Raw genomic sequence first — 288,358 nt, forward strand, 5'->3', positions numbered from 1 at the left:
GGCACAGGCCTATTGTCTCTGGCTGAATTTGCTAGAACTGCCTTCTCTAGATTGCTTCTCAACTAGAACTGTGTTGATGCACCTAATTCTTCTAAGCCCCTTTCTTCCTTCCCACTTTTTAACTTGTGAAGTGCCATGTTGCTCGGTTTTCATTTAAGTATTCTCTATGCTAAACTACTGCCTTGCCTAAACTTGTTCACAAACTTCTGGGAAGTGTTGCTAGGGTGTGTAAGAAGATATTCCTGTATAACTTGTGCTTTCCCTCCCTTGTGAGAAACTGCTAGAGTGCCATTTGTGTTTGGTTTTCACTGTGCCATTTTGCTCAGTTTTCACTCTTGCTCAAACTTGTCTACAATTTAACTAGGGAGTTGTGTATACTTTTCTTGACTGATTTTAACTTGCTTTATTAATTGTGATTAAGGTGTTGAACTAGAAGTGTGAAAAATAAATATATATTCTTTTTAATACAAAGCTTTGGCCAGTGTTTCCTTGTACCATAGTCCTATTGTGTAAACTCTGAATACTGATCATCTCCCTCCTGAGATAAGTCTGACTGCTTAGCCACAGCTACCAACTAAATCTTTGTGGCACAGACTAATACCAAAGGGGATTTATTGCTCATACATGTAGTCTTAATCTTCTGTAGTGCTCCCTAAGGGAACTGCAAAGGATTCTGCCTAACAAGGTGCATTACCACTGACAAATGTCTTCTTCTGTTCACCTATGCGTATAGGGAGACAAAGTTGTAAAGCAGGTACTAGAGGTGTGTGATGTAAACACTCTCAGTAAAACATTAGGAGGGACCAAAAAGGTTAAAAAACCAATATCAAATTTTAATAATCAACAGTCCGTCAAGATTAAAACATCAATTAAATAAATAGATCAAAAATACAGACAAAACCCTGGACCCAAAAGAACCTAACTAATTGCAACACTGACTTTGTTGTATACATGATTACCTGTAGATGTGGATTGCATTATGTCGGCAAGACTATCAGAAAAGTGAAAACCCGCATAATGGAACATCGGAGCTGTCTGAAGAACAGAACTGAGAATGCTCCACTTGTTAGACACTTCAACCTTTTGAAACACAAATATGAAGATTTCACCTGGACGGTTCTACTGGTTTCGAAAGGATCAAATAACACAGCACGCGAAAAGAAACTGTTGAAAATGGAACAAAAGATGATTTTCACCCTACACAGTGATGTTACTGGACTCAACGAGTCGATTGATTGGCATAATATATAGCGACCTTGTAAATATCGGTATACTCATTGCTACAGTGTAATTACCAATTTTTTGATGTTAATGTTGACAAATTCTATCGTGAAACTCTAAGGTTTAGATTAGGTGTGCCTTCAGATTTCCCAACATAACTCTTGCCCTTATAGAGGTTCCTAGATCCTCTCGAGTCTTTGTTGTTCCCCCTACTGATTAAGGCACGTTTTACAGACTTGGGGGTGGCTGTATCTCTATTTTCTTCACTCTATTTTCTTCACTTTCTTCCCCGTCCACTCCCTGTTAAGATGGCCGCCGGGTTTCACATACTCAAGACACTCTTCTTAAGAGACACAAACATAATAGTAGGACTAAACTTTTGGTTTCCTTGACTACTAACCTGCGTCGTCCGCATCGCGCTACTTGTGGTTACTCTGTTTAGACCATCATAGGCGACACACCTTCCTGCCACTTTCTCTCCCATACCGGGTAAGTCACTTTACCGATTGAGGATCAGCACTTTGCTGTCCTCACATCGATTCTTCTTCACTGACCGTTGTCGCAATTTGATCGTATTTCCCCTAACCTGACTGCACTACTTTGTTATATTTACTGTATCTACAGTGCGGATACCTGGGATTTGCCCCTGACGCCCGCCCTGTGGTCTTACCAAGGTAGGATGCCTCCGGGCGTTAATTGGTTTATGGACGCACCCGACCTTTATCACTATCTCGGCTTTCACAGCAAGGTTTCCCTGCCCCATGTTGTTCGCCCAACTTGTTAGTAATACAACGACTCCTGATCCACTGTGACACTGTGGATTGTTATCTCACTTATGTGAGCAGCTAGGCCAGTTTGTCATGGGATATAGCTGCATTTTATTAGAATTATGAGGTGTCCGTGAGGAAGTGTTCGTATGTGAGCAGCTAGGCCGAATTGATCGAGGGGTGTAGTTGCACTCAAATTGTGTGATGGTGTAGAGCAGAGAGTAAGAATAGTGAAATGCATAGGTGAGTGTTTGTGTGGAGTTATTTTTTTTTTTTAAATTTATTTGCATTTTTAGAGCGCACAGCTGCCCACGGGCATCGTGGCGCTGTTACAAGAAGGTTTACTTAACACAGGCGAATAACATGAAAGGCAGTGGACATGGTTACAGACATGGTTGAAGGTATGAGGTTACATGGGACAGTGCAGTTTGGTATAGCAGTATACAGAAAATATTTGCATTGCAGTAGAGTTCACTTAAACAAGGTGGTTTTCAGAGCTTTTCTAAAGGCACTGAGGGATGTTTCCGCTCTCAGTTTGGGTGGTAGGGAGTTCCATGCTTTTGGTGCTAGGACTTCAAAGCTCGAGCCGCCAGCTTTAACTCTGTTGAAATTAGGGACTAAGAGTTGGTTCGCGTACAGGTCCCTTTTGGGCCTGGTTGTTTGGACTGATTGTATCCGATCAGTGAGGTAGCTAGGGGCAGAATGGGATATGCATCTGTGGGTAATGGTTAGGGTGTTGAACTGGATGCGCTCTTTGACTGGGAGCCAGTGGGCATTTTGTCTTGCTAGGGAGATATGTTCCCTCTTCGGAATATTGAGGGCAGCTCTCAAGGCGTTGTTCTGTGTGATTTGGAGTCTATTAATGTTTTTTAGCAGAGGTGCCTATTAGGAGGATGTTGCAATAGTCCAATTTGGCACCTATGGTGGCCCTGGCTATGTTGAGGCAGTTTGAAGTGGATAGGTGAGGTCTTACTGCATTAATTATTTTGGTTGTTAAGGCTGCTGAGGATGAGATGTAGCTGACATATCTATCCATGGAGAGGGTGGAATCTAGATAGACTCCCAGAGTTTTTACTGCAGAAGGGATGACCTAGTTCTCAATTAGGAAGGTGCTATATTTGCCGTCAAGTTTGCTAAGGGATTTTTTGGGGCCCACCAGTAGGATCTGTGTCTTGTCTCCAATGAGACAGAGGCCATTGGCTGCCATCCAGGCCTGGATGATGGCATATGTGTGTTGTAGGGCTTTTAGATCTTGGTTGTAATTGCCAATTAGAGGGAGACGAATTTGAGTGTCGTCGGCATAATTGGTGAACGTTATGCCGAATTCTTCTACGTCGTTGAATAGAGGGAGTTTAAATAGGTTATATAGTGTGGGGGAGGTGCAGGAGCCTTCTGGTACTCCGCAGTTGATGGGGGAGGGGGTGGCTGATGCTTGGTCTGAGTAGACTCGCATAGCTCTGCCTTCCAGGAAGGATGAGATCCATGTTGTGGCTTCGGTAGAGAAGTGAGCTGTATTGGTGTGGTGTGTCTTTAGAGTTTTGTGGTCGATTAGGTCAAACGCAGCCGACAGGTCAAGGAGTAAGAGGATGGCACATTTGCCTTTATCCATATTTTTTAGAAGTTGGTTTTTCAGGTCGAGTAGCGCAGACTCTGTGCCGTGGCGTGGGCGAAAACCGGACTGTCTCTTGCCTAGGATGTTATGGGATTCGAGGTAGGCTTGTTTCTGTAGATAGGCAGCCTTATCCAGGATTTTCAGCAGAAATGGCACTGTTGTGATGGGCCTGTAGTTGTTAGGGGAGTCTGGATCTAGTGTGGGCTTTGTCAACAGTGGGCAAACCCAGGCTTCTTTAAGTGAGGAGGGAACTGAGCCAGTGGCAAATGATGCATTGATGAAGGTTGCGATGAACGGCGCTAGGGACTCAGCGCAGTCTTTGATTATGTTTGCTGGACAGATGTCTCCTTTGCAGAGGGATGGTTTTATTTGTTTCATAATGTTTAAGACCTCAGGTGCGGTTACCTTTCTAAAGGTGAATGGCGGTGGAAGGTTGCTATTGTGTTGTGTAGGAGGTTTAGAGTTCGGGGTGGCTAGCGTTTTGTGAGGGGGCTTGGGTAGATTGTCAAGGTTGGTTTTGATTTTCTTTTGGAGTAAATCTAGTTTGTCAAGCATGGCTTTCTGGATGTCATTACACCATTTCTCGTCTTTGACTGTTTGATGTTTGGATGTGGGAGGTACGGCCAGCTCGTTGAAGATGGCGAATAGCTCTTTTGAGTGTGATTGGGCATTGTCGATTCTAGTATTGTATGTGGCTGCTTTTGCTTTGGCTATGGCATTTTTGTATTGTTTGACAATCGTTAGGTAGGAATCGCGTGAAGGGGCAGAGGGGCTTGATTGCCATTTTTTGAGCGCTTGTCTTTTAAGTGATTTTAGGTCTTGTAGGTCTTGATCAAACCAAGAGTTGGCGTGAAAGAGTTTTTTCGCTTTTTTAGTCTCTAGTGGGGCAACTGTGTCTATGGGCCTCATTACGACCCAGGCGGTAAGTTACCGCCTGGGCCGTGACTTTACCACCATGGCGTAAACTACGTTTACGCCATGGTGGTTGGCGGACTTACCGCCCCATTCCGACCTAGGCGGGGCGGTAAGTCCCCAATCCCCATTTACCCTTCCCCATTCCCATTTTTGCCCCATAGGGCATAATGGGAGTGGGGAAGGCGTTAATTACGCCACCGTAAATTACGGTGGCGTAATTAACTCCATGGTCCCTTAGCGCCATGGATTTTAACACCTGCTAAAAGCAGGTGTTAAAAGCACCATGGCGCTAGGGGACCTCGTAATTGGCGGTAAGGGGTCGGCGCAGCTAACGCTGGCAAAACCCCTTACCGCCAGGGTCGTAATGAGGCCCTATGACTTCTTTGATGGTGGTGTTATAGAGATTGACTAGTTCTTCGGGGTTACTAGAGATGGGTGATGTTAGTGCTGAGACTTCTAGGAGGGGGCAGGTACTCTCTTTGGTGAGTAGTTTTTTAGATCTAGCTAGGGTGGCTGGCATGGGAGGGTCTTGATTGGTGGCTGCATTTGTAGAGATGAAGAAGTGGATGAGGTGGTGACCAGTCCAAGGGTGAGGCGTGTTTGAGCTGATATCTACCTTGCCATTGTGGTCGACTAACCAATCTAGTATGCAGCCTTTAGTGTGAGTAGCAGAATCAATTCTCTGGTCGAATTGAAGGTCTAGGAGAGCTTTGGCAAAGGTTTTGCTGTGTTTGTCTTTTATGTTTTTTATTCCTCCCCCCACATTGCTTCCCTCACACCTCGGGGCTGCCCTTCATTCAACCATGTTGTACCTTTTTCCTCCCTGTGCTGTTATTCTTCACTCTGCCCCTCCATGCTAAATATAAAATGCAATGAACAACTACAAATGTCAAAACTATTGGCTTGTCAATGCTTGTGTTATTCCAGGTAATGTCTACTATGCACAATGCAAGAAGAGTCAGATGAAGATGTCAAACCATAGGTTAAGCCCCGTCCTGTCCTCACGCTCCACCACCTCTCCCCCATCACTCCAGCCATCCAACTCCCTGCTTCTTGGCTGTATAGTACAACTAGATCTCTTTTTGCACTTCCATCACCGGCCTCAAGGGGGAGTATTACAGGTAGATGTCAAGAAGCACTGATGTATGAATGAAGATGACAAATGATAGGTTAAGCCCCGTCTTGCCCTCACGCTCCCCTGCCTCCTCCATCACTCCAGCCATCCCACTCCCTGCTTCTTGGCCGCAGAGTACCCGTAGTTCCCTTTCTGCACTTCCAGCACTGGCCTCAAGGGGGGGCATTACAGGTAGATGCTAGGTAGCACTGATGTATGAATGAGGATGGCAAGCCATAGGTTAATCCCCTGCCCACCTCACTCCCACTGCTCCTGCCATCCTGCTCCCTGCTTCATTGATGCAGAGTACCACTAGTTCCTTGTCTGCACTTCCACCACTGGCCTCAAGGAGGCACATTACAGGTATATGGCAAGTAGCACTGATGTAAGAATGAGGATGGCAAGCCATAGTTTAAGCCCCGCCCTGCCCATCCCCCACATCACCCCATGCTCCCGCCATCCCGCTCCCTGCTTCATTGATGCAGAGTACCACTAGCTCCTTTTCTGCACTTCCACCACCGGCCTCAAGGGCAGCATTACAGATATATGCCAAGTAGCACTGATATATGAATGAGGATGGCAAGCCATAGGTTAAGCCCCTCACCACTTCACCCCACTGCCCAGTCATCCCACTCCAGAGTACCACTAGTTCCTTTTCTGCACTTCCACCACTGGCCTCAAGGGGGAGCATTACAGGTATATGCCAAGTAGCACTGATGTATGAATGAATGATGCTATGGATGCTCGTGATTTTGGGATATTGTTGTGCTAGAGTCGCTCTTGTTTGCGCTTCCCTCCTTGCCATACACCCTCCTGCCTCAGGGGGCGCTGTGCCACCCAAGGCATTAAGCTAATAATTGCATCTTTCAGAAGCTGGCCCTCAGTGCCCAGAGGCATGGATGGGAGCCAGGGAGGGAAGCTGTGGCTGCTCAGGCAATGGGGGTGGCTTCAGCCTCTCAGCGCCCCCATTACTCGCCGTACCCTTCCAGTGACATGTAAATAGTGCCATGTGTGCACATGTGTGTGTGCGGCTGCAGTCCTGGGGCTATTCATGATAACATTCTCTGTTCAGCCCTGAAGTCTTCCTCTGCTGCTGCTCAAGCACAGGCACATGTCAGGGATAGGGATTGTAATCACGTGACGTCTGATGTGTTTCTCCTTCTCTTTCCCTCTCTGTGTCTCCTGAAGGTCCCTCCTCTGCAGAAGAGGAGTGTAATGGAACCACAGCTGTATATGTGGCCCCCGGGGGCCGGGCCCTGCTGCGGGTCACAGCCTCGGACCGGGCCTTCTGCACTCGGGGGTGTGGCTTTCAGTGGTGGAGGAGGAGTGACTCCTGGCCTGTGGCTAGAGTGTGGGACCCGAGCGGCATCACTCCGTGCAGGCTCACGCCCGACTGCCGACTCTTCCCCGGCGGGATCCTGGCGCTGTCCCGCATCATCCCGGAGGAGGCGGGAAATTACACTCTGCTCATGTGGAATGGAGCCCAGGGGCTCAGGCCTGGAGAGGGGGAAACGAGACGCAAGTGCTTCCTGCTGCAGCTGCAAGGTAAAGGGGGTTCAGCAGAGGCAACATGAGGGGCGAATCAGTGCTGGAAATGGAATTAGGAAACAGTCACCTCTTTGCGGGGGTGGGGCAGTGAGAAGGAGGGGGCGGGGCCAAGGGGCGTGGCCCCGGCCAGGATGCCGACAGACAGAACCCAATCCCAGCGATTTGCATAAAAGCAAAGAGCATTGTGGGTACATCATAATAGCCACAATTTTGATTCTTAAACATGTCTTATAGTGATTCAGTAAGAAGCCCTTTTAATGAATAATGGACTCTTCTGTTTTCATTGGTCACCATATTCACCCTAACAAAGAGATGTCTGTAAATTGCAGGACCTATATATGTGTGTGAGTCTTAATTTTGCCTGCAGTGTGGTGCAATGTAAGGAGCAGACTTCTTTCAGAACACTAGAGCCTCTGTGCCTCCTGAGAGCAGTCTGCAGGTGGAGGCAGCAGGGCCTGGGCCACTCTATCTTATTCCGGCACATTCCCTGCACTGGGGAAAATGATGGATTTGATAAAAACTTTCAGCCAGAAACATTTGTGAGACTTGTTAGTATTTACAAATTCTTTTACTGGCCATTAGGGGGGCACTTCTAATTATGCCAATTTAATGCAGCAGGGCAAGACCTCATTCTTCCCAACTAATGCAGCAGGGCAAGATCCTGTTATTCCATTTAAAGCTGGAGGGCAATATCACGCCATTCCCAGTTAAGGCAGGAGGGCATGATCTCATTATTCCCAGTCCATGCAGCACGGCACAATGCCATTATTCCCAGTTAATTCAGGGGGGCAAGAGCATGTTATTCGCAGTAAATGCAAGAGGGTAAGATTCCATTATTTATAGTTAATGCATCAGGGTCAGAGTTCAGTGGCAGTTTTCCCAATGGGGTGTTGATTTATAGGTAAAGAAAGACTTGAACCAAAACCTGTGTGATTAAAATACTCCAACAGGCTAATGAACCACCGCACGGCTTTGCAAGGGAAAACAAGGTTTTATTACATGCAAAAAGGTCTCAAATGGTCCCGTAGAACCGAACTACGCCCCCCGAACATGCTAATGCCCCCCTTTATTCCCTAGACCGATTGCCAACACCTCATCTAAACCCATTCCCCTTTCCACGCAGCCCACTACATCATCACTATTGACTCCTGGCATATGATTGGTCGACAGATACACTAATACATTTTGACCCTCACGTGATGTGCACCGCTCCGACCCACACACATTCAAAACAAACTGGTGAGGCCAACTCTGCTTTGATAAGACAATGGGCCTTCTCATTATACCAGACACTGCGGCGCACACAAGCTGTCCTTCCGACCTTGTACTGAAGTTACTTGCATCACCTCTTCTCTTTCTTGTCCGACTCACAGAACGTTCCAGGCACGGCTCCCCCCTTTTTTCCTTAGAGCCCCAGATGTCCAGTAATAACGTGGCCAGGGCAGCGCTCTTGAGTCTGAATTTCAGGGATTTATTTGCTTTGGCTCTGCGTCCAATTGTAGTTCAAATGGGGTGACCGCTTCTTAGGTTAAGGCAGTAGTGCTCTAAATCCGAGCCTGGCTTATTGGCATCACAAAACCTTGTGCCCTATTCTCATGAATTTGTCCTTCGAAGGGCGCATTCCTTTTGGCCCTTCCCATAGCTAACATTCTGTTTCCACCTCTTTTAGGCTCTGCAGCTGGATACAATTAGTGTGTATCTGTGCACCGGAATTGCGTCTGACCTCGGCTTCTTTCATGAGGGATTGAAAAAGGATTTATCTTCAGACTAAGCTAAACAGATCTGCTGCTGCACAGCAAGGCCTTTATTCCACACATTGGCCCTCATTACGAGGTTGACGGTAACCTCGTAACACTGTTACCAGTGCCTGACACCCCGGTGTGGCAGCAAGGTTATTTCCCATTCCAAATGAGTTCCATAGGAACGGGAAACCTGAAGTTCCGTCACCATTTGTAACGGTGCCAGTGCTTCAGTAAAAAGCCTGCAGGGAGGGGCCATAACTACTGGCAGGCCTGACCTAGTTCAAGCCCCTACAACCATACTTATAGTTTGCGGTCGGGAAAGGGTGCCGGTACGTTGCTACCAGATCCTTTATTTTCAGACCGCCAAACTCGTCATGAGGCCCTTTGTGTACTAGACCTTCAAATCCAATATGGCAGCACTCCTGCCATGTCGACACGCTGACCTCACTCTTACCACGATACCTTTCTAACTCCATCTCCCACTTACTCCAGCTCTCTTTCATACCTCACTAAAGAACATAACTTCATATGCTACAGCTAAACACAGGGTCTATAACGGTGCCCTAACTATGACTTGTGCAAATGTAACATCAATAAATGTGTTGCTCCTCCTGTGTCGCTCTGTGTGGGTATCTACTGGGTGTCAAAACCTAACTACAACCTTCTGCCGCGCAAAACTCAACCTTTACACATTGTTCTTTGTGCTAATGTGTTTTTCTCAGCCTGAACCTTTTTACCTGTCTGGGGCGCTGTAAGTGCATCCCAACACATATCCTTCCTTCCTGCTATTTTTCTTAAAATATGATTTGAGCACTTCCCATCAATGTTTGATGCGCTCCCCCTTCAGTGCCCATACTTTAAACATAACGACGTATCTGTCTCAGGTAAACATTAAAATATTACACTGTATTTTTCAGCTCAAATGTTGTGTGTTTTAAATTTCCATTGCTATATCTGCCAATTCTTTCAACATTACTTCTATATACATCTCACACATCATGTAACAATGTTTCTGCGTTTCTTTTGCCCTACAATAGCCAATGAACTGCACCTAGTGATGGAGGTCAGCTGCCCACCCAGACAAAATTCTGCAAACATATTGGACCAACTGGTGATTTTTCAGCACAGTTTTCCAAATCAATGGGTATTTCATTGTATCATTGTGTTTCAAGTGACACACCAGATATTCCACTATGCCAGGGTCTAGCATAGCACCCAGGGTAATTTGGGCTGTACCCACGAGATCCTCTTAAAGTTTGCACATTTCGGTTGTGTTTTTTGATGTCCTGGTGTCATGTAGAAACTGTACGTGCCCCATACAGGTCAGTTTAGATCAATAAAAAAAATCTGCATTGACATCGAAACTTACACAACGTACCCGCCATGATTTTCCCGCAAACAAAATGGAGTCACTTCAGTTACAGTAGCTGTAGTTCAAGCACACAAGCTGGTGTCCCTCTCCCTGGTTAATTCTAACCACCCTAAAGAATGGTAGCCAGGTGGTTTACAAATTGATTGGTCCCACCAACTCAAAGGAAGAAGTCTTCCTTGAAGGGGTAGTCCAATTTGCATATTACTCACCTTTGCAATCGAAGGAATATCAAGGGAGTGGCAAGCGTTTTTCAGAGGTTTTAGCCTTAAGTGCTAAGAGAAGAGAGATGCTTCAAAAGGAACAGTGTCTTCTTTCAGAGCTGCTATGGAACAATAAAAATCTCAATAGTGATATGAACAACGTTGTCAGAGCCACTGTCTCTCCCTCACAGTGTTTTTCTCCTGTACTGCCCCATTTCTCTGAACTGTCCCACCCACCTGTGTCTCCTAGTGGACAGCAAATTAATATAATGCCAGAAAGCTCCGGTTGTGGTACAGATTTTCCTAAGGATCTGTCTATAAGGATCAGTTGTTGCAGGGCCTTGGGACATGTCACAGCTTTGAGGAACTCCATTCCTGTTTAATGATAGTTGAGCGGAAAGTATCTGAATCTTGGCTGTTTATCCCTCAAAATCCTTTAAATGACGACGGCAATGGGATTGGAAAGCCCCTTGGCCATCCTGGATATCATCAAGGAATTCAAACAGTGCCCCTAGTTGCCACTCATCAAGTGACAAACTCACAGATGAAAGTAGTATCCTCTGCTATTAGTCCTGGGCCGGAAGCTCCATCAGAGGGTGCCCTTCCAACCATCAAGCCTATGGTACCACTGATCTCCACATGCCACAGGGATCCACAAATTTAAAAAAACAATAATGGCAAAAATCATCGGTCCCATTTTAAGGAGCTTTATACTGGATTCTATAAATATTATAATAACCAACGTAGAGAAACCTGGCTTAATATAAAAGTGGCTCCTGACTGTATCAGACACTCAGACGTTAGAGTCATTTGGAGAATCCATATTGAGAACTGGTGTAATGTGGATAACATGGATTGTATAGTGGTGGGATGTGGACTGAGTAGTTTACCTACATTTTTAAATAGAATTACTAGATTCAACCATTTATAACAGTCTTCAAAGTTGAATATTGTTTTGAATTGAACTGTATGATTTGGTCACTATAACTGTTTCTTTTCTAGCACTTTATTCTGCGTTATTATTGACATTATCAGCTCTTTTTTGTGTTTATCTTCGTTATTGTTTGACTTTTTTTGTTGTATGTCTTGTTGCGCCATCATGCCTGCGAGTCAATTGTGGGCGGTATAAATAAATAAATGTAAAGGTAAATGTAAATTGAGCTTCTCTATCGAAGGGAGCTGTGGTGATTTGGACCTGCGGCAGGGCTTCACCGGGCAAACCAACGGTCCAGGAGTTGCAGTAGTCATCTTCTTCCAACTCTTCTTCGGTTCTTTTGTTCCAGTGTTCGACTCTGCCTTCCAATCCTAAAGACTTGCCTTTTAAACAGTTTTCTCACATTGATTCCAGCCTAGGTGTCACTCACCCAGCAGGGTGGCTATCCTTGCCGGACAGTCAGCAAGCAAATCACACTAGAGTACATTTGGGTCTCCTAGCAGTCCAAGCACAGGGAGTTTCGGATACCTCCCTCACTTCCTGCCCACCCCAGACACTCAGATGCCAGAGGCGGCCTTAAGCCATGAAGCCCACCAAAGGCATAGGAACAAAGGGACCAAACCTAATTTGGTGCACAGAGACTAACACCAGAAGGACCTTGCCAAAAAGAAACAGCGAGAAAAGAAGACTGGGATCTGTTTTTACAGAGGCGTCTCAGGCGCCGTATTGAAAAACATGGCTCCCGCTGTGTTTGTGGTCGGGGAAAATCATGGTAGTTCATTATAAAACCGCTGCCACCAGCCATTTCAATAGGAAAGGGTGGCATTTGACTGCCACATGAGTATTTAGACACAGGGGACACTATGTAATCCCTAAAGCACTCTGTAGTAAGATAATGTTTCACAAAAAAAGAAAGAAGTGTTCACCAAATGATAGTCAGGATGTTTTGGCTGGTGTCTCCCTTCCCCATGTTTTTAGCACAGGACAAGGTGAGAATCTTGAGCACAGCACATTCCTGGATTTCTCTGGCATGAGTTTACCATTCCTTTTCTCTATATCAGGGCCTTCTGCGTTCAAGTATCTTCTCATGCAAGTCTCTTTCTTTAGAGGGCCTGATATGCCAAAACAACAAACAGTTTCTTCTGATAACCTTCATGTGGGGTGATTATTATTAATCATAGGATCCCCCACAGCAGGGCTCTGATCCTTTTAGTCTTTCAAAGTACTTGCCAATTCAAACAGAGGCTTCCAAAGGGATATAACGTCTCGCTGGGTCACTCTGTAATTCTATGGCAAGTGCATGCTTCCCAATATCACAGTTTGTACGGCGTTCCCCTTAGCCCAATGCAAATGCCAGTTTCACAATTTCCTCAGTCGTGTTCACAATTTCCACAGTTTACAATTTCTACAACGTGTCAAGGACTTTCTATTTGTACAAGGGGTTTGTCTTGACCCTTGTATGACCACCTTGACACCTGACGCCGGCCTTCTCTATGGCCTCTTGGTACTTGTAGTTTCAGTTTAATACTGTCCTCATTCAGGAGAGGGGTACCATACAGAGACCTTTGAATAGGCACCCACGTGGCGCTGGACCACTCTACAGCTGGTAACAAGTTTGTTCACAAAAGACCTCTGGCTCTTAATCATCTTAATGTTGCCACTGCAACTTTGAGTCTAACACAGTCCGGCCCACTATCAGGTTCTGGCTGCAAAGATGTGTTTTTGTTTTGGGGGGGGGCGTTAAGAACTGCTCTTTGAGCATTATTTTGAATCACCTGAAGTTTTTTGATGTTGGGATTGTATGAACCTGCGTAGAGGGCATTGCAATAGTCTATCCTGATAGGATAAGAGCTCTGGCAAGTGTAATGCAACTGTCTGTTGTCAGGAAAGGTCTGCAAGTGTTGATGAGTTTGGAGATTTATGCTGCTACAGATGCGGTGGCATTAATCTGCTGGTTAAGGTTAGTGCTGAGTCCAGGCAGACACCCAGGGTTTTTACTTCTTTGGAGACATTCATAGTGTTCCCATCAATCATGAAGGATTTGAAGGATTACTAGACAAGTTAAAAGTATTCAAATTCATATTGGGCCTCATTACAACTCTGGCGGTAGCAGTGCCGGTAAAACCAGCAGGCTGCTGCCGGAGTTGTGATTTTTTCTGGCGCCTGGCTTCACAGAAACACTGGGGGATTACAACCCTGGTGTTCCTAGAAGTTAGGCACGGGAAAATCTTTAATCCCCAGTCCCATTTGAGTCCCATAGGACTCAATGGGAATGGGGATGACGGTAGCACCAACACTGTCAATAACAGTGCCGGTGCTACCATGAAAATCTGGGAGTGGGTGCTGTTCTTCCCGCAAACATGTACTTTGCCAGTCCGGTAACAACAGTGGCTTACCGGCACTGTTATTACCATTGTTACTGGACCGGCAAGGTTGTAATGAGGCCCATTGTCTGTCACGCCTAAACAAATAACAAAAAAAGCAATGAAAACATAAAATCCAAAATCCAAGTATACATTTTAAATCCAAGGTTTCTTCTTTTTATTTACAATAACAGTCACTATTTCACGTTCGCTCTCCCTCTTTTCTACTGGAACAAAGTGTGAATCCTTGGGGCATACTTAACTGTGTGCCTGCTCTTGCTCCTGTGCCAGTGGAAGGCGCCAGAATCTCTTTGTAAGTCACTGATGTGAATCCAGCTCTTGTTGCCCTCCACCTTCACAGCAGTCGGAGTCATGAAAATCACTCAGTGTGGCCCATGGAAATGCTGCTCATTTCAGCATCTGATGAAGAAACAGATGTAAATCAGGTCCTCAAGGAGCAACTGTGGCTGGTGTAGATCTTCAGTTCCTTGAGGTTTTCTCCCATTGACTGTTGATGAAAGAACACAACCTGTGAAGATACAAGTCTGACACTCTTGGTTAAAGCCCTAAGGTATTCTCTAAACTCCTCACCAAGAATCCCTGCTGACTTGTGTGGATCTGATGTTGTGCATGCATGTGAGAGTGATGTGTGTAACCTATGCCAAGTCACAATCTCATGTGTACTGAGATGGTGCTCCTTTCCTGGCCGATTTCTCAAATAAAACAAGGCCAACGGCAAGCAGTACAACCAGTTCTTCCTTAAATCACTACACAATTTTGACAAACCAATTTTAAGAACTACATTCACATGTTCCACAATGCCTTTGGCCTGATGGTGGTACACAGACCACAATGTGTGATTGATCCCCAATAGCGAAGTGATTTCTGAAAACAAGACATTAAAGAAGTGGATCTCATTATCAGAATTTAGGACCTCACAAATTCCCCACCTTCGAAATACCTCCCTCACCAAGAATTTTGCTGCTGAGGTAGCATCAGGGTGTACACAGAACAAACTACAAACCATTGGGAAAATGGGCAGACTACTACAATAAGGTATCGAAAATGATTACACCTTTGTACCATATCTACAAAATCAATATGGAGCTCCCGAAATGGCCTGAAGGCCGGGGCAACACTTCTCTTACCGTCTTCATGGTGTTTCCAGGATTTAATTCACTGCAAACTATACAAGTCCCTACAACAGTGCTCATATGTTCCCAGAGATTTGGTATAATCCATTCCTCCTAGAGCTCTTCTGCGATTTGTCACAGAAAAGTGTGCGACGGGTAATGTAGTTAATACAGAGCAGCATGAAGCAGCTCAACAGGCATCACTGGCCTCCCCAAAAACTCCTGTCTCCACAGCAAATCTATGGGCAATAGGCACATCACCTCTTTGCCCATAGCTCCTTTTCATCTTTAAGTGCTCTCCGCTGCATATCCACAATCTGAAGCAAAGGGACCGCAGTCCCCAGGGATCTGTCATCCAAGTGGCCAGGATGCGGCCATCGCTTTTTGATCCAGTTCCTGGGGGTGGACCAGTCCGGGAGGATCACCTGGGTGAGGGGTCTTCGAGGAAATGGAGTGGGACACTGGATGGTGAGACGTGGCATCCCCTTCCCTGTAACACCTTTTCTCTATCCTACCAGGTAGGATACTTTTAACTCACCCCCACCCCATTTATGACACAAACACTTTCTCATGGGCAGCTCACTGTGAGAGAAAATGGACTAACACCCGAGCCGTATACCTGACATGTCCCAACACAATGGTCAGGCAGAGTCAGGCAATTACTGATAATTACACAAACATGACTTCCTTCATCACACTTCCCCACACATGGATAAAAGGCAGAGCACAAAAGCACGTTCTGAGAAATGCAAAACACATGAGGAAGCAGCAGTTCCAAGATGCCAGATTAATGCGAGGAGAAAGATGGCAATACCAGGGAGGGTTGCAAGGAAAGAAGTGTCTTTGACCTTTTTGGAGAAAAAATGCTACTTTCATGAGCTTTTGAGAATACAAAACTTAAGAACTGGAATTAAATCTGAAGAAATGTGCATTGTGTGTCGGAGGTACCAAGGCAGGGAGGACTGTTTCCCACTGTGGTACTGTCCTTGGCTCCTACAACAGAGCAGCGCCAGTAAAGTCAGCAGATCCAGTGAGCCTGGGAGAAGGATAGCAGGCCAGTCTGTGTTAGAAACAAGGTTGCAAGCATCAACATTGTATGAAGAAATCTGAAGAGAGCAATGTGTGAAGCGTATGTAATGAGCGACGCAAATGTAATTTAACATCGAAGGAGTGACTAAACTTTTGAAGCCAAGATAGATTCCATAGACAGAGTGGTCTGGCACCACATTGTCGCTTATTGGAAGGTCTATGTTAGGTATCCAACTGTGAGGTGGCAAATGTAAATTGTGAATTTGAAATAAAAGTGGTCCGGCAATGGGTCAAGCTAAACCCTGTGCACATTCAACAGTATTCAATAGCTAATACGAACTGCAATTGGTCTGAGTCCAGCAGAGGGAGGCTAATTGTTTAAGAGGGAGACTAATTGTGTAAGAGGAAGAAGGATCTGAGGTGAACCAGGGGATCCAGGTGAACCGTGAGTCACCCGAGAAATACATTTCTCTGAATTTTGGATAAGGGGATCTGAGCCCATAAGAGGAGGATTTAAAGTAACAATTGTGGTATAAAAATGGATCTGAGCTCGGCTGAGGGGGATCCAGGTGGAATCACCTGAATTGAGTACTTATAAGAGGAACATAACTTTGTGATTTGTTTTTGATAAATCAGGCCCTCTGAATCAATAGACTTTGATGTATTGCAAAAGTCACTGGCACTAGAGATTTATTTTATTGATTTAGCTGATTTCTCAACTTTACAATATTTTTTATATCAAATTCATAAAATATATTTAATGATTAATTCATTATTTACAAAGATGAGTTAGATCCAAATTTAGAACAAGGTTTCAAACAACCAAAACATGATTTCAGACAAATAACATGTGCAAGCATATTTGTGAACATACTTGAAAAATAATGGTTAGAAAACGTAATTAAAGACATGAAGATGAAGAAGCAACAACATATCAGCAAAGGAACATAAAAATATACAACATGGCAAATCAAGCAAAGACTTTTAGAAGCTTAGTTGTATGGCTAGATTTTCAAGTCTAATACGATTTTTCAAATTCTAAATTAATAACAGATCAGCAACATTTATGTCCATCTGGAAGTTGCAAAGCATTAAGAAAGTAAGTTGTTGCTATCCGTATGCTCATGTTGGGTGTTGCGACTATTGTAGCCCACCTGAGTTCTGGTGGGATGCTTGCAATTGTGACCATGTTTTTGGCAAAGAATTTGTTTCTCTCCACAGATAGTTCTATGCAATCTGTGATCAGATGTTCTAATGTTTCTTTGTGTGGTACATTAACACAGAATCCGCAAAAAAACTCATTGTGACTGATCAGTTTCCTTTGGGCCATTAGGTCACGGGTTGGCCATAAACTCAATCATAACCTCAATATAGCAGACAGTATTTGGGGATTTGGGGCCTTACACAAGTATGGTTCAATGGACCTCATTTTCTGTTCACCAAAAAGACGCTGGTCAAAATGTTCATAGGTTAAGCAAGTCGATCGTGTGTTAATCCAATCTTGTGGAATATCTTTTATTTTTAGCTTTGTTTGGCTCATTGATCAAAGTTTCCAGGTTAATGTCAGCAGTTGCCATTATTTCCACAACATAGTTATACCACCCTTGCACAAAGTGATGTTTAGAAGTGAACATATAGTTGGCAAGTATTGTTAGTAGGGAGTCAAACTTGGAATAGGTCAGACATTTGCAAAATAGGGCACAAAGTTACCATTGATATTTGGCTTGCAGAGAGGTGAGTCCTAACTCGTATCTCAACCAAGATCCCGAATGCACTGTGGGACATTTAGAATTGCACGCCAATATTTGGCCTCAAGTTTGTTCAAAAAGTTGCTTTTCATAATGGTAGTTGCTTCTAACCCATATTACAGTGTAGGAGTAATTATTTGGTACCAGAAGATGTTTGCTGGCCAGATAGAAAATGTAACACATTTATACAAGATTAGTTTAGTCTGAGATATAGCAGAAGCTTGTTTTACTGATTGTCCGACTTGGACTGGTCGACATTCTACAACCATCATCGACTACATATATTTATCACCAGCCATAACCAGCATATTATTGGAATTCCAAATAATATCTACTAATCAGGGTGATCACTCGATCCTCTCGATAGCAGTTGCAGGAGAGGAAGAGCCCGCGCCCTGGCCTCCAGCTCCCCGGATAGTTATTGTGGGCGGGAACACCAGGTTAAGAATCAGCAAAGATCTGTTAGCCACCATTCCGCAGGTTTTCCAACAAACGCCACTCCCAGATGATCAGAAATTAAATTATGATTGGGTCCTTCTCCCTTTCCAAAAAAACAAACCTCCCAAAGGGAAATCAATCTACCAACATTACTACAACCAAGAAATAGTAAAAAAAGAAAATTGTTGCGGCAAAACCTGCTTAAATGGAGAAAAGATCCAAACCCGAGAAACCTGGAAAATATCCGGAAAGCAAAACAAGCATACAGAAATTGGAACAAATCGAACGCGATGGCCATGCAGAAAACGGATGGCGAAGCTATGTTGCAAACACTCAGAAATAAGAACTTGAGATCTCTATGGGATCTGCTAAATAACAATCCCCAGCAGGAACAAGCGATGGTATCTAATGTCACTCAAAAGAATTGGATCGCACATTTTTCTAATCTCTATAAATCGCGGAATAGTGACGAACATATTAAGATAGCGACAATCTCAAATCAATGGACCATTTCCTGGGAAAAGCATATATTTGCAGAAATGATTGGCAAACTAAATTCTTCCAGAGCACCCAGACCTGATGGGTTATCTAATGCTGTCTTGAAGCGTGATCCGGAGACCTGGGCGAACCTAATGGATCTCATATTAACACTAATAAATATAGTCAAGTTACTACCAACTACTTGGACCAAAGCGGTACTGATTCCAATTTATAAACAGGGCGACAGAGACAATCCGGCCAACTTCAGACCTATTGACATGCTAGATCCATTGGGAAAATTGTTTGCATCATATCTGCCATGAAAATTGACCATATGGGCGAAAGCTTCTAACCGTTTGGACAGTCGACAAACCGGCTTTACCCCGAACATAGGAACTAATGTAAACCTTCTAATTTTAAACTTGTTAAAACACGAAGCCATAAGAAACAACATGCCCTTTTAGGCAGCGTTTATAGACTTACATATGGCCTTCGATGCCATAAACAGGTCCATCCTGTGGAACAACTTGCTAAATGGAATTGCCCACTGGAAGTTAGCGAATCTATCAAACTATTATATTCCAACACGACAGTTTCGATTAGATTAACAAAATAAGGTACAACTACGGAGGCGATAAGAACCTGGAACTGCCTAAAACAGGGATGCCCTTTAGCAGCGACCCTGTATAATCTGTATACTGTTGATTACTCCCTGAACATCGACACTGCAAATCTCAATCCACCAAAGATAAATTCAATTCCGATTCCATACTTGATGTATGCTGACGACATCGTACTCCTTGATAAAACTCCATCTGGACTACAGGAGAATTTACGTATGACAGAATCATACATGACCAATAACGAACTTCAGATAAATATTAAAAAAAACAAAATCATGGGATTAACCAATTATCATAAGTCGTCTTGCCAAAACAGACCAAATTTCACACTGGACACCAAAGTGCTGAACACGGTTACCTCGTTCAAATATCTTGGTGTATTATTAAACCAACAAAAGGAAGAAACAGCCTGGGTGACCAGTCTTGAGGGAAAAATCCAACTGCTGGCACGGCAAGGCGTGATGCTGCATAGACGCTATGGGATGTTCTCTGCAAAACCGATCATAGTGTTTTACCGCCAAAAGGTAATTCCGATCATCACTTATGGCAGCGATGCCATGATTATTGCCAATAAAATAAAATGGCAAAAGCTAGAGGCATTGTTCTGGCACAAAATCTTCCAGCTTCCAAGGAACTACCCGATGCCCAAAATACGTTTTGAGGTAGCCCTACATTCACTTGCCTCAATAGTACACTGGAAGCAGTTTGATCTCCTTCGTAAGATCATAAATGAAGACACAGTTCCAGCGCTGCAGATACTTAAAATAACCCCACAAGCAATGCATAATACCAGCTTGAAAGCACGGAAGAATGAGCTGCTTAACCAACTGACAAAAGAAGAAATTACGAAGGAAATGTTGATAAACCGACCACAGGTTGCAAAGATCAAACTTCAGCGCAATGATTGGTCTAGAACAATAGCAGAAAAGGCAGTATACTCAATGAACTTACAATGCCCAATTGACATACGAGCACTGAATGAACTCCCACATTATTTGGAACTTTTTCCAGATCCAGTCATTCGAACCATCTTCATGAAACTACGACTAAACATCCTCCCTACTAGACAAAGACTATCTCAAATTCGAAATATAACAAAGGAGGAAAACCTTTGCCGCTTTTGTAAGAATAAAGAAATAACAGAGTCTCTCATGCATTTAATCATGATATGCCCTGCACTAGCGGACAAGAAAACCCTCTTTGGAGAACTATTCAAGATCTCAGAACAACAAGAACAAGGCGATTCAAGATGGCTAAAACTCCTCCAAGGCAAAAACAATAAGCTGTTATACACAGTTGTACAATTCCTGGACAATATCTTGGAGCTTACACAAATTGCCTAAAGTAATTTTTTGTGTCTCTTGGCCCCTGTTGCTTTTCAGAGGATATGTCATAGTGTTCTAATATGTAAATAATGCAAAAGGTCTTATGCAATTGAAATTAAAAGTTTACGTATAAACTATATCATTTTAAATAAAAATAACAAATTTTAAAAAAATGATTGTCATTTGTGATTGTTTCAAAAAAGGTAGCAGGCGCTCCTCTCCAGAAAGAACATAGCATGATAACCTGTTCTGAGATGAGAGTTTGCAGCACATGCATTTTGCTCACTGTACCTTTCACAGATGGGAAATATCCATTTGTATATCAGTCTTTGTCCCGCCCACGTGGGCAGTCCAGCACCAAAATGCTATGGCAATTCCTCTCTGAACAAGAGTACCAACACCAATGCCATACATGTGGTTCAGCCTATTTGGGCCTCATCAGTGAGGTGAAGATGTGCCTCTCTGAGCACAGTGAGCAGGGAGTCCACGTCTGGTTGCCCCCAGGTAACTCAGGGCAACAGACTGTGATTATGCAAGGATGGCCATCGAAAGCCAGACCCAAGTAGATATAGTTCGACACAATTGCAAGATTAACATTTTTAACTTCCGCTCCATTTTGTTCCTTGCTGTATATTTAGGTGCATACATAACTACCTGAGATTTCTCTATGTTAATAACAAGTTCATTTTCATCAAAGTACTGGGACAGTGCAGAGATTAATTGCTGAAGCCCGGATGGAGTTTTAGAAATTAAGACTAGATCGTCAGCGTACCAGAGAGCATGTACCATGACATTGTTCATTTTAGGTGAATCGGAGACAATGTTCATAAAAGAGAATCTTACATTATGGATGACGAAGTTAAAGAGGGCTGCAGCAAGTGTGCAGCCTTGCTTCAGCCCTCTTGCAGTGTATATTGCTGATGATAGAAGGCCAGCCATAGAAAGTCTCATTTGAACTGATGTACAAGAATGTAGCTGATAAATAATATCTACCAAGCTTGATGGACAATGTGCTTCAATAAGTTTGTCTATTAATTTAACCCTCGACACTCAGTCAAAGGCAGCCTTCAAGTCGATAAAGGCAAAATAGATTGGAACTTTTGTATTGTGTGCTTGTTTTTTCAGTGCATTCAGAGTGAGAAGGTTTACTGCCATTCCGATACCTGCAACAAAACCCGTTTGATTCGGGTCCCGTTGTTTGAACTCATCCATCCATTGATTAAAGTCAAGCAACACCCAGCGTGCAAAGATTTTACCTGGCGTGTCGAGGAGAGCGATGGGGCAGTAATTAGAAGGCAATCCTCGGTCACCCTTTTTGAAGATGGGAATTATCAAGGATGTTTGCAATGAGTCTGGGATCTTTTGAATTTGTAGAATATGTTGGAAAATAGCATTCAATATGATGGCCCATTGCTTAGGATGTTCTTTTAACAAAAAGTTTGTCAGGCCATCAGGGCCTACTGCCCTGGAACTTGAGGATTTGGTACTGAATTCTTCAATGATCTCTTGTGAGCAGAGTAACTTCCATGCTTAATCTGGTTGTATAATATAGTTGTAAGTTTTGAATTTTTCATCCATGTAGTGTGGAAAAATGTGTTATCCAGTTAAGTTCAGAAACACCATTCGGTCGCGAGTCTTCTTGCTTTTGACCAGATCTTTCATTCAAAAGCAACCAGATTTGTGAGCTGTTCTTCCCCGCAATGGAAGACATGAATGTTCCACTGTCCTTTTGGAACATGTTTGCCTTATACGAACAAGTCCAATTCTTATATTTACATTTGATGGATTGTCTAGTTTTTTTTTTTCTTTCCACAATCAGCAATCTTGTATTTGTATTTGTTTTATTTGTATAGCGCGGACCAGGCCCAGGGGCAACCAGGCACATATCTTAGTGGAATATTACATTACAGGTAGTAGTACATTACATTACGGGTGGGGCCTGTCGTAGACAGTGGTCCCAGCAGATTGCAAACAGAGTATACAGTTGACGTTACACATCATAGATGTACAATTGATGTTACACAACATAGATGTACAACTGACATTACAAATCATGGCAGCGAACAAAGCTAGGTCCCAGATGGCCCGTTCAGACAGAAGAGTGGTTGTTAATGGGATGTAGCTAACCAAAGCTTGGCTTGTGTTGGAATTGGTTAAAAGTGGGTAGCGTTCTGATCGTGAGTGGTACAGTGTTCCATAGCTTGGCTGACAGGACTGGGAATCTAGTGCCACCAGCAGAATGAAGCTTGAATCTAGGGACCGCAAGACCTAGGGTTTGTGCAGATCTGAGTGTTCGTGCTGGAGTATATTGCGTGAATCGCAAGGCTAAGTATTAGGGGGCCTGGTGGTTAACACATTTGTATGTGAGGGCCAGTGCTTTCAAGGAGATTCTTTGGGCGACTGAGAGCCAGTTGAGGTGCTTCCTGGTTTCTGAAATGTGGGCAGATCGGGGGATGTTGAGGGCTGCTCTAATGGCATTGTTTTGGATCGTCTGAAGTTTGTTAAGATTTCCCTGGTTAGTGCCCTGGTACAGTGCATTGCAGTAGTCCAATTTGGACATGACCAGGGTCCTGGCCAGGGTAATGCAATTCTGGGCAGTAAGGAAAGGGCGACAGGCTGAGATCAATTTGCAGGTGTATGCCGATGCAGCGGCCACTGCATTGGTTTGTCTGGTGAGCGTCAAGGAGGCGTCCAGGTGTATACCCAAAGTTTTGGTGTCTTTAGATACTTTAATCAGATTGCCATCAATGTTAAAGGAGCCAAACAGGTGACTCCATTTGTTGAGTCTCTGTTGCGTGCCTAAGATGAGAAGCTCAGTCTTGTCATTGTTGAGGCACACTTCATGCTGGGCCATCCAGGCTTGTATGACAAGGTAGATGTCATTAAGGGCTTTAGAATCAGCAATGTAGTCACCAGTGATGGGTATGAGTATCTGGGTGTTATCAGCGTAATTCGTGTAGGTGACACCCAGATAGTCAAGCACATCATATAGAGGTTTGGTGAAAACATTGTAAAGAGTTGGGGAAACACGGGACCCTTGCGGGAACCCACAAGGGACTGGTGTGGGATCGGCCGATGCAGGAGGGGAGAAAACTCTCATGTGTCTGTTGTCAAGGAATGACCTGATCCAGTTGGATGCATTGTCAGAGAAATGGGCTGCTGACTTCAGGTGGCGACATAGTATTTGGTGATTGACCAAATCAAAGGCAGCTGATAAGTCCAGTAATAGTAGAAGGGCCAGTTTACCGTTATCTTCAAGGTCCTCAATTTGAGTTTTGAGATCAAGTAAAGCTGTTTTGGTCCCGTGCATAGGTCTGAAGCCAGATTTTCTTGATCCGAGGAGGTTATTGGTTTCTAAGTAGTTCTGAATCTGCAGGTAAGCTGCTCTGTCCAGTATTTTGAGAAGGAACGGTACGGTGGTGATTGGTCTGTAGTTAGTTGGTGTTTCAGGGTCTAGAGTCGTTTTTTTTAGGAGAGGGATAACCCACACGTCCTTTAAGTTGTTGGGTATCGTACCCGTTCGGAATGAGGAGTTAATGAAGGTGGTTATGAAAGGAGCGAGGTCATGTGCTGCTTCCTTGATGATAGGTGGTGGGCAGGAGTCACCTTGGCAGTTAGAGAGTTTTAAATTGCGAATGATGTTTTCGACCTCAAGGATGGTGAGTGGGGTGAAGCTAAAAGGGGAGTGAGTAAATGAGGCCATCGGAGTGTGGGACAGTTTAGTTGGGGGGTTGGTGAGTAGGGTGGTTTGTTTGGCATTAATTTTAGATTGCAAGGTGGTGATTTTGTTAAGGAGAGCGTTTTGGATGTTGTTGCACCAGTTACTGTCTTTAGTGCAGGTGTCAGGTGCAGGGGATGGGGATTCCAATTCTTTAAGGATTTTAAATAGCTCCTTAGTATTGGATTCCGCTTGTACGATGCGTTGGTTATAGGTGTCCTTTTTGGCTTGTAGGATTGCTTCCTTGTAGTTGTGGGTGGTGATCATGAGGCGATCTTTGTTAGAGTCACATGGGTGGCTCTTCCAAAGTGATTCAGCCTTGCGCTTTTCTTTGCGTAAAGTTCTTAGCTGCGGGGTGAACCAGGAGTTCAAGTCGGCTTGTTGTTTGGCTTTCCGTAATTTGAGCGGTGCTATATTGTCAATGGCTTTCAGCAGTGTTTGATTGAAGGTGTCTACTAGGACTGTGGGGTCGTTATGTTGGGACACGCATTTATTCAGGATGGGAAGGATGAGGGGGAGGAGTTTATCCTTGTTGATGTCTTTTTTATTCCTTGTGGGAATGGCTGGAGCTATCATAGGAGTGGTGTGAGGGATGGTCGCTGGTAAGTGGAAGATGATGATGTGGTGGTCAGACCAGGCACAAGCGTGGTTGAAGCTTATGGATGTGTTGCAGTTAAGGTCAGTAATCCAATCAAAGGTCCTTCCCTTAATATGGGTAGGTTCGTCAATGCGTTGATGGAAGCCTAAATTAGCTAGTGTAGTGGCTACTTCGGAGGCTAAGTGATCCTTGGTGTCGAGAAGGCCCAGGTTAAGGTCACCTAGAAGCAATACCTGAGAGTTTGGTTTGGTATTGACGGTAAGGATGGCTGTGATCTCATCTATGAAGGCGCCAAGTGGTCCTGGAGGTCTATAGATAAGGTGGAGGGTGGCAGTGTTAGTTGGAGATGGAGTGAGTTTCACTGAAAGGGATTCTGCGGAACTAAGCTCAGTGTTGGGGATAATTCTGAGTCTAATGTTATTTCTATGTATAAATGCGACACCGCCCCCTTTGGATGTTGTTTGACGGTCAGCTCTAATGATAGAGTACCCATTGGGGATAGCAAGTGCAAGGAGTGGGCCGGAGGCTGCGTGTAGCCAGGTTTCGGTAATGGCTATAAAATCGAGGTTTTGAGTGGTGATAAGGTCAGAGATGTCCAACGCGTGGGCGGTAATAGATCTAGCGTTGATGAGGGCAATCTTGAGTTCTTTGGCTGTGGGATGATGGTGGCTTCTGTGTGGTAGTGGTGTTATGTGTGTGCTGAGTGCCGGAGGCACGAGGGGCGCGAGGCAATCTGGATCCCAGTCTGAGATTCCTGACTTGGAGCGTGCACGGTTGATTGGGTGTAGGTTTGGTGGCAAAGTGTTGGAGCCATAGGGCAGGGTCATTGAGGTATGGATTACTAATGGGCATTGTGGGAGATAAGGGGGTGGAGTGACGCGGGCTGGTCTTAGCAGTGCTAGGAGTGGGGGGACAAAGCAATGTGGCAATGATGAACCCTATGAAGGTGGCGAGAGTAGGGTGGCTAGCGGATGGCAGTGGCTGCATGTCGTGATCCGTGTCCTGACCGTCAATGACTCAGTGACTCAAAGGCAGAGGTTCAGCTAGTCTGGCAAGGAAGTACATGTGCAAAATGCAATCAATGACTCAATGACTCAAAGGCAGAGGTTCAGCTAGTCTGGCAAGGAAGTACATGTGCAAAATGCAATCAATGACTCAATGACTCAAAGGCAGAGGTTCAGCTAGTCTGGCAAGGAAGTACATGTGCAAAATGCAATCAATGACTCAGTGACTCAAAGGCAGAGGTTCAGCTAGTCTGGCAAGGAAGTACATGTGCAAAATGCAATCAATGACTCAATGACTCAAGGGCAGAGGTTCAGCTAGTCTAACTGGGTGAGTACAGCAAGTGGTGAGTGATTGGGATAGCGACATACGCTATGCGAATACTGCACAGGGAGACTGTTGAGCGTAAATAAGAGCCTTTAGAAGAGGCATTGAATCGTAATGTTAATAGACAATAAACAAGTGATACTAAATTGGTGAGTACGCTCCAAGCGAAGAGAGGTGAGGGACCTTAGTAAACAGTCTGGGCAAGAGGAGCGACAACAAGGTGACTTCTACCATATTAGGTACAAGTAGGTTAGTGTAGCAAAGTGTCTTACCGCCTTTCTTGTTATGCGATCAAGTTCCATACGTGTTCTGTTCAACAATGGTACGAAAGGCGTGACGATAGGGTGCTGCTGCAGAGCAGTGTCCAGCGCCGTAGCGGACAGGGGCAGACAGGAGGGGCCTTTGGCTCACGGGCCTTAGGCTGCTAGTGCCGGCTTCCGCCTCTGGTTTTTTGGGGCGATAGATATGTTGATGTGGTTGCTAGGCAACCGAGATGAGCGTCGTGATGACGATCCTCGTGGCGGCCATCTTGTTGCCGATATCCTCGGGCTGCTACGGCAGATATTTCGTGCAAAAAGGTGCAGAGGTGCACAATGCAAGCAGGTGCAGGCACTCAGTAGTGCCAGTTGCAATTCAGGCAAGTCGGGGAGATGGGAGTTTGTGTCCCAGCTGCTCCGGCAGCGTGGGAGCGACGTCGGGCCTCGGCGCGAGATGGCGAGATGAAGGTGCAGGGCTCCTGCAGGGCTCCTGCCCGGATAAAGAGTGGGCTGAGGGGCAGACAGGAGGGGCCTTTGGCTCACGGGCCTTAGGCTGCTAGGGCCGGCTTCCGCCTCCGTTTTTTCGGGGCGATAGATATGTTGATGTGGTTGATCTTTTGACCGCTCTCAGTGCCTTCCTCTTGTTTATTTTCATTTGTTGAAGTTGGGGATCATAGGTGTGGCAATTGGTCTTTGTTTGGGCATTTTGCAGATTAATTTGTTTCTTGGTTCTAAATGGATCTAGTGTGCCTACATAGGACTCGCAGCCTATGTTAGCTTGATGATTTTGTATGGCCGCTATCAGCAATTGTAGTTTGTCAGGTGGCCACCAGAAAAAAGTTTTTGCATTATTGATGACTAAGTTTCTTGGCATCCGTTTGTGTCGATTGATAAGAGGATCACCCCAAGGCCAAGTTAAAGTTAGCACATGGTGATCACTAGTAACCTCTTTTAGAATTTCAAATTGTGCCGCTCGCATAAAAAGATTTTCTGAGAGGAATATGTAGTCGATGATGCTTTTCGATTTTCCTCTCTCCCATGTTGGTTGGGGCGGAATATCTTCGGGCAATGAACCATTAGTCATTCAGTAACATCTATCTTCCATAAAGTTTTTCAAATATTTGATACCTTAAAAGTCAGTCTTTTTAGCAGTATTCATGCTTTTAAGGTTGAAATCACACACTATTATCGTTGACATGATGTTATCTGTTTTGGTTATTGTTTCCATTAAGGTGGACAGTTCTTTGTAGAAAACATTATCAGCAATTGCTGCTGGGTTTTTATACAGATTGATCAATGCCAGATCTTGCTTTCCATTTGAGATTTTAGCCAGCTGTAAGAACTTGTTTGGTGACATCCAAGGTTGTAGCACACATCCTGCACTTATTTTAACTGCTACTAGTAGTCCCGCCATAGGTCTATCATTAGTTGCAGGTATTGCTGGTATCAAGGAGATTTCATGGTCATCCCATATTGGTGGATTTGTCATCCATGTTTCCTGGAGTGCTATAATGTCAAATTAATTGAGATCTTTGTTTGGGATTGATTGCAGGTGACTATTCCCTCTAGTGTTCCAGCTTAGTAGAGTGGCAGTGGATTTGTGTACATCTAGTAATGGTTATAATTGTTGGGAGTGATCACAGAACGCGCAATTGTAGTTTTGTTGAATCTTTTGTTTTGGTTGGATCTGATTTTCCTCAAATCTGTGTTCATTGGGCTGCTGTCCTAAACGTTCCAGATCCTGGGCTAATAGGAAGCCCATTTCAAACAGGATCATCTTAGCCTTCCAAATTTTGTTCATCACTAAGCCTGATTTGATCCATAAACGTACCACTGATAGATTGTTATCGCAGAGAAATTCGACCTGATCAAAATCAGCAGATGAAACATCTTCTAATTGATGTACTTCATTGAAAATATTTAAAATACTGCTTCTGCACAGGTCATCCTTTGCGTGTGGAAATTCTTGACATTTAAGTATCAGAGTGTGATGGTTTTCAAAGTTTCTTATTTTTTGTTCATTCTTGAGAATTTTCAAAGTGTCATCTCGTCTTGAATTCTCCTGTGTTTCTTTTCCCCATCATATTCAATTTGTTAGGATCTCCAGCTGTATTTGTGTAATTAGTGGTCCTCTTCAAGTTGGGTTGTTGCTGTAATTGCTGATGACTTGTGCAGTAGTTCATATGTCGTTTGTGTCGGAAAATGTCTCTGATCCCCTTCACTACTTGCTTGCAATTTTCCCACAGATGTGCATTGAGAGTAAATTGATAGTGGAACCTCCATTAATCGTTGTCGCAAGTAGGCATCAACAGCTATTTTAATTTGTTGAACTGGATCATCTACTGTTAGTTGTGCTTGTGAACCTGCCAGTGTATTAATCGCAGGAGTTATTACTTGCAGACTCAGTGCCTGAGGAGGTATTACCTGTATGCTTGGACTTTGAGATGATGTCAAAATATTAGTGGTAGATATTACTCGTTGTGTGCTCCTTGTTTGAGGTGGTGGTACATTTGTTTTTGGATCATTCGGTAATTCGTTGGCTACATTGTCAACCATTTCTACTAGCTGGTCCAATGGCGGATGTGCTGGGGACAAAATGTTTGCCGTTGATGGCTCTTTAGGCTCAGGTCTGTTCTTGGAATTTAGCAAGATATCATTCTCTGATGTGGTCAGTTTTCAAATTGCATCGGATTGATTAAGTACTAGTGCTGGTTGTGTAGATTCTACTACCAATATACTAGCTTTACCTTTCACATTTGTCTTTGCCTTTGGGATGTTCTGGTATGGCTTTGACATTAAGTGTCTTGGACGACTCTTAGCAGGCAGATGTTGCTGGAACACATAATTTTCTTTATTCTATGGTAGTGATATGACAATTGGTTCTTTATCTAGACTGATCCATGAAGAGTCTAGTACGGTTACTGCATCCTCACTGCCCTCTACCAGACAGATTATGTGCGTAAAGATTGGTAAAGCATATTGGGTTGAAGCAGATTGGGTTGACTCCTGTACTCTGTCTTGTGAAAACTGAACATTCAACGAAGATTTGGCGCTTGATTGAATAGCTGGGTTTGTAGAAGTAAAGGTTCCAGAGTTGTTGTCCATCCATTCAACTAATCTTTGAATTTGGATTGATTGTGCATTTAACTTTGTCTCTAGCGATTCAAAGAGCTTTTAATTGTTGTGCTTAACATATTTAAGGTTACCTCCATTAATCCAGTAGTGGATTGTGTTGGTGTATTCTCTATGGGAGCTCGTCCTCGTCTTGGAGTAGGTTGTAAGTATGAGGCAGCACTGGAAATGCTGGAGTCCATAGAACATCGTGCCTTGTAGTCCGGAGAGATGGTAATAGAGGAGGTCGTAATGTTTCTTGCGCTAGCGTGAATTGATACATTTGTAAATACTTTGTCGCTTTCTGTAATTTCTTCCAAACTCGATGGTTGTACCTCTGGGTTTTTATCGGCAATTTTGCAGCTTGTTTTAAAGCGATATCCGATATGGCTTGGTTTGGATTTTGCAGAGTTGATTCTGCTTTTGATTGTGGCACCAGTTGTGGATCACCAACACACTTTTCTATGTCTGTTATGCTTCCCACAGGATTCAGCATTGGGTCTGTATTTTGGGAGCTTGTTTTAACATTGCCATTGATTGAATTGGCAGCAGGTGCTACCGTGTTTAGAACTTCTTTGTTTGGAGTCTCATTTTCGTTCGGCTTAGCACAAAACGACCTGATGTCTTTAGTGGTGGTCAGCAGTCGAGGAATAGGTGTTAATGTTATTGATTTGCGGGATGGCGCCCGTTTTGTTTTTGTTAGTTGTTTAGACTGGTTGGCTACAGGGGTCAGTGCTAATGCTGTTTGCCCTGGCATTTTTGTTTTGAGAGTGTATACTTGCATTTGTGGTTTGGCTAAAAGCCACTCTGTATTTTTGTATTTTTGTCATGCACCATGCTGAGTCAAAGCAAGAATAGGTGTTTGTTAGGTAACTGAACCCCTACTTGCTGCTTCATCAGTTCGAGACCATACACTTTAGAGAAATTGAAATAATAGTCCTTGTATCAGCACTGCAGTATTCACCTGCTGGGTGTTGAAGTCCACGTAGTACAAAACAGTGAAATGCAAGTCCTGGTAAGCGCAGAAGAGAAAAAGCAGTCCTTTTGGATCTTGCAATGCAGAGAGTGAGCGGACAAGCGGTACTTGAGGGTACTTGCTGCGGTGCACGCGCGTGGTGTGCGCAGCCTCCCTGATTTATACACGCCTTCTAGGGGGTGTGTCACAAAGCCTGCTGGGTGTTGAAGTCCACGCAGTACAAAACAGTGAAATGCAAGTCCTGGTAAGCGCAGAAGAGAAAAAGCAGTCCTTTTGGATCTTGCAACGCAGAGAGTGAGCAGCCAAGCAGTACTTGAGGGTACTTGCTGCGGTGGCGCTAGAGCTTGTTCACACAGGAACTGACCTTGCATAACTGGTCTGGGTCTAGTAGTCCGCTGTAATAAGCCAAGGGTTTATGGCCTAGTGATGGTTTCTGTGCCAGGACCGCTGTATATCACCTGCCCTTCTGAATGCCAGAATAGATGATGGGTTGCCAAGACTGGAGCATTGCTGATCTCTGCCTTGAGTTCCTGAAAGCAGGTCACCATCTCTGTGGACCATTCCATCAGACCCTTAACATTCTGTGCTGCCTTAAATCCTTGCAGTAAGGGCCTTGTGTAACTATAGTAGTCAAAAATCCATGATGTACAGAGTCCCAAGAGCTGCTGCATTTGTTTCACTTTGACTGGCTGGGGTGTATTCTGAACTGCAGTGTCTCTCTCGGGTATTACTTTTATTCCTGCAGGTGATATCACTTGTCCCAAATATACTACCTCTGTCTGGCAGTATTGAAATTTTTGTTTGTCCACTTTGTACCCCTTCTCCATAAGCAGGGTGAAGAGGGTCATTGAATCCTCTCGACACTGCTCTTCTGAAGTGCTACGGACTAGTACATCATCCACGTACTGGATTATTGTACTGGACACATGTAAATTCCCCAAATCCATCTGAACCACCCTATTAAAAAAACTCAGTGATTCTCAGTACCCCTGGGTCAACCTTGTGTGCTGAAATCTCTAACCACGATATTTAAATACGGTGAGGTGCTGAGAATCCGGTGGAAGAAGATAGAGAAAAATGCATTTTTAAATCGATCACAGTAAAATAGGTTGACCCAGTAGGGACATTACAGAGAATGGTGGCAGGATTTGGTACCACCGAGAACTCTGACTCAACAGTGTTATTTATAGGATGCAAATCCTGAACTATCCTCCAACTGGACCCCTTTGCTTTCTTCACAGGATAGATGGCTGTGTTGCATGGGGACGCAGAAGGTTGTATTGTGCCTTGCTTCAAAAACACCATAATGGTCTCATAAATCCCTTTGTCAGCCTCTCCAGACATGCTGTATTGCCTGACACATGTCAATATCGCACCAGGTTTCAATTTTATCCATACTGCTCCAAAACTCTTTAACAGCCCCATATCAAGAAGATTGTTGGTCCACAAGTGGTCCGGCACATTCTCTAAATACTCCTTCCAATATGGTGATGCATTTCTAACAAAGATCAATGTCTGTGGTACCTCCCTTTGTTCTTTCACTATCTGGCAAATCAACCCAATCTCGAAACCATCTCATCTGTGTCTTCGGCATCCTCTAACAATTGTTAGTCAGACACGTCCCTTAGTGATAACGTCAGTTTGATGCACAAAACTGTGCACCACTCTCTGCTTTCCTCATAAGTGCCTGAGAGAACCACACTGTCCTTCTTGATGGCCTCTGCTTCCAGGAGAATCGTGACAATGGAGCCTGGTGTTACCTCCTGCGACTCAGTGGGCCAAAACAAAAATGTAATCGGTATCCACCACGTATGATCTCTGATTCCCGGGACCCAAATCAAAACAAACTTTACTCCATAAAGAAACAAAGCTGAAGGTACCAGGGCTACCCCTGTCACGCTGTCATCATACCATGCCTGTGAAAGCGCTGCCTCTCTCACCGGATGCAAACCTGAGTTCAAACATAGTATACATTCCTCCATGAAGTCGATCGACATGTTGAGGAGTACTGAAGAGATATCTGCCCAAGAGATTTGCCGTGGTATCTGTACAATACAACAAGGCAGCAGATATATGTTGTGTACCTACTTTAATACGTAGCTCCTCTGTGTAAGGAACTGACAGGGTAGCCCCAAAGAAATCATGTGTGTCCATCATTTTGCCTGACAAGTGGAACTCATGTTTCTTGATGCAAGATTTAGTAGCCCCTATATCGACCATAAATGAAAACGTTCGGTCACCTACCTTTACCCCTTCTGGGGTTCTGTCTCGACCCTCAACCAAAACCCCCTCTGGCAAACCCATTGGCTAGGTGGAGTCAGGACTCGGGCCTCTAGACCCTGGCATCCTCTTCAAAAGCCCTCATGTAAAAACATAATTCAGTATATTCAGTCCTGCGTTGTCTGCGCACAAAATAAATCACAGAAACAAAAACCATCTGGTCTCCTACAACCATTGGACATTCCTCCAGTTCCATGGCACACTCCTTCCCTTGACTTCATCACTGATCTACCTCCAAACCAAGGGTTCAACACCATCCTCGTAGCTGTGGACTTATTCTCGAAGATGACCCATTTTATTCCTCTCAAAGGCCTACCAGACGCAGCCACTTTAGCAAATGTGTTCCTGAAGGGCGTGGTTAAGCTACATGGTTGTTTGTTTGGGAGACCCAAATCTAACTCTGGGGGGCAGAAGTTGAATTTAGAAGTGCGACCAATAGCTTCCAGGTGAAAGTTGGACAAAAATGGGGCAGACAGGAGTGCATGCGTGGGGCAGACAGGAGTGCATGCGTGGGGCAGGCAGGAGTGCATGCGTGGGGCAGACAGGAGTGCATGCGTGGGGCAGACAGGAGTGCGTGCGTGGGGCAGACAGGAGTGCGTGCGTGGGGCAGACAGGAGTGCACGCGTGGGGCAGACAGGAGTGCATGCGTGGGGCTGGAATGCATGAGTGCGTGGGGCAGACAGCAGTGCATGCGTGGGGCTGGAATGCATGAGTGCGTGGGGCAGACAGGAGTGCGCAGGGCGGGCTGGAATGCATGAGTGCGTGGAGCAGACAGGAGTGCGCAGGGCGGGCTGGAATGCATGAGTGTGTGGAGCTGACAGGAGTGCGCAGAGCGGGCTGGAATGCATGAGTGCGTGGAGCAGTCCGGAGTGTATGGAGTGGATAGGGGTGCATGCAACAGACTGGAGCGCATAGAATTGAGTGACGTATATAGTATGGTTTGGAATGCACAGATCGTTTGAAAGAGCATATAACCCATCATATCACACCACCACCCTTACTCTCTCCTTACATCACCACTCAACTAGAACACAGAGATACTATGACACCATTCGGTATAACTGTTCTCATATCAACATCCGCCGCTCACTCCACATCATTCTAAGTAAACACTGCTGGTTACACACCTCCCAGCCAGGCGTTCTCCTCAGGCCTAACGCAGCCACATCCGGTCTGGATAAATCCTGCCAGAATGAACACATACTCCTGCTCTCTCAACCACCACACCTACTGCTAAGAAGCAGCTATTACACAAATACCGCACAAGCTGCACACATACCTGGTGCCCACACACATTTTTTGACTCCCTCTACTCTCTCTACTGATCTGAACTTCGGTTCCCAAGGGCGTTCAACCTACCAGCGCCTAAAGACCATACCAATGGTATATAAGGCGCTATATAAATGCAAAATAACATAACATAACATAACATTCAGTTCTGGTCTCTGATCGAGGCAGCCAGTTTGTTTCAAACTTCTGGAAAAAAAGTTGTGCAATGGCGCAGACCGACGTTCGGCTGTCTACCAGTCACCATCCCCAAACGGACGGCCAAACCGAGAGAACCAATCAGATACTCGAGCAATATTTACGGTGCACGCTGCACCACGAACAAAGGAATTGGAGAGACCTACTATGGATAGCTGAATATGCATATAACAATTCTTTGCATTCAAGCATGGGACAAACGCCCTTCTATACCCTTTATGGCAGACATCCACATACCTCTGAACTAGACCTTGCAGCCAGCTTGGAAATGCCAGCGGTAAAGACTCTACACACAACCATTACTCAGGCTTTCAAAAGGGCAAAGGAACACCTTATTAATGCCAAAGAAAAACAAAAGAGATTTGCCGACCAACACCGGAAAAAGGCCCCTGATTATCAAGTAGGAGACAAAGTTTGGTTAGCCGCTAAATTCGTACCCATCAAGGAAACCCTGACCTTTCATCCCAGATTCTTAGGACCCTATACCATTAAGGCAATTATCAACCCAGGAGCCGTGAAACTGGATTTACCACCTAATCTACACATCCACCCGGTATTCCATGTGTCCCTCCTGAAAACAATGCAACCCAGCACACGGATTGGGACACCACCTAAGCCCATACTTGTTGACGGAGAACCAGAATTCGAAGTCAAAGATATCTTGGACTCTAAATACTCTAGTACCAAGCTGTATTATCTCGTCAATAGGAAAGGATTTGGACCACAAGATAGATCCTGGGAGCCCAGTGAGAATGTCCATGCACCACGTCTAATCAGGAAATTCCATCGGAACTTCCCAACCAAACTTGGGCCAGACAGAAGGAACAACATGGGAGGGGCCTTAGGGGGAGTGCTGTCATGACCCTTGGCCAAAACCCCCTCTGGCAAACCCATTGGCCAGGTGGAGTCAGGACTCGGGCCTCTAGAGCCTGGCATCCTCTTAAAAAGCCCTCATGGCTTGGGAACTACTTTATTGTATTGTCAGCCAACATGGAGGCATCCACATAGCTTGGTTCCTAAGAACCAAGCTATGCGGTCTAGTGTTTTGGGTGTGGTAGCCTAGGGACTACTTTACCTGGACTATTTAGTTGGAGCTATTTAAACCACACCCGAGCAAGACAACATGCTTTGCGTTACTTTGCAGCTTGCAACGTGACGCTCACAGTGTCCAACTATTCCCTCGAACCTCAGAGAAGCAGAACCTGCAAGGAGACAAAAGGAACATCATTAGCAGCAGCATCTTACCTGCAGTCTTCATCTTTAAACACTCGCAGCTACTGAGAACAGCTTCCTCGAATCTGCCCGCCTCCCGGACAGAACGACCTGAAAGAGGAAGATAGAGGCAACATTAAAGAAATCAGTAGAGACATTTACAAATTACGAACTGCTCAAAAGGCTTACCTGGCTGGTCGCTTCTCGGCTGGCACCACTTCGGACATTCCACTCGCGCTGAAGAACACTGCGACCTACAAGGAAGGAAAACACAGGTTAGCAAAGGCAAGACTTCGCAGCGCTGCGCATATCGCTTACTTACCGCATCATAGTGCTCTTAATGCGCCATCATTTACCAGCGGGGCTCAACCAAGCCAGTTCGCCGCGCTGATGCTCCCCATACCTAAAGGAGAAAAAAGAGACATTTTAAACAAAGAAAGGCATGCAGGATAGCAACAAAACTAAAGAACTGCAATAAGACCTACCTGAACAATATCAAACGGGCCAGCGTCAGTGAAGTAAGTGGACCGCGCTCGCCCATGAAAGACAACGCGCCCCTGCAAATAAGGCAGGACGGAGAGCACGCCTAATTCTACCACAAGGTGGGGAGAGGGCCTTAGGGGGACTTAAATCATATGGGGGTGGAGGGAGGATACTTACCCCAGTCAGCCAGTCTTGAACACAGTCCTCTTGTATTTTCAGGCAGAACCTTCCCCGCAGACCACATCAGGGCAAAGCTGAGAAGCATACCAGCGAGTAATCCGGCTGGGTGGCGTCCCTGTGGATACGAGGTGTGCGTAACAGAACGCTAAACCTACCATAACAAATCCACCTGGGCGCCATGGAGACATCAGAAATGGAACAATTGGCCCAATTACTAGGAGAGCTTTGTGCTGAGGTTCATTCTGCTCGACAAGAGACTAATGCCCTCCGTAGAGACCTAATAGTGACCAAAAAACGCACTGAAGAGATTAGCAGGCAATACTTGCAATCACAGGCAGGACAGACGCCTCTACCTGGAAGAAATCCAACGATGCAAAACCCCGCCATACCACCCACTCCGGTACAGATCACGTTACCTGGAACAGTGCCCCTAGCAGCACCAGAAAGGTTCTCAGGCAACCCACGGAAGTATGCAGCATTCATCAATCAGTGCCGCCTTCATTTTCTTCGTAGGCCTGAAGCATTTCCAAACAACCAAGCTCGGGTAGCTTTTGTCTTATCATACCTGAGTGGTAGTGCAGCAGACTGGTTGATGCCGTTGGTAACCCATGACGATCCTCTATTACATGACTTTGGGGGGTTCCAGAGAGAAATGGAAAAACGTTTTCCTCGCCATACCCAGGAACAAGCAGTAGACAATGAACTCTTGTCTCCCCGACAGGGGAATCAGGACTTGTTAACGTACATTGCTACCTTCAACAGACTGGTTGCCGAAGGTAGGTGGCCAGAAAACAAAAGAACCACGTTATTCCATCGAGGCTTGCGAGGCGAATTAAAGGACGTCGCAGCCCAGGTGGTTGATCCACCCAGAGACTGTGCAGAATTCATAAATCTGGTCGTGCAGCTAGACCACCAGTTGCAGGACCGAAAGGCAGACCGGTCTAAAACGGACCCTCGGACCGTGTGTGTTCGACCAAGGGAAAACACACCCCGTGTACCTGAACATGCTGTAGAACCCATGCAGATTGGAGGGATACAGCCTCCATTAACAAAACAAGAGCAGGACAAAAGAAGACAACAACAGCTTTGTTTGTATTGTGGGAAATAAGGACATTTCCTGAAGGACTGTCCAGTAAAACCCCCAAGAAGAACAGTTGGGGCCACAGAGAAGGATGAAGCTAAGGAATCGGAAAACTACCAAGCTCGACAAATGTAGAGTTCAGTTTGTCGAGTGAGACGAAAGAGTTTCTGACCTCACACTTTGCAATACCAGTGATCTTAATTAACCACCAACAGTCATCAAGAATGCATGCCGTTGAAGCATAGATCGATAGCGGAGCAGTTGGAAATTATATTGATCAAGATCTGGAAGCAGAGATGGGGTTCCTTTGTGTTCTAAGCCAACTATGGACAAGGTAACCACCGTGGATGGGACAGAAATTGCTTCCGGACCAGTAACCCAGTGCACAGCCGGGGTAACCTTGCTGTGCCAGGACGGACATCGGGAGTCTATTTCATTCGATCTCATCAAGGCACCTCAGTTCAGGCTAATACTATGGATGCCATGGTTGCTTGCTCCTAACCCTTTGATAGACTGGCGGGCACGAACATTAACCTTCCCCGGTGACTGCTCCCCTGCCTGCTATTACCAAGAGGAGAAACCCGACGTCTGTATCCCCATGACTCCCGGAGCGACAGTATGAACCCTGGGAGCAACTAATACCATGCCAAGTGAATACCATGATTTCCGTGATGTTTTCCGAAAGGACCAAGTCAATACATTGCCACCGCACAGGCCCTATGACTGTCAGATCGACCTAGTTCCTGGTGCACAAATCCCTTGCGGCAGGATCTACGCTCTCACAGAACCAGAAAACCTTCATTTGAAATCCTATTTAGACCAGTACCTTGTAACTGATTTATCTGTCCTTCGAAGTCCCCCGCAGCCAGTCCTTTGTTCTTCATACTGAAAAAGGAAGGAGACTTGAGAACCTGTATTGACTACCGCACATTGAACCAGATCACCGTGAAGAACCACTACCCCTTGCCACTTATCCCTGAGATGCTAGACCAAGTTAAAGATACCCAGATTTATACCAAATTGGACCTTCGAGGACCGTACCACCTGGTTCGAGTCAGAAAAGGAGATCAATGGAAAACCGCCTTCTGTACTAAGTACGGCTTGTTTGAATATCAAGTCATGCCCTTCGGGTTATGCAACGCTCCTGCGGCATTCCAATGTTTCATGAATGACGTCTAAAGGGAGTTCATTGATGTGTGTGCTTTAGTGTACATGGACGACATCTTAGTATACTCAGCCTCGGAACAAGATCATGTGAGGCACATTCGTTCAGTCCTCACCAAGCTCCGTCAACAATGTTTTTTTTTGCAAAGCTTGAAAAATGCTTTTCTCATGTCACCGAAGTGAATTTCTTAGTTTTATCCTTACTCCAGGAGGCATCAGAAAAGATGTGCACAAGGTAGATGCCATTCTGAAATGGCTTTCACCGATGTCTCTGAAAGGGGTACAAAGCATGCTGGGCTTTGCGAACTTCTACCGCCGGTTCATCCCAGATTTCTCTCAGGTTGTGCACCCAATCACAGTACTATTACGAAAAAACAATAAAAAGTTTGCTTGGACCAAAGAAGCAGAAGAAGACTTTCAGGAACTTAAAAAAATGTTTACCTCCGCTCCAATCCTGCAACATCCTCGTCCAGACCTCCCTTGTGTCGTTGAAACTGATGCGTCCAGTCTCGCAATGGGGGCTGTCCTTTCACAGAGAGACCCTGAAACCGGCCAGCTACATCCTGTGGCCTTCTGGTCGAAAAAGTTCTCACCTCCAGAGATTGATTATGCCATCACGGACAAGGAACTCCTGGCTTTCAAATCCACCTTTAAAGCCTGGAGGCACTACCTTCTGGGGGCCAGACACACCATTACAGTCATCACAGACCACCGAAACCTGCAATATCTCAAAACAGCCAAGGCCCAGTCCTCGCGCCAATTACGGTGGGTCCTTTCCTTTGCCGAATATGATTATGTAATCACATTTCAACCAGGAGTCAGAAACGGAAAGGGGGATGCCTTATCTCGCATGGGCATAGATGAAATAATATATACAACTCCAGACCCAGTACCTATTATACCTGAAGACAAACTCTTGGGTATCATGACAGCCTTAACATAAGCAGAACTACGAAAAGAAATCCAACAGACAATGCATCCTGATGCGTACCCCGCATGGCAAACTCAAGGAGAACAATATACCATCAAGGACCATCTACTCTTTTTTAGGGATCGCCTATATGTACACAAAAAGGAATTACAACGGCATATTTTTTCGATTATCACCATTCACTGATCGAAGGGCATCCTGTGATCGCCAAAACCCTAGCTAAGGTGAAAGAGAACTTTTGGTGGCCTACTTGGCGTAAGGACATCATTCAGTATATTCAGTTCTGCGGTGTCTGCGCACAAAATAAATCAGAGAAACAAAAAACATCTGGTCTCCTACAACCATTGGACATTCCTCCAGTTCCATGGCACACTCTTTCCCTTGACTTCATCACTGATCTACCTCCAAGACGAGGGTTCAACAGCATCCTTGTAGTTGTTGACTTATTCTCGAAGATGGCCCATTTTATTCCTCTCAAAGGCCTCCCAGACGCAGCCACTTTAGGAAATGTGTTCCTGGAGGGCGTGGTTAAGCTACATGGCTTCACTTCAGTTCTGGTCTCTGATCGAGGCAGCCAGTTTGTTTCAAACTTCTGGAAAAAATGGTGTGCAATGTTGCAGATCGACGTTCGGCTGTCTACCAGTAACCATCCCCAAACGGACGGTCAAACCGATATAACCAATCAGACACTCGAGCAATATTTACGGTGCATGCTGCACCACAAACAAAGGAATTGGAAAGACCTACTATGGATAGCCGAATATGCATATAACAATTCTTTGCATTCAAGCACGGGACAAACGCCCTTCTATACCCTTAATGACAGACATCCACGTACCTCTGAACTAGACTTTCCAGCCAGCTTGGAAAAGCCAGCGGTAAAGACTCTACACACAACCATTACCCAGGCTTTCAAAAGGGCAAAGGAACACCTTATTCTTGCCAAAGAAAAACAAAAGAGATTCGCCGACCAACACCGGAAAAAGGCCCCTGATTATCAAGTAGGAGACAAAGTTTGGCTAGCCGCTAAATTCGTACCCATCAAGGGAACCCGGACCTTTCATCCCAGATTCTTAGGACCCTATACCATTAAGGCAATTATCAACCCAGCCATGAAACTGGATTTACCACCTAATCTAGACATCCATCCGGTATTCCATGTGTCTCTCGTGAAACCAATGCAACCCGGCACACGGATTCCGACACCACCTAAGCCCATACTTGTTGACGGAGAACCAGAATTCGAAGTCAAAGATATCTTGGACTCTAAATACTCTAGGACCAAGCTATATTATCTCGTCGATTGGAAAGGATTTGGACCACAGTGAAAATATCCATTCATCACGTCTAATCAGGAAATTCCATCGGAACTTCCCAACCAAACCTGGGCCAGACAGAAGGAACACCATGGGAGGGGCCTTAGGGGGGAGTGCTGTCACGACCCTTGCACAAAACCCCCTCTAGCAAACCCATTGGCCAGGTGGAGTCAGGACTCGGGCCTCTAGAGCCTGGAATCCTCTTCAAAAGCCCTCATGGGGCCAGTCCTGGCGCCTATGGTGCCAGGCCCATACACCATGAAAAACAATGTGCTTGGGAACTACTTTATTGTATTGTCAGCCAACATGGAGGCATCCACATAGCTTGGTTCCTAAGAACCAAGCTATGCGGTCTAGTGTTTTGGGTGTGGCAGGCCTGAAACTACTTTCCCTGGTACTACTTTACCTGGGCTATATAAACCCCACCCTGACAGCAGAACATGCTTTGTGTTACTTTGCAGCTTGCAACGTGACGCTCACCGTGTCCAGCTATTTCCTCGAACCTCAGAGAAGCAGAACCTGCAAAGAGACAAAAGGAACATCATTAGCAGCAGCATCTTACCTGCAGTCTTCATCTTTAAACACTCGCAGCTACTGAGAACAGCTTCCTCGAATCTGCACGCCTCCCGGACAGAACGACCTGAAAGAGGAAGATAGAGGCAACATTAAAGAAAGCAGTAGAGACATTTACAAATTACGAACTGCTCAAAAGGCTTACCTGGCTGGGCGCCTCTCGGCAGGCACCACTCCGTACATTCCACTTGCGCTGAAGAACACCGCGACCTACAAGGAAGGAAAACACAGGTTAGCAAAGGCAAGACTTTGCAGTGCTGTGCATAGTGCCTACTTACCGCATCATAGCGCTCTTAATGCACCATAATTTACCAGCGGGACTCAGCCAAGCCAGTTCACTGCGCTGAAGCTCCGCATACCTAAGGGAGAAAAAAGAGACATTTTAAACAAAGAAAGGCATGCAGGATAGCAACAAAACTAAAGAACAGCAATAAGACCTACCTGAACAATATCAAACGGGCCAGTGTCATTGAAGTAACTGGACCGCGCTCGCCCATGAAAGACAATGTGCCCCTGCAAAAAGGCAGGACGGAGAGCACGCCTAATTCTACCACAAGGTGAGGAGAGGGCACCAGAGGGACTGAAATCATACAGGGGTGGAGGGAGGATACTTACCCCAGTCGGCCAGTCTTGAACCCAGTCCTCCTGTATTTTCAGGCAGAACCTTCCCCGCAGACCACATCAGGGCAAAGCTGAGAAGCATACCAGCGAGTAACCCGGCTGGGTGGCGTCCCTGTGGATACCAGGTGAGATTGTTTACCATTGCGTATGAACCTAATTGGTTTAGCATATTTTGCAGGCCAATGGGTGTACGAGACAGTAATACCAAATCGTCTGCATATAATAAATAGGCCACCTTTTGGGATCCTATACGGGGCGCATCTACTACACAGTTCATTAGGACAGGACCTAAATCGAGAATAAAGAGGTTAAACAGGAACGATGCGAGAGCACATCCCTGTTTAACCCCTCTATGTGTAGAGATGGCTGGTGATAATTTCCCTTCCATGTTTAGCTTGACTCGCATAGATGTGGTCGTATGTAGTAACATCACTAGATTTACTAGCGATGTTGGACACTGATGTTGTCTGAGTTTAGCTAGGAGCATAGCTCTATCTATATAGTCAAAGGCAGATTTGAAATCAATGAACCCCAAATATAGTGGGAGTCGGCTATCAGCTTGCTCAGATTGTATCATTTTTAGGGCCAGGATGTTTGGTATCGTGCCCATGCCTTTTACAAAACCAGACTGGAAAGGGTCCCTTAGGCAGTTTGTATCCACCCACTCATTAAGCTCTTTTAATATAATTCTACTAAATATCTTGGCAGGAGCATCCAATAAAGAAATTGGGCGATAGCTCATCGGTAGTTGACGGTCACCTTTTTTGTAAATCGGAACTGTGATTGCTTCCGTCCATGTTTTGAGTAATTTCTGATGTTTATTTATAGCAGAGAATATTTTGTAGAGAATGGAACTCCAAACTTCGGGATGTTTTTTTCATCACGAAATTTGAGATCCCATCAGGGCCCACGGCGCGTGAATTGCTTGCGGTCATAATTAGTTTTGATCAAAACGGAGCCAGAACCTCAGCTCATGTCGAGAAATTAGTTTAGGGACCGTGCTTAAAGTTAATGCATATAATAGTTGGAAATGTTCTATCCACTGATGTACCTCAACTGCTGTTGTTTGTAGATCTAATTGGCGGACATTGTTTGCTTGGTTTAATATGCCCACATTTTTGATATATTTTTACCAGCTAAAGTTGACAGCATAATAGCTCCATCTTTCTGGTTAAGTGAGGCTCGATGTCCTTTTAGCCAGTTGTTATAATTCAAGCGCACATTTATTATAAGAACCATTCTGACAGGGAGAGGATGCCTTGTTAGACTTCTCAATTCGGCACAATATGCTCTCTTCCTGATGAATATTGATCTATCAAAAATATGAATGTGCCTTTCTCCTTGTGTGTTCGAAGTTTTTTGTTGACTATACATTTGAATGACATTAATATATGTTAAACCTATGTCAGATGTTTGCCAATTGTTTAAGTTGTTTGAATCATATAGAATTTGGTTAAAGTGCAACAGGGCATTCTCCGTCCATCATAGGCGGTTCTTCCCACCATTTACCACAAAACATCCACCTTTCACTGTCTTTGGTTTGTTATCAATAGCTTCTGCCATTATTTGCCACCTAGCGCACAACATATTATGGTCACTTGCCACAGTTGGTGACACACAAAAAGAGCACATCACTGTCCATAGTGCAGGGTTTACATAAATAAAATCAATTGTAGAGACGGAATTTCCTCTCTTCCAGGTCGATGTGGGTGGAATATCTGTCTTAAACGCTCCATTCAAAACTTGCAAGTTTCTAAGGCCAACCATGGAATTCCACCGCAGTAGCCTTTCACTCTTTTGCACACCATGTGTTGCCAAGCAGTTCATATTCAAGTCTCCCGCTAAAATGAAATACACAATGCTTTCATCAGCAGAGACTAGATCAAATAATTTGTTAAGATCCCTAAAGAAACACTCAGATGAGATAGCTACTGGGTTCCAATATATATTCAAAATCACGTATACATCACCATTGATGACGGCCCTTACAAGTAACATATGCGCATTTGGCATTGCCCACAGATTTGACGAAGATCCTGGTTCATCTTTCAAGGCCACCAAGAGACCCGCTGAGGGTCTACCTACTACAGGCTTCTGAGCTGGGTTCAGATGTATCTGGTATCCTGACCAGACTATAGGACTTAATTACCAGGTCTCTTGGAGTAGAATCACATCATATTTACCCAATCCACTCTCATCATTATTCAACAGGTGTTTAAATCCCCGTGAGTTCCATCTGACCAAAACAAGAGGAATATAGTTTGGCGAGCTAGATAGCTAGTTCGAGTTTGTATTACAGTTACAAACACAAGAATTCCTCTCTTGTGATCGTTGCCTTGTGTCTTGATCATTCAACGTTGTCATTTTCACATTTGCCATAGATTCCATGGTACTTGGCACATCTGGTTCTTTTGCACTATCCATTTCTATACTGAGCAGGAAGCCCAGATCGAACAGAGAGTTTTTGGCCTGCCATACCAGATTGCAAATTGCTTTAGATTGCATCCACACCCGCACTGCGTTTACATTTTGATTGGATGTGAATTCGACCAGAGTCAAATCTGCAGATGTAATATCTTCTAATGATGGAATATCAGAAAAAATTGCTAAGATTGCTCTACGGTTCAAATCATATTGAGTACATGGAGCTGGCCTACATTTTAAAATCATGGAACATAAGGCCGATCGAGGGATAGCTTTTTCAATTCCCGTAGTGTCCTGTGTTTTTACTCGCTTTCCAGATGCCACATTGCTCCTGTTTTTCATATTCTGAGCCAATTCCCCTAGAGCATCTTTGATGAGTGATATTACTTCTTTAGAGAAATCATTGGGTAAACTCGATTTTGAACAAGAAGTCAATTTAGAAGTAGCTACAGGTGTAATCACCATTGGAGGTTCAATTTCCACACTTACCGGGGCAGTAACAGATGTTATAACTCCTGGATTCATAGAGACAGACCCCCCAGTCTCAATTTCCTTCGGGACTTCTTTCACAATCCCCACAGATTTTTCATCACTAACAATAGATCTACAATGCAAAGTGGTTGAAACTGATCCTACGAGTGGAGAGATAAAATGTCCTTGCATATAGGCATCTACTGCCTTCCGTATTTCAGATCTGTGGGCCCTTACATCCTCCCTTCTGTCCGGGGTTGTCTCCACACTTTCTCTGAGGTTACTTGTTCTAATTACAGGTACTGTGTCTTGCTGTTGTAACCTCCGCGGCTCAGTCTGCGAAATTTCTTTTACCAAGGCATCTAATGGTGCGTATGGTTGAGTTCTAACTTTCTTAGATGTATTAGGGATCTCATTTGGCTCAGAATCGTTCGTTGCTATAAGTTTTTTTTGTGCAGAGCGTTTTAAAAAAAAAAATTGGGGCAATCTTCATGTTCGATTTTGCTATGACCGCAGACCCACCTTCATTCAATGTCGATTTAGTGATCGTCTTTGATCTAGCTTTCAGAAAAATGGGAGCCAAAGGAATTCCCTTCTTTAGATTTGGCAGTACTTGGACCCCATCTAGTTTGTCTAGACACTTTTCTGTTTGTGATCCCTTTGAAAACATACTTTGATTCACCTCATTTCTAATAGCGCAAGATTTCTTTTTGGCTTCGTGAATGACTTGTGGATGTCTTTCTTGATTATATTTCTTCTTAGCACCCCCTTCCTTTACCTGTGGTCTATCCGGAGATGGCAGTTCAATAATTTCCTGATCATCCTCTGCCACTGATGGACTGATGGTTGTGAGGTTCCAATTTTCTTCAAGAGTAAGTTGGTTGCAGACTTATTTTGTTTTCCTCGCTGTTGGTTCTTTGGCTTTTTCTCCAGATTTTTTTTCAATTGAGATCTTTTTTCTTTGATTCTTTTTGCCCGTCTTGCTTCCCTCTTTTGGATTTTTTTCTCCCACCTTGGTGTGTACTTATGGGACTGGTTTCTTCCATTACTCCCTCTTGGGAATCCAACTGAATCTCCATGTTTGCCACCAGAGGTTTCTCCACTGAGACCACGTCAAAAAGATCGTCTTTCACATTCGCCAGTCTCATAAATTCTTCTAGGGTTTGACGCTGAAAGAGATGTATCATTCTCATATAGAGGGACTGCCTCTTTATGCTCTAGTGTCGCCTGTACTTGCAAATTCCTATTATGTATTTGCAATTGAGCTAGTAGGGCTTTGTTTACAGCTCTGTCATCCTCTTCTGATTTATGGATGTCTGCAATGGACCTCTGGATTGCTGAAATGTCCAGCCCTTGTTTGATAGACTCCAACTGCATCGACTGTAATTTTGGCAACACACTTGAATTTACAGCATTACAACAGCCCACTATGGAGCCGTCCAATACAGCCACCTCTTTTGTCAATTCCATCATGAATCCAGATTGGATTTGTACTTCGAATTTCAGAAGCTCGAAAACAGAGACCAGCGAATTCAACACATAACTAAGCGCAGTTAATGTATTAACATTCGCCTCAGTCCCCTCAGCCAAGATTGCTTCCCGAGCTTCACTTGGATCGATGACAATTGATGTTTCCATCGGTGGATCGTCCTGCCCCAAACTGGTAGATTCTGGATTGTTTTCTATGCCTGACAGATTCAGATGGCTCAAAATGGGGATACATGTGTCCAGAGTAAGTGGAGGACTCATAGTTTCATCAGGCTGTCTATCGACTTTGAAGGGACTTGAGGATGTGTTAGTATCTCTATGGATTACTTTTTCATGTATCACTTTATTTACCCCAAAATGTTCCTCTATTTTTTTCTGAATTTTAGTTGTTGTTGTAGTATATTCAAGTCCCTTTTTCCAGTTGTCAACCAGGGTGGATTCAGAGCCCAAGGCCCCCATACATCTCACCGGCGTAGAAACACTTGGAGGACAAGAGTCAGCATGCAATAGTGCTTGAGTTTGCAACCCTGGCACCCCCACCTCCATGGTTTGACCCCCATTATGATCTTCTATGGAGTCTCTAGCACCATTATTTGGCAGGCATTTTGTCACTTTCGACTCCTCCCATTCCGGGGCTCTAGGATCATCATGTAGTGAGCTACTCCTTAATTTCATTGGACCGTTAATTCTTATATATATACCAGAAAAGAAATGGGGGGAGGTAGAAGACTGTGGGTAAGGAATGGTCTGGGAGGGGAAAATGTCTGTCTTTTCCAACACGTGTTACTGTAGACAAAGGTAATGGGTCCAGCTCTTCTTGTTTCCCACGTGAGATTAGAACACGTGGAAGTCAAGCGGCTCAAAGGCTAATAGCCCGCAGTCGCCGCCCAGCGCTCTTCCTGCTTCCCACGTGAGGGTGCAGTGCACGTTGGAGCTAATCTGAGCGGCTCGAAGGCTAATAGCCCGCAGTCGCCGCCCAGCGCTCCTCCTGCTTCCCACGCGTAGGTGCAGTGCACATTGGAGCCGAGCAGTTCAAAGGGTAGGAACCCACAGTCACTGCACGGAGCTCCTGTTACTCCCCACACACGCTGCTTCTAATGACCGTAGTGATCGTACGGATCGCAGGAGTTGTATTAAATTATTGTTAAACTTGCTCTTAGCGTTCTAAAGTTTTCGCCGCGATTACAGCAGCGTTGTCAAGGAGTTCAGTTTCTCTCAGTTCAAATAGTCCCTAGCAAATGTCAACGTAGTGGCTACAATTCAGTTCAATGCCGATTTACCTGGTAGCATGAAAGGTGGATCACGGTTCCCGGCTTAGCCTTAGCCGACTGCACAGACTGCAATGACTGCTTCCACTTGCACAACACTTCGCTCCGCTTCGCGGTCCTGGGAGTTTTTAACTCCTTCAACTCCAGTAGTGGTAGACAGCGAGGTAGGACTCCCCAACAGATTTTTGCACAGGATTCAGCCCGAAAAGATTGGAGACTGCAATGACTGCTTCCACTCGCACACCACTTCGCTCCGCTTCGCGGTCCTGGGAGTTTTTAACTCCTTCACCTCCAGTAGTGGTAGACAGCGAGGTAGGACTCCCCAACATATTTTTGCACAGGATTCAGCCCGAAAAGATTGGAGACTGCAATGACTGCTTCCACTTGCACACCACTTCGCTCCGCTTCGCAGTCCTGGGAGTTTTTAACTCCTTCACCTCCAGTAGTGGTAGACAGCGAGGTAGGACTCCCCAACAGATTTTTGCACAGGATTCAGCCCAAAAAGATTGGAGACTGCAATGACTGCTTCCACTTGCACACCACTTCTGTTCTCCAACCCAGGCCTCCCTATCGCTGACACCTATACCAGTGCCTCCTCCAAGGAAACTCTTACTGACATCCTCTTTTTTGTGCCTTCCCCTGACCAATGGACCCTTCATATGGTCTCTGTGCTCTCTCCCTTCTCCTCTTCTCCCATTAATGGTGGCACCCGTTGGGATGCCCTCTTGGCCCCCTTCCGCTCCTCCAAGGCCATCATTAATGTCTACGCTAATGGGACCGTCTTGGTCCAAGGCCCTCAGGCCAACCTCCACCTCTTTGATAGACGCTTCCCGTGCCTAATCAACTTCCTTTCCTCCCCTGCTGTCCCCTCTTCTCTGTCCTCGGCTACCTTGCCTCCACCCTCTCACCCTGCCCTCTCTCTTGCTTCCTCCTCTTCACCTCCTCAGGGCGTACCTCTGATCTGTACCCCTCCCCGGAAGTCCTTTAAGGATGGCAACCTTCTCCTCATTGCCACTCTCAACTCTTGCTCTGCCGTCAAACATTCCTCTGATATCTGTCGCCTTCTTGAGGAACTGGACCTTGACATCCTCGGTCTCACTGAGACATGGTTCACGGCCAGCTCTGTCACCAGCTTTGACACACTCCTACCTGACGGTTACAAGATCCACTCCTTGCCCAGGCCCAACCGTGCTGGGGGGGTGTGGCCCTTATCTTCCCTGAGTGGATTCCTGCCACTGTCACTCCTACACAGATCTACTCCTCCTTTGAATGTCTCGTCTGCCGACTCCCTCTCTCTCCTAGCCATTCCCTGACCGTGGCTACTATCTATCGGCCACCTGGTCAAATTTCCTCCTTCCTCTCTGAGTGGGCTGACCTCTCCTCCTCACTCCTGTCCTCAACCACTCAACTCCTCTTTCTTGGAGACTTCAATATCCACCTTGATGCCTCCTGTCCTCCCTCTGGACTCTTTCGCGACCTCTGCGACTCTCTCTCACCCTCTATTCTCCCGTCTGGGCCGACCCATTCTGCAGGGCACACTCTTGATGCTCTGATCTCTTTTGACCTTCCCCTCTCTGTCCCTCTCTCCAATCCTCTCTCCTGGAGTGATCACTTTCTCCTATCCTCCCACCTCACCTTCCCTACCCCACTGGCAAAGCCACCCTCATCACTGCCACCCAACTTCGCGGTCATCCGACCCATGAATCGTGTGTCAGTTGAGGCTTTCGCTTTCACCTTCTCGCCCCCCCTCTCCCTTCGGCTGACTCCCACCCTGACACAGCCCTCTCCACTCTCCACTCTGCTATATCTGATACCTTTGATATCCTTGCCCCTGTCATGAGAATCCACCTGAAGCCCAAAGCCAAATGTAACTCCTGGTACGACTCGGATCTCATCACCCTTAAACGCAAGTGCAGGGTGGCATAGAGGAAATGGCATGCTTCATGTTCATCCTCTGACAAACTGGCCTGCCACCTGCTCCAAAGGCAATACCGGCTCTCCGTTCTCACTAAGAAGAGAGCCCTTATCCAAGCCCGCATCTCTGCGGCATCTAACAATTCAGCCGAACTCTTTAAAATCTGCAAGGAGCTGGCCAACCCTGCTGCAGTCTCCACCTCTGCTGTCCCCTCTCAGGCCCTCTGCACGGCACTGGCCTCTCACTTCATTTCAAAAACTCAGGACATCCTGTCCTCACTCTCCTCCTATCACCTCCCCTCCTCTATTCCCTGCTCTCCCTTTGGCCCTTCTGCAGCCACCCCTCCTCCCTCCTTCTCTGCCTTTCCCCTTTTTTCTGCTGACGAGGTTTTGAGACAAGTCCGATCTATGAAAGTTTCGTCAAAACAGGTCCACCCCTGTTCCTCCAAAACTATCAAGGACCACATCGACTCCCTGGCACCTGCCCTGGCTGACTTCTGCAATCACTCCTTCACCTCTGGAGTCTTCCCATCCCCCCTCAAGCACTCCCTTGTGCACCCCCTTCTTAAGAAACCCTCTTCCGACCCCTCCTGCCCAGCTATCGCCCAATCTCTATCACTCCTTTCCTGGGCAAACCCCTGGAGAAACTGGCCATCTCCCAGCTTAATCTCCATGCTGAATCTGTTGGTAGTCTTCATAACCATCGGTCTGGCTTCAGAGCTGCCAGAAGCACAGAAACCGCTCTCCTGAACATCCGTGAGGACCTGCTCTCAAACCTTGACTCTAACACCCATTGTGTTCTCATTTTGCTCGACCTCTCTTCTGCCTTTGACACTGTCAACCACACCATCCTGCTCAACCGTCTCCGTGATAACCTGGGTATCACTGGTCAGGCTCTGGCATGGCTGACCTCCTTCCTCTCCAATCGACCCTCCCAGGTCCAACTGGGTTCCTTCCTCTCTTAAATCTTTTTTTTCTACCTTTGGTGTCGCCCAGGGATCTAACTTCTCCCCCTGGCTGTTTAACCAGTACGTGGCACTTCTTGCTCACCGCATCACCGCTCTCTGTCCCAACTTTCAGTGCTATGCGGATGATACCCAGATCATTTTCAGGCTACCCTCGGCCTCCTCTTCCCCTTCCCTCATCTCCGACTGTCTTTCTGCTATCCAGGAATGGTGTGCCGCCAACAACCTCTACCTTAATGCAAGTAAGAATGAGATTCTACTTATCGGCACACCCACTCCCTCCTTACCTGCAGCTCTCTGGCCGGCCTCCCTTGGCCCTCTTCCTGTTCCTACCTGCAAGGCAATGAACCTCGGGGTCATCTTCGACTCCACACTCTCTTTCTCTCCTCACATATCTGACGTCTCTAAGAAGTCACACTACCAGCTACACCTCCTCAGAGGTATCCTTCCTTTCTTCTCCTTCCCCCAGAAGCTCACTGTCTCCAGAGCCCTGGTTCTCTCGAAGCTGGACTACTGTAACAGCCTCTATCTAAATCTTCCTGCCTCTACTCACCGCCCTTTGCAACTCATCCAGAACAGGACTGTGAGACTTGTCCTTGGCCTCAAGCCCAGGGACCATATCTCTCCAGGACTGAAATCGCTACACTGGCTCCCAGTGGCCACGAGAATTAAGTTCAAAACCTTCTGCATTGTCCACAAGGCCTTCTGGGGCCTTGGGCCAAAACACCTTCAACTCTCTCTTCCTAAATATCTTCCTTCTCGAGCTCTTCGCTCATCCACCTCCAACTACCTCAGGGTCAGCCGCTTCTCCAAGCAACGAGCTGGGGGTAGATCTCTCTCCGCAGCAGGGGCCTCCCTCTGGAACAGCCTTCCTGCCTCCCTGAAACTTGAGGAGGACCATCTCCGGTTCCGGAAGCACCTCAAAACCTTCGTCTTTGCCTTCGCTTTCTCTCCCTCTCTCCCCTGCTAAAATCACTGAACCTGCACTGAATCTGCAACTGGCCACTCACTGATCTCGTCCTTGGCCCTGCCACTCTTCCCTGCACTGCCTACCTGCACTACGGCACTGTCTCTGTATCCTACAGCCCCTTCTCCCGGCACTTACCTTGCACTTGCCACCAGCTGGCCCTATTATTTATCTTGTATTCTACTAACCATGTACTGCACTCTCCTTGCACCTGCCACCAGCTGGCCCTATTACTTATCCTGTATTCTACTAACCATGTACTGCACTTCCCCTCTCCCCTTCCCCTCGCACTTTTCCCAGTCCCCCTACCCTTGCACTTGCGCGATCTGAATGACACCTGGCCTAGTAGGATCGTTGTCTGTTCTCCCCTTGTCCCCCCCCTGCCTCGTCGCACCTTGAAACACGTGTGTATAGGCGCGTTACAAATGCCATATCATATCATATCACTTCGATCTTGGTATTGTCTAAGTAGTACCATGCTGATTGATCTTTGGTTTTTCCTTCTTTGGTAGATTTGGTGAACAGCAGGACTTTTGTCTTTGATTTGTTAATTTCAAGGTTGTTGCTTTTCATGTAGCACGCCAAGTTCGCTAGTTGGTGTTGCAGCCCGATTTTGGTCTGGTCCAGTAGGATCAGGTCGTCTGTGTACAACAATCTTGACACTTTGACCTGACCTACCTTAGGAGGGAAGGATCTGATTTTGTTCTCGGACACTTGGAAGTCTCCAAGGAAGGCGATGAAAAGCGCCGGGGCAATCGTGCAGCCTTGTTTGACCTCTCGTTCCGAGTAAATAATGTCCGAGAGCTGTCCTTGTTGGCTTAAACGGATGCGCATAGATGTTTTTGTATGCAAAGCCCTTATCGGTTCGAGTATTGGCGGAGGGCATTTCCAGGTTTTTAGTTTGGACCACAGTTTGCTGCGGTCGACCTTGTCAAAGGCCTGCGAGAGGTCTACTAGTGCGAGATGTACCTTAGGCACGCCCGTCTTTACTTTTGATTTTATTATGTTCAGCAGCAATAGGTTGACCGCCGTACTGGCACCCTTTAGAAATCCTGTCTGGAACAAGTCTGAGCTTGGGGATCTTCTTGCCCATTTCTGAAAATGTGAGAGCAGCAAAGATCTTGCCAATGATATCTAAGAGAGTGATGTGCCTATAGTTGGCTGGGCTTTCTCTGCAGCCTTTTTTGGAAATTGGGACGAGAACAGCTTCTGTCCATGATTCCGGGATTAGCTTTGTTTTTTCACATTGTTTGAAAATTTACTGACTGCCGTTCACTCTTCTGGATATCTTTTCAGATCAATATTTGTGAGGCCATCGGGGCCTGGGGCTCTCGAGGACTTGAGTGTGGTTATTACTCTTATGATGTTTTCTTCGTCTGTCAAACTATCCAGGCTTCCTGGCTCAGTTGTGTTTCATTTTTTTCCAGGGATGATGGAGGCCGAAACAAGTCTGTGAAGTAGCTGAAGCATTTCAGTTCTGGAACAGCGTTCGAAAAAGGAGCTACTTTCTGGCCCTTGACACTTTTGAGCAGGTTCCAGAAGTCACTTGTTTTTTTGGTGGGCAAGATTTTCAACATAGATTCGGCACCGTTCTTGTATAACGTCAATCTGTGATGTTTAATCCAAGATTTGTAGATCGTGGACCCCTTGTAGTATGCGGCCCATGCCTCTTTTGTTTGTTGGAGCAGAGCAGTTTTTTTCAGGTTTCTCATTTCACAGCGTTGAAGAATGACCTTGAGGTCGAAGGTGTGGTTGTTTGACTGTTGTTTCAGTTTGCTTCCCGCAAAACTGACCCTATGGGCCATCAATATAGGTAGATACTCGGGTCTCTGAATGTGCGCCGGGAGTGCTATGGTGACTGGTGCTGCAGTTATTTTTTCTTTTATTGTTCCTAAGTTCCCTGATGTTAGAAGCAGGCGGGTTTGCTGTTTATTTGGTTCAACTGCCGACGTGTAGATATTTTTTTCTAGATCAGGGTCACCCCAAGACATCATTAGAAGGTTATGGTCACTTTCGATGGTTCTCTGGACCTTGAACGAGGTTATATGGGTGATCGGAGCCTGTGTGATAAATATGTAATCCACGGTTGCTGAAGCTTCCCGCCGTTCCCACGTTGGGATCTGCGGCTCGTTTGCTTGGAGGGCTGCCTTGTTGTAGTAATTTCTGGAATTCATTAATTTGGTCCACGCCTGACCTCTTTCGTCAGCTGATGAACGGAGTGAGGAAGTACTCGTGACTGTGTTTAAGATCTCACATTTGGCATTCAAGTCCCCATGGATGATGATGTTGACGGCATTGTGGTCTACGTAGATGGTGTCGATGGCGTTGGCGTCGGACTTACAAAATGCTTTGGTAATAGTTCTTTCGGGATTCCAGTATAGATTCATTATTACCAACTTTGAAGTGGTCCATGCATCATGCCCTGGGTCTAGATGGTGCCATGATGTTAAAGTGGCAAGCATGCCATAGGATTCCATTATTTAATTTCTCAGAGTTTTGCCTGAACCTGAACAGATTGCTGTCAAGAGGCCCGAGGGTGGTCTGCCCATTGCTGGAGACAGTTCAACACATAACCCATCCAGCAAGGGTTTGTCGGTTAGCCAGGTTTCCTGTAGGAATATAATGTCTAAAGACCCCAGGGTTACATCACTCGGGCGGATTAGGTGTCTATGCCCTCTAGTGTTCCAAGATCCCATAGTCATTGGTTTCTTGACGGTCTTTGTTGTGGATGGTTTAAGATGAAGAGTGTGACTATGGGATCTTAATGTTTGCTGCTATCTCTTCTGGTTTTGGCCAAAAGTGTCGGTTAGCCACTTCCATGGTCCTTTTACTGAGTTTTCAGAGTGGCATGCTTTCAGTTTTTCGCTCAGCAGAGAGTTGTTTGGTCGGATCGTGCTCTTCTCTTTTGGTCTGTAAGTCTGTGAGTGGACTGGTCAATTTACCCTAGATGTTCGCATACTTAGGTGCATTGGGCTTTGGTCATGTTCCTTGCGATCGTCCCTTCTGCGGTCGGACTTTGAATCCGTGTGGGTGCTGTTACACCTTTCATGATCTTCCAACTGTGTAGTCATTTTGTAATGATAATTTTCGGGGTGACTTGAGCTGTGCTGCCATAGGTTTCGTTTGTAGCGTACTTCAGTTCTCAATGTATAGTGTCGCTTTGTTGGCGTTTTCTTCTTGGATTTTTCTGTTTCAATTTGATTAGGATAGGACTTCTGTATTGCCAGGAGATTGAAATCCAGGCGATGCAGGTCTTTGGTGACTTCTTTTGGAATTTCACGAATGACTTCTTTTCATATGTGTAAGTATGCCTTGGCTCTATGTTCCCGATGCTATGGTTCGATCAGCTGGAAGTCTTCTGTGGTCAGGTGTCGAAGAGTACTGACTTTGCTCAGAGTTTTTAAGACCGTTTTCCTGTTCAGTACTATGTAGCCTTCTTTGCTTGAGATTTGTTCAAGCTTGAAGGTGGAAGTCCCTTTCAGTTTTTCGTCAATCTTATTGTCACGTGACTTTCCATTGTTGCCAGTAGTTGTGATCATGGGTCGATGTGTTGAGATTGGATAATCCTTACCATAGTGGATTGTTGCAGCCCAAACCCCCCTTTGGATTGGAGAGGCCGGCTTGTTGTTCCTTTTTTTCCCAAGGTTGTAATCTCTAGTCGTGCTCGACACAGGCCTTTTCAGTACACGTTTTTCGGGTTCCTCGGTTTGGTTTGGGTTTGAGTCTTGCCTAGCAGGGGATTGCATGGGGGAAGGAGAGTCAAATACATTGTCATTGTGCACTTGTTTTTTTTGGTGAATCTAGGTTGGCCTCCGATGTATCCAAATGTTGTGAGAGGTTCATCAGTTTGCTGCTGGACTGGAATTCTTCTATGTTTTTGGCGATTTCCCATGTTTTGAAGGAACTCTCATTGGGGCGCTTGTCCCATTAGGGGCTGCGTCCATCGGTACTGCTTTATCTGAGGAAACACAGTTGCTAAGCACCAGCAATACTTGGGCCACATTTTCTCTAATTTGTTTCACTTCTTTAGTTACTTCTAATTCCTTCCTCTGGTATTCTTTTCTGTTCAATGATTGTTTATGTTGTGGCTCAGTAGCTGGCGGCCTCTTTGTTGGGGCGTCGGGCATTGGCGCTGTTAGTCGTGTAGTTGTTTCGATGAAAATAGGTGCCAGGTCGCACTGCCTGAGGTCTTCAGAGGTTTTTGTAGCCTTTGGGGACAAAGTTGTCAGGCTTCGTGATATTTGATTTTTTTCATTGAGCTTTTCTTCCAGTTTAGTAATTTTGGCTTCGAGGACAGTTAAGTTCTTGATGGAGTTGGTTTCGAGGGCTGTTAGATATCCTTCAACAAATGTCAATTTGGTGGTCATCGTGGCTATCATTGAGGTGTTGTCTTTTAGAGAGTCGTTGATTGCCTCATAAAGTTTTCCGAAAGGGGCTAGTGCAATGGTTACGGCTGACATTAATGACAGTAGGTCTGGTTTTTTAGTGGGGGAGTCCTTTTGAACAGATGATGGGATTTCACTGAGTCGTCTATTTTTAGCCAGAGTATGTGTGTCCGTTTGAGCCGGGTGTTGAATGTGCCTGTCTGGGAGTGACTTTTCCGGTCAGGTCATTTTTTCTTGTAATGATCTCGCCGGGGACTCAGCTATCCATGGGTTCCGTGGCGCCGGGGGTTGTGTCACTGGGTTTCCTCAGTTGCCCCCCTGTAGATGTGGTCTGTTCCACGCAAGTCGCTTTTCAGTTGGATCGCGGCCTGTGGATGTCCCAGACTGGGGGATTGATTGTACCGTGGTACCTCTTTGAGTGTGTGCTCCAGGGCCCAATCGGGGCGGTGCTCTTTTTTCTGCCATTTTAGTATTGGGATCTAGGTTATGCTTTGGGGATGATTGCTCGAGTGTAGGTTTCCCAGAGGCTGTTGGAGGTTGATCGTTTAAGGGTACTTTTTCAAATGTCTTTGTTTGGTCTTGTACAGTCGGTGGTGGTACTACTTGGTTTGGGAAGGATGTGATTCCAGTTCGGTCTGTTTTACGTGCTTTATTCACAGGCAGAGTTTCCTGAATTGCCTCCAAGATCTCTGCATCCGATAATTCTGTATCTCGATCGAATTTCCTTTTGTGTTGTTTAAAGAAGTATACTTTTAAGGATGATGAGATCAGCGGTGTTGAGAGGCATTTAGTCCCTCCCAGTGATTTGAGGCCGCCCTTGCAATGTTTGTTTGTGTATATTTTGTTAGCTGCAGTCTTTATTACTTTCAAATTTACTTTAGTATTGGTTCCCTTTAGGGTTGGGGTGCCCTTGTCTTTGCTGCTGCCTGTTTTTCTTTTTTCATTGGGTTTGGAAGTGGACAGTTTGCCGTGGTCTTTGAGGGAGTCTTTGTGGGATCTCCCTCGCTATCCGGGCATACTGTGGTATCACGGTGGTCGTCCTGATTTCCATCATGCGTCTTAAAGACGGCGTCATCTGGATTTGGTGAGTCTTGTGATGCAGGTTCGTCTTCTGGACCTGAGTCCGAAGAGTCATTGGAGCTAATTCTTATTGGAGGCTATGAGATGGTTTTTGGTAGCGTAAAACAGGTGCATGGCTTCATGCCACTAGGGATCTGAGCTGTGATCAGATGTATTGCAGGGGTGATGGCATTTTGCGGGTGCCTGACTGGGTCACCCGCGCTGGAAGTAGACTGTAGGTTTTTCTTGCAGGCCACTATTTTGACCGTCTCCTCCGATGGCTCAAAAGCCCCCGGCCAGTCAGGCTCCCGCAGAGACCGTCCTCCGACAGACTCAGGCGGGCCAGGGGTCAGAGTTTGAGCCAGGGAGGACGAATCTGGTCCAATTGAAGAGTTTGTTGATTCTGGAACCGATGCTGGAAGGGCCCCGTCTGGGCTCAGTGCTCCCTTGACAGAAGGGTACGGAGCACGTGTGGCCAGGGACCGTGTTGAGTTAGATACTGGAGGAGCTGGTGAGTGATGTGTGGATGACGTGGCCGGAGGTGTTTCAGTGGCCGTGTCAGCCTGAGACGGTGGCGGCAGGGGGGTGGCAGTAAGATGCGCGGGCATCGTGCCCCTCCCCATCCCGGCTTCAGCAGCAGATTTCCAGCTCCTCAGGCGGCGTTTCCCAGATTCTGCTTCAGTGGGAGAAAGTGGGGCCATCGTTATCTAAATCTGTGCCGCAGGGGCAGCAAGGGGGGTTAATAGAATGGTTACATGGGCCTAACTCCGTACTCCTTCCTTGTTCAGATCGGCAAGATTGGCTTTTGGCTGGTGGGAGAATCTTGATGGAAGAAAAATAGGAGTTGCCGCTTTCCGCTCCTCGCGGACTCTGGACACCAGACACACTGCGAGCATACCGCGCAGCGCTCCGCCCATGCGCGGTGTAGATGAAGGCTGAGGAGAAAGTTCACTGAAGTAGAACGCGGACCGGAGCAGGGAGGTAGGCAGGCTTCAGCGCGTTCACGAAGGGAGATCAGTAGAGCGTTTCAGGAACAATCTCCCCTTATAAATCAGGCTAGAACAGAAATATACAAGCTTTCAAAAAAACTCAAAACCCACCTCTTTAAATAATACTCCTGAAATCAGTTGAATGATCCTATGACACTTTATATATGAGTAATATTGTCCCGTGACCCACAGATTGTCCTTTGTCTAAATTGTCTTCTTGTTGTCGCCCTGATGCTTGCGAGCTCACGGCACGGTATAAACAATAAAAAATAAAAAAATAAGCTGATGAGAACTAATAAGTGACCCGACACTCTCTCCACATGGCTTGCATGTACTTAGACATAGAGTTGCTGCCTCTGTTTGACACAACTTCTTTAGGGAAGCCAACCCGAGTAAAGATGCCTAGCAATGGTTTTGCAACTGACTTGGCAGTCACAGTCTTCAATGGGATGGTTTCAGGATATCTGGTGGCATGGCTGACCGGCACCAAGATAAACCTATTGCCAGAGAATGTCTGAGGGTCAAGGGGATGAACAATGACAATCCCTACCCTTTCTAATGGCATCCCCACCACAGGGAGTGGCACCAATTGAGCCTGGATTGTTGAGCCACTCTTAACAGAAATCTGACAAGTGGCACAACTCCTACAATGGCCTTCTACCTGGACCCCCATCTTGAGCCAATAGATATGCACGGATAGCCTCTGCTTGATCCCAAGGTGACCAGCTAGACGAACCTCATGCGCCAGTTGTAGGAGGAAGGGTCTTACTTGAAGGGGACCACCAACCTGCTATGGTCACCTTCAGTAGACTCTGTGGGCTCACTGTACATGAGCCCACCTTCCCAATAAATCCTAGGTTTCCCAGGAGGTTCACCCTCAAGCTGGGAACAGGCCTGTCTCCGTAGGCCTTCCAAGGATGGCCACTGATGTTGGCCCTTACTAAACTATTCCCTATCAGGACCACCTTCAACCAATACACTTTGGAGTGAATGATGGTCATTTGGGTAGGAATTTCAGGCAGGTGTAGGTGCTTGGCCAACTACCTCCACCTCAGTGGTAGGTGAGTTAGGGGGAATATTCTCTTTCCCTCTTCTGAGTTCCTTGACTTCCTTAGCCTTGGGTTTCCACATTGGCTTTGGCTCAGTCTTAGACTTGGCCAGGGCAGCCTTTGTTGGTGATTCTGTGCATGGTCCTTCTGATGTGTCCCCCACGAGACCTAAATCTCTGAGGTAATTTCCCAGCAGAACCTTTCAAGAGACTTGCCTCTGAACACTCACAGGCATCCTTACTACTGTAGCATTAATGGTTAGATTTACAGGCATTACTAGGAACTTGAGAGGGGGGCCATCAGCTAACCTGGGGGGCATCAAGGACGCTCTGGCAAGCTCTCCTTGGTTTACCAATGTGGAATCCACCACAGTTCTGCTGGCCCCACTATGCCTAAGGGCAGGAGTGTCAACTCCATTGATTAGCACACTGTCCTTAAAGTAGTGCTTGGTGTAGTCTGGAATGCTAGCATGAGCCTCTGAGACTCTAGGCTCCCAGGAACCCAAGGATACTAAAACTACTTCAGATTCTATCCCACTGGGGAAAGATTCTGAAGAGAAGGATGCCCCTGTGATAGTTTCTTCCTCACATCTGGGGTCCCCTTTCATGTCATCACTTACTCCACAAGCCACAGAAGACCCATTAGGTATTGGGACATAGGGTGGCCTGCCGGGCAGAACGACACCCGCCCACAGAGTTTCACGGAAGCCCCGGCACCGTTATTACTGGTGCCTGTGTTTCCGTGGTCCCCATTCCCATAGAGTCCTAAGGAACTCTATAGGAATGGGGAACAACATTTTCACTATTTCGCCTTTCCAGCCACCGGGGTTGTAATACCCTGGTGTTACCGGCAAGTCAGGCACTGGTAACTGTTTACGGGTCCGGAGGCTTTTTACCAGCACAGTTGCCACCGGACCCATAATGAGGCCACTGTGTTTTCTGTGTAAGTACAACCTGGGTATTTCACCAGTGCGCAACACTGGGTACCTCGATCTTATCCCACCGCTGTACACCAATTTGTTAAGATGGATTTCTAAACTCTGACCTGGTGGGCAGAGGTTTAGGAGGCCACCCTAGTTTATTGGAAATGGGGAACCTTTTGGACAAACCAGACAAATTTATGGTAGCTTGGCAGGTGGTGAAGACTAAGAGCCTCATTACAATGAGGGCAGCCGCGGTATGAACGGTTCCAGTAAGGGACCGGCACCATTCATACCGGGCCACCCCATTACGAGTCTGCAGCAGGTCCCGCTCTGGACGCCAGACCAGACGTGCAGAGCGGGACCCACTAGTAGTCCAGGATGCTAACAGCGGGCTTGTCATTAACGGGCCCGTTGTTTGCATCCTCCCCATTCCCATTGAGTCCTATGGGGGATCAAATGGGAATGGGGATGTACCAGGTCCGGGTCCCGAGAATGGGAATTACTGTGCCCGCTAAAGTCGACATGGCCCGGTAATTCCCTATTTTTGGGACCCGACCCGGTACCCGGTTTGGGGGTAGCCATGCCGCTAAAAATGGCATGGCTACCTCCAAACTCCTAATGAGGCCCCAAGTCTCAGGAGGGGTGAGATTGATCGTAAGCCCACAATGAGCACATACAATAAATCTCCACAGATTACCCTCAGACAGATGTATATCAGAAATAAATGTATTATAGGCCTTTATAACAAAAACTTAATTATGCTACAGTTATGCAGAAAACAATTACCACACACGTATATTCACTATGTAACATATATACAATACTGCGATTAGTGTAAAGCTGATGATAGGGGGGATAACCACAACCTGCAACAGAAGGGGGTAGCTCGGCACATATATCAGTTTAGGCAGTCCTTCATCAACACTCCCTAACTTGTTTAATCCAGCCCTACGAAGTGAGGAACCTAGCGCTCAAAGTACAGTCGTGCATTAACAACGCGCGTTTGTGCGTAAACGAAAAAGGAGGCTCTCTTCGGGGGGCTGTAGCTGCTTAGGAAGGGGCTTGAGACAATGAAGAATAGGTTCCTATTCCTAGAAGAGCATCTATTTTCGGAGTTTGGGAATAGGTGGGGAACTCAGGCTATCCCCGCCAATGTGAGGATCTTTTGAGGGATACTTGTGTGTAAAAAGGGATATATGTGCCAGGAGTCCACCGGTAAGTTAGGAAAGTACTCACCAACCCTCAACACAGTATGGACCAAACTTTGGAAGTCTAGCCCACTTCGCTCGTAGGTGTTAACTCTGCAGTTTCAGGACGCTCTGGATCTCAGTGGGATGGGACGAACGTTTGTGGCGTGACAGTAGCCTTTACTCGCTCTCGATGAAAGAAGGATAATTCTGGTGCAGCACATCTCAGGATACGGTACGCAAGAACAGCAGTCACCATACTGGGGCGATGCTGTGAAGGATTCCAATCGAGCATCACACACCGGACTAGGACACGTGGTCTTAGCCTGGGATGTAGCACTCAATAGGAATGCTTTTTCTTTAATTTCAACAAATTAAAATCTATACCCGACCCGTCTCACACCCCCTCACAGCACCTTTTACAAATACCCTGGGACACAATGGACCATGATCCAGGCCGGTGGGTGGTAATATAATATTTATTTATTTTAAAATTCACAAAAAGCACACACATTTTAATATTGGGCAGAAATCACCAATGGGGTGATAATTACAATGCAAACCACTGAACTACACTTGTTTAACCATCTACAAGGACATATCCAAAGCACAAATGAATAGGCAGCAAACATAATCAAAATCCGACCTTCCCATACAAAATAGGAGGCCAAAACCCTTTGCAATGGCCTAAAATGACACTCGGATTTTAACAAATAATTAATTACATGTGTAATTAAATAATGATGTACAGATGTTTTATCACAGTTGCAGGGTTTGTATTTCACTAGCAACTATAAGGTAAGGTATCACAAAGACAGACAGTTCACAAAGCAGGTTGAAATTGAAAACACAGTGCAGCCAAATTACACATGGAAAAGGTGCATTTTTCTAGTTTGCGGTTTTAAATGTAAAGAACCTTTTATTTCAAACGGGTGAAAAACACTGAATCGGGGTACGGTTTCTGGGCACGGGGATAGATGCACATCACAAGGACAATATAGAAGTGAAAGGAGGGCTACAGCGGAAGAATTGGATGAGATGTTCAAGGTAGAATGTTGTTCAGTTTTAGGAAAATAGAGCAGTTAAAAAGAGAAAATCGGATTTAAAAATGAAAGGCAAATTTTACTTAAACTAAATTATGTGGGCTATTTTTTTTTATCATAGTTTCACATGAAACTTTTTTACAAAAAAAGGACTTTACCAAAACTTTACTTAAACAGCGAGACTTTCACATCACATAAATGCCATTACTACACAATGAATCTTAAAAGAAGAATTGGATTTCCAATCATAATTCAGTCAACATCTCAGATCGTTCTTAGCTTTCTCCTTCTAGTCCCATTAATTTGTCTAGAATTCAATGGTTGCACATATCAACATATAATTGCGACCAGCAATTAAGGAGGACCACCACTCCTCAATATCATGATTGCATGGAACAAACTACCAGAATGCTAAAGTTTGTTCCGCATTCAGCGCCAGACATTCAACAACCAAATGATGGAGTGAGTCTACACATTAATCACAGAACGCGCAAATGTTGTTAATGGTGTTACTGTCATGACTTAGAAACAACATTTCGTTGCTCGGCAGCACATTAAGGGCCTGATTCATGGAAGTGTTTTATAATGGTGCAATCCCATAGGAAAAGGTTCCATGAATCAGGCCCCAAGTCTCATACGAAGAAACTTATCCCGATGATGTTTTGACGGGAAAAGTTGAAGGTACTTCGGAACCTGGTTTGCTGCGCGAATGTCATGATTTTGAGTTAGACTTGATTTCAACATCAAACCTTTTTCAATACTCTTGCTCCAATCACAATTGCTGACCTTTTTGTTAACTGCACAAGGATTGGTACACAAAAGGTCTGTTGAAGAACCCACATGGTCAAGATTCATTAGCACGGCTTCAGACCAATCTTTAAGTAAGCCGTTATATAGTCTAGTCGAGATTTCTTTCAAAATTTGATAGGGTGCTATCGATCCGGGCAGTATTATCTTCCTATAAAAGGCGAAAGATTTCCAAAGGATCGATGCACTCAGGGATTGGAGACCAAGTTCAAAGCGGATTGCAGCAATCGATACAAATCCTGGCAACCTCAACACTTTCCAACTGCACTTCCAGCCTATCCCAGACTGCAGGATCTATATTAAAACCATCTTCACTGCCGAATGTAATTGCAGCCACCACTTTTTGCCGGTAAAACAGGATGACAGGCATCAGGGTGAATTAACCAAATTCTCTGTGCAATTTCGCACCTTGTAGTGCAAAGGTGTTCATTGTGGCTTTCAGATCTTTGGTTCAATTCCATTCTCTGATTGACTTGTTAAAGATAATACCAAGATATCTGATATTATCGGTTCTTGCCAGGGATTTCCAGTCTACTGTCCACCTGAAGTTTTTGCTTTTGGTACTATGTTGAGGCCCTAAGGTGATGATCTTTGACTTGTCTGCATTGATCTCCATACCAATCGAGGATAAGTAAATACCCAGATTTGCTAATAGCTGCTGGAGACCGATCAGAGTGGATTCAATCAACACAATGTCATCTGCGTAAATGGCCCAACTGATCGGGTGCCCATTAATCCAAGGAGGAAAGGCATTGGAAATGTTCAATGCCTCCGGCATGTCAGCTGGATATAATTTGAAGATCAGAGCGGCCAATGGGCAACCTTGCTTGACCCCCCTCTCTGTCATGATCTCATCAGAAAGGTCACGCTAGCATTTAAGCGGACTCGAATTGATGTTTTGGTATGCAGCTGTATTAACATCTGTAGCAGATCAGCTTGACAGTGTGCTCTTGATAGTTTGTCCAACAAAAGTTTGCGATCCACCCTATCAAAAGCCTGTCGTGGATCAGCAAAGAAAAAAAGATCGATTTATGACTTTTCAGGGCTTCGAGCTTCAGGAGATTGAGAATAGTGAGGTTCAGTTTGTCGCCAACCCCCTTTGTGAACCCAGTTTGTCTCATCGATCAGATTGGATTCAGCTGCCCATTTTGCCAGTCTTTTTTGCAAAAAAGGCGCAAAGATTTTTCCAATCACTTCCAACAGGGCAATCAGATGGTATTTGGTCTATTGCACTTCTTAAAGACGGGCACAACTACCGCTGATTGCCATGAGGACAGGATCTTCAGAGTCTCCACTATTTTCATGAATAGTGTTTCGATAAAGGTTGCCCATTCTTTTTTATTTTTTTCAATGTTAAATTGGAAAAGCCATCTGGGAGCACCAGAATTTTTAAGTTTCCCAATTGCATCTTCAATATCAGCCTTACTAGACTCCAGAACCCAGGTGATTTGAGGATTGATCCGTTGTTTTGCCACATGTTTGTGGGGAGACTTGAAAACCGCTGAAAAATAATTCATCCAGTATGTGGGCTGTCTCCCACTGTCAAACAACACATCTGGTTTCGGGATCCATTGTTTATTATGGCCAATGTTTTGCAGCTCTTTCGTTGGCAAATCAGTTTTAGCATTATCTCTGCCTATTCCTGCTCGCGAAGCCATTTAAACGAGCGCACCCAGTTTTGTTATTTTTGGTGCATTGATCTTTCCGCTTCTTGTACATCTGTACTCACGTTGGAATATTTGAGCTTTTTCAGGCTGTCTCGTAGTTTTTTTTTGCTGAACGGATGTTTGTGTTTAAAGTTGTCATGACGACATCCAGTTTTGACTCTAATAAATTGTGTTGAGAGAGGCGTGTACTCAACATGGCTTACTCCATGTGCAAGACCCAAACCTAATGTTTGTGTGAGCTTCGAGATCTCCAAAGGTGTTATGCATAAACGATTGAGGCCTAGATTTATCTCCAATCGCTCGTTATACATGTCAGTAGATGGACTTTTCTTCATGAGCCACTGGAGACTAACTGCATCATGATTGCTATTTCTCATTCTCAGGATCTCCAAGGACTTAATCTTGGCAGTAAATTAAAATGAGGTTCAGATATAATCAATTGTTTTGTGAATTTGATTTCCATGCTAAATCGCCCTAGCAGGAATTTCCCCGCTAGTTTGCCCATTCAACATTAAACAGTTCCTTTCTGCCATTTCGGTCCACCATATGGTGCTTTGCATAGTATGAGATTTTTCTTTGATGTTCTTCACTTGCCCATCAGAATCAATCCAGGAGTGATGGAGATCCCCACATACAATGACAGAGTATTTCTGGAAATCTAACATGAATCTATCCATCATCCGTGTGACTGATGAGAACTCGTCTGACCCATAGTCATCAGCTGCAATTTGTATGATGGTGCCTTGGACAAAGATCTTTGGATGCATTGGTCTACATACTCGCCACCCAGGTTGGTTTTTCACCGATGTTAAAAGACCTGAGAAAGGTCGGCCTGTGACATTTTTCTGAGCCGGATTCAATATCACAGAATAGCCTTCACAAATGGGTTCAGTTCGCATCCAAGTTTCGTGCAAATATATCAGGTAATTTGCCTCACTAACCAGTTTGTTGTCCTGAAACAAATGTAAAAAGCCTCTGGTATACCATGAGATTAGTGAATCGCCCTGAATTTTACGATGACCAGGGAGCTAGTGATGATTTGAAGAGGAGCCGCTTACGACAGATGAGTAAGTGTTCCGTTCTGCCCAGGACAACCTTTTATCTGTTTCTGGTCTTTCTTCTCCAAAGTGTTTCTACAGAGTTTGCCTTCTTTTATCATTTCATGAAGGGTTGAATGGGCTGAAAGATGGTTTGGGTGCAGCAGCAACTTTCGCTTGTGTCCTGCGACCTGTGGGATTACTTAGTGCGTATCCAAATGCTAAGAACTCGTCCTTGGCTGCTCTCAAGGTATTAGCCACCAGGCGGGAGTGCACGTGGAGTATAACCCAGTCTGAGTGATGTTAATATTTATATTCAACTATTTGAATGTTGTCAGACTCTATGAGGCTTAAAGCTGGAATACAATGCAACAGTTTCATGATATTTCGTCTGTTAAAGATAACCAAATTAATATCTTTTAATATATATTTGATTTTTTTATTTTATTAATTTTTTTGTTGTGTTTGGTTCGTTTAACAAACTCTTACAACAATACCTTTTACATTTACCAGTTTTTGAAATGCTTCTTACAGTTTCAGATGTACAATAAAAAAAAAAACTGAGAATCATATTTACAGTTATTACAAATAAGCATCTCTTATCGTATTCCTACTACTTCACAGAAATAAGTAGAACTGTCGCATTGCCAAATTCAATTCATCAATATGACAATGCAATATAATACGAACAATATCCACTGTATACACCGGATTAATCCGATTATCGATCAAATATTCACCCACAGATACAGAGATTCAAATACAGTGTACGTGAAATTTCATTTTTAAGTAATAACCAAAACCCAACAGCCTCCTATCCTCTATTTAATGCCATATCAGATGCCTGAAGGGCTCCTTGTGAATTTGCGATACGCAAATGAAGTCTGCATGAATATCTGTAAGCCTCTTCAGCACCTAACAAGGTTATTGCTCAAGCATGTATGGTCAGAAAAATTCCCTACACACTTATATGAATCAGTTTTCTACCCCTTCTCTACTTGCAATGATTGTCAGGCATGCAGGTTACATGACTTTTCCACAGCGGTCAGCTAGACGCAGATAGCTTTTGCTGTAGTTCTACATCAATAATGTACAATAGACATACCAGGGCTAGAACCAACGTGACATTTGTCCCCCACATACAACGGATCCACAGCCATTCCCTCCCACACAACGTGGAGTTAATATTAGCGTCCCAAAAGTAGCGCGTCGATATGTCTAAACCTTCCAGCCATCACCTCTTTGTTTTTGCATGTATCAAAGTAACAGCAGTACACTGGAAGATGTTTTAATTATTCTTCCTTTGTAAAGTTTGCACAAAACCGACATACACCAAAATTCGCCTCTCTGGGTTCTTTACACCAGAATTGCATTTTTCCATTGGTGGCAAACTGATTAAGTTTCAAACGTAAATGCGTATAACGGGCCATTTTGCCCGGAAATTGAACCAGATATCTCGATCTTGGTGTACGTTTGGTAAGAAAATGTGCAATTTCAGTGTACAGTTTAGACTTTGGAATGGTCTCAATAATAGGTATCCAGTCATATTCGAAAAGCTTCTTTTTTACATAAGTGGGACGCAACCGAAGGTCTCCAATCGTCACATTAATGCTGTCCAATAGAGCTAACGTTTCCGCATGACATCTTTTAATGGAGTTTGGAGGATTTTCTGCCATCATGTGGAAATGTTCTCATACAAGGAATTCTGCGGTGGGTCCAACATTTTGGAAACATTGTTGAGACACCTCCAATTGAGGCGAGCTGCGAGCGATATTAAACCAAGTTTGTGTCGCAACACTGCACTAGGTGCTGAATTGGAGAGCCTCAGAGTTTTTTTCCACATCAAAGCTTGTTCCTGATTTAAATGAGGACCAATTTTCAAAAGGCACATATCCAGACCGTAAAGAACCACAGCCTCAACTTTCAAAATATAATACTCGAATAGTGGAGTCATAGAATATTCGCAGTATCTGCTATATATGATTTTCATTTGCGAACATAAGAGTTTGATCTTATCTTTAATCATTCATTTCCACATGATTTTTGACGCGATGTTACATAGATTGTATCCAAGATACTTGACTGAAGGGGCTCGTTCTATTCGAGAACCATCCAGCGACCAGTTATATGCAACTAATTTCTTCCTGTAGTTGTTAAATATGATAATATTGGATTTCGCTGGATTTGCCTTCAGATTGTGTGAATACGCATACGATGCAAAAGTTCCAGTTTATTTTGCAAGCCAAATGGCATCAGATGAAACAGTAGTATATCGTCCACAAATGCCAACCATTGTATTTTCAAGTTACCAAGCTTAGCAGGATAAATCACTTTCCCTTGCCATATGTTATCCATGTCACACAAGTACGCATTAAACAGGGTAGCCGCTAGATTGCATCCTTGTCTGACTTCAATGAAGGTGGCAATTACATCGGTCAGAGTTCCCTGTTTGTTGATACGGACGCGCACATAAATAACAAAACCAGCATATGGAGGAGAGTAGGATCAAATCCTATGTTAGCTAGTTTGGACCACAGCAAAGTGCGGATTACTGTGTCGAAGGCTGCCATTAGGTCTAAAGATGCCATATATATCGGGCCACATTCGCCAGTTCTCACTTTTGCCAAAAGATGCGCTAGAATAGTGGCGTTCAAGTGGGTACCCATTGAACGGCGAAATCGCACTTGAAAAAGTGATAGCATATTTGTACATTTCACGTGGGTTTCTAATTCTTTGAGAATAAGAGTCGAGAACAGATTCTCAGATATATCTAGTAATACAATGGCTTTATAGCTCGCTGGATCTTCACGTCTACCTTTTTTCCATATGGGGACCACAATCGCAGTGTTGCATGATGTGGGTATCCTGTGTGATCTAATGATGTTATCATATTTTATTTTGCACGCATAGGCCCAAAAACTAGGGTCTTGTTTCATAACACATGCAGGAATACCATCTGGACCTGGAGCTTTCGAGTATTTCAACTTTAATATTGCCTATTCTATATCTTTTACCGACCACGGGCAGGACAAGGAAGTAGGAGGGATTGCATAGCAAGGGGTCTTATTACGGAATCTAGAGGGCAATTGATATTTATCTTGAAAAAAGGTAGCCCATGTTGATGCCGATATAGGGGATTCCAGACCATCTATCCTTTTGTCCAAGCCAAGTTGCAGCATGGCCCACATGGATCTCCTGTTGTTCGTGCAAAGATAAGAGACCATATTTTGATTGTCTTGGATGTTAAGGCCCCATTTTATATTACAGCATTTATTGTTGTATGTATTACAGATATTTCTTTTCAGAATTAGGTATTCTGTGGTTGTAGGACACGTCTTCCCTAGTCTGCAAATCTGTCTATTTTCAAGACATTTTAGTCTGTGAATCTCACTATTGCGGTGTGAGAAATTGTTATTTCCCTGCATTGGGCAAGATCCACCTAGTCACATTAGCGTATTTGCTATCAGCTCGGTGAAGTACTTCTCAATCCTACTAATGTCGCTGCAAACCTGGGGTAATGAACCTGACCATGTGGCTGCCTTTTTAATCATTTTGTTTAATTTACAGCATAGATTATCATTCCATTTTATGGATATGGATGTACGCTCGATCTCTACACATGATAGCACAGGATCATTTGGAAGTGAGGATCCATTCACCCTAATGGTTGTACCAATAATTTCATGATCTCCCAAATGTACATCTAGAGTGAATATGGGGGTTGCTAATGGAGCAAGGGTATGTGAAACATCTATATCACCAATTCTGGAGTTTTGCTTATCCCGCTGCCGAGAATAAGGTAAAGCTTTGGAACAAAACTCCTGTAAATAGATGTGCCAACTTTCCAAATCTCCATCTTTCGCCATTAGATTGTGCCTGAAGTTGATGGACAGAGGGAGCGTACCTAAGGTTCTTAGAAGCATGTCCAATGCAAAATGCATTAAAGTTGCCTCCAATGACAATATTATTTTGAGAATGACGGGAATAGATATCCTCCAGAATTAAATTCAGCTGATTCAACATTGCATCCAAGGGCAATTTCCGAGGGTTCCAATATATAGCAATTACAAAAATGGCACATGAGATTCAACAATGAAAGAAAATTCAATAACTAATATATTGTCCATATCCTGTACCAGCTTTGACCTGATATTTAGAGTATTATTAAGACTAATTGCAAGCCCTCCATAGGGACGACCCCAATATCAAATTTGGCCTTCGCTACATACGTAGTAAAGCCGTTCACCATGAAGTTACATGTATTCATGGATTCCTGTACTATGATTATAGAAGTTGGAGCGTGTGAAGGGAAGTTATGCAGCCATGTATTGAAGTTTTTAAACCCACAGGTATTCCAGGATAAGATGGTAAATCATGGTTACTATGAGGAGTTTGTGGTTGGCTTTACTTTATTTAGAGTCTTTGCCAAGGGATAAACCATGACCAATCCTTAATTGCCGCGGTCAGGTTGGCATTTTTGGAGAGTGCAGATATTTCTGCAACCTTAAGGCCTTGCCCTATTACGGAAGATTCTTCATTAGTAGAATACCTAGGAGGTTGGAATCGTAGGAAGGTTTTTGCCGTCTCGTGAGACTCAAATTGAAAAAGTTCTAGCCCTAGAAGTTCGAAATCCATGCTGTATTCACACAGCATCTTAGTTATTATAAGAGAGTGAGTCTTACATACTATTCTATTGTTATTAGTGTTGTGAAGTTTGATCCATTCGATATCATCTGATCTCAAATTTCTTAAGAATGGAATGAGATTGAAAATTTGCAATAGATGCGACCGGTTAATCCTTTTCTTACCATTTACATCCTCTTCACTTTGCCAACCTATTATGTTCACCATTTCATTGTCAAATTAATTGGTAACTGTAAAAGGGGGCTCCAGAAGGGGACCTATATGATTCACCTATGCACTTATTCTGTCAGCAATAGATGGTAGCTTGGGATTTGGGTTACCCTTCTAAGTCGCGTCATTGTCGAATGACTGTTCCACCTCTGTCTTGGGCAGAGAATAAGCAACAGTCCCAGTTTCCTTCAGTGGAGGAGGAACTGTGTTAGATTTCAGTTCCATATCAGCCTTCATTTTTTAGTTATTAGCTCTGAGTTTAGACGATCCCTTTAGTGGGAAAAAAGAAGAGAGTTAGGATTGCTTAGATGGTTTAGGTTCGACAAGCATTGGCGCAACTGAAGGTGGTTGCAGTACCACTTTGTTCCCCCCAAGTATCAGTTAATGCACCAGAATTTTCTGTGGAGTCTTTGCCATTCTCCAAAGTTACATTTTTTTCTTTGTTTGTTTTTTCTTTGCATTCTTTGTTTTATTACCCTCATCATTCGGGGCTACCATACCTGTTTTGGATATCTCGAGCGCTTTTTTGCTTTCATCATCCAGCTGATCTAGATCTAATATGCCCTCTTCAGCTGGATTAATACACGAGGCGTCACCCTACTGGTTACCATTATTGCCAGTTAGTGAAGAACTCCCTGACTCCTCGGTTCCGATGACCTTCACCTCCTGTTTAGTCCGTGAATTTCTTTTAAGATGGCGAGTGTGAATGCGTTTTTGTCTACGAGACATATAGGGACCAGAAGTAAACCCCCTGTTGCCAATAGGTGGAGAAAAGGGTGCCATGCTTCCTGTCTCTTCTCCTCCCAGCCCTTCTTTTTCCTCTTCGGTCAAATCGGTGAGGGAAGAAGGGCTATCAATAGATGCACCACTGACAGCTTGATTAATCAGTGGAGAATGCAAGGGGTAAGTAGTGAGAGGGTGTGTTAGTCTCCATGCTAGCTGTGTTATCAAAGATTCAAGCATGTCTAATTTTGTGCTGATTGTATCAATGGCTATAGGCACCCTACCGGGTAGCTCAGCTTGTATGCTTTTGGATAACATCGGCATTGTATCCAAAACTTTGGCATATGATCTCGAGGAGGCTACAAATGGTTTCTCAGATAAGCTGGTTTGTACAGTTCTTGAGTGTACTATGAGTTCTTGTGTTTGTGTGGACTCTGAATTAACAAGATACTCACTATCTTGAATGATTTTGGTTACATTTGTAGGGATAACTTTGCCATTCCCCATTAGATATCCCTCTATTTTACTTATTTTCATGAGGGTTTCATTAGATGTCTGTTTCAGTTCTCTAATTTCCAAATGTGTTAGTTAGTGGCCTCTATCTAGTAAATAAAAATCCTTGTCAATACTAATAGAAGAAATGGATGCAATCAGTGGAGCTATAATGGGGACAAAAGGTCCCACCGAAGGGATTGGGAACCATCCACGTCTACAGATCTAGCTCCAAAGAGGTGCACCTCCTCTATGCCTCCATGTCTGGGATTAACAGGAGTAGATGGTCCCAAAGACATACAAACACGTTTTCCCAATTCAGCCATTGTGGTAGGGGCCAGCATTGAGTCATCAGAGATGCGCTGGTTGAAGATATCTCCAGGTACAATTGCAGATTGAATATGTTTTTGATCTTCTCGCATGCTCAGAAAACTATGCTGGACTGAGCGCTCACCTTCATACATTTCTTTCAGGGGAAATGAGGCTGTACCTTGTGTGTACATGCTAGGTGCGTGTGCCGTTTTTCTTATTTTATCCTGCTGTTGTCACCAATATCTAGGCATTTCTTTAGGCTACAGAGGCTAAGAATTGGCAATTCCTCTATTGTTTCTCTGCAAGCTTTCTCTCTGACCCTGGCTAATATAAACCTCAATTTTCTCCCATAGATACTACCAATCTACTGTCACCTGTATTTCAGGTACTGACCCTAGCAGCAGATCTGTGTTACATTTCCTTCTTCCATTTGGTTCTAATAATGTGTCCTTTCTTTACAGCATGGTGAAAGCGCTGTGGGTATCCCCGCTCTTTTGGGTAATTTACCATCTTGGCTGTTATCTAAAACAGCAGGAAGGTCCATTGCCAAAAAGAGTTCCCTCAGTGAGAGGGGGTCAGGTTTGGGTATTTCCCCACTGGGAATTACATCAGCAGTGACTGAAGATTCTGGACTCATTTAACAGCTCTCATCTGGTCCTGAGCCAACGCCCCGGCCTGTCTGCATGGTGGTGAGTCTAACAGAATCAGAAGCCTTAAGAAAGAAAGCCAATGGATCCCGCAGAGTCATTGGCACAGCTTGTGCAGATGGTCCCTGAACTCAGGTCAGACATGGTCTCTGCACAAGATAACCTTCGACAAAGAATTGATGTCCTTCAGAAAATGGTGACCCCCCCTGCGCCACAGATTTCTGAGAAAGCAAGTGCTTCTGCCTCGAGTTCTGTTTTTCCCACTCCCGGGAAAGAATCGGCTCCGATAGTCGTCTCTACGCAGTTCCCCTTGGTCCCACCTGAACGGTTTACGGGGGATCCTAAGCAGTATCACACATTTCTGAACCAGTGCAAACTACACTTTTTGTGTCGACCTGCGTCATTCCCCACTTCTACTACCAAGGCTGCCTTTGTTCTATCTCATTTGGGAGGTACTGCCGCTGCTTGGGCCAACCCCCAGTTGGAGTCCAATAGCAATGTGCTATATGATTGTGATGCCCTTCTTTCTGCCTTGAGTCGAGTCTTTGATACTTGATACACTACTCAGGCCTCTGATCTAGAGCTCCTTAAACTCAGGCAAGGTACTTCCTCCTTGATATCCTACCTAGCCTGTTTCAATCAGCTCGCCACTGAAACCGATTGGCCTGAGGGCAAAAAAAAGCAGTATTTTACCAAGGTCTTTCAGAAGAACTAAAAGACACGTTATCCACGTTTCCTGTAGTACCCATGGACTATGGTGAACCTTTGGATATGGCACTCCAAATCGATGCCCGTAGGGTAGAAAGGAAGGGCAAGAAATGTCTGGCTCTTCCCCCCATGGTTGCCGATACTTCCTCAGTCTCTTCCCAGGCACCTGAACCCATGCATATCAGAACTATTAGGGGGCCCCTTACCCCAGCTCAACGAGAACACCGTAGAAAAAGCAATCTCTGTATGTACTGTGGGTCCTCGGATCACTTGTTACCCGATTGCAATAAGAAACCAAAAAAGAAATCGGGAAATGACAAATCCCGACAGTAGAAAAAGTCCTTTGTAGGGAAAACCTGTTTTGGACTCTATCGTAGGCAGCCCACCATCATTATTCAGTCTTCAGGTCACCTTTTTGACAGCAAATGGGATGTCTTTTCCTGCCTTGGTCATTATCGATTCTGGAGCCACAGGAAATTACGTCGATCAGGATTTTGCAACATCCTCGGATATTGCCCTCATCAACAAATCTCAACCCAAGATGGTCAGTGCAGTGTATGGTTCCGCTCTAGTTTTGGGTCTGGTAACTCAACATACGGTGCCACTCACAATGTGTACTACTGATGGGCATACTGAAAAGATCACTTTTGACGTTATCAAGGCTCCAGCCTACAGAATCATTTTGGGGATTCCCTGGCTACAGCTCCATAACCCTGTGATTGATTGGGCTCTGGGTACTATTCAGTTCCCTTCGCTGTCCTGTAACAGCCAGTGTCTACTTATTCATAGTATTTCGGTGCTCACTCCTGGCCATGCCTTAGCCACCGTCTCACCGTCTATCGGGGCCATCCCCACAGAACCTATTGTAGCAATACCTCTTGAGTATTCAGCTTTTTCCAATGTATTTGATAAGAAAATGGCAGAAACCCTTCCTCCGCATTAAGCCTATGACTGCCCAATTGAGCTGATCCCAGGTGCTAAGATTCCATCGTGCAAGGTGTATTTTTTATCCCTTAAGGAGGATGCTGCACTCAAGGAATATCTGGACAAGGCATTGTCTATGGGTTTCATTCAGCCTTCCACGTTGCCCGCTGCCTCTCCCATTTTCTTTGTGCCCAAGAAGGAGGGGGACCTCAGGCCCTGTGTTGATTACAGAGCTCTCAATGCGGTGACAGTCAGAAACCAGTACCCCCTCCCGCTGATCTCAGTCTTGCTTGATCAGTTAGGGCAATCCAAGATATTACCAAACTAGACCTCCGTGGGGCATATAATTTGGTGCGTATGAGGAGTGGAGACGAGTGGAAAAACACCTTTAAGTTGCGGTTTGGACTGTTCGAGTACTTAGAAATGCCATTTGGCCTTTGTAATGCCCCAGCTACCTTTCAGGCATTCATGAATGATTTATTTTGGGACATAATGGATCAATATGTAATGATCTATTTGGACAACATCTTGATTTACTTGACATCATGGTCAGAACACCTCCAACAAGTTTCTACGGTCCTTCAACGTCTCTGTGATAATCACTTGTATATTAAGGCCGAAAAGTGCATGTTTCATGCTGCGCAGGTTGAGTTCCTGGGTATTGACCTCACTGATCATGGAATATGAATGTGCTCTTCTAAAGTAAAAGTGGTCCTGGATTGGCCTGCACCTGCATCAATTAAACCTTTGCAGTTCTTTCTAGGTTTTGCAAACTTTTATTACCATTTTATTCATTCATTTTCCTCATTGGCCGCTCTGCTCACTGCCCTGATAAGTGCCAAACAACCATTCATATGGTCCAAAGAATCTCAGAAGGCTTTTGAACAACTCAAGATCGCCTTCACCATGGCACCGGTGCTACAGCATCCTGATCCCGATCGCCCATTCTTTGTTGAGGCGGATGCCTCAGGTTTTGCTGTGGGAGCAATGTTGTCCCAGACCTGTCCAAATTCGGGGACCATATACCCCGTAACTTATTTTTCCCACAACCCTACTGCTTATGAGCGGAACTATGCCATTACCGAGATGGAATTGTTGGCAATAAAGGAAGCCTTTGTTGAGTGGAGGCACCACATCCTGGGAGCTAAACATAGTGTCACCGTCTACTCCGATCATCAGAGTCTCTTGGCTTTCCGATCAATGAAATGCCTTACCACCCGTCAAGCTAGGTGGCATCTGTTCTTTTCTCAATTCCGTTTTACATTAACTTACAGACCTGTTCAGATGCAAGCCTCGGCAGATGCTTGTCTACACATGGAGCAGTCCCCCACCTGTATTGAACCTATTCCTGTGTTACACAGCAATGTGGTCTGTGGTTGTTCAGTCCAACCTTCACTACGAACACTTCTGGAGGAATGGGCATCTTTGAACCCCTCCGAAGTTAGAGACCTCAATTTAGACATCTTGGACGGTCTCCCCTTCATCCAAGGGAGAGTTTTATTCCCACCGGGACCGGCTCATCTCCTTGCCCTACATTGGGCTCATGATTCCATTAACGCTGTGCACCCTGGCCAGCAGAAAACTATTGAATCTCTTAGACGTTGGTCTTGGTGGCCTTCTATGTCTAGGGATGATGTTGATCATCTGGCATCCTGTACAATCTGTGCTCAGTGTAAGTCATCCAAATCTAAACCAATGGGTTTGTTGCAACACCTTCCGGTGCCATATAAGCCATGGCTCATGATATTGATGCATTTGTAGTGGACTTACCCAAAACTAAATGTTTTGACACAATCCTGGTTGTGGTTCATTATTTTATTAAATACGTGGTCTTTATACCGTGTGCGGGCATTCCCACCGCTCCTGTGTTGGCCAATCTGTTCCTGTCCAACTTCTTTCAGAGGTTTGGCCTTCCATCGATTATAATCACAGACAGGAGATCCCAATTCACCACCCGTTTTGGAGGACTTTGATGGCTACATTGCTCATTAATGATCGTTTCTCTTCTTCCTTTCATCCTCAAACGGATGGCCAAACAGAGCGCACCAACACTACGATGGAGCAATATTTACGCTGTTTGTGCCTCCAGTTCCAACATACATGGTTACAAGCTCTGCCTCATGCTCAGTTTGCATACAATAATTCATTGTATTCGGCCACTAGATCATCCCCATTTTATTCTCTATACAGGTTTCATCCGCGCTCTTTGGCCTTGGACACAGATTTGCCAATTGCTAATCCGGCTGCTAGTGCGTGCGTGAGGGATTTGGATCATCTTCAGTGAGATGTGCGGTCCCACCTTCTACGTGCTCAGGTGCGAGCAAAAAAGTGCAGATGTCCACCGTATCCCGGCGCCTGTGTACTGCACGAGCATGAAAGTATGGCTGTCCACACGCCATCTGCGCATCTCTGGATGAAAGAAACTGCTGCCCTGTTTTGTGGGTCCTTACAAGGCGTCCGCAATTATTAACCCTGCTGCCGTCCGTCTGTCTCTACCCTCCAATTGGCGGGTTCATCCAGTTGTTCATGTCTCCCTGTTGAAGCGCTGTCGTACAGATTCCCGGTTGCCTGTGCACCCTGACCCTGTTCAAGCAGAGGGGGAGGAAGAATATGAAGTGGCACGTATTCTGGATGTCAAGGTCTGTAGGGGTACTTTGTATTATCTGGTAGATTGGAAGGGATTTGGCCCTGAAGATCACAAAAGGGAACCGTTGGCTAATATCTTAGCTCCCCACCTTCTCTGTTCCTTTCATGCCTCCAGGGGGTTGCATTATCTTTGGGGGCAGATGCTGTCACACCTGCAGTACGATCCACACTGTGACTCTTGCGTTACCCCTTTCTGCAGGAGCGAAGACTGCACGGAAGGCTACTTTCTGGCAACGCTGGAGGTTGCTAAGGAAACAGAGGCTGTTGTCACGTAGTCACATGACTGGTCAGCCGACCGCTACATTGCCAGCCAGTGGCACGACAAGCCTCCCCAATTCCCATTCACTTACCCATAAAGTTGTCCGTAATGCCAGACTAGGAGCTTCTGATTAGCGTTATTACTCCAAATCAATCACTGTCGAACTCTTTTGTGAAACTGACCTCGGATATCCCTCTTCGACCACTATTCTCATCTCGTCCTTTTTGCCTGGTTTTTTGACTGGTTGGCTTCTGACCGGAGCGTCCAACTTTGATGGCGAACTCCTATCCGCAAACTTCCCCACCCAGCACGAGTCCCGTCTTCGAGCTGAGCAGCTCCCATGTACCCAGCATACTCACGGGATCCATTTCATAACCCTGCTATCGCGGAAACCACTGGTAGTCTCGATCGGTGACCCTGATTGGTTGAGACTACTCCTCACCCATTAAGATTGAAACTTTACCTTTATCATCTGGGAATTGTCTTCCATGTCTTTTTTTCCTCTGTATCCACCTACCTACAATACCATATTCAGCGATTGTTCCCCATCAGCATATCTGGACAATACATACTGTACTCATTTATCTCCTCTTTGGAAACTCACCTGAAGATCAGTGCAATAATTCGAACACTCTGCTGTAGACATTGCACCAGCCCGTACCTAGTATCGGCCCTCGTTCCGTCCGGGGAGTTCCCTATACTAACCTTCCCTTTTCTTATTTTATCCTGCCGTTGTTACCAAAATCTAGGCATTTCTTTAGGCTACAGAGGGTAGGAATTGGCAATTCCTCTATTGTTTCTCTGCAAGCTTTCTCTCTGACCCTGGCTAATATAAACCTCCATTTTCTCCCATGGATACTACCAATCTACTATCACCTGTATTTAAGGTGCTGACCCTAGCAGCAGATCTGTGTTACATTTCCTTCTTCCATTTGGTTCTAATCATTTGTCCTTCCTTTACAGCTTGGTGAAAGTGGTGTGGGTATCCCCACTCTTTTGGGTAATTTATCATCTTGGCTGTTAACTAAAACAGCAGGAAGGTCCATTGCCAAAAAGAGTTCCCTCAGTGAGAGGGGGTCAGGTTTGGGTTTCTCCACACTGGGAATTATATCAGCAGTGACTGAAGATTCTGGACTCATTGAACATCTCTCGTCTGGTCCTGAGCCAACGCCCCGGCCTGTCTGCACGGTGGTGAGTCTAACACTGTCTGACTCTGTGTCCGCGTACTGGATAGGGTATTTGAAGTGTGTACAAGTGAAGAGAGGCTGCAGCAGGGCTCATGGCTTCTCTCTCTCGCCTGACACAAAGACTCTCCGTTTGACTCTGTGTCCGCTCCGTGGACCGGATAGGGTATTTGAAGTGAATACAACTGAAGAGAGACCGCAGCAGGGCTCATGGCTTCTCTCCCTCTCCTGACATAAAGACTGTCCGTCTGACTCTGCATCCGCTCCATGGACCGGACAGGGTATTTGAAGTGAATACATGTGAAGAGACACTGTGGCAGGGCTCACGGCTTCTCTCTCTCTCCTGACACAATGACTCTCCGTCTGACTCAGCGTCCGCTCTGTGGACTGGATATGGTATTTGAAGTGAATACAATTGAAGAGAGACTGCAGCAGGGCTCATGGCTTCTCTCTCTCTCCTGACATAAAGACTCTCCGTCTGACTCTGCCTATCTGGACTATATTGTTAAAGAAAGCCACAATACGTTGAAAGATTGATTCGCGATGTCAACCTTTTCACGACGCATTCAGATCTATGTGGGAATTCATTTTAATTATTCCAAATATTGCTAAGGAGTTACAGGATGACGTGAAAGGAAGAATTGCGCTAACACTAGAAAAACAAGAACAGGGTGCACAGAGAATTAGAACAGTCTATTCAAGTTATCAAGGTATGGATAGGGTTGCTTAGAGAGTGGAACAAAGACAAAAGTCAAGATGGTGTAGGCTCTGTGTTTCTATGGGATGGGTAAATACTCAGAGGCTGTTCTTAAATTTGGGATTAGGAACAGTCAACTGGGTTCTGGACTCCAGGGCTCGGGTCACCAGGTAGCGGTGGACTCTCCTAGCAGAACAACAGGTGGGCCTGTCTGGTCACTAGATAATAAGTACAGCTGGATGGCAGGGATGCAGCGGGCATGCAGTTATTTGGCAAAAGGCTGGTCTGTTCTCAGGATGCTTCCCAGAAGGGTACCACAGCTTTTCCCCTTGGTTATTGGGATTTTTATGGGATTTCTGGATTAAGGCCTAGCTGGGATAGGATCAGCAATATTTTGACTTTTCAGTGGAATCTGGTATCTAGCAAGTTGAATGTAGAAGATCGGGAATGCAGGCGCAGGAAATACAGGAAAGAGTCTGTCTACAGTTCTGTCAGCCACCCTTATTTATAAGGCATGGGGACAACATAGGATGATGTGGTGGGACAGGCATAAGCTAGGCAAGTCCTAACAACTGGATTGGTCAGGGGTAATGGTTGCCACCTTGCTGTCAGCTGGTTGGGTTTCAGGGGCATGATGTCAGATTTATGATGTGTGCTTTGCAATGTCCAGTACTTCCCACAGTTAATTTTGCTTCAACACAGTTTTAACATAACTGGCACATTTTTACAGCTGGGGCATCTTAACAAATTACATGAGCAGGTTACATATTTTACGCAGAGCATGACAGTCCAACTCTTCAGTTTGTAAGACATTGTTTCACCCTTTTAATAATTTTTAGCAATTTTAATGAGAACTGCTTAACCCAAAATCCCACAACTTTAGGTGTGTGTACATATTATCATAGGGCGCATTTCTGTTAATTTTTAATGTTCCACCAAGTGTACTTTTACCATGATTCAAATTTTCCTGGCATGCTATGAACGTCTGTGACATCTTGTTTAGAAGCCACGAAAATCACATTTAAACTGTCAAACTTTTACATTTCTGTGGTTACAAAATTAACAGTCTTAAAAGTTTATTCAACGAATAGTATTTTGAAACAAATGGGCAGCCTTTGTCCTTCACTTGGACCATTTTTTTCTCTTCCGCTACCACCAACTGTCAGTTCAGCCCAGTGTGGCCAGGGCCTTTCCCAATGTAATTGAATGTTTATTGCCACTTTCTCACTTCACAGGTAGGCATTGCAGTATGTATTGTCCCATCCTGCAGCAAAGACGAATTTCTGACGAGCGTGTGAACTTTCTTTGTCTTGGTTCATTCAAAGTTTTTCAAACTAGTAATTATCACTTTTGTGTCCCAGAAGGTTATGGTGTCCCCTTTTGTGGGAAGGCCTTCTCTTAGCCAGCAGGAAAAACCTGTTCTGGGGCTTTCAAAATCCAGCAAATGCATTTTAATTCCTTGGTTTTCTTTAATTTTGTCCTGAATCAAAAACAAGCCTGTTGAATATAACATCCCATATATGGTCCCAGCAACAAACCCCCTTTACATTGTTAAACAAGGGCAGGGCCTTATCCAACATACACTTTTAAAACAGGTATTTTTCATATTTGCAAAAGTACATTTAAACACGGTGTGAGGCCTGCTGGCATGTGCCTTTCAAAGGTTCCATCTGAATTTCCCACATAGTTCTGCAATCAAATTCAGTTTCTTTTATACAGCAATTTGTTTAAAACACTGATGCACTGAAATTGGCATAGGCCCAGAGAGCCAGGGCCTCTTTGAAGCATTGATCTTTTACATTGTGTAGCCCAAAAGTAAAGCGTTTCCTGTGTAGCTGAAGGAAAGCTTCTTTTGATTCCTCAGATCTGAATAATAGCCTGTCATTCAGGGATACTGCTCTTTTCTGCTGAGCACAATGTGAATATGGATGGGCATGGCAGGGCCTCATTGATAAAAGTAGTGTGATGAGGAACAGAGGAAAATAGCATCAGGGCAGCAACCTTTTTCATGGAACATATTCCCTTTTCAATGGGAACTTGTTTAGCAAACAGCAGAGCAGAGCAGTTTTTCCATTAGCTTCTTCTGGTGCACACAAGAACACATACTGGCGTCTTTTCTCAGTGTGCTCCCTGCCCTAACTAGCACAGTTTTTGATGCGTGGCAATGGTGCTTCAAGGAGCCAGCGCAGCCATTTCGCTGTTTCTGCTGAAGTGCAGATTGGTTATGGATGGGCTTACTGCTCAGTGGGTAAATGTATCCCACAAACTCCCCCCTGACTCTTCTGAGATTCCTTGTCGAGGGAGAGTAGGGCAAAGTGGGATTCATCAATGGGGCAAAGTAGGGTTCCTCAGGTGGAGTCCTTCTTCCATCATGGAGTTTTATGGCATGATCCTCCCTTTGTTTCACGTTGGATTGTGGAGTGACACCCACAGTTTTCTCACAGGTATTTCTTTGCGGCGTGGAGCGACACCCCAGATTTCCCTTTGCTCTTTCCTTTCATGGTCCCGGGGAGGTCCTCATTGGTGATGAATGGGAAGAACCAGTACAAATCTATTAAATAAATAAGAACTGCATTTTCCCACTGACTGATTTCCAGGAATGTTGACAGCAGTGGGACACACATACATTCAATATTTAGACAATAAATATAATTGATCACTCGCAAGACACAGATAACTATGGATTTGGCTAGAATTTTGGGGAATTCCTTTCATCCTAACAATGAAGAAAAATGCTCCTTGTTAACTAATTATACCTCTAAACCTGCCTGTTCCCTTTTGGTTCTTCTTTTTCTTGCTCTTACTCTCCAGATGTCTGTTCTATTTGATTTTCTCTGGGATCCTCAATTTGCTAAAAAGTGTGCCTAGGGTGACAACCTTTCACTGATTAATATGGACCCATTTCTCTTCTGTCAGGTCTCCGTTGGGGATGCGGATTCTATAGGCTAGGCCTGGGATGGTGACTTCCTTTCCATTTTTGAACTTCAACTGTCTATGGTAGCAATGGGGCTGACCGGAAGACTTTCTTTAGGACTGCCAGGGCCCTGGGATTTACCCTCCAGTTGGGACCGGGCTTAGGAATAACTGGGATCAAAATTAATGTTCAGTCGGTTGAGGATATGGCTGTCCATGTAAAAGGCGGAAGGAACACCTTGCACGACCCAACAGTTATGTTCTATGCTTTTGTCACCTATAGACATTTTTAGCATACAACTGCTAAGCAGAATGTGTTTGGAATGGGGAATTTCCAGGCCCCATACCCACTGATAAACTGAGTCAACAGCGGGCAGGGTCTGGTCTTTTGGGAGTTTCCTGAATAATACTTCGCTGATGAAGCCTTCTTCACTATTCAAGTCAACTTGGGTGAGGATAGACTCATTTCCCTCATTTATCTGAATTGGGAAGAAGAGCTGTTCGCCCTTCCTCTGAATGCCAGCCACGTTTTGTGCTGGTTTGTCATCAATTTCGACTATAGAATTGTTTTTTTCAGATTGTGAATTGGGATAACATTTTTAAGTATTTGCTTTTATTGGGGAATGCCACTTAAAACTGGAAGGAAGGTTGATTTTCAGGAATGGAGAGGAGTTTGCTTCACCAGCTTGTTCTCCTACAGCGATGACTGTAACGTCAGGGGTTTGATTATTATGAAGATGAAATTTAATTGGATCAGATTTTTGTTCAACCATGTGGCATGTGCCATTTAAATTAACATGGCTGACACTCTGTTTCAATTTTATTGGCCTTTTAGTCTGAGTCCAGAGGACCTTGTTCACACAGTTTTTTAGGTGGGACAACCTGCACAGGATCTCATTCCCTAGTAGACAGGGTGTCCCCTCTGGAGTCACGGCTATGACTGGGTGTTTCATTTCATGTCGCCCAATTTTTATTTCCAAATCCACAGTCCCCTCGACAGGAATTTCATTCACATCGAAGTACTGGAATTGTCCAGGCTGAGGGGTGAGAGAGATCTGGTGTCTCTCCCCCCTTACCAAATGTATCTGATCAAAGGCCCTTTTTGACAGAAGAGTGGCTTGGGATCCAGTGTCCACCATTGCTGAAATTGGATATTGCCCTTGCACCTGAACGGGGGTATACAATCTCCCTTCTTTCTCCTCAAGTGGGCAAAGGTATTTTGGGAAAGCTGGGTGGTACATTTCTTTATTTTGGACTCTGACACTGTGTCATGATTCCTGCCCCTCACGTCCCCAGCCCTCAAAGATGTCAGGCTGGAGCCAGGCCACGATCACCTACATGGCCCGCAAGGGCCTCTCCATCCCTCCAAAGACCCACTTGGAGTCAGACTTGGCACTTGTGGTACCAGACTCACTCACTCCCATAGGATAACATTGGGGATTGGACTTGTAGTGCATTGATGGGGACAAGATGTATGCCCCTACATATTTCGGTTCAAGAACTCCATGTGCGGTTTAGTTTTTTGGGTGTGGTTCAGCCCAGAGACACCTGGAATACCCAGAGACTATTTAAGCCACACCCAGTCTGAGAAGAATGCTTTGCGTTTTCTGCACCTGCAGCGTGACACTCACCGTGTTCGGATCGGTCTCCAGTAGGCCTGCATCTTTCTTCTGCGCTCAGCTCCTGCAAGAACAAGAACACCGTTAGGAACAGCCTTACCTTGTAGCATTTCTGCCCATCATTCATCGCTCATTCTGTTCTTTGGGCATCTTCAGTGGTGTCATTCCATCCTGGCACGCCGCTTCCTAAGGAAAAGGGAAAAGAACAGAAGAAAGGCATTAGTAAGCATTCTGCAACTCTTCGCTTCATTTTAAACTGTACGAGCTTCAAACGCTTACCTGAATCCCAGCCGCTCTGGGGGAACTCTGTCTCCAGAACTTCTCATCCATCTACAAGAGGGAAAAGACACTCCAGGTTAGCGTGGAAACATCTAGGGGCGCTGCATACCGCGCTTACCCAACGCATTTGTTCTTCATAACCCGCATCCACGCTGAAAACGTTGCAACACCTAAAAGACACAGAAAAATAACTTAGCTCTATGAAAATATGAAAGGGGGTGCATCGCGCATCGCACTCTCACTCACCTTCAGCGCTACTCATCTCAGCAGCAAGCTGCCATCCCCGGACGCCGGCCATCATCTAAGGAAGGAAAGGAACGAAGCTAGAGAACTGTTCAAATGACTCATTATACTTACCTGTAGGACTCTTGCCAGTGAAGTAACTAGGCAGCAACGAGCCCGCATCAATCAACGCACCCCTGCGCTGAAAGCAGGACGGAGAGAACACTATCCAAGAAAACAAGGTGAGCTGTGGATCAAAGCGAAGGGTTGGATCCCGGGGAAGAAGGGGTTCAAGCACACAGAGTCAATAGGGGGTTAACCTCTGCCAATCCTGTGTTTCAGGCCCAGTCCCCAGTCGAATAGCCTCCAGGGAAGGGTTCGAGGTTTTAAGAGGTCAGAACAGGCTGAGTGACGTCCCCGTGGATACCAGGTGAGCGTTACAGAATGCAAAGCCTCACATCAAAATCCACCTGGGCGTCATGGAAACATCAGAAACCGACCAGTTAGCCCACATGTTGGGGCAGCTACGTTCTGAAGTACATGCAGCCAGGCAGGAGACCAACACCCTGAGGAGAGAGCTGATAGTAGCCAAAGAACACACTGATGATTTAAGCCGGCAACTTCTCCAGTCACAAGCAGGGCATGCACCATTGCCGGGAATCGTGCCCACGATGCCAGCGCCATCAGCCAATTCCCTTCAGATAACCCTTCCTGGGGCAGTTCTCTTGGCCCTGCCCGAACGATTTACGGGGGATCCCAAGAGGTTTGCAACGTTCATGAAGCAGTGCCGTCTGCACTTCCTTTGTAGGCCAGGGGCTTTTCCGAATGACCAATCGCGGGTCGTTTTTGTGCTATCCTACCTGAGTGGTAGCGCTGCAGACTGGTCTGTACCCTTTGTGGCCCAAGACAATCCTTTGCTGCATGACTTCAGGGGCTTTCAGCAGGAGATGGAAAAGCTGCTCGCCCGTCGTACTCATGGGCAGGCATTAGACAACAAGCTTCTGTCCCTACACCAAGGGAATCAAGACCTATTAACATACATAACCACGTTCAATAGACTCGTAGTTGAAGCAGAATGGCCAATGGAGAAGAGAACCATGTTATTTCATCTGGGTTTGCGGGGGGAGCTCAAGGATGTTCTCGCACAAGTAGTGAACCCCCCGAAAGACTGCTCAGAATTCATTGGCCTTGTTGTTCAACTAGAACATAGGTTGCAGGACCGAAGAGCAGATCGAACCAGACCGGACCCTCGCCCTATGTATGTGCGTTCAAAGGACAATACTGCCCAAACAATGGAAGGTTAGGGAGAACCAATGCAAATCCGGGGGTCAGATCCCCCTTGACTAAAGCGGAAAAGGGATGAAAGGAGACAGCAGCAGTTATGTCTGTACTGTGGAAGGTAAGGTCATTTCCTTAAAGAGTGCCCTGTGAAGCCACCGAGGAGGACAGTTGGTGCCACGGACAAGGAAGATACCATCAAGGAATCGGAAAACTCCCCAGCCCGTCAAGTGTAGGGGTCCACTTGTCAAGCGAAGAAAGCGAACTACAGACCTCCCATTTTGCACTATCTGTGGTCTTGATCAATCACCAACAACCATCTCGGATGCACGCAGTAAGAGCGTACATAGACAGTGGAGCCATTGGGAATTACGTCGACCAGGATCTTGCGGCAAAGATGGGGCTTCCGTTACGCCCTAAATCAACCACCGACACTGTTACCAATGTCGACGGCACTGAAATAGCTTCTGGTCCAGTATCCTAATGCACTGCAGCTTTAACCCTTCTGTGCCAGGATGGACACCAAGAATCAATCGTTTTTGACCTCATTAAGGCACCACAGCTCTGGTTGATTTTGGGAATGCCATGGTTGGTAGCTCACGATCCTCGAATCGATTGGCGAGCAAAAGAATTGGCCTTTCCCGAGACTTGCGCCCACACATGTTATCGCCAAGAAAAACAACCAATAGACACCAGAACCTCCACCCTTGCAACTGTGGCAATCGGCACCCTACCAAGGGAATATCAGGACTTTGAAGATGTCTTTCAGAAAGAACAGGCTAATACCCTGCCACCACAGAGACCATACGATTGCCAAATCGACCTGATACCCGGCGCACAAATCCCTTGTGGGCAGATTTACGCACTCACACAACCAGAGAACCAGCACCTGAAGGCCAATTCCTGGCCAACGGGTTCATCAGTCCCTCGAAGTCTCCAGCAGCCAGTCCTCTATTCTTCGTACTGAAAAAAGATGGGGACTTGAGAACGTGCATCGACTATGGCCCACTGAACCAGATTACCGTAAAAAATCGCTATCCCCTGCTACTGATCCCTGAATTGCTTGATCAAGTCAAAGATGCCCAAATCTACACCAAACTAGACCTGAGGGGGGCATATCATCTTGTTCGCGTAAAACAGGGGGACGAATGGAAAACCGCTTTTCGCACCAAATACGGCTTGTACGAATATCAAGTAATGCCCTTTGGCCTTTGCAGCCTGCTGCATTTCAATACTTCATGAACGATGTCCTACGGGAATTGATTGATGTCTGTGCTCTAGTGTACATTGACGATATTCTAGTATATTCAGCATCAAAGCAGGACCACGTTAAACACGTCTGAACTATATTGGAGAAACTCCGTCAACACCAGCTCTACGCCAAACTCGAAAAGTGTTCATTCCATGTCTCTGAGGTGGAATTCCTGGGCTTTATTCTCAGCCCGAAATGAATCCGAATGGATGTACACAAGGTAGATGCTATCCTGAACTGGCCATCCCCAAATTCATTCAAAGGGGTTCAAAGTATGCTGGATTTTGCAAACTTCTACCGCCGGTTCATCCCAGGATTTTCACAAATCGTGCATACCATCACGTCATCACTGAGGAAAAGCAAGAAAAAGTTTCAGTGGACAACAGAAGCTGAGGAGGGTTTCCAGGAACTCAAAGCAAGATTCACATCTGCCCCAATCTTATGCCACCCTCGCCCTGATTTCCCATACCTGGTGGAAACGGACGGCTCAAGCATGGCTATGGGAGCCGTCCTCTCACAAAAGGACCCTGAAACAGGCCAGTTACACCCGGTTGCCTTCTGGTTGCGTAAATTCACACCCCCTGAACTCAATTACGCTATCACAGACAAAGAACTCCTGGCCATTAAGTCAGCCTTTAAGGCATGGCAGCACTACCTCTTGGGCGCCAGACATACAATCACTGTAATAACGGACCACGGGAATCTCCAGTACCTAAAAACGGCAAAGGCCCAATCCTCACGACAACTACGTCAGGTTCTTTTTTTTGCTGACTATGACTACGTGATTACATTTCGACCAGGGGTGAAAAACGGGAAGGCCGATGCCCTTTCCCGTATGGGGGTGGAAGAGCAAGGGTATCGGACCCCTAACCCAATAGCAATCATCCCGAGTGACAAGCTCCTAGGAATCACAGCAACCATAACTCAGAAAGAATTACATGAAGAAATCCAAAACCTGTTGAGTCCAGAGCAATTACAAGCGTGGAGTGCACAAGGAGAACATTACATGATAAAAGATCAGTTGCCCTACTTCAGGAATCGTTTATTCTTACCAAACCAAGAACTACGAGAACAAGTCATGTCTGGTTATCATGATTCCTTGATCGAGGGCCACCCCGGAATTGCTAAAACCCTAGCCAAGGTAAAACAAAATTATTGGTGGCCCACGTGGCGTGAAGACATTATCCAATTCATCCTATCTTGTGGAGTGTGTGCTCAAAACAAGTCATGCAAGCAGAAACCGGCTGGGCTCTTACAACCATTGGGAAATCCCACCAGCACCCTGGCACACGTTGTCCCTTGATTTTATTACTGACTTACCACCCAGTCAAGGGTTTAACACTATTCTTGTGGTCGTGGACCTATTTTTAAAAATGGCACATTTCATTCCTCTTAAGGGGCTCCCAAATGCTTCCACTCTGGCAAAGGTATTTCTTGAAGGCATCGTATTGCTCCATGGGTTTCCTTCCGTTTTGGTCTCAGACCGAGGTACTCAATTCGTATCTAACTTCTGGAGAAAATGCTGCTCTATGGCCCAGATCGACATCCGGCTATCCACCAGTCACCATCCCCAAACGGATGGTCAAACTGAGAAGACAAATCAGACGCGCAAGCAGTATCTGCGTTGCATGTTACACCAAGCTGAAGGAAGCTGGTTCGACCTATTATGGATTGCTGAATACGCTTATAATAATTCCCTACACAACAGCACTGGGCAGAAACCCTTTTATACCATGTATGGCAGGCACTCACGTACTTCTGAGTTGGACGTCCCTACAACCCTGGAAATGCCAGCAGTCAAAACCTTGCACACAACCATTTCTCAAACTTTTAAAAGGGCAGCCGAACACCTACTTCAAGCTAAGAATCGCCAAAAGAAGTTTGCTGATCAACACAGAGCAAAGGCCCCCAACTACCAAGTGGGAGACAAAGTCTGGCTGGCGTCTAAACACATGCCCATTAAAGGAGCCCAAACTTTCCGTCCAAGATACCTGGGTCCATTCACTGTCACCTCCGTGATAAATCCTGTGGCGGTCAGATTAGCTTTGCCGTCAACCATGCAAATTCATCCTGTGTTCCACATGTCTCTCCTTAAACCTGTTCAACTTGGGACCCGGGTAGCAATGCCATTGCAGCCAGTAGTAGTTGCCAGGGAGCCAGAATTCGAAGTCAAGGACATCCTAGATTCAAAGTACGTCAGATCCAAATTATACTACTTAGTAGACTGGAAGAGGTATGGTCCACAAGACAGGACATGGGAGCCTTGTGAGTACATCCATGCACCTCGCTTGCTTAGACGATTTCATCAAAACCATCCAACCAAACCAGGACCAGACAGAAGAGCCACCTTGGGAGGGGCCTTGGGGGGGGAGTGCTGTCATGATTCCTGCCCCTCATGTCCCCAGCCCTCCAAAATGTCAGGCTGGAAGGCTGGAGCCAGGCCACGATCACCTAAATGGCCCACAAGGGCCTCTCCATCCCTCCAAAGACCCACTTGGAGTCAGACTTGGCGCTTGTAGCACCAGACTCACTCCCATAGGATAACATTGGGGATTGGACATGTAGTGCATTGATGGGGACAAGATGGATGCCCCCACATATTTTGGTTCCCATAACTGCATGTGCGGTCTAGTCTTTTGGGTGTGGTTCAGCCCAGAGACACCTGGAATACCCAGAAACTATTCAAGCCACACCCAGGCTCAGAAGCATGCTTTACGTTTTCTGCACCTGCAGCGTGACACTCACCATGTTCAGATCGGTCTCCAGTAGGCCCGCATCTTTCTTCTGCGCTCAGCTCCTGCAAAAACAAGAACACCGTTAGGAACAGCCTTACCTTTCAGCGCTTCTGCTCATCATTCATCGCTCCTTCTGTTCTTCGGGCATCTTCGGTGGCGTCATTCCATCCCGGCACGCCACTTCATAAGGAAAAGGGAAAAGAACAGAAAAAAGGCATTAGTAAGCATTCTGCAACTATTCGCTTCATTTTAAACTGTACGAGCTTCAAACGCTTACCTGAATCCCAGCCGCTCTGGGGGAACTCTGTCTCCGGAGCTTCCCATCCATTTGCAAGAGGGAAAAGACACTCCAGGTTAGCGTGGAAACATCTAGAGGCACTGCATACCGTGCTTAACCACCGCATTTGTTCTTCATAACGGGCATCTACGCTGAAAACGTTGCGGTACCTAAAAGAAACAGAAAAAGAACTTAGCTCTATGAAAATACGAAAGGAGTGCACCGTGCATCGCGCTCTCACTCACCTTCAGCGCTACTCATCTCAGCAGCACGCCGCCATCCCCGGACGCCGGCCATCATCTAAGGAAGGAAAGGAACAAAGTTAGAGAACTGGTCAAAAGACTCATTATACTTACCTGTCGGACTCTTGCCAGTGAAGTAACTAGGCAGCAACGAGCCTGCATCAATCAACGCGCCCCTGCGCTGAAAGCTGGACTGAGAGCACACTATCAAAGAAAACAAGGTGAGCTGTGGATCAAAGAGAAGGGTTGGACCCCGTAGAAGAAGGGGTTCAAGCACACAGAGTCAATAGGGGGTTAACCTCTGCCCATCCTGTGTTTCAGGCCCAGTCTCCAGGCAAATAGCCTCCAGGGAAGGGTTCGAGGTTGTAAGAGGTCAGAACAGGCTGAGTGACGTCCCCGTGGATACCAGGCGAGCGTTACACACTGTGTCATTTTAGAATAATTTCTGTGTCAGCGTCTGGGGATCTGTAATAATAATTTGACATCCTGAAATAGTGGAGATTTTGGAATCCCCTGTTTCCCTTAGCTCTGTGCTGCCCCGGCTTATTGGGTGGCAGTCACTACAAAAAATTAGTGGGGAGTATCCCTCCATTACTATTTTTTTCTCAGGATGACAATTCTGGGGTTCCGGGATGGATGACCCTGAACCAGTCCCCACACCCATCCAGTCTTCATTTAGATCTCTTGGGACCCATTTTTCATTGAGAGAAATTCCCCCGTCCCTGAAGGAGAAGATTTCTTTCCCAGAATCCTCTAAGGATTCTTCCCCTTCAAATTGGAGGACACAAACTTGCTCCCCAAAATGGGCCTTTTTGACATATTTATTTCTCCTACTCACGCTCTATTACCTGGGTGGCAGATTTTTGGGGGCAAAAGATTTTTGTTCCGGTTCCTGGGTGTCCGGGGGCTTTTCACGGTTGATGAAGGAACAGGTGAATTGTCAGGGTTCTCTCTCCGTCATTGTTCTGGGGAGCCAGACCCTTGGTTTCTGGGGTTCTGAGCCGCCATGTTCATCTGAGGGTTTTGTTGAGCCTTCAACGTGCGACCCAGATCCTGGGTGAGGTTCTGGACCTGGCGCTCCAGTTGGGACTCCCGTTCAGGCTGGTACGGGGGTCTCTGTTCATATCGTGGGGGATCCCGGGAAGGGTAACTATACCTTCTCCCGGAATGCCCTGGGAATTGTGGATTTTTTTAACCCTCCACCCTTGGCCTCCCCTCTCCCGGATTGGGTTGTTTGAGTTCCTGAAACCGGCGAAAGAATGGAGGGTTGTCCTGCAGGTTTGGGTATTGGGGAAAGACACGTAACCCAGGATTTGGGGGATTACTGCCCTCCTGGGGGAAATTAGGAGGGAAGGTTCCTTGTGGAGTACTTACCTGGTGGAACGCCCCTCCCCTTTGGCTGGGGGAGTCCATACATACCCCATGATAGGCCGGTTGCCTTTTTATCTGGGACTTACATAATAAGTTGAGTTAAGGGTCGCATTTGGGGGATTGCCTCCCTGACCACCTGTCTGTGATTGGCCTGAAGGCCTTCTTGGCCTCTAGTTTTGCTGGTTTGGGATTGGTGCATTTTTAGGCTCCCCCATTTGTAGGTCCAAAATGGGGACAACCTTCACCTCCGCCACCTTAGCAGCAGCAAGGGTGTTGGGTGGGTTGGAGTTTTTAACCAGATTTTTATTTTCTGCCAGTTTTTGGACTTCATGCAGTCAGAAACCAGTATCCCCTCTTGCTGATCGCAGTCTTACTTGGTCAGTTAGGGCAATCCAAGATATTTACCAAATTAGACCTTTGTAGGGCATATAATTAGGTGCGTATGAGGAGTGGAGACGAGTGGAAAACCGCCTTTAAGGTGCGGTTTGGACTGTTCGAGTACTTAGTAATGCCATTTGGCCTTTGTAATGCCCCCACTACCTTTCAGGCATTCATGAATGATATATTTCGGGACATAATGGATCAATATGTAGTGATCTATTTGGACGACTTCTTGATTTACTTGTCATCAAGGTCAGAACACCTCCAACATGTTTCTACAGTCCTTCAAAACCTCCATGATAATCACTTGCATATCAAGGCCGAAAAGTGCGTGTTTCATGCTACGCAGGTTGAGTTCTTGGGTATTGACCTCATTGATCATGGAATATGAATGTGCTCTTCTAAAGTAAAAGCCGTCCTGGATTGGCCTGCACCTGCATCGATTAAAGCTTTGCAGTCCTTCCTAGGTTTCGCAAACCTTTATCGCCGTTTTATTCATTCATTTTCCTCATTGATAAGCGCCAAACAACCATTCATATGGTCCAAAGAAGCTCAGAAGGCTTTTGAACAACTCAAGATCGCCTTCACCACGGCACCGGTGCTACAGCATACTGATCCTGATCGTCCATTCTTTGTTGAGGCGGATGCCTCAGGTTTTGCTGTGGGAGCAGTGTTGTCCCAGACCTGTCCAAGTTGGGGGACCATACTTATTTTTCCCACAAACTTACTGCTTATGAGCGGACCTATGCCATTACCAAGAGGGAGTTGTTGGCAATAAAGGAAGCCTTTGTTGAGTGGAGGTACCCCATCCTGGGAACTAAACAAGTGTCACCGTCTACTGCGATCATCAGAGTATCTTGGCTTTCCGATATAGACATTTTTAGCATACAACTGCTAAGCAGAAGGTGTTTGGAATGGGGAATTTCCAGGCCCCATACCCACTGATAAACTGAGTCAACAGCGGGCAGGGTCTGGTCTTTTGGGAGTTTCCTGAATAATACTTCGCTGATGAAGCCTTCTTCACTATTCAAGTCAACTTGGGTGAGGATAGACTCCTTTCCCTCATTTATCTGAATTGAGAAGAAGAGCTGTTCGCCCTTCTTCTGAATGCCAGCCACACTTTGTGCTGGTTTGTCATCAATTTTGACTATAGAATTGTTTTTTTCAGATTGTAAATTGGGATAACATTTTAAAGTATTTCCTTTTAGTGTGGAATGCCACTTAAAACTGGAAGGAAGGTTCATTTTCAAGAATGGAGAGGAGTTCGCTTTACCAGCTTGTTCTCCTACAGCGATGACTGTAATGTCAGGGGTTTGATTATTATGAAGATGAAACTCAATTTTATCAGATTTCTGTTCAACCATGTGGCATGTGCCATTTACACTAACATGGCTGACACTGTTTCAATTTTATTGGCCTGTTAGTGTGAGTGCAGATGACCTTGTTCACACAGTTTATTAGGGAGGACAACCTGCACAGGATGTCATTCCCTACTAGACAGGGTTTGCCCTCTGGAGTCACAACTATGTTTCATTTTATGTCGCCCAATTTATATTTTCAAATCTGCAATCCCCTCGACAGGAATTTCATTCCCATAGAAGTTCTGGAATTGTCCGGCTGATGGGTGAGAGAGATCTGGTGTCTTTCCCCCCTTCTTGAATTTATCTGATCAAAGGCCCTTTTTGACAGAAGAGTGGCTTGGGATCCAGTGTCCACCATTGCTGAAATTGGACATTGTCCTTGCACTTGAACGGGGGTATAAAATTTCCCCTCTTTCTCCTCAAGTGGGCAAAGTTATTGTGCATTTTGGGCAAGCTGGGTGGTCAATTTCTTTATTTTGGACTCTGACACTGTGGCATTTTAGACTAATGTCTGTGTCAGCGTCTGGGGATCTGTAAAACAAATTTGACATCCTGAAATAGTGGAGATTTTGGAATCCCCTGTTTCCCTTAGGTCTGTGCTGCCCCGGCTTACTGCGTGGCAGTCAACAACTTTGTGGAGAGGATCCCTCCATTACTATGTTTTTCTCAGGATGACAATCCTGGGGTTCCGGGATGGGTGACTCTGAACCAGTCCCTACACCCATCCAGTCTTCATTTAGATCTCTTGGGACCCATTTTTCATTGAGAGGAATTCCCCCGTCCCTGAAGCAGAAGATTTCTTTCCCAGAATCTTCTAAGGATTCTTCCCCTTCAAATTGGAGGATACAAACTTGCTCCCCAAAATTGGCCTTTTTGACATATTTATTTCTCCTACCCACGCTCTGTTCCCTGGGTGGCAGATTTTTGGGGGCAAAAGATTTTTGATCCGGTTCCTGGGTGTCCGGCGGCTTTTCACGGGTGAGGAAGGAAGATTCCTTTAAGGCTTTACATCTCCCTCCCCCTGTGCCTCCTCCTCGGGAACCGCTGTGTGGTCGGAGTTCTCTCCCCGTCATTGTTCTGGGGTGCCAGACCCTTGGTTTGTGGGGTTTTGAGCTGCCATGTTCATCTGAGGGTTTTGTGGAGCCCTCAACATGCGACCCTGGGTGAGATTCTGGACCTGGCGCTCCAGTGGTGACTCCCGTTCCGGCTGGTACGGGGGTCTCTGTTCATATCGTGGGGGATTCCGGGAAGGGTAACTATACCTTCTCCCGGAATGCCCTGGGAATTGTGGATTTTTGTAACCCTCCACCCTTGGCCTCCCCTCTCCCGGATTGGGTTGTCTAAGTTCCTGAAACCAGGGAAAGAAAGGAGGGTTGTCCTGCAGGTTGCGTTTTTTTGGGTATTGGGGAAAGACACTTAACCCAGGATTTGGGGGATTACTGCCGTCCTGGTAGAAGTTAGGAGGGAAGTGTCCTGGCGGAGTACTTAGCTGGCGGAACGCCCCTCCCCTTGGGGGAGTCCATATATACCCCATGATATGCCAGTTGCCTTTGTATCTGGGACTTACATAATCAGTTGAGTTAAGGGTCTCATTTGGGGGATTTCCTCCCTGACCACCTGTCTGTGATTGGCCTGAAGGCCTTCTTGGCCTCTGGTTTTGCTGGTTTGGGATTGGTGCATTTTTAGGCTCCCCCATTTCTAGGTCCAAAATGGGGACAATGGGGCGCTGTTGAGCAGCCGACAAAATGGCTGCCTAGCTTTCCAGCTCCGTGTGCTGCCGCTTTATATCTGCTTCCATCTGCGGTTTAACATCTTGCCCCATCTTCAAACCCGGCTCCTGCCTTCCAGACACTTGGAGCTACCTACCTGTGAAATTTTGACCCGAACCGGACCTTCTGAGCCTGGGTTGGACCGTCGCCGCTGCCCCCCGTACTGGGCCGACTAGGCCGCAGCACTGCTGCCAAGAGGGGTACGAGGTGGCGCCGGTCCGGGCTCGCCGCTGCCTGCGGCCCTGCGGCTCACGTGATCCTACTACCCGCCTCCCTCGCTCGGACGCTGGCCTACCGTCGCCTGGGGGCTGGGGCTGATCTGGAGCGCGAGGGCCGCCTTCACCGCCCTGCTACGCGTGGGCGGATCCCGCGTCGAACTTCACCACCTGGGATCTCCCGTGGCCGACTGCCGCTCTGCGCTCTCGTGGCGCTGCTGCCTGGCTCCCTCCCTCCTGCGGAGACCCCCGAGGGCATCTCTCCCGCTGGGCCTGCGGCCGGGGAACTCTACGGTGCACTGCTGTGCCACCAGACACGTGTGACACCCGCGGGTGACAAGTGGAATCGCTGGGGACCCTGTCATCTGGATTGATCGCTGGCTTGAGGTGAGGAGCCGGGGTGTCTGCCGTGCGCGGGCGTCCCTGTAATCCCGCGCTCTACTTGCGGCCCTCGCGCCCTCACCTGTGTTATACACCCCTGGGGCCTCGCGACGCCGGCCCGCTCTCCTGTGACCTATTGAGGCATCTCCCCTGACACTGCCTCCCCTGATAGCTCCGGATGACTCTGTGAGTTACTGCGACACCATCTAGAAGAGAGTAGTTTCCTCCATTTGGCCTTTACTCTACATAGCCCCAGGTCATATATAGTGCCTAAGTACTCATACCACATAATGTCCAATAGATCCAGGAATACCAGCAAGACTGGGGCTATGGATACATTTGCAAAAGCCACCTCGAGATCTGAATCGGCCCATTCTTCATGCGATCAGACCGACACACCGCTCCCTGCGGAGGGGCCTCAGGCGGACCTGACGGTCATGATGGAAACTATGGCCAGAAACTTCGCTGCATTTCATGAAAAGCTGGACGACATCAATGCAAATGTGGCATCTCTTAGGGCCAAGTTGGATCAACAGGGGACGCGACTCACGGAGGCCGAAAATAGAATTGGTGCCAGCGAAGACACTGTAGCCACACTGCAGAGCACAGTGGCCACCCTTGTCGCGGACATGAAGTCAGTGAAGGCTAAGTGTGATGACCTCGAATCCAGATCAAGGAGGAATAATATACGCATTATTGGGGTCCCGGAAAACGCGCTGAAAGGCCGACTCGAACTGGCTGTCGAGAACCTCTTGAAGGATTTATTGGGCAACCCGGTTTTGTCCCCCTTCTTCACGATCGAAAGGGCTCACAGGGCACTGGCCCCACATCCCAGGCCTGGGGACTTTCCAAGACCCATCATTGAGAAAATCCTGAGTTTTAAAGATCGCGACCAGATCCTCCGCCTCGCACGTGAGAAAGGTGAGCTCAGAATGGACTCGCAGGTGATCCGAATTTTCCCTGACTTCTCGACTGGAGTCCAACAGGAACGTCGCCAGTTCCTTGGAGTTGAGAAACGGCTCAGGGAGAGAAACATTCCTTATGCCATCCTATTCCCTGCACGTTTGAGGTTCACATTCAACAACAAACTTTACTTCTTTACGGTGCCTTCGGAGGCGGTGAAATTCATAGAGGCACACATTCCCCCTCATCCACCCGCTGAGGATATGATGCAGAATGACTGAACTCCATCCGAGGCTTGCTCCCTCTGATCGTCCTATGGCCGGGCGTCCTTATGGCTATACAAGTATCTGGTTGTTCTATTTACATTTCCTAAGTAGCACTGGCTGTACTCACAGCACCTAATCTCTCGAAAACGCACTGTCAGATTACCATAATACTGAACCACTCATCTTGTCCATGTTGACTTCCTATTGTTGTTGAGTGTAACGTTCCTCTGTTCCACACGCAGGCCCGGCACGGCCACGGATAGATGCAGCGACATGCATTTTTATACCGCAAACACTGCTTGTTTTCTCAAGGATCCCACCGGGCTCCAAGCGTGCTAGCGCATGGCAATAGCGCACCCCATTGCGATTGCACTGTTCTTTATACTTTTGTTATGGGTTAGCCCCTTTTGGGCTCCTGCACCAGCTGGCTCAGGTTGGGGTCGATCCGGCGGTGCACAGGGAGGGTGGGTTGGCGCTTACACTACTAAATTTGGGTTAGTGGTGAGGGAGGTGGGTGGGAACGGGGTGTTATCTAAAAAAGGCATACTAGGTTGCGTGGTGCGAGCATTAAAGGTCCATAAATGCATGTTCGACTTCAAACGTTGGGGCACACACCACTGCTGGGTCTGGGATGTCCACTAAAAATGTGTGCAGTATGATAGGATATTTACTACTGCAATGTCTAACGTCATAATGTCCTGGAATGTCTGTGGGCTAAGCAACCATACCAAGGCCCGTAAAATCATAGCTTATGCTAACAGACACAACTGCAAGTTACTGCTCCTACAGGAGACGCACTCCAATGGCCCCATACCAAGAACTATGGCCCCTGCATGGGGACCGGCGACATTCTTCACCTCCTATTCCACTCAATCCAGGGGTGTTCTAACGATGATCCACAAATCCATTAAGTTTACACTGCACGAAAACTACACTGACCCCGAAGGACGTTATGTAATACTGCACTGCACTCTGGCTAACAAAGAATATCTACTTGTTAATACCTACTGCCCCAATGTGGATTCCCCCGAATTTTTCGACAATATCACCACCATACTGCTGGGATATGTGGGCGTACCGATCCTGTGGGGTGGGGATTTCAATCTTATCCTCGACACGGTCCTGGACAGAACTGGAACTGCTCCTCGTTCCTTGTCCGGTGCTGCACGCAGACTGCAAGCCCACATTATGACACTTGACATCTGTGACGCTTGGAGAAAGCTACACCCCCAACGGAGAGACTACACCTACTACTCATCAGTGCACGATAGCTCCTCTAGGATAGACCTATTTCTTGTATCAAAAGGAGTCATGGGTGGGGTGGTGGAAGCCCAGATTCTACCTCGCACACTCTCTGATCATGCCCCGATTACACTCTCGGCGAGGCTGGGGATACCTGTCCCGACGTTCACCACCTGGCGTTTCAAATCCGAGGCCCTTAGGGATGTTGTATTTAGGGCTGAAATACTTGCTGACATTCTGTCTTTCTTTGAACACAACACTCTTTCGGACACCTCGGCTGCAGTCAGGTGGGACGCCTTCAAAGTGTATATTAGGGGTATGTCTATCTCCCGGGAGGCTGGGGTGTTGAAATCAATCAGAGCCGCATTGGGTCGATCTGAAACCAAATTGAAGCAATTGGAACTACAATGTGCCACTAGGGCTGATCCCGCCATACTTGCTCAGGTCTCCGATGAACTCCAGGCATACAACAAGCTCGCCATCAGTGAAACACAATACTTTACCCGCCCGCAAGCAGCCAGGAAATATGGAGAGGGAGACAGGCCTGGGAGAACATTAGCAACGCTTTTAAAATGAGAATCTGGCCGGACGCAGATCACCTCTACTAAAGATAAACATGGCAACGCACAATGGGCTGACCAACAAATCCTAGACACGTTCGCTGAGTTCTACAGGTCCCTCTACTCTCAACCCGCTGAACACACAGAACAACATTTGCGTGAACTCCTCGACCAGATCCCCACCACAGAGATCTCCTCCGCTACTCGTGACGAATTGGACTCCCCAATCCCACTAGATGAAATTGTAACAGCCATTTCTGACCTGCCCAAAGGCAAGGCACAGGGACATGACGGCCTAACCACCGATTTCTACCAAGAGCACGTCGCCATAATCGCCCCCAGGCTGCTTGAGGTCTGGGACGAATCGCTCCGTGCCTCTATCCTCCCCCTCTCCATGCGCGAAGCAGCCATTACAGTGATGCTCAAGCCTGGCAAACCTGACAATGAATGTGGGTCCTATAGACCCCTCTCCCTTATGAATCTCGACACAAAGATTTTTGCAAAAATTATAGCCAACCGATTCCTGCCCATTATGACGTATTTAGTCCATGAAGACCAGGCCGGCTTTGTACCCGGTAGGTCTACCTCCCACAATATCAGGAGACTGTTTAACGTGATGTCCCGCATTGATCAAGATGTACAGGCTGTGGCGGTTATGCTTGATGCCCAGAAGGCCTTCGATATTTGTCTCCTGGAAATACACATGGCTAGTGCTGGAGACCATGGGCATAGGCCCAAACATGATTAGGTTCATCAAATTACTGTACACTTCTCCTGTGGCGCGGGTTAGGACCAATGCACTGACATCTGACCTTTTCACACTCTTCAGGGGCACCCGACAGGGATGCCCCTTCTCTCCTATTCTGTTTGCCCTAGCAATAGAACCGATGGCAGACTTTGTCCGTGCTCAGCACGCCCGCAAGGGAATAAGACTGAAAGACAGTCCTGAAATGATATCTTTATATGCGGATGATGTTTTACTATACATCAGAGACCCCGCAACACACCTTGACCCCTTACTAAGGGACATCACCCGCATTGGCACCCACTCCGGTTTCACTATTAACTATTCCAAATCAGAGATCTTCCCGCTCACTAAGTCCACCCGACAACCCACCACTGAATACCCCCTCCGCTGGTCACCGAATGGTGTTAGATATCTGGGTGTGCAAATATCGCTAGACAAATCCACCCTCATCGCCGACAACTATTCCGCGATATCACAAATAGCTGAGACTAAACTCCTACGGTGGCGTGCCCTCCCACTATCCATTGCTGGACGGCTCTCCCTCATTAAAATGATCCGACTCCCCAAAATGTTATACACGTTTAGCAACGTACCCGTATGGCCCGGGAGGCGATATTTTACTAGACTACACACACTATGTGCACGGTTTCTCTGGCACTCTGGCGCAGTACGCAAAAAGTGGACGGACATGGCACTCCCATATAGACAAGGGGAATTCACGGCTCCAGATCTGTCACTTTATTGGTCCGCGGCCCAGGCCCAACATGCCACTCACTGGTACCCTGGCACTCCGGTGCGTCCCCATATCAAACTGGAACGACTGGCAGCTGCTAGTATCAACCTAATGTCCCTCATACTACATCGGCACTACACACCAGACTCTCCCATTGACCCAATCAGCACGACCCTTCAAGCCTGGGCTCGCTTGCTATTTCAGACACCTGAAGCCTCTCCATACTACAAGTGGCTTCCTGTATGGGCCTTTCCCGGCTTGGAACCCACTTATGATGCGGCACTTGCCCGACACTGGGGGATGCTGGGATACCAAGCACTGACGGACTTCTACCCCGAGGGCAGGTTCATCGACCCCCAAACTTGGAAACCGGGGCACACCGGGTCCGCCTTGGAGACCCTCCAATACTACAGACTGCGAGCTGCGTTTCGCACCAAATGGCCCACATTCCCCGATGAGCCCCCAGACAACTCAGCCATTGCATATATTGCCAATTCTGGAGGTGCCCATGGAGTAGTCTCATCACTTTACAAGGTCCTACAGGAGGCTACCCCTACTCCCACTCTCAGGGCACATGATGAATGGGCTGGCGAACTAGATCTAGAAATATCAGATAGGGTTTGGGGGGATATGTGCCTACACACTCAGAAAGTCTCCCTCAATTTCCGTTTTCGCGCCATGCAGTACAAACTTCTAAATAGACTTTACTACACTCCACACAGGACTTCGAGGTTCGCCCGTGCTACGGCGCACCACTGCCCCCGCTGCAGAGCGACGGCAGCTGACCACTTACACATGTTCTCGTCTTGTGACAAATTGCTGAGGTTCTGGGAAAGCATCCTAGAAACGCTCACGGCTATCACTGACACAGTGATTGACCCTGATCCTTTAGCCGTCCTCTTTGGAGCCTGGAAAACGGATGACACCAGACGTTTGGCTAGGTTTCTTAATATTGGGTGCATGATAGCCAAAAAATGCATACTTCAGAACTGGAAAAGTCCCATCCCCCCGGCCCACCAGAAATGGCTCCATATGCTTACTTGGGCACGGAACTGTGAGGAGGAATTTATATCCATGCTCCCCGTCACTTCTCGACCCAAGAATATCTGGGTGGAATTCAATTCGTACCTTAACAGTCGTAGTGAAGACACACCCGGCTCTGGATCGTCCCCCACCCCTTCAGTGTCCAATACTACAACATAAACTCGTATTCATATGTATCTTGTATGACTATTTTCTGACATTATTGTGATTATGTACAACAGCTTATGCACTGCTCCACCTAATGTTTCTTACTTGTGCTTGTTGCCTTGATGTATGTATCACGTAACCTTTGCCGCCAAAAATAAAAGTTTAAAAAAATTTTTTTTTTAAAAAAAATACAAAAAAATAAATAAAATGGGGACAACCCTCACCTTCGCCACCTTAGCAGCAGCAAGGGTGTTGGGTGGCTTGGAGTTTTTATTTTCTGCAGCTTTTTTGGACTTCATATATCCGGGTAGCCTGCTCTATTACCCAGTCCAGAGATCTTTTATCATGGAAATCCCTTACCAGCTGGGTCATAAAGTATTTTGGGAGCGCATGAAAGTAGGTAGTAATAAACTCCCTGCTATCCGTGCGCACCCTCCTGGTAGTTTGGGCAAAGGCGCGTTTTCATTCCTGCACAAACTCTCGTGGGGCCTGGTCTTCCCCATACTGTAGATTGTAGGCCACTTTGCAAGCCTCTTGGATGTTTCTATGGGTGGAAAAGTGCTTCAAGATGGCCACCTTGCAGGTGGATCATCTTGAATGTTTTTGGTACTCCAGTCCAATAAAGAAGCTGGAGTATTCTGGAGAGAATGTCCATTTGGCATAATCCATACATTTCTGGCTATCTTTAATGTGAAATGTGTCCATCATTTGTTCGTAGAGCTCTAAATGCTCCCACACAGAATATTTTGCGTTTTTATTGTACAATGTCATGAAATTCCTGATGGCCTTGATCTGTCTCATGGGGTCTTTCACCAGAACTCTTTTTGGTTTATCTCCCTTCTTTTGCCGCGTCACACGAGTCCATTTACCTCCATACTCAGAGGCGCTGCTGTTTGAGGTCCCCTCAGGATCATCTAGGCGCTCCCTGATTCTGTGAGCTTGAGAGGGGATTGCAGAATGGTGGGGCCTAGCTTCTTCTCCCCTGTGGCGCACAGTAGAGTAGTCTTCGGACTCCTCCCTGCTTCCAGGTTTGGCAGAGTAGACCCCCAGTGCCCTGATTCGATGGATGTCTTCAGGATGCTCTTTTGGGGCCTCTTTTCCTGTTGTTCCTGTGCAAATTGAACCAACTGGTCCCTTTGGAGGTAGTGATTCTGTAAATCTAATTCCCTGACTTTCTCCTCATAGGAGGTTTGCTGGTCAGAGACATCAGCCATTACATTTTTGTAACTACCCAGTGATGCCAACCTATCAATTTCAGGGAGGCGCTGACCTGTCAGCTCCATCATGCTAGGCCTATTTAACTCTGATGGCCTCATGGTTTCTGGCTCTTGTGAACTGGTAGCCATGAAGTCAGCAGTGCGCAAAGTATGACATGGGTTTGAGTTCTTAGCCCCTATCTCTTGATAATAGGCAAAGATCTGAGACTTTTGCTCAGCTATCAGGGCTTTACTTGCCTCTGGGACCCGCTCTTGAGCTGCCACTCGCTTATGGAGCCCATCTTTTTCCTCACAGAGGGCCTCATTATCTCTTTGTGCTGCCTGTATAGTTTGGGAACACTGAGACAGTTTTTGTTGCAGGAGACTCACCTCCTGAGTTTGTGCATTTTTATTTTGGGTGTTCTCTTCCAGAGCACCTTCTACCCATCTGGTGTGCTCCAGTAAATTTCCATATTCTGTTTTGACTTCATTTAGTATCTGGAGACCCAACGCTCTTTTCTGTAACTCTATTTTTAAATTGCTTACTTCCTGACATAGGGCATCTTTCTCCTGATTTAGGGTGCCCCTCTGTTGAGCCAGGTCATCCCTTTGTTGCTTAATGGCATTAAGTTTTTGGCGCTCTTCATCAAATGCTGATTGAGAGTGGAGGTCTCTCATAATTAATTTATTATTTTCCTCTTCCACTTTCTCAATCTGCTTCTGTAACACGCTTATTTGTTCTGAACAAACTTTATTATATTTTAGTTGTTGATTTAATTTCTGTTGACCCCTTCCAAAGAGTCAACATTTTCTTGACACCCCATTCTTAAGGCATTCAATTGGGCCTCTTGGTCTACATTATTTTGCTTTTTTAGAACCAAGTCCTCTTTTAGCTTTGAATGTAATTTCCAGATTCTGCCTCAGAATCATGGCTCTTTCGCAATTTTGTTCCGCTAATTTTAGTTCAGTCTGGATTTGAGCTAAAAGTTCAGATTGATTTTGCGCAAGAGTTATATTTTCCTTATGCTTTTCCCACGTCACTCCCATATGGAGATAAAGGTAGGCTGCGATTCTGACAATTTTAATCTGCTCCTCTTTAATTTTCGGAGTCATGTATAACTCGCTCAGTGCTTGATGTAATAGTCCACCGTCCTGCCATGTATCCATGTCTATGGCGGTGACCTGTTGCATCATTTCTTCTCGCCAGACTTTTTCATCTTGTTCTGGACATTCCCCCCTTACAAATAGTTTGTGCAGAAGGAGCTCCGTAGCTATATTGATCTCGACTGTGGCCATTTTGGAACGTTTTCTTTGTTTATTAATTAGTTTATGTAAGGGTAATCTGTATTCTATTGCTTTTTGTCTATTTTTTGGGGTTGCTTTAACTTTAATTTTATACACAAAACTGATACTTAGGATTTTTGTTTTGGGGAGGTGCATCTACAGCGTAACAGAGTGTTCCAGCCAACCAAGGTATCCCTACCTTGAAGGTTAGTATGCTGTGTTAGGCGGTCACAGGTGAATAAACAAACTCAATACCAGACTACGTGCCCCCAATTTGTGAAGGATTCCAATCGGGCATCACACACCGGACCGGGACACTTGGTTTTAGCCTGGGATGAGGCGCTCAGTAGGAATGCTTTTTCTTTAATTTCCACGAATTCAGATTGAGATGATACCCAACCCATCTCACACCCCCTTTTACAAATACCCCAGGTCACAATGAACCATGAACCAGGCCGGTGGGTGGTAACACAATATTTATTTATTTTAAAATTCACAAAAATCACACACATTTTTTATATTGGGCAGCAATCACCAATGGGGTGATAAGTACAATGAAACCCACTGAACTACACTTGGTTAACCTTCTACAAGGACATATCCAAAGCACAACTGAATTGAGCACTTTTTAAATTAGGATAGATAGCACCCAAGTTAAGGTTTCCCCCTGCAATGTTCCCTCAACCCACAATTAATCGAATTCTGAGTGGATAGAAAGAAGCAGCAGGCAGTCAGGGATAAGAGGCAGCAAACAGAATCAAAATCCGACCTTCCCTCACAAAATAAGACAATAAACCCTTTGCAATGGCCTAAAATGACACTCGGATTGTAACAAATAATTAATTATATGTGTAATTAAATAATGATGAACATATGTTTAATCACAGTCTCAGGGATTGTATATCACTAGCAACTATAAGATAAGGTATCACAAATGCATACAGTTCACAAAGCAGGTTGAAATTGAAAACACAGTGCAGCCAAATTACACATGGAAAAGTTGCATTTTTCTAATTTTCGGTTTTAAATGTCAAAAATGTTTTTTTTTAAATGAAAAACACTGATTCGGGGTGTGGTTTTGGGCACGGGGCAGATGCACATCACAGAGACAATATAGAAGTGAAAGGAGAGCAATAGCTGAAGAATTTGATGAGATTTTCAAGGTAGAATGTGGTTCAGTTTTAGGAAAAAAGAGCAGTTAAAAAGAGAAAATCGGTTTTAAATTGAAAGCCAAATTTTACTTAAACTAAATTATCTAGACTATATTGTTAAAGAAAGCCACGGTGCATTCAAAATTGATTTGCAACGTCAACCTTTTCATGCCGCGTTCAGATCTATGTGGGAATTAATTTAAATTATTCCAAATATTGCTAAGGAGTTACACAATGAGGTAAATTAAAGAATTGCCTAACACTAGAAAAACAAGAACAGGGTGCACAGAGAATTAGAACAGTCTAGGCAAGCTATCAAGGAATGGATAGGGTTGCTTAGAGAGTGGAACAAAGACAAAAGTCAAGATGGGGTAGGCTATGTGTTTCTATGGGATGGGGAAATACTCAGAGTCCGCTCTTAAATTTGGGTTTAGGAATAGTCAACCGGGTTTTGGACTTCAGGGCTCGGGCCACGAGGTAGCGGCAGACACTCCTAGTAGAACAACAGCTGGGCCTGTCTGGTCACTGGATAACAAGTACAGCTGGATGGCAGGGGTGCAGTTGGCCTGCAGCGGTAATGCAGTTAGTGGGCAGTTAGTGGGCAAAAAGCCGGTCTGGTCTCAGGAGGCTTCACAGAAGGGTACCACAGCTTTTCCCGTTGGTTTTTGGGATTTTTAGTGGGATTTCTGGATTAAGGCCTAGCTGGCATAGGATCACCAATGCTTTGGCCTCTCAGTGGAATCTGGAATCTGGCAAGATGAATGTAGAAGATCAGGAATGCAGGCACAGGAAATTCAAGAAAGCGTCTGTCTAGAGTTCTGTCAGCCACCCTTATTTATAAGGCATGGTGGCATCATAGGATGATGTGGTGGGGCAGGCTTAATCTAGGCACACCCATAACAACTGAATTGGTCTGGGGTAATAGTTGCCGCCTTGCTGTCAGCTGGTTGGTATTCAGGGGTGTGATGTCAGATTTGTGATGTGTGCTTTACAATGTCCAGAACCTCCCACAGTTAATTTTGCCACAACACAGTTTTGACATAACTGGCACATGTTTACAGTTGGGGCATCTTAACAAAATACATAAGCAGGGTACATATTTTACGCAGAGCATGACAGTCCAACTCTCCAGTTTGTAAGACATTGTTGCACCTTTCTTATACATTTTAGTCATTTTAGTGTGAACTGCTTCACCAAAAATCCCACAACTTTAGGTGTGCGTACATATTATCACAGGGCATATTTCTGTTCATTTTTAATGTTCCACCAAGTGTGCTATGAACGTCTGCGACATCTTGTCTAGAAGCCATGAAAATCAAATTTAAACTGTCCAAGTTTTACATTGCTGCACTATCCGGTTACAAAATTAAAAGTCTTAAAAGTATATTCAACAAACAGTATTTTGAGACAAATGGGCAGCCTTTGTCCTTCACTTGGACCATTATTTTCTCTTCAGCTACCACCAACTGTCAGTTCAGCCCAGTGTGGCCATGGATTTTCCCAATTTAATTGAATGTTTATTGCCACTTCCTCACTTCACAGTTATGCGTCCCAGAATGTATTGTCCCAGCCTGGAGCATAGACGAATGTCTGACGAGCATATGAACTTTCTTTGTCTTGGCCCATTCAAAGATTTTCAAGCTAGCAATTATATCTTTTGTGTCCAAGAAGTTTATGGTGGCCCCTTTTGGGGGAAGGCCTTAGCTTAGCCAGCAGGAAAAACCTGTTCTGGAGTATGCACTATTCAGCTAATCCATTTGAATTCCTTTATTTTCTTTTATTTTGTCCTGAATCAAAAACAAGCCTGTTGCAAAAAACATCCCAGTTCTGTTCCCAGCTACAAACCCCCTTTACATGGTTAAACAAGGACAGGGCCTTATACAACATACACTTTTAAAACAGGTATTTTTCTTATTTGCAAGAGTACATTTAAACACGGTGTGAGGCCTGCTGGCATGTGCCTTTCAAAGGTTCCACCTGAATTTCCCACATTGTTCTGCAATCATATTCAGTTTCTTTTATACAGCAATTTGTTTAAAACACTGATGCTCTGAAATTGAAATAGGTCCAGGGAGCCAGGGCCTCTTTGAAGCATTGATCTTTGACATTTTGTAGCCCAAAAGTAAAGCATTTCCCGTGTAGCTGAAGTAAAGCTTCTTTTGATTCCTCAGATCTGAATGACAGCTTGTCATTCAGGGATACTGCTCTTTTCTGCTGGAGCACAATGTGAATATAGATGGGCATGACCGGGCCTCATTGATAAAAGTAGTGTGATGAGGAACAGAGGAAAATAACATCAGGGAAACAACCTTTTTCATGTAAAACATTCCCTTTCAATGGGAACTTGTTTAGCAAACAGCAGAGCAGAGCTGTTTTTCCATTTGCTTCTTTTGGTGCACACAAGAATACATACTGGTGGCCTTTCTCAGTGTGCTCCCTGCCCCAACTAGCCCAATATGTGCTTGGTAAGATGGTGCAGCCATCTTTTTGTAGCTGCAAAATGCAGTTATTTATGCGGGGCAATGGTGCTCCAAGTAGCCAGTGCAGCCATTTTACTGCTTCTGCTGAAGTGCAGCTTGGTTATGGATGGGAGTACTGCTTAGTGGGTAAATATATCCCACAATGCAAGCACCAGAAACGCTCACACCATGAGGCACTCTTATAAATCGCGAGCCAGGGGAGCTAGGACAATGAGTTTTTGCGGGAGAGGGCCCAGGATCACAAGCTAGCAATTCTCAGTCTCGAGTCTCAACTCTGGATGGCAGCGTTCCTATGTGATACCCTGGGATTGAGTTGGCCAGTTCACTGGATGGCCCAGGAACACTTCTGAAGAGGCTCTTTGCAAGGGCAAGTAGGAGATGTTGAGAGTAGTTGTTCCCAATACTCCAAAGGGGCGAAGTGCCCTTGCAGGTCTTCTTGGTTCGATGAAGAAACAGAGGTCCGACGGGAGAACAGCAGGGTCAGGGTACCAAACCTTCATATCACATCAGCAGCGGTTCCTCAAGTATTCTTTCTTGTTAAGAATACTTGTCTCCTTATGAGGGTCAGTGTGAACCTCAGTAGATCGACCTGGAATGAATGCAGAGCCCCTTCTCTAATCCAAGATTCGGTTCACGCTCAAATTTCAGATAGCCAAGATCTGCTCTCTTGCTGTACGCTCACCTGATCTTTGCGGAGGTGTTGGGGCATGGTTGCAGCCCTACCTGAACTTGAGTTACCCCCTTCAGGCCTCTCCCTCAGTAGAAAAGCTGTGAGTGGTGGTACGTGGTGATACTGCACCTATGTGGAGATAAGAGTGTGTGAGGGCGGCAATCTGTGATTGTTGTACCTCTTGAACCCTTCACCTCAAAGTACAGTTTCTGTGAGCAAACACCAGCCCATAAAGCTCACCTGTGAATTATGGAAGATAAGCTCTCCGTCCTGCTACTTCTGGCAGGGCTGCCTTAATTGGGATCTAGTTCCTTCACTGATCCCTGATAAGAATTAGTCCAGCCATTCTGCGACTATGCTTTTCCTTATGATTGGTAAGACTTTGTTGAGCTCTTGTGATGCTGTTCGTTCTGTTTAATGTCTTTACATGTTGCTCCTATTTATCCCCACAATAATGTCTCTCTTCTGTTTTCTTTCCTTAGATAAAAAATTATCCTCAATGCAGCTGTGAGACGCGAGATGCAGCCGGATGGAAGATGGATGCTACCGCAATGTTCGACAGCAGGTAAGTGATGGTTTAAGGAAAAGCGTGAAGTATGGTGAAGCGCAACCTTAAACTGACTGTTTTTTCGATGTCTAACCTTGTCTTCTGTTTTTCCTTGGAGGCACTGCTGTCGACGATGGAGCGTGTCGTGCTGCGGTGCCAAGATGAAGATTTCGGCGTTCTGGAAAGTGTAAAGATGAATACTTGGTTCGCCGAAGAGATGTACAGGTAAGAACAGCTTCCCCCACTTGGTAAGTATGCTGGCAGGAAGCAAGATGTCCAGGAAGCAGGATCTTCAAAGGTAAGTCTGACCTCAGGCGACGGTGAGGGTTACGCTGCTTGCAAGTGCAGAATAACGCGAATCGTCTGTCTTGAGGATCGGGGCAGCTTATATAACTGAGATCGTGGGCACGCCCATTAGGGCCAGCTTACCAGCCACACCCTGCCACTCCTAGAGAGTGAGCACGTGCAAAGGCAATCCATTAGCAGCCACACCCAAGAATACACTTGGGGCTGCTTAATGGATGGAATGTTCAAGGTTATTGCATCCTGCTTAATGGATGGAATGTTCAAGGTTAATGCATCTGAAGTGCTATGTCCATAATAAAAGCTTTTTGGTGTTAAATGGATGTTCTTGTTTACTTTTGTTCATGAGCCTGGCGCCAAAGGCACCAGGACAGTGTCCACCCAGGTCTCCTCTGCATGTGACCCCTGCATGCCTCGGCCCCTGACTTCATGACCATGACACTTGCATGTACTCCAGATGTGGGGCAATTGCGGCCCACGGTGGTTCCATTCATTCATGGCTATCAGACATAATGGCACCAGTAGTGTGGATTGGGACCAGACAATCCCAACCCTCTTCCTGGGCACTAGCACACGTGACATGCAGGTGCCCGTGAAAGATGCCGTTTTCAGGGGAGGCTGCATGCCCAAATAAGGAATGCCCAGGTCTTTCGACCTGGGGGAAGGCAAAGAGACAACATGGCTAAAAGACAGAACAAAAGACTTTGCGGCATAGCTTTTTTCGGCACTGGCCTCAGTCTTGGGCCAAACGCGGTAAACGCGGTATGGTCCATAAAAATGAAGTTAAAATAGCTTAAAAGTAAACTGCTGCCACCAGTTTGTCCTAGGCACACTCGTACAAACACCAAAAAATCATTAGAGGGTGGCTAGGATCATAAAACAAAAGGACCCCTATTGCTGGTACTGTAAGGTTCTTGGCACATAGATAAAAAGTTACCAAGAAATGGCAACAAAGTCGAAGACTAAGGGAAACATAGTTTACCAGTACTGAGAGGCTGAAGGACATGTCAGTTTCCCCATAACAAATGAGCGAAAGCCCAGAGGAGTGCAGCGGAAGGTTGTGCTCAATTGGAAAAAGTCTAGTTAGGTAAGCCAAACTGGGGGGTTTACAAATGGAGGGAAAATTGCACCTAAGGGAAATCATTCGTAACACTACCACCTCCAAAGCTCGTCTGACCCTTTCCTCATTAGAGCAAAGAATACACTTTTCATGTCCCCTATGACCAACATGACACTGGCAGTTTGCTTCTCTACTGCATAAATACACTTACCCGCTGCTACAGTGAGTGAAGGGAGTATCTTTATCAAGTTATACTGGTCCAACTGTGACCATGGGACAGACTTCACCTTTCTCTGACAGTTCTGGAGCAATGAAAATTAAGTCTCATTTGCCTTTACTGGGGCTTTCCCTGTCATCCCCTTGCTACTCTTTACAGACGTATGAGAACCTCTTTGTGTCCTATGACCCCATGGTGTGTTTTCTGTAGCCACCAGTGCTGGAGCAAGAGATGAGGCTGGTACACCCAGTTCTCCCTGTTCAACATCCGATTCCCATTCATCCTCGTCTCCTGCCCCTGTTGCCATATCCCCTGGCATTTCTATGTACACGGAAACATTCTCAACACTATCATAGTGTGCCCAGTATCGTTCTCCTTGCTCAAGTCCTGTACCTGTAGCAACATTTTTCATCCTTAAGGTCCACGTTGATCTCCTTGATATCTGACCTTTCCAGTTTAGCAAGAATTTGTCCATGTCTCCACCATCCTTCTTCTAAGTCCATTACAAGCCCCTTCACTTCTATCAGCTCGTCACTTCATTGCTGTCATAACAGCACTACCTCTTCCTCTGCTAGCCTCAATCTTCTTCCAACTTCTTCCACTCCTGCTTTTCCACTGCCATTCCCAGCCTCTCCTCTATCCTAGTGGTAAAAGGCACCGTCTTCCCTTTTGAGCCCATTCTCAGCCCTTCATCTAGTCTTTCGTTTGTCCATCTCGCTCCTCCACCCTTAATCTCTCTGCTAACCTAGCATTCGGGGGAGTTATTCCATTTCCACTCTGTATTCTTAGACTTTCCATGGTCCTGACCATTGAAGGAGTTACCCTTCCACTTCCCCCGGTATCCCATCTTTCATAAATCGCAGCTGATGGAGGCACTACCCATGTTTGTCACACAACCACTGGATTGGCCGTTGGAGAAAATGGAGGTTTGAACTCTGGGCTGGTATACCCTTCTGCAGGTGCTAAAGGATAGTACCCATATGGGGGAGGTGCAGAAGGAATTCCTGCACCCTCCTTTTTTGGCCCTTCCTCTGCAACTTTAACATTGTGGGCGCTCCTGGACTTCTCATACATCCTCCATAACTTTAAGATATTTAAATGATACTCTAATTTCAATCCTGTGTGCCTAGTGACTAAGAAGGTATACAGGTTTTCCAACATTTCTTTTCATAGGTTCCCTCATGAGGCCAAGAAATTAGAAATGTACGCTTTGTTTTCTGCAGCCATTCTCACTGATATTTCTAAATGTTTACCTGCTCTAACGTTTGGTTGGTCCTCTCAGTTTGACCATCGGTTTGAGGATGGTGGCTGGTTGGAAGTCTTACATCAATTTAGGCCAATTGGCAACATTTTCTCAAAGTTTGTTAGATAAACTCACTGCCCCGATCGGAAACTAGAACTGAAGGGAATCCGTGTATTCGGACGACGTGTTCGAGGAATTCTTTGGCCAGGGTCGAGGCTGAGAGTAAGCCTTTTAACGGAATGAAGTGCGCCATTTTGGAAAATAGGTCCACTATTACTAAAATAGTGTTGAATCCATTACAGGGGGGAAGATCTGTGATAAAATCAAGAGATAATGTATGCCAGGGTGTAGGTGGAATGTCTAAGGGTTGTAATAAACCCGCTGGTTTCTTCTTCTGGTCCTTGTTTTGAGCAAAAATGCCACAAGATAGCACAAATTGCTTAATGTCTTTCCGCAAAGTAGGCCACCAAAAATGTCTCTTGACTTTAGCTTCGGTTTTTGCAATTCCAGGGTGGCCTTCTACCAAGGACTCATGATAATTGGAAATAACCTGTTTTTGCAGTTCTTAACTAGGTAGATAAAGACGTCCTTTGAAGTAAGGTAAATGATCAGTGACTGAATGATTTTTGCTTTTGTTTGACCAATCTTGTAAAGCTGTGGAGTCGAGAAGATGCTGAATTTTGTCATTGATGTCATTCCTCCTGCCGGGATTATGGGCACTGGTTCTGGATTTGAATATGCTTCTTCCATTCCTATGCGGGATAGAGCATCTGCCTTGCCGTTTCGACAACCTGGTCGGTAAGTAATTAAGAAATCGTATTCTGCAAAAAATAAAGCCCATCTAAGTTGACGAGATGATTGGGCCTTGCCCGTCTTTAGGAATTGTACGTTTCTATGATTCATAATTACTGTGATGGTGTGTCGGGCTCCGAGGAGGTAGTGCCACCAAGCTTTGAATGCTGACTTGATGGCTAGAAGTTCTTTGTCGGTGACGGCATCGTTTAGTTCAGGTGCTGAAAACTTTTGTGACCAAAAGGCCACTTGATGGAGTTGAGCCGTCTCAGGTTCTTTTTGAGAAAGGACCGCCCCCATAGCCAGACTGGATGCATCAGTTTCTACCATATATGGGAGCTCTGGGCATGGATGCTTCAAAACTGGAGCTTAAGTGAATTTTGTTTTAGGTCTTGGAAGGCCTTTTCTGCTTCCTCTGACCACTGAAAGCATTTATTCTTCCATAATAGTGATGTGATGGGGTTCACCAAATGTGAAAAGTAAGGAATGAACCTGCGGTAGAAGTTTGAAAATCCAAGCATGCTCTGTACCCTTTTTATCGAAGTGGGTGAGGGCCACTTGAGGATGGCATCTACTTTCTGTGAATCCATTCGAACTCCATTTGGGGTCAGGACAAACCCAAGAAACTCGACCTCGGTAGTGTGAAAGAAACATTTTTCCAATTTTGCGTATAATTTATGTTGACGTAATTTTTCGAGTACAGCACGAACATGTTTCACATGGTCTTGTTCAGAAGATGAGTATACCAAGATATTGTCAAAATACACAATGACACAGACATCAATTAGTTCACGAAGGACATCGTTCACAAAATACTGAAATGCTGCCAGGGCGACACCTGGTATTCAAATAATCCGTACTTGGTACGGAAGGCGGTCTTCCACTCATCGTCCTTTTTCACACCCCTCAGAGATCCAACTTAGTGTAAATATGAGCATCTTTTACTTGGTCCAATAATTCCGGGATTAGGGGCTGGGGGTACCGTTTTTTTACAGTTACTTGGTATAACGCACGATAGCCGATACAAGTTCTTAGGTCTCCTTCCTTTTTAGGGACAAATAACAAAGGTGAGGCCACCAAGGACTTGGACGGGCGAATGAAGCCGTTAGCCAGGTACTGATCTAAGTATTGCCTTAAATGAAGATTCTCGGGTTCATTAAATACGTATTTTTTATTATATTTATATTTTTATAATATTTATTGTATATTTGCACGCCAGGTATGAGATCGACCTTGCAATCATAGGGTCTATGATGTGGTAAGGTGTTGGCTTGGTCTTTCTGGAATACATCCTGAAAATCCTGGTTAGCCTGGGGCAGCAGCTTTGTTGGACTCATGACTGTGGCAATCTTCTTGGTCGGGGGTTCTTCCGGATAACAAGTTTGCACACATTCCGCGAAGGTCACTCTCTTTTCATGCCAGTTTATGCAAGGATTATGCGTGTCTAACCATGGCATTCCCAGAATTATTTGGAATTGTGGAGCCTTGATTAAATCAAACACAATGTTTTCTCGATGCCCATCTTGGCCCAACAGTGTCATCTCCATCATTGAGTGAGTTACTGGGCCAGAAGCAATTTCTGTTCCATCGACGGTGGTGACTAAATCAGTTGTGGTCTTTTCGCAAAGAGAAAGATTCATCCTTGTAGCCAATTCTCGATCCATATGGTTATGTCATGATGCCTACCTCTAAGGAGCCAGGCCGGGCCCAGCAACCCGAGAGGCAGACATCATTTTCCCCAGGGAAGTCTCAGCGGGCCCAAGTCGGGGCCCTTTGGACTCAGTCCTGGCGCCTTAGGCGCCAGGCTCATAGCGGACCCCAGTCCTGGCGCCTTAGGCGCCAGGCTCATAGAAGAGGATATGTGTTTAAGTGCTTGGGTGCACACTTACCTGATGCAGACCTTGCTGCTTCATCCAGGCCCTCTTGAGGCCTGAATGGGACTACTTAACCTGTAGGACTACTTCACCACCCGGGTGTGGTCGGGGAAGGATACATACCTGATTGGTGGAAGGATACATACCAGGAACTTCTTCCAAGGCTATTTAAACCCCACCCGAACAGCCACACATGCTTCGCGTTGTTCTGCACCTAGCAGCTGGACGCTCACCGTGTCAGCTCCTGCATCCTGACTTCAGCCACGCCTGCCAGCACCCTGGAACACCTGCAAGGGGAGAAAGGAAGAGAATAGGAGAAGAAAAGCCCTTACCTGCTAAATCTGCATCCCGGAGTCATTTCTCCAACGGCCCTGAAAAGGAAAACATCATTTTAAAGGCATTTCGTTTCGATCGCTGCAGTGCTGCATTTTACTCACCTTTGCAAGGCGCTTCCATCTTCAGCAGCGATCTTCCGGATTCAGCTACGCCCCGGCGCCTAGAGGAAAAAAGACAAGAACAAAGGTAAGAGGGAGAAAAGGAATAAGGAAAGCTCAGTTTCCTTTTAAGTCTTACCTGTTGGATTATTCCCACTGCATTTCGGGTCCTGCCCCTTCCTGGCATCTCCGGACCCCGGCCCCTATGGGGAAAAAAGACAAAGACATTGAATGAGCGAATGCAAAGACATTACCTGAGCGCTCATCCAGAACTGTTTCACTTCGGGTCGGTGCCATATCGCCGGCACTCCGAACCCCGGCCCCTAAGGGGAAAAAGACATAAGCATTAGCGCTTGCTGCAATTAGACAACGAACATTATTATTAAGCTTGAACTTTTGAACAGAACTTTTACAGCGCCTTACCTGAACAGTCAAGCTTACCTGAACTCCCATCAATCCTCAATCCAGTGAAGTAACTGGGTTTCAACGCGCCCCTGCATCAGAAGCAGGATGGAGAGCTCATCCTTCCAAACCCTAAGGTGAGGCTTCACGGGGAATCGTGGAGGAGGTATCGTGGAGGGTTGGAAGGGAGTGGGAGGCTTGAGCATTGTTCCACAGTTGGTAATACTCCCTTTTCACGCACAGGAGGGTATCCAACGAGCCAGGGAAGCCAGAATAGAGGGGCCCTTCCTGTCCATCTTCAGAGTTCTGCGCCTTCGACGCCGCGCCTCCGTGGGAACCAGGTGAGCGTTACAGAACGCGAAGCCTTACCACAATTTCCCACCTGGGCGCTATGGAGACTTCCGAGACAGATCAGCTGGCCCATCTTTTAGGGGAATTACGGGCAGAAGTGCACTCAGCCCGCCAGGAGACTAATGCTCTCAGAAGGGAACTAATCCTATCCAAGGAAAGAACTGATGATCTGGCCAAAAGGTTATTGCAGGGCCAGGCAGAGCACACTCCTTTACCTGTTTCCGGAGATATTTCTACAACAATGGGTTCGAATAACCCGGTACAAATCAATCTACCTGGACACATGCCTTTGGCCCCGCCGGAACGTTTTGCGGGGGATCCGAAGAAATATGCCGTTTTTATGAACCAATGCCGTTTACACTTTTTATGCAGGCCCGGGGCCTTCCCCAACGACCAGACCAAAGTAGCCTTTGTACTATCTTACCTCAGTGGCTGTGCTGCCGATTGGTCTATTCCATTGGTAAATCAGGATGATCCCATTCTCCGGGATTTCCAGGGCTTCCAGGCCAGCATGGAAAGATTGTTCGCTCGACACTCGCAGGGACAGGCCCTTGACAACGAACTGCTATCCTTACGACAAGGTAATCAGGATCTTTTGTCCTATATCGCCACCTTTAATAGACTAGTTGTGGAAACCGGATGGCCTGAAAATAAAAGGATCACATTGTTTCATCGAGGCCTGCGCGGAGAGCTTAAAGATGTTATAGCTCAGATAGTAGATCCACCCCAGGCCTGCGCAGACTACATAGACTTAGTGGTTAAACTTGATCACAGACTTCAAAATAGAAAAGCAGATTGGCTCAAGTATGAAACCAGAGTACCTATCAAGACCCACGTTAACTCCAAGAGTACTGACGTTTCCGAACCTATGCAAATTGGCAGTGTTAAAGGACCATTAACGCAGAAGGAACGAGAGAGAAGGCGACAAATGCAACTTTGTCTGTATTGCGGAACTTCCGGTCACTTTCTTCAAAGTTGTCCAGTTAAACCACCCAAGAAGGTGGTTGAGCCACTGATAACGAGTTATTGACACCTGGTTCGGGAAACAACCTAGCCCGACAAGCGTAGGGGTCCGCTTGCCGAGCTTGAAAACAAACTCTTTGACCTCGCATTTTGTCATGCCAATGGTGCTTGTGAACCCAAAACAGCCTCAGCAGTTGCATGCTATAAAAGCATACATAGACAGTGGAGCTATTGGAAATTACATAGACCGTGAATTGGCTTCCAGGATTAAGCTTCCTCTCCGCCCGAAAGTAACCCAAGATTTAATTACTACAGTTGATGGAACCGAAATAGCCTCAGGGCCTGTAACGCATTCCACAGTTGGAATCACTCTGGTGGGTCAGGACGGACATCGGGAAGCAATCGTGTTTGATGTGATCAAGGCCCCACAATTTCAAGTACTTCTTGGAATCCCTTGGTTAGAAACACATAATCCGAGAAAAGACTGGCGAGCAAAGAAGATACCTTTTCCTGATTGTGAACCAACCTGTTACCCAAGGAATCCAGCTATGGGTCTAGCCTCTGTAACTTCCACCCCTGTACAGCTACCATCTGAATACCAAGAATTCCAAGACGTTTTTCAGAAAGAGCAGGCTAACACCTTACCTCCCCATCGATCTTACGATTGCCAAATCGACTTGGTACCCAATGCACAACTACCTTGTAGTAGGATTTATGCTCTTACTGAACCTGAGAACCTGCATTTGCGCCAGTATTTGGATCAATAGCTGGCCAATGGTTTCATTCGCCCATCAAAGTCACCAGTCTCTTCCGCTTTGTTCTTCGTACCTAAAAAGGAAGGAGACCTTAGGGCCTGTATTGACTACCGCGCCCTAAATCAGATAACGATTAAGAATCGTTACCCTTTGCCCCTGATACCTGAGCTTATCGACCAAGTAAAAGATGCTCGTGTGTACACCAAGCTAGATCTCCGAGGAGCTTACCACCTGGTACGTATAAAAGAGGGCGACGAGTGGAAGACTGCATTCCGCACCAAATTTGGGCTCTTCGAATATCAAGTAATGCCCTTCGGTTTGTGCAACGCACCTGCCGCCTTTCAGTACTTCATGAATGATGTTCTTCGGGAACTTATCGATGTTTGTGTCATCGTTTATATTGACGACTTCCTGGTGTATTCCTCCTCAGAATCTGATCACAGAAACCATGTTAGGGCAGTTCTTGAGAAATTGCGCCAGCACAAATTATTTGCCAAGCTCGAAAAATGCGTTTTTCATACCACAGAAGTGGAGTTTCTCGGATTCATCCTGACACCTCAAGGAATCCGAATGGACTCGCGGAAAGTGGACGCCATTCTCAAATGGCCATCTCCTAGCTCTGTGAAGGGAGTGCAAAGCATGCTTGGCTTTGCCAATTTCTATCGAAGGTTCATCCCGGAATTTTCTCGAACTGTTCAACCCATCACAGCTCTCCTAAAGAAAAATAAACGCTTTGAATGGACTCTTGAGGCTGAACAAGCCTTTCAAGACCTGAAAACCAAATTCACCTCTGCACCTGTATTGAAGCACCCGCGCCCAGATCTCCCTTACATCGTGGAAACCGATGCATCCAGTTTGGCCATGGGAGCTGTCCTGTCGCAAAGAGACCCAGAAACTAACCAACTACACCCTGTAGCCTTTTGGTCCAGAAAATTCTCTCCACCTGAACTCAATTACGCAATTACCGACAAAGAACTACTGGCTATTAAATCAGCTTTCAAGGCTTGGCGTCACTATCTTCTCGGTGCAAGACACACCATCACCGTAATTACGGACCACAGAAATTTGCAGTATTTAAAGACGGCCAAAGCTCAATCTTCGCGACAACTCCGATGGGCTTTATTCTTTGCGGAATTTGATTTTGTAATTACCTATCGCCCTGGCTGCAAGAATGGTAAGGCAGATGCCTTATCCCGGATAGGCATGGAAGAACCCAATTCGAGTTTAGAACCTGTGCCAATCATACCGGAACAAAGAATTCTGGGCTTGACTTCATTGCAAACCATTGAGGACATCCAAGCTCAAGTAAAACAGCTTTTTGACTCTTCTGCCTTACTGGAATGGAGTCAAAAGGGTCCTCACTACACCGTTAAGGATGATTTACCCTACTTCCAAGAGCGGTTATTTCTGCCAAGTAAAGAATTGCAGGAACTTGTCATTACCCGTCATCATGAATCATTAATGGAAGGACACCCCGGTATCGCGAAAACAGAAGAAAAGATCAAACGCCACTTCTGGTGGCCTTCTTGGAGAAAAGACATAAAGTCATTTGTGTTGTCTTGCGGAATCTGTGCCCAAAATAAGAGTCAAAAGAAAAGGCCAGCCGGCCTACTTCAACCTTTGGACATTCCACCAGCACCTTGGCACACCTTGTCAATGGACTTTATAACTGACCTGCCTCCTTGTGGTGGTTACAACACGATTCTCGTAATAGTGGATCTATTCTCCAAAATGGCCCATTTTATCCCTTTAAAAGGATTGCCGTCAGCTTCCACCTTGGCCAAGGAATTTATGGAAAATATAGTGCGGTTACATGGTTTCCCTTCCATATTAGTCTCAGACCGTGGAAGTCAATTTATCTCCCACTTTTGGAAGAAATGTTGCCAACTAGCACAAATAGACGTGCGGTTATCCACCAGCCACCACCCCCAGACCGACGGACAAACCGAGAGAACCAATCAGACTCTCGAGCAATATCTGCGGTGCATGTTACACCAATCCGAGTTGAATTGGAAGGACATCCTTTGGATTGCAGAATATGCATACAACAATTCAGTGCATTCTGGAACCGGACAGACTCCTTTTTATACCCTGTATGGTCACCATCCTCGGACCTCTGACCTAGATCCACCTCTGACCCTGGAGATGCCTGCAGTAAATCACCTACATTCCACAATAACCCAAGCCTTCAAAGAAGCTACAACCCACTTACAGCAAGCCAAGAAAAAGTATAAAGAAAACGCTGATTTGCACCGAAGTAAAACTCCTCCTTACCAAGTAGGAGATCAGGTATGGCTAGCAACTAAACATCTACCCCTCAAGGGTCAGCGAACTTTTAATCCCAGATTCATTGGGCCTTACCCCATCAAAGCTATTATCAACCCAGTGGCCTTTAAACTCGATTTACCATCCAACATGCGGATTCATCCCGTTTTTCACGCATCTCTTCTAAAAACAGTACAACCTGGAACCAGACTTTCTGAGCCCCCAGGCCCTGTCCAAATTGATGGGGAATTAGAATTCGAAGTGAAAGACATTTTAGATTCCAAGATAGTTAAGTCGAAACTCTTCTATCTTGTTGATTGGAAAGGATATGGACCTCAGGAAAGATCTTGGGAACCCAGTAACTATGTTCACGCACCACGATTAATTCAAAGATTCCATCGAAGATTCCCGCACAAACCAAAACCCCCGGAGGAAAAGACCTTGGGAGGGGCCTTGAGGGGGGGTACTGTCATGATGCCTACCTCTAAGGAGCCAGGCCGGGCCCAGCAACCCCAGAGGCAGACATCATTTTCCCCAGGGAAGAGAATAGGAGAAGAAAAGCCCTTACCTGCTAAATCTGCATCCCGGAGTCATTTCTCCAACGGCCCTGAAAAGGAAGACATCATTTTAAAGGCATTTCGTTTCGATCGCTGCAGCGCTGCATTTTACTCACCTTTGCAAGGCGCTTCCATCTTCAGCAGCGATCTTCCGGATTCAGCTACGCCCCGGCGCCTAGAGGAAAAAAGACAAGAACAAAGGTGAGAGGGAGAAAAGGAATAAGGAAAGCTCAGTTTCCTTTTAAGTCTTACCTGTTGGATTATTCCCACTGCATTTCGGGTCCTGCCGCTTCCTGGCATCTCCGGACCCCGGCCCCTATGGGGAAAAAAGACAAAGACATTGAATGAGCGAATGCAAAGACATTACCTGAGCGCTCATCCAGAACTGTTTCACTTCGGGTCGGCGCCATATCTCCGGCACTCCGAACCCCGGCCCCTAAGGGGAAAAAGACATAAGCATTAGCGCTTGCTGCAATTAGACAACGAACATTATTATTAAGCTTGAACTTTTGAACAGAACTTTTACAGCGCCTTACCTGAACAGTCAAGCTTACCTGAACTCCCATCAATCCTCAATCCAGTGAAGTAACTGGGTTTCAACGCGCCCCTGCATCAGAAGCAGGATGGAGAGCTCATCCTTCCAAACCCTAAGGTGAGGCTTCACGGGGAATCGTGGAGGAGGTATCGTGGAGGGTTGGAAGGGAGTGGGAGGCTTGAGCATTGTTCCACAGTTGGTAATACTCCCTTTTCACGCACAGGAGGGTATCCAACGAGCCAGGGAAGCCAGAATAGAGGGGCCCTTCCTGTCCATCTTCAGAGTTCTGCGCCTTCGACGCCGAGCCTCCGTGGGAACCAGGTGAGCGTTACAGAACGCGAAGCCTTACCACAATTTCCCACCTGGGCGCTATGGAGACTTCCGAGACAGATCAGCTGGCCCATCTTTTAGGGGAATTACGGGCAGAAGTGCACTCAGCCCGCCAGGAGACTAATGCTCTCAGAAGGGAACTAATCCTATCCAAGGAAAGAACTGATGATCTGGCCAAAAGGTTATTGCAGGGCCAGGCAGAGCACACTCCTTTACCTGTTTCCGGAGATATTTCTACAACAATGGGTTCGAATAACCCGGTACAAATCAATCTACCTGGACACATGCCTTTGGCCCCGCCGGAACGTTTTGCGGGGGATCCCAAGAAATATGCCGTTTTTATGAACCAATGCCGTTTACACTTTTTATGCAGGCCCGGGGCCTTCCCCAACGACCAGACCAAAGTAGCCTTTGTACTATCTTACCTCAGTGGCTGTGCTGCCGATTGGTCTATTCCATTGGTAAATCAGGATGATCCCATTCTCCGGGATTTCCAGGGCTTCCAGGCCAGCATGGAAAGATTGTTCGCTCGACACTCGCAGGGACAGGCCCTTGACAACAAACTGCTATCCTTACGACAAGGTAATCAGGATCTTTTGTCCTATATCGCCACCTTTAATAGACTAGTTGTGGAAACCGGATGGCCTGAAAATAAAAGGATCACATTGTTTCATCGAGGCCTGCGCGGAGAGCTTAAAGATGTTATAGCTCAGATAGTAGATCCACCCCAGGCCTGCGCAGACTACATAGACTTAGTGGTTCAACTTGATCACAGACTTCAAAATAGAAAAGCAGATTGGCCCAAGTATGAAACCAGAGTACCTATCAAGACCCACGTTAACTCCAAGAGTACTGACGTTTCCGAACCTATGCAAATTGGCAGTGTTAAAGGACCATTAACGCAGAAGGAACGAGAGAGAAGGCGACAAATGCAACTTTGTCTGTATTGCAGAACTTCCGGTCACTTTCTTCAAAGTTGTCCAGTTAAACCACCCAAGAAGGTGGTTGGAGCCACTGATAACGAGTTATTGACACCTGGTTCGGGAAACGACCTAGCCCGACAAGCGTAGGGGTCCGCTTGCCGAGCTTGAAAACAAACTCTTTGACCTCGCATTTTGTCATGCCAATGGTGCTTGTGAACCCAAAACAGCCTCAGCAGTTGCATGCTATAAAAGCATACATAGACAGTGGAGCTATTGGAAATTACATAGACCGTGAATTGGCTTCCAGGATTAAGCTTCCTCTCCGCCCGAAAGTAACCCAAGATTTAATTACTACAGTTGATGGAACCGAAATAGCCTCAGGGCCTGTAACGCATTCCACAGTTGGAATCACTCTGGTGGGTCAGGACGGACATCGGGAAGCAATCGTGTTTGATGTGATCAAGGCCCCACAATTTCAAGTACTTCTTGGAATCCCTTGGTTAGAAACACATAATCCGAGAAAAGACTGGCGAGCAAAGAAGATAACTTTTCCTGATTGCGAACCAACCTGTTACCCAAGGAATCCAGCTATGGGTCTAGCCTCTGTAACTTCCACCCCTGTACAGCTACCATCTGAATACCAAGAATTCCAAGACGTTTTTCAGAAAGAGCAGGCTAACACCTTACCTCCCCATCGATCTTACGATTGCCAAATCGACTTGGTACCCAATGCACAACTACCTTGTAGTAGGATTTATGCTCTTACTGAACCTGAGAACCTGCATTTGCGCCAGTATTTGGATCAATACCTGGCCAATGGTTTCATTCGCCCATCAAAGTCACCAGTCTCTTCCGCTTTGTTCTTCGTACCTAAAAAGGAAGGAGACCTTAGGGCCTGTATTGACTACCGCGCCCTAAATCAGATAACGATTAAGAATCGTTACCCTTTGCCCCTGATACCTGAGCTTATCGACCAAGTAAAAGATGCTCGTGTGTACACCAAGCTAGATCTCCGAGGAGCTTACCACCTGGTACGTATAAAAGAGGGCGACGAGTGGAAGACTGCATTCCGCACCAAATTTGGGCTCTTCGAATATCAAGTAATGCCCTTCGGTTTGTGCAACGCACCTGCCGCCTTTCAGTACTTCATGAATGATGTTCTTCGGGAACTTATCGATGTTTGTGTCATCGTTTATATTGACGACTTCCTGGTGTATTCCTCCTCAGAATCTGATCACAGAAACCATGTTAGGGCAGTTCTTGAGAAATTGCGCCAGCACAAATTATTTGCCAAGCTCGAAAAATGCGTTTTTCATACCACAGAGGTGGAGTTTCTCGGATTCATCCTGACACCTCAAGGAATCCGAATGGACTCGCGGAAAGTGGATGCCATTCTCAAATGGCCATCTCCTAGCTCTGTGAAGGGAGTGCAAAGCATGCTTGGCTTTGCCAATTTCTATCGAAGGTTCATCCCGGAATTTTCTCGAACTGTTCAACCCATCACAGCTCTCCTAAAGAAAAATAAACGCTTTGAATGGACTCTTGAGGCTGAACAAGCCTTTCAGGACCTGAAAACCAAATTCACCTCTGCACCTGTATTGAAGCACCCGCGCCCAGATCTCCCTTACATCGTGGAAACCGATGCATCCAGTTTGGCCATGGGAGCTGTCCTGTCGCAAAGAGACCCAGAAACTAACCAACTACACCCTGTAGCCTTTTGGTCCAGAAAATTCTCTCCACCTGAACTCAATTACGCAATTACCGACAAAGAACTACTGGCTATTAAATCAGCTTTCAAGGCTTGGCGTCACTATCTTCTCGGTGCAAGACACACCATCACCGTAATTACGGACCACAGAAATTTGCAGTATTTAAAGACGGCCAAAGCTCAATCTTCGCGACAACTCCGATGGGCTTTATTCTTTGCGGAATTTGATTTTGTAATTACCTATCGCCCTGGCTGCAAGAATGGTAAGGCAGATGCCTTATCCCGGATAGGCATGGAAGAACCCAATTCGAGTTTAGAACCTGTGCCAATCATACCGGAACAAAGAATTCTGGGCTTGACTTCATTGCAAACCATTGAGGACATCCAAGCTCAAGTAAAACAGCTTTTTGACTCTTCTGCCTTACTGGAATGGAGTCAAAAGGGTCCTCACTACACCGTTAAGGATGATTTACCCTACTTCCAAGAGCGGTTATTTCTGCCAAGTAAAGAATTGCAGGAACTTGTCATTACCCGTCATCATGAATCATTAATGGAAGGACACCCCGGTATCGCGAAAACAGAAGAAAAGATCAAACGCCACTTCTGGTGGCCTTCTTGGAGAAAAGACATAAAGTCATTTGTGTTGTCTTGCGGAATCTGTGCCCAAAATAAGAGTCAAAAGAAAAGGCCAGCCGGCCTACTTCAACCTTTGGACATTCCACCAGCACCTTGGCACACCTTGTCAATGGACTTTATAACTGACCTGCCTCCTTGTGGTGGTTACAACACGATTCTCGTAATAGTGGATCTATTCTCCAAAATGGCCCATTTTATCCCTTTAAAAGGATTGCCGTCAGCTTCCACCTTGGCCAAGGAATTTATGGAAAATATAGTGCGGTTACATGGTTTCCCTTCCATATTAGTCTCAGACCGTGGAAGTCAATTTATCTCCCACTTTTGGAAGAAATGTTGCCAACTAGCACAAATAGACGTGCGGTTATCCACCAGCCACCACCCCCAGACCGATGGACAAACCGAGAGAACCAATCAGACTCTCGAGCAATATCTGCGGTGCATGTTACACCAATCCGAGTTGAATTGGAAGGACATCCTTTGGATTGCAGAATATGCATACAACAATTCAGTGCATTCTGGAACCGGACAGACTCCTTTTTATACCCTGTATGGTCACCATCCTCGGACCTCTGACCTAGATCCACCTCTGACCCTGGAGATGCCTGCAGTAAATCACCTACATTCCACAATAACCCAAGCCTTCAAAGAAGCTACAACCCACTTACAGCAAGCCAAGAAAAAGTATAAAGAAAACGCTGATTTGCACCGAAGTAAAACTCCTCCTTACCAAGTAGGAGATCAGGTATGGCTAGCAACTAAACATCTACCCCTCAAGCGTCAGCGAACTTTTAATCCCAGATTCATTGGGCCTTACCCCATCAAAGCTATTATCAACCCAGTGGCCTTTAAACTCGATTTACCATCCAACATGCGGATTCATCCCGTTTTTCACGCATCTCTTCTAAAAACAGTACAACCTGGAACCAGACTTTCTGAGCCCCCAGGCCCTGTCCAAATTGATGGAGAATTAGAATTCGAAGTGAAAGACATTTTAGATTCCAAGATAGTTAAGTCGAAACTCTTCTATCTTGTTGATTGGAAAGGATATGGACCTCAGGAAAGATCTTGGGAACCCAGTAACTATGTTCACGCACCACGATTAATTCAAAGATTCCATCGAAGATTCCCGCACAAACCAAAACCCCCGGAGGAAAAGACCTTGGGAGGGGCCTTGAGGGGGGGGTACTGTCATGATGCCTACCTCTAAGGAGCCAGGCCGGGCCCAGCAACCCCAGAGGCAGACATCATTTTCCCCAGGGAAGTCTCAGCGGGCCCAAGTCGGGGCCCTTTGGACTCAGTCCTGGCGCCTTAGGCGCCAGGCTCATAGCGGACCCCAGTCCTGGCGCCTTAGGCGCCAGGCTCATAGAAGAGGATATGTGTTTAAGTGCTTGGGTGCACACTTACCTGATGCAGACCTTGCTGCTTCATCCAGGCCCTCTTGAGGCCTGAATGGGACTACTTAACCTGTAGGACTACTTCACCACCCGGGTGTGGTCGGGGAAGGATACATACCTGATTGGTGGAAGGATACATACCAGGAACTTCTTCCAAGGCTATTTAAACCCCACCCGAACAGCCACACATGCTTCGCGTTGTTCTGCACCTAGCAGCTGGACGCTCACCGTGTCAGCTCCTGCATCCTGACTTCAGCCACGCCTGCCAGCACCCTGGAACACCTGCAAGGGGAGAAAGGAAGAGAATAGGAGAAGAAAAGCCCTTACCTGCTAAATCTGCATCCCAGAGTCATTTCTCCAACGGCCCTGAAAAGGAAGACATCATTTTAAAAGCATTTCGTTTCGATCGCTGCAGCGCTGCATTTTACTCACCTTTGCAAGGCGCTTCCATCTTCAGCAGCGATCTTCCGGATTCAGCTACGCCCCGGCGCCTAGAGGAAAAAAGACAAGAACAAAGGTGAGAGGGAGAAAAGGAATAAGGAAAGCTCAGTTTCCTTTTAAGTCTTACCTGTTGGATTATTCCCACTGCATTTCGGGTCCTGCCGCTTCCTGGCATCTCCGGACCCCGGCCCCTATGGGGAAAAAAGACAAAGACATTGAATGAGCGAATGCAAAGACATTACCTGAGCGCTCATCCAGAACTGTTTCACTTCGGGTCGGCGCCATATCTCCGGCACTCCGAACCCCGGCCCCTAAGGGGAAAAAGACATAAGCATTAGCGCTTGCTGCAATTAGACAACGAACATTATTATTAAGCTTGAACTTTTGAACAGAACTTTTACAGCGCCTTTCCTGAACAGTCAAGCTTACCTGAACTCCCATCAATCCTCAATCCAGTGAAGTAACTGGGTTTCAACGCGCCCCTGCATCAGATGCAGGATGGAGAGCTCATCCTTCCAAACCCTAAGGTGAGGCTTCACGGGGAATCATGGAGGAGGTATCGTGGAGGGTTGGAAGGGAGTGGGAGGCTTGAGCATTGTTCCACAGTTGGTAATACTCCCTTTTCACGCACAGGAGGGTATCCAACGAGCCAGGGAAGCCAGAATAGAGGGGCCCTTCCTGTCCATCTTCAGAGTTCTGCGCCTTCGACGCCGCGCCTCCGTGGGAACCAGGTGAGCGTTACAGGTTACCTATGGCTCCACTATCGATGTATGCTCTGACCGCATGCATGCAAGATGGTTGCTGGTGACTAATGAGGATCAATGGTAAAGTTAGGTGTGAGGTCTGGGAGTCCTTCTTCTCGCTCGACAAGCGGACCTCTACGCTTGTCGGGTGGGGTCGTTTTCCAGCTCTGGTTCAGTACTGATCTTGTCGGCGACTCCTACTGCCTTCTTAGTTGGTTTCACCAGACAGTCTTGCAAAAATTGCCCTGCGGTTACGCAATATAAGCACAATTGCTGCTGCCTTCTTTTGTCTCTTTCTGTTTTGGACAACGGCCCTCTAACTCCTCCAATTTGCAAGGGTTCAGATACATCCGTACTTTTGGAGGTGTTTTCCCTTGGTCTCACCAGTACCCGATTCTCGAATCTAGCTCAATCAGCTTTCCGGTTCTGAAGTCTTTGTTCCAACTGAACCACCAGGTCTATATATTCAGCACAGTCTTGAGGTGGGTTTACCAACTGCCCTAAAACGTCTTTTAGTTCGCCTCTCAACCCACAATGGAATAGCGTAGTTCTTTTGTCTTTGGGCCAACCGGTTTCTACCACGAACCTATTGAAAGTTGCGATGTTAGTTAATAGGTCCTGGTTCCCTTGACGTAGGGACAAAAGTTAATTGTCTAACGCTTGACCTTGAGAATGTCGGGTGAACAATTTCTCCATGTTTTGTTGAAATCCTTGGAAATCCCGGAGAAGAGGGTCATCTTGGTTAACTAGTGGAATAGACCAATCTGCTGCACTGCCGCTGAGGTATGACAATACGAAGGCCACGTTTGATTGATCATTTGGAAAGGCTCCAGGCCTACATAGAAGGTGTAGGTGGCACTGGTTCATAAAAACTGCAAACCCTTTAGGGTCTACACCCTCAAAGTGTTCTGGTGGAGCTAAAGTTATAGCCCCCGGTAGTACCACTTGTACTGGGCTGCTTGACTGAGTTGGGACTGATGCTCCCCCCAATCCAGGTAATGGTGTATGGCCAGCTTGAGCTTGGAGTAGTTGTCTGGTGAGGTCATCTGTACGCTCTTTTGCCACAATCAGTTCTCTTCTTAGAGCATTGTTTTCTTGTCGGGTGGAATGTACTTCAGCTCTAAGCTCCCCCAGGAGCTGGGCTAATTGGTCAGTCTCTGAGGTTTCCATGACACCCGGGTAGAAGTTTGTGTCGAGGCCTCGCATTCTGTTACGCTCACCTGGATTCCACAGGGGCGCCGGACGAAGCTGGTCTTCAACGGTCTACACCAGCGTGACTCGTAGTGAAGTGATCAGCGACTGCACTTGCCCACTTAGTTTCATCTGTTTGGCACGTAGGAAGATTTTCCTAGAGTGGTAAAAATGGCAGGTTAGCTAACCGATAAGAGGAGGTTAACTTCTGCTTTCTACTTCTGTGACCTCCTTGGGTTCTCTTTACTGTGTCTCACCTTATTGTTAAGAAGGATGGGCTCTCCATCCTGCGTCTGTATGCAGGGGTGCGTTGAGACTTGGGTATCCAGTTAACTTCACTAATCCCGTAATCTTATGGCAGAGTTCCAGACAACAATGACTCAGAGGTAAGTCTTATGCCAATTCTAAGTAGCATGCATTGCTTTAGAGTTCTGGTTGTCTTACAGTCAACTCCTGTACCATTTCTTTATAGTTTTTTTCCCTTGCAGAATTGCCGAAGACAGATATTTCTTCTCTGAGGGAACAAAGTAAATGCCAAGGTAAGTTTCCGTATTTGCACGAAGCGAAGAAAAAATGTCTTAGCATGCAATATTGTTCATTTGTGCGATTAATCAGTTGTCCTCTCTTTATTCTGCAGGTGCTGCACTTTCCCAGAGCAAGATCGTGTGATGGTGATTAGCTAAACCGCAAATTAATACTGCTTCGGGTAAGTATCTTATGGCGCACGGTTGAATGTTTTTTAGCGAGGCACAGCTCACCTGTTGTCTTTTCTCTGTTTTTGCAGATGCGGTTACTCAGGGTGGCGATCACGTTAGAGAGCCTCGCTGGATTGTATGGATGAACGCAGCGTCGGTGAGTATCACGCGGCGCTATGCTATTGTTCTTAAGATGCTTTCTTGTACAGCGCGGGTAACTGGTGTTCCTTTCCCAGCAGGTGCAGAGACTCCCGGATGATTGCGATGGAGAATCTGATAAGGCTCTTGTTCTAATCTGTTCCCTCTTCTTCCCTTGCAGGTTCGGATCATGAAGAACAGGACGGGCGTGGCTGAAGACTGGACTGGAGCTGCAGGCACGGTGAGTGTTACGCTGCAGGAGTGCAGAATAACGCAAAGCCTGTTCTGTTCTCCAGGCGTGGTTTAAATAGCCTCCCAGAAGTAGTTCCCAGGTAAAGTAGTCCCTGTACCATACCCAATGAAATAGTCCCTTAAATAAAGTAGTCCCTTCAAACAGCCTCAAGATGGGCTTTACATGGGTTCACCACTTGATAACTTGACTTGCCTGAAAAGGCAATATGAGCCTGGCACCAATGGCACCAGGACTGAGTCCAGGAAGCCCTTAGGCAATCCTTTGGGGCCTTACAGGACCCCATGGGTGCCAGTACTCTGGGCAAACTGGTCTGCTCCTGATGTCTGGGAACAGGCATCGTGACACTTATTGATTTCTTGTTTTCTCCTACCCACTCTCTGTTCCCTGGTTGCAGATTTTCAGGGGCAAGAGATTTGAGTTCCGGTTCCAGGGTGTCCAGGGGTTTTCACGGGTGGGGAAGGAAACTTCCTCTAGGGCTTTGCACCTCCCTTCCTCCTGTGCCTGCTCCTCTGGAACCGGTGGGCTGTCCGGGTTCTCTCCCCGTCATTGTTGCAGGGTGCCAGACCCTTGGTTTGAGGGGTTCTGAACTGTCATGTTTATCTGAGGCTTCTGCTGAGCCCTCAACATGCGACTCAGATCCTGAGTGAGGTTCTGGAGCTGGCGCTGCAGTTGGGACACCGCTTCGGCTGGTACACGGGTCTTTGCTCAAACCTAGGTTGTTCTCGAGAAGGGTAACTATCCCTTCTCCCGCAGTACCCTGGGTACTGGGGATTTCCTTGGTAAGCCTCCACCCTTGGCCTCCCCTCTCCCGGAAGGGTAGTCTGGACTCCTGAAAGTGGGGAGAGAAAGGAAGGTTGTCCTGCAGGTTGGGGTTTGGAAGGTACCGAGGGAAGAAACTTAACCCAGGATTTGCAGGATTACTGCCCTCCTGAGGGAAGTTGGGAGGGACGTTTCCTGGGGCAATACTCACCTGGTGGGGGATCCAACCAGGTGAGTACTGCCCTTGGGCCAGGGGAGCCCACACGTACCCCAAGATAGGTCTATTGCCCTTATATCTAGGACTAATATAATTTGCAGAGTTAGAGGGCACATTGGTGGGGTTACCTCCATGACTACCACCTGCTGCTTATTGATCAGATGGCCTTCTTTGCCTCTGATTTGGCTGGTTTTGGGAAGGTGTGTTTTTAGCCCCCTATTTATAGGTCCAAAATGGGGGCAACCTTCACCTCCGCCACCTTAGCAGCAGCAGGAATGTTGGTTGGTTTGGGTTTTTTGTTTGATGTTTGCTTTCTGCAGGTTTTTGGATATCAGATCCAGGTAGCCTGCTCTATTACCCAGTCCAGGGTCCTGTTGTCTTGAAAATCCCTTACCAGCAGGGTTATTATATATTTTGGGAGCGCATGAATATAGGTGGTTATAAATTCTCTACTATTCGTGCGCACCCACTTGTGCAAAGGTGTGTTTGAGCTCCTGCACAAATTCTCTTAAGGCCTGATCCTCTCTGCACTGCAGATTGTAGGCCGCTTTGCGAGCCTCTTGGGGGTTTCTGTGGGGGAAAAGTGCTTCAGGATGTCCACCTTATAGGTGGACCATCTTGAATGGTTTTGGTCTTCCAGTCCAGCAAAGAAGCTGGAGTACTCTGGAGAGCACGTCCATTTGGCATAGTCTATGCAATTCTGGCTATTTTTGATGTTAAGAGTCCATCATCTGTTCGTATAGCTCCAGATGCTCCCAGACAGAATATTTTCCATTTTTATGATATAGGGTCATGAAACTCCTAATATCCTTAATCTGCCTAATAGGGTCTTTGACTAGAGCTCTCTTTTGTTCACGGGCCTTCTTTTGCCACTTGACCTGAGTACACTCGCCCTCAGACTCACAGTTGCTACTGGCTGAGGTCCCCTCACTATCTTCTAGGTGCTCCCTGATTCTTTGAGCTGGTACGTAGCTCTCAGAATGGTGGGGCCTAGTTTCTTCTCTCCTGTGGTGCACAGGAGAGTAGTTATCTGACTCCTCGCTGCTTCCAGGATTAGTGGAGGATCCCCCTCACTGCCCTGATTGGGTGGAGGTTCTTAAAATGCTCTTGTGGGGCCTCAATTCACGCTCCTTTTGTTCTGCAAAGTGAACCAAATGGTCCCTTTGGAGATGATGCTTCTGCAGGTCTAACTCCCTGAGTTTCTCCTCATAGTAGGCTTCCTAGTCAGAGACATCAGCCATAATATGTTTGAATCAGTACAGGGATGCCTGCCCAACAATCTCTGATGGGCGGTAGCCTGCCTGTTCAATCATGCTAGGCCTATTTAATTCTGACTGCCTCACAATGTCTGGCTCATGTGAACCTTTAAACGTGAAGTGAGCAGTGTCTTGAGTATATAAGGGGGCCACTGGGTTTGAGGCCCATAGTACAGACGGTATCACACTGTGATCAGGAGTGGCCCTGCCCCTCTCTACTTGTTCAGGGTCCCTCAAGTTTTGATTTAATCTAGCGCACTCTTTTTCTAACCTCCCTATTTTCTCCTTCTCAGCCCCTACCTCTAGATAGTAGGAAAAGGTCTGCACCTTTTGCTCTGCTATCAAGGCTTGACTGGCCTCCATTACCTGCTCTTGAGCTGCCACCTGCTTGTGGAGCCCATTGTTCTCCTCAAAGAGGGCCTCATTGTATGGCCTGGCAACACTGAGACAATTTCTGTTGCTGGAGATGAATTTCCTGATTTTGCACATTTTTAGCTTGGGTGTTCTCTTCTAGAGCACCTTCCAATCATCTGGTGTGCCCCAATACATTTTCATATTCTACTTTTAGTTAGTTCAGTTTCTGGAGGTCTAACTCTCTTTTCTGTAGGTTGGTTTTTAGGTTGCACACATCCTGACATAAGGGCATCTTTTATCTTTTTCTTGATACAGGGCGCCCCTCTGTTTAGCCAGGTCATCCCGCTGTTGTTTGATGGTACATCATGTCTGGAGTTCTTGTTTAAATTCTGTTTGGAAGTGGAGTTCCCTAGGGGTTAATTGATTATTCTCCTCTTCCAACTTTTTGATCTGATTTTGTAATACGGTTATTTGCTCTGAGCAGGTTCTGTTATATTTTAGTTGTTGATTCAGTTAATGCATCTAATTGGGCCTTTCGCTCTGAATTATTTTGTTGTTGTAGAGCCAAGTACTCTTTTAGCAGTTTGTTGTAATTTTCCAATCCTACCTCAGAATCTTGGCTCTTTTGCAATTTCTCTCCTACTAGTTTTAGTTTAGTCTGGATTTGGGTTAAGAGCTCACACTGGTTTTTCTTTTTTAAAAAAACATTTTTTTTATTTGTTTATGGTTCATTTACAAAATGTAGAACCTTTACAAAAAGTATAAAATCTTAAAAGAACAATTAAAATGTTTACATTTACATTTACATTCATGTTACAATTAAAAGAGAATGTAGCATTGCTAGCTATGATACTCTTCTAAGTCGTAGAATTAAGAAGCTCTTTTTCAATGTACTTGCACAGGCTGACGAATTCAAAAACCAGGGGTTTATGCGTACCTTGCATCATACGGGCCCCTAAAAATTGCAAACAGTCCTCAAAATGCATGTTAACAAATGTCATCAAACGATTGGTTCGCATTGCCTCAAAATGAGGATATTCAAGGATAAGATGTTTCATGGTTTCCAAGGGCTCGTTACATTCAGGAAAACAACATTTAATTTGTTTGAGCTCACCATTACTACTCCAGTTAGCAGTTCCTTCCCTAGTATGATATAAATTCATTCTATACCATATGTAAGCTTTCCTAGTATGACTGCATGGAAATAGAACAACATGATCGAATTGCAAACTGGTTTTTCACAAGGGTTCTATTTTCGTCATATTTTTCCTCCATAAATCCCATCTGTAGGCTGTGATTCTGACCATTTTAATCTGCTCCTCTTTATTTTTCAGAATCATATACAACTCACTCAAGGCTTGATGTAATAGGCCACCGTCCTGCCACACATCCATTTTCATGGCGGTGACCTGTTGCACCATTTCTCCTAGGCAGGCCTCCTCATCTTGCTGTGCCCCTTCCCCTCTGACAAATAATTTGTGCAGACGGTGCTGCCTAGCCTGGTTTATCTCTACTGTGGTCATTATGAAGAGTGTTATTCCTTTATTAAATTATCTATATAGGGGTAAACCTGTATTCTGTAGCTTTTTGTCTAGTTCAGGGTTGATTTTATTTTATTTTTACACACAGGCCTGATACTTAGGGTTTAAGTTTTGGGAAGGCGCTTTTACAGTGTAACACAGCTTTCTTGCCACAAAAAGTATCACTACTTCTATGGTTAGCCTGCTGTGTTAAGCTGTCATGGGTGGAAACACTTATCTCAATCCCGGCAACTAGCCCCCACTGTGTTCAGGATTTTAAAGAAGCATGGGACTTTTTATAATGGCTGTGTATTCGGCGCACAAGTAAAACACGTTTAAGTTTACTATATTAAGATTCAATCTTTTAGAAGGCAGCCAACCCATCTTACACCCCCCTTAATGTACACCCCGTGTCGCAATGGACCATGAAACAGGGCGGTGTGTAATAATAGATTTTTTATTTATTTTGAATTATGAATAAAAATCAAACACATTCAATATAGGGCAGCAATCACCAGGATGGTGATAATCACACAGTAAAATGATATAATACACTTAGTTTAACCTTCTAGGATAAGATACACAATGCACAATTGAAAGAAAGAAAGAATATTTTTGGGTAGTGCTTTGAAATGGCACGACAGGTAAGCATTCCCCCTGCAACATTCCCTAAAACCCCTGTTAACCAAATTTTGTGTGGGTGGAGAGGAGTAGCAATGAGTCAGGTATACTATGCAAAATTCGGATTGCAAATCCGACCTACCACCCCTGAATGGGAGGCAAAAATCAGATTGAGCTCCCTTGAAAAATTTGCAAAATGGCACTCGGAATTACTGAATGGTGATTTTACATGTGTGGTTGAACGGATAAGGTAAGAATGTAAATGGCTGTATCAAAGAAGCAAGAAAACTTGCAAACTCCAAGCCAAGGTACTAAATAACGGGCATACAGTAAATAAAAAAAGGAAATAGACTTTAGAAGGAAAAGCAGTGCAGCAAGAATCACACGTGGCAAAATAGAAATTGTTTTGTTTCACTGGTTTAAAAGAGCAAAACGGCTTTGAAATTGAGCTAAACAGACATAATCGGAAACCGGTTTTAATGCTAAGATACAAATGCACATCACAGGTATGATTTGAAAGTGCAAGGGTGACTTTGGATGGATGAAAGTATGGGATTCGTAAAGGGAAAGGAAAAACAGGCTTTTTAAAATGAAAGCAGTTGCACAGGGAAAATCGGTTTAAAAGGGAAAATGACATGTTTTACTGAGACTATATTTTAGTGACTAGAAAAGAGTAACTGTCATGATGCCTACCCCCGGAGCACCAGGCCAGGCCCAGCACCCCCGGGAGCAGGCATCACGCCCCCGGGTAAAAGCCCAGCGGCCCTTTATAGGGACTCTTTGGACTCTGTCCTGGCGCCGTTGGCGCCATGCTCATGTTGGACATCAGTCCTGGCACCATAGGCGCCAGGCTCATAAGGGGAAGTGTTTGGTGCACTTACCTGAAGCAGACCATGCTGCACACTCACCTGATGCAGACCATGCTGCATGAAGAACCAAGCCAAATGAGGCTTAGGAGGGACTATTTTTCTGAAGGAACTATTTTGTTACTTGGGTGGGGCTGTGGAAGAATACTCACCTGGAACTTCTTCCAAAGCTATTTAAGCCACGCCCGGACAGCCACACGTGCTTCGCGTTGTTCTGCATCCCAGCAGCTGAATGCTCACCGTGTCTGCTCCTGCACCTGGACTGCAGCCACGCCCGTCTCGAACCTGGAACACCTGTAAGGGAATAAGAGAAGAGAAAGGTGAAAACCAAGAACTTATTCAACCTTCTTACCTGCATCCGGAATCGTCACGCCAGCATTCCTGAAGGAAGACTTCCCTTTAAAATCACCGCGTTGCTCGCTGCAGCGCCACGCTTCACTCACCTGTTCCCGAGACGCCGCCCGGCTCCATCGCGGCTCTCAGCACCGGTCGCCACATCTCTGCACCTAGGGGAGAGAAGAAGAGACAAAAGGTGAGCAAGGGAACACAAGAGGAAAGCCGAATTTTCAGCCATATTACTTACCGGCTTTTCTTGGTGAACCATTCCACATCTCGGGTCGGCACCGCATCTTTGGCAGGCACCGCACCACGGCCCCTATGGGGAAAGGACAAAAGACATTACTGGGGAATTATAAAGACATTTAGAGGGGTCACCCTCATCACTAACTCACCTGATTTTACCACCGGCAATTTAACCCCTCAACGCATCGCCTTTGTTCTGCACCTGAAATAAAGGACAGAAAAAACAACACTTGAACTTTTGCATCTTCATACTTACGGCGTATCGCTCAGAAAAGTCAAGTGGATGTGCCAGCGCCATTCTGAAAACCAGTGAAGTAACTGGACGAACGCGCGCCCCTGCACCAGAAGCAGGATGGAGAGTTCATCCTTCCAAACCATAAGGTGAGCTTAAACCGGGGGTTTTGGAGGAAGTCAGAGAAGAACGAAGGGGGAGAGTGGGGAGCAAGCACACTATTCAGCAGACAGTTAATCCCCTTTCTCATCTGCAGAAGGATATTCCTACGGGCCAGACAAGCAAGATTTGGGGGTCCTGTTCAATCGGTGGTCCGAATTCTGCGCATCACGCTTGAAGAGGCCACAGCAACCCAGACCAGACCAGCGCCTCCGTGGGAGCCAGGTGAGCGTTACAGTAACGTTGCTCGTGAAAAAGGTTAATTTGCAATTTTAACCCCTTTACGCCATGTGTCTCTTTATATGGGAATTCATTTATTTCAAATTGTACTAAGGACTTATACAACAGACTTAAATTAGTTGGAAAGAATTGCGCTAACACACAGAGACTAACTCTGATTTTTCTAAGGACAGGGTACACAGAGGATTCTAAATTTTAAGGATTTTACTAGGGCATTTATAGGATTTCTATGGGATTGGACATAATGCCGGGTAACAAAGCAAGGGATGCTTTTTGGTTACTGGCGAACGGTTATACTTACAGCAAGCAATTGAATGAAATAGTTTGGACAGCCAGCCGGGTCTTTGGACAGTGGAACAGGGGTCTGGTCACAGCGCAGCAGCGGCTCTCCTCTAGGGACAGAGCAGGGCAACCGGGGTCTGGTCTCAATGGACAGCGGGTGCATTAACTGGGCAAAGCAGGTAGCTGGATAATCCCAAAAACGGTTCAGCAGCCTTCCACACTTTTCCCCTGAATTATTGGGATTTTTGTAGGGTTTAATTCTGGATTAGAGGTTCAGCCCGGGTAAGAGGTTCCGGCCTTGCTCTGGAGTCTGGAATCTTGCAGGGTAAATGTTGAATGTCTGGATATCTGGATGTTGAGTTGGATTTTGGAATCTTGGATTTTTGAATGCCCTGTCTGTCTGTATGTCTCCATCCTTATATAGACCGGATGACATCAGAGGATTTTTACTATGTGGGCACAACTAAGCTAGAAATACCTCTAAATCGGATAGGTCAGCCTGCAACTGTTGCTGCCTCCTGGTAAGCAGATTGTACTGAAGGAAGTGACTCAGTTCTAGTGTGTGTGTTTTTATGAGGTGCACTCTTATGCCATAGTTACTTTTACCAAAATCAGTTATGACACAAAACCCCTATATTTACAATTGTTATCCTCCTGAAAATTAGATAGGCACACTCCATATTTTACAAGGAATATGCTGTTCCAAATCCCAAGTTGGTGCGATGCTGTTTAGTCATTCTGGCAATCTTTCGCAATTTCAATGGAAAACATTTCACCTAAAATTCTACAATTGTCAACATATATACATATTATCACTGGGCATATTTTTATTAAGTTGGAAAACTGTACCATGTACGCTTTACCCAGAAATTACATTTTACTGGCGTTTGCATCTACCACATGTCAGAAAAACCTACAATGTCTTATTTTAATGGCACAAAAATGACATTTAAAACGGTCATAATTTCAAATTACTGTTTCTTTAGATATGTTACGCTCACCTGGTATCCACAGGGACGCCACCCAGCCGGGTTACTCGCTGGTATGCTTCTCAGCTCTGCCCAGATGTGGTCTGCGGGGAAGGTTCTGCCTGAAAATACAGGAAGACTGTGTTCAAGACTGACCGACTGGGGTAAGTAACCTCCCTCAACCCCTGTATGATTTCAGCCCCTCTGGGCCCTCTTCTCACCTGGTAGTAAAATTAGACATGCTCTCCGTCCTGACTTCTTTGCAGGGGCGCGTTGTCTTTCTTGGGCATGTGCGGTACAGTTACTTCACTGACGCCGGCCATTTGATATTGTTCAGGTAGGTTAGTTGCTGTTCTTTAGTTTTGTTGCTATCCTGCATGCTTTTCTTTATTTAGAATGTCTCTTTTTCCTCCCTTAGGTATGCAGAGCTTCAGCTTGGCAAATCGGCTTGGTTGAGCACTGCTGATAAATGATGGCGCATTAAGAGCGCTATGATACGGTAAGCAAGCGCTATGATCAGCGCTGCAAAGTTTTGCCTTTGCTAACCTGTGTTTTCCATCCTTGTAGGTCGCGGTGTTCTTCAGCGTGAGTAGAATGTCCGGAATGGTGCCAGCCGTGAGCCGACCAGCCAGGTAAGTCTTTTGAGCAGTTCGTGATTTACAAATGTCTCTAGTGCTTTCTTTAATGTTGCCTCTATCTTCCTCTTTCAGGTCATGCTGTCCGGGAGGTGTGCTGATTCAAGGAAGCTGTTCTCAGAAGCCGCGAGTGGTTACAGATGAAGACTGCAGGTAAGATGCTGCTGCTAATGATGTTCCTTTTGTCTCCTTGCAGGTTCTGCTTCTCCGAGGTTCGAGGGAATAGCTGGACGTGGTGAGCGTCACGCTGCAAGCTGAAAAGTAATGCGAAGCGTGTTGTCTTGCTCGGGTGTGGTTTAAATAGCCCCAACAAAATAGTCCAGGTAAAGTAGTCCCTAGGTTACCACACCCAAAACACTAGCCCGCATAGCGTGGTTCCTGGGAACCAAGCTGTGTGGATGCCTCCATGTTGGCTGGCAACTCAATAGGTAGTTCCCAAGCACATGTTTCTCATGGTGTATGAGTCTGGCGCCATAGATGCCAGGAGTGGCCCCAAGAGGTCTTTGGAAAAGGATGCCTGGCTCTAGAGGCCCGAGTCCTGACTCACCTGGCCAATGGATTTGTCAGAGATGGTTTTTGGCGAGGGTCGTGACAGATTACTGAAATGAATGTCATTATATGAACAGTCTTTGAAGTCAAATGAGCTGGCTTTGTTTCCAAATATGTCCAGTCTTTCCAACCCCCCAGGCAAATGTCCTTCCCTTATCAACTTTCACATGGGGTTGCTATGACTCCCCTTTGATCCTAGGCAGTTTGAAGCTGAGGAGAGGTGTCAGAGGATTTCACACCTCTATGCCACGGAAGTCCATTGTCTCATGCTGCAGCAATGCTGCTCTGTCTGACGAAGTCGCCACATCCCACACCTTGGCCCCTTTCATGTGGCCAGGGGGCTGGACCACTTGGGGAAGGTAATTCTGATCCCCTGGGAGGCAGGGCACTTTTGAAGTCAGTGCCTGCCAAACCTGTTTTTCTTCCTTTAAACAGAAACCAAATCTTTTTGAGAATAAATATCATGTAGATTTTAGAGCAAACCCCCGATCTTCCATCACATTTCTGTGCAAGCACAGGGCATCATTTTAACATTTCACTTTCAAAAGGCATGTTCCTGCTTGACAAAAGCACAGCTTTACACACGGGTTCATTTTTCTTGGATGTCACTTTACAAATGCGGTTTTCCATGCCTCTTTATTCTGAACCTTTCCATAGCTCATGTCAATTTCTAATAGACAGGAATCTGTTCAAAAACAAGGGTCCTTTGAAACTGACATAAGCAAAGGGAGAGAGAGAGCTTCTTGTGAAGTGTTTGCCAGTGTTATTTTGTTGCAAAAGTCAAACTCTTGTTCGGCCTGGGTGAATTCCTCTGCTATTTCATTTGACACACATGCCATTCATTGAGGAATGCTGTCCTTTGCTGGTGTAAAACCTGAAGATAGATGGGCATGAATGTGTCTTATCAGCAACCAAACTGTGTAATGTTGAAAAGATGGAAATAGCATCAGTGAGCAGTCATTTTAAACACATAACATTTTCTCTTTCAGTTAGAAATCTTGAGCTTTCAGCATAGCAGCGCTGCACCAGGCTGCTTTTGAATTCTTCTTTTTGGTGCACATAAAGAAAATAACAGCAGCAGTTCTCGGGTTGTTCTGTGTTTTATCTCGCCCCATATGTGCTCAACAGAGCCAGCACAGCCATTATTTTTGGTAAATGCTAAAAATGCAGTTTTGATGCAAGGGAATAAGTACTTAGCAGAGCCAGCGCAGCCATTCTTCTTGTAACTGCTGAAAATGCAGTTTGGTGGTGCAGGGAACTTCGGTTGGGCTGGTAAATGTACCCCACTCAGCAGTGAGTGATGATGAGTCAGCGCTGCAAGTCACCTGCTGGTTGAGGTAGTGGTAGAATTTCCGGTTCAAGTATCTGGTCTCATGGGCTTGGGGTGCCACCAACACAACATGGGTTCAGTCAACGGCTGCTATGACATTAGGCAGTTGTGCTGTGGCATAGAACCTTGCCTTCATGTTGTTTACCTGGGTGGGCATTGCAATGTGTTGGTTGACATGGCGCATGAGGGCATCCAACAACCGGGCCAGGACTGCACAGAACGTGGGCTGTGCCATGCCATGCCTCATGGCCACAGAAGGGCTGCCACCTTTGACCGTTCTATTCCTCCTCATTTCCTCGCCTTTACTCCCTGTGCCCTGGCCTGGTTGGCCTGCATCACAAGGCCCAGGCGCAGCATGAGCAGCTGCCTGTCCCAGTTTGCAGCAAATAATTGCATCATGCTGTTTTTGGGGCCTCTGTGTGTCTTATGTAGCTCCATGGTGTGAACTGTGTGCATCTGTGGCTTCATTTCTGGCACCTGGGTCTCTAGCTGGAAGCTAATTGCATAATTGCTGTAATTGTGCTTTGTGTTGTCAGCACTATTAGTGCCGGCTGAAATAGCGCCGGCTGAAATAGCGCCGGCCGTAATAGCGCTGGTACATTTTGGTGTACGGCAGTATTTGCGCTGTCTTGTAATCTGGTGGAACAGTATTGGTGGCGCTAATTCTGTAACCGCCGGGTTTCAGGGCTACCACCAACTCCTGGTGAGGCCCTAAATGTTATAGTTATATGCATGTTTGGCTGCAGTGCAAGTACCATGTTAGCATGTGAATGTTTCTATGCAGTCATAACATTTTGAGGATTTTGAGATTCTAGCTCTGCTTAATGCAGCAAGGACTTTTAGGGACTAAAACTCATACAGTGCATTAAATGCTCAGTGAATCCCTGTACATGGATAGAAATGAAGATATTGCAAGAATGGTTGTGTGGGGAATGATAATTTAATGAGTGGTATTGCTTTATCGCTCCTTATCATGGTTTTTGGCCATGGCACTACGACATTACACCATTGAATTTTACTTCAAAGTGTTTTTATTTTTTGCCAAAAAGTTTTTGGGTAGCCTTTTGTCAGTTTAGTTAGCACATTGCATGTCCCTTTAGTGTTTGATGGAGTCGGGTGCAGAGTCTCTTATCTGCCTGCCTGCTTCCTGGATTGATGTTGAGCTGCAGTCCCCTTTTGCTGCCTATTGCAATATAACCCTGACATGGCCGCGGAGCAGGCAGCAGAGTCGGGTGCAGAGTCTCTTGTCTCTGGCTCTGTGGCGATGTGTCGTTCCGGTGTGTTAACTCGCTTTAACTCAAGATTCAACTCAAGGTATACATCCCTTCGCCGGATCTGCTGCCAAGGAGCTCTATGAGCGCCAAAGACCTCAGTACCCTGGGGGGAATGGAAAACGGTGCACATAACTTTGGACCGCAAGCACTGCTTAGTGTGACACCGGTAAGCTGATTGCCCCATTCTAGACTCCTACTACCTTCCTCAGTGTGGAAAGAATGACCTTTGTGCGACATACGTGAGCAGGAGACTGCAGGGCTTGTCCCTTTGATCCCGCCTGTGGTACACACACTCTGTTCATCGATCTCTGCAGTGTGCCTCCTGTGCGCACCATCGACCTAACTGAGCGAGCAGGTGACTGTGGGGATTCTCCCCTTGAGCCCGTTCCCAACACGCCTTTGCTACACACAGAATCACTCCGACTCATCTGTTGTGAATATTCAATCAACTACGAATAGTGACAGACTGCGGGGCTCTGCCCCTCGAGTCCTCCGGTGATTAATATTTCACCCCTGCGTGCTGCACATCTAACTTTCTTTTCCCGACCTCTTCACCACTCTTTTGTACGGCTCCCTTGACTCCCGCTGGGGGGCCTACAGTTTTGAGCTGGCAGCACACACTTCCAACACTTCCAAACTCCCTTAATTAAACACATAATCTATCGTAGGTGTGCAGTCCCAGTGTTCTGACTGTTTTTTGCTAGTGCTGCAGCTCAATTACAATATGTCGCCTGTCTCTAGATCCGCCAAAAGATCAAGAAATAAGACCCTTTGTGTTCCTGCCAAGCAGCTTCCAAAAACACTGACTGAGCAACATCCAGACAATTCCAGGTAGTTAATGACATAGCAGCGCCGAAATGGAAAAACTCCATGACTTATCAACAGAAAGTGCGATAGAGGCTGTCATAATCCACAGATAGCACGGGTCACTACATGCAGAAGGGCAACCCCCCTCCATACCATTGACTAACTTATGCCGGGCAAAAAAGAGGCTATTCAACTGAACGACCCAACAGGCGGAATGCCACCTCACGAACATCAATCTTTACAGCCATTGTTAGCCTCGGCTCACATACAACAGAATACTCCCAATCCCCCACATACGTCCCTATCACAAAAGGAGAAAGCAATCACTGCTAAGATGTCCTGTAAACATAATATTCTCAGGCTAAAAAGCCAGAGGAAGCCCACCTGTTTAAATGGGCCATAACGGAGACACGTCATAGCCTACTCTCACTGGATATCACAGAGATAGAAGACATTATGAACAATCAAGAAAAAAGGAACAAGGTCTTCCAGTTGTCCAATAAAACCAACAGACCGTCTGCGCGGGGCACATCAACCCCACGAGCGCCTACTCCAGATATCTGTACAGACACCCATCTAACCTTTTCTCCGTTTCATCCCAACGAGACACGAAGTGCCAAACCACAATCTAAAGATCAGTCCTCTGACTCCAAATGCAATTGTCAACATAACATCACCCCACATAAACCACATGAAATGGTTCCAACCACTATGATAGATCTACAAAATCTACTCCTAGCGGTTACTTCCCAAGCAATGATACCTTTCATGAAATTATTAGAAACTAATGGGGAAGCACAAAAGGACCAAGCGACACTGCTTGCGCTTATTCACTCAAAACAGATATATATCGAGGCTTTTATAAACTCCCTACATAACCGGCTAAATCAGGAAGCTGAAACAAGTGCTCAGTGGCAAGATAGACTTTTTGAGATCACAAGGAAAAACCACGAGAAAAAAGCCACTTTGACAGCAAGGATGATGGGAATACTTGCAAAGCACAATAAAAATACCAAATGCAAAATCCAAATGACTAAAGACATTATGGGCCTAAATGTGCCTATTCTGTCTACGGATGCTACAGCTACATCGCTGAATAGTCACAAAGAAGTGGACACACAACCCCGGGCCTCTGGGCAAAGCAACAATGAAAACCAAAAGGAGTACACCTCCAAAGAAATGGGAAATGTTACTATATTCGACAACACCAAGACAAATATAAAGACGCCACAACCAACCCAGATCACAAATAACTCCAAGAAAAAAACAAAAAAACAGAAACCAAATGGGTCCAGAGCATTCCTAAGGAACCTTACAACTCCGAAAGCCACAAAACAAGTTCATTGAGAGGCAAGATCAACTTTAAACACTAAGAACAAAGTTGACGTTGCTTCAACCTCCAGCCCATTGACGGACCAAAGAGACCAATCCACAGGTGATAATGAAAAACAAAACACTTTGGAATAACAACTACAAAAAGACATTCTACTAAATCTGTCGACCTACCCAATTGAGGATCAGGAATTGAACAGCAACCCGAGCTTACCAAACATCGATCATTCTCTCATCATTATTGACAGTTATGAAGAAGGACACACCGTGCAGTCAGTATATCTGGACCTGACATGTGAAGATATTTCCGACATTTACATGGAGACCTCGACTCAGGAAAATACATCTCGAGTTGAGGCTAATTCAAACAATGAAGGTCACTCTACTTACCATTCAGACCAAACCTATGCTGGTGTTACAACTACAAGGTCATCCCACACACGCACTAAATATCAACACAAATTGTGACTTCCTAACTTCACAAATCCGTTGGAACAATTTGTAAAGAAGAAACTCAAAATTTAACAAATAGAAGGCTATACACCGTCTCTGACATTAAATCGTACAAACATCTTGCGTTTGATACAAGCGATTCCCTCGCTAAAATGGATCAATACAGGACACATCAAGTTAGTTGAGTTCATCAACTATAACATAATGGACAAAGTTCTTGTACAATTTAATGCCACAGAAACCCTAGAAAGAATTCTAGAGGAAACAGCATAACTTCTAAAAACTTAGCTTCAAGTGCTCATTTGTGACATCAAACAAAGGGGAAAAATCCTATGCTTCAACTGAACTAAAACAAGTTAGCAAGAATAACAATGGGGAGGACAACACCCATCAAGTGATAAACGAGGTAACGCCAGCTACCATAGACTATATGAAAAAAAACAGACATTACGCACGGGTGAATCGTATGGAAAATCCTTTTTGGCGAGACCTTGAAAGCACAAGATCTTCCATGAACTCAACTAGATATCAAGAAACATAACCGCCAATGACATATCCAAATCAGACCTTCTCTATCTGCTCATGGAACACCAGAGGCTTTGTGTATCTTTTTCAAACATATACAGATAACCTATGGAAATACAATTTTATTTGCCTACAAGAAACTTGGTTGGCCTCTATGCCTGGATGCAACTGATACCTGATTGCAATGAATCCTGCAATACAGCACAAAAAAGGAAGACCATCGTCAGGCCTCCTTACACTTATCAAAATCGAACAAATATACGCATAATTGAAACCATCAACCAGAATCCCTGGGCACAATTGACGACATGTGAATACCCTTGTTTTGACGCAAGAACATCTGCCTCTCAACCTACATCCCATACCCAAAAGGTAGGACTTCTCAATCTCTATTGGAATCCTTTGGCCACACAGACGGAAGACTTCTTTGACCGGTTTTCTCCGCTACTGACAATCTAATTCACTAACATGAGAATATTGAAATAATAATATGTAGAGACTTAAACATCCACCTATATGATAAAAATTGAGATCTCCTACCAAAAAACAAGCTGTCAACACGAGCGAAAATATGGAACAAGGAACTCGTCATTAGAAATTTGAAGCTCATAAAAATGCAGAATTTGAGCAGGTCTCAACCAACCTGGACATCTGGGACATCTACAGCCATCCTTGACTATATGTCTATGTCACAGCTACTCAGCTCTAAAATACTGACAACAGAAAATAGTAGTTCTAAGAACAGTGACCATCATATAATTATTATAACATGGGAAGCTTCAAACAGACCGACAGAAACACTTCTTCTACCCTTAATGGAAACCAACAACTCAGTGTCCAGAATCTGCATTAATGGCAACAAAATTAACCAACTAATAAACTCCGATACTGGATCACATCGGGCTGGCATAAAGAAAATCAATTACGAATGGATGCTGACACCCTTCCTACAAACCTTGAAGACACAGGGGATAGACAAGAAAAGGCACAATCATTCATTCAACCCCCTCCTGGTGAAAAAGAGAAGAAATCTAAAGAGAAAGCTGGCAGAAATTGACAAAATTAAGCTGGTATATGAAAAATGGATGATCGATAAAGCAAAGCAAAAATACAGAAACTGTTCAAGAAATGCAAAAGCCCAAATGTTACAAAATGATGCAGAAACTATTCTAAAACTCATGAAATCAAACAATACGAGAGGATTATGGAATCTCCTAAATTCCCAAGGCGAGATTCAACACAAAAGGATCCAGGTGATCTCAGAAATTATATGGACACGCCACTATGAGGCAATTTACAAGCAAAATCCCATGGATCAGACAAGAATTAGTGAACAACAAGACCCCACACCATCGATGACCACATGGGACTACGAAAACATCTTGGCAACTATAAAGAAATTGAATATATCGTAACCCCCGGGCCCGACGGTCTGTGCAATGCGATCATCAAGAAAAATCAGACAGAATGGGCCACTCTATGCACTCACCTATTTACTAACATTGAGGAGTGCAAACTAATTCCCACTACTTGGAGAACAGCCATCTTGATTTCTATATTCAAGAATGGAGACCGAAAAATGCCAACCAACTACCGACCGATCGCGTTGCTCGATCCCATCAGGAATTTTTTTGCTACACTTCTACTAAATAGTCTGACCATGTGGGTAAAAAAGACCGGGAGATTCAACATAAGACAAACTGGGTTTCCTAAAAACACAGGCACCAATGTAAACCTTATGATATTGAATTTATTGAAACACAAAGCATTGATTAACAATTTTACCATATGCAGCCTTCATTGATCTCCACATGGCGTTCGACTTGGTCAACAGACAGAGACTTTGGACCAGACTACAATACTGGAATTGTCCATCACAGATATTGGAACCTATTAAACAACATTATAGCAATACAACATTTTGGATTAAACTATCGCAAGATGGAGCATTGCCAGCACCCATAAAGTCAGATAATGGTTTAAAACATGGCTGCCCCATTGCTGCAACTCTTTCCAACCTATACACATCAGATATTCCCAAAGCCCCTCAATTTTTATTGGCAAATCCGCCTAAACTTAACTCCACACAGGTACAACATCTTATGTATGCAGACGATATTGTCATCCTTGACAAAACCCCTATTGGCCTACAAAGAAGTCTAAAAGACCTACAAAAATATATGCAACTAAATGATTTGGAAATAAACACGACCAAGTAAAAAATGATGGCCTTGATAACCGTGTGAAAACCAAAAGCTAAGACCTTCAACTTGTACATGAATGATAAAACTTGACCAAGGAAAATCAATCAAATACCTAGTCATCTAAGTTAACCAATCGGAAGTAGAGACAAACTGGGTCACACAACTAAAATCGAAGATGTCCTCCTTGGCACGACAGGGTGTTTGCATACATCAACAATTCGGGAAATTCTCTATGAAACCGATCCTGACCTTCTATTGACAGAAAGTAATTGCAATTATCACCTATGGAAGCAAAACCATGATACATTTAGATCAAACTACCTGGGCTGCGATTGAAGTACTCTTTTGGTGGAAAATATTATGACTTCCGAGATCATTTCCAGTGACGAGAATACATCACAAGGTCACTACCCAATCCTTGCGATCTATCTTTATATGGAAGTAACTCGACTTCTTTAGAAAAATGATAAGCAATGATGTGATCCCTGTCTTTAAAATATTTAGCGAAAAAGAAAGTCCTGTCGCTAACACCGCGCTTACAGCATGGAAAACTGGAATCCAAATCACATGACAACAAATGAGATAACTCGGGAGATGCTGATCAGTCGCCCTCAATGCACCAAGAAAAGAATCCAGTGGAATGACTGGATACAAACGAATGCTGAGAAAAATTTCTATCAAATGAACCTCACATGTGAAATAGATATTCATGCTCTTAACGAGCCCCCAGAACTACTTGATCCAATTTCCCGACCGCTCTATCAGAGATCAATTCATGCTATTGCGGCTCAATCAACTCCCCACGCGCACATTATTAGCAATCACTAGACAGATCCCAAAGACCATAGCCTATTGCCTATTCTGTGAACAACAACAGATACCTGAGTCTCTATTCCATGTTTTCATGGAATGCCCGGCACTGACAGAGAAAAGACTGTTATTCAGAGAAATGATACGGAAATGCAGTCCTGATCTAAACCCTAAAGACAGATGGAGTGAAATACTATCGGGAAAAAATAGAAGCCTAACCATCGTAGTCATTCAGTATTGGAACAATATTACTGCGCCAACTGAAACAGAGACAATGGATACTTGATCACTGGAAATAGATGAGCAAACTACCGAAATAGACATCCTGTGCAAATGTTCTGTGAAGAAGAAGTTTCTTTAACGGTTGCTGCTTCAACTAACTTTATATTTTTATATGTCTAATTGAATAACGAAAACATAAAAAAATAATTGTGTTTGATGTACCATCTGTGTGTCTGTATTTGTAGTTTTTGGCAATTTGCCCCTTTAACTATTTTGATACATCTGAGCTTGTCATTTTGAGGATGGCCTCCATCTCACTTCAAAATGCTGAAGTTATTTTGAGACTTTCCAGCTAGTGGTGGAGGAAAATGAGACAGGGAAACACCCACCGGTCCCTGTCGGTCTATTTGTTGTGCACAAGTTGAGGTTTTGTCACACACGTGTGACATAGAATTGTTTTGGACTTGCCAACTGGTGGTGTTGGAAAATGAACAAAAAGAAAGAGGTGATGGCCGGAAGGTTTAGAATGAATGTTAACCTCTGGAATTTCTCTGGGCAACCCTCCAGACCATCGTTCTTTGCCTTCCAAACCATTACAGAAGACCATATGCAAATCAGGCTTGGTCCCACCCCAAAAGGGGCAGTCTAGCCTGAACTGCTAGGTCACACCCCTTCTGCACGAGACCTCGAGCATCCCCAGACATGTTTCAGCCTTGTTGAGCCTCATCAGTGAGACCATAAATGAGACCAGGAATTACCTATTGGTTCTGGGTCGAACACCTTGTTTGACAACAAGTTATTTCAGATCTTGTGCACGTGTATTATTAGCCACGCCCAGAGAGCATTTTTTTTTCTTCTTTTTAGTGATGTTTACTCCTAACAGCAGGATAGAAGATGTTGGTTATGCCCATATACATGGGAACATCATCGAGTAGGGAGATTTCCTTCTTACCTCTCCATGGTTAGGTTTAGGTCAGAGTATCTTCTGGGGTAGAGGATGCTCCTATTAGAGAGTACCTGCTGTATTTCCATCCAGAGTTTAGTTGCAATGCAATCATGGAACACAGTGTCTGCACCCATCTTTTACTGGGACTTTGCTTTATTTCTGCTTGCCGTATTATGACTGGCCATCATTTTAGGAATGGTTGTTCTGTTTTGCTTTCCATGTGGGAGTAGTTGGTTTTATTGGTGTGGTGTGTTTTCCATCTGCCCGTTTTTTTCTATGTAGAGCAACCCCGACTTGACAATAATCTTTTTCATATAGGGAAGGGTGGGTGATGTTGAGTGTGGAAGATTTATATTTGTGTGGGTTGTTTCTGGTATGAGTGAAAGTACATCCTATTTTCTTTAACAAAGAAGGGGAGATGTGTCATATTGTGTATTACATCTCACTCCCCTGGTTGCTGGATGCATGGCGTGCATTGTGTATCACATCTCACTCCACTGGTTTCTGGATGCATGGCATGCATTGTGTATTACATCTCACTCCCCTGGTTGCTGGATGCATAGCGTGCATTGTGTATCACATCTCACTCCCCTGGTTTCTGGATGCATGGCATGCATTGTGTATTACATCTCACTCCCCTGGTTGCTGGATGCATAGCGTGGATTGTGTATCACATCTCATTACCCTGGTTGCTGGATGCATGGCGTGCATTGTGTAGCACATCTCATTCCCCTGGTTGCTGGATGCATGGTGTGTATTTGCGACCTCATGAGAGAACGTTGGGTGAATGTTAGAATGTTTGTGGATGAAGAGGCTTCCTTAGCCAGGCAGTTGAAGGGAGAGAGCCTGGGCGGTGGGAGCCGGTGAGTCTGCTATGAGTCTCTACGGAGCTTACATGAGATCTTACCAATGTAACTCAATAACTTCATATCAGTTTACCTGATCTCCCAGCATCCTTCATTATAACACATGCACATTACACAGCAGCACACCTAGAATATATAAGGGTTCCTCACGGGTGGGTGATGTCTGCTGTGAACAAGCCCGGGGAGCCTTTTAGGCTGGTGCAATCGTTGCCGTCTTCTACCCCTGTTAACTCGGTTTTGTGTGACTCCTCTGCAGCGTTCCTTGTGGACAAAATTGCAGTTATCCACCAAAAAATAGAGTACTCAAGTTCACGATCATTGGTAGTGGTAGCCACCGGCAGCTTCCCGGTTCCCTCTCACTCCTGCGTACATTTTCCAGTTCTTATTGTGGAGGACATCTTGAGGGCCCGTAATGCCCTCAAGTCCACCTCTCCTGCTGATCCTATTCCCCTTTCCCTCTTGAAGAGGGTAATTCCCTGGATCAGTTCTTGGGTGTCATCCACTGTCAATAGTTCTTTGTCTGACAGTCTTATTCCTTCTCCTTTTAAGCCGCTATGGTGATCCATCTGCTGGAAAAGCCCTCTCTGGATTCCCTCGATCAGTTCTTGGGTGCCATCCGCTGTCAATAGTTCTTTGTCTGGCAGTCGTATTCCTTCTCCTTTTAAGCCGCTATGGTGATCCATCTGCTGGAAAAGCCCTCTCTGGATTCCCTCGATCAGTTCTTGGGTGCCATCCGCTGTCAATAGTTCTTTGTCTGGCAGTCGTATTCCTTCTCCTTTTAAGCCGCTTCAGTGATCCAACTGCTGAAAAAGCCCTCTCTGGATTCCACGGTTCTGTCCAAATTCCATCCCATTTCTCCTCTTCCTTTTATCATGAAACTTCTTGAATCTTTGGTGATGCCTTTACTTCGCTCCTTCTTGGAAAACTCTGATTTTCTGGATCTGGTCCAATCCGGGTTTCCATCCCAGCAGAGGCACCAGGTCTGTGTTGGAGTGCGTTCTGGACGACCTGGCCTGGATGGTGGATCATGGTGGTGTCAGGGCACTGATTCTGTTAGACCTGTCGGCTGCCTTCGACACCATCGATCATGCTCTACTGATGGACAGGCTGGCCTCGCGGGGGCATCTCAGGCCTGGTGCTTGCTTGGTTTCACACCTTTCTAACTAACTGTTGGAAATCCTGCCTTCTTCCCCCTTTCTGCTTGCCCCCCTCGCATATCTCCTGTGGGTTTCCACAGGGGTCGTCTCTCTCTCCCCTGCTTTTTAATATCTATATCCAGCCTCTGATCTCGCTTATTCACTCCTTCAGTTTTGGGTGCTCGTTATATGCGGATGACACCCAAATACTGGTCCGTCTGGATCTGTTACAGCAGCACACGCAGGGCTTCACTGTCAGGCTTGTCTGTCAGCGATCAGCATCTGGATGATCAATAATTGGCTCCTCCTGACTGGCGATAAATCTGAGGTGCTGGTGGTGGGCTCAGTCGCTAGCCCTCTTCCGTTGCCCCTCTGTCGCAGCCTGTGCAGTTTGTGAAGAATCTAGGTGTAAAATTGTCCTCCTCATGATATTTTGCCTTTGAGCCTAAGGTCAGCACAGTCTTCCAGTCGGTAAATTTCCAGCTCAAAGTCCTTCGTAAAGTTTTGCCTTACTTACTGACTCACCTTTACTCTGTAGTGATGCCTTCTATGGTTGCAGGCTCGACAGATTAATGTATAGCTAATAATTGTATTGTTATTTGCACCTCACCACCATAATCCATCCAGGCTTCATTCCTGTAAACAATTGTTATTAAGGTCTGTTTTTAGGCAAATTAGATACATTTTTTAAATTATCTTCTAAATTCGATTTTTAGCATTTTAGTAGTTGTGTGTTGTTATAAATTACACTTTTGCCAGATTTCGAATCTCTAAAACCGTTTTTGGAGCTTGGTAATGTTTGTAACCTTACATGCATATTTCGAACTACAAGTCCCTTCGCGATTGTATTCTGCATGTAGATAATTACTTTGGTCAATCACGCCAGCGCAGGTGCGTCAGGGCTAAACAAGTCTGCTGGTACTTGATATGATATGATATGGCATTTATAACAAGCCTATACACAAGTGTTTCAAGGCACGACGAGACAAGGGAGGGGGAACAAAGGGAAGACAGAGCCAACACTCTTACTAGGCCTGGTGACATTGAGATTGTGCAAGAGGAAAGTCTTAAGGTGCTTCCGAAACCGGAGATGGTTCTCCTCAAGTTTCAGAGAGGCAGGGAGGCTGTTCCAGAGGGAGGCCCCAGCCGAAGGAAGAGATCTAGCACCAACTTGTTGCTTGAAGAAGTGACTGACCCTGACGGAGTTGGAGGCAGTGGAGCGAAGAGCTCGAGTAGGAAGATATTTACAAAGAGGGAGTTGGAGGTATTGAGGTCCCAGGCCCCAGAAGGCCTTGTGGACAATGCAGGGGGTCTTGAACTTAATCCTTGCAGCCACTAGGAGCCAGTGCAGAGATTTCAGTGCTGGAGGGATACGATCCCTGGGCTTGAGGCCAAGGACAAGTCTCACAGTCCTGTTATGGATGTGTTGCAGAGGGTGGAGAGTAGAAGCAGGCAGATTTAGAAAGAGGCTGTTGCGGTAGTCCAGCCTAGAGCGAACCAGAGCTCTGGGGACAGTGAGCTTCTGGGGGAAGGAGAGGAAAGGAAGAATACCTTTGAGGAGGTACAGTTGGTAGTGTGACTTTTTAGAGAAATCAGAGATGTGAGGAGAAAAGGTGAGTGTGTAGTCGAAGATGACCCCAAGGTTCTTAGCCTCAAAGGTGGGAGCAGGAAGAGGTCCCAGGGCAGGTCCGGACTGGTATATCTGCTATTCTGCCACTGGCCAAATCAAAATGGACTTTGGATGGCCCTGGGGCTGATTTTATAAGCCACCCTCGGGCCGATTTTATGAGCCACATTAATATCAATGGAGCTGGGTTGGATTTTTGTAACTGAAGTTGTACTTGGTATGTTGCTAAACACAGCCTGCCGCCATCTTTCCACACAGCGGCAAGTGGATGTATTTATGATTAGAATGCACACAGTGTCACTCGGAGAACATCATCAAAGAAAAGTGAAACTTTGCTTTGATGGTCCACCAGTAGCATGTGCCATGGGCTGCCAGTGGCCAGCCATCCACTGGCTTGGCACCAGGGAGGCAGATTTACATTATTTTCGAGAACACCAGCAATTCCTGTCGTGTGGGGTGAGCTCTACATCAAGTTTGCTTTTGCCTGCCTTGGGTGGAGGGCCGGGCGGGGCTGACCCGGTGATGACTCTTGAGCCTCACACTCTCAGGGCAGGGGGTTTGTTGATATGTAGCAGGCTGGCAGTGGCAGCCAATCATGCTCAAGACGTGTGGACCATCATGTGTATTGGTGTGTTGCTGGGTGCCACACAGATGTTCGAAAGGAAGTGTTGATGACAGGAGGGAGCAGGCCTCAAGCAAAGCACACCCAACAACGATGAGGGGCCTATTCGATCTGCCTGACCCAGCTGTAAACTGCGCAGAGAGTCTCTGGAGACAGAATCTGTGCACGTGGGTAACACACAGTAAGTGATAAAAACATAAAATTGAATGGGCCAGCGGGGGCCGGGAGTCGGAGAAGAGGCAGTCACTCTGAACGAGAACAGACAAGTGAAGTGTTTGTAATTAATTGTTACTATCTCTGTTAGTCGAGAAAGGGCCAGAGCACTGCCAATCAGTCAGTGTGTGTCACGGCCGCGCAATCATCGTGTCAGCATGACTAACAACACATGCAACTCAAGCCACAAGGAGATGTTTAGGCACAGACAAAAACAAATATGAAAAAAAAATCACATTTCCAATTAGACTAAATTAGTGTCTTTTAAAAGAAGATCAGGTTTTCTCAAACACCTGTTACAGGCAGCATCATCTCTCCCATCCATGGCATATGGTGGTGGGAGCATGAGATGACTTAAACTCAATGCTGTTCCTGCCACTGTACCCGGAGCTGGTGAGGAAGGGAGCTGTGACGTGGTCTGCGTGGGTCATTGCTTGCAACACTTGGCTCAGTGTGGGCCGGCCTTTGTAGTAGTCCTCACAAAAGTGCACAATGGGAGAGGCGCACACTGAATCCTAAAACGACCCGTTTGTGTGTACATAAAGGTGCGCATGCCGGAATGCCAATTTTAATGAATTCCAGAACCACACGCTTAAAGTAGTGTGAACTCGCCCCACATGGAAGAGCTTCCCTGGACATACCAGGTGCATGGCAATGTGAAAGGTCCTGTCCTGGTGGCACATGCAGGGCGTAGGTATCCTGGTTGATTTGAAGTTTTCAGAAATAGTATCATTGTGCATTCTTTCATTCTCCTAATTGAAGCGTTGTCCTGCTCCAAATTCCCATTCCCCTTTTACCTTTATCTTCCTGTCTCCACACTCCATATTCTGTCAAGCCTGGCCCCAAGTATTCAATTGAATACGATTTCTCATAATGTGGGCCCAGGGGGTGTTAGGGACCTGGCTGTTCATGTTGCTGTCTGTGCATAAGGCATTTATGGTGCAGCTCAGTTGGTTTGTTGGGGGCAGCCCCACTGATTCTCGCAAATCCGAGACAGTCTGCGCTTGTCTATCCATTTTAAGATAGCCCAGGCCGGACCGGGCCCTCACTTCTTTGGGGTGCTACTCAGTGGGAGAGCTCCACAAATGGAGGTGGTCCGAGTACAGTTTAGGCGAATCAGGCGCGACTGGTTCTGAAGTTATCTGCTGCAGCAAAGTCCGGACAGAGTTACCAGATGTGTAGCCTAATGTTTAAAACATTAATGCTGCTCTGTGATTCTATTCAGCGAAAGAGATGTTTACGCTGCTGTCAAAGGTGCTACGCTCCTGTCAGTGCTGCTTTGTGTTAAAGGCATGTGAATGTGATGGTGTTCTGTGGTGAAAACACTGAGTGCTGCCCAGTGGTAAAGGCATTTGATGCTACTCAGTGTGTCAGTGTTATAAAGCACAGTGAAGGTGGTTAATTGTAAAGGTTTAAATTGGGTGGTCCTGGGAGGGAGTGGTGACCATACAGTATTTAGGTGGCTCCAGTGTCACAGTAAATATGTGCAGGAAGCTCTATGTTTCGACCTGGGCCGCCCTGGGTCTATGTTATCATACCTGCTGGCTCCTCCATGCAGTGAGATTGTGTGTATGTATGTCACACTTATCAGGTCATGATCAAGCTTCTCTGAAAGCTTTCTAATACTGAAAACAAACTGCATCCAAGCCACGTGTCTCTTTTTAACCCATGAGCGAAAGCTCTTATCTTCTAAAAATGTCTGATATGGACAAACTGCTACAGGCCACGACAAAGCTTCATAATTTTAGGTTTACAGAAATTGAAATTTCCCTTAAACTGTAGTAAATATTGTTGCATGTATTTGTATTTTGTGCAAGCCCATTGACTAGGAGTGTCCAATGCACAGTGCTTCTTGTAAGAGCTGATTTCCTCATTTCCAGTGTACAATTATAGGACACAGACAGTCAATTGTACTTCTGCATTAGGTATAAAGTGTGGCAAGCACAAGTGTGCACTATCATTTGTCATAATGTGGTCTTTGGAGCCTAGTGTTTGACCTTGCTTACAAACTTTGCAGCATACGGCCGTCGCAGTCTGTAAGACATAGGATTGTATTTCAGAATGTACTATATATCCAGAATATGGGGATTAAGGCAATCAGCAAAACTAATTTAACTTAAAAAGAAATATTTCCCAGAATGCCTTGCACACTGCTTCCACCTTACCTTTGCAGGTCAAGGGTGGTGAAATAAAAAGAGTATTTGTGCTGGCAGACGGTTGCATTTGCTGAGGCGTACAATCATTATTCTGTCTTAAAAGCTCAGTGTTGTTTATTCCGAAATTAGTCACAGTCTCTGGCAACTAAAAGCTGGCCCTTATTCCAAACAGCCTGCTTTAATATATATTGGGTGTATGGTTGAATGTACAGATCCTACCTTTTATTTTGCCTGTGCGCTTGCACAGCTGAACCCCAATACACAGAATGATATGAAACCATGTGTTCTCCTGCTCCCCTGTGCATTGGGAGTTTTCTTACAGGCCCCCCAGTAAGGGACGTCTCAGAGGCTGTGGATGGTTCAGAGTCAGTGGCTGCGTTGAGGACCCCTTCTGAAGTTGCATCAAGTCCTGTTTCTTGGGCCATTTGTGTGCCTGGGACGGAGTACGAGGGACATAAGGTTTATTGCACAATGTGTCCTTTGAGTACGTATTTTCTGGTGCAGGGCATGTTTGCTCAGGGTTTTGAACAGGAAGCAGGAAGTTGTGGAAAGTGAGAGCTTCTCACTTCACTAAAGTCTAAATACAGTGATTTTAAGCCAGATTATCGCTAGTGCCAGTTATGCAGCACGCTGTGTCATACTAGTATGAGCATCACATGGTGCCCTGAGAACAGGTTTTCCTAATTTTCCAGCCAGCAATCGTACCTCGGTAGTTTCGATGCATTACCCTGATTTAACAAGGGATGGTTCTCACACTGTAGAATTGGGTAGAATTGGGGAGGTGGTAATCGTATTGTGGGAATGCTTTAGATTGGGGATTGTCTGAGCGGCATGAGGTGTGTGGTGGCACCATGGTGGTGGTGAATTGTGAAATTGTTAAGTCGTAGCTGAAACTGCATGCTTTAGGACATCACCCTTTCCTGGCACCTTACCCACAGGACTAGACAACACAAACAAGCATTGTAAATCCTGGCCGCTAATCCCGTGAGAGATCTATACCTATTCAGACCCAGATTTGGGGTTCATGCATGCTTAGATTAAATGCTCCTGTCTGAACATGGATTTATCACACTCTCGTGCTGTCTCGCCTAAGGGCTTGTTGATGCAGCTGCCCTTTGGTATCAGCTGTGATTTAAGAATGCCGCAGAAGCCATCATTGCACTCGACTCAAGTGCACCCTAGCCTTTTGACCCATGCACAATAATTTATGTTTAACTGATATTTTCCAATATAACAATGGGGTAGGAATTACAGAGAGTGAGGAGGGAAAGAAATAAGGAGGAAAGGTAGAAGAGACACAAACAAGGAGGGTAGAAGGATGGGGGGAAAGTTAAGAGGAAAGGTGGTAGGGAGACAGGTAGGAAACAATGTGAGGAGAGGAAAGATGCCCATGAAAGAAAGGGGAGAAAATAGAATGGGAAGCAAGAATAAAAGGAAGGAACAAAAGAAAAAAGGAAGAAGACAATCAAGAGTAAGGAAGGGAGAGAGGGATAAGGGAGTGATGGGTGATGGGAGGTGAGAAGGAAGGAACTGCTTGCTCCTCCTAGCTTACTCCAGTAATATAGACCAGCAGGTTGAGCGGTCGCTGGCGCTGCTGCGATCTATTCATGATCTGCAGGTAGCAGTTTCAAATCCTGGCAAGGCCATAGAAGAGGAATGTTATCACTTGTTTTCGCAAGTGTTTGCATAAAACATTACATGCAACAAACACCATTAACCCTCCATAAGTAGCATTTTCTGTAAAGTTGTGTATTGACATGATTCAAGGATTAGGGTTTGATGGCCACTTTTTAAGGTGAGGGACACTTTTTTAGGTGTCCCGGCCCTTTTCTTTTCCCAGTCCAACCCTGGCAAAGGGAGGCCGGCCAGAGATTGACAGGAAAGGAGAGAGACGGTGTGCCGATGAGGAGAATCTCTGTCTCACTGGCATTCAGGCAGAGATCGTTGGGGGCACACCACTCCGGGATAGAAGACAGACAGTCAGAGATGAGAGAAGAGGTGGCAGAAGGGTGCCTGAAAATGAGCTGAGTGTCATCTGCATAGCACTGAAAGTTGGGGCAGAGAGCGGCAATGCAGTGGGCAAGAGGTGCCAGGTATTGGTTGAACAGCCATGGAGAGAGGTTAGATCCCTGTGGAACACCACAGGTAGAGAGAGAGATAGAGGAGATAAAGGACCCTAGTTGGACCCGGGAGGGTCGATTGGAGAAGAAAGAGGTCAGCCAGGCCAGGGCCTGATTGGTGATACCCAGGTTATTACGGAGTTGGTTGAGCTCGATGGCATGGTTGACCGTGTCAAAAGCAGAAGAGAGATCGAGTAAGATGCGGACAGAGGGGGTATTAGAGTCGAGGTTGGAGAGCAGGTCATTGCGGATGTTCAGGAGAGCAGTTTCTGTGCTTCTGGCTGCTCTGAAGCCAGACTGATGATCAACAGATTCAGTATGAAGATTCAGTATGAAGATTAAGATGGGAGATGGCCAGCTTTTCCAGGAGTTTGCCCAGGAAAAAAGTGATGGAGATCGGGCAATAGTTAGCCGGGCAGGAGGGGTCGGCTGAGAGTTTCTTGAGAAGAGGGTGGACAAGAGAGAGCTTCAGGGGGGAAGGGAAGGCTCCTGTGGCGAAGGAGTAGTTGCAGAAGTCAGGCAGGGAAGGAGCAAGGGTGTCAATCTGGTCCTTGATGGTTTTAGAAGAACATGGGACAACCTGTTTTGATGAGACTTTCATAGATTGGACTTGTCTAGAAACCTTGATGGAGGACAACAGAGGACAGGCAGCGAAGGAGGGAAGAGAGGTGGCCACAGGGGGGGCAGAGGTAGAGCAGAGAGTAGAGGGAGGAGGGGGAGAGGACAATAGAAAGAACAGGATGTCCTGAGTTTTAGAGATGAAATGAGAAGCCAGGGCCGTGCAGAGGGCTTGGGAGGGGAGAGGAGAGATAGAGACTGCTGCAGGATTGGCCAGCTCCTTGCAGATTTTAAAGGGTTCGGCCGAGTTGTTGGATGCCGCAGAGACGCAGGCTTGGATGTGGGCTCTCTTCTTGGTGCGGACAGAGAGCCGGTATTGCATTTGGAGCAGGCGGCAGGCCAGTTTGTCAGAGGATGCACAGGAAGCTAGCCATTTCCTCTCAGCCACACTGCACTTGCGTTTAAGGGTGACGAGGTCTGAGGCGTACCAGGAGTTTCACTTTGCTTTGGGCTTCAAGCGGATCCTCATGACAGGGGCAAGAACATCAATAGTATCAGAGATAGCAGATTGGAGCTTGGGAAGGGCTGTGTCAGGATGTGAGTCAGCCATAGGAGGAGGAGGGGTAAGAAAGTGGCGACGAAAGCATCAACATGCTGTCATGATGCCTACCCCCGGAGCACCAGGACAGACCCAGCACCCCCGGGAGCAGGCATCATGCCCTCGGGTAAAAGCCCAGCGGCCCTTAATAAGGGCTCTTTGGACTTTGTCCTGGCGCCATAGGCGCCAGGCTCATAATAGAGGGTGTTTGGTGCACTTAGCTGACGCAGACCATGCTGCATGAAGCCTCAAGACAAATGAGGCTTAGGAGGGACTATTTTATCAAAGGAACTATTTTACTTGGGTGGGGACCGTGGAAGAATACTTACCTGGAACTTCTTCCAAGGCTATTTAAACCATGCCCGGACTGCCACACGTGCTTCGCGTTGCTCTGCATCTAGCAGCTGAATGCTCACCGTGCCTGCTCCTGCATCTTGCCTCCAGCCATGCCCGCCTCGATCTTGGGATACCTGAAAGGAAGGAAGGGAAGAGAAAAGGTGAAAACCAAGAACTTAATCTAATTTCCTACCTGTCTCCGGAATCATCACGCCAGCGATCCTGAAGATAGACATTCTTTAAAAGCATTGCGCTACTTGTAGCAGCGCCGCGCATCACTCACCTGCCTCGTGGGCTCTTCACTATCCACCCCGGCCCTCTGGGCATTCCGCCACATCTCTGCACCTGCAGGGGAGAAGAAGAGACAAAAGGTGAGCAGGAGGAACAAATGAGGAAAGCCTGATTTTTCCGTCACAAGTCTTACCTGGCCATATTTGACGGAACCACTCCTCATTTCGGGTCGGCGCCACACCTTGGCCTGGTACCGCACCTCAGCCCCTAAGGGGAAAAAAGAAAGACATTACTAGAGGGATTCAAAGACATTTAAAGGGATTATTTTATCACGAACTCACCTGAGTTTATCTCCGGCAATATCCCTTGAAGCATCACTTCCACTCTGCACCTGAAAATAAGGACAGATCGCAGGTTAAGAAAAGCAAACAAAGAGAAGACTCTACTCTGGAACTTTTTAAACTGCATACTTACGGCATTTCGCCTTCCGAAACCAGTGAAGTAACTGGTCAAATACGCGCCCCTGCAACAGAAGCAGGATGGAGAGCTCATCTATTCAAACATTAAGGTGAGCCTTGATTGGGGATTTCGGAGGTGGTCAGAGAAGAGCAAAGGGGAGGTGGGAAGCAATCACAATACTCTGCAGTCAGTAAATCCCCTTTCTCCACCTACAGAAAGATTTTTCTACGGGCCAGACAAGCCAGATTTGGGGGTCCAGTTCAGTCGGTGTTTCGAATCCTGCGCATCACGCTTGAAGAGGTCACAGCAATCCAGACCAGGTCAGCGCCTCCGTGGGAGCCAGGTGAGCGTTACAGAACGCGAAGCCTTCCTACAAATTCCCACCCAGGCGCTATGGAAACTTCTGAGACTGATATGTTGGCCCAATTACTGGGGGAATTACGGGCCGAAGTACATGCCGCTTGTCAAAAGACTAATGCCCTCAGGAGGGAACTAATCGTATCTAAGGAGCAAACTGATGACCTGGCTAGGCAGGTATTGCAAGGTCAAGCTGGGCAAACCCCTCTACCTGGTTCCGGGGGGAATTCTGTTCCTGTGGCTCCAAGTAACCCTGTGCAAATCAATCTACCTGGAAATATGCCGCTGGCCCCACCTGAACGCTTTGCTGGGGACCCCAAACGGTTCGCCGTATTCATGATTCAATGTCGTTTGCATTTCCTATGCAGACCTAGGGCCTTCCCTAATGACCAGACCAAGGTAGCTTTTGTGTTGTCATACCTTAGCGGCTGTGCTGCTGATTGGTCAGTACCAGTGGTTACTGAAGATGACCCAATCCTCCGGGATTTCCAAGAATTTCAAGCAAGCATGGAGAGATTATTTGCTCGACATTCTCAGGGACAAGCTCTGGATGATGAACTTCTATCCCTGCGACAGGGCAACCAAGACCTCCTCTCCTACATAGCAACCTTTAACAGACTAATCGTGGAAACTGGGCGGCCAGAGGATAAAAGAATCACATTATTCTATCGGGGTGTACGCGCAGAACTTAAAGATGTCTTGGCCCAAGTTGTAAATCCGCCCCAAGAATGCACAGAATATATAGACTTAGTGGTCCAATTGGATCACAGGCTCCAAAACCGAAAAGCGGATCGGTCCAAGTTTGAAACCCGGGTGTTGGTCAAGACCCACGTCACTCCCAAAGGTGCCGATGTCTCCGAGCCTATGCAAATTGGAGGGGTTAGAGGACCTTTAACCCAAAAGGAACGTGAAAGGAGGCGGCAGTTAAAATTATGTCTTTATTGTGGGAACTCTGGACACTTTCTACGAGATTGCCCGGCAAAACCGCCCAAGAAGCTGGTAGGAGCCGCTGATAAAAACCATGAAGACTCTGTTTCGGGAAACGACTCCGCCCGACAAGTGTAGGGGTCCGCTTGCCGAGCTTGAAAACTAACTCTCAGACCTCGCATTTCATTGTGCCAATGGTTCTCGTAGATCCGGAACAGCCTAAGCGGTTGCATGCAATAAAGGCATACATCGATAGTGGGGCTATAGGAAACTATGTGGATCGTGAATTGGTCTCTAGGATTAACCTCCCTCTGCGTCCAAAAACCATCAAAGATGTCATCACCACAGTCGATGGAACTGAAATTGCCTCAGGACCGGTAACATATTCCACTACTGAGGTGACTCTTATTGGTCCGGACGGCCATCAGGAGGCAGTTGTGTTTGACGTAATCAAGGCCCCACAGTTTCAGGTTATTCTTGGAATTCCTTGGTTAGAGACACATAATCCTAGAATTGATTGGCGAGCAAAGAGAATAACCTTCCCGGATTGTGCACAAACCTGTTACCCAGAAAATCTGAAGATTAGTCTAGCATCTGTAACCTCTGTCTCCATGCAACTACCTCCGGAATACCAAGACTTTCAGGACGTCTTCCAAAAGGAACAGGCCAACACGTTACCCCCCCACAGATCGTACGATTGCCAAATCGATCTGGTGCCTGGTGCACAACCCCCTTGTAGCAGGATTTATGCCTTACTGAACCTGAGAACCGGCATTTCAGACAATATTTAGATCAATACCTAGCCAATGGTTTCATTCGCCCGTCAAAGTCCCCGGCATCCTCGGCTTTGTTCTTGGTGCCCAAAAAAGAAGGCGACCTTAGAACTTGTATCGACTACCGCGCATTGAACCAGATAACGGTTAAAAACCGTTACCCTCTGCCTTTGATCCCTGAACTCCTTGACCAGGTGAAGGACGCTTGCGTATACACCAAGTTAGACCTCCGGGGGGCTTATCATCTGGTGCGAGTAAAAGAAGGCGACGAATGGAAAACGGCCTTCCGTACAAAATATGGTTTATTCGAATACCAGGTGATGCCTTTTGGGTTGTGCAACGCGCCTGCTGCCTTCCAATTCTTCATGAACGATGTCCTTCGGGAACTTATCGATGTTTGTGTTGTCGTATATATCGATGACATTCTTGTGTACTCCTCTTCGGAATCTGATCACAGAAAGCATGTCCGGGCCGTGCTTGAGAAATTGCGCCAGCACAAACTGTTTGCTAAGCTGGAAAAGTGTGTTTTCCATACCACCGAGGTGGAGTTTCTTGGATTCATCCTGACACCTAATGGGGTCCGAATGGACTCACGGAAAGTGGAGGCCATCCTCAAATGGCCATCTCCTAGCTCGGTAAAAGGGATCCAAAGCATGCTTGGTTTTGCCAATTTTTATCGCAGATTTATTCCGGAATTTTCACTTGTGGTACAACCCATCACTGCACTTTTGCGGAAAAATAAACGTTTCGAATGGACCAAGGAAGCCGAACAGGCCTTTCAGGAATTGAAAGCTAAATTCACGTCAGCACCTATTTTGAAGCACCCGCGTCCCGATCTCCCATACATAGTCGAAACTGATGCGTCCAGTTTAGCCATGGGAGCTGTCCTGTCTCAGAGAGACCCTGAAACCAACCAACTGCATCCTGTAGCATTTTGGTCCAGAAAGTTCTCACCGCCTGAGGTAAATTATACAATTACCGATAAGGAATTATTAGCCATTAAGTCCGCCTTTAAGGCCTGGCGGCATTATCTTCTTGGCACCAGGCACACCATCACCGTGATCACTGATCACCGAAATTTATAATATTTAAAGACTGCCAAGGCTCAATCATCACGTCAGCTCTGATGGGCTTTGTTCTTTGCTGAGTTTGATTTCGTAATCACTTACCGTCCCGGCTGTAAGAATGGCAAAGCAGACGCACTATCTAGAATAGGAATGGGAGAAATAGACACTAATTCAGAACCTGTGCCGATCATTCCCGAACAAAGAATTTTGGGATTAACCTCCTTATAAACCTTTGAAGACATTAAAGCACGAGTAAAACAACTCCTAGACTCTACCGCCTTGCAGGATTGGATCCAAAGGGGGTCTTACTTTTCGGTCAACGATGGCCTACCTTACTTCCAAGGACGCTTATTTCTGCCAGAAAAGGAATTACAAGAACTGGTTATTTCCCGTCATCATGATACCCTGATGGAAGGACATCCTGGCATTGCCAAAACAGAGGAAAAACTTAAACGACAATTCTGGTGGCCTTCCTGGCGAAAGGATATTACATCTTTCGTGATGTCCTGTGGAGTTTGGGTCCAAAACAAAGGCCAAAAGACAAAACCCGCCGGTCTTCTTCAGCCTTTAGACATTCCACCAGCGCCTTGGCACACCTTGTCACTAGATTTTATCACGGACCTGCCCCCTTGTAATGGATACAATACTATTCTGGTTGTGGTGGATCTATTTTCTAAAATGGCTCATTTTATTCCGTTGAAAGGATTACCTTCAGCTTCAGTCCTTGCTAAGTAATTCCTCGAAAAATATCATCCGCTTGCATGGATTCCCGTCCATATTAGTCTCCGACCGGGGAAGCCAGTTTATTTCACATTTTTGGAAAAGGTGTTGTCAACTGGCACAAATCGACATAAGACTCTCAACCAGCCATCACCCACAGACCGATGGTCAGACGGAGAGAACGAACCAGACCCTTGAACAATACCTACGGTGTATGTTGCACCAATCAGAGGGTAATTGGAAGGATTTGTTATGGGTGGCCGAATATGCATACAATAACTCGGTGCACTCTGGAACTGGACAAAGCCCCTTTTACACCCTATATGGACATCACCCTCGTACTTCAGATCTGGACTCTCCTCTGAGCTTTGAAATGCCCGCAGTAGATCATTTGCATTCCACTATAACTCAAGCATTCAAGAATGCAACTGCCCATTTGCAACAAGCGAAAGAAAAATACAAGAAAAATGCAGATCTGCATCGGAAGGAGGCGCCTTCATACCAAATAGGAGACCAAGTATGGTTGGCTACCAAACATTTATTACTCAAGGGACCTCAGACTTTTAATCCAAGGTATTTGGGCCCTTATTCGATCAAAGCTATCATTAATCCAGTGGCAGTCAAGCACGATCTGCCAGCTAACATGCGGATTCATCCCGTTTTTCATGTGTCACTTTTGAAACCAGTGCAACCAGGAACCAGATTAATCAAGCCACCAGAACCAATTCAGATAGATGGGGAGCCTGAATTCGAGGTGAAGAACATTTTGGATTCTAAAATTTCAAAATCAAAACTTTTCTATCTAATTGATTGGAAAGGGTACGGACCTCAGGAAAGATCTTGGGAACCCAGCGACCACGTACATGCACCTCGGCTGGTAAAAATGTTCCATCGGGATTTCCCAAACAAACCGAAACCTCCAGAGGGAAGGACCTTGGGAGGGGCCTTGGGGGGGAGTGCTGTCATGATGCCTACCCCCGGAGCACCAGGACAGGCCCAGCACCCCCGGGAGCAGGCATCATGCCCTCGGGTAAAAGCCCAGCGGCCCCTAATAGGGGCTCTTTGGACTTTGTCCTGGCGCCTTTGGCGCCAGGCTCATGTTGGACATCAGTCTTGGCGCCATAGGCGCCAGGCTCATAAAAGAGGGTGTTTGGTGCACTTACCTGACGCAGACCATGCTGCATGAAGCCTCAAGCCAAATGAGGCTTAGGAGGGACTATTTTATCAAAGGAACTATTTTACTTGGATGGGGACCGTGGAAGAATACTTACCTGGAACTTCTTCCAAGGCTATTTAAACCATGCCCGGACTGCCACACGTGCTTCGCGTTGCTCTGCATCTAGCAGCTGAACGCTCACTGTGCCTGCTCCTGCATCTTGCCTCCAGCCACGCCCGCCTCGATCTTGGGATACCTGAAAGGAAGGAAGGGAAGAGAAAAGGTGAAAACCAAGAACTTCATCTAATTTCCTATCTGTCTCCGGAATCATCACGCCAGCGATCCTGAAGATAGACATTCTTTAAAAGCATCGCGCTACTTGTAGCAGCGCCGCGCATCACTCACCTGCCTCGTGGGCTCTTCACTATCCACCGCGACCCTCTGGGCATTCCGCCACATCTCTGCACCTGCAGGGGAGAAGAAGAGACAAAAGGTGAGCAGGAGGAACAAATGAGGAAAGCCTGATTTTTCCGTCACAAGACTTACCTGGCCATATTTGACGGAACCACTCCTCATTTCGGGTCGGCGCCACTCCTTGGCCTGGTACCGCACCCCGGCCCCTAAGGGGAAAAAAGAAAGACATTACTAGAGGGATTCAAAGACATTTAAAGGGATTATTTTATCACAAACTCACCTGAGTTTATCTCCGGCAATATCCCTTGAAGCATCACTTCCACTCTGCACCTGAAAATAAGGACAGATCGCAGGTTAAGAAAAGCAAACAAAGAGAATACTCTACTCTGGAACTTTTTAAACTGCATACTTATGGCATTTCGCCTTCCGAAACCAGTGAAGTAACTGGTCAAATACGCGCCCCTGCACCAGAAGCAGGATGGAGAGCTCATCTATTCAAACATTAAGGTGAGCCTTGATTGGGGATTTCGGAGGTGGTCAGAGAAGAGCAAAGGGGAGGTGGGAAGCAATCACAATACTCTGCAGTCAGTAAATCCCCTTTCTCCACCTACAGAAAGATTTTTCTACGAGCCAGACAAGCCAGATATGGGGGTCCAGTTCAGTCGGTGTTTCGAATCCTGCGCATCACGCTTGAAGAGGTCACAGCAATCCAGACCAGGTCAGCACCTCCGTGGGAGCCAGGTGAGCGTTACACATACACACGATTCATAGGTCAGATAACCAAGAAGGTAGGTGGCTGGAGTTGGCTTGGCCTGAGGGGTAGATAGGGTGAGATGGGAGGAAAGGAGAAAGTGATCATGCCAGGATAAAGGAGTGGTGAGAGGGATAGATAGGGGAAGGTCTGAAGGGATCAGAACATCCAGAGTGTGCCCTGCAGAGTGTGCCCTGCAGAGTGAGTCAGGCCGGAGGGGAGAATAGAAACAGAGAGTCTCAGAGGTTGCGAAAGAGTCCAGAGGAAGGACAGGAAGCATCCAGGTGGATGTTGAAGTCTCCAAGAAGAAGGAGTTGAGTGGTCGAAGCCAGGAGGGAGGAGGAGAGGTTCACCCACTCAGAGAGGAAGGAGGAGATCTGACCAGGTGGCTGATAGATGGTAGCCAGATTAAGAGAGTGGCCAGGAGAGAGAGAAAGCCTACAGACAAGGAATTCGAAAGAGGAGTAGGCCTGCGTAGGAGTTACAGAGGCAGGAATCCACTCTGGGAAGATCAGGGCTACACCCCCTCTGGAATGGTTGGATCTGGGCACAGAGAGGATCTTGTAGCCATCAGGGAGGAGAATGTCAAAGCTTGTGACAGAGCTGGCTGTGAACCATGTCTCAGTGAGACCGAGGACATTGAGACCGAGGAAGAGGCGGCAGATGTCAGAGGAGTGTTTGACAGCTGAGCGAGAGTTGAGAGTGGCAATAAGGAGAAGGTTGCCATCCTTGAAAGACTTCCGTGGAGGGGTACAAATCAGAGGTATGCCCTGCAGAGGTGTAGAAGGAGACCAAGGGGGAGTAGAAGAGGAAGAAGGAGAGGACAAGATAGCTAAAGAGGAGACAGAGGTGGGAGGCAAGGTAGCCGTGGAAGGGAGATAAGGGACAGCAGGAGAAGAAAGAAAATTGATGAGGTGCGGGAAACATCTATCAAAGAGGAGAAGGTTGGCCTGAGGGCCTTGGACCAAGATGGTAACATTCAGGTAAACATTAATGATGACCTACTGTGTGCCACCATTAAAGGGAGAAGAAAAGAAATGAGAAAGTACAGAGACAATATGAAGAGTCCATAGGTCTGGCGAGGGAACGACAAAGAGGATGTCAGTGAGGGTCTGTCTGTAGGAAGCACTGGTATAGTTGTCATTGATAGGGAGGCCTGGGTTTGAGACCAGGAAGTCCTTTTTAAACTTCTTCCTACCAGACTTATTAAGGAGAGCAGGATAGTCGATAGAGAAGCAGTTAGAAAAGATAGGAAAAACACAGAGCACCATAGAGTAGGTGGGGGAGAGGAGAGATGAAGAGGGGGATGGGAGGGTGGAGGTAAGGGGGGAAACACTAGGGCAGGACACACATAGGGGTACAAGCAGACGAGACAGAGAGGGATGAGACAATAGTGGTCAACTGACCAATACAACAAAAGCTCACACAATAGTAGAACAGTTTGCTAGATGCAGGGCCGGTCTTTGCGTCAGTCAGCCTCTAGGGGGCGCTGCACCAGCAGTCCACAGTGCTAGATTACACTTGTAACACATTTCCTAACATTATAAAAATGAATGTGCCTGTTCATTTTTATAATGTTAGGAAACTAACGTGTTGCACGTGTATTCTACCACTGGCACTGCTGTAGGCTGAGGCTTGGGCTAGGGTAGTTTCTAGTTCATTTGGTGCTCCAGGCGAAACACTAGGAATGCACCCACCCCCGCATCCCATCCCATGCGCCACTCCCACCGCACCACGCGCACCACTTCCACCGCACACCGCGCACCTCTCCAACTGCACCCTGCACGCCATTTCCAAACTACACCGTTAAGGAACTCCTACCCAAAGTCAAACAGTCTGTCACACAAGGAATGAATTGCCATTTGCAACGGTGGGCCACTTTTTCACTGGAGCCCAAGACAATTGTATGCCCCAGTCTCACTTAGGCTGCAGATAATGAGGACTGGGCACACCAACCAGGAGACCATGAATATGGCACAGGATGCAGTATATACAGCCAACAAAGAACACAAGATGCTGAAGGGGGTCTGGAGGCAACATAAGCCAAAAGGGCAATGACAAGGAGACACCTGAACCCAATAAACAATCACTTTAACATTCTTTGAATGGGAATCAAGGGTATGCTTTGATACAGTAAAGTCTTGACTGTTGTAAGGATACATGGACCATGATTATTTATTTATTCATGCAATGTTTGTCGGGTACCTGCATATTTATTTATTTATGCAATGTGTGTCGGATACAGGTATCCGACAAACATTGCATAAATAAATAAATTATCCATCTCCATGTACCCGACAAACATTGCATAAATAAATAAATAAACCGGTTCGCAGCTTAAAGAATATTTACTCAGCAACACTGGTCAAAACTATTATCTGCATAGTGCAGTAACTCCTCACCAGTGCCATGGAAGTGGTTTAAAGTGTAATTGATATATAGTTTGGAAAAGAAGTGGCATGAAAGAAATAGCACTGCTTTAAACTATTATTTTGGCAATTTTCTGGGCTTGCGGGGACGTACCATGGGCCCAAACGGGTCTCCATTTGGGCCGTGTCAGGGCCCATGGTGCGTTCCTGCAAGGCACGCCCACCCCCCACCGCACCTCCCCTCCCATCTCAATGCCAGCATGAAACCATTTAGTGACTAACGGGCCACCATTAGCAGTTTCCTGCCGGCATTGTGATGTAATGGGCTGGTCTTAGCTGCAGGGGGACCTAAAGTGTTTTTATTGGTGTGCTTATGCCCCCCACCCAAAGTGGCGCGAAAGTGGTCAGAGGGAGCCTCTGACTTCTGTAATGTCACGTAGTACTTTTGTACTACGTGATATTACAGTCGGAAGGGGCAGCGCCAGCACCTGACCTGCGGAACTTTCCCCACGTCAATGCGCCGCCCGACAAACTGGGAAAATCCATCCCCTCCAGAGGCTCCAGGGACCGGGGCAATTGCGCCATCCGGGGCTATTGTGACCCGGGCAGTTGCCCGCCTTGTCCGGGCCAAGAATCGGGCCTGGCCTCGGCCCTCAGGCAGGGCAGGGCAATTGGCATATAAATTAGCAACATTTGTTGCTTTATTACCTTCCCCCGGCCCCAGGTTGCGCCGGCGCTGCTGGCGCCAGCCAGGCCCATGGGCGCACGTGCAGTGTGCCCTCCTCCAGGCTATGGGCGCGCACTGACACTGAAGTGTCGATCGATTGGGGCTGGCTGGTGTTGTCGGACCCAGACATTACAGCAAAGAGGAGTGAGTGGGTCACTAAATCCTGAAGTTGTTCCCATCACAAGCACACACTGCCAAGCAGCAGCAGAATCAGCAATTACAAACAGTTGCTGGATCCTGCACTTGCTGATTGGCCTTGTTTCAGGAAACCCGGCAGTAACTACAGCCTGCCGTGGCAAGCACACTTCTTTGCTCCTGCTCCCGTCCTCGCAGGTGAGGCCCATTGCTGCATAGGCATTTTATTTATTTTAAAATGGTATTGCAGAGATTACTGGGCCATCCAAGAACAGCCTCTGGAGGCCAGAAAGCTAGACACTTTTGTCAAGGCTCAAGTAGTCATGAAAAAGGAAGCGAGCACTGGTGGTGGACACTCCTCAGGAGATCAAAAGGCTGGTTCTCGAAAGACCTGGGCAGAGTGTCACCGTCAGCAGATCTTAGACAGTTGCACGTTCCTGCAGGGTTGGATTGGTCGTTCCGTTGGCCGGGCCAAAATCACTTTGAGGGCGAGGCCCTGTGGGCCCGTACCACGCTTGGGCCGGTTTGGGGGTTACTACGCCCCCCTAGTTCCCTCTCCCGAGCATATTGTTCGTCGTTCCCTCTTCCCTGGGCATGCACTGCTGACTTTATTTTAGTGCAAGAGTTTCATACATTTCACTGTTCGCTCAGACTTGTCTTATACTCTACTTTGTTGTTGTGCTTCTTTTGTTTGGAATAGCAATCACGCTAGTCTAACGAGATAAACAAACACCTACACGAACGCGCCTTGTGAATGATGGTATGAAGGATGGATGCAGGCGCTGGACCAAAAGCTGAGCGAAGTCTGCACAGCAGCTGGCTTGGGAAAGCAACTCAGCAACTACAGTAGAAACGTCTCCGTGGACGGTTGGCCCGTCTTCCGTATAATGCAAATACCCAGACTTGCAGGATGCATGCTTCACTTTCTTTGTTCCATTGGGGGCGACATGCTGTATCATCAATTCATGGCCTTTAAAATACCCTGCACGGTACGGCTTCCAATCTCCTTTAACACAAATGCTGGGAAATGGCCATGACTAGTTAACGCCACCTTAATCAAAGCCAGGTCTCCAAAGAATGGTTCAAGTGTTAGGGAATCACCTGCTCACACTTTCTGTCATGCGACCAACCAGTGCGCAAAAGATGTTTCAGAGCGTGGGGCTCTTGATGCCACCCATTTCTGCATTTGATACACTAGCAGCTAAACACACCCTTGGGAGGCAGCTCCTTCTGCATAGTCCATGTCTCTCCCAAGCTCGGGACAATATTCTTTACCATAATGGAGAATGTGAGAAAGCGCAGGGCTGCATGGCTGGGGGGTGAGGGTGGAGGGCAAAGCGCACTATGCTTGGGGTACACTGGAGATGCTTCCCCTGATACCCACAGTACTCCAAGTCCCTTGAAATGAAATTTGTCTATACACTGCACAATGTGCAAGGGCCGCTGTTATTCAAGCAGCACGCGACTAGTAATTTGCAAAAAGTAAACTTAACGAGCCCCAAGAAAAGGTATCTTCCACCCTTTAAGAATTTGATTGTTTTTGTTTTTATGTTGGGATGGTAGATATCGTTTTTCTTTGCGATTTTACAGTTTCATGGTGCTGTCGGGAGCTAAAATGAGTGATCACGAAGGAAGCATTTAAGAATTTTGAGAGTTCACAAGCATGAGCAAAACAAACCCCAATACTCGAACTGCCATTTCTCTGCCGCGGTAATGCACTGCAGTGTGTTTCAATGTAAAGTCCACATTGTAATGTCCTAATTTTAGAACGCCACCTCTCCAACATTAACATTGGGAGCTATGTTGAATTGTACATGCATGTTAACTCTCTGCATATGTTTAAAGTAGACTTTACCACTCACATGGAGTAGTGATATTGTTTACGTGTTTCCCTCCTAAATATGTTTAACTTCCCGTGAAATATTTGATTCAATACATATTGCATAAATGCATGTATTTTAATGCTGAGATAGACGGGCTTGTTCAGCTATCGGTGGGTATGTTGCTGGTGCTTGTTCTTGGAGGTTTGAGTAACACTGTTCAAGAGCAGTTCATCACCTTTTGAATGAATGAATGAATGAATGATTGTTTATTTGTATAGCACCTATACACAATGTGTTTCAAAGCGCTTCAAGTAAGGAAGGGAACAAGGAAGAAAAACATTAACATTCTTACAGGTCCTTGAAACAAATCAGAATGTGAGAAAGCTATCATATCATACCAGATAGTACAAGTGCCTGGAACAATAAGGGAGAGGCGGGGAAGGAAAAAAGGAGACAAAACTAGCAGTAGCATTACTATGCCTGACGACAATTGTTGCAGTGCAAGAGTGACAAGAGGAGGGGGAGGAGGGCTGGGGAGGGTGGGAGGAGAGGGCAATGGAGAGGTAACAGAACAAATGACTATCGTAAGGGTCAGCGACTGACCAAGGTAGTGCTGGGGAGGGCGAGGATGGAGAAGACAAAGGGGAACAGGGGCAGAAAGACAAGCTATTATCAGATGTGAAGGACAATGATACAAGTAAGTGCTAAAACTGACTAAATGTTTGAGGTCATACGAATGACATTAGTGTAGATCTGAAATTGTCGATTCTCTGACCTGAGTCACAGCAGCAAACTGGTCACTGTTACTAAAAATGAAAGAGCAAAAGCAGACTAACATAACCAGGCCTGTTCGGGTTTGACCCTCTTATTGTTGTTTTCTGAGGTTCATGAAATTCAGCAGATGCCAGCATTGACAATTTTGTTAACTCTTAGTCCCCACTCCCGCTGCTCAGCCCATGCCACATGCATGAGATCACAGGTCGGGGAAGGGGGGCGCCAACGGTGCATCCCGCCTTGGGTGCAATCTGTTGTAAGACCGGCCCTGGCTAGATGGACAAAGTAGTTGGAAATGAGAACCTGGAGGAAGGAAGAATGCAGCGGAAACACCCAGCATTACAATGTAAGACAGGGCAGTCAGTGAGGCGAACACAAAACCATACAACGAATAGCAAGAATATAGCAGCCTTTGTGTGGCAAACTGCGGCGAGTGATTGGATTTTAGTGGTTATTAGTTCTTCTTAAACTTGTTGGTGCTGCCTACATTTGTGGTTTGCTGCTCTAAGGGCTGCACAGAGCTAATAGAAGTACTCAAATGAAGGATACAAACACTGTTGCCAGGCGCTCCTAACATACATTTATTTAGTAGTAACTGTTATCTTCACAGCTTAGTTGTATTTCTTTCTCAACTTCTTACGGTTAACATCAATGCTCTCAACACGTGTTTCCCCACTTTACATTAGTGGTTCATCAGGAGGGAAAGTGAATTTGTACAGTCGCTGAAAAGTAAAAATGGTGAACAAGAAATAAAACTTATTTCCAATATTTGTGGTTTAGTATTTTCAAAATATATATCTAATAGACAAGATTATTTTTAGCATATATGTGAGTGCTGCATTTAAAGTTTCAATGCATTTTATACCAAAAAATATTTTTCTTAAGAGAAGAAAAGCATTGAGACATTCTGTTTAGAAAAAAAACATTGAAAACTTCATGATTTGAGTTTGGCAAAAAATATAAATATATATATATATGTGTGGTACACAGCTTAATGTCATATTTTAGTAAGAAGAGCTACATTAGGGTTGTGCTTACTCTTTTAGTGATTGTCCTCTTGTTATGGAAGTAGTGATATTGTCATATGTGTCTTGAATTGAATTAGTTCACTTGGACCTGCTATGAAGATGTAGTGCATTGGATCAGTTCATTCCTGAGTGGCAGGCAGCCAAGAATCGTCTGGGGAAATGCTTACTCTGGATTGGAATCATTAGAGTTGGGGCCCCCGCGCGTGTTCATCCCCTGAACTTTATTTAACATCTTCTGTAGGCCTTTATATGACCTCCTAGATAATTTGGGAGCTCAATTCAGTAATTACGCTGATGATACACAGCTTATTTTAGCATTGAGTGGAGATTATGAAGATGCAGAGAGAATCACCCTTATATATGGCACAATGCAAAGTAACCCATTATTGCTCAGAAAGCAACTGAAAAGCGTCCTGTTCCAATAAGGTTGTTAGACCGCCACCATCCTGGTTTCTTAAGTCGGTTTCTTTCTGTGCCCTGATGCCTGCGGGCTCCGGCGCAATATAAGTATATACATAAATTAAATAAATAATGCCCTATATCAAGCCCAGCCTCTCTATCTGTTTCATTGTTTGCAGGTCCCGCAGAACACCTCTTACAGGCTGCCGACCGGGGGGCCCTTTTCGGGCCTTTGTCGCTCCTATTTTGGCCTCACTGCAGTGGCTTCCTGTGGGGAAACGGGTGGAGATCCAAGCACTCTGCATGGTGCACCGGGACTTTTATGGCTCAGGTCCTGAGTACTTGCAGGTCAAATTCCCCCTTATGTCCCCTCTCGTTGTCTATGCTCTGCATCTCTTCATCTTGTTCAGGTTCCCCGCTTTCACCACTCTAGATCAGGTGGCCGGGCCTTCTCTGTTGCAGCCTCCAGGCTGTGGAACTCCCTTCCGGTGACCGTGCGTGCCACACAGGATCACCTGCTGTTTCGCCGCACCTTGTAGACCTTTTTGTTTTAGCTCACCTTGTATTTCGATCCCCTCTTTTTCTCTTTCCTTCCCTTCCTACCTCCCAGCAGTGCCATGATGCACCCATTGGTGAAGGAGTGTGTGACAAATAAATAAATAAAGGTTACACATATGAGAAGCTCCATAGACAGGGTAGAGAGAGTGGAGGAGGAAGGTATGAAGGCACGTGATGTTAGGAAGAGAGAGGAGTAGAGGAGAATGGAGCAGGGGCAGTGGACTCCTATTATAATTTGCATTTACCTTTAGTAATAAACAGGTCACAAAGTACTTGCCTTACAGATGCATATTCCCACCTGCAGCCTTGCAGCTGGAAGTACTGCAGTTCAGTTGATGTAGAGCAGGTGGGCAAACCTTCTCCTGCCACGCCCCCAACATTTGAAGCCAACTACTCTTGATGCTCTAAGTTGTAGAACGGAATCAGGTCTTCCAAAAACATATGAAGACCTGCCTTTTCCAGCAGTGGTTTCTGGGACGTCACCCGCAGTGGCACAAGGTTCTGGGCAGGGATCTGAAGTGCAAGAAGGCACTTGTGGCGTTAGTCATGCTTTGTACGTTCTTCTTAAAATAACATGGATGGTGGTGGTGGGACCCAGTGACATTGGAGGGAAATGCTTGATAAAACCTAGAACCTGGTTTCTCGTATGCCCTTCATACCTGTCTTGTAATTTCCTGCCGGCCTTCTTTCAACTCAAAGTCATCAAGGCTGGAAGAAGTAGCCAGGCATGCAGACAGCTGTGTGAAAGCTGGGGTGCCTGGAAGATCCGGGTGGGGTGCAACTATCTCTGGCCCTCAGATAGGTAATTCCAACCCTCTACTGGGTCATTCCAAGTCGCTTGATGGCCATTAACATACGTCTAGGGGTGGCATTTGATATGCTTGCACCCGAGGCAGGGGGAAGAAAGATTACATTTGATAAGCAGGTAAGAGGAACGTTTCAGCCAATCAGAAATTAAGAATGAAATAGAGAATCGTAGGACTAGGATATAACAAGAGAAAATAAAGAACAAGAAAATAGTAATGAAGGGAATGAGAGGGGATATTAAAAGTAAAACAATATAAATAGGTGGAAATAGAAGAGGGTGCTGAGCTCTACTCATAGTATGTCAATGGTCACAATGTTATGAGATGCCACACGTGGACCTTTCAGCCCTGTACCTGATAGAGGTTTGGCTATTAATCCTGTGTCAAAATGTCTCAGGACCAAACTTTGTAACATTTTCATTTCAGACCCTGTGTCCACACCTGAGGTGAATTACACATGCCATCTGAATGGTGGTGTTCAGCTGTCCTGCCTCATGGAGAACGGCACCGACCCATCCTATTCCTGGAGTGTGAATGGGACACCCTCATGGCTCCCTTCCAGGGTAGTAGAGATGAGCTACGAGTCTGTCCTCAGGAATGTAACCTGCACCGTGAAGAACCATGTCAGTGAGGAACAGAGCCAATCCACTGATGTCACCTGCCCAGGTAAGGAGGCAGAGGTCATGGGGCGGAGCTAGAGCAGCGGGACTGCATGTTTGATAGGAGGAAGGTCTATTTTCTGCCCAGAAACGCATCGTTAAAAATGGTGCAATTACAATAGTGCTGGCCAATGATATCACACGTGCCAAATGAAGGTATGCTTCACTGGGCCACTAGAACAGACATAAGTGGCAAGTAATTCTGGGAAGATCACAAGTAAGAGGTTCCGGCACTTAAGAGAAAGGCGCAGTCAGGTGGATAAATGGCTGAAAGCCACAGCTAAGTAGAGACATTTGGCGCTGCTGTTTAGTACCTTTTCAGCAGAGCAGGAGGCACCTAGGGATCCAAAAACACATATTCTCCTATAGAATAGAGTAGGAATAGGCACCTAGGGAAACAAGAACACGTATTCTCCTACAGAATAGAGTAGGAAGAGGCACAGAGGGATCCAGCATTACATATTCCCCTACAGCATAAAGTACAAAGAATCAACTAGGGATCCAACAACAAGTATTCTCCTGTAGAATAGAGTAGGAGGAGGCACCTAGGAAGCAAAAAACACATATTCACCTCTAGCATAAAGTAGGAGGAGGCAACTAGGGATCGAACAACATGTATTCTTCTATAGCATAGAGTAGGAGGAGGCACCTAGGGAGCCAACAACACACATTCCCCTACAGCATAAAGTACAAAGAATCAACTAGGGATCCAACAACAAGTATTCTCCTGTAGAATAGAGTAGGAGGAGGCACCTAGGAAGCAAACAACACATATTCACCTCTAGCATAAAGTAGGAGGAGGCAACTAGAGATCGAACAACATGTATTCTTCTATAGCATAGAGTAGGAGGAGGCACCTAGGGAGCCAACAACACACATTCCCCTACAGCATAAAGTACAAAGAATCAACTAGGGATCCAACAACAAGTATTCCCCTGTAGAATAGAGTAGGAGGAGGCACCTAGGAAGCAAACAACACATATTCACCTCTAGCATAAAGTAGGAGGAGGCAACTAGGGATCGAACAACATGTATTCTTCTATAGCATAGAGTAGGAGGAGGCACCTAGGGATAAAATAACAGAATTGTATTGTAGCATCAATTATGAGGCTCCTAGGGATCCAACAACACATATTCCTTTATGGCAAAGAGTAGGAGGAGCCACCTAGGGATTGAACAACATATATTCTCATATAGAATATAGTTGGAGGTACCTAGGGTTCAAACAACACATATTTCCCTGTAGCATAGAGGAGGTACCTGGGGATCCACCAACATGCATTATCCTATAGCATAATATAGGAGGATGCACATAGGGATCCATCGACATGTATTCTCCTATAGCATAGAGCAGGAGGCACCTAGGGATCCTACAACATGTATTCTCCTATAGCATAGAGTAGACAAAGGTACCTAGGGAGCCAACAACACATATTCTCCTATAGCATAGCGTAGGACGCACCTAGGAACCAGCAACACATATTCCCCTATAGCGTAGAGTGAGAGGAGGACCTAGGGACCAACAACATGTATTCTCCTATAGCATAGACTAGGGGGAGGAACCTAGGAACCAACCACACATATTCTCCTATAGCATAGAGTAGAAGGAGGCACCTAGGGATCAACAACACGTACTCTCCTATAGCATAGAGTAGTAGGAGGCACCTAGGGATCCAACAACACATATTCTCCTATAGCATAGAGTAGGAGGCACCTAGGAACCAACAACATGTACTATCCTATAGCATAGAGTAGCAGGAGGCACCTAGGGATCCAACAACATGTACTATCCTATAGCATAGAGTAGTAGGAGGCACGTAGGATCCAACAACACATATTCTCCTATAGCATAGAGTAGGAGGCACCTAGGAACCAACAACATGTACTATCCTATAGCATAGAGTAGCAGGAGGCACCTAGGGATCCAACAACATGTACTATCCTATAGCATAGAGTATGAGGAACCAGGTGATCCAACAACACACAGTCTCCTATAGGAGATCTTTCATTGGTTGAAGTACTTGCGTGCATAAATGCATCTCTGGAGGGGCTTCAGTTTATAGGAAGGAGGAGCGATGGAGGTGAAGTTGTCGCCCATGTTTTCTCTATTAGTTTCCCTGTAGCACAATATAAGCTGTTCTGAAGCAGTGCTGCTGTCGGACATGAAACACACACAGATTGACCGACTATTTAACTCTGACTATGAAACTGTAAATAAACCACGCATTTCTTCCTGAGATGAAAGAAAGTTTAGGATTATTTTGTGCAGCTTCGACGTTCTTCCTTCAATGGAAATATATAAGGATTTGCTTTGACAAGACACACTTTTCTCTCTGTGCCAGGACAGGGAGCTATTTTTAAAATGCATGTCTTGCTCATGAGCTCATTTTAATTCCACAATGTGTCAAAGTATCAAAAACAAATACTTTGACATTTCTAGAAACAATACATTCAATTGTGTGGAAATAAGAAGGCTGCTAATGTTGTAGCAACAGCTGTCAAGCCCCAATGTAAGTGTGGAGTGGACTTTGCTGGACATTCGACTACTGTGGGGCTGGATTAATGAAACACCATAAATTGCTTGGTCATAACGAACAGCATAAATCACTTTCAGAAGACTTTATATCTGTGGCTATTTATACTTAAAAGGGTCTCTGGTTTAAATATGCAAGTAGTAAGACATCCCCCCGAGCAGTGGAACATTGGCTACAAACCCTGGTTTGTGCAGTACCTTTCCTTAATATCTCACTGCAGGCGGTTTCCTGGGAATAGCCACACCATAATGCATCTTTTGGCTTCAGGCCGAGAAGCTTTTTCTTCCTGCAATCACACCCTGTGCTTTTGAAAAGAGCCCCTTTTATATTCACTTCTTGGCCCTCATGTCTGCCTTCAAAACAAAGCTCTCCCATATGTTTGTACTTCCTGATGGCATTGGGTTCTTAAATTTGGAGTCTCTGCGCCCTGTAATGTTTGTATCTTCAAAAGCCAACATGAGGCGTCTTCCTTATATGGAAGACACAGGTATGATGGGCTGCCCCTCTTTCCCTAGCTCAACCCCCTGCAACTCCGTTCAACTTGACCCTCTACCAGGTAAGAGCATTTCATGAAACCATTGTGCTCTGGCCCATCCTGGAAGGGTCCAGCCTGATCCCCATCCTTCCTGGCTCTTCACTCTGATGCATTCTGTGCTTTTTCTACTATTACTGGACATTCATATCAGCCCTTAGAAATATCAGCTGGCCACCCACCACCTTGTCCAAAGACTACTGAACCGTAAAGAAGGGTATGAAAACTCCTGCAATCAGATGAGGTCTGGCTGTTTTTTGGAGGAAATGGACTTTGCCCCTTCAAACAAAGATTTAACCAAACTGATCAAAAGCCTCAGTCAAGCACCTGTCACATACTATGCCAATTCATGCATCCAGCATGGCAATGCCAGTCTCATTGGGTTGGGAGCTGTGGCCTACCAGGAGAGTGACAAGGAGACATGACCAGTTTGATTCTCAGAAATTAATATAACATATATATCTACAGTGCTAAATTCACTGTCTGCAATAACAGCAATCCCATGACCTATGCATTGACATCTGCAATACTGTACTCCACGACAGACCAATGGCTTACTGCCTGCTCTGGCGACTTCTGGCAGATGCAATATCATCCCTGAGCCCATTGTTGGAGTAGAACAACCTCAGTTTCTTTCCCATCCAACCCACATCCACATGATCAAATGCGGAGTAAAGGTCTAGTCCTGCTATGTACACGGTTCTCCCTGTGCATCCAACGGCCTGTGCCATACATGAGGCAAGCGTCATATGGCTGAGTGTGGTCCCGATACCTTTCCTGAACCCAGTTTGTAAAGGGTTGAACCGATTTGTTGATTCGGCCAACCTCGTTAAATCCTTTAACAGCTAGGTTTCCAGAATGTTAGAAGACACATCTAATAACGAGATGGGCTGGCCACTGGTAGGGGTCTATCTGTGTCCTTTTAAAATAAATTGGAACCAGGATTGACAAGTGCCATGAATCAGGGCGTTGTCTGTTTCAATGATCTGATTGAACAATCTATAAAGTATGTCTGCCCATAGTTCCTTTCTATTTTGTAGAAGGCTATTGGACTTACCATCCAGACCACAGGCTGCTCTCGAATCATTCAGTCTGTCAATTATCATCTCAATGTCATACCTGCCAAAGTCACATGTCCAGGGAATCTCAGACAAACTGACCGCCTTTGTTATTAACCTAGAACTTCCAGCCTCCCCCTTATATTTCATAGTGAAATGCTCTACCCACACTCCCTCTGGAGCACAGGAGGCCTGACATTCTATTTGCATCTTGTTCTTCTGATTCAAATGCCACCATATCCGTCTGGCATCCTTTTTTATTAGATGCCCAAACAAGTCGCGGCTTTACTTTATACAAATCTGCAGCTTGAAATCTTTTACCCATCGTTTGTATTTCTGTGTTAGAGACTGGACAGCTTGCTTCTTCACCTTCCATTCAATCACCTTCACCTTCCTCAGTTTCCTAATATCTGACCACGTGACCCGTTTCTGTTGGGTAATTGCCCTATCAAAATGGGTTTTATTATTGACAAAGACCTGTTGCTCCCAACATCTAACTGAGGAACTATATTTCTCCAACAGTGTCAAAGTTTGACTTAACTCCTCAGGAGCAGTGCAGCACGCCTTCTCATGTTCACTCAAATTACGCCACCATTTACCATTTCTCTATAGAATTGTTGACCTTCACCATATTTTTGCTAAGCTGTAGTACCTTAATCGTAGAGGCATTTACTACCAGGTGTGTACACTTTGTTTTCTCTATTACTCCCCACCCCCTTTGCAAAAATAGTTAAGGAGCCCTCGAACATGTCATTGTCACTGCCCCCGTCAGTAAAACCTCAAATGATTTAATAGTTACAGGTTTGATATTTGCTAGATAGATGTAGTCTGGAGTCGAATGTGAGGCGTGGTCATGCCACGTGGGTACTGGGGGTGAACCGGGGGGAGACAATGCTTTCAGTTGACAAAAGCCCCATCTCGCCAGGAAGCCTGCCCATGTGAGCCCATGCTTACCGATAATACACTGTGATTCAATTCCAGTGGCACATCGAGCCCCCCTCCGCTCCCCAATTCTTCAAAGGAAGATGCGAGATTAAGCCATATACAATTAAGGACACCTCCTAAAATGATCGGACCTACATCATCCAAAACTAAGTGAAACCACATCATTCGAACATTCTCTATGTCATTTAGCACAGAATCTATTCCCACCCTCACCGCAGTGAAGTAGATATTAATAGTAAGTATCGCCTGGTCTTTCCCATGTACTACTTCAGTAAAGAAGGTGATTAGAACTGCTTCTTATGTTGTGGCAATACAATTGAAAGCCCGTCCCTGCTTAATTTTAATAGCCGTCAGGATTCCTCCAAATGGGCGCCCTTTCCTGCCTTTCTTTGCTTTTTTATTATAATGCTAAACCCAACCATTATAAGGGGTAGTAGTTAACAATGTTCCCTGAACAAACACAATATCGTATCTTAGAAATACAGCCCTCATACCCGCTTTCCGGAAACAGCTATGCCCCGAGAGTTCCCACTTACAACTTTGCACTCTTGAGTTTTGGAATCCAGGTCTACCCCCTTTGGACATGGTGAGTGTGGAGGCAGCCAGGCCCAGTTTGCTGGGACCTTATGAGGGCGGACCTGCCTCTGTCCATCTTGAGTCACTAAGCATTTTATGTTATTTTTAATATATTCCCCACGCCACCGTTTACCCACAATATCCTCCATCTTATCATTCTTCCATGCATAAGAACATTCATACCCTCTTACCAGCAATTCCCCCTGATTGGCATAAACCAGTTTCTCAGTAGCTTAGCGTACTGATGGACTGCGCACTTCCCCACCATCCTTTTCTCAAATAGATGGACAGGCTTAATGTCTGAAGCAGCCACAGCTCTCAGCTCTGTGATGGTAGAGACAAGCTGCAGTACTCTGGCTCTATTCAAGGGCATATCCCTCTCCTCTTCTAATACTGATTCAGGAATCAGTGCTGAAGAAGACGATTCTGGGGTATATGCGTTTCTTCCATGTTTAGGTGTCCCACGTTTACCCCGTTGCCTCTCCCACCATTGATCTTTCACATTCCTCAGTGTAGCCGGACTACCAGTTCATGCTCTAGGCAGTATCATATTATCAGTGCTCTTATTGTGACCCACATCAGAAGCCTTACAGGTGCAGGCACAACCTCCTTTTCCCCGTTCTTCTTATTTATTATCAGTTTTTTTTCCCCCAGCTACTACATTCACTGGGTAGAGATGCAGTTCAAATTGTGTCTCCTGCCTTTAGCCTCAATCCCTCCACCTGTTCCTTATGCCGACGTCTTCTGGGTGTCATCAGTTACAATTACGTTCTGATTTGCCACTCTATCTTTCCTAGTCTGCAATTTGATGGAATCTCTTTTAGCAGATGCATCAAAAATATTTCTCAAAAAGGTCTGCTTTTGCCTCAGGCCTTTGCAGTTCTTAGACTTTTTCATTGTCTCCCGTCCCTTCGATCTTATGGCACCAACTCCTCTCCGTTCTCCTGCACCAACACCCGTGTGCTGGCCTCACTGTTCTCTGCATTCACAGACGTCTCCCTGTGTTGGATCGTATGAGCCTCGTTTAGCTGAGAAGTTCTACCTTTGTTGCTTGTGCCCATATACTCTCCTCTCAATAAATGATCTTTTAGCTCCTTGAGAATAGTGGAGTTTGCTCTTACTTCCGGCACTACAGTATCAGACAAACGTATAAAAGACTGCAGAACCAGATGTAGAGCCACCAATGGATTCTCTCCACTTCTTAGGACCTCTTTATTACTTGTCACCATGCAATGAACTGGTGGAGCTGGGCAGGAACCATTGCAACCATTCTCCTACCTCGGCACATTAGTAGTTGGGAGAACGTCAGGATCGTCTGGTGCATAACTTACATCAGACTCTTCCCTATCCGGGGAGTCGAACATTCTCTGGAGGCACTGAGCCTGGCAGTCAGGGAGGACAAGGGCAGATCTCTCGTCTTGCAGGCTAGTACATATGTCTTTGAAAGACGTACTCACTCGTCTTTCCACATCCTGGAGAACCGGGCCTGATATTTCAATCTCTTCTGCATAATCCGTAGCAGAGCCCGCCACAGATGAATCAGCCATATGATGGGCCAACTTTACAGCCTCGCTATATATTCTCCGCTTGGCCGGGGGAAAGAATGCTGTGATCTTCCCCTGTTCGCCCCTTTCGTGAATGAATACATTGCTTTCCATGTCTTCATCTAATGGCGTCTGCTCCGCGCTTTCAAGATTAAAACAATTTATTTTCATCTCTGTCATTTGGGTTGCCCTGGGGCCTGATATTAATAGGCAATGCAAAGCAAGGATGGTCAGGTTGCAAACTAGTGACTAGTGCCTAGAGACTAGCCCACCACTAAGTCAACTAATTTTCTGAACACCCCTCACACCCATACACAGCCCCAACATCCTCACCACACCACTGCTGACAGAAAACCTCCAGCTTGTTAGGCAAGTCACAGGATTATGGTTGAGCACCCTGTGTTGCGGTCTCCGGGCTTAGGGCCACTCCGCGTCTCTCACTACCAAGAGTATCAGGAGGTATGTATGCAGTGGTCGTCAGCTCTGCTCTCCAATCAGGAACTCGCATTTCGTCAACTCCACTCTCTGATCTCCACTTCCAGCTCACTGCACTGTTATCGGCAGAGAAGCTGGAGAGCAAAGGACCTTTCAACGTATATCGACATGCCAAGCCGCACCTCTGACACTCGTAACACTAGTGAGGCCGCCTCCATAACTTGATATGCTGGGGTACTGAATCCAGGGAGAGGACAGGCCAAAAAATACAAGACCCAACTCTGAAATAATCTGTTTCCAAAATGGAAATATGTCCATAGAGCACCAACTGGCCAAGCCGAAGCAGCATATCCAGGAGGGCCTCCAACTCTGAGACAACATACATCACAAGAGACTCTGAGAGCCACCCTAAGTAGCAACAGCACAGAAACAAACCATCCACCAACACAGGTGGTCATTTCCTCAAGTCCATCACAAAGAAGTACGACCTGGACTCTCAGCACAGCTAAGCTGAACGTCAAGAAGAGATGGGAGATTCTACATGCTTCGGTGTACCTGACATCTCTACCGTAAGGGCCCTTAACATTTCTAGATAGTGCTCTCCCATGAAGCCCTGGGAGAGCCTAACAAAAGTGCAACAAACCTGATGAGTACTAAGTGCCAGAGTTATCCAAGGGGCCATAAAATCTAGCTACTTCACTTTGTAGATCCACCACACAGGTGAATCCAGACACCAAACCCTGCTAAGCGTACCCTGGGATACAGAGTCAGGTGCCTGGAATTGGGTTGTGCCTGTCAATTCCTGTACAAACTCTGTCATTGCAAAAGGAGATCCCCTTATTGGGCCGTTAGCATTGGGCACATGAGGTGTCTTACTAGCAGAAAAGTGAGAAACTCTAATATCAACGTGAAACCTCACAATTCAGCCTATCACCAGGATGGTGATCTTTTGAAGGGTGGAGTGTGTAACCAGCATGTTACATGTGAGTCACTAAAGTTAAATGTGTGCCCGGTGTTCACCTTTTGTGTATTCATAAAATCCATGCCTGTTTCAACTTTCATTCTATCTAAGCACTTTGGTCCTCAGCATGCTGGTTTACTGCTCCACCCATTCCTGCTTCCAACAAGGATTTGAACTTTGCTACCCATACCCTCTACGGTCTCCCATGAGACTCCGCCACCTCGCTGCACTGCCTTCCCGTGGGGAGAAAATCCATGCAAAATGGCTACCTACTTTAATTCTTTCTATTGGAGTTTAAATGCATCCTTGGGCTAGCAGATCTATACCAAGGTTCTCCCTTGCACCTTATGCTCCTGAGCTCTCCTCAAACTAAACATCTCCCTTTGTCCACCCTTTTGTGCCTTTTCCTTCGCTCATTCGCCATCCTGGCTCCCCATCACTGCAAAGTCATAGCCCCAGAATGTCCTACACCCAGAAATCTAGGGCATTACAATATAGACTGGATTCTGGATCCCCTTCTCTCCCAGGAGGAACGTCAGAGTCTTAGAATGCTGTCAACCATCTCATGCTCCCCAACCACCATCACCATCAAAGTTGTCTTGTCACCACGTACGGTTCCCAGCTTCTGGAGACTCCACAAGCAATCTCAATGCATTAACTACTATATCATGAATTCATACAGGTTTGTAAAGTGCCTCACAATCGGACTGCTCGAGCTATCCATATGCCCATTGGAGAAGCACTTTTCAATTTCAATAAATGTGTACAAAGTACCCCAGAGCACAGAGCAAAGTGGGTGCTTAGAGAAGGGAAACACCCTGCTCCAACATGAAAGACCCTGCATTTCCTGCACTGGGACCCAGACAATACAGGGTGATCTGACGGGCAGTTCTAGCCCCATTGGGTGATATCTAGCTTTCTATTTTACAACAATAGCACAACTGGAAAGTAACATCTTGTCCCCTTATTCCCATTGTTTATTTGTTTATCTTTCCATTTCATAATAAAATAACTATGTACAAATCAGTATTTGCACCACCTGGTAGAGGGCAGCCCAATCCAAACTGCTAGACCATGTACCTTCTTTATGCAAAGAGAACAATCACAGACATGTTTCGGCCTTATTGGACCTCATCAGTGCCTTCCAGCTTGAGTAGCTAAGAAATGACAACCTTCTTTTCGAATGTGAGAAAGGTGTGGCCTTGCCATGATTAGTGCATGCTAAACTGTGTCCCGCACACAGTTTACACATACAGCTTGCTACAGATGTAGCTTTTCCTGGTCAATACACCCCAGGCATGTTCTTGAAAATGTATTGAATACGAGTTGGCTCCCTATCTGACAGGGCAGAGCAAGGACACAAAGTGAGTGTGCTAAATCAAAATATTGCTGCTTTGCAGGCTGAACTCATAGGTAATTTGAACTTGGAGGGCGATAACCAGGGACATTATATGAACAACTTCCTAAACTTGGATGGTATAACTAAATTCGTCATCTGGTCCTGAAGAAGGCTCAAGTAATTGCGGGTTTGCCGAAACCTACATTGTCCCTTCATGAGAATTGACAGACAGTTGCAGAATTGGATTCATCAAGCAAACACTAGTTCTTATGGATGTAGATTTGGAATATTATGTAGCAGATAATTGTATGCATTTAGACTTACGAAATCTGGTGTTAGATTTGCATCTGTTCATAATTTTGCATGTGTTGTATTTCTAATATGATGTTCGGTTCATAATTTGTATACTAGTCATACACATCAAAAGGCTTCTAATGTAATCTGGTTTAACCATAATATTGATTATGTTCATAATTGATGGAATATGTGTTTACATTTATATATTTAATAATCAAGCCAAAGAAGTTGTATGCTCCAGTCTCAATGATTTGTTATTTCATGTGTAAGAGTTCTGTATTTCTATCACTTGGTGTGTAGACATTCCCCAAAGGATCATGTGTTGCCTTTGACCTGCTTATGTTTCATACTGACTGATGTATGTTTATTGTCTGTGTTTTAGGAGAGCCAGAGAGCTTCTGGAAAAGGGTCATTCGTATTGTGCGCCTGGTCCTAGCCGCCTTCGTCCTGGTTGCTGGAATAGGCATGGTTCGCTGGCATTTTACATGAATGGTAAACTCTGAATTAACCACTCAATAATCTCCATAAAGGGGATAATGGATTATAGGATGTGATGTGGTGTCAGACAGCACAGGGATGGGGTTCCAGCGTGTGTTCAACCTGAGGCTGAAGTGTGGGTGTGTACACAGTATGATGTTGAGCGGATCTGCGTGTTGTTTATCACATTTTCCTAATTCCTGCAGAATTGTAGTTAGTGGGACTCATTACAAGGTTGGTGTTAAAACCTGCCGGTAGGGGGCGAGCTACCACCGACCCCATAACAACGTTTCTGCCGCCCGATATCCCGGTGCCACTGGGATATCATGAGCGGCGGCGGAACGGTAAATCACTCCATGGGAATGGGGACACTGAAGCACCAGCAGCGTTGCTAACGGTGCCGGTGCTTCAGTTGAAACTCTGCAGGAAGGCGCCTGAACTCCCGGCAGGTCACGCCTGCCCGGAGTTCCATGCCCCTACTGGCAGACTCTTACGGCCTCATTATGAGGTTGGTGATAAATCCCCCCAGTAGGCAGCGGGCTACCACCAACCCCTTATCACCGTTTCCATCGCCCTATATCCAGTTGCTACCGGGATATCATGACCGGCGGCAAAATGGTAAATCCTTTTTCGGGAATGGGGACACTGAAGCACCGGCACCGTTAGTAACAGTGCCGGTGCTCAGTGGAAAGCCTGCTGGTAGGGGCCTGAACTCCTGGCAGGTCAGGCCTGCTGGGATTACCGTGCCCCTGCCGGCAGACTCGTAGTTTTGGCACATTGCTATCGGCACCCTTATTTCCAGACCGCCAAACTTCAAATGAGGCCCAGTGTCTTTGGTGTTTTGATTTTTCAGTGTTGTATCAAGGGATGACCCAGCCCAACATATTTTCTGTTGTATTTTGGACAGCCACGCAATCCCAATTGAATGGAGAACTAGCATAATTGTTCCTTTGTATAAAAATGGGTCAAAATGATCCCTGTCCTCCTGCAGGCTTATTTAATTGAAAAAATAGATGACTTTAGCAAAAGCTGTTTTTTTCCCACCTTGTTGATTGGGCAGAGCAAACAATTTACTGGTATAAACATAATGAGGTTTTAGAGAGGGTTAGGGACTGAATCACAATTTCTAAATATATATATATATTTGCGTTGTGCAGAATAAGTTTGTGGTGCCGGAGCGAAAGCACTTTTCGCTTTCATGGTCAGCGTTAAACAATGTAAATAGGGAATTGTTGTGGTCTAAACTCATAAAACTTGGGATAACACAAGATATTAGCTATTGTGATGGTTTTGCTTTTTAATTCTAATGCAAGAGTTAGATATTGAGGCTGATGGTGAATTGACAAATGACTTTAGGATTACAAAAGGAGTATATCAGGGGTGCATTCTTGCACCCCTGTTTTGTATTCTAAATACTAATTCACTGATGCAATCACTTGAGGAAGTCACATATTATAGTCCTCAAATCTAAAATAGCGCTTTTATATGCAGATGATGTAGTTTCAATAGCTAGGACTCCCTCCGCTTTACAAAAGCTTTTTTCCACATTTACTCTTTATGAACGTGTTTCTGTGATGTGATACATTAAATCTGACATTCATCAGGCAAACAACTAAAATGATGCATATCCCATCAGCTATATTTGCTGGAGTCGTATGGTACTGAATATTAATTAATGAAGAGTTTCGACTTCTAAGCTCTTCTGTTCATATAGACGAGCCATGTTGTACGGCGCAAATTCTTATACGGCGCAAATTCTTATCGATGTAGAGTACTGTGAAAAAAACATGAATGATAATGATTTTTTTTTAATAATGATTACAAAGTCACATAAAAACACCCTAAGCGAGGCTATAACTATAATCAATGCCGGAGAGCCGGTGTAAAAAAAAACCTTCAAAACTTGGACATTCGGAAAATCTCCTTGCGTTAGATTTATCTCCATATTAGATTAAACAGTTCCCAACATGAACCTGTCAATCCAAAATAGGATTGTTAATGGGACATGTGCCTCTCCAGACCTACATTAAAATGTAGCACATTTAGAAGCCATACTGACTTACTTCAGAGAAGCGTATTACTTCTTCCACCATGAACCAGAGTTGTACTGCGGCTTCATAATCCCAATGTCCACCTGCTAGAATAACTGAGTTATATAATTCTACTCTCTGCAGCCTGCAATAGAGTTACTGTGGAGCATTTACATACAAACACATCTTACCTTTATGGAGCTTTTGGGTTCATTGATCAAAGGCCCAGGTTGTACTGCCACATCATGATCCTGGGAGCAATACTTAGAGCGAAGCTGCGTCATCAACAATGCAGACACGTGCTGTTATGAAGACCCTGCAAAAGAAGCTGACGCTATAATGTTACGAGTCAAAACACTTGGGTCCGCTAAGAAATGTGGCATACATAGGACGGGGAGTTCTTACCCAAAATGGTACAGCTGCCAGGCATCAATCTGTGATGTCTATTCACGAAAGCAATATCAGGACATCGTCACAGAACCTACGGCGTAAAAATGCCTATGCCGTAGAGGGTTGCGTGATAGAACCACATAAATAAGCCGCGATTAGAATGCAAAATGCAACAAGTGTCATGTGACGAGCGCCATGAAAGGGCAACCTTAACCCAGGACATTAAATTTGGTCCAGACTGGCTATATAAGCAGAAATGCATGGCTGAGGAACAAGTCTGGCTCATCACATACATTTGGCCTTCACAGTTCTTTTAGTAACTCGAAGGGTACTCCTGTTAATGCTAAGTCAATTTCAAAATCTACTTTTTGCAAAATAGTTAGTAGCAAAAGCAAGATTATTTCTTAGCCTCAATCAAGCGTTATGGAATAGTGTAAACTTGTAGTTTCGGGGATGCAAGCCTACGAGGAAGAGCTTAGGCGCGAAACATGTGTCAGGCTGATTTTGGATTGAATAAAAAATCTATGCAACTTTGCACAAAAACTTAGACTGTATATAATTAGCATCCCATAGGGGGAGTCATATGCTCTCTCAGTCAAACACGGAGTTCAGAAAGCAGGCTTTACCTCATTAAACCTCTCACGTTCTGAGCCCCCTGACTAAAAAGCGGGCAACAGGTAAATAAGCCAGCACCTTCTGCCCTTATCCCAACCCATGCCCCACTTACCTGATGTTGCCTTGGCCCTGGCCAGCACCTGGGACACTCAGTATTCCACCACAGCAAAAGTCTCCATGGAAAGTGTCAGGGGAGTTTTCTACAAGTGCTACATGGTAGCCGCACTTCAGTCAACTATCCCAGTGGTTTGTAGATCCCCAACTCTTAGTATCAGTTTGTACTACTGCTGGAACCTTGGTAGAGTGGCAGAGGAGTCAGGCTTATCTTAAAAGGAAGATGTGAGGTATAGGTAAGTAATTTGAATCTTAGTTAGCAATACACTTCCAAAGAAACACTTACACATAAATGTATATTAAAATATAGATGTATTATATTTACACTAGAATCACCTTAAATCACTTAGTAACTATAACCAAAATACATAGGATTACTTTAAGTTACTTTGCAAAGGCCGCTGCCTAGTTGGTAGTTGCTTGCAGTAACATTTGTTACATAGATTTGACAGTAATGACAGTTCTATCGTATTATCGGTAATAACGCGAACTCTTAATCACTAACATAAATGCAGTAAATGCATTTAGTCTGCAAACATATATAAGAGAGTGGCATTTGTGAAGGAAAACAGTTGTTTAGAGTTATACTAGCAGAGCGTCAGGCTCTAGAGGCAGTTTCTTCGCACAGCAAGTCTTTTAAAGTCCAAAACGCAACCCTAGCTAAAAGGTAGTTTGGAATGGAATAAAGTCTTGTGAAGCAGCAGAAGTTCAAAAGTTCCTGTGGATACTTTCTAGTCTCTAAGAAGGAAGATGTTAGAAGTCTGAGCCAACGGTGATGTCCCTGTGAAATAACTTGCAAAGATGACACAAGAAGCAGCTTGGGTTGGAGGTAAGAGGGGGTACCCTGGCTACCTTTAGGTGCACTCCAAAGATCTGGAGCAACATCACGTAATCAGGTAAGCAATACCTTTCGCCCCACAGTGTCTTATGTTAGAAGAAAAGATTGTGGTTGGATTCTCCTCGACGGGACAGTGCAGGACTCGACCTCCAAATTCCTTGGCCTTGTGATGAAAGGCAGGACAATGGACAGGTTCACTCAACAGCAGTTTTGAGAGGGGCTCTCTCGCATGACTTTCAATGGCTTCTCGGTTCAATCTGTGGATTTGGCACCTTTTCTGCAGCACCAACAAAGGACGTGATTCTCCCAGTCAATCTTCCTTGCTTCTAGCAGTCCCTCACTCTGGTGAGGGGTCTGGGTGAGTTGCAATGGATCTTTGCAGTGTCCTTGAGGGCTCAGAAAATAATGGGATGAATTTGGCCGCTCCACGATATTGCACTCTGAATGGGCAGCAGGTGGTCTAGTATTGTGGTTTCTCGGCTCGGGAAATTCCCAGGACTTCGGGAGATGACTCAAAACAGAGTTGATCTTGGGTCTGGTTGTTTCCACCAGTCAAAGGGAAGGTGTCATCCTCTTTGGAGCTCCTCTGTTGCATAGAAAAACATGTTCAGGAGAGTAGTGGTCGCTTCACAGTGTTGCAAAGGGTCTGCAGGCACCTCTGGTCGTCTTCTTCTTCAGTTACTTCAGCTTCCAGTGGTCAACTTGCTTTCCACTCCAGGAGCCTCACCTTTTATTCAGTTCCAGCACACACTCCTCTGCAATTGCTCAGCAATTTACAGAAGGGGGCGTGTGGCTGTCCATTCAGGACAGCCAGACCCCCTGCGGGAGCTGGTCCTATTCATGCACTCTGGCAGACAAAGGACAGGGGGGTGAAAGGCTCCTCCCCCACTTCCTGCCCGCCCAGACACTCTGGAGTCTAGGCGGGGATACCTACTGGTTCCCGCCAAAGGCAAATCACACACATAGGCCTCCTCCCCCCAGAATGGTAGTAGAAGGGCTAACAAAGAACAACCATGAAATGGCGAATAAAGAAGGGAGCCCCTGAGTTGGTACTCAGGTGCCCCTATTGTGCACTACCGAGTCTATGAACATACCCTGCGGTAGAAATTAAACACAATAGTTGGTAGGACATGTCCACTGCCACCAGCCATAACTAGGAGTTGGTCTATGCGACTAAAATGTTACAGAATTAAAGAGAAGGGGGATGCTAAGTATCCCTTTGGCACTCCACTGAAGGTGTGTGCCAATCTCTTAGGTCATACAGTTTAAGAACAGCAGTTACTTAAAGATATGTAAAAGATTCTTAAAGGATGACCCTAAGTTTGCCCAGCAACATTGCCTGTAAGGAGCTGTGGGCTCCAAACAGTGCAACACAGATGCCTTTGAGATATGTGGAGAAAGGTGTACTCCATAGGACAGTACATATACAAAGAAATTAGTGCAAAAAGACAGAGCCCACAAGAATGGATGAGTGGGAAAAGGGCCCACTCACTCAGGATTAAAGGAAAAGGTCCGGAAGTCCAGCAAAAAGAGTTGGGGGCTCACTAGGAGAGGGGATGAAGCAAAGAAATGATAAATCTCCCTAACAGAAAGGGGAAAAGAACTATGTGTAGTTCCCTCCTTCCTTGTCCACGGCAGAGATCTTATTTTGTAGATTTCTTTTGAAGTTGAACAACCGGCCATTTCTCAACTTTAAAAAATGTTTGGCAACCGAGAAAGCATTCCAGAGTGCTAATAGCAATAAACCCCTTGATGGGGGTCTATCACCAGGTCTGGTATTATCCTGGCTCATTTTACAGGCTCAAGCTTGGCTGCAGCCTGTAACTTAGGACATGGGCATTACATGACCTGGTAATGCCCCCTCAAACCCCATGCTCAGGTTTATTGCTTAAATAGAAAAACATAAAGAATGCTCTCACACTTTTATTTAGCAGGTGTGTATATTTATTATCTTATAGAAGTAATATATGAGCATTAAAAATAGCCAGGTCAAAACAATAAGCAGTCCCCATATTTGCAGCAATGTGGTTGTATATAGTCCTAGCATCCTATTATTCTCCTATTCACTTTGAGGAATCTTAATCCTACAACCAATCAAGAATGTGCACAACCCTCTAGAAAACAGCCCAGTAAAATGAAAGATGTATTCACTGTAGTGCTGTCAGGGTTGGCAAGCCAGTAGACAGGTGACATTATCCCAACCACTGTAAACCTATTTTATGGAAATGGCAAAAAAACCTCCATTTAAAGCCAATGGATTTTAAAGGTAATTACCTAAAAACAATTTACATCCATTAATTAAACATAAAGATAAAGACATTTAAAACCACCTGATGGTTTCCTCCATTGCATCCACAAGTGCATGTGTTATTTATTTATTTTTTCATTCATTTAATTCATTTGTTGATAGCGCCCAAACCTGGAAGAGGTGCTAGGTTACATTAGTTGGAAAAACACAGTTGAAGTAGAACAGTTGCTGGGTTACATTATACATTGGTAAAAACAAGACAGTTGAAAAAAGAACCGTTGGTGTGTTACATAATTAATACGATTGCAGCAGTAATGGTGAGTAGGATACAGTTAGGTGTACTTTTTGAACAGAATGGTTTTGAGTTTTTTATGTTGGTCCACTTATCCTGGCTAAGGAACTGCAAGGGGAGCCAGGGTTTTATATGTGCTTTCCAAGACTTATTCCACACCAAAGCTCAGTGTGTCTCCACACACCAAAGCTAATCTAACAAAAATGCATCATGGTGCCTATTGGCTGTCCACCACCATGTAAATTCAAAATATGTGCAACATAGGAAAAAAGGTTTAATTCAGTCTCCAAACTTTAGAAATAAACAAGCAAAAATACAATTTAAAAGCGAATAAAGTATTGGCATGGCTCCGTCAAAGGACTGGACCAGGAGTGGTTAGAAACTCTGACTTGAAGATGCTTCGTAGACTGGATATAGACAATTGGTGCACCCAGGAAAATAGGGATTGTGTAATAGTAGGATGTGGAGCCAGTAATTTGCCATATTTCCTAAAGGCTCTTCCAATTTGAAACTTATAGTGGATTAGATTTTCTGCCTTTTTAACTGATTTAAAAATGTCCTTGCTAGTATGAAGACCTATGTTGTTATGTTATTTTTGTTTATTTGGTTCTATGTTTTGTGTAGTGCCCCGATGCCTATGGGCTTTCGGTCCTTAAGAAATGAATAAATAAATAAATAAATACAGACCATGTCAGACTCTTGCTGAGACCAGGCGTGAGATCTCTGGCTTTGTTCATGTCCCCTGGGTGTACCCATGGGTGAAGGGCCACAGCTAAATGATAATGTGCTAATACTATCATCTACTGCCCAACAATAATATGACCCAAGCACAAGAACACCAGTGGGTAGAGTTCAAATGGGGCAGACCGAGCAGGAATGGAATTCAGTAAAATAACTCATATAGTTTATGAATACAGGGAGGGACACTATATGTAAGAGAATGAAGGAAGCTATTTTATAGTCGAATGTTTATGGTGTTTCCATATTAAAAGGCGGCTAAATCTTGCAAGAAGGTTGTGGAGGGAAGCAAAGGAAAGTTAATGTAACTTCATCACAAAGGCCTTGGTGAGCGTTTGGTTTAGCAGCACGGTTGATGGCAGCATCCGAATGCTTGCAATAATTAAACAAGTCATTATTTTGTTGCTTTCAAATGTGAAGATATTTAAAACTGTAGCTGAATATTGCAGTTTGACTTGAAGAGCGAGCATAATACACTCAAGAAAAGCAAAAGACTGATGCTGTGTCATGTCATCCATTTCATGCAGTGTCGCATCTGATGCATGGGAGGCAGCACAACCTGGCAGCGCTGAGCGCGTTTCTGAATGAATCTGACTGCAAAAGACTCCTTTATATCTGAGTCTGAAGATGAAGTGCACCCAGGCCACAGTGTTCCTGTTCCAGAGACCTTCTGTGACTCCTTTCCCAGGCATCCAGCATCTACAACCCCTCATCCTGCACAGCCCTGCCCTGCCTTCCTGTGAGCATCAGACTGCCGCTGGCATAGGGGCCAAAAGGTCTCTGTGATAGGTCACCATACCTGAGTGTCATGAACTACCAAGCCTATGAGCTGAACAGGCTTATACTCCTGCCTACATTGTGTAATCGGGCACATTTTGTGGCCATAATGATGTTTAAAGAACTGTTTCAGCCATTGCATATTTGTGTACTATTTCTAGTTGCTAAGATAGGTTTCAATATACAAACTTGGTTGTGAATCTCTGTTCCTCTGCCGTGTCATATTTGACACATTTGTCAAACTCTGCAAAAGTCTCATGTGTCATGGCCTCAGACATGCTCTCAGATATAATCTTAAACATTGGGAAGGAGAGGGGACGAGGTCCTGACACCTGCTCAAGATGCGCACCCAATGTGTTCACAAGGAATGTACTTATAGGCGGTATATAGGAGGTTTCTGCAGGTGTGGCATGTACTTATAGGCAATATACAGGAGGTTTCTGCAGGTGTGGCATGTACTTATAGGCGGTATATGGGAGGTTTCTGCAGGTGTGGCATGCACTTATAGCCGGTATATAGGAGGTTTCTGCAGGTGTGACATATACTTATAGGCAGTATATAGGAGGTTTCTGCAGGTGTGGCAAGTACTTCTAGGTGGTATATAGGAGGTTTCTGCAGGTATGGCATTTACTTATAGGCGGTATATAGGAGGTTTCTGCAGGTATGGCATGTACTTACAGGTGGTATATAGGAGGTTTCTGTAGGTATGGCATGTACTTATAGGTGGTATATAGGAGGTTTCTGCAGGTATGGCATGTACCTATAGGTGGTATATAGGAGGTTTCTGCAGGTATGGCATGTACTTATAGGTGGTATATTAGAGGATTCTGCAGGTATGGCATGTACTTACAGGTGGTATATAGGAGGTTTCTGCAGGTATGGCATGTACTTACAGGTGGTATATAGGAGGTTTCTGCAGGTATGGCATGTACTTACAGGTGGTATATAGGAGGTTTCTGCAGGTATGGCATGTACCTATAGGTGGTATATTAGAGAATTCTGCAGGTATGGCATTTACCTATAGGCGGTAGATGGGAGGTTTCTGCAGGTATGGCATGCTAGTTTATTGCTGATCCACTCATTGCTTTTATTTGATGTTCATGTATTATCTTGTTATCTGAATATTATTGATCAGTGAAGACAAGACCCCTGATAGCATTTATTTTATTTCTGGGTGTTTACTTCACTATGTATTGATGTTTTCACTCTTAATTGTTGATATTTTTCTTTTTTTCCGTTTCTTGTCATTTACAAGCTTGTCACTTGTTTTTTGCATACCGCTGTTAGCATTTCATATCTTTTCTTTAAAAGTCTTTAAGGATGATATAACACATTAAAGCCTTGCTTTTGCTCTATGTTATTAGTATGGTACCGTGTACTTTTTTGGGCATTCCTAACTACATTACTCCTGTTCTCGCATCCCAGTGTGTGGTCGCTGTCCCCCTCTCCACACTTCTGCTACTTCAGGACTGCCCTGTCTGCCACATGTAACCTTGTTTTGCATGAACAGCAGCACTACCTGTTTTTGGCACAGGAGAAGGAAAGCTCTGGCAAGATGCCTACCCTCATGAATGTGGTAGCTTGCCCCACCAACCCATCACCTGCCTCGCACAGATTTTAATAAGTGTGTGGAAAGTGCTTCCTCATGGCTGGGTCGGGAGGCATGGACAGACTAGCACAGTGGTGGGCAACCTGTGACGCTCAGACGTTTTGGCCTACAACTACCATCAGTTGTGGTCAGCATAGTCAATGGTGAAGGATCATGGAAGTCGTAGGCCAAACATCTGAAGGGTCACAGAGTGCCCACCACTGCTGCAGGGTGGTGGGTGCATGCTGTGCAGCTCCCCTTCAATACTGTGCAGGTCCCACTCCAGGAATTTTCATATTATTAGATGGGCACCGTTTGTGATCACGAGGACCCAATTTCCATCAGGTGTGGGTGCAGGAGTGCCCAAAACAAAGTGCTGGCTTTGAGCAGGATTTCCCTGATCCGTGATCCAGCACAAAATGGCTTCCCAGATCCGGAAAAATCTATTTGCACACTTGATTTAGTGTGGTGGACTGGAGTAAAAGGTGTAGAATCCTGAATTCAAACCCAGATTTGTAGGACCAGATTCTCCCTTCTCCATAAGGAAAACTCTCGCCAAAGCATGAAAAATAAAAGAAACTGTATACTGCAGATCCTGATTCCCAATTAATCATGCCCAAAGAACAAACGTCTTGTACCTTTTTTAACAAAACGCTATAATTGAGGTATAAAAACACAGTACATGGCGAAAGAGATGCAAGAAAAATAGCGTGGCAACATCCATCTACCTCTCTCACTGCCCATCTGCTCTCCCATTTCTATTCTATCCACTCCCCCAGTCAGCTTCCATCAGCTTCCCCTGACCTCCATTCCCATTTCCCACCACTCTGACCAACCCCCACTGTGATTCCTTGGCCTGGCTGGGGAGAATAGAGGATGTTGGGCCCCCCCAGTGAGCTTCCATCAGCCCCCCTGACCTCCATTCCCATTTACCACCACTCCGACCAACCCCCACTGTGATTCCTTGGCCTGGCTGGGAGAATAGAGGATGATGGCCACCCCCCAGTAAGCGTCCATCAGCTCCCCCTCTCCCCCATTCCCATTTACCACCACTCCGACCAACCCCCACAGTGATTCCCTGGCCTGGCTGGGAGAATAGAGGAGGATGGGGCTTTATAATAGGACAGTTTTAAGCACATTTTTTAGCCTGGAGGCATGAAAGCCAGACCAGGGGGAGTGGGATCAGGTGGCAGACCTTGCACCCATTTTCCCTGATCTGAAGGGGACAACTGGATCCCATCTCCTATTCAAATGACATGACTTCCTGTAGCTCCTGACTGTGTGACTCCGCCTGTATCGCCAGACCCGGAAGCAGACGCCCGTTCACTGCGAGGACTCCAAAGACTCTGTGCCCAAAATTCTAGAGAATATTCACCCAAGACATCAGGCAACTGTCCAGTTCCATCGACCCCAGGTGGGAAGCTCCGGGGCCTGCCCTGCCCTGGTCCCATCTACCCCAACTGGAAAGCCGTGGGGCCTGCCATGCTCTGGTTCCATCTACCCCAGCTGGGAAGCTCCAGGGCCAGCCCTGCCCATTCCTGCAACTGCCCTGCCAAAGTCACTTTCTCAGTCCTTCATCCGAGGCTGGCTCCTTTCCGGTGCAACTTCTTCAAACTTTCTTCAATATTCGTTCCTCCTTGGGGTCTTTCTGAGCCGGCCTCATCTGTAGAAGCTGAATTATGTGCCAGAGGACGACGTGGGAACCCAACATCAATGACTACCACCAACTGGAGCCAACTCACCTCTTGGCTTAGTGGCCCCAAGCCTGGACCTGGGAATCACTGGATCGAGAGTAACTGCTCTGCCCAAGCGTCTCGGGGTCCCTCCTGCAGGGATGTGCAGTCACTGAGCCCTCATTGGTCACTGAGCAATGTGTATAGCAACCATATCAGTAAACAGAGGACTGCAGAGCTGCTTTATCGCCCCCAGGGTACTGCTCTCCTGACTGTCCGGTGCTGCTGGTGAGTCCTTTCTTTGTAGATTGCTTCATCCCTGGGCCTCCTCATCTTCACTGGACCCTTGTAAGCTTCCCTCCACTGGAACTCCAAGAACTGCTCCTTAGGACACTTTCACACAAAGGTAACTCTTTCTTGGCAACGACTGCCCATATCTGCCCTACAGGTCTATACTTGAACTTGCCAGATGTTACAGACACCCCTAATAACTCAAAAGCCGCGAAGAAAGTTTAAGAGTTTTTATTGACAACTCTCAACTCTTTGTGATGAGCGGATGGAGGTTGTAGGAAAGTCCCACTAAGGTGTTATTCTAGCTGGTCCTTCATCCTCTTGTAGGTTCCCTATTGCCCAAGGTTTGCGTAAACACTAATGACCGATAACCTCTTTACCATCGGAGGACCTAAAGTCCACAGCCTTGCCTATCTCAATCCCCACGGGATTTTCTAAGAGTACCCTAACTCTAGTGTTCCCAAGTGATGGTCTTAATGATTTCAGAGGGTGCTTGCAAAGTTATCAATCACTCTTTCCCTCACCCTCTTCCTGATCTTATTGGGACCTTGTTACACCTGATGGAGGCCCATTCTAATGTTGCTTTTTTCCCCCGCCGTTGGACTATTGTGGTGTAAGGCTATATAAACTGTGTTTAGCTCTGCCCCCTTTTGGTGCATGGCAAACCCACCAGTCTGTTATCTTCTTTGCTGGATCTCTGGTCTGCTCACTGCTCAATTGAAGCTGCGGTGAGTAATTCTTCTGGTGTACAGTAGGTGGCTCAACCTCAGAAGCTTTAGGGAAGTCACCGACTCTCTCTCGTGGTCAGCTCACCGCTCGATTGAAGCTGCAGTAAGTACTGTTTCTGGTGTCGAGTAGGTGGCAAAACCTCAGAAGCTTTAGGGAAGTCACCGGCTCTCTCTAGTGGTCCGCTGACTCACTCTGTATGACCAGCGCATGTTGGCACTGGTAGTTCTGCAAGACAAAACAGAGAACTCGGACAGATTTGAGGGTGCATGGCATTGGGTGATTGTAAGTGGTGCCCGTCTTTTCCTTCAAGGCACATTCAGGGGGTTTGCTACAATGCTGGTTTCTCTGTAGATCACATCAGGACAGATAGCGCTGGACTCCATAGTAGAAAAGTACTTTATTCACATAGTTTACAGGTCCCAGTTACTCTTGGTATGTAGGTGGCAGGGGCCGCCCACTGGCTATCCTCAGGCACCCGTGCTCAGGTCTCATCATTCATCCACCGTTCACTGAGCTACCAATCACCCACACTCACCAACATTCTAACAACAAGCAAGGATTGTTAGGGAGAATTCTCTGTTAAGGCTAATTTCCCAAACCTAGTGAGTCCCCTAGCAGCTTTGCTGGATTTCTGGGGTTTATTTTTCTGCTCCTGCTAAGAGTGAGACTCTTTTACTCCCACTCTTAGACATGATTTGAGGTGTTCCTTTGACTTTGTATGTGTTTTATGGGCTATGGGGACTTTTACTCTATAGGGCTTCATGTGTTTTTGGTATGTGTGTTACACAATGCCCTCCGTGCAGTAACACAGGGGTGTCATAGTGACCCCCAAACATAGGCTCTATACCCTGGGACTAACTACTGCCTCCCAGGGCATGTAAAGTCACCATTGGCTTTACTAGACCTAAATTGTGAACAGAACCAGTACAAACCATCATATTGTGGACGTACTGGTAGGGGCAATTCGATTGCCCCTGGGTCTGTTCTTCGAGGGGGTACTGTCCAGTCCCCCCTGATTGAGTTTTGGCTGGTGGCAGTGGATACTACTTTTTATATTCAACCGCGAATATATTCCTATGGGATTCTCCCATTGTTCGAGGCTACCACTTTTTAACATAGCCTCAAACATACCGCTGGTTTATTAAATTAATAGTAATTCACTGTTGTTTTTTTTTGCCAGAACTCGGTGCCAAAATGGCGTCTGTGTTCACTTTTGTAACTCTAACCCAAGTCGAGCCCTTTGTTCCACTTTTTGGCGGGCTTATGCACAGAAGCCCTCCAAAGTGGTGCCACTCTGTCTGGGTCTACAGGATGTGTGGGAGGGGGTTTAGGCACCCTGGACTGAGTTGCCTTGGCAACTCAAGTCGCATTCTTGTGCGATTGGCCCAGTGGTGGGCCCCCGGCTCACCACTTAGCATGTGTGATTGACAGCTAGGCTGAATGAATGGGGGTTTTCTGCATAAAAGCAGGGCTTTGGGGACTGGAACTTCAGAAGTCGCCACAGGACCTAAAGAATCTGAAGAGGGAGAAGCTGAGCCAACCTGCAATGACGACACCACCGGTGGAGCCCTGCTGAACCGAACTCACCACTTCCCGACGACAGAGTAGATCTTCCTCCAGGAGAGCCTTCTTCCTCTGAGCTGGTGGGGATAACTAGTTCGCCCTCTTTTCGCCTTCCTGGACCATCTCGTGGTCAACTCACCAGATAACCACGTTTTACCACTACCGTGAATAAAAGGGTAGTACCTTTTAACCGGAGAACTCCGCGGCTGGTTTCTTCCCTGGCAGTGCAATGACCTTCAGCTTTCCTCCTCATCGAGATCCTCTCTTCCTCTGGATGAAGCCGTGACTTGCACCCGCTGCCAGGAACAACTGCCCCCGCTGGAACGTCCTCTCCACTTAAAGGTACTTTGTCCGCCTGGCCGCCCTTTCAACGGTCTGTTCGAGGTGTCCCTTAAATCCTTGCCTTTCCAACTGGGTTGACCCTAGGCTGGCTAACATAACTTTTCTGAACTGATCTAACTCCTTTTTGAACTATCTACAAAGACTTTTACAGTGTACTTCAACTGTGTGATCTTGGGCACATTCCGCCTTGCTCTCTCCAAGAGTGGGCCTGGCCTATGAACGTTTTGCTCTACAGTAGACTCTGCCTTTTCTGACTTGCTGTGGTTCTTCTAAGAGTGTTAGTATTGTGTACTCTCTAATTCTGCCTTTTACCTCCCTTTTTAACTAACTTATTGGAGTGCCATCTTGAGTTAAGCGCTCACCTCTGTCTGCAAATAAGTGGTGTTTTAACTAAGACTTATTAATAGTGATTGTGTTTTGAACTGGCTTGCCATATTAGTGCTAGTGTATTTTTACAAGTGTTTTTTTAAATAAATAATTATATACTTTTATACCAAAGCTCTGGTCAGTGTTTGCTTGCACTACTGTATTTTGGTACCTAATATGTATACCCTATATACTGCCTAACTCTTCTTGAGAGAAGTCTGACTGCTTAGCCACAGCTACCAGGTAAATCTGTGTGGTACAGACTGCTACCAAGTGGGTTTACTGCCAGCACCTGTAGTCTTAATCTTTTTGCAGTGCTCCCTAAGGGAACTGCACAGGATTCTGCCTTACAAGGATGACCAGCAGGACATCTGCTCAGGGTCATACAATACATTCCTGCAAAGACAAGACACAACACACCTCCTTCCCAATATATAGAACAACATCCACACATTATCACAAAAGACAACGTGGTTCAGGGACTGCCCCCGCCTAACACCCTTCCCCCACCTCTGCGGTAGGGTTGGCTCAGGCATATGCCCTGGTAGACATCCTACCCAAAGCTGGGAGGAATCCCGGTGCCCCCTGACCCTGTCACACAGCCTAGTCGGAAAAGCCTTTACATACCTCTTAGTTTTCCCTTCTAGGTGAGACTCTATTGACTCTAAGAACTCTAAAGAACTCTTACTTAAAACTTTGCTACTTACCTTTTATTATGGCTTTTCTATTTGCATTTTCTGATATAAAGTTCACGTCATGGGTAAAAGCAAGCTACTAGGAAGGCATACAAAGTAACTCACCATCTACATTCTCCACACATGTACATCACACCATGTCTTACTCTCAAGGAGTAAATTATCACTTGCCATTGGCTAGGGGTGTGTGCAAATTGTGTCCTGGTCAAAAACATAGTGTGGGCATTCTCTCACTGGGTATAAATAAAAAAGTGTGTACTGTATCCGCTGACCACCCCACTCCACTGCCTGAGAGTGAGGCCTGGGCTGCTCTGCCATGACTATCACTTAGACAGCTTGAAGGAATCTTTAGCACTTCCTGAGTGAGGAAGATACACCTAAAGACCCTGACCTCAGTGTCTAAGGAAAATCTCCCTAACAGTCTGCCTGAGGATTGCATTCAAACTTCAAATGAGATACTTGCCTTGTACAGTTTGTCAGCCATTGGTCCTATAGGTAGGCCACAGTGCTTCTCAGCTGACCTCTTGTCGGGGTAGCATTTTCTCTACTTTCATTGGTCTGCTGAATTGTCTCTGAACCCAGCATCTCTTTACTAGACTGGCACCGGATAGTGTTTTGGTTTAGGCCGAGTTTTTCTTCCTTATCCTGGGTATTGACTCTGGACCTGGATTTCACGGATTGGATGACTGTTTTGTCCTTTGGTTTGTGACTCCTGACTTGGATAGTTTGACCCTTCTGCTTCCTCAGGATTGTCTGGATTGGATGACTGTTTTGTCCTTTGGTTTTTGACTCCTGACTTGGATTGATTGACCCTTCTGCTTCCTCAGCATTTCACGGATTGGAGGACTGTTTTGTCCTTTGGTTTTTGACCCCTGACTTGGATTGTTTGACCCTTCTGCTTCCTCAGGATTGTCTGGATTGGATGACCATTTTGTCCTTTGGTTTTTGACTCCTGACTTGGATTGATTGACCCTTCTGCTTCCTCAGCATTTCACGGATTGGATGACTGTTTTCCCTTTGGTTTTTGACTCCTGACTTGGATTGATTGACCCTTCTGCTTCCTCAGCATTTCACGGATTGGATGACTGTTTTGTCCTTTGGTTTTTGACCCCTGACTTGGATTGTTTGACCCTTCCGCTTCCTCAGGATTGTCTGGATTGGATGACTGTTTTGTCCTTTGGTTTTTGACCCCTGACTTGGACTGTTTGACCCTTCTGCTTCCTAAGGATTGTCTGGATTATTTGGCCAGATCTTCCAGGAACATCCTCGTTCCATGTGGGTTGGCTCCCTTGTTTTTATTTTCCCTGTCCTTTTTGCACTTTTTTGCTATTTCTCCATGCCCTTTTTAGATTACATTCTTAGGTAACCAAGGGGACTGTTGAGAAGTGATTTGATACCATTTTCCTATGTTCTGTATTTGCAAACTCACCTTGTTATTTTTTATTTTCAAACTCCTGGAAAACCTGGTGTGTGCTGCTCTTTTGCCTAATCAATTAGAGCAGGAGTTTTCCTACATCCTGGGCAGATGTATTGGGAAGAAGGATTCCCTTTCTCCAGTCCACCGGGAAGTCTTATATAATCGATCAGCCCATTTTCAGTTGAATGTGACAGAGATATGCCATGAAAATTGGAAGCACCGGAGGACCACACCAAGCTCACCATAACAATGGGCTTCACTGCATGAAAGAGGCAGAACAGTTGCCCAGTTAATCAAATGAACAGGCCCACACAAGAACACTGACAAGCATATTTACAGAAGCATACATACTGAAAGGCTCTCCAGTGGACTGACAGGGCCCTCACACGAAGTGGAGATTGAATGACACAAACCTGGTATATAATGGTTTGAGGATGGTTGACTGAGAAGGGGAGAATTCGGACAATAGACTGTGGAAGGTTCTATGCATCGTATGTTGATCCATTATGCTCTAAAGGGATTCAGTTGGAGATTAATTGTGGTGGGTTTTGGATGCTGGGGGCTGGTATAATTAGGGACTGGCACACAAGGCTCACAGAGATACGGTTTAAACTTCATCTGCGCTGCAGCACTTTTGCCCCATGACCTCCATAAGATGGCTGCCACTGCAGTAACACTACCAGCAGGCTCTCAGCCTGCCCCTAAACTCGACTGCCCTGATTGGCTGGCTCCCGAAACATCACCGGCTGCATCTACAAGCCGGGAGGTGCAGCCAGCCACTTGCAAAGTCTCACTGCAAAGGCTGTTGCTGGAGGTCTCTGCCGGGCCCATTCTCTATCCAGGGACTGGCACACAAGGCCCACCGAGATACGGTTTGTACTGCATCTGCGCCTCCGCACTTTTGCCCCAGGACCTCCATAAAATGGCTGCCACTGCAGTAACACTATCAGCAGGCTCTCAGCCTGCCCCCAAACTCGACTGCCCTGATTGGCTGGCTGCTGATACATCACCGGCTGCATCTACAAGCCGGGAGAGTGTAGCTGGCCACTTGTGAAGGCCCACTGCAAAGGCTGCTACTGGAGGTCTCTGCTGGTCTCATTCCCCATCCAGGGACAGGCAACAAGGCTCACCGAGATACGGTTTGCACTGCATCGCCGCTGCAGCACTTTTACCCAGGACCTCCATAAGATGGCCGCTGCTGCGTTAACACTATCAGCAAGCTCTCAGCCTGCCCCCAACCTCAACTACCCTGATTGGCTGGCTGCCAAAACATCAGCGGCTGCATCTAAAAGCCGGGAAGCACAGCCAGCTACTTGCAAATGCCCACTACAAAGGCCGTTGCTGGAGGTCTCTGCCAGTCCCATTCCCCATACAGCGACTGGCACACAAGGCCCACCGAGATACGGTTTGTACTGCATCTCCGCTGCAGCACTTTTGCCCCAGTACCTCCATAAAATGACTGCCTCTGCAGTAACATTATCAGCAGGCTCCCAGTCTGCTCCCAACCTTTACTGCCCTGATTGGCTGGCTGCCGAATATCACCGGCTACATCTACAAGCCGGGAGGCGCAGCTGGCCACTTGCAAAGTCTCACTGCAAAGGCTGTTGCTGGAGGTCTCTGCCGGGCCCATTCTCTATCCAGGGACTGGCACACAAGGCCCACCGAGATACGGTTTGTACTGCATCTCCGCTGCAGCACTTTTGCCCCAGTACCTCCATAAAATGACTGCCTCTGCAGTAACATTATCAGCAGGCTCCCAGTCTGCTCCCAACCTTGACTGCCCTGATTGGCTGGCTGCCGAATATCACCGGCTACATCTACAAGCCGGGAGGCACAGCTGGCCACTTGCAAAGTCTCACTGCAAAGGCTGTTGCTGGAGGTCTCTGCCGGGCCCATTCTCTATCCAGGGACTGGCACACAAGGCCCACCGAGATACGGTTTGTACTGCATCTCCGCTGCAGCACTTTTGCCCCAGTACCTCCATAAAATGACTGCCTCTGCAGTAACACTATCAGCAGGCTCCCAACCTGCCCCAAATCTCGACTGCCCTGATTGGCTGGCCACCAAAACATCACCAGCTGGATCTATAAGCCGGAAGGCGCAGCTGGCCACTTGCGAAGGCCCACTGCAAAGGCCATTGCTGGAGGTCTCTGACGGTCTCGGCTGGCGAAGCCGTTCGATGCCGGATGCTGCCCTCATGATAGCTCCCTACCTGCTCTCCCGCGCCTCACTTCTCAAAAGTAAGGTATGTCTGTTGCTTGCAGCTCATGCGCTATATTGTGTTCATGCTCCCACATCCCCAGACCACTATGTTAACCAATCTGCCCATGCCGCTACCCTGACCTCCACCTCTGACACAGCCCCATCACCCACACTCCCATTCAACGCCAGCGCTCTGTCGCAGGAACTCGCTAACCCCATCCCACCTCCTTTTTGCATCCCTGTACACTCCTCGGAAACAACAGTAGTACTCAATCTCCCTTTATGCACAACACTATCACCCACCACCCAACACACAATCCACCCATAAAGCCCCCCACAACCACCTACTTACCTGCCACGTGCCCACCCATAAGACTGATTGTGCTCCCCTCATTCGATCTGTGTCCAAACCACATGTGGAGAGGAGGAGGCAGGGTTGCTGCACATGTTCTGGGCTTGCCCAGAGGTGCATAGATTCTGGGAAGAAATAAAGACGAAAATGGCCAGTTGGGGTGTGGTGCTGGATGTGGGGTCTGCTGGTGCATGCATGCTTGGGAAATTCCCCAGGCCACGTAATTTGAAGCATATCAACAAAATGAAGGACCTGGCCTATGTCCTGGCCAAGCGCAGGATTGCAATGTGTTGGAAGGCGGCCCATAGGCCTAGAGTGGAGACATGGTGGGTGGACCTCCTGAGATGGGCAGAACCAGAAACTGCGGTTTGGTTTGAAGCTGCCACCAGGGGGGGAGAAGAGGAAGTGGATCCCCTGATGGCCTGGAGGCAACTGGTGACCTCGATGGCTACCCCTCACCAGGTCAGTCATGAAACAGAAGACTCAGATGAGTCGACAAGCACTGAGATTCCCAAAAATGCTCATGTGGATGATACTGACGAAACGGCTCGAGTTTGTGGGGAGGGAGGGGGAGGATGGGAAATGTATAATGTGTTGATTTGACATTGATTATGAATGTCCTAAAAGTTGTAATATTTGGTGTGTTGTTTAAAATAATAAAAGTTAAAAAATGTTAAAAATATATATCAGACGCAGAAAGAGAGGAATATGAGGAAAAGGAAGATGAGAGAAGACACGAAAAATGCTTCTCTAGAGGAAAGGGTATAAGATGGTCAGATTCTAGTGAGTCTGCACCTAAGGTGTCAGAGTCAGCCACACAATCAGACCGACACAAAGGAGTATCTTATGGTCAGAGGGGGGTGTCTCCACAGCCCTATGTGAGCAGACTAAGGACATTGCCAGGTAGATGGTGCTGCAGGAATATTACCCCTGCAGTGGATAGAAAAATGATGAGGGAGGAAAAGGAGTGCCATGTGTTACAATTACCGTTACTTGAAAAAGGAGGAACAAGGCCACAGTATATACCTTGGCCACACATGGATCAAGAAAACCTGAAAAATAAGCTTCCAATGTTGACCTCGGGAGCCTGAAAATGGATAAATGAGCTAGAAAAAAAGATGGGAGGGAACAGGTTAGCTATCGGGGACATTAAGGGTCTATGAATCGCCATACTTGGTGATAGAGCTGACGATGTGTGGACACTTGCAGGTTACCCTGGTGTGACTACAGTTAATGCCGCGCATGATGGAGCTTCATTTAACAATTGCAGAGCTGCGGTATGGAAAGCTACTTGTCAGATACTTCTGACATGGGAGCCATAATGACACGTAAAATGAAGGAGTCAGAAGATCCATTGCTTTATATTCAGAATTTCCAAGACGCATCAGTGGTGGAAACTTGCAAAACCTGGCGGAAGTCCATACCCGTGTTTTACCATATATTATGCCAAGGGCTGCCAGATCAGGTCCAGAAGCAGCTCAAGAAATCGGTAGGAATTGAGGCCAAACCGTGGTCTGAAATACAGTTGACCAAAGCTCACTAGTGCAGGCTGCTGCAAGAGAAAAATCTCAAAAAAGAGGCTGCACGAAAAGCTGAAGAGACAAAATTAGTGCAGAAGAAATTGTCAAAATATGCCATTGAAGGGGCAATGATAACTAGTACAGACAAATCAAACATACAGCAGGTCACTAATCAAAGGCAGGGTGATCAAGGCAATAACAGGTTTTAATTGTTGTGGTGTGTCCATTCTCTAGATGAATAGAAGCAGGTCCTTATACACACCCAGACTCTAACTGTGTGGCCAAATTTCTGGTAAGGGAGGTATTAGTCAGATGGGAAATATGTGAGATCATGAGGTCAGACAATGGGCCTCACTTTGTTAATGCAGTCTTTGAACAGATCAGCTTGCTGCTTGGTATAAAGCACATGTTTTCTTTGGCGTATCACCCTCAAGGTAATGGAATATGCGAGAAGCTCAACGGCTTGTTAAAGGAAAGGATAGCCAAGTTGAAGCTTACTCTAAAGAAGGGATGGCTACACTGCCTTCCATTGGCACTGTATGCACTCAGTAACCATCCTGGTTCTGACCATCACCTTACGCAGCATGAAATCGGAACAGGCAGAAGGATGAACAAGCGACTTACACCCTGAGATAGAGCTAGATGTGATTCTCAGCCAACAGAGGAAGTGTTAGGATCAGAAATGCAAAATTACTTGAATTGCATGACTTCTTGTCTTACTGGTATTTCAGGACAGCTGCAGCAGTGACAAAAAGGGTACAGGGCAGCACAGAACACAGAACGAGATACTACAACAGTCCAAGTTCAAGGTTTACGTGTTCCACAACTGTTCCCTGGAGATACGGTCCTGTCGAAAAACCACACGAGAAAGAAGTGACACGAGCCAAGGTTCAACGGTCCATTCAGAGTGGAGGACGTCACTCCCTCTGCAGTCAAGTTACAAGGAAGAAGAGCATGGATTTTCTTAGGTAACATGAAGCCATATATCAGAGAAGACCCTCTGCCCGCACCACAATGCGTAGAGGCTACAGACAATGGGGAAGAACCACAGCACGTGCAGACGAGATCCATGACGAGGAAGAAGGATGCATGACAAGCAAAACAAAGGCAAAGAACTTTTGTGCAAAGTTGTGGCTTAATTTTGGAAATTTCCGCTGAGCAAAAAAGGGGATAAGGACATACACACGGACACTCTGTGCATCCTAGTTGCAGGGTGAAGAAGAAAGGCACACTGAAGACTTGATGAGAAAAGGATATGCCAAATTTTGATCAAGGACACACAAATTAGAAGAAAATACAGTATCCAGACTCTTTCAACACAGAAGCTTTATTTGGACTCACTTATGTTGTCACACAGTAGTGACATCACTAAGGGCGTGTTGATCTACTTCGAGTTAGTATTGAGATCATACCTGTCGTTAGTGGGAAGGCTCACTAACATCACTGAATTTCTTTAAGACCCTGAAAATGAAAAGACAATAAGGAGGCTGCTCATTGTGATTGCCGAGCAGTTCCTTTTGCTTCCAGAGTTCAGCAAGGAAAAGACAAATGTCCCTGTCACCAGAAGATAGAAGACTAGCAAGCAATGTATTTTTTCGCCTAATTGAGGACTTTGCAGAGCTTGTGGGGAGACCTGCCAGTGTTGATGTCCTCACTTTCATCAGAGACCCAGCAAACTCTAAACAGATGAGTATGCTACTGCATGGCATTGTAATGCAGGTTGAACTTTCTAATCATCATCAGAATTACCGGAGAAGATTGTAAACTTTCCACCGAGGGACAGTTCAAGAAAGTGTTGCCGGAAAGCTTCACTCCTGCTCATGCTGACAACGAGACGACATGTCTTCTGGAGTGAAACAGATAAGAGGCATTGACTAGGAGCTTGTTTTTGAACATGCAAACTAAGAGACACCTTATTTTGAAAAAAAAAAGAAAACTGTTTCCAGAGACAAGAGACAATCTATTATTTAGGCAAAGAAGGACGTTGCTCCAGTATCTACAACCTATGAGCAGAAACAGTAGAATCCAGAGATAACAATGCTACCTAGAATGTATTAAAGAGTTAATTTTCTTTCCTTAGATGATCGAGATGGGCAACCAAAACAGTAATCTTGTCCTTGTCCTCCCTCAGGAGGAGAGACACTCGTATTGTTCAAGTACTAAGTGTTGTAGGTTAACATATAGAGGAATTATGTACCTATGCATTATATTCATCGTTGTTTTACTGTCACAGACGTTTCAAACTGCATTTTTCATTGGTGTGCAAAGCGTTCCGATTCCAGTGCACCCACCTTATGATGTAAGCATGAAATCCACAAAAGTGCCCAGACCTTACATAGTCATTCCAGTCCCTAGAGGTCTGATAACAGAATGAGTGAACTTAAAATGGATGTGATGAGCAATAACACACACACACACAAACTTGTGGAATAAAAAAATGGAACCTCCAGAGACAGAGTCGGCAGAACAAGCATGAGGAAAGGTTTATAAAAAACACACACACGCAAACGATGAGTACACATACACCAGGTTTAGTGTCAATAACTACAGAACTACAGTCCAAAGAAGGGGAGAAGTTTGGACAACCAACAATGAGAAGTTCCACACCAAGCGAAGTAAAAAGACAAATGGAGAAAGCTGAACTTTTAAGGCAACAAAAGGAGTTGGAGAATAAACAAACAGAGACAGCATTGACAAGCACACCTAATCCAATGAAGAGAACAACTACAAGTCCTGCAAAACTGCGGAGATGATAGCAGAATCAATTTGGCCATTTATAACCAGAGCCAGGAAAAGACAAGAGGACAAGGAAAGAATTGCCAGACTTTCTCCTACTCAAATGGTACAGGTGAAGATGCCTGGACCATGGATGGAGATGCCTGAGAATCCTCCAGCAAGAAGAAGCTATATGGATGCGATTAAGGATGTGATGATAGCAAACTACATGAAAACCTTAATAATTAGAAGAAGCACACAAGAAGACAACAAGGAACTGAACGACTACCTGGACAGCAGGCACAGTTGGGAAATAACATCTGGTGCCAACATATGAAAGAAATTGGATGATGAAATTCTGAGGAGGAATGCTTTGCTTGCGCACTCTTACCAAACATCATGGGGGAGTCGAAGATCTTCGTAGCTGTGGCAATAGATGTCACAAGAGCACACTGTCTATCACATATAGCAATGTGCAAGACTAGAGGCCAGTTCATGGGAAGTGATGCTTCACTCAAATGGGCAACTGAAGCAACTAATCAAATGAAGACGATTATGTCCAGGACATAAAGACAAGAAACAATAGGAAAACAAAGAACATTGTAATCAGATATGAAAAGCCTGGAGTTAAAGAAGCAGAGATCAGAAGAGAGGCAAACCAAAGGATGAATATTCAAAGAAAAACTGCAGAAGATGCTCGGAGTTGGAAGAACAGAGGCCAAATGCAAATTTGGGGAATAGTGCTTTCACCAGACAGATGGGAGAAAGGAGTAGTGATCTGCAGAGCATGGATGATCATTGGACAATATAAACAAACAATTGAAAATGCACAAATAATATGCAAACCATTATGGCCAAGACTTTCTAAACTATTGACATGGGTCGAAGACAGAGGAGGACCCTTACAAACAGTGCCATTGAGGAGCATAAACTTCTGCTTCAGGAATAATGGTACATGAAAAATGGGAGAGAATCAGAAGTGTGGCCGAGTCTTTGACGCTCCAGGAATGGTTCATGGTACTGCAGTGATCATGGATCATTATTGGGCATGTGGATCCAAAGCACACATCAGACTACCAAAGAATTGGGGTGGTATATGCACATTGGTGAATGTCCATTTCCCAGCAATGGTAATCCCAAAAAGGGATGTGAATATTGACAGTTTCCCAAAAGCAGATGCTCACCTGAGAAAGAAGAGATCTATGGAACTGATGAACCAAATGAACAGAGAGAATTACTTTTCTGCAAAATCAGAAGAAGCCTTTCATGTGATCCCATATGAACACAGGCTGCTCAGCCTAACCTCATCAGTGTTCACAACAATTCTGATGCCAAGAGTTCAGGTTGGTGCAAATACTAAATGGTTGCAGATAACCAGATGAGAGTTACTACAGACCATCGACACGACCATAAAAGGATTCAATGCAATTAAGGAACAGTTAAGGGCGATTAGACTAATAACTCTACAAAACAGATATGTCCTTGACATGATCACAGCTATAGATGGAGGTGTTTGTGCAAAAATCAGAGAATAATGTTGCACATTTATACCATTGCACAGTGACGAAAATGGAACCTTAACAGAGGCCAAAGGTATGCTGACAAAACTATAGAATCAGATGATTGATGAAGCTTACGAAGTTGACGATGACAGCTGGTTTGGATCACTATTTGCATGGTTTCGGCAATGGATGGCAGATGCATTCAAATTCCTAGGAGCCCTACTGGTGATGATATTGCTCAGATTCTGTGTTAATATCTCAGTGCCAGAAAACTACGAAAAAAGTCATAGGGAAGAAGATCATCATTGATCTTGAGTCAGGATGGAAACCCAAGGACCTGACTGATGAAGAAATAAGAGGCTTTGTGAAAGCTAGCATTTATGCACCAGAAGGAACAAAGTTTCAGTATCCAAGGAAACACAGAAATTATGTGGAAAGATGGATCTATTGCAGTCCAAGTAGACAATGTCAACATATGATATGGAACAAAGATGAGCACGTAAGGACAGCAGGAAGCTTGAAGGGAGTCATACAAATATGGACCCCAAAGAGACATTTCTTTAGACCTCTAGGCCTGGATCCAGAGGATGAAATAAAAGTGGATACAAAAGAAGAAGTGAAAGTGGTCGATGAATCGCCCAGAGGGGGGAGTGTAGAGGTGGTACCAAGCATGATTCGCACTCCAACCGCCCATTTTGAAGTACCAGGAACATTCACGCCAAAATATGTGACGTATGATGAATAAATAAACCAGCAGAGAGCCACAGTAGGGCTCTGTCCCGGACCTATCAGAAGAACAAAACCTGTTGGAGTACTGACAACTAAGAAAATCTGGACAATGAGGTACCCATTGAGAAAACCATACCGACAAGTGAGACAGAATGACAATTGTCAGAATGCAATACCGGAAGAAGCCAAGGAGATACTAAAAGAAGACGAATGGTGACGTCATAAGAAAACTGACTGACTCACATATAGAAAATATAACGACATGAGAATGATGGAAAGAGACGAAAAACCATGGATAAGTGACATCCCAAGCCTAAAGTGAAATAAATGTTGTCAAAACGGCAGAAACGTATGCCATGAGCGCAATGAAGATATTCAGCTAGTTTAAACATGTACATATGCACAGTAACCGCAAGAAGCACATAAATCATGAGGATTGCTTATGCTTAGTAGTAAGATAGATTGCGGCAAGCGCCACCTATACATATCCACCTCAAAAGGAGCACTTTATACAAGTATGCTTCCACTATGCACAAGAGCAGAATCGACCAAAAGTTACTAAAGGTCTCAAGAGGAGAGCTTCACAGCAAACAAATAGAGAATTAAAGACGGAGAGAAACTCAGATGAAGACAACCATGCCAAGAATCCAAGGTTGTATCAGCTGAAATAGACCAACAGTGGATACAATTAATGAGAAGAAGAACAGAGTATCATGTGCAGAAAGGTCAAGATAAGCCACAGATGGCAGACGACAGGCAGAATTAAATCAAATGCACAAAATTGCATGGAGAATAAGACGATTTCACGGTGTCAGAATCACGTGACTGAACAAGTAAAAGGGATGAAACTTTCACACCTACGCATGGACCCTTGACATGCCCAGATACCTTATCATTCCCAGACCAAGAAGCAAACTCAAGGACAAAATACAAAGAAGTAATTGACACATGACCACCGAGGTAATGATTTATTGTAACAATAATTCTCCCAAGAGGCAATAGGCTGGATTCAGTCCTTCCTCAGCAACAGAACAATGCGCGTCCTCTCACCACTAGCAGCTGCTGACCCCACGCCCATTACCTGCGGCGTGCCTCAGGGCTCTTGTGTCTCACCTACCCTGTACAACATCTTTACAAAGCCCCTTTTCGATGATCTCGATGGTCTGGGTATCACCTACACAAACTATTTTTTTTTTATGATTTGAAACCTCAGCCTGATAAGACTCAATGTGAACATTGAAACCTCAAGCTTTTGTTACAAGTTGATATTCATCCTTTCAGTATTCACAAAAATCCATATACAAAAAGAAAAGGGTGTTAAACACCCACTTGGGTATGCATGTCACTAGACAATCACAATTCATCCAGCCTTAGTGAGTCTAAAAAGTCAACTACAGCACAACTCAATTTAATGCAGTGCCCAGCACTGGCATAGGACCACCAGTCTCGATTTCCTTCTGCTGCAGGCATAAATTCACTTAGATGCTGTGTCCGTTGTGCTACAAGCCGCTTGCACTTTGTTAGGTGTTCTTTTGTTTCTGTATCACTTTTACAAAACCGACACGTATTATCATTTCCTTCGCTGATGTGTCGTCGCCACAGCATCTCTTTTGTTTTGAGCGTGTTTAAGCGAAGTCTCAAAAATTGGTCCCGATGATGACGAGAGGGACAATTTATTAAGTACATGCTTGGCACATTTAATTTATGGGCGCCAGGTCCAGAGTCAAGAGTAGTCGGCATTTGGTGGCGATGGTCGGTGTTCTGGATCCAGCACCAAAGTTCAAACTTCTTTTTTGTAACTTGAGGGCGCATGATGAAGTCATTCAAATTTAGATCGGCAGCAGCTAGAGTTGAGATCATCATCTCCTTCCACTCTTCTAGGAGCTTTGATGATCTCTGGCCTGGTTGTGTGCAAAAGATTTGAAATGCTGGTGCCACAGGAGTCAGACATATCTTGCACAATGTCATTAATGATTTCCACAGGACACAAGTGTGGAGTGAGTTCAAGGACAGTTTGTATCTTATCTGGACCATCAAGATGTATGAAGGTAGCCTCAGGACTCACCGCCAGAAGATCCCTTCCATCTTCTGCCAAAATGGGATGTCAATGTTCCACCCGGCTTCTGACCCAAAGGTGATTGCTGAGACAACCTTTAAGGCGTAAAAGGTTAAAACACGAATGAGGGTGAATTTGCCATAATTTCTGTTCAGCAGCCTAGCTTGGATGGTAAGTTGTATCATTCTATTTTCTATATCGAGTTTCCAGTAGTGTTCGTGTAAGGACTTGTTAAACGTGATCTCCAGGTAACAAATGGAATTGACAATCCCAGGATCTTTCCCATCGACTCTCCATGAGAAAGCTTTCTGTTTTTTGGATTCCCGTTGGCCTATTATGACGATCTTTGTCTTTTCGATGTTCAATGTCAGGTCATTGATACTTAGATATACTTGTAAATTCGCTAACTGCCGCTGGAGACCAATTTGGGTATGGTCCAGGACCACCACGTCGTCGGCATAGATTATACAACCAATTTCATTCTGATTTACTTTTGGTGGGAAGCATCGTACGTTTCTTCTGAACTCTGGTAGATCACAAATGAACATTTTGAAGAGTTTGGCTGCCAACGGACACCCTTGTTTTACTCCTTTGGTTGTAGGTATTTGGCTTGATAGAGCACCATGATCTTTCAGCCTGATGCGAATGGCAGTTTGAGAGTGAAGAGCTTTTATAGGATCGATTAAATTGCGGGGACAGTTCCAGTTGTTCAATTTTTGCCACAATTTGTCTCGATTGATGCTGTCGAAGGCACCCCTCAGATCGATGAAGGCCAAGTAAAGATGGGTCTTTGCCTTAAGGGTTTCCAGCTTTAGTATATTTAGTAGTAATAGATTGACTTCCACGCCAACACCTCTGGTGAAACCAGTTTGATTGATGTCAAAGATGTGGTTAGACACAGACCATGTTGCTAGTTTTTGGCACAGAAACGAGGCGAAGAATCTGGGATCGACATCGATGCAGACAATCGCAAGAAAACATTTCCATGAACGCTGCCCATTGTTCCACATTTTCCTCGAGCATCATGTTAGAAATTAGGTCCGGACCTGCGGCATGTGATCTTTTTAGGGCTCGTATTGCTGACTCAATGTCCTCTTTATTGATACTTATATCCCATGAAGTCAAGCCGAGATCAGAGACTGTTGATGTTTCCAGGGATGAATCGCTAAAGAGGTTTGAGAAGTATTGTTCCCATTTTCCGGTGTCAATTACGTTTGACATCATGGAAGAGTGACGGACATTGCCTGTATTCAGGATTGCCCAGATTTCACAGGATTTCTTTGTTATCAGTTCCTTCATTAGGACCTCAGCTTGGTCTTGCTCGATTATTATTCTTTGAGATTTGAGGCAGTTACGATATGTTTGACGCCGCTGGTGATTTATTTTTTTAAATCGACATATTGATACGAATCGCGGCGCTGGATTTTTTTATGGCGCGAATATTGCGTCTCATGGCCTTTTTTGCTTGCGACAGTGTCACAGAAGATATGTGTTTGTACTTTATACCCAATTTTCGAAGATGGAATTTTGGGGTGACAAAGTCGTATAATAAAGGAGCATAGTTCACCGACAAGGCTGTGTCGTGGAGGAATCTTTGGCCTATTTTCTCGATCTTTGGTCCATCAATCCGCAGGCGGTTTCCTCCCGCGTTGACAGAGATAAAGGATTTGTATTGGTTACAGTCTGTTTGCCATTCCACGATACAGGATAGACGCAGATGATTATGATTGCTGAATGGCATCTCAGTTATTGTCAAGGTTGTCTCCTCCTCGAGTAAATTACATGAGACCCAGAAATAGTCAATTATTGAGTGTGCCTTTTGATTTGACCAGGTTGGTCGCGGTGATTGATCTCCTGGAACTTTTCCATTTGCCATCATGCAATTGCGGTTTCCAAGAGAGAGACTCCACTGATGGCTCCGTGTGGATAGATCGTCAACTGGCAACAATTTATAATTTCTAGAGCTGGAGTCATAGTGGAACCAGGTACAATTCAAATCACTGGCACATATTATTGTCAAGTTTTTGTAATTCAGAAGTGCCTTGTCGATGATTATTGTGACCGTGTCTATGAACGTCCTTGTACTTATTTTGCTTGGATTCCAGTGTCCGTTCAGGACTGACAGATGTTTTCTCACAGAGGTTCTTGTTTCGGCAGTTTTTAATAAAGCTCCTTGTGATTCCAAGATGGCCGCCGGACTGTGAGGACGCACTCCTCGAGTCCTCCGTGCAGGCCGAGAAAATAAATGGTGAAAACTGCGGCTGATGAAGCTCTAAGCAACCCGAAGGCGAAGCTCAGTATGCGCAGATCGAGCTCCCAGACAGCACACACCGGAGCAAGGGATCCGATGCGGGCATAGGCGCTCACAACATTCAGGCGTGCACTCAGCGGGGAGAGTGCCAGCCCCCTGTCAAAGACCGCGGAGAGAGGCAGGAAGACCGCGACCGGCAGACCCACACGCCCGGTCGCGGATGCCCAGAGGAGACACCCCGCCCCAGGACAATGAGGCCCGAGTTCCGTCCGGAGCCACGCTTGAGGCAACGAAAGGGGAACGGTGGGTGGGGTTCCGTGGGGTTCCCCTCCCCCCGCCCTGCAGCGCTCCTCGGTGGTGCGGCGGAGCCCGCAAAGCGCCCGCTGGAAACCTCGGAGGGAGGCAAGTGTCAAGCAGCCCAGCGTGCCCTGGTGCGGTCTACCAGGGAGGCAGGTGGCCCGAGACAGCAGCGACAGGCAGCCCCAAGCCCCTAAGCAAATCGCAGCAGAAGAAACATAGCACACGTGGACCGAACACCCGGATAGCATGTGCAGGAGCGGGCGCCGGAGCCTGCATCATCCAGGCGCACACCCAGCGGTAAGGCCGAGCTCAGCCCCGCCAGAGGCCGGAAAAAGAGGAAGGAAGATCAGGACCGACAACCCCACGCACCCGGGTCAGTAGCGACGGGCACTCCTGCACGCCCATATGTGGTCGACCGAAGCCCCGACCCCCATTAAGCGCGCTCCCTGAAGCAGAGAAAGGTGAGCGGTGGGGGGGGACTCTTTTCATCCCCCAGCCCGACAACGGGCCACTACGGTGCAGAACCCGTGAGGTGCCAGCGGCTTCAGCAAAAGGAGCCCCAGTGGAGTGGGGAGAGACAGAGGTCCGGACGGAGAGGGGAGCGGCAGACATTGGGGGGGGGAGTTCTTCTCATCCCCCAGCTCGACAACGGACAACTTTGGCGCGGAGCCCGCAAGGTGCCGGCGGCTCCAGCAAAAGGTGCCCCAGTGGAGCGGGGAGAGACAGAGGTGCGGACTGAGAGGGGAGCGGTAGACGTTGGGGGAAGACCCGAGACACGGAACCAGAGAGCTGTTGCGATGGAGGAGAGAGGAAGCGCCGCTGAGGTGGGGTACCCCCCACGGAAAGCCAAGAAGGTCGGAGTTGGACCAGCGGGGGCCACACATTACGAGGTGTCGGGAGGTGGGCGACCCCCTCCAAAGGTTTTACACGTGGAGCACAGCCCAGAGGTGATGCGGTAAGCAGAGCACATTTGGAAGAGTTAAAGGTGCCCTATAGGCCTGAGCTGGGCTAGCAGCCCAGTAGCTGACCACCGGAGCCCCGAGGGGCACAGAAGATCCTGCCTCCCGTGGGGGCGGGAGGAACAGGGCGCCCATAATGAACAGTGATCCGAACCCATAACCCGCAATCCAGCAAAACGAGGAAAGGCAACGACCGTGTCTGCAAAACACTCACGGCTTCGGTCAACCCAATTGCCGACAGCAGTTGACCGCCTCAGATGCCGAATACCAAAACCAAAACGGGCCCATCAAGAGCACGGACCCTGGCCAGGCCCCAGGAGGGGCAGATAGAGAAGTGCTGGCGACAAAGGGGCCGCACGAAGGGAGACTCACCTTCCCCTCCACCAGCGCCACCCACCGAAACACAGGCCCACCCAACTAGCAACATGGCAACCGACAAAGACGAACTCTTAAATTGCCTGAAAGGTATGGAAGCCAGAATGACGAAAGCCTTCCATACTCAAATGGAACAACTTAGGGAGGACCTGAAATCGTCCCTCCAGGAAGTCAACAAGGACATGGCGGAGATGGGGGAGAGAGTAGATATTGTGGAAAGAGGCCTCTCGAACGTTGCGCAGGAAACTAATCAAAACAGCCTACTCCTAGACCAGTTGGCTACCGCAACGAACAATTTGGAGCTCCAGGCAGAGGATCTGGAAAACCGCTCGAGAAGATCAAATATCAGGGTCAAGGGCCTGGCGGAATCAGTACTGGATAAGGACTTAAGAGACACGATGCAACTCTGCTTTAGCAGCCTACTGGCCGATGCCCAACCTGAAGCTATCGGCTTCGACAGGATTCATCGAGTTGGCCCGACACGTAGCGAACCAGGTTCGCGTCCCAGAGATGTCTTAATAGCAATGACATTGTATGGTCTGAAGGAAGAAGTGGTACACGCAGGCAAGGACAAACGGGGACCTCACGATCAACGGGTCCCGTATACAGCTATACCAAGACCTCGCCTGGATCACTCTTCATAAAAGGCGCCTAATGCAACCAGTCACAAAAGCCCTTCGGACACACCAAGTCAGATATAGATGGTTGCACCCGTTTGGCCTGTCATTCACATGGGAAGGCAAACAGAGGAATATTAGGAACTGTGCAGAAGGTCTAGCTCTCCTACATCTGGAGGACGAACAACAGGAGGCTCCCGAACGCCCTCGGCCGAACGCACCAGGCCAGCCAAGCAAACCATGGGAATGGTCGACGGGGAGAAGGCAAAGACGAGGGAGAAGCGGTAGGACGGGCAGTACCCAACCGGTTCAAGTTCGCGAACCAAAAAGCCCTCAGATCCGAATGCAGTCAAGCACACAGACATTGAGTGAAGCGCCACTTAAAAGTAAGAAGGCCGCAAAAGAACTCTGAAGCGCCTGCACGGAGGTAGGAGGTCATTAATCTTAGAACCAGGGTCGGAGTTATACTACTTCTGACCTACGTGAACTGGGGGGAATCTAGAGGCCTTACATCCGTTGGTTCAGCGGAGGAGCCCATTGGGGGCCCAGGCCTCATACTCCAGGACGGGGGGGAAGGAAAGGGGGGATGGGTGGGTAAGCATTCGAATTACAGGAAAACAAGGAACCCAAAAACTATGAGCAAAGAGGGGCCACCTCCACAACCGGGTTTAATGCGATGAAAACAAAAGGTAAAAGTAAATTCCGGAGCAGGACACTGGGTCCATATACTGAATCCCATCTCCTAGGAGCCAATGGCTGAAGTGAACATAATCTCGCTTAATGTCCAGGGCCTAAATTCCCCTGCTAAAAGACGATCGATCCTAGGCAGGCTGGAAGCCATGCAAACGAAAATAGCGATCCTACAGGAGACACACCTGCTCCAGCAAGACGAGAGAAGGATGCACAGCAGAGCATTCCCTCTCCAGTTTTTCGCCTCAAGTCAATCTAAAACGAAAGGGGTGGCAATCTAATGTAGCAGGGACCTGGGATTCCACAAACAAAATATCATGAAGGATCGGGAGGGCAGATACCTGGGGGTGAAAGGCACCATCAATGGCCAAATGTACACGATTTTTGCAGTATATGTCCCCAACGATAAACAGGACAAGTATATTCCCAAACTACTTCAGAAGATCGGAGGATGGTGTGAGGGCAGAGTGATAATAGGAGGTGACTTTAACTGTGTCATGGACCCAAAGTTAGATAAATCACTCTCCCCGACGACTGCAGACCAGCGAAATAGACAAGCCCTGGGTAAACTCTTCAGAGACATGGAGGTGATAGAGAAATGGCGGTTCTTCCACCCAGATTGCAAGGAATACACACACTACTCGGCGGTACACAAGGGATACTCTAGAATCGACATGATCCTTGTGTCCTCCACCCTGATCCCCTATGTCAAGAAAATAGAAATCGGAGTCCAATATCTCTCAGATCACGCCCCAGTGGTAACCTGCATAGAACTGCAGGAAAACACGAGTAGGCCCCGTCCACAATGGAGGCTGAATGAAACAATCCTGCGAGACGTAGCGCTTAGGGCACACATGGAGGAAGTCATAAGTAATTACTTCCAGGAAAATGACAATGGGGAGGTGGACTGGCGGGTAGTATGGGACGCGGGGAAGGCAGTGGTTAGAGCTGAATTCATAGCCCAAGCAACGCAATAATAAAGGGAGAAAGCCCTTATAACGCATAAACTAGAGGAAGAGGTGAGAAACGCTGAAAAGCTCCATAAGACCCGTCTGACGCCCAGAGCCTGGCGAGACCTCAAAAAAGCTAGATCCAAACTTGAAAACCATATGGCGGACAAAACAGCGCAATTACTACTAAATGCTAAACAGTCATATTACATACACGGGGGGAGAGCGAGCAAATTCTTGGCAGCCAAATTACGCAAACAGAAAGTGCGCAACCACATTACCCGGTTGAGAAACAGTAGTGGGGTTCTGCAAACGGGAGATAATGAGAAACTAGAAACGATGGTCCACTTCTACAAAAACCTGCTGTCTAATGGGAACCTGAATGCAGCAGAACAAGTATCCTATTAGTCGGCCATAAAACTGCCACAGATTTCCGTTCAGCAGAAAGAACAACACAAGAGGTGGGGGACGCAATAGCAGCATTATCCAGGGGGAAAGCACCCGGCCCAGATGGTTTGGGGAACGGGTACTACAAAGTGTTCCTTACCCAGTTGTCAACCCCACTTACTCACCTTTTCAACCTAATTAGGGATAAAGGAGCAGTCTCAAAGGATATGGGTCACTCAGTCACAATTCTCCCCCTAAAGCTGGGGAAAGACCCGGTGGAATGCTCCAGCTACCGCCCCATAGCCCTCCTCAATACTGACGCAAAACTGTATGCTAAAATTCTTGCGAACCGGTTGGCAATAGTGCTGCCCGAGATAATACATACAGACCAGGCGGGCTTCGTATGGGGTAGACACACTCAAGATAATGTTAGGCGGGTAATTGATATCATAGACTGGGGCACTAGGAGCGCCCAGAAATTCGCTATCGCTGCACTTGATACCACACGTGCGTTCGACAGCATTGACTGGAAATACATAAGCCTGGTACTAGATGGTTTCAGCTGTGGGCCGTCATTTACTAAAATGGTCCTGGCTAATTACCAGTTCCCATCCACGCACCTAATTGTAAACGGCTACACATCAGAAAGACTCAATATCCGGAGAGGTACTCGGCAGGGGTGTCCCCTCTCCCCCCTTATATTCGCCATGGCAATGGAGCCATTTGCCTATAGGATCAGGGCGGACCCGGGTATTAGTGGGGTACGAATAGGGGAGACCCAACATAAGATAGCCTTATATGCAAACGATGTTATGCTTTACATGGCAGACCCAAAGCACACACTACCCAACATAATTAAAGAACTGCAGAGATTCGAAAATACATCAGGGTTCACAATAAATTACGTCAAATCCAAAGCACTGGATGTAACCGAGGATAGAAGGAACATAACATACCTAGAGGAACGCTACCCCCTACAGTAGGAAAAACAATCCCTGGAATACCTAGGAATTTGCATCACCAGGTCCACAAAACACCTGCTCAAAGCTAACATCAATCCTCTTTGGAAGCGCCTGCTAGGAGACTTGCAGAGATGGGACCTCCAGGAACTTGCTTGGTTTGCTAGGATAGCGGCGACAAAAATGACCTTGCTACCCACACTGCTGTACGTGGTAAGCTCCACCCCGGTGGTAATCCCCCCGAAAATGATTCAGCAACTCCAAAATGCCGTGTTCAAATTTATCTGGGGGAATAAGAAGCCAAGAATCCAAAAAAAGATCATGATGCGCCCAACCCTTCTGGGGGGTCTGGGAGTGCCGGATATAGGGAGATACGTCCTAGCGGCCCAATTGGTGCCAGCACTGAAATGGTCGGGTAGTGACCCCCTCCCAGGGTGGGGGGAAATAGAACAGTTTGCGACCGACACTCCATTACGTGTGCTCCCATTCCTTAAGCCAAAAGCACGAGAGAGGGGAGGCAACCTATTGGAAGCGACAAAGACGACACTTCACACCTGGGATATGGCGATCCATCGCAGAAGGATCAAACCAGGTCTGGGCCCGATGTCCCCTATTACACACAATCCAGATTTCTCGCCTGGGCTCCAACTGAGGTTCTGGGATGGCTGGCAGGGAGCAGACATAGCGTCCTTACGAGACTTGTACCAAGATGATGCCCCACTCTCCTTTGACTTATGCAAACAAAGATTTGGCATCACCGAACAGCATAGATTTAAATATATACAAGTGTGCCACTGGATCTTGCACCCTGCAGTAAAAAGGGCCGGACTACGCCCCCCAGTAGGTTTAGAACTCACGATACGGGAGGGGTCACAGAGAAAAGAGATCACCAGATTGTACAAGTTATTAGATAAATCGCAAGCAGATGAAACCCTCCAATACAGGAAAGATTGGGAGCGGGACATGGGGGAAGAGATCACTCAGGAAGAATGGTGCCGAATCTGGAGGAGGGCTCACAAACTTTCCAAGTCCACTGCAATCAAAGAATCAGCATATAAGCTATGCTATCGTTGGAATCTGCCCCCAAGTAGAATCCATAAAATGAAGCCCACGTACCCTTCAGACTGTGGGCGCCGGTGTGGTGAAAGAGGTGACCTATTCCACGTGTGGTGGACACGTCCAAAGATAAAGGTGTACTGGAAAGACGTTCTGAGTCTAATCAAAGACATACCAGGGGCAGACCTACCTCAATCCCCCAAGGTCATCCTGTTGGGGGCAGTGGCAGAAGGGACATACGCAGCCTCAGGGAACAGCCTCAGGGAACAGAGCGGCCCTCATCACCCACCTGATGGCGGCAGCAAGGATGACAGTCGTCCAACGATGGAATCTCTAAAAATGTAAGGGGAATTGCATACATTGTTGGGAATGATAGAGTTTTACCATAAATGTGTAATGCATGTTGAGATTAAAATGGGGGAAATTAGGATGTTGTTGAGGAAGGGGGAGGAGTTTGTGTGTAACAGTCAATGTGAAAAAGAGTTCCAAACAATAAAGAGTGAGATCAATTTTATAAAAGTGCTAGAACAGTTTCACATGTGTAGAAAATCAGTGATAACGGTTGATGCTAGTGTTGGAGGTATAGGGTCTGTTTTGACACAGATTGTAAGGGAAAGTGAAGAAAAATTACTTACTCACGCTTCTAGAGTATTGCGTGGCGCGGAAACATGGTATTCGTTATTAGAGAAGGAAGCACTGCTTCTCATTGTGCTCTGGGCACATTTCGGGATTTTGTGTGGGGGTCAGAATTCATATTGAGGACTCATCATAAACCATTAAAGGCAATATTTGGGTCAAAAGATTTGGGTAGAGAGAATGCACGGTCATGCGTTCACCATGGAAGACATTCCAGGGCGAGAAAATGTACTGGCAGACCATTTTTCTAGATTAGGTGCTGTTTGATGCATGATGGGGAAAAATCTAAAGAACATTAGCAGGTGACCCGTTCCTGTACATGCACCCCAACACGATGACCCATGAAAAATACTTTTCAAGCTAAACAAATATGGGAACAAAGGAGTGGTGCTCAAAACATAAAAACATTTTATTCATCATTAAATATCAATGCACAAAAGAAGAAAAAAATCATGATTTACCTAAAAAAACATTCTGGAGAATCGACACACATCAGTGCAACAAAAACCACGTATGCAAGTGCAAAGTACATGAAATGATTATTATTATTGTTTTTTAAACTTCACATCAATAATTTCATAACACAAACACAGGAAGAGGTGAAGTGATGAATACATAGCCCAGCCTTAATCACTGTGGCATCCGAGGAGCACTGCAATTTATTTAACAGCCACGAAAAATCTCATGTAGGCTTGTGGCCAAAGTCCATTCCCCTGAGGTGTTTCGATCAACTGAAGATGTATGAAGCAGAGACCATCTATCACTAATAAATGTTGAAAAACATGTCGACACAGGTGCTTCGGTCTGATGGCATTATTGGCAGAGCAAAATGGGAAGATGCTATGGCGGGAGCAGTGGTAGCTCCAGCGGACCAAGCTGCAGAACCCATGGCAGGAGTTGCTCCCACCAACGCGGGGTCCTTTCTATGCCGCCTGAACCCCTTCACCTTGGAGCCACAGGAGGATCAAGGTCAAAGATGCCAGGAGTGAATGGATGAATTCGAGGAATTCATGAAGGCGGTAGCAAACCAAGACACACCCAACAAACTGGATATCTTCACCAACCTGGTAGGGAAAGAGAAGAAAAGTGTCATTAAACCATTCCTCCCCAGGAAAAGTCTACCTACCAACTCTTCATCACCGCAATCCATGGTTGACTAGTTGTACTCCCCAATATGGATTACAAATGGTACACATTCAATCAGTGCACCCAGGCCCCCCACAAAATGATTGGAAGTTCATACTACGTCTCCAGAGAAAAAGTACATGTTGTGACTGTGCAAACTTTAACAATGACGAGGCCATCCGACTGATGGTGATAGAGGGGTGTATATCCTCGCAATTCAGGAAACATCTACTAAAGAAACCCCTCCCAATCCAGGAAATAGCTGAACTGGCAAGGGTCTACGGATGGGTCAATGTACAAGCAGCCCAGATAGAGAACCCAAAGAAGACAGACACTGTTGCTGTCAATGTCAACAGCCCACAAGGGCAAGCCTGCCAGATGGGTGCACCATCTCGCCAAGACACCTGGAGCGCTCCCCACCGGGCCCAACCTGAAAGACAATGCCATAGATGCGGGTTTGAAGTCCCGCACAAGGCCCACCATCGGCCAAATGTGTATGAGGTGCGGCCAGGACAACCATTTTCAAATCATGTGCTGCAAATGGGCCCCACTACTGCCAGCATAAAAACCGCCACTGCAATGGACTCCCTTTCCGGAGATACGACCCAACGAAGGCGCCCACCTGCAGCCATACCCAGAGAGAGACAGCGCAAGAACCGGCTTCAACAGAAACACTGCAACGTATACAACGCACCCCGGATTCATACGAGCCACGAGAACTTACAAGTTGACATGCCAGACAGAGCCTTCAACACCTCAGAGCAACCTTTTCGCTCACAACCCCACAAAGGGGAAGACCAACCACCAGGTGCAGAACCATACTATGAGTTTGACCGGTACTGTAAGGAATACATCCGGCTCATATATGACACCTCCGATGATAGCACAGCCTTAAAGATGACGGTACACCTAGGAGGATACCACATGCCGTTCCTCATTGACACAGGAGCCACCGTCAATGTGATGAATGAGAAAATATATGAGACTATGGCAGGCACGTACCCAGTACAACCGCCTCAAGCCCGCATTTTTCAGTGGGGAGCACCCCTACCACTACAATCCAAAGGACAATTTATTGTTCTTTGGAACAAGGGCACAGGGCGCAACGAGTACCCGTCACGATTCATGTCATTCAGAGCCCAGTCACAGGAAGATGTCTCCTCAGTTGCAAGACGGCCACCACTCTACAACTCATAAACCTCCAGTATGACCAGTCCTAGATGATCCAAGGCTTCCCGCCACAGGCCCAAACAATACAAATCCTAGCCCAAAAAGCAATATACATGGACGAGCTGAAAGTGATATTTCCCAACCTATTTAAGGGTATAGGCATGCTGAAAGACAAGGTCATCTGCCTTCACATTGATCCTACAGTACAGCCCGTGCCGCAACAACCCCGAAGGATAGGGCTCCAACTCCAAGCAATAGTGATGCACGAGCTGCAACTATTACTACAAAATGACATAATCGAAAGAGTGGAAGGATCTACCCCGTGGGTGTCCCCCTTGGTGGTAGTTCTCAAACCAGATGGGCGCCTATGCCTCTACATTGACATGTGGATCCCGAACATGGCAATCCATAGGGAGAGACTTCGTGGACCCAACATCGAGGACATGCTGGTAAGACTGAACCAAGCCACATGGTTCTCGAAGTTGGATTTGAACCAAAGCTACCACCAGCTGGTCATCGATCCCGCATGAGGGCCGATAATGACCTTCACAACACACAAAGTCCTATTCCGCTATAAGCGGCTCAATTTCGGAATATCCTCGGCAGCCGAGAGATTCCAAGAGACAATACACAGGTTGATAGCACCAGTCACCAATGCCTTCAATTATAGTCATGTTATCTTGGTGTTTGGAGTCACTCAAGAACATCATGACGATGCACTAAGACAAGTGTGCACTATTCTCCATGAGGCAGGCCTCACCCTCAATGGTCCCAAATGCACCATTAAAAAGCATAGCCTATGCTTCTTCAGGCAAATTTTCTCAGATCAAGATGTCAGAGCGGACCCAGAAAAGATCAGCGCCATTGTCGACCTAGATCCCCAGAAGGATGTGTCTGAACTACAATCCTTCCTAGGGATGGCAGGCTACTGTGCCCAGTACCTACCTCACTATGCGACACTGACAAGCCCACTCAGGCTGCGCCTCAAGAAAGATCTCCCCTTTACATTGGATGAACAGTGTCAACATGCCTTTTGCACGATTAAAAGGCACCCGGAGAACAACCACCAGCTCGCGTATTTCAACCCAGAGTGGGAGTCCGAAATCACAGTCGACGCCAGACAAGTCAGACTGGGCCCCATCCTGGCCCAGACCAACCCGCACCAGAAGTCAGATGCGTGCATAGTGGTGTATGCCAGCCCGGCGCTCTCCTCTATTGAGCAGGCCTACTCCCAAGCCAAACCAGAGAGCCTGGCTGCGGTCTGGGCATGCAAAAAGTTTCACCACTTCATAATCGAGAGAAGATTTGTCTTCATAATGGACCAGTAAGCACTTCTGTCGCTCTTTGGGAATCCTAAAATCAAGATGTCGCTGCGCATAGAGAGGTGGGGCATTCACCTCCAGGAGTATGACTACACCATTGTGCACAAGCCGGGCGGTAAAGCCAACCTGGCAAACGACTCATCGAGGCACCCTGGCAGTGCCCCAGACACCGATATGCAGCTGGAGACGGAATCATACATCGCTTATCTGTCCCTGAAGCCCTACCCCCTGCCATTGCAAAGGAGCAATTTGCAGAGAAGTGCAGGGCTGACCTTCCCATCCAGGCAGCTATCCACCTCACGAACGCCAACCAATGGCGCCACGTGTTCACGGAATGCTTTGAAATGGGGGAGCTGGACAGGAGAGACCTGCAGAGAATGGCAAGGATACACAGAGAGCTGGCCACAATAGAACAAGGGACACTCCCGAGAGGAAAGCGGCTGGTGGCCCTGAAAAATCTCAGGAAACACCTCCTCATCATCGTACATGAAGGGCACAGGGGCATAGCCAATACCAAGAAGATCTAACGAAATCAAGTGTTGTTCCCCTACATGGACACCATAGTCGAGGACACACTGAGACACCACATGCCATCTAAGGTGACAGCGGCAACCGCACCACCATGCCTGCTCCAATTAGTTCTGCCATGGACTTTCATAGGCCACTGGAAGAAGGGGGTCATCTCCAAGTGGCCATTGATGAATATTCCCGATTTCCCCTGGTGAAACATGTCCCGTCCACAGCATTCCATCAAGTAGTGACAGTAGCGGATGAACTGTTCAGCAAGTGGGGTGTCCCCAACATTGTCAAAACGGACAACGGTCCACCATTTCAAGGACAAGAATTCAAGAAGTTCGCTGCAAACCTGGGATTCCAACATCAAAGAATCACCCCACTATGGCTGCAGGCCAACGGCATGTTGGAGCGATTCATGGCAACCATAAAGAGAGAGCTCCAGAAGGCTGCCACAGACCTGGGGTCCATGTCTCAAGCGATATCACAGATACTGAGAAGCTACAGGAATACCCCTCATGAGGCAACCGGTAAAACCCCAGCAGAACTCGTGATCAAATACAAGCCACAAACATGACTACTGCAGCTGGAACACTCCCACTGAAGACACTGAGATCAGGGAAGGGAACAAGAGACTGGGGGGGCGGACTAAGAGAGGAGAAGGGAAGGAAAGGGAACACATGTGGGGAAGAGAGTTCATGTGAATAAATAAATGCAGTCAGACATGCATTCATTGTCTGTGTTTTATTTGGTCCCAGGCCCTCGCGTAGGTTTCAGGAAAAACAGACCGTAGTATATGATTTTTCAGATGGTTTTAAACTGAACAAGCGACAAGATGATAGAGAGAGATTAGAGAACATAGATAAGATGGTGCAAGGCTGCGAATACTTTTAAACACTAGATGAAGAAAGTGATATTCAAAACAAACATTGCTGAATCGGCAGCCAATGAAGATGTGCAAGATAGGGTCTAACATGAAGCCAGTAGTTTTGGCGTTTACTGCTGTTCTTTGCATTTTGCATTTGTAGGCACCAGGGTGCAAGAGGGAGAGTGCAAAGTTTCAAAGGAAGATGCGAGAAGGGATGCAGGTGTGCATTAGAATGCAAAGGGAAATAGAAAAATAAGGTATCCATTGATAGAGGGTGCCATCAATGATGAGCCAGAGGGAATACGAACGAGAAATGGTGAGGGTAGGAGGGTACAAGAAAAAGTGAGGATGTGAGTGGAAGAATCAGAGAAAAAGTAAGGGCTGCGGGCAAAGGTGAAAATTGGAGTAGATTGAAAGAGTGCAAGAGGGGATATCTTCAAGGGTGGCAGGGAGAGAGGGAGAGTAAGGGCGTGAGGAAGAAAGGCACCAGGGGGAGAGGGAGAGTAAGAGCATGAGGAGGAAGGGTGCCAGGGGGAGAGTGAGGGCATGAGGAGGAAGAAAGCCAGGGTGAGTAGAAGAAGAGTGCAAAGGGGGAGAGGGCAAGTAAGGGCGTGAGGATGATGGGTGTCAGGGGGAGAGTGAGAGTAAGGGCGTGAGGAGGAAGCGTGCCAGAGGGAGAGAGAGAGTGAGGGCGTGATGAGGAAGGGTGCAAAGGGAGCGAGAGAAAGGGCATGAGGAGGAAGGGGGCCAGGGGGAGAGTGAGGGCATGAGGAGGAAGAGTGCCAGAGGGAGAGAGAGAGTGAGGGTGTGACGAGGAAGGGTGCAAAGGGAGAGAGAGAAAGGGCATGAGGAGGAATGGTGCGAAGGGAGAGACTGTGAGAGAGAGTGACAGCACACAGTGAGAGAGAGTGACAGTCTACTGTAGGAGGGCGTGACAGCACACAGAGAAAGAGAGTGCATAGAAAGAGTGTGACAGTGCACAGTGAGCGACAGCACACAGCAAGTGTAACAGCGCACAGAGAGGGATCACACAGAGAGACATACAGTGCAGAGAGAGAGCTAGTGTACAAGGAGAGAGTGTTACTGTGCAGAGAGTATATCACAGTAGAGGGAGTGTGATAGTGCACACAGAGACTGTGACAGCACAAACAGAGAGTATGACAGAGAGAGTGCGACAGCACACAGGGAAAGAGAGCGACAGTGCAGAAAGAAAGACAGCACAGAGAGAGAGCATAGAGACAGACAGAACCACCCAGAGAAAGAAAGTGTGACAATGTGGAGTGAAAACAGAGAGAGAGAGAGAACGCACACAGAGCCTGTGTCAGCACCACAGAGCCTGAATGACAGCACAGAGAGTGAGTGATAGCACATCGAGTGAGTGACAGCACAGTAAGTGAGTGACAACATAGAGGGAATGAGCAGCAGCATAAACGTGGACAGCAAACATAGTGGCACATACAGAGAGTGAGTGATAGTGGAGAAAGTAAGTGACAGTGCAGAGAGAGAGTGACTGCGCAAAGTGACAGTGACACATACAGAAAGAGAGTGACGGCACACAGAGATCAAGAGAATGACAGTGCAGAGAGAGAGTGTGAAAGCCTGGAGCGAGAGAGTGAGACAGAGCACAGAGAGAGAGAGTGACAGCTCACAGAGCATGTGAGAAAGAATGACAGCATATAGAGAGAGAGTGACAGCACACAGAGAATGACAGTGCATGGAGAGAAAAACCGTCACAGTGCACAGAGAGAAAGAGAGTGACATCACACACACACAGAAAGAGAGTGACATGGAGAGAGAGAGTTCTGCTACAATCACCCCGCTATACACAAGTCTCTGGTGCACTGAATAGGTGGTGGGACTATATATCTGCCTGTCAGATCAGGTGATAAGGGACTGAGGGAGGGCCACTGCAACAATAATTCAACTCTAGGTGATGGCATTGGGGGCCATGAAGAGGGGACACAGAGTGTACACGATTTGGTCCCTAAAATCTATAAAACTGCCCCATTGTCAGTGTGTCTTATATCATACGGTGTGGATCAGAGTGTAATCAGAGTATGATTACATATTTTGCCCAGGATCACACACTTTGGGTAAGCAGTGAAGCAGGGGTTTTAACCCACTCTGCAATGTAAGCACTTCACCAGACACCTTTCAAGCTTTACTTGATACAGATTTATAAGTTTTGGATTTCAACGCCAAAAATATTACTGTATGATAGAGCTTACTTGCAAAATGCACTAATTGCAGCTACCTGGTAACATGTTAATATATGAAGAAACTCGTTAAGCTAAAAGAATATCAGTGTGGCTTTATTTTTCACCTCCTGAAGGGAAAACTATAAGTCACAACTGCAAAATAATTAAAGCCCAAAACATCATCTATTTCAATCAATCAATCAATCAACCAATCAAGTTTATTCAGAATAGAAACATCCATTAACCACAGAAACATCACATACGCATAAAAAGGACCACCAATAGCCATGACATCACACTATAAAACACAGCAATACCATTATCAGAACATTTCGAAGATAGAAATACAACCAATTAAGACCAAGTTTCTTGAAACAGTTAAAACAGTTGCTATTCACATGAAAACCCCTTTCTAAGGTACATAGCTCTTTTCAAATAAGACAAGAGAGCCCAGGCTGTCCGCACAGATTCAGTCGTAAGAAGGAATAGTAATGCTGGCCTATATAGGCAGATATTAGCGATCTTAACCACCTGGAAATGGTGGACCGTCTCACATCTTCATACGCCAGACAAAACAGTAGAAAATGCTTCAGGTCTTCCCTCGCCGCCCAACAGGTTGGGCAGCTGGGATCATTTGGGAAGCCAGGCCAATTTTCTGTGTTTCCCCTTAACTGTTGGCAGTCAAAACGTGCCCATGTTATGAGACATTTTTCCTTCCTTATCGGGCCCAACAGAAGGTAAGGGGCTGGATCTCAGACACCCAACTTATCAGGACGTGTTGACTGTCAGAGTAGATTGTGCATTTCATATTCCCCCTCTTTTCCTGTGCCCCCGATTCACAATCCGAATTACAAAAGACATACATGTAATTAAGGATGACATCGAAGTAACCATGGATGTCGAATCCCTATATACCTATATATATACCCCAGATGGACTGCCTAAATGTTTTAGGGGATTTCCTTGACCAAGGGAATAGACTCCACCAGCACCACCACCAACGGGATTCGTCCTAGAGTGCATTTGGTTGGCGATGACCGAAAATGTCTTCCTACACAAGCACCAGCTATATAAACAGGAGAGGGGTGTAAGCATGGGGGTGACATTTACCCCTGATGTCGCCAATTTATATATGGCCAACTATGAGGAGCAATACATTTCAGGGATCACAAATACCTTAGAACAACATTCAGTACATTGCCAGCATCTGATGGCCTGGCGTAGATATATAGATGACGTGTTCATCATTTGGAGTGGTTTGAGTGATTCACTCTTAGTGTTTCATGAATGGCTAAATACATGCAATGAGAACATCAGATATACCATGAAATGGAGTCACATAGAGTGAGTTTTCTAGACGTGATGATCAGGAATTCGACGGACAGACTTGAGACAACATTATACAGAGAGCACACAGATAAGAATACTTTATTACATTTTTCAAGTTTCCACCTGGTGGGTCTACGTCAAACTCTACCTTATGGCCAATTTTGGCGAATCCGCTGGAACCGCACTAAAAATGAGGATTTAAAAAAAAAATGTATTACTTGTGTATAATCAAAAGAAAATATGTTTAACAAGAAGAAGAAGATGAAAGAACTTATCGGGAGAATGATCCTAAACGCGTCTCATAGTTACACTTTTTATGTCACAAGCTTAATTGGAGCAGAAACAGTCACTGGGATTTGGCATCCGTTGGAACTGAAGAGCAGGAGTTTATTCTGACCTGCTAAAGGTGCACAGTCCCGAATGAGGAATTTGTCAAACATGCAGACCAGCTAAAAGAAAGTTTATCTGAAAGAGGGTACCCCAGCAAACTAGTAAGAGACCACCTGAAGAAGGCAATGTCCACAAGCAGAGAGGTCTCTTTGACCCCGGGTGAAAAGACCCAGACCGACAGGCTAGTATGTGTATCTACTTTTAATCCAATAAGTAGTGAACTAAAGAAGATCATTAACCGCAATGGGAACTTGGTAAAACAACCAGGGAGTCTTTCAAAGAAACCAATGTTCGCCTTCAAAAGAAGCCAAAATCTCAAATAAAAGCTGGTACACACATACAAGGAGACTGGAAGAGAGCAGTCAGTCTTAAACCAGTGGGTTTACCTCCTGTAACTGGCCATCACAAGTGCGGCAATTGTGCTGCATGCCCGATGACTTAAACAAAGCATGAATTTAAGTACGAGACAACTAGCTGGCAACTAAGAAACCATACCAATTGTTTGACAAAAATGTGATCTATATCATCAAATGTCTGTGTGATCTGATATATATTGGTAAAACCACCCGAGATGTGAGGCAGACGATATCGGAACATGGGTTATGTATACGTAACAGAGTGGCAGACAAACCTTTGGTGGACGATTTTGTGCGGCTGAATCATAAGGACACAGATTTAAAATGGTTTGTATTAAAATCCATCAAACCAGAAACTAGAGGCGGAGATGTGGCAACAATACTACATTGGATAGAATAGCGCTGGCTATACACTTTGGATACAGTTCGGCAGGGACTCAATGTATCCGTGGAGTGGAATAACCTTATCACAAAAGGATAAGGTGGCAGTGACCCTACTTATGTGGTGGCAAAGGCATGGCCAGCAGAATATAACACTGAACAACAGGGTATAAAAAAGCTGGATGCATGAAAATGTACACACTGAACTATATATAAAGCCAAAAGTGGGATCAAGATATGAGAATTGGAGAGAACATGGAGCGGCCTGTTCTCTGTGAGAAATTAGCCAGGGACGTTCTCGGAAAACAAGAGTGAACGTCCCCACAATAATGGGTAGCTCCTCCATTACGAGAAAACAAATAAATATTATTCTTTAAACCTGGCAATTAATGAGAATATCGAGCGAGTCTGTTCCCCTACTTACCATGCATGACTGACCATAGGCCAATTTATACACTATATGCGACATGTGCCTTTGTTGACTATGATTCTTCAACAACCTTGTGGCTACATGAATAGTGCATCTGTTTTACAATTTGGCAACCTCAGACAATGTTGACATGTTACCATGCCAACCAATAGCTAACCATGACAAACTGAGTCCACTCAGTCTTTTTTTTTCCTGGATTGATGCTGCTGACTATAGAAAAACAACAAAACACGAATATAAATAACTTGTTCGTTGCTATGCTTAAAATAAAAAATAAAATGATTGACAGGCGAACATGGCTTGTCTCCTGTCCCCTTTCTCTTTTCATTGAACTTAGATAGGGAGGTGGCTAAGACGGACGCGCCCGTGTTTTGTTTGAGAACGCCGTGAATAGCGAGAAAACGAGTCAAGGTAAGGAAAAAAAGAAGTATTCCTGTGCTAAGATGAGGACGATGTATTTATATATTACAGGGCAGTACAGACTATAATGGGGTCGAAATAAGGGCTGGAACTGAGAAAACCCTTTGAACCAGGAACATTACAGCATAACGCGAGCAGGAAACAATGAATGTTAAAACATCATTTATCATATGTGATCGTATCCAAGCTTTGAAAAGTGAATGTGCAACATAGATCTAGCAACTGAAATGTGAATATCCAGATGCAGCGAAAGTAATGGATAGTAAACCAAGTTGGGGGCGTCCTCTTATACAATATACGGTCTAGGCTTGGTCACAGATGTACTAAACACACATTGAAAGTACAGAGTGAGGAAAAGGCGAATTAGAGAGAAAATAGCGAATCTTTGAACACTGAGAAATATAACATTGATGAGAGCTGCTTTGATTTGCAGCCTAGAGGCACAATTGATGTCTGAAACACTGAGAATTAATCAGAGATAAAGAGGAACTGGAGGAAGGACGATATCCAATTAAAACAAAATAAAGATACCCGAGACAAGTGAGGAGATGTCCCCCATGAGAGTTGTATGTTCATGAATATACTTACTGCAATCACCTAGAAGGATGTAAGAAAAAGACACCAGAATAGGTTTTCAGAAATGTAGAAAACTATCTCCTTTTTGTAGGGGATGCGAACTGACTCGATACGCCCTAGTGTGACAACAACTCTACCTGCCTATAGAAGAAATATAGTAAGGATCTGGGACCGTGCTACCCAAAGTCGAACTTAGTGTAACTATATAACTATGCCTATAATTAATGATAATAATCTTTTGGGGTTGAGGTTGAAATACTTGAGCTTGGAACCAATGGGTATATGACTCCCGGTTTTCTCGGATTTGGCAGGTCAAGATACAATACTATGGGCCTCATTACAAGTATGGCAGTAAGGCAACAACATTGCGGGTAGTGCTACCGGCACCGTTGCTACTGTACCAACATACTATGAGTTCTGCTCGCGGGTACCTTTGCAGCCACCATGTCTGACCTGGTGGCCGTACTGGCATCCATAAGCAGAACAGAACTGTAGCACCGGTATCGTTATTAACGGTACCAGTGCTACCACCTTACCCATTCCCATTGAGCTCGATGGGGCTCAAATGGGAAGGGGGAAAAATGTTTTCCGGCACCCAGAAAAGGGCAATTACCGGGTCCTGCAAGTTCGGAATGACCCGATAATTGCCCTTTTCTGGGTGCCAGAAAAAAATTAATACCCACAGCAGCTGCACAGGCTCGTAATGAGGCCCATATCTAAACATGAGAGCCTGTGAAGGATTTAATCCACGACATCTACACGCCCTCCAAAAACTAAGGTGTTGATTCATGGAATTAATGTGCGCCGAAAATTCCCGCGCAGAGGTGCCAAAACGTGCGATTTGCAGTAAAAGTGCGAAAATCGCAGTGCAAGTGCGAAAATCGCAGGGAAACCAGCGCACATCGATTCATGGAAGGCCGTGCGCGAGAAACATATCGGATGTGCGCTGAAAAAGTGCGCGGTGCACGCCGGCACACAGGATATCTAACAGCGTGTGCCACGGCCACAGCGAAATCGCACATAGCGCGGCGCACACAACAAAAGTAGGCGGAACACGGGGCGTAACACTCGGAATGGGGAACAACTCGTCAAAATATGGGCGTCACGGGGGAAGTACAGGAGGCAAGTGCGCGGAACGCCCACACGCGCGCCTACAACACGTATTCATGGAATCCAATAGGGCAAGCCAGCGCACGGTCAAACCAGCGCACAGGTCCAAACACGTCTGCCACAAGAAAGCAGGCAGTAGTGTCCCTGCTCCTGAAATAAATGTGCGCCAAAATGTGCGCCAACAAAAAGCACCCATATACAGCTATGATGAATGTCACATATTGTGGCCCTCTAAGACAAATGACGTGCAAAGGGGTACGCGACAAACACGGACACCCGCTGTGTGAAAAATAGCGTGTGCGTGTATTCTGTGCTGCGCGGAAAGTCCCACACGCGATTTGCCTGGTTACGTGTATTCTGGGGTGCGCGGAAAGTGCCACACGCGATTTGCCTGGGTACGTGTATTCCGGGGTGCGCGGGAAGTCCCACATGCGATTGGCTGGGTACGTGTATTCCGGGGTGCGTGGGAAATTCCACATGCAAATTGCCTGGTTCTGTGTATTCCGGGGTGCGCGGGAAGTCCCACACGCAAATTGCCTGGGTCCGTGTATTCCGGGGTGCGCGGGAAGTCCCACACGCGATTGGGCTGGGTACGTGTATTCTGGGGTATGCGGGAAGTTCCACACGCTGATTCTGCAGGGTACGTGTATTCCGGGGTGCGCGTGAAGTTCCACACACTAATTCTGCAGGGTACGTGGATTCCGGGATGCGCGTGAAGTTCCACACGCGAATTGCCTGGGTCCGTGTATTCCAGGGTGTGGGGGAAGTCCCACACGCTAATTCTGCAGGGTACGTGTATTCCGGGGTGCGCGGGAAGTTCCACACGCAAATTGTCTGGGTCCGTGTATTCCGGGGTGCGCGGGAAGTCCCACACGTGAATTGCCTGGGTACGTGTATTCCGGGGTGCGCGGGAAGTCCCACATGCGATTGGCCTGGGTACGTGCATTCCGGGGTGCACGGGAAGTTCCACACGCTAATTCTGCAGGGTACGTGTATTCCGGGGTGCGCGTGAAGTTCCACACGCTAATTCTGCAGGGTACGTGGATTCCGGGGTGTGCATGAAGTTGCACATGCTAATCCTGCAGGGTACGTGTATTCCGGGGTGCGCGGGAAGTTCCACACGCGATTTCAGCAGGGTACGTGTATTTCGGGGGTGCCGGGTAGTACTACACGTGAATTGACCGTGTGGGTCCTCCCAGGTGTTCCCTCTACACCCGCACGGCCCCTACAGGCAGCCCACACCACAGGGGACTACCCTGCACCCCTGCTCATGTCCCGCAGGCAGCCCATCCACCATGGCCATGCCCCCCAGCAAACCCACATGTCACCTTGCACTACTGATCACCAACACATGTCTCCCAGCACCCCCAACCACCAGCAGTCAGGGGCACCCTCCACCAGGCCCCCACTCATGTCTCCCTACACCCCCACCCCCCAGCAGTCAGGGGCACCCTCCACCAGGCCCCCACTCATGTCCAACTCATGTCCCCCTGCACCCCCACCCCCCCAGCAGTCAGGGGCACCCTCCACCAGGCCCCCACTCATGTCCCACTGCACCCCCACCCACCAGCAGCCAGGGGCACCCTCCACCAGGCCCCCACACATGTCTCCCACCACCCCCACCCCCCAGCAGTCAGGGGCACCCTCCACCAGGCCCCCACTCATGTCCAACTCATGTCCCCCTGCGCCCCCCCCAGCAGTCAGGGGCACCCTCAACCAGGCCCCCACTCATGTCCCCCTGCACCCCCACCCACCAGCAGCCAGGGAACCCTCCACCAGGCCCCTACACATGTCTCCCACCACCCCCACCCCCCAACAGTCAGGGGCACCCTCCCTCAGGCCCCCACTCATGTCTAACTCATGTCCCCCTGCACCCCCACGCCCCAGCAGTCAGGGGCACCCTCCACCAGGCCCCCACTCTTGTCCAACTCATGTCCCCCTGCACCCCCACCCCCCAGCAGTCAGGGACACCCTCCACCAGGCCCCCACACATGTCTCCCACCACCCCCACCCCCCAGCAGCCAGGGGCACCCTCCACCAGGCCCCCACACATGTCTCTGTGCACCCCCACCCCCAGCAGCCAGGGGCACCCTCCTCCAGGCCCCCACACATGTCTCCCACCAGCCCCAGCAGTCAGGGGCACCCTCCACCAGGCCCCCACACATGTCTCCCACCACCCCCACCCCCCAGCAGTCAGGGGCACCATCCACCAGGCCCCCACACATGTCTCCCACCACCCCCACCCCCCAGCAGTCAGGGGCACCCTCCACCAGGCCCCCACTCATGTCCAACTCATGTCCCCCTCCACCCCCACCCACCAGCAGCCAGGGGCACCCTCCACCAGGTCCCGACACATGTCTCCCACCACCCCCACCGCCCAGCAGTCAGGGGCACCCTCCACCAGGCCCCCACTCATGTCCCCCTGCACCCCCACCCCCCAGCAGTCAGGGGCACCCTCCACCAGGCCCCCACTCATGTCCAACTCATGTCCCCCTGCACCCCCACCCCCCAGCAGTCAGGGGCACCCTCCACCAGGCCCCTACACATGTCTCCCACCACCCCCACCCCCCAGCAGCCAGGGGCACCCTCCACCAGGCCCCCACACATGTCTCCCTGCACCCCCACCCCCCAGCAGCCAGGGCACCCTCCACCAGGCCCCCATACATGTCTCCCACCACCCCCACCCCCAGCAGTCAGGGGCACCCTCCACTAGGCCCCCACACATGTCTCCCACCAGCCCCACCCCCCAGCAGTCAGGGGCACCCTCCACCAGGCCCCCACACATGTCTCCCACCACCCCGACCCCCCCAGCAGTCAGGGGCACCCTCCACCAGGCCCCCACTCATGTCCAACTCATGCCCCCTGCACCCCCACCCCCCAGCAGTCAGGGGCACCCTCCACCAGGCCCCCACTCATGTCCCACTGCATCCCCACCCACCAGCAGCCAGGGGCACCCTCCACCAGGCCCCCACACATGTCTCCCACCACCCCCACCCCCCAGCAGACAGGGGCACCCTCCACCAGTCCCCCACTCATGTCCAACTCATGTCCCCCTGCATCCCCACCACCCAGAAGTCAGGGGCACCCTCCACCAGGCCCCCACTCATGTCCAACTCATGTCCCCCTGCACCCCCACCCCCCAGCAGTCAGGGGCACCCTCCACCAGGCCTCCAAACATGTCTCCCACCACCCCCACCCCCCAGCAGTCAGGGGCACCTTCCACCAGGCCCCCACACATGTATCCCTGCACCCCCACCCCCCAGCAGTCAGGGGCACCCTCCACCAGGCCCCCACACATGTCTCCCACTACTCCCACCCCCCAGCAGCCAGGGGCACCCTCCACCAGGCCCCCACACATGTCTCTCTGCACCCCCACCCCCCAGCAGACAGGGGCACCCTCCACCAGGCCCCCACACATGTCTCCCACCACCCCTGCCCCCCAGCAGTCAGGGGCACCCTCCACCAGGCCCCTACATATGTTTCCCACCACCCCCACCCCCCAGCAGCCAGGGGCACCCTCCACCAGGCCCCCACACATGTCTCCCACCACCCCCACCCCCCAGCAGTCAGGGGCACCCTCCACCAGGCCCCCACTCATGTCCAACTCATGTCCCCCTGCACCCCCACCCCCCAGCAGTCAGGGGCACCCTCCACCAGGCCCCCACTCATGTCCAACTCATGTCCCCCTGTACCCCCACCCCCCAGCAGTCAAGGGGCACCCTCCACCAGGCCCACACACATGTCTCCCACCACCCCCACCCCCCAGCAGTGCAGGGCACCCTCCACCAGGCCCCCACTCATGTCTCCCAGCACCCCCACCCCCCAGCATCCACGGGCACCCTCCACCAGGCCCCCACTCATGTCCAACTCATGTCTCCCTGCACCCCCACCCCCCAACAGTGCAGGGCACCCTCCACCAGGCCCCCACTCATGTCCCCCTGCACCCCCACCCACCAGCAGCCAGGGGCACCCTCCACCAGGCCCCCACTCATGTCCCCCTGCACTCCCACCCCCCAGCAGTGCAAGGCACCCTCCACCAGGCCCCCACTCATGTCCAACTCATGTCTCCCTGCACCCCCACCCCCCAGCAGTGCGGGGCACCTGCCAGCAGGCCCCCACACATGTCCCCCAGCCAACACGTCATCACAATCCAGATCCCAGGCACCTATGCCCACCCAAATCACACCCCACACCACCTCAGTCCAAACACCCAACCAAGCTTTACCTCCATTCAAAATGGAAATACCCATACATGATAGATAACAAATAAGCAGTATGCGCATGAGTACAAGTCCGTCAGACCCACACAATGGCAACACATGACTGTGAAAACCCACATTCTGACAGGCATGAAACCAATGAGAGAAGTCCACACATTGAAGTAAGAAACAAAAATGTATTACAGTGTAAATGAAGTGAATGAAATATAAACAAACAATAATGGCAACAAATATCAAAAAGCAGCATGTCCACAAAAATAATAAATAACGAAAATGGGACTCCAAAATAACCGTAAAGAAATTGTGTCCAATGTCACTGTCCAACAAAGCAAATCCAAAGGGAAAGTAAAGTGAAAATCCATTGCTCCATGGTGAAAAAAATAATAAAAGATGAAGGCCACAAATCCACTGTCAAACTATGTACAAAGAGCAAATCCAGGGTCCATGATCCCAACGATGTAAATGAAACCTACATAAAACCTACCTAACTAATAACTATATACAAAAAAGTGGGGCATAGTCCAAGTGCCCCAAATTAAAAAAAAGAAATAAAACCTAACACTAATTAACTATGTACAAAGGCGGCAGGCTAGTCCATCTGCTCACTCCGTGGTGTCCAGGGCCATGGCATCATCGAACTCCTGTTCGATGTCCCGGAGGCGGTCCTGTTCCATGGCCCTGAGGGTCCGCAGGGACGCCGACATGTCCTCCTCCAACTCCCTGCGGATTCCCTCGAGGCACTCGGCCCACCTCAGGGCCTTCCACATGGAGTTCTCCGCCCTGACCATTGTGAGCCGCTCCTCTCCCGCCGCCGCCGCCTATCTGCTGGCCCAACCGCTGCCACGCGGAAGACACTTCCCGTCCTGGGTCCTCCTGCCCTCCGGCCGATGCCTGCCCCTCCAATGTAGATTGCCCCGAGCCCTGATGCCTCCCGCGTTGACTCCGCTGCTGCCTCTGATGCAACTACCTTTGCAAGCACGACGGCATCCAGGCTGATGGAATCCACCGACGCCGTCGTGCACGTGCCCTGCCGAATGATGCTGCCACATCCTCCATCTGCTGGGGTCCAGTTGCTGTGGTGTCCACCCCTGCTGGATCTCTGACTCCCGACTGTGGCAGGGATGGGATCCCCACCAAGCTGGCTGCGTTGGTCAGGGCAGGTCCACAGGGGGCCCTGGTGACGGCATGGAGAACGACTGGCGTATAGTCTCCACAGAGGAGGAGAGGGCCGCCAGATATGTCGACACATGTATGAAACCCTTGACCACGGCCGATCCCAACTGGGCCACGTTGGCACGGTGCTCTTCGTGGTGACGTGCAAGCTCCTACCGGAAAGCATGCACGTCATCACGAATGACACCCGTGCGCAACGTGACACCAATCAGGACCTTCTCCATACGGCACGGGTCCCCTTGTCTGCAGGTGGAGGGGAGTCAGATGACATGGACATCCCCCCTACCTGCGGACGGGCCTGGGATGGGGCATCCCTGCTGGCGCATGGTGGTGCAGTCACAGTGTCAGGGACAGTGACATGCACAGGCCCCTCCACGGCGACCTGTGCTGCCTCCTGCCCCTGCCCCTGGACTGCACCACTTGCACCAGCAGGGATGCCCCCACCAGGCCCCAATGTTGCGCCTCAGTAGCGGCCTCCTCCTCCTCTGTGGAAACCACCAACCTGGATGGCTCCACACCGTCTTCTGCTGTTGCAAGCCCCTGTGGGGGCTCACCCACCCCTTCCGCTGCAGCCGTGGGGGCATCCCCGTCGCTTTTCTCCACAGCGCCGTCTCCGCCCTCTTTTTCACTTGCCACTGTGTAGAGGGAGACATAGAACACAAGCATCAGGGTACTGTACAATGGTCCCCTAGACAGGAAGCAATAGCAGATTAGTGTCACTGTCAAAGATCACTTCCATCATGTCCCTCCACAACACATGGTCAGTGCAGGCAAAACACACGCAGTAACAGGCATGGCACATGCTATGGACATTTGCATACATGTCCAAGGGACTCTCCAAACATACAATGTTGTAATGGAACTCACATGCATCATGGGTCATGCCTATCACATGCACACACATCAACGTAATTTCATCCATCTGGCCTTGTACACCCCAGACACAGTGGATACAAGGATAACTAGGCTGCATCTGTGAATCTGTACATTGTCACAGACATGTGTCATGCATCCATGGCATTCACAAGTCACAGACACGCAGGTCAGACACACAGACATGGATACCATACATGTACATGGTATCAGCACCCATCCCTCACCCCCACCCATGTCCAGGAACAGAGACTGGCATGCTCTCATGTGTCCAATCCGCATAGGGCTCCCCATGTTGCATTTAAACACATGCACCAACCGTGTGGTTCACACATTACTGGTCTCACATGCATGACCATAATGTCCCTGCACACATACATGTGTATATGGCCTATGTCACACATACAGGCAAGCATCAGACAACCAGCACACTGCAACATGCCCTGTCTCACACAGCAATGCTTGCCCACTTACCGCTCAACTCCAGAGGGGTCTTCCTAGCAAGGATCTGGGTGTGAAGCGCTTGGTCTACACGTTCCAGGACCCTGAGCTGGATGGTACTCATGCAGCCCCGGCCCCCCTCCACGAGGTGCCGGGCCTTCTAGAGGGTCCTGGACCTCAAGTCCTCCCAGCGCTTCTTGACTTCCTGGATGTTGCGGGTTGCCACCCCCTCTGCGTTGATGGCAACCACCAAGTCGTCCCAGATCCTGTCCCGTCCTTCCTTGTTGGCGCGTGATGATCCAAAGAGGGCATCATACTGCCCCAGGACTTGCTCCACCAGGACACCAACTTCGGTGGCACTGAAGCTGGTGCCCCTCTGCCTCTCTGGCCGGGGGTTGCCACTGGTGCCAGATGTTGCAGTGCCCGACATGGCAACCACAGAGGCAGGAGTGGGTGGGCAACTGGGTCCTGAGGCTGGGCTGTGGAGCGATGGTATACCAGTCGGGAGTCTTCTGTTCCAGCAGGGGTGGACACAGCAACTGGACCCCTGCAGATGGCAGATGTGCAGGCACAAAATGGCAGGGCACGGTGGCAGCAGGCAGGCAGGCAGCAGCAGATGGCTCGTGGGAGGCTGCTCGGGGCTCTGGGGGGCAGTAATTCGGCCTTCTGGGCAGGAGCGTGGTCTTCCGTGTGCTTACGCGTGGCCAGCTTGATACGGAGTGAATTGGCACGTGAAAATCCTGCACGTCAACGTGAATTTCGAGGAAAGGGACTTAGTGTGTAAGCGTTTCAGTACGCATACACGATTCCATTGGTTCAAAGGCCCTCAGCGCGTAAACGCGTCTGTGACGTGACTCGTGCGGGTGTTTCCCTCATAGCACGTGATGACAGAGCACACGTGGAAACACTGCACGTCAGAGTATCATTGCGTGTAATTGGATGAAAGTGCGCGTACATGCAATGGGCCTGGGTACGTGTATTGCAGGGGTTCGTGGGAAATCTCACACGCGATTTGCTTGGGTACGTGTACTACAGGGGTGCGTGGGAATTCTCACGCGCGATTTGCTTGGGTACGGGTACTACAGGGGTGTGCGGGAATTCTCACACGCGATTTGCTTGGGTGCGTGTATTACTGGGGTGCGCAGGAATTCTCACATGCGATTTGCTTGGGTACGTGTACTACAGGGGTGTGCGGGAATTCTCACACGCGATTTGCTTGGGTACGTGTATTACAGGGGTGCGCGGGAAGTTTTACACGCTCGCCAACAACATATATCCATGGAATTGAACGGGGCTAAGGCATGCGCACAAAAAAAATGTGCTAATCCGGAAACACGTACGCCAGCAGGAAGCAGGCGTACGTCGACCCGCGCAGCATAAAAGTGCACGCAAACAACAAACAAGCTCAGATGCCAGGATGAATATACCTTTCCTAGCAGCAGTGGCCGTGGGTTACCAAACGAGGAGGAGGAGGATAGTGAGGGCCCAGAACCAGCCTTTTTGGGATGCCTGATGACCAGGTGTATGGGAGGTACAGGTTTCCACCTCACATAATACTGGACCTGGTGAGTGAGTGGGAGGATGACATCACATCACCCACCCTGTGCTCCCAAGCACTCAGCCCCCTGGAGAAGGTCCTTAATGTACTGCACTTCTTGGCCACTGGATCATTTCAGCAGACAAGTGCCATAGTGGGTGGGGTGTCACAGGCCACGCAGTCACGCTGCCTACACCAGGTCTTGAACATCATCACTGCACGCCCATCAGTCCGCAGGCACATATACCTTCCCAGGACACCTGCAGAAAGGCAGGCTGCCGCTCTGGATTTCTACGGTGTGGCACAATTCCCCAAAGTGCTAGGTGCCATTGACTGCACCCATGTGGCACTACGTCCCCCCAGGGCATCTGAGCACATCTATAGGAACCGCAAGCACTGGCATTCGATCAACGTGCAGGTAGTATGTAATGCCAAGGGAATCATCACCTCAGTATATGCCAACTATCCAGGGTCCACCCACGACAGCTTCATTTACCGAATGTCTACCCTAAGCCGGGACCTAGAAGCTGGGCGGCATGGCGATACATGGCTGCTTGGTGAGTATGAATGCCACTGCACATGCATGCATGTCAGATGCAGAGTTATGTCACTACCCCACTAATGATACCCATCACCTCCTCACCAGGGGACAGTGCCTACCCTCTGAGCACCCACATGATGACGCCAATTCGGAACCCCATCACGCCTCCAGAGGTAAGATACAACACAGCCCATATTGCAACCCGGGGCATAGTGGAGCGCACATTCAGAGTGCTCAAGGCACGCTTTCGCTCCCTTGACCGTTCTGGCGGGCAGCTGTTATATGCGCCCCCAGTAGTGTGCAGGATCATAGCGGCAGCATGTGTCCTGCACAATGTTGCAACACGCCGGGGCCTGGCTGTGGACATGGTGGTGCCCCCACATCCCCAACCACATGCACACCCACTGCACATGGGAGGGGAAAGGGCACGGGCTGAGGTAGCCCATACGCAGCTGGTGGCTAATTACTTCACATAGAAATCACACCCCTGTGGAGTGCACACAGCCCTGGAACATACCATCTGATAAGCAATGATGACTCGACCTGACAATTATGACGAGCAAAGGGACAGTCAACTGTCAGAACCATAGCAGCCTGAGATTGTTCATGTGGAAGTGTCAAAATGTGTGCATCCCTACCTACACAAACACCACCAATGCAGTGTCATCAAAAGACACACTTCCATGCAGCAGAAATGAATACCCACTTGCAAAATACTACATGAGAACAGTGCCATGTCACCCAACCCCTCCCCGGCACGGCCACAGAACACACCATGGCATGTCATGCAATGTGAGGGCAAACAAATTAATCCCCACAACATGCCCCAAGTGTCACCAACTACAGTGTCCCTAATGGAAACTGGCCACACATGAAATGTTCACAGTAATGCAGGACTTACAACACACATTACCAAATACTTACCAAGAATACCAATCACCTACACAACCTCCAACCTACCTTAAACATGACAGTACAGACTTAAAAAATTGGTAGCCTCTCTACCTGATAATGCCAGCACTTCGAACACTTCCAAGTATACAGTGTTAGCGCCACGCAAAAGTGTAGGTGCACTGCTTACAACATGGTCTCCAGTTCCAAAGTAGACCGCCTTGTGAAGACATGAGAAATGGACCTGCAAATTAGGAGGATGAGATGTATGCAGAGGCACATATCAATACAGCATGCAGTGTACAATACAACAACAATATGCACTAGGAATGTATACACAGTATTGACTACAGACTGCCCACATATCAAATGGGAGTCCAATGTCACCGTGTACGTCAATGTCACTTGGGCACACCCTTTGCAAGCCCATGGAAACGGGAAGCAGGAGGGGTGTGTGTCACACAAACCCAAGCATCTGACCCAAATTCATGACAAGCCTGCATGTGCCCAGCCACAATACAGCGAATGCCCACGGGAGCCACACAAGGCAACACACTGTCCAAAAAATCAAAATTAAAAAAAAAAAATAATAATCAAAAATGGCCATTAGTGGGCCTGGGGGGGAGGGTGGGGTTGGCCACCCAGGAGGTCCGAGGACAGGGTGCACACCAAAACCCACCTGTGTGGATCTTTTGCGAAAAAAAAAAACATCTCCATGGGCTCATGGCCTGCACGGCTACCCTATTGTGGGAGAATCGCTGTTGTCGCTCTCCTCACCCTCTGCAGCTGCCTCAGGAGGTGGTGGCACTATGGGAGGCAGCCCATGCAAAGCCCTAGTCTGGTCCTCCATGGCAGCAAGCATGTGGGTCTGGAAGGTCTGGTTCTGGAGGATAATCGTGCGGAGGTCCCCATGCAATAACTCACGGGATGACCGGACCTCCTCACGAGTTGCCTGCATCTCAGCTGATAGCGTACGTGTGAGACGCTCCAGCTGCTGTTCTGTCCTTGTGTTTGTTGAAGCCTCAAGCTCAACAAGAGTCGTCCTGAGGTGACGGAGTTCCACCCTCAGGGCTTCCCTGTGGCCCTGGGACTCTATGGAAATGGCTTCCCGCAGAGTCGCCAGTTCCGCCCGCCTGTCCCTGTCGGACGCCAACATGTCCTCTCTGTGTGACTGGCAGATGGAGGCTGTTGCCTGCTGTAGTCGCTCCATCAGCCTTTCTGGGGGGACAATGAAAGTGGCCACCATATCCATGGCCTGAGCCTCATCTCTGATGCTGCTGCCTGTTGGGTTGCCATACTGTATATGGATTGCTCCCATGCGGTATTGCCAGGTGGCGTACGACCACCACGTCGGCGGGCACCACACCTGTCTGGGGCAAGGCGAACTGCGCCTTGCTGTGCCGGCACTGCCTGAGGCTGCAGGACTGCATTCCCCCTCTTATCTGCTGGCCCAGGAACAGGATCAGATGTTGCGGAGTGTGACCCTGCATCCGTTACCACCAAAGGTGTACCTGCCAACACTGACATCCCCATTGAGGGTTCTACCCCTGGTGCAGGTGGGTTGGACAGAACAGAATCCCTCCCAGGAACACTCACCTGCAACGGCACATAGGTCTCATCATCTGAATCGACACCTGAATACAGCTCGGGGGAGGTGCACCCAGAGACACCCCTTCAGAGCACAACCTGCAGCAGTTGTGGGTTCTCACCTACCACCACACCACGTCCCTCACTGGTGCCCGGTCGGGCCTGAGACCCCTCCTGGGTCTGCACCATCTCCACAACCCCTGCAGTATAAGTGCGTCATCCCCTGCAAAGACATAAAAGAAAAGAAATGGAAACAGGCATTAGCACTATGGCACACAATGAGGGCTGAGAAGCAACAGAACCAGTACTTGATTGACACATGTCCCACATGACTAAAACCCTCCCATGCATGCACCGTCACTGCGTATGAAGGGGAGGCAGATGGCACACATTGATGACACCAAGATGGAAGATGAACACATTTGCTGCATGCTGCCTAGCAGTGGCATCACACATTGGCCTGTGATTAGCAGGTCAAATACACATGCCATCACACAGATGGCATGTACCCTAGCCATAAAGTGAAGAGGGAGAGGAGGGCACCAATTGTTCATTCAGTCTAGTTTGCTCATGAAATTGCTTTTTTCATTGAAATGGTTCAAATGTTTAACCTGGAGCTGTGTTAGGCGGAAACCTGTGCAGTTCCCTCTGGGACCACTACAAAAGATTTAGGACTACAGGTGTTTGGCGGTGAACCCACTTGGTAGCAGTCTGTACCACACAGATTCACTTGGTAGCTGTGGCTGAGCAGTCAGACTTCCCTCAAGAAAAGTTGAGCAGTAACCAATCCTAGCAGTAACCGTCCTAACCAATATTAGAGTGTCATCTAGGTTGAGGTGTACACCTCTGTCTGAAAATAAGTGGTACCAGTAGAACCTAGAATTGTCGAAATATTGCTAGGGGGATTGATCGTTTCTTCTTCGTAGAGTAATTGTGTTTGATTTGTTTGCCGTGATAGTGCCATAGTGTTTTTCATAGATGTTCTGTAATAAATAAATGCCTTAATATCTTTACACTAAGCCTCGTTGCGTGTTTGCTTGTCTTGCTGTGAAGAATTGCTCTATTTTGTATACTCCACATACTGCTCAACTTTTCTTGAGAGAGGTCTGACTGCTCAGCCGCAGCTACCAAGTGAATCTGTGTGGTGCAGACTGCTACCAAGTGGGTTCACCGCCAAACACCTGTAGTCCTAAACCTTTTGCAGTGGTCCCAGAGGGAACTGCACAGGTTTCGGCCTAACACTGGTGGCAGCGGTGGGATTTGGATCGAGTATACAGTTTAGAGTGCTTTTCGACACTGTAAGATAACTAACCACAAAAAACATGTCTACGATGGAAACTTACAGTCAAGAGTCCTTGTCAGGTGAAAATACTGAGAGTCTGCGAGCTCTCTGTAGGCAAGAGAATCTTCCTGTAAGAGGCAAGAAGTTAGAACTGATAGAGAGATTGCTGGCGAACCAAAGTCTGGGTACTGGTTCAGAGGAACCAATCTCTCCAGCGGATGTAGATAACAGTAATGGTGTTGATCTGAATCGTAATTCTGATGATAGCGATGAAGAGGCTGACGAGGACGGAGAGGCTAACGAAACTGTCTCCCCTGCTCCTCTACCTGCCTTACCAGCTGTGCCCACGGGGCCCATACCAAGTCCCACAAGTAACCCTGTTTATTTTGAACTTGAAAAAATGAAGCTCGAACTAGAATACAAACGGTTCTTGGCTCAATCTGAACGAAACCAAGAGCTCGAGTTCAGACGGATGAATGCCCAGGCTGAGCAGAAGCAAGCAGAGTTAAGACTCAGAGAAATAGAACTTAATCACGAGTTAGAGATGAAAAAATTATCTATGGAAAATGCTTCTCTCTCCTCTGGTTCCTCTAGGAGCTCCAGTCCCAAAAGACCCCGGATGCCGAAGGAATTAGTGGGTATGTATGAACCGAGATTGGATGTGTTGGATTGGTTAAAACTGTTTGAATACAATCATGGGCTCCAGGACATCACCGGGAATGCGTTGCTTCCCTGGTTGTTCTCTAGGCTCCCTCCTGTTGCGACTGATGTGGTAATGGAGTTGGGGGAGGCGGATAAGATGGATTACGAAAGTGTGAAACTAGCTTTAATAGCTAGATTCGGGAAGACCCCTTCCCAGTATCTTAAGAGGTTTAGAACCCTCAAAAAGCATGATGGTACCCCTTGGGCTACCTGGGTGAGTGAAGGGTTGAAAAACTTAGAGGGATGGATTAAGGGTTACAAAGTGAACACTTATGAGGGTATGAGAAATCTTTTTATGTTGGAGTCTATTTATGATGCATGTTCTCCTGAGCTCAGACAGCACTTGGCTGATTCGAAGGAATTGGATTCCAGGGAGCTAGCTAAGGCTGCTGACTTGTGGGTTGCCAACAGGGCTACTCATAAGGATTCTGGGGCAACTCAGAAAAAGGATGAGGGAAAACAGCCTAAAAAAGACTCAAAAGAGAATTCGAATAACTCACATTCCAAAGAGGGCCCCAAGCAAAACCAGAAGGGTAAGCCACCGGGAAAACAACAGCAGAATAGTGTATCTTCTGGTGCCAAACCGTAAGGAGGTCAGAACAAGCCACCATTCCAGAAAGCATTCGGTAAATGCTTTGTTTGTGGCTCGAGTGACCACGTGAAAGGAGATCCCAGATGTAAGGGTAATCCTTCAGGGGTCCAGCTTGTCTCCTTAGCCTTCGCTCCAGAGGAGGAAGTCCAAATGGCAAGTGGAAACTTTCTACTGCTAGCTGACGAACCCATTGGAGTCTCAGCCAGCGTTTCTTTAGTATCTCTGGGGTTGTGGGAACAATAGAATTTAGATGTCTATAATTCTATCCCCGATAATACTAAAGAGTATTATAAGGACAGTGTCCAGGTGAATGGTCAGGAGACTCCTGCCATTAGGGACACTGGGGCCAGCATAACTGTGGTGGATAAATCGTTTTTTCAGGCTGAGGATGTTGCTAAGGCACCCAAACGCCTCACCAAGTTAGCTGGAGGGCCTGTGCAGATGCTTCCCCAATTACCAGTTCTCATCCAGTGTAACGACATGACTGTGAAGATACCTGTCAGCATACAGAGTGAGGTACCAGAACGCGTACTGTTGGGTAACGATTTGAAAACTCTCTGAGTTGTATCGCATACTCCCAGACCTCCTAGTAAACGGTTACAGGAGCTAACCAGACCTGCAAGAGAGAGGACCATGCGCGGTACTCTCCAGGAGATGATGAAGAAAGATATGACTCCTGCTCCACTGGAATTGTCGGCCGCTGTCTCCAAGAAATCAGAAGCGAAAGGGAAACCTAAGACTTCTATCCCGAAACCAGCAGCCTGCATTCCAGTGCAGCCAACACAGACTTCCCCACGGTTGTCCACAGTTACACCCGTAACTCCACCTCCAGCCGAGGCTGAGAGGGAGGTACAACCCTGTGTGATAGAATTAGACTCTGAGGAAGAGCTAATGGAAGGCTAGAAACTCATTGGAGATCTGGATCCTGTTGACCATCCTGAGCTGCAGTCTTTACTGGCAGAAGGTGGACCCAGCAGGGCAGACTTCAGTAAGGGACAGAGAGAATGTCCAACTCTGGAAGGTCTTCGCCACCAGGCAGAAGCTCGGGCTGAAGGGCAAGAGCCTGGGAAATACAGGTTTCACTGGGAAGATGGCCTCTTCTACAGTGAACCGACCGAGTCTGCACCTGGAGACTACAAACGACTTGTAGTACCCCAAGAGAACAGACCACAGTTCTTGCAGTTAGCCCAAGAGATTCCTTTGGCTGGTCACTTGAGTTTCAAGAAGACTAAGGAAAGGCTCTCTCTCTACTTCTATTGGCCGAAGATGGGGGCCGAAGTAGAAAAACACTGCAGGAGCTGCCACACCTGCCATATCTCTGGTAAGGTTGGCTCCAAGAATGTGGCACCTTTAGTGCCTCTCCCAGTAGTGGGAGTCCCATTTGAGAGAGTAGGGATTGACATCGCTGGTCCCCTGGATCCTCCAACCTCCTCAGGCAACAGGTTTATACTTGTTGTAGTAGACCATGCTACTAGGTATCCTGAGGGAATTCCTATGAGGACTGCTACAGCTCCGGCTGTGGCTAAGGCCCTCCTTGGTATTTTTACTAGGGTCGGGTTTCCTAAGGAAGTAATCTCTGACAGGGGGTAAAACTTTATGTCCCACTACATGAAAGCCATGTGGAAAACCTGCGGAGTTACTTACAAGTTCTCAACGGCTTACCACCCACAAACCAATGGGTTGGTAGAACGGTTCAACCGAACCATGAATAGCATGATAGGTGCTTTAGAGGAACCCCTTAAGCGTAAGTGGGACCTTCTACTGCCATGCCTTCTCTTTCCTTATAGAGAAGTCCCTCAGGAGGGCGTAGGTTACTCGCCCTTCAAACTACTCTATGGTCATCCCATCAGAGGTCCATTGGCCCTGATTAAGGAGGGGTTGGAGAGTGCTCCTTCCCCCAAGCCAGTCAGAGTGACTGACTACGTGATAGGTCTCCGGAGGAGAATGTCACACATGATGACGGAAGCAAGCGATAACTTGAAAGCTGGACAAGCATTGGTCAAGCACTGGCACGATCAAAAGGCTAACATGGTTGAGTTCGCTCAAGACCAGCTCGTTCTCGTTATGATCCCAACAAGGCAGAGGGCCTTGCAAGATAAGTGGATGGGACCCTTCCGAGTAGTGGGTAAACTCGGAGAGGTTAACTATCTGGTGGACTTGGGCAATCCCAAGGAGGCTCCGACAGTCTTTCACACCAACTGACTTAAAGCGTATGTCTCACGACCTGATGTAGGAGCGTTGCTTCTAGCATCATCCGAGGAAGAAGAAGAGATTGAAGCTCTTCCGGATCGCCTCAGAGGCTTACCTTTAGATGAAAAAATTGAAGGAGTAAACCTCTCCTCCAATCTGACACCCGAGCAACAAGACGAGTGCAAATCTATGTTGAATCAGTTTGCCTCGCTGTTCTCGCTTTCACCAGGCTTGACCCCGTGGGGCCAGCACGACATACTCACTGGTGACTGTCTGCCAGTCAAAAGCAGAGGATACCGCATGTCAGAAAACGTACGAACCCACATCAAAGGTGAGGTCAGCAAGATGCTTGATCTCGGGGTAATAGAGCCCACTACTAGTCCATGGTCTAGCCCAGTTGTTTTAGTACCAAAGGCCGGATCTAAAGAACTTAGATTCTGCGTGGATTATAGAGCTCTCAATGCAGTCACCAAGACTGATGCCCACCCTTTGCCAAGAACAGATGAGTTGGTGGATAAACTTGGCGCCGCCCAGTTCCTCAGCACATTTGACTTGACGTCAGGCTATTGGCAAATAGCCCTGACAGACCATGCCAAGGAGAAAACTGCATTTTCTACCCCCGTTGGCTTACACCAGTTTAAGGTAATGCCTTTCGGATTGAAGAATGCACCTGCTACGTTTCAACGGATGGTAAACCAGGTTCTGAATGGGATGGAGGACTTCTGCATGGCATACTTGGATGACATCGCAGTGTTCAGCAATTCCTGGGAAGAACATGTAACCCACCTGAGAGATGTTTTGCAGGCTCTTGGACGAGCCAATCTGACCATAAAGGCGAGCAAATGCCAAATTGGACAGAGTAAGGTAGTCTATCTTGGACATGAGGTAGGCGGTGGATAAATAAGGCCTTTGCTCAGTAAAATTGAAGCTGTGCAAAATTGGACAAAACCGACTACTCAAACCCAGGTGATAGCCTTCCTAGGCCTCACTGGGTATTACAGGAATTTCATAGAGAACTATGGGACCATAGCTTCTCCACTGAATGTCATCTCCTCGCCCAAATTTCCTAAAAAGGTTAAATGGAACGAGGAGTACAATCAGGCTTTTGAAAACCTGAAAAAGGCTCTTTGCCAAGCCCCAGTACTCAGAGCTCCTGATTACCGCCAACACTTCATTGTGCAAACAGATGCTTCAAATGTAGGAATAGGTGCCGTACTCAGCCAACTGGATGGGAAAGGTAGGGAGCACCCCGTTTGCTTCATCAGCCGCAAGCTGAAGGATCCTGACACAAGGTGGGCAACAATCGAAAGAGAGTGCTTTGCTATCGTGTGGGCTCTGAAGAAGTTTAGGCCGTACTTGTATGGTTCTACTTTTGTCATTCAGACTGACCACCAACCCTTGAGATGGTTAATGCAAATGAAAGGGGAAAACCCAAAACTATTGAGATGGTCGATCTGCCTGCAAAGGTTGGATTTCACCATTGAGCACAGGTCAGGGTGTCACCACCAAAATGCTGATGGTCTCTCTAGGATGTATGTCATCGACTAGAGGTATGAGATTCATCCAGGAGTGGATTAAATCCTCCTGTCCCTTAGTCTGGGGGGGCCGAGTGTTAGGGAGAATTCTCTGTTTAGGCTGAATTTCCTAACCTAGTGAGTCCCCCAGCAGCTTTGCTGGATTTCTGGAGTTTATTTTTTTCCATCCTGCCAAGAGTGAGACTCTTTTCTCCCACTATTGGACATGTATGTGTGTAATTCCTTTGACATGTCAATATGTTCGATGGGCTATGGGGTCTTTTACTCCATAGGGTCTCATATGTTTTTCTATGTGTGTTACACCGCACCCTACGTGCCGTAACACTGGGGGTGTCCTAGCGGACCCCCACCATAGGCTCCATACCCGGGGACTGACTACTGTCTCCCCGGGCATGTAAAGTCACCATTGGCTTTACTAGACCTAAATTTACTAACAGAACTAGTACAAACCATCTTATTGTGGACGTACTAGTAGGGGTAATTCGATTACTCCTGGATCTGTTACTCGAGGGGGCACTGTCCCGTCCCCCCTCGTCGAGTTTTGGCTGGTGGCAGTGGAAACTAATTGTTATGTTCGACCCGGAACATAACCCTATGGGATTCGTCCCATTGTTGGAGATTGATACTTTTCTTCGTTAATCTCTAACGTACCACCGATCTACTTATTTTAAATAAGTTTATCGGATGGTATTTTCTGCCAGAACTCGGTTTTTAAAATGGCGTCTGTGTTCGTCTCTGTGACTCCTAAACCAAAGGTTGAGCCCTTTGTTCCACTTTTGGCGGGCCTCTGGACAGAGACCCTCCAAAGTGGTGCCATTCTGTCTGGGTTACCACAGGGGTGTGGGAGGGGGTTTAGGCACCCTGGACCGAGTTGCCTTGCCAACTCCGGTCGCACTCTGGAGTGATTGGCCCAAGTGGTGAGCCTTCCCGCTCACCACTTAACATGTGTTGATTGACAGCTAGGCTGAATGAATGGGGGTTTTCTGCATAAAAGCAGGGCTTTTGGGACGGGATCTTCAGAAGTCGCCACAGGACCTAAGAATCCGACGAGGGTAACGCTGAGCCGACCTGCACGACGACACCTCCGGTGGAGCCCTGCGGAACCGACTCACCACTTCCCGACGACAGAGGAGATCTCCCTGCCGGAGAGTCTCTTCCCCTGGCTGGTGGGAACAACCAGTCCCCTTTGCTTTTTATTCGCCTCAGGACGCAGTGGTCGAATTGCCCGTGCAGAGCACCTCGGCAACCGGATAGCCACTATCCCTGTATCGCGACCAAAAGGCGGTGCCTTGTGACGGAGCACTCTGCGGCTGGTCTCTTCCCTGGTGGTGCACCGGACTTCACTTTTCTTCGACAACGAGATCATCTCTACTCTTGGCAAAGACCCGACGTGCATCCACCACCAGGAACAACTGCCCCCCGCCGGAGCTGCCCTCCACAACAAGGTACCGTGTCCGCCTGGCTTCCCTTTCGATCGGTTCGAGTGAGGTGTCTTAATCCTCTCCTTTCCGTTGGGTCGCCTTCAAGCTTTTCTCATTTATTGTTCTGAACTGGTTCAATCTGCCGATAACAATTTGCTCCAAAGACTTGAATGCATCTCCACTAGAGACTATTTGGGACATCGCGCCTTGCCTCTCTCCGAGTGGGCCTGGCCTCTGAACTTTATGATCTATTGTGATTCTTGCCTTCCTGCCTTGCATTTTATCCGCGAAGGATTGAACTGTGTTGATTTCATAACCTGCTTATTTTTCTCTCCCGTCCTAACCAATATTAGAGTGTCATCTAGGTTGAGGTATACACCTCTGTCTGAAAATAAGTGGTACCAGTAGAACCTAGAATTGTCGAAATATTGCTAGGGGGATTGATCGTTTCTTCTTCGTAGAGTAATTGTGTTTGATTTGTTTGCCGTGATAGTGCCATAGTGTTTTTCATAGATGTTCTGTTATAAATAAATACCTTAATATCTTTACACTAAGCTTTGTTGCGCGTTTGCTTGTCTTGCTGTGAAGAATTGCCCTATTTTGTATACTCCACATACTGCTCAACTTTTCTTGAGAGAGGTCTGACTGCTCAGCCACAGCTACCAAGTGAATCTGTGTGGTGCAGACTGCTACCAAGTGGGTTCACCGCCAAACACCTGTAGTCCTAAACCTTTTGCAGTGGTCCCAGAGGGAACTGCACAGGTTTCCGCCTAACAAGGTGTATACCTCAACCTAGATGGCACTCTAATATTGGTTAGGACAGGAGAGAAAAATAAGCAGGTTACGAAATCAACACAGTTGAATCCTTCGTGGATAAAATGCAAGGCAGGAAGGCAAGAATCACCATAGATCATAAAGTTCAGAGGCCAGGCCCACTCGGAGAGAGGCAAGGCGCGATGTCCCAAAAAGTCTCTAGTGGAGATGCATTCAAGTCTTTGTAGCAAATTGTTATCGGCAGATTGAACCAGTTCAGAACAATAAATGAGAAAAGCTTGAAGGCGACCCAACAGAAAGGAGAGGATTAAGACACCTCACTCGAACCGATCGAAAGGGAAGCCAGGCAGACACGGTACCTTGTTGTGGAGGGCAGCTCCGGCGGGGGCAGTTGTACCTGGTGGTGGATGCACGTCGGGTCTTTTCCAAGAAAAGAGATGATCTCGTTGTCGAAGAAAAGTGAAGTCCGTTGCACCACCAGGGAAGAGACCAGCCGCGGAGTGCTCCGTCACAAGGCACCACCTTTTTGTCGCAGTACAGGGGTAGTGGCTATCGGGTTGCCGAGGTGCTCTGCACGGGCAATTCGACCACTGCGTCCTGAGGTGAATATAAAGCAAAGGGGACTGGTTGTTCCCACCAGCCAGGGGAAGAGACTCTCCGGCAGGGAGATCTCCTCTGTCGTCGGGAAGTGGTGAGTCGGTTCCGCAGGGCTCCACCGGAGGTGTCGTCGTGCAGGTCGGCTCAGCGTTACCCTCGTCGGATTCTTAGGTCCTGTGGCGACTTCTGAAGATCCAGTCCCAAAAGCCCTGCTTTTATGCAGAAAACCCCCATTCATTCAGCCTAGCTGTCAATCAACACATGCTAAGTGGTGAGCGGGAAGGCTCACCACTTGGGCCAATCACTCCAGAGTGCGACCGTAGTTGGCAAGGCAACTCGGTCCAGGGTACCTAAACCCCCTCCCACACCCCTGTGGTAACCCAGACAGAATGGCACCACTTTGGAGGGTCTCTGTCCAGAGGCGCGCCAAAAGTGGAACAAAGGGCTCAACCTTTGGTTTAGGAGTCACAGAGACGAACACAGACGCCATTTTAAAAACCGAATTCTGGCAGAAAATACCATCCGATAAACTTATTTAAGATAAGGAGACCGGTGGTACATTAGAGATTAACGAGAAAAAGTATCAATCTCCAACAATGGGACGAATCCCATAGGGTTATGTTCGGGGTCGAACATAACAAGTAGTTTCCACTGCCACCAGCCAAAACTCGATGAGGGGGGACGCGACAGTGCCCCCTCGAGTAACAGGCCTAGGAGTAATCGAATTACCCCTACTAGTACGTCCACAATAAGATGGTTTGTACTAGTTCTGTTAATAAATTTAGGTCTAGTAAAGCCAATGGTGACTTTACATGCCCGGGGAGACAGTAGTCAGTCCCCGGGAATGTAGTCTATGGTGGGGGTCCGCTAGGATGCCCCAGTGTTACGGCACATAGGGTGTGGTGTAACACACATAGAAAAACATATGAGACCCTATGGAGTAAAAGACCCCGTAGCCCATCGAACACATTGACATTTCAAAGGAATTACACACATACATGTCCAAGAGTGGGAGAAAAGAGTCTCACTCTTGGCAGGATGGAAAAAAACAAACTCCAGAAATCCAGCAAAGCTGCTGGGGGACTCACTAGGTTAGGAAATTCAGCCTAAACAGAGAATTCTCCCTAACACTCGCCCCCCCATACTAAGGGACAGGAGGATTTAATCCACTCCTGGATGAATCTCATACCTCTAGTCGATGACATACATCCTAGAGAGACCATCAGCATTTTGGTGGTGACACCCTGACCTGTGCTCAATGGTGAAATCAAACCCTTGCAGGCAGATCGACCATCAAAATAGTTTTGGGTTTTCCCCTTTCATTTGCATTAACCATCTCAAGGGTTGGTGGTCAGTCTGAATGACAAAAGTAGAACCATACAAGTACGGCCTAAACTTCTTCAGAGCCCACACGATAGCAAAGCACTCTCTTTCGATTGTTGCCCACCTTGTTTCAGGATCCTTCAGCTTGGGGCTGATGAAGCAAACGGGGTGCTCCCTACCTTTCCCATCCAGTTGACTGAGTACGGCACCTATTCCTACATTTGAAGCATCTGTCTGCACAATGAAGTGTTGGCGGTAATCAGGAGCTCTGAGTACTGGGGCTTGGCAAAGAGCCTTTTTCAGGTTTTCAAAAGCCTGATTGCACTCCTCGTTCCATTTAACCTTTTTAGGAAATTTGGGTGAGGAGATGACATTCAGTGGAGAAGCTATGGTCCCATAGTTCTCTATGAAATTCCTGTAATACCCAGTGAGGCCTAGGATGGCTCTCACCTGGGTTTGAGTAGTCGGTGTTGTCCAATTTTGCACAGCTTCAATTTTACTGAGCAAAGGCCTTATTTCTCCACTGCCTACCTCATGCCCAAGATAGACTACCTTACTCTGTCCAATTTGGCATTTGCTCACCTTTATGGTCAGATTGGCTCGTCCAAGAGCCTGCAAAACATCTCTCAGGTGGGTTACATGTTCTTCCCAGGAATTGCTGAACACTGCGATGTCATCCAAGTATGCCATGCAGAAGCCCTCCATCCCATTCAGAACCTGGTTTACCATCCGTTGAAACGTAGCAGGTGCATTCTTCAATCCGAAAGGCATTACCTTAAACTGGTATAAGCCAACGGGGGTAGAAAATGCAGTTTTCTCCTTGGTATGGTCTGTCAGGGCTATTTGCCAATAGCCTGACGTCAAGTCAAATGTGCTGAGGAACTGGGCGGCGCCAAGTTTATCCACCAACTCATCTGTTCTTGGCAAAGGGTGGGCATCAGTCTTGGTGACTGCATTGAGAGCTCTATAATCCACGCAGAATCTAAGTTCTTTAGATCCGGCCTTTGGTACTAACACAACTGGGCTAGACCATGGACTAGTAGAGGGCTCTATTACCCCGAGATCAAGCATCTTGCTGACCTCACCTTTGATGTGGGTTCGTACGTTTTCTGACATGCGGTATCCTCTGCTTTTGACTGGCAGACAGTCACCAGTGAGTATGTCGTGCTGGCCCCAAGGGGTCAAGCCTGGTGAAAGCGAGAACAGCGAGGCAAACTGATTCAACATAGATTTGCACTCGTCTTGTTGCTCGGGTGTCAGATTGGAGGAGAGATTTACTCCTTCAATTTTTCCGTCTAAAGGTAAGCCTCTGAGGAGATCCGGAAGAGCTTCACTCTCTTCTTCTTCCTCGGATGATGCTAGAAGCAACGCTCATACATCAGGTCGTGAGACATACGCTTTAAGTCAGTTGGTGTGAAAGACTGTCGGAGCCTCCTTGGGATTGCCCAAGTCCACCAGATAGTTAACCTCTCCGAGTTTACCCACTACTCGGAAGGGTCCCATCCACTTATCTTGCAAGGCCCTCTGCCTTGTTGGGATCATAACGAGAACGAGCTGGTCTTGAGCGAACTCAACCATGTTAGCCTTTTGATCGTGCCAGTGCTTGACCAATGCTTGTCCAGCTTTCAAGTTATCGCTTGCTTCCGTCATCATGTGTGACATTCTCCTCCGGAGACCTATCACGTAGTCAGTCACTCTGACTGGCTTGTTGGAAGGAGCACTCTCCAACCCCTCCTTAATCAGGGCCAATGGACCTCTGACGGGATGAGCATAGAGGAGTTCGAAGGGGGAGTAACCTACGCCTTCCTGAGGGACTTCTCTATAAGCAAAGAGAAGGCATGGCAGTAGAAGGTCCCACTTACGCTTAAGGGGTTCCTCTAAAGCACCTATCATGCTCTTCATGGTTCGGTTGAACCGTTCTACCAACCCATTGGTTTGTGGGTGGTAAGCCGTTGAGAACTTGTAAGTAACTCCGCAGGTTTTCCACATGGCTTTCATGTAGTGGGACATAAAGTTTGACCCCCTGTCAGAGATTACTTCCTTAGGAAACCCGACCCTAGTAAAAATACCAAGGAGGGCCTTAGCCACAGCCAGAGCTGTAACAGTCCTCATAGGAATGGCCTCAGGATACCTAGTAGCATGGTCTACTACAACAAGTATAAACCTGTTGCCTGTGGAGGTTGGAGGATCAAGGGGACCAACAATGTCAATCCCTACTCTCTCAAATGGGACTCCCACGACTGGGAGAGGCACTAAAGGTGCCACATTCTTGGAGCTAACCTTACCAGAGATCTGGCAGGTGTGGCAGCTCCTGCAGTGTTTTTCTACTTCGGCCCCCATCTTCGGCCAATAGAAGTAGAGAGAGAGCCTTTCCTTAGTCTTCTTGAAACTCAAGTGACCAGCCAAAGGAATCTCGTGGGCTAACTGCAAGAACTGTGGTCTGTTCTCTTGGGGTACTACGAGTCGTTTGTAGTCTCCAGGTGCAGACTCGGTCGGTTCACTGTAGAAGAGGCCATCTTCCCAGTGCAACCTGTATGTCCCAGGCTCTTGCCCTTCAGCCTGAGCTTCTGCCTGGTGGCGAAGACCTTCCAGAGTTGGACATTCTCTCTGTCCCTTACTGAAGTCTGCCCTGCTGGGTCCACCTTCTGCCAGTAAAGACTGCAGTTCAGGATGGTCAACAGGATCCAGATCTCCAATGAGTTCCTGGCCTTCCATTAGCTCTTCCTCAGAGTCTAATTCTACCACACAGGGTTGTACCTCCCTCTCAGCCTCGGCTGGAGGTGGAGTTACGGGTGTAACTGTGGACAACCGCGGGGAAGTCCGTGTTGTCTGCACTGGAATGCGGGCTGCTGGTTTCGGGATAGAAGTCTTAGGTTTCCCTTTCGCTTCTGATTTCTTGGAGACAGCGGCCGACAATTCCAGTGGAGCAGGAGTCATATCTTTCTTCATCATCTCCTGGAGAGTACCGCGCATGGTCCTCTCTCTTGCAGGTCTGGTTAGCTCCTGTAACCGTTTACTAGGAGGTCTGGGAGTATGCGATACAACTCAGAGAGTTTTCAAATCGTTACCCAACAGTACGCGTCCTGGTACCTCACTCTGTATGCTGACAGGTATCTTCACAGTCATGTCGTTACACTGGATGAGAACTGGTAATTGGGGGAGCATCTGCACAGGCCCTCCAGCTAACTTGGTGAGACGTTTGGGTGCCTTAGCAACATGCTCAGCCTGAAAAAACGATTTATCCACCACAGTTATGCTGGCCCCAGTGTCCCTAATGGCAGGAGTCTCCTGACCATTCACCTGGACACTTACACTTAGTATTATCGGGGATAGAATTATAGACATCTAAATTCTGTTGTTCCCACAACCCCAGAGATACTAAAGAAACGCTGGCTGAGACTCCAATGGGTTCGTCAGCTAGCAGTAGAAAGTTTCCACTTGCCATTTGGACTTCTTCCTCTGGAGCGAAGGCTAAGGAGACAAGCTGGACCCCTGAAGGTTTACCCTTACATCTGGGATCTCCTTTCACGTGGTCAGTCGAGCCACAAACAAAGCATTTACCGAATGCTTTCTGGAATGGTGTCTTGTTCTGGCCTCCTTCTGGTTTGGCACCAGAAGACACACTATTCTGCTGTGGTTTTCCCGGTGGCTTACCCTTCTGGTTTTGCTTGGGGCCCTCTTTGGAATGTGAGTTATTCGAATTCTCTTTTGAGTCTTTTTTAGGCTGTTTTCCCTCATCCTTTTTCTGAGTTGCCCCAGAATCCTTACGAGTAGCCCTGTTGGCAACCCACAAGTCAGCAGCCTTAGCTAGCTCCCTGGAATCCAATTCCTTCGAATCAGCCAAGTGCTGTCTGAGCTCAGGAGAACAGGCATCATAAATAGACTCCAACATAAAAAGATTTCTCATACCCTCATAAGTGTTCACTTTGTAACCCTTAATCCATCCCTCTAAGTTTTTCAACCCTTCACTCACCCAGGTAGCCCAAGGGGTACCATCATGCTTTTTGAGGGTTCTAAACCTCTTAAGATACTGGGAAGGGGTCTTCCCGAATCTAGCTTTTAAAGCTAGTTTCACACTTTCGTAATCCGTCTTATTGATTCCATTAAAATTCCAGTCTCCGAATCTGTCAAAACCCTGGGAGTTTATCTGGATTCTAGCCTATCCATGGACAGACAAATCAATGCAATTGCCTCTGCAGCGGCATATCATGCTAAACTGATCAATGCAGTCAGGCCATTTCTCTCCAAAGAGAACTGCACTAACATAGCCAGAGCCATCACCGGCTCTAGGCTAGACTACTGTAACGTAGTCTTTCTAGGAACCTCTAAAAAAAACCTAGAGAGACTACAAGTAATACAGAACAACGCGCTCCGGGCAGCCCAAGGTTTTGCAAAAAGGGAACACATCTCTGAGGCCAGAAAACTAGCCCACTGGCTCCCAATAAAAGAAAGGATATTATTCAAAGCCCTGACATTGACCCACAAATGCATCCACCTCACTGCGCCTGCATACCTCTCACAAAGGATACACCCTGTCTCCTCCACCAGGCCAACCAGATCACCCTACACCAACATGCTCTCAGTGCCTCTAGTAAAAAAAGTAAAAGCGGGCGGATCCAGCTTCCCTTACCTTGCGCCCTCGCACTGGAATGCCCTACCACACACTATCCGTGGAGAGGCCTCCCTCACCACCTTCCGCAAAACGCTGAAGACTACCCTGTTCACCTAAGGCTAGACATACTAGCACGATTATCCCATGTATATTGTATCATATGATCAAAAAGCAATACTTGTAACAACAGTACGTCATCCTGCAACTTTTACAATGTGTCAACATCCGCTATCTTACCTGTACCATGTAACTAAGTTCATTGCAAGTAACAGCGCCTCAATGCCCCTGGGCTGCTTGTGCGCTATATAAATGTAAATAAATAAAAAAAATGTAAAAATCAGTCGCAACAGGAGGGAGCCTAGAGAACAACCAGGGAAGCAACGCATTCCCGGTGATGTCCTGGAGCCCATGAATGTATTCAAACAGTTTCAACCAATCCAACACATCCAATCTCAGTTCATACATACCCACTAATTCCTTCGGCATCCGGGGTCTTTTGGGACTGGAGCTCCTAGAGGAACCAGAGGAGAGAGAAGCATTTTCCATAGACAACGTTTTCATCTCTAACTCGTGATTAAGTTCTATTTCTCTGAGTCTTAACTCAGCTTGCTTCTGCTCTGCCTGGGCATTCATCCGTCTGAACTCGAGCTCTTGGTTTCGTTCAGATTGAGCCAAGAACCGTTTGTATTCTAGTTCGAGCTTCATTTTTTCAAGTTCAAAATAAACAGGGTTACTTGTGGGACCTGGTATGGGCCCCGTAGGCACAGCTGGTACGGCAGGTAGAGGAGCAGGGGAGACAGTTTCGTTAGCCTCTCCGTCCTCGTCAGCCTCTTCATCGCTATCATCAGAATTACGATTCAGATCAACACCATTACTGTTATCTACATTCGCTGGAGAGATTGGTTCCTCTGAACCAGTACCCAGACTTTGGTTCGCCAGCAGTCTCTCTATCAGTTCTAACTTTTTGCCTCTTACAGGAAGATTCTCTTGCCTACAGAGAGCTCGCAGACTCTCAGTATTTTTACCTGACAAGGACTCTTGACTGTAAGTTTCCATCGTAGACATGTTTTTTGAAAGTTGCTTTTTGTGCAAAGTTTTGTGGTTAGTTATCCTACAGTGTCGAAAAGCACTCTAAACTGTATACTCGATACAAATCCCACCGCTGTACACCAGTGTTAGGCGGAAACCTGTGCAGTTCCCTCTGGGACCACGGCAAAAGATTTAGGACTACAGGTGTTTGGCGGTGAACCCACTTGGTAGCAGTCTGTACCACACAGATTCACTTGGTAGCTATGGCTGAGCAGTCAGACTTCCCTCAAGAAATGTTGAGCAGTATGTGGAGTATACAAAATAGGGCAATTCTTCACAGTAAGACAAGCAAACACGCAACGAAGCTTAGTGTAAAGATATTAAGGTATTTATTTATAACAGAACATCTATGAAAAACACTATGGCACTATCACGGCAAACAAATCAAACACAATTACTCTACGAAGAAGAAAATGATCAATCCCCCTAGCAATATTTCGACAATTCTAGGTTCTACCGGTACCACTTATTTTCAGACAGAGGTGTATACCTCAACCTAGATGACACTCTAATATTGGTTAGGACGGGAGAGAAAAATAAGCAGGTTACGAAATCAACACAGTTCAATCCTTCGCGGATAAAATACAAGGCAGGAAGGCAAGAATCACCATAGATCATAAAGTTCAGAGGCCAGGCCCACTCGGAGAGAGGCAAGGCGAGATGTCCCAAAAAGTCTCTAGTGGAGATGCATTCAAGTCTTTGTAGCAAATTGTTATCGGCAGATTGAACCAGTTCAGAACAATAAATGAGAAAAGCTTGAAGGGACCCAACGGAAAGGAGAGGATTAAGACACCTCACTCGAACCGATCGAAAGGGAAGCCAGGCGGACACGGTACCTTGTTGTGGAGGGCAGCTCCGCCGGGGGCAGTTGTTCCTGGTGGTGGATGCACGTCGGGTCTTTGCCAAGAGTAGAGATGATCTCGTCGTCGAAGAAAAGTGAAGTCCGGTGCACCACCAGGGAAGAGACCAGCCGCGGAGTGCTCCGTCACAAGGCACCACTTTTTGGTCGCGGTACAGGGGTAGTGGCTATCCGGTTGCCGAGGTGCTCTGCACGGGCAATTCGACCACTGCGTCCTGAGGCAAATAAAAAGCAAAGGGGACTGGTTGTTCCCACCAGCCAGGGGAAGAGACTCTCCGGCAGGGAGATCTCCTCTGTCGTCGGGAAGTGGTGAGTCGGTTCCGCAGGGCTCCACCGGAGGTGTCGTCGTGCAGGTCGGCTCAGCGTTACCCTCGTTGGATTCTTAGGTCCTGTGGCGACTTCTGAAGATCCAGTCCCAAAAGCCCTGCTTTTATGCAGAAAGCCCCCATTCATTCAGCCTAGCTGTCAATCAACACATGCTAAGTGGTGAGTGGGAAGGCTCACCACTTGAGCCAATCACTCCAGAGTGCGACCGGAGTTGGCAAGGCAACTCGGTCCAGGGTGCCTAAACCCCCTCCCACACCCCTGTGGTAACCCAGACAGAATGGCACCACTTTGGAGGGTCTCTGTCCAGAGGCCCGCCAAAAGTGGAACAAAGGGCTCAACCTTTGGTTTAGGAGTCACAGAGACGAACACAGACGCCATTTTAAAAACCGAGTTCTGGCAGAAAATACCATCCGATAAACTTATTTAAGATAAGGAGACCGGTGGTACGTTAGAGATTAACGAGAAAAAGGGTCAATCTCCAACAATGGGACGAATCCCATAGGGTTATGTTCGGGGTCGAACATAACAAGTAGTTTCCACTGCCACCAGCCAAAACTCGACGAGGGGGGACGGGACAGTGCCCCCTCGAGTAACAGACCTAGGAGTAATCGAATTACCCCTACTAGTACGTCCACAATAAGGTGGTTTGTACTAGTTCTGTTAATAAACTTAGGTCTAGTAAAGCCAATGGTGACTTTACATGACCGGGGAGACAGTAGTCAGTCCCCGGGTATGGAGTCTATGGTGGGGGTCCGCTAGGACGCCCCAGTGTTACGGCACGTAGGGTGTGGTGTAACACACATAGAAAAACATATGAGACCCTATGGAGTAAAAGACCCCATAGCCCATCGAACACATTGACATTTCAAAGGAATTACACACATACATGTCCAAGAGTGGGAGAAAAGAGTCTCACTCTTGGCAGGATGGAAAAAAACAAACTCCAGAAATCCAGCAAAGCTGCTGGAGGACTCACTAGGTTAGGAAATTCAGCCTAAACAGAGAATTCTCCCTAACAAGCTGCCAGTCCAAAATGGTCCTATAGCACAGGGACATGTCTAAACAAATGATATCCAGGAAACAAAGTCAGTCCACTGTACCATACCCATGTCAGACATGTGACAATAGGACTGAGAAATGCCTAATAAAAGTGGTGGAATTCAAACAATCTGCCTGAATAAACAGAGAAAAATAAGCAACAATGTTGTGGCAAGATGACCCTTCAAGGGCAACTGGCGTGGTGTTGGGCTGGATATCTACTGTTGGCAGAAGGGATACTGCTATACCCAAATGCTGGTGCACAGAATGTATTGGATGAGGCACATGGGTGACCCAAACCACTCAGGCACACACACCCTCACCTGGCACCCAAACAGAAGCCCTCACACACCATGCACATGGATGACACACAACATGCATGTGCACTCACCGGACAATGCCTCGTAATCTGCCAGTTCTCCCACGTCTTGGATCTGTTCTTCAGTGACGTAGGTCCCAGCAACATGCTCATGTGGAGTGAGTTCTATGTCCTCTGCTGGAGACCCACCTCCAGTCACTAGAGTGGCGGCATGACTTGAGGCCAGCTTATTCTTTGCCCTGCGCTTCAGGTCATTCCAGCGCTTGTAGCATTCGGTAGCTGTGCGCCTCACGATTCCAAGGGCACTTATGATGTCCGCGATGGTCTGCCAGTGTGCCAGACGTAGTGCAGGTGTGGTCTTGGATCCTGCAACAATCACCATTTCGCGGTCATGTGCGGACACATACTCTACAAGTGCATTCAGTTCGGCCTCATTGAAGCTGGGCTTCCTTGACGTGCCGGACTGGGTAGCCGTGTCTGGGGCATCAGCCTCTACTGGACGAGCACTCTTCCTCTTCTGCTCGGAAGGTGGTGGGGATCCTGAGTGTCCTACGCCGCTCTGGACAGGAGTCCCGGTGGACTCTGTACTAGGAGTGTGGGATTGCACATTCAGCATGGGAGTTGGTGCAGGCATTAGCTCAAGTGTGATGGTGTCAGGGGGAATGTCAGCAGGATGGACTAGGACCGACACTGTCCTGGCTGGGTGTGTGAGAGGTGGGTGGATGGAGCCGCAGCTGCCCCTGCAGCCTCCCCAGCCTGCCCACGCGGGGCAGCAGATGACCTAGCTGCCCCTGATCCACGTGGCCTGATGACACCAACGTGCACCGGCGCACGTGGCCTAGACCTGCTGCCCTGGAAGTCAGCCATGGAGTCACCCTGTGCCAGGTCTGGTGCCACAGTGGGCTGGTCCAACAAGGGTTGAGCATGGATGGTGTCAGCCACGTTACCCTCAACCAGGGGGGGGGCATGGGTGTCCCTGACTGGTCCTCCACACATGGGGGGCTAGGGGCACCCTGCAAGTCATGGCCACGTCCCCTACCGGATCCACCACGGCCACCACTTGGGGCTCGGCCACCTTTGCCACCCTTACGGCTTGTTCGCCTCCCAGCCATGGCACTGATGTTATTGTGCGTATGGGAGTCACTGTGAACTATTGTCCTGGGCAATTGGGGATCAAAGGGGTTGGGTACCAGATGGTAATCGTACCCTAGTGCTCTAGCAAGGCTGTATGTCACCCCTGGGGAAAGATGACGGGTCACGCAACGCACAGGCACCCCAAAAAAGGGAAGTAAGGTGCACGCAACCCCTCCTAGACCACGTGTGTGGAAAAATAAACCTGCACTATGCTGTGGCACCCAGAAACACAAGAATGAATGTATGCGTGTCACACGCAGCCTAGAATGATCTCTGAAGGGGTACGCGACACACGGGGCAAGCACAGATGTTAAATACATGCGCGACTCACCGTCTGCCAGGAAAAAAAGCGTGAAAAAGACGCGCGTGTGCACGTTGGCAACACCCCCGCCAAAAGAAGAATTGTACACTGTCTGAGGAGACAGGACAACAGTAGAAGGGAACGCTGTTTGAGGAAACAGGCCCAGGAAAAAGAGGAAAAGAGAAAAAGCTGTCAGAGGTAACAGGGAGTACGAACTTGAAACGCCGTGAAGTAAATTGCATGTGAACCGACACGAAGTAAAGATTTCACCCACTTGCTCTCCACGAAAAGCACGTACAAGGAAATGTGTTCTACATGTACCTTTTACACACCCGTCACAGACGCGCATACGCGCTGAGGCTATTTCCACCAATTACACGCTTTGACACTTGGACGTGTATTTTTTTTTTCACGTGCCATGCGCGTGACGTCATAGACGCGCCTGGGGTCCTTTGCCCAATGAATTAACGTGCATGTGCTGACGCGCTTACCCGCTAAGGGCCTTTCCTCGAATTACACGCAGACATGCTGGATTTTCACGTGCCAAATCACTCCGTATCAAGCTGGCCACGCGTAAGCACACGGAAGACCACGCTCCTGCCACGAAGGCCAAATTACTGCCCCCCAGAGCCCTGAGCACGCTCCCACCTGCCATCTGCTGCTGACTGACTGCCTGCTGCCCACATGTCCTGCCATTTGCTGCCTGCACATCAGCCAGGGGTGCTGTTGCTGTGACCACCCCTGCTGGAACTGAAGACTCCCGACTGGGATACCATCGCTCCACAGCCCAGCCCCAGGACCCAGTTGCCCACCCACTCCTGCCTCTGGGGTTGCCATGCCGGGCACTGCAACATCTGGCACCAGTGGCAACCCCCGGCCAGAGAGGCAGAGGGGCACCAGCTTCACTGCCACCGAAGTTGGTGTTCTGGTGGAGCATGTCCTGGGGCAGTATGATGCCCTCTTTGGAAGGTTTCGCGCCGACAAGGAAGGACGGACTCGGATCTGGACGGACATCGTGACTGCCATCAACGCGGAGGGGGTGGCAGTCCGACAATTCCATCATGTGAAGAAGCGCTGGGAGGACTTCAGGTCCAGGACCCTCAAGAAGGCCCGGCGCCTCCTGAAAGCAGCGGATGCTAAAGGGCGCCGGGGCCACTTGTCGGAAGATCAGATGAGGGTCCTGGAACGCATATCCCCAGCGCGCCACATCCAGGTCCTTGAGAGGCAGACCCGTCTGGAGTCGAGCGGTAAGTGTACATGCATACTGATTGTAAGCTGTGCGTGTGGTGGTGTGGCAGGAGTGTGCAGGTTGCACATGTGATTTTATGTGGCCAAGTATGGGGGGGTACAGGGCCGTGAGGCTGTCACATGAGAGGGCTCTCATGTGTGACACATGGATGGTGCTTGTGTGTGTAGGCTTGCATAGCAAAGGATGTGGAAAAATGATTGGCAGGTATGACATGGATGCTGATCTGTACACTGCGACAGTTGGCGGAGGTGTACACATGCATGCAAGTGTGGTGGTGTGTGTGCATGTGTAGTGCACTCCCTGTGTCACATGTGATGTCTGGCTCACCTTTGCCTGCTCATGCTGTTGTATGTGTATGGATGGTGCTGGCTGTTGCGATATGGCTGTGGTATAGCTCATGTGTGCAAGTTGAAATGACATGTGTGTTGGGGATTGTGATGGCATGTCTGAGGTTTGCCAATGCCACTCATGTGCAACTGTCATGTGTGTATGTGTCCATTGTACAGTGCCCTGATGCCTGTGTTTAATTTCTCCCTGTCTGCAGCGTCAACTGATGAAGAGGGCGGAGAAGGTGCTGTGGAGCACAGCGGCAGGGGTCGCACCACCAGCCGGAGACGCAAGGCCCTGCGCCACTCCCAGGTTGTGATCTCGTCGGGGAGTGAGGAGTCCGGTGCCGCGTCCGAGGCCGCAGCTGCCGAGGGGAGGTCCAGGAGGCGGAGGTTGGAGTTGGACTCCTCGGCAGCAGAAGGGGCAGCTGGGACCCCACAGGGCCCAACGGAGGAAGATGGCACGGAGTCATCCAGGTTGGTGGGGGGTTTGGTGGAGGAGGAGGCCGTGCAAGCAACAGAGGCAGGGTCTGGAGGTGGGGATTCCCCTGGTGCTAGTGGTGCAGTGCAGGACCAGGGACAGGTGGCAGCACAGGCTGCCGCGGAGGTGCCTGTGTGCAATCCTGTCTCTGCTCCTGTCACTGCATCATCTTGCACCAGCAGGGATGCCTACCTCCAGACCCGTTCTCAGGGAGGGGATTGGCTTACACCAACTGGCCTTCCTCTCCCTGCGGATGTGGCTATCCTGCAACAGGTTGAGCCTGTCCAGGGTGGGGTGGCGTTGCGTCAACGGGCCATGCGAGCTGACCTGCAGTCTTTCCATGATGAGACTGCACGTCTTCTCGCATGGCTCGTTGACTGCGTTGACCCACTGGGACAGCTCACCATGGCCGGATTCCTCCATTTCCTGGACCTTGTTCCGACCCCCTCCTCAACAGAACCCCCTATGCCCCAGTCGTCCTCCATGCCATCTTCCCACCCATGTATCACCTGGTTGCCCTATGGAGCTGCCTCTGACCGTGCGGCCAGGCTGGTGGGCAACAGATCCCTGCCACAGTCGGGAGTCGGACATCCAGCAGGGGTGGCCACATCAACAACTGCACCCCAGCTGGAGGAGGATGTGCAGGCACCATTGGACAGGGCACATGGACAGCAGCAGCAGCAGCAGGAGGCTGTAGGTGGGAGCCACGATGGCTCGGGGCCTTCGACATCGGAGGGGCAGGCATCGGCCAGAGGGCAGGTGGACTCAGGACGCGAAGTGTCTTCCGTGTGGCAGCGGTTGGGCCACGCCATAGATGCGGAGCGGCAGCGGGCAGAAGAGGCACGGCTCACGATGGTCAGGGCGGAGAACTCCATGCGGAGGGCCCTGAGGCGGGCTGAGTGCCTTGAGGCAATCCGCTGGGAGTTGGAGGAGAACATGTCATCGTCCCTGCGGACCCTCTGGGCCATGGAACAGGACCGACTCCGGGACATTGAGCAGGAGTTCGATGATGCCCTGGCCCGCAACATCCAGAAGTGAGCCGTTGGACTAGCCCGCTGCCATTGTATATAGTTAATTAATGTTAGGTTTTTTTTTTTTTAATTTGTGGCACTTGGACTATGCCCCACTTTTTTGTATATAGTTATTAGGTGGGTTGTATTAGGTTTCAATTACATCGTTGGGATCATGGACCCTGGATTTGCTCTTTGTAAATAGTTTGACAGTGGATTTGTGGCCTTCATCTTTTATTATTTTTTTCACCATGGAGCAATGGATTTTCACTTTACTTTCCCTTTGGATTTGCTTTGTTGGACGGTGACTTTGGACACAATTTCTTTACGGTTATTTTGGATTCCCATTTTCATTATTTATTATTTTGGTGGACATGCAGCATTTTGATTTTTGTTGCCATTATTGTTTCTTTTGATTTCATTCACTTCATTTACACTGTAATACATTTTTGTTTCTTACTTCAATGTGTGGACTTCTCTCATTGGTTTCATGCCTGCCACAATGTGGGTTTTCACAGCCATGTGTTGCCATTGTGTGGGTGTGACAGACTTGTACTCATGCGCATACTGCTTATTTGTTATCTATCATGTAATGGGTATTTCAATTTTGAATGGATGTAAAGCTTGGTTGGGTGTTTGGACTGAGGTGGTGTGGGGTGTGATTTGGGTGGGTATAGGAGCCTGGGATCTGGATTGTGATGACGTGTTGGCTGGGGGACATGTGTGGGGGCCTGCTGGCAGGTGCCCCGCACTGCTGCGGTGTGGGGGTGCAGGGAGACATGAGTTGGACATGAGTGGGGGCTTGGTGGAGGGTGCCCTGCACTGCTGGGGGGTGGGAGTGCAGGGGGACATGAGTGGGGGCCTGGTGGAGGGTGCCCCTGGCTGCTGGTGGGTGGGGGTGCAGGGGGACATGAGTGGGGGCCTGGTGGAGGGTGCCCTGCACTGCTAGGGGGTGGGGGTGAAGGGAGACATGAGTTGGACATGAGTGGGGGCCTGGTGGAGGGTGCCCTGCACTGCTGGGGGGTGGGAGTGAAGGGGGACATGAGTGGGGGCCTGGTGGAGGGTGCCCCTGGCTACTGGTGGGTGGGGGTGCAGGGGGACATGAGTGGGGGCCTGGTGGAGGGTGCCCCTGACTGCTGGGGGCTGGGGGTGCTGGGAGACATGAGTTGGACATGAGTGGGGGCCTGGTGGAGGGTGCCCCTGGATGCTGGTGGGTGGGGGTGCAGGGGGTCATGAGTGGGGGCCTGGTGGAGGGTGCCCTGCACTGCTGGGGGGTGGGGGTGAAGGGAGACATGAGTTGGACATGAGTGGGGGCCTGGTGGAGGGTGCCTGCACTGCTGGGGGGTGGGAGTGAAGGGGGACATGAGTGGGGGCCTGGTGGAGGGTGCCCCTGGCTGCTGGTGGGTGGGGGTGCAGGGGGACATGAGTTGGGGCCTGGTGGAGGGTGCCCTGCACTGCTGGGGGGTGGGGGTGCAGGGAGACATGAGTTGGACATGAGTGGGGGCCTGGTGGTGGGTGCTCCTGGATGCTGGGGGGTGGGGTGCTGGGAGACATGAGTGGGGGCCTGGTGGAGGGTGCCCTGCACTGCTGGGGGTGGGGGTGCTGGGAGACATGAGTTGGACATGAGTGGGGGCCTGCTGGAGGGTGCCCCTGGATGCCGGGGGGTGGGGGTGCAGGGGGTCATGAGTGGGGGCCTGGTGGAGGGTGCCCTGCACTGCCTGGGGGGTGGGAGTGCAGGGGGACATGAGTGGGGGCCTGGTGGAGGGTGCCCCTGGCTGCTGGTTTGTGGGGGTGCAGGGGGACATGAGTGGGGGCCTGGTGGAGGGTGCCCCTGACTGCTGGGGGTGGGGGTGCTGGGAGACATGAGTGGGGGCCTGGTGGAGGGTGCCCTGCACTTCTGGGGGGTGGGGGTGCTGGGAGACATGAGTTGGACATGAGTGGGGGCCTGGTGGAGGGTGCCCCTGGCTGCTGGTGGGTGGGGTGCAGGGGGTCATGAGTGGGGGCCTGGTGGAGGGTGCCCTGCACTGCTGGGGGGTGGGGGTGCTGGGAGACATGAGTTGTACATGAGTGGGGGCCTGGTGGAGGGTGCCCCTGGATGCTGGGGGTGGGGGTGCTGGGAGACATGAGTGGGGGCCTGGTGGAGGGTGCCCCTGGATGCTGGTGGGTGGGGGAGCAGGGGGTCATGAGTGGGGGCCTGGTGGAGGGTGCCCTGCACTGCTGGGGGGGTGGGGGTGCTGGGAGACATGAGTTGGACATGAGTGGGGGCCTGGTGGAGGGTGCCCCTGTATGCTGGGGGGTGGGGGTGCAGGGGGTCATGAGTGGGGGCCTGGTGGAGGGTGCCCTGCACTGCTGGGGGGTGGGGGTGAAGGGAGACATGAGTTGGACATGAGTGGGGGCCTGGTGGAGGGTGCCCTGCACTGCTGGGGGGTGGGAGTGCAGGGGACATGAGTGGGGGCCTGGTGAAGGGTGCCCCTGGATGCTGGTTGGTGGGGGTGCAGGGGGTCATGAGTGGGGGCCTGGTGGAGGGTGACCTGCACTGCTGGGGGGTGGGGGTGCTGGGAGACATGAGTTGGACATGAGTGGGGGCCTGGTGGAGGGTGCCCCTGGATGCTGGGGGGTGGGGGTGCTGGGAGACATGAGTGGGGCCCTGGTGGAGGGTGCCCCTGGATGCTGGTGGGTGGGGGTGCAGGGGGTCATGAGTGGGGGCCTGGTGGAGGGTGCCCTGCACTGCTGGGGGGTGGGGGTGCAGGGAGGCATGAGTTGGACATGAGTGGGGGCCTGGTGGAGGGTGCCCTGCACTGCTGGGGGGTGGGGGTGCAGGGAGACATGAGTTGGACATGAGTGGGGGCCTGGTGGAGGGTGCCCTGCACTGCTGCGGGGTGGGGGTGGTGGGAGACATGTTTGTGGGCCTGCTGGCAGGTGCCCCTGACTGCTGGGGGATGGGGGTGCTGGGAGACATGAGTGGGGGCCTGGTGGAGGGTGCCCTGCACTGCTGGGGTGGGGGTGCTGGGAGACATGAGTTGGACATGAGTGGGGGCCTGCTGGAGGGTGCCCCTGGATGCTGGGGGGTGGGGGTGCTGGGAGACATGAGTGGGGGCCTGGTGGAGGGTGCCCTGCACTGCTGGGGGTGGGGGTGCTGGGAGACATGAGTTGGACATGAGTGGGGGCCTGCTGGAGGGTGCCCCTGGATGCTGGGGGGTGGGGGTGCTGGGAGACATAAGTGGGGGCCTGGTGGAGGGTGCCCTGCACTGCCTGAAGGGTGGGAGTGCAGGTCGACATGAGTGGGGGCCTGATGGAGGGTGCCCCTGACTGCTGGGGGGTGGCGGTGCTGGGAGACATGAGTGGGGGCCTGGTGGAGGGTGCCCTGCACTTCTGGGGGGTGGGGGTGCTGGGAAACATGCGTTGGACATGAGTGGGGGCCTGGTGGAGGGTGCCCCTGGCTGCTGGTGGGTGGGGTGCAGGGGGTCATGAGTGGGGGCCTGGTGGAGGGTGCCCTGCACTGCTGGGGGGTGGGGGTGCTGGGAGGCATGAGTTGGACATGAGTGGGGGCCTGGTGGAGGGTGCCCCTGGATGCTGGGGGGTGGGGGTGCTGGGAGACATGAGTGGGGGCCTGGTGGAGGGTGCCCCTGGATGCTGGTGGGTGGGGGTGCAGGGGGTCATGAGTGGGGGCCTGGTGGAGGGTGCCCTGCACTGCTGGGGGGTGGGGATGCAGGGAGACATGAGTTGGACATGAGTGGGGGCCTGATGGAGGGTGCCCTGCACTGCTGGGGGGTGGGGGTGCAGGGAGACATGAGTTGGACATGAGTGGGGGCCTGGTGGAGGGTGCCCTGCACTGCTGAGGGGTGGGGGTGGTGGGAGACATGTTTGTGGGCCTGCTGGCAGGTGTCCCTGACTGCTGGGGGATGGGGGTGCTGGGAGACATGAGTTGGATATGAGTGGGGGCCTGGTGGAGGGTGCCCCTGACTGCTGGGGGGTGGGGGTGCTGGGAGACATGAATTGGACATGAGTGGGGGCCTGGTGGAGGGTGCCCCTAGATGCTGGTGGGTGGGGGTGCAGGGGGTCATGAGTGGGGGCCTGGTGGAGGGTGCCCTGCACTGCTGGTGGGTGGGGGTGCAGGGAGACATGAGTTGGACATGAGAGGGGGCCTGGTGGAGGGTGCCCTGCACTGCTGGGGGGTGGGAGTGCAGGGGGACATGAGTGGGGGCCTGGTGGAGGGTGCCCCTGGCTGCTGGTGGGTGGGGGTGCAGGGGGACATGAGTGGGGGCCTGGTGGAGGGTGCCCTACACTGCTGGGGGGTGGGGGTGCTGGTAGACATGAGTTGGACATGAGTGGGGGCCTAGTGGAGGGTGCCACTGGATGCTGGGGGGTAGGGGTGCTGGGAGACATGAGTGGGGGCCTGGTGGAGGGTGCCCCTGGATGCTGGTGGGTGGGGGTGCAGGGGGTCATGAGTGGGGGCCTGGTGAGGGTGCCCTGCACTGCTGAGGGGTGGGGGTGCAGGGAGACATGAGTTGGACATGAGTGGGGGCCTGGTGGAGGGTGCCCTGCACTGCTGGGGGGTGGGGGTGCAGGGAGACATGAGTTGGACATGAGTGGGGGCCTGGTGGAGGGTGCCCCTGGATGCTGGGGGTGGGGTGCTGGGAGACATGAGTGGGGGCCTGGTGGAGGGTGCCCTGCACTGCTGGGGGATGGGAGTGCAGGGGGACATGAGTGGGGGCCTGGTGGAGGGTGCCCCTGGCTGCTGGTGGGTGAGGGTGCAGGGGGACATGAGTGGGGGTCTTGGAGGGTGCCCTGCACTGCTGGGGGGTGGGGGTGCAGGGAGACATGAGTTGGACATGAGTGGGGACCTGGTGGAGGGTGCCCCTGGATGCTGGGGGGTAGGGGTGCTGGGAGACATGAGTGGGGGCCTGGTGGAGGGTGCCCCGGGATGATGAGGGGTGGGGGTGCTGGGAGACATGAGTTGGACATGAGTGGGGGCCTGGTGGAGGGTGCCCCTGGGTGCTGGGGGTGCTGGGAGACATGAGTGGGGGCCTGGTGGAGGGTGCCCTGCACTGCTGGGGCGTGGGAGTGCAGGGGGACATGAGTGGGGGCCTGGTGGAGGGTGTCCCTGGCTGCTGTTGGTTGGGGGTGCAGGGGGACATGAGTGGGGGCCTGGTGGAGGGTGCCCCCTGACTGCTGGGGGGTGAGGGTGCTGGGAGACATGAGTGGGGGCCTGGTGGAGGGTGCCCTGCACTGCTGGGGGGTGTGTGTGCTGGGAGACATGAGTTGGACATGAGTGGGGGCCTGGCAGAGGGTGCCCCTGGCTGCTGGTGGGTGGGGGTGCAGGGGGTCATGAGTGGGGGCCTGGTGGAGGGTGCCCTGCACTGTTGGGGGGTGGGGGTGCAGGGAGACATGAGTTGGACATGAGTGGGGGCCTGGTGGAGGGTGCCCCTGGATGCTGGGGGGTGGGGGTGCAGGGAGACATGAGTGGGGGCCTGGTGGAGGGTGCCCTGCACTGCTGGGGGATGGGAGTGCAGGGGGACATGACTGGGGCTCTGGTGGAGGGTGCCCCTGGCTGCTGGGGGGTGGGGGTGCTGGGAGACATGAGTGGGGGCCTGGTGGAGGGTGCCCTGCACTGTTGGGGGGTGGGGGTGCAGGGAGACATGAGTTGGACATGAGTGGGGGCCTGGTGGAGGGTGCCCCTGGATGCTGGGGGGTGGGGGTGCTGGGAGACATGAGTGGGGGCCTGGTGGAGGGTGACCTGCACTGCTGGGGGATGGGAGTGCAGGGGGACATGACTGGGGCTCTGGTGGAGGGTGCCCCTGGCTGCTGGGGGGTGGGGGTGCTGGGAGACATGAGTGGGGGCCTGGTGGAGGGTGCCCTGCACTGCTGGGGGATGGGAGTGCAGGGGGACATGACTGGGGCTCTGGTGGAGGGTGCCCCGGGATGATGGGGGGTGGGGGTGCTGGGAGACATGAGTGGGGGCCTGGTGGAGGGTGCCCTGCACTGCTGGGGGGTGGGGGTGCTGGGAGACATGAGTTGGACATGAGTGGGGGCCTGGTGGAGGGTGCCCCTGGGTGCTGGGGGATGGGGGTGCTGGGAGACATGAGTGGGGGCCTGGTGGAGGGTGTCCTGCACTGCTGGGGCGTGGGAGTGCAGGGGGACATGAGTGGGGGCCTGGTGGAGGGTGTCCTTAGCTGCTGTTGGGTGGGGGTGCAGGGGGACATGAGTGGGGGCCTGGTGGAGGGTGCCCCCTGACTGCTGGGGGGTGAGGGTGCTGGGAGACATGAGTGGGGGCCTGGTGGAGGGTGCCCTGCACTGCTGGGGGGTGTGTGTGCTGGGAGACATGAGTTGGACATGAGTGGGGGCCCGGCAGAGGGTGCCCCTGGCTGCTGGTGGGTCGGGGTGCAGGGGGTCATGAGTGGGGGCCTGGTGGAGGGTGCCCTGCACTGCTGGGGGGTGGGAGTGCAGGGGGACATGAGTGGGGCCTGGTGGAGGGTGCCCTGCACTGCTGGGGTGGGGTGCTGGGAGACATGAGTTGGACATGAGTGGGGGCCTGGTGGAGGGTGCCCCTGGATGCTGGGGGTAGGGGTGCTGGCAGACATGAGTGGGGGCTTGGTGGAGGGTGCCCCTGGATGATGGGGGGTGGGGGTGCTGGGAGACATGAGTGGGGGCCTGGTGGAGGGTGCCCTGCACTGCTGGGGGGTGGGGGTGCTGGGAGACATGAGTTGGACATGAGTGGGGGCCTGGTGGAGGGTGCCCCTGGGGGCTGGGGGGTGGGGGTGCTGGGATACATGAGTGGGGGCCTGGTGGAGGGTGCCCTGCACTGCTGGGGGGTGGGGGTGCTGGGAGACATGAGTTGGACATGAGTGGGGGCCTGGTGGAGGGTGCCCCTGGCTGCTGGTGGGTGGGGGTGCAGGGGATCATGAGTGGGGGCCTGGTGGAGGGTTCCCTGCACTGCTGCGGGGGTGGGGGTGCAGGGAGACATGAGTTGGACATGGGTGGGGGCCTGGTGGAGGGTGCCCTGCACTGCAGGGGAGTGGGGGTGCAGAGAGACATGAGTTGGACATGAGTGGGGACCTGGTGGAGGGTGCCCTGCACTGCTGGGGGGTGGGGTGCTGGGAGACATGAGTTGGACATAAGTGGGGGCCTGGTGAAGGGTGCCCCTGGCTGCTGGTGGGTGGGGCTGCAGGGGGACATGAGTGGGGGCCTGGTGGAGGGTGCCCTGCACTGCTGGGGGGTGGGGGTGCTGGGAGACATGAGTTGGACATGAGTAGGGACCTGGTGGAGGGTGCCCCTGGATGCTGGGGGGTGGGGGTGCTGGCAGCCATGAGTGGGGGCCTGGTGGAGGGTGCCCTGCACTGCTGGGGGGTGGGGGTGAAAGGGGACATGCGTTGGTGGGCAGTAGTGCAAGGTGACATGCGGGTTGGCTGGGGGGCATGGGCATGGTGGATGGGCTGCCTGCGGGACATGTGCAGGGTAGTCCCCTGTGGTGTCGGCCACCTGCATGGGCCGTGGAGGGTGTAGAGGGAACACCAGGGAGGACCCGCACGGGCAATTCACGTGTAGTGCTCCCCGCGCACCCCTGGAATACACGTACCCTGATGGAATCGCGTGTGATACTTCCCGCGCACCCCTGAAATACACGTACCCTGCTGCTTTTGCGTGTGATGCTTCCCGCGCACCCCTGAAATGCACATACCCTGCTGTTTTTGCGTGTGATACTTCCCGCGCACCCCTGGAATACACTTGCCCTGATGGAATCGCATGTGTTTCTTCCCGCGCACCCCTGATGTACACGTACCCAGGACAATCGCGTGTGAAACTTCCCGAGAACCACTGAAATACACCTTCCCTGCTTTACGTTTGCTGTTTGGCAGCCCTGTGAACTGGTCCAGGGTTAGCGCAGCCCTTTGCGATGATTTTGGAATTTTGAAGGCTTTTCCTTGCGCGAGGGCGTTCTTGGGGACGTAACTGGCGCTGCTGCAGGGTCGCTGTGCCACTCTGCGCCACGGCTGGTTTTGGAGGCTAAAATCCATGAATACGCTGTGCGATGAAAAGGATTTTTTCGCACGCGGCTGGCGCAGTGTATCGCACGGGGACACTGTGCGCCAGCCGCGTGCGCCACTTTTGTGCGAATTTCTATGAATTACCCTCTAAATGTGGAGGTGAGTGCAATGACTATAACTACGAGGCGAGTTATTTTGACACAATAATAGTGAATAAAATAATGAGGATGACAAGAATAGAAATGACAAGAGATTTCATTATTATGTTGTAGATGGTGTTGCTCACCCAAGTATATGTGAAGCAAGACACTTTGCTTTGTGTCCTGATGAAGCTTGAAGCAACAAAGGGGCAAGACTGTTACTGACCACTGCAGACAACCAAAACCTGTGTCGACCTAGAACACTGTTTGAGATATTAATAGACAGACAATTACAGCTGCATTGAAGTAAGGGTTGAAATAATTTGCCAATTGACTGTGTTTGAGATGGTGATATATGAGGTGTCACCTTGAGTACTAGATACAATAGGTTTCGTACATGAGAGTGCGAGTATGAATGTGTGATGGGATACATGTTTGTGAGCCAATACATTCTTGTGTATAATCAATGTATGTATGCATTTAGAGTAAACATGGTGTATTTTTGTACTTTTGTAATAAATGTTTTTTTAGAACAAATAAGAGAGTAAGGGATGTTGTCATCCTCAATCCACTGGTAAACGCCATATTATACTCCCGATTCAGTGCCTGCTTATTAGTTCTCGATTGCATGGTGACAGCATTGTGCCAGGGGGGAACAGGTCCTGAATATTACTGGTGTGCAGGGGCTCCTTCACGTATGCCAGCCAAGGGATTTTCTGCCAGCTTTCCTTACCCATAACGCTCCTATGATCATCTACTTAACACCCCTGTACTTCACCATTTTCAGACACACTGAAAGAAGTTGTGTAATAAACATTAGTTATTGAGTTACTTATTGAGCTTCTTAGTGACAAACTTGTATCTTACTATGGAGGATGTTAAGAATATTTGACCATGGACATAAAGCAGGCCTGTTATTTGCAGGTCAGGCGAGCAGGCATCCTGGGTGTAAATGAATGCTTAACCGGGGCTTTATTCTGTTACTCACTTTACATGATTTTGTAGTAGACACAGATTTACAAGATAACTGCTGCTGATAACAAAAGAGACTATCTGGAAATTCTGTATGTTTCACAGGGACCCCTTCTTGTTATTGAAGAACTGTGTCCATGACCCGAAAACAATACGATCCTGTTAAGTTATCGAGAATGTTCCCTGGAGTGCGTCCCTTATATCAGAGGAAATGTGTGGAGAGGGCCACTTATTGGCACATGTGCTGCTCCTGCAGCAGAGTGCAAAGGTCCTGGAAAGAGGTCCTGGGTTGGATAAGAAATCTGGATGGTCTCCAGAGGGAGCTGGATCCTATGCTGGTGCTGTTTGGGTTGTAGGGAGGGGAGTACGGATAGGAGGCCCTGCCTTATATGGTGCACTTCACATTACTGGCAGCAAGGGTCTGCCTGACACTTGGAAGAAAAGGGGAGACCCTGCCAAGTGAAAGGGAATGGGCCCTAAAGGCAAGAGAGATTTATGAAATGGAAAATACCATGGCTATGCTGCAGGCATTCAGTCATCGAGAGAAATGGAATGGCTGCCGTTTACATGAAAACACTGTTCAGGACAGGGGGGAGCCCCCAGGGAGACAATGACCCTGCTGTGGGCTGAAATAATCTATGGGTGTCTGGACCAACTTTTTCCTATGGACCCCCTTTCTATATTGAGATAAGAGGGAGGTGTGGAGCATGGCTGCAGGGCTCTGGCTGGGAGAGGGTTGTGCTCGCTTGTAAATACATGATGGGTTACCAGGGAGAGTTATCCACACCAGGGGAGGGGGGATTAACATAAGGGGTTACAATATGAGAAGCTTATGGAAGTTGTATGTTATTCTGTTTTTTAATAAGAAAGCTCAATAAACTTTCAGTTTAAAAAAGGGGGGCTTTATTCTGTTACTCACTTTAAATGATTTTGAAGCAGGCACAGATTTACAAGATAACTGCTGCTGATAACAAAAGAAACTATCCGGAAACTCTGTATGATTGACAGGGACTCCTTCTTGTTATTAAAGAACTGGGTCCATGACGAGAAAGCACTTCCCTTGCCCCATAAAACCTGAAGGTTTAACCGGAGCAGGTATTGGTCAGTTATGAGATCAGGAAACGTGAACAACACATGGGGCGTTTCCTGGAGCCCTGGTACCCACTCATCCCCACTCCCTGTGGACAGCACGAGGTAGCAGCTGACTGTCCCATCCTGTTGGTCTGCAGAACAGAAGTCCACATCCTCACCCACAACTGGAAGAAAAACACCAAGATTACAAATCCTCCACATTATGGCCATTGACCTACTTACCATTACAACCAAACTCTGGCAATGCACTGCAACTCGGGGTGGCCGCTTACTTGCCAAAGCCTAGTAAGACAGATGATCCTACACTTAACACAGAGGCCAATTAGTCCCTGGATCATCCACTGCTGCTGCACAAGCAAACTAATTCTTCCTGTTTACAGACCAGCAGTGTCCCCAACACAGGAGGGTCTTTTTCTGACCGTAGCAGAGAATAAAAACTGTTTCTCATAGGCCTCCTTACCAAGGGAAAAGCTTTATGCCAACACCTGGTATTCAGAAGCATACAGGCTGCCCTGCTCCAGAAATCCTGCCAACGACCTCACTCGAGACCTTGTAAGATGCAGCCACTTCTATAATAATTCCATTATTATTATTATTATTATTATTATTAATAATAATAATAATAATAATAATAATAATAATAATAATAATAATAATTAACAAGGAACAGCGTTGGCCAATATGATCGGCATAAAACACAAACCATCTGTATCAGTCAGTAAATAGCCACAATGTTAAATTATGACAAACATTACGCTGCTTAAATCCTACAGCACTGCCGGCGATCCACCAGGAACCTCCCCGACGCATCCCTGCGAAGTCTCGACACTGAACACGCCCTGGGTGCCTGATTACGCCTTCCGATTAGTCTACTGCTTCGGCTGCCCGCTCTCCCCGCCCCTCGGCTCCTGGGAGCATGGCTCGCTCATCCACCTGTGAGCACGGTGCTGCGGGCCGCAGTTGGGGAGGGGCACCGAGCCCGCGAGGCGCGCCGGGCCGCTGTGGCCGACGGGGTTGCCCCCTTGCAGATCTCACCATCCCGCAGAAGACTGTCTTGGTCCGCCGGCCCATCCGTGCTGGGCCACGGCCCCCTGCATCGGCGGCGTCTTGGGGCTGGATGCCCCAGCGGACACTTACTTCTGGACCGTGACTGTCTCCCCGGCCTCCGCCTTGCCTGCCCCCCGCCGCTCCTCTTCACAGACACAGTACTGGGCTACGGCGAGGTAGGGGGTTCAGGGGGGTGGGTGTTCCCTGCTCCGGCGGTCCCTGCAGCCTCCCTATCTGCGGCCGCAGGCCTAGCAGCCCACCATCCTTCTCTCCCGCTATCGCTGCAGTGACTCGGCTGCTCTGCGGTGCGCGGGCTGGCACCGCTGCGGAGCTTTGCACCGGTGCTTCTCCCCCGCCCTGCCTGGATCGTGCCTACCCACACGGCACCATTATCCTCCTGCTGGTACCCGCCCCCCCTTGGATTCTGACTGGGGGACCCCACTCATAATATCTGTCGGATCCTGACCCTGAGCTGGTCGACCCACTGCAAAGTACCCTGCTTTCAGCTCCACTCCTATGCCACGGACGATTGGCTCTCCTCTCCTCGTAACTATGCTCATATGCGCCTGAGCTAATTTGGGGAGCCTCACCAGCCACTTTGCCATTTGCCATCTAGGTGCTATCCCCAGTGCACTCGGGCCCACACTGGCAATTTACCAATAATGCCCTGCTGAACACCCTTATCCTCCTGCTTCAGGAACATTGGCTTCCCGCCTCCCCACAGTGATGCAGCCTTATGTGCCCTCATTGCTCTTAAGTACAGGACATTGTAACTTGCAGTACTGCTTTCACGGGACTCCTGCCACCCCATCTGTACTGAGCTACGATCTGTGGTCCCACTCTCTGCCCCACACCTGCACTAGCTGTGCACACGCCCCACACCCTATGACCTAGGGGTTGGGGCCCACGTTGGCACCTGGTTCACCTTGCTCATAGCTCCCCCTCAGAGGTTGGAGCGCTTCACCTTAGGCTCCACTGTGCCGTCTCACGAACCACCCTTCCGCCAGCAACCCGTGCTACATCTTCCTGCACTGCATCACAGGACCGAGGTTCCTGTGTTAACATCACGTCTGGACTCCCCTTCGACCCCCGTGCTGTGTGCCTTGGTGTAACCTCCCTAGCACTGCCTCCGGCGTCCTTAACTGCTGTCCTTGCCTTGCCCCCCCGGGGCACTCGGTGGGGTGGTGGTTTGAGGGCCAGCCGCTGCATCCTAATAGGGCCCTGGGCGCCAGACTCAGCCTGTCACCATGACCAAGGGAGCCGGGGCTAGCAAGAAGCAAAGCTCACTAAATATGTTTGCCAAGACACCCTCCAAGCCACTGATCGACCCTCCTGAGGAATCGCCGACCGCCACAGCATCCTCAACCTCTGATGACTCGCAGAAAATGTTAGAGTATATGCGTGAGGGCTTCACTACACTGCACACTAAATTAGACAATATGAATGGGACCATCTCATCCATAAAGGCCCATATCGAAAGAACTGACAGTAGGGTTGCCGAGATCGAAACGAGGGTTGGCACAGCAGAGGACGACCTGGGTTCCTTACGCGCCGTGGTGACCACTTTGACCACCCGGGTCTCGATGGTCAAAAAGAAAAATGACGACCTCGAATCCCGCTCTAGGCGGAATAACCTCTGCATCGTCGGCATACCAGAGGACAACATCAGGGAGCCCAAGGAGGATTACGTGGAACGCACCCTTCTAACACTCCTTGATAACCCCAAGCTTTTGGCACAATTTGCAGTGGAAAGAGCTCATCTCTCCCTGACCGCGAGACCCAGGCCGGGTGCCCCGCCCCTTCCCATCATAGCCAGAATCCTAAATTTCCGTGACCGTGATGTCCTGCTCCGTGCGGCCAGGACCAAGGGAGAGCTACATCTTGGGGCGGCGAGGATCCACCTGTACCCTGATTACTCTGTGGCTGTGCAACAAGAGCGTAAGACCTTCCTTGCGGTCAAAAAGAGACTTCGGGACTTAGGAGTCAAGTACTCCATGCTCTTCCCTGCTAAACTAAGGATCGAACACTCCAATCAGACATTCTTTTTCACCATCCCAGAAGAGGCTTAGAAATTTATAGACAAACACATTCCTGGCTTATCTAAACATTGTTAATACAAGTTTCATATGTTTCAATGGCTATTACTGTGCCTAGCCACGTGTGGGACCGCCATGGCGCTTCCCCCTCCACGATGGCCACTTGTTCACCGTAGTTCATTGGTTGTTAATTTTGATAATGTTGCTCCATCACTCCTCTGCGTAAGTGGCCTCCATGCCACATTGTTGCATTATATGTGGTAACACCCGTTTTTTGTCTGGCCCCCAGCTTGGCACCACCCGGCATTGCAGCCTAACCGCTCCTGTGATTATACCCCGGGATCCTGACTCGCCCATGCTGGGACCACACCCAACTCTTGCGATGATGTGTTGAGGCACATGACCACATCCCGTGCTTCCATTGGTCCTTTACCTGAAGACCTGGGCCCCACCGTAACCCGCACCCATTCTAACTACTCTGCTTCATCCTATTATGTAGCATAACTCTCCTAATGCTCTTCCCAGTCCGGCGCGCAACCGCCCGGCTGCTAACAGACCCCCAGGAGCTAATGCCTAAAAGTTTGTGTTTGTTTTGGTTTTGTTTGGGTTTCGTCCCTCTGATTGGGGGAGGGATGTTGGTGGGGGATGGGGAAGGGATGTTATGGTTTAACAAAGTCTTGACAGGCACCGGAGGCACCACATGGACCGCACCCAAACACTTGGTATACGTATACATCCAGAGTATACATCTTTAATTTACCGGAAATCCACTTTTACTTATTCCACCATTACACCCTGAAATATGGCTGACAATAACCTTACCTTTATGAGCTGGAACATCAGGGGATTAGGCAATTACAAAAAGATGCGACGGATTCAGCTCCACGCGGAACGCCACAGAGTAAAGATCTTATGTTTACAGGAAACCCACGCTCGCTCAGAGCAATGTGAACGATTCGCCAGGCAGTGGGGTCCCCAGTGGTATTATACTAATTATTCCACTCAGAGCCGTGGCGCCCTCACTTTAATACACAAAAGTCTGAAGTTCACTTGTCACCACTCCCACATAGATCCATTTGGAAGGTTTGTGTTAATCACTGGTATATTACAGCATCAGGAGATAGTCATCCTGAATATATATGGTCCCAACATCGACGACCCTGACTACTACCTCCACCAGGCCACTCTACTTGAGAGCTACCCCCTGATTCCTATTTTACGGGGTGGGGACTTTAATACAATACTAGATGTCACCCTTGATAGGTCGGGTTCTAGGTCTCGCCAACTGTCTAGGGCAGCATATACTGTCCTCACCATGCTTCCTCGTCTGGCGCTGGTGGATGCCTGGTGTCTGATGAATCCCGGAGGCCCTACATACTCCTTTTACTCTTCAGTGCATGATTTTCACTCTAGAATAGATAGATGGCTCAACACAGACATTCTGGTCAGATGTATATCTCACCTGGCCATTCTCCCCAGGACACTATCGGACCATTCACTGGTACTCATCTCCTTAAACTGGGGATTGGACACCAATAAAACCAGACAGTGAAGGATGAGTTCCCATGCACTTCTTGACCAGGTTTTCCCTTCCGAGCTTGAATCCTCCGTCGAGGAATATTTTGAGATCAACACAAATTCTGTCTCCACACAAGCTGTACTCTGGGAATCCTTCAAGGCACACACAAGAGGGGTCGCCATCTCCAAAAGCAGTGGCATCCTGAAGGGCATCCGTGCCAACATTGCTACCAGCGAATCAGCCCTGGTCGTCTATGAATCCCAATATGCTGTAGATCACTCTCCAGCTACCCTAGCGGCGCTGGGTTCTGAGCTGGACAGGTTCCGTGGCCTTGCCGAGTGTGAGGTTAAGTTCCTGGACTCCCCTCGATCAGCGAGGAAATACGGGGAAGGAGAACGGCCTGGCCGGATGCTGGCTAGACTGCTGCACCGTGAACTTGGTGCCCCCAACATACCAGCCATTACTAGGCCAGATGGCATACTCGCCACCTCCCCCCAAGACATCAATTCCGAGTTCCTCTCGTTCTACACCTCCCTGTATTCGGAGGCAGACGGATCCCAGATCCCCAAAATCGACTCCTACTTAGAGAATCTTCCCCTATCAGTCCTGTCAGCCAACGCCAGCGGCTTCCTTGAGAGGCCCTTCACCCTAGAGGAACCTGTAGAGGCCATCGAGTCACTGACATCCAGGAAGGCCCCCGGCCCAGATGGGGTCCCAATGGACTTCTATAAACTATACAAGTCCCAACTAGCACCGCACCTACTGGCTCTATGGGAAGAATCGTGCGACAAGGGCATACTTCCACCGTCCCTCCGGGAGGCACTGATTACACTGCTCCTCAAACCTGGTAAACCCCCTACACAGTGCAGCTCATACAGACCACTCTCGCTGATTAATAGCGATATTAAAATATTTGCCAAACTACTAGCCAACCGCTTAGCCCCGTACATGCCCCACATTATCCACCCAGACCAGGCCGGTTTCGTCCCCGGCAGGTCCACTTCCCTAAATTTAAGGAGGCTCTTCAATGTAATCAGCAGAATCGACCCGGCCACGCAGGCGGTTGCAGCTACGTTGGATATGCAGAAGGCATTTGACTCGGTCTCGTGGAAATACCTATTGCGAGTTCTCGAGAAATGCAAATTTGGCCCCAACTTCCGAACCTGGATAAAGCTCCTTTACACCGCTCCGTCGGGCAAAGTCCGCACGAAAGACAGATGCTCCCCCTCTTCCAGATATCTAGAGGCACACGTCAAGGATGCCCCTTCTCCCCACTCATTTTTGCCATAGCCATGGAGCCCTTCCCTGACATGATTTGGCAATCACACTCACAGGGGTCTGCGCACATCCAGCCAAACCGATATAGTTTGCCTCTACGCGGACGATGCCCTGCTGTATGTTCGCTCCCCTGAAATCAACCTTGCCTCCATACTGACAGACGTGGCCCGTTTTGGGGACATATCCGGCTTGAAGGTAAACTGTTACAAATCTACATTGTTCACACTCACAGACTCGACTCAACCCCCCCTCGATCTACATGGGTTTAACTGGTCTCCGTCTAGCTTCACCTACCTGGGTGTGGTGGTCTCCCGGCACACGTCACAGCTACGTGATGACACCTACCAGAGTTACCTAACTAACCTGAGGGCCAAAACCTCCAGCTGGACTAGACTCCCCCTCTCACTAGAAGGCAGAATCGGAATTCTTAAAATGATTGTATTACATCAATTACTGTACTGATTCACCAATCTGCCTCTGTGGCCCGGGGATGCTTTTTTCCAGACACTGTGCTGTATATGTATCACCTTCCTCTGGCACTCTGGGACTGTCCACCTCAAATTATCAACACTGACCAGCCCTAAGGCATTGGGCGGATTCAGCGCACCCGATTTCATCAGATACTGGGTGGTGGCCCAATCACAGTTTGCTGCATACTGGTTCAACACCATTGATCCCCCCCACATGTTCGCCTCAAGAAACTAACGGTCAGTGACCGAGTGATCGGATCCCTGGTCCTCAAGCCAATCCCCTGCGACTCAAACTCTGCGAACCCTGTTGCTAGTATTTCCTTGGCTTTGACCAAACATGGTCGGCACACCCCACCCATTTCACGGGGACCTGCCATTATGGAACTTCCTCACAGATGTCCCACACATTCCACATTCAGTGATCACTCATTGGACCAATGCTGGCTTTCTGACACTCCACGATGCCTTTGAACAAGGAAGCTTTATCGAATGGTCTGATCTCCCTCTCTCACTCAGACGCAGACCCTCGGTGTGGCTACAATACTCTTCACTCCGCGAACATCTCAAGTCCAGATATCCAGAATTCCCCGCCTTGCCCCCTGATGAACCTACAGTGGTGGAGCTTTGCTCCTTTCTCTCCTTCAGAGGCAAGGTGTCGATACTTTTCTCCTTATTACATACTAGAGCGGCCCCCCACTTCACTGAGCTGAGGCGCAGATGGGAGGAGGACCTTGGTTCTGAGATCACCGATGAGAGGTGGTCTCGGATGTGTGCTCATACCCCTAAAGTGTCCTACAACACCAAATTTAAACTCATTCAGTTCAAAATCCTACACTGTTACCATCATACACCTATGAGACTCCATTGCATGTTCTGCGCCATCCCTCCCTCCTTCCCCCAGGTGCGGCGTGGATGAAGCCTCCTATATACCCATGTTATGGCACTGTCCCCGGCTGACCCAATTTTGGCTAGACATTTTCTCCACACTGTCTGACATTCTGGAACACTCGATCACCCCCACCCCACTGCACTGCTTGTTCCACGACCTTCCTCAGTTACACTGTGATTCTAAGAAACTAGCAGGTCCCTGCATGCTATTGGCAGTGCTCTGCATATTACTCTGTTGGCTCCGCCCTAGAGCGCCTACCTATACGCAATGGCTCAGGTCAGTCACATGGGCTCACGACACGGAGCAGTCCTGGAACGCAATGCAGCATTCACACTCTAGGCCAAGGGACATCTGGCCGAAATTCCGAGACTATATGTCTGCCATGGCCTCACCATCAACTCCCCCCCCCTACTTCCCCGGGGGGCTCCCCATAGATGTCGACCCATTTGGTGCAGGTATCAATACTTTGTATTTGGTCTTTTATCAATACGCTTTATTCCACTCAAAATGTACTGTTTATTATCCATATTGTTCGTTCCTAAGGCTGGTGCCATGTGGCTCCCCTTGTTCTCTGTTGTGCTGTCAAGTAAAAAAAAATGTTTTAAAAAAAAATTATGACAAACATATAAAAGCACTCAGGTTGTATCGGAGGAAATCCTAAGCATTCATTCAAACAGAAAAAAACAGAAAAAAACAGAAAAAAATGTAAAAAATTAAATAACGAGACCTCTAGAGGGCGCAGAGACGACGGCTGGTGAACTGCAATCTCCCCATAATAAATAGTGCTTTGTCACACCCCTGAGCACCGAAATCAGATCCCTTTGGAGGTGGCTGATTCTCGATAGCCCAATGCATCCCCAGAAATGCGTCATTATTTTGCAAATAATTCCAAGAGGATTAGGAAGATGAGACACCCGTGGCGGAAGGAGACACGGGGGATGACAAACCCCTGCCAAAACATCCTAAGGACCCTCCACCAAAGGCACCAGATGAAGATACCAGTGACCAGCCTGGCCGGCCACAACGAAGCATACGCAGGCCGTCCCGCCACATGGAACAGATGTAGGCCACAAACTCTCGTGATAAGTAAGGTGGGGTGTTGGAGGCTAATGGGACACTGTCCCCTTAAGGGAAAGGAACAAGAGACTGGGGGAGGGACTAAGAGAGGAGTAGGGAAGGGGAAGGAACGCAAGCGGGGAAGAGAGTTAATGTGAAGAAATAAACGCAGTCAGACGTGCATTCAGTGTTCGTGTTTTAATTGGTACCAGGCCCCCATGTAGGACGCAACAGTTCCAGGAAAAACAGACCGTAGTAAATGATTTTTCAGATGTTTTTAAACTGAACAAGAGAAGAACAGGAACGGATGTCAAAAGGAAAAGATTATAGAGAGAGATTAGAGGAAAACTAACATTTGAACACAGCAGTGCAATTCAAAGAACACCTAGATTTGACATTCGGAAAAGGTGAAAACATCATAATAACTTGGCACAGACTATTTGTGAAAAAACTCAATTACTCAACTTTGAGATCATGTTACATAATCAATGGGAATGGAGTTTTGCATATATTGAAACAAATAAAGACATTTGACAATAATTGTGATTACAAATGCTTTCTTATGATCAGAGTATGTACTACATAAAATGTTAGAAATGTGTAATTATCACTATAAATCAACCCTTTGAAGTAATATCTCCCAAAAACCATTTTTCTGTGTGTTTGGCTTTTTGAGATATTTACTTATTTTTATAGAAACATAGCGCGCGTGTTTATACTTTCCTTTTTGGAAAATGTATCTAGCCTCACAAAAAGAAATTAACAGTCTTTAAAAGCTATACAAGAAGTGACCAACTCACACCACTACTACAGCCCAGTAGCCCTGATGGCTTGGGCCCTACCTCTCCTATGCATCCTGCTACAATACATCTAGACAGGGTGACACTGGTCTAGTGGGACCAGTGAGCCCAACAACATTACACAACATGGCAAATGGCTCAAATGGGTACAAACACATTGTTATCCCAGAAGAAAAAATGAAAGCTCTTATGTCACATTAAAACAAAAGCAAAAGCAAAAGCAAAATATATAGTGCCCCATCACCTATTCACAAAAAAATAACTACAAAAAGGTACATTAAAACAAGAAGTTGCTGGACAAGGGAAATTAAACCGTAAAAGGCTGGGCCTGTGAAGGCCCCTAATATGGTCCAGGTAGTCTTCTGTTTCCAGAAGTTCCCATGTATCTTCTCAGCGAGCGCCTGAAGGGTGTGATGGTGGAGAAGGGCTTGGCAGGTTGGTGCCTGGTGAGCTTCTCATTATCCTTATCTGTGGGTCACTGCAAGCTGCCGTCTCTCTTTTTTTAAGACATTGTTTTAGTTAATTCATCAACTATTTCAATAGGAACATTCACTTCAAGATATCATATTACGACTATTTAAATGAACGTTTGGACTAGCAAACAGATAATGAAAGAGTAGCAAGTTGTTTCAGTTGTTAGCATCAACTGGTCATCGTAAGAACTCAACTTATAAACAGTAACTATTATTTAAAGTGCTGACGTGCAGGTTTTGTTACTTAAAAACAAAATGCTAAAACATGGCAAAACAATGCAAGTTATGTTAGTTCATAAAAGTGATTGCATGTTCATAAAACACAGTTTCGATGGCATTGATAGCATTCTGCTTAAATTGTTAGTTCGTAAGATAAATAACCATA

At 47.4% G+C, this 288,358-nt stretch overlaps 1 protein-coding gene across 1 annotated transcript; it reads left to right on the forward strand.

Annotated features, from left to right (window-relative positions):
* The first annotated feature begins 6,822 nt into the window (after positions 1 to 6,822).
* On the forward strand, positions 6,823 to 193,393 carry LOC138551309 (T-cell surface antigen CD2-like). Its single transcript, XM_069642476.1, has 4 exons — positions 6,823 to 7,174; positions 173,712 to 173,951; positions 184,548 to 184,657; positions 192,435 to 193,393. Exons 1-3 carry the CDS (start codon positions 7,099 to 7,101, stop codon positions 184,652 to 184,654), a joined length of 423 nt encoding a protein of 140 aa, XP_069498577.1. The 5' UTR covers positions 6,823 to 7,098; the 3' UTR covers positions 184,655 to 184,657; positions 192,435 to 193,393.
* The last annotated feature ends 94,965 nt before the right edge of the window (positions 193,394 to 288,358 follow it).

This window comes from Ambystoma mexicanum, unplaced genomic scaffold (assembly GCF_040938575.1).
Source record: "Ambystoma mexicanum isolate Mex_15411 unplaced genomic scaffold, UKY_AmexF1_1 Mex_scaf101, whole genome shotgun sequence".
NCBI lineage: Eukaryota > Metazoa > Chordata > Amphibia > Caudata > Ambystomatidae > Ambystoma > Ambystoma mexicanum.

What these genes read in the sequence shown, in the direction of transcription:
- LOC138551309 (XM_069642476.1), top strand. Translation starts at nt 7,099, where the DNA reads ATGTGGAATGGAGCCCAGGGGCTCAGGCCTGGAGAGGGGGAAACGAGA. An exon ending in CTTCCTGCTGCAGCTGCAAG is followed by an intron (nt 7,175 to 173,711) that starts GTAAAGGGGGTT and finishes TTTTCATTTCAG; the next exon opens with ACCCTGTGTCCACACCTGAG. An exon ending in CACTGATGTCACCTGCCCAG is followed by an intron (nt 173,952 to 184,547) that starts GTAAGGAGGCAG and finishes TCTGTGTTTTAG; the next exon opens with GAGAGCCAGAGAGCTTCTGG.